This window comes from Capra hircus, chromosome 11, assembly GCF_001704415.2.
Source record: "Capra hircus breed San Clemente chromosome 11, ASM170441v1, whole genome shotgun sequence".
Lineage (NCBI taxonomy): Eukaryota > Metazoa > Chordata > Mammalia > Artiodactyla > Bovidae > Capra > Capra hircus.
The window spans coordinates 20979198-21267555 of record NC_030818.1 but is presented as its reverse complement, the minus strand read 5'-3'; the positions used below and the strand labels follow the sequence as shown (position 1 = coordinate 21267555).

Here is a 288358-nt window from a genome sequence, read left to right as displayed (position 1 = left end):
CTGTTATCTTCCCATATGTGTTAAAGCACTCTGATTCTACTTTATGGAAAGTTTGATTCAGAGTTAAAAATAAAAATATAAATTAAAAAATTTTTAATTTTAAAAATAAAACAAGTCTTGGAATTAAAAAAAAAGTTTTAAATTAACAGAGACTTTTTGTAATAAGCTGACTTAAATTCTGGTTATTCTTTTATAATTCCTGAAACAAAATTTTTCCTTTTTATATAGACAAATCCCATCCTCTATTTTATTACAGTCTAAACCATTTGCAAGTGAATTGATTTCTGTGTATGGCCCAGTAGTTTGTAATGGAATGCACTTACTGCTAATTGCATTCACAGCTGTTTTAAGGACTGATAGGATTCTGATTTCTTTACATATAATTAATAACTTTTTTCTTATTGTGGTAGAATAGATTTTACATATATCCATATATATTACACAAAATTATCCATTTTAACCATTTCTAAGTAGTCTAGACTGCAAGGAGATCCAACCAGTCCATTTTAGAGGAGATCAGTCCTGGGTATTCTTTGGAAGGAATGATGCTGAAGCTGAAACTCCAGTACTCTGGCCTCCTCATGTGAAGAGTTGATTCATTGGAAAAGACTCTGATGCTGGGAGGGATTGGGGGCAGGAGGAAAAGGGGACAACAGAGGATGAGATGGCTGGATGGCATCACTGACTCGATGGATGTGAGTTTGAGTGAACTCCAGGAGTTGATGATGGACAGGGAGGCCTGGCGTGCTGCAATTCATGGGGTCGCAAAGAGTCAGACACGACTGAGCGACTGAACTCAACTGAAGTGTATAATTCAGTGCCAGCAGCTATGTTCACAAGATTGTGCAACTGTCACCACTGTCTATTTCCAAAACTTTTCATCACCTCAAACAGAAACTCTGTACATATTAAGCAATAACTCCGAACTTCCTCCTCCCTCAGCCCCTATAACCTCTAATCTACTTTCTGTCTTTATGAATTTGGCTGTTTGAGGTATTTAATGTAAGTTGAGTCATATGATATTTGTCCTTTTGTGTCTGATTTATTTTAGTTAACACAGTGTCTTTAAGATTCATCCATGGTGTAGCATGTATCAGAATTTAATTCCTTTTTAAGGCTGAATAATACTCCATTTTGTATATATACCACTTTTAGTTTATTCATTCGTCTGTTGATGGACACTTGAGTTGTTTCTGTCTTTAGGCTACTGTAAGGAATGCTGCGGTGAACATTGGTATACAAGTATTTGTTTGAGTTCCTGTTTTCAATTCTTTTGGGTGTACACCTAGAAGGGGAATCGCTGGGTCATTTGGTTTATATATTTAACTTATTTAACATTTATATGTTAAACAGTTGGTTTATATGTTTAACTGTGTTTAACTCTTTGAGGAGTTATCATACTGCTTTCCACAGCAGTCACACCATTTTTACATTCCTACTAGCAGTGCACAAAGGTTCCAATTTTCCCATATCCTCTTGCACTTGTTATTTTCCGTTTTTTTTTTTTTATTACTATCTTAGTTTATGTGAAATAATACCTCTTTGTATTATGTCTTGGGTTTCCCTAATGACTAATAATGTTGGCCATCTTTTCATGTGCTTGTTGGCCACTTGTATATTTTCTTTGGCAAATGTCTGTTCAAATCCATTGCCATTTTTAAAACCTATATGGTTTGAGTTTTTGTTTTTAAATTTTAGGGCATCGTAATATTCTTGATGTTAGTTCTTTATTGGCAATATGACTTGTAAACATTTTCTTTCATTCAAATACAACCAAAAATCTACTTTTCAGTTTCTTGATAATGTCCTTTGCACAAAAACTTTAAACTTTAATGACGTTCAGTTTATCTTGAAACCCCACTGCTTTTTGTGCGTTGCTTTTCTTCTTCAACTTTGCTGAATTAATTTGCTAGCTCTGGTATCTTTCTTGTGGATTCTTTGGAATTTTTCTATATATAGGATTGTCATCTGCAAATAAAAATAGTTTTACTGTGTGTGTATGTGTGTGTGAGTACATATGGCTTCCCTGGTGGCTCAGACAGTAAAGAATCTGCCTACAATGCAGGAGACCCAGGTTCCATCCCTGGGTCGGGAAGATCCCATGGAGAGGGGGATAGCAACCCACTCCAGTATTCTTGCCTGGAGAATTCCATGGACAGAGGAGCCTGGCAGACTATAGTCCATGGGATCAGTTTTCATTCCAAGCCCAAAGAAGGGCAATGCCAAAGAATGTTCAAACTACTGTACAGTTGCACTCATTTCACATGCTAGCAAGAGTATGCTCAGAATCCTTCAGGCTAGGCTTTAGCAGTACATTAACTGAGAGCTTCCAGATGTCCAAGCTGGGTGTAGAAAAGGCATAGGAACCAGAGTTCAAATTGCCAACATTCATTGGCTCATAGAGAAAGCTAAAGATTTCCAGAGAAACATCTGCTTCGTTGACTGTGCTAAAGCCTTTGACTATATGGACAAACAACAAACTGGGGAAGATTCTTAAAGAGAGAGTAATACCGGACCACCTTGCCTATCTCCTGAGAAACCTGTATGCTGATCAAGAAGCAGCACTTAGAACCTTACATGGAACAACTGACTGGTTCGAAATTGGGAAAGGAATATGACATACCTGTGTATTGTCACCCTGTTTGTTTAACTTCTGTGCAGAGTACATCATGCAAAATGATGGACTGGATGAATCACAAGCTGGAATCAAGATTGCCAGGAGAAATATCAGCAACCTCAGATATGCTAATGATACCACTCTAATGGCAGAAAATGAAGTAGAATTAAGAGCCTCTTGATGAGAGTGAAAAAGCTCACACACATACACGTTCTTTTTCAGATTCTTTTCCCTTATAGGTTATTACGAGTTTTTGAGTATAGTTCTGAGTGCTATACAGTAGGTTCTCGTTAGTTATCTATTTTATATAAAGTATGGCACCCACTCCAGTACTCTTGCCTGGAAAATCGCATGGATGGAGGAGGCCTGGTGGGCGGCAGCCCATGGGGTCGGTAACAGTCTGACATGACTGAGCAACTTCACTTTCACTTTTCACTTTCATGCATTGGAGAAGGAAATGGCAACCCACTCCAGTGTTCTTGCCTGGAGAATCCCAGGGACGGGTGAGCCTGGTGGGCTTCTGTCTGTGGGGTCGCACAGAGTAGGACACAACTGAAGCGACTTAGCAGCAGCAGCAGTGTGTATATGTTAACATATGCTTTGTAATTGTTTTATCTTCTTGATGAATTGACCCTTTTTTCAACATACAGTGTCCATCTTTGTCTCTCGTAACAGTTTTTGACCTAATGCCTATTTTTTCTGATATTAGAATAGCCACACTAACACTGTTTCTGTTTTCATGGAATATCTTTTTCTATCTTTTCATTTTGAAACTATAGTTTTGTGTATAAATTGAGTCACTATAGTCAGTGTATACTTTAATCATGTTTTTAAATCAGTCCTGCCAATCTCTGGCTTTGATTGGAAAGTTTAACCCAATTAAATTTAAAGTAGTGAGAAGAGCCTGGCAGGCTATAGTCCATGGGGTCTCTGAGTCAGATGAATTAGCAACTGAACAGCAGCAAAAGTGACTGATGAGGAAGGACTTCTGCCATCATTTTGCTTCTGTGTTGTTGTGAAATTTTATACCTTTTTTGTTGCTCATTTCCTCCATTACATACTGGTTTCTTCTTCTCCCCCACCCCCCTTTTATTATAGTGAACCATTTTGATTTCCTTTTGTGTGTATTTTTTAGAAATTTTCTTTCTGGTAAATCCTTGTGAATTACATTTAACTCCCTAAATTTATAACAATTTAGTTTGCACTGATATGAACTTAACTTCAATAGCATATAAAAGCTCTGCTCCTATACAGCTAAGTCTTACCTCCTTATATTGTTGTTGTCACAAATTATATCTTTATACATTGTGTATCCAGTATCATGGATTTATAATTATTTTTTATTCATTTGTCTTTGAAATACAAAATAGAGTTAGAAACCAAATATATATATAGTAGTATATAGTAATACCCATTTTTATATTTGCTGGTGCATTTACCTATACTAGAGACCTTTATTTCATCATATGACTTTGAGTTGCTGTTTAGTGTCCTTTCATTTCAACTCGAAGGACTATCTTTAGCATTTCTTGTAGGGCAGGTCTTATGATATTGAACTCCCTCAACTTGTGTTTATCTGACAACATCTTAAATTATACCTAATTTTGAAGGACAGTTTTGTCAGATGCAAAATTCTTGGTTGATAATTTTTTTCTTTCAGCAGTTAAATGTGCATCCTACTGTATTTGGGCATCCATGGTTTCTAGTAAGAAATAAGTTGCTGACCTTATTAAGGACTCCTTGTACAGGAGGGGAATTCCAGTTGAACTATTTCAAATCTTAAAAGATGATGCTGTGAAAGTCCTGCACTCAACATGCCAGCAAATTTGGAAAACTCAGCTGCGGCCACAGGACTGGAAAAGATCAGTTTTCATTCCAGTCTCAAAGAGAGGCAATGCCAAAGAACGCTCAAAAGTGAGTGAAGTCGCTCAGTCGTGTCCGACTCTTTGCAACCCCATGGGCTATAGACTACCAGGCTTCTCTGTCCATGGGATTCTCCAGGCATGAATACTGGAGTGGGTTGCCATTCCCTTCTCCAGGGGATCTTCCCAACCCAGGGATCGAACCCAGGTCTCCCACATTGCAGGCAGGTACTTTACCCTCTGAGCCACCAGGGAAGTCCTGGTGGGTTTCAAACTACTGCACAATTGCACTCATCTCACAGTATAGCAAAGTAATGCTTAAAGTTCTCCAAGCCAGGCTTCAACAGTACATGAACCATAAACTTCCAGATGTTCAAGCTGGATTTAGAAAAGGCAGAGGAACCAGAGATCAAATTGCCAACATCGATAGATCATGGAAAAAGCAAGAGAGTTCCAGAAAAACATCTACTTTTGCTTTATTGACTACGCCAAAGCCTTTGGCTGTGTGGATCACAACAAACTGTGGGGAATTCTCAAAGAGATGGGAATACCAGACCACCTGACCTGCCTCCTGAGAAATCTGTACGCAGGTCAGGAAGCAACAGTTAGAACTGGACATGGAATAACAGACTGGTTCCATGGAATACATCAAGGCTGCATATTCTCATCCTGCTTATTTAATTTCTATGCAGAGTACATCATGTGAAATGGTGCGCTGGAGGAGGCACAAGCTGGAATCAAGATTGCCAGGAGAAATATCAATAACCTCAGCTATGCAGATGACACCACCCTTATGGCAGAAAGTGAAGAAGAGCTAGTGTCTCTTGATGAAAGTGAAAGAGGAGAGTTAGAAAGCTGGCTTAAAACTCAACATTCAGAAAACTAAGATCATGGCATCCAGTCCTGTCACTTCATGGCAAATAGATGGGGAAACAATGGAAACAGTGACAGACTTTATTTTTTTGGTCTCCAAAATCATTGCAGATGGTGACTGCAGCCATGAAATTAAAAGATGCTTACTCCTTGGAAGAAAAACTATGACCAACCTAGACAGCTTATTAAAAACCAGAGACTTGACTTTACCAACAAAGGTCCATCTAGTCAAAGCTATGGTTTTTTCAGTGGTCATGTATGGATGTGAGAGTTGGGCTATAAAGAAAGCTGAGCACTGAAGAATTGATCCTTTTGAACGGTGGTGTTGGCAAGACTCTTGAGAGTCCCTTGGACTGCAGGGAGATCCAACCAGTCCATCCTAAAGGAGATCAGTCCTGGGTGTTCATTGGAAGGACTGATGCTGGAGCTGAAACTCCAATACTTTGGCCACCTGATGTGAAGAACTGACTCATTGGGAAAGAGCCTGTTGCTGGTAAAGATTGAAGGCAGGAGGAGAAGGGGGTGACAGAGGATGAGATGGCTGGATGGCATCACAGACTTGATGGACATGAGTTTGAGTAGGCTCCAGGAGTTGGTGATGGACAAGGAAGCCTGCGTGCTGCAGTCGCAGAGTGGGACACGACTGAGCGACTGACCTGAACAGTATGGGAAGAGTTGCTTCTCCTGCTGCTTGAATGGTTTTGTTTTTGTTTTTAGACAGTTGGTGTATAATGTGCCTTGGTGCAGGTATCCTGGAATTTATCCTATGTAGATTCTATTGAACTTTTTGAATTTGTAGATTAATGTCTTTCATCGATTTGGGGGTATTTTCAGCCATTATTTCTTTACGAATTCTTTCTGTCCCTTTCTCTCTCTTCCCCTTCTGAGATTCCCACAATGCATGTTTTGGTCTGCTTGTTATCCTGCTGGTCCCTTACGCCCTGTTTACTTAAAAAAAAAAAAAGGCATTTTGAGCATATTCAAGTCAGTTTTAAAGTTTTTATCTAGTTAGTCTGATGTCTGGGCTTCTTTAGCTGGTTTCTTTCAGTTAATTTTGTTCCTTTCAATGTGCCATTCTGTCTTGGTTTGTTTTTGTTTTGTATGCTATGTGATTTTTTTTTTTTTCTTAAACTGGGCGTTTGAATAGTATAATGTAACTATTAAAAGTAGATTCTTCCCATTTCCCAGGGCTTGCTGTTTTGTTGTTTGTTTTTATTTGGTTTTGGTTTTGATTGTTGAAGGCTATATTAGTATGTTTGTTGAATGACTTTCCAAAGCTATTGTTTGTTTCAAATAAAGTATTGCTTTGTGTGTACAATCACTGAAGTCTCTTTGACTTAACTTGTTTTTCCACAGTGTTTTGACAGAGATTTCCTTGAGCTTCAGGAGCTAAAAAACAACCAAACAAATAACAAGAAAACCTCTCTCAGTCTGTACAGCTTGGCTCTGTACTGGTGCACTCTTAGAGCAATTTGTAAAAATGGCCAGTGTGGCATAGCAGTAATAGAGTAAGATTCAGATTTATATCCTGAGATTTGTCTATTGTGCTCTGTGAAATCAAGTTTTCTTCTTTCTATGAAAAATAATTTGTTTTGTTGTTGTTCAGTTGCTAAAGTCATGTTTGATTCTTTGCGACCGCATGGACTGCAGTTTGTGAGGCTTCCTTATCCTTTACTGTTATCTAACCATCTCATCCTCTGTTGCCCTCTTCTCCTTTGGCCTTCATTCTTTCCCAGCATCAGCATCTTTTCCAGTGAGTTGGCCCTCTCCATCAGGTGGCCAAAGTATTGGAGCTTCACTTCAGCGTCAGTCCTCCCAATGAATATTCAGGATTGATTTCCTTTAGGATTGACTGGTTTGATCTCCTTACAGTCCAGGGGACTCTCAAGAGTCTTCTCCAAGCACGATAGTTCAAAAGCATTAATTCTTTGCTGCTCAGCCTTCTTTATGGTCCAACTCTCATAAATGAATATGACTCCTGGAAAAACCATAGCTTTGACTGTATGGACCTTTATTGGCAAAGTGATGTCTTTGCTTTTTAATATGTTGCCTAGGTTTGTTACAGTTTCCTTCCAAGGAGCAAGCGTCTTTTAGTTTCATGACTGCAGTCACTGTCAGCAGTGGTTTTAGAGCTCAAGAAAATAAAATCTGTCACTGTTTACACTTTTTCCTCTTCTGATTGCCAGGAAGTGATGGGCCCAGTTGCCATGATCTTAGGTTTTTGAATGTTGAGTTTCAAGCCATCTTTTTCACTGTCCTCTTTCACCCTGATCCTGAGGCTCTTTCATTCCTCTTCACTTTCTGCCATTAGAGTGGTATTATCTGCATATCTGAGGTTGTTGATGTTTCTCCTGGCAGTCTTCATTCCAGCTTGTGATTCATCCAGCACAGCATTTTGCATGATACACGCTGCATATAAGTTAAATAACCAGGGTGACAATATACAGCCATGTCATACTTCTTTCCCAATTTTGAACCAGTCAGTTGTTCCATGTAAGGTTCTAAGTGTTGCTTCTTGACCAGCATACATGTTTCTCAGGAGATGGTTAAGATAGTCTGGTATTCCCATCTCTTTAAGAATTTTCCGCAGTTTGTTGTAATCCACACAGTCAAAGGCTTTAGCATAGTCAATGAAGCAGAAGTAGATGTTTTTCTGGAATTCTCTTGCTTTCTTTATGATCCAACAATTGATCAATTATGATCAGTTGTTGGCAATTTGATCTCTGGTGTGTCTGCCTTTTCTAAACCCAGTTTATATATCTGGAAGTTCTTGGTTCACATACTATTGAAGCTTAGCTTGAAGGATTTTAAGCGTACCCTTGCTAGCATGTGAGGTAAGCAGTTGTACAGTAGTTTGAACATTCTTTGGTCTTGTCCCTTCTTTACAATTGGAATGAAAATGGACCTTTTCCAGTCCTGTGACACTGCTGAATTTTCCCAGTTTGCTGACATACCAAGTGCAGCACCTTAACAGCATTATTTTTTAGGATTTTAAATAGCTCAGCTGAAATTCCCTCACCTCCATTAGCTTTGTTTGTAGTAATGCTTCCTAAGGCCCACTTGACTTCATAATACAGATAATTTGTACTTGGTTTAAATTGTATTCTAATATTTGGTGTTTAAAATTCTTAAATAAAAAGTAGCTGGTAAAGAATCTGCCTGTAATGCGGGAGACCTGGGTTTGATCTGTGTGTTGGGAAGATCCCCTGGAGAAGGGAAAGGCTACCCACTCCAGTATTCTGTCCTGGAGAATTCCATGGACTGTATAGTCCATGGGGTTGCAAAGAATTGGACACAACTGAGTGACTTTCACATCACTTCACTTCAGTTGATTTAAGAAGTCAAAGGTAATTTCAAGCCTCTTGTTACTCTGTTCCTAGAGAGCCCAGTTACTAGAGTTAATCCCAGAGGAGCTTCTATATGCAAAATCTTGCGATTGACTTCATAGGGTAGTAAAATGGTAACTAAGATTTTTCCGTCCAAGTATTTATAATACAGTGATTGTGCATGCTCATTTGTGTCTCTTTGTGACCTCATGGAGTGTAAGCCATCAGGCTCCTCTATTCATGGAATATTCTAGGCAAGAATACTGTAGTGGCTTGCCATTTCCTTCTTCAGGGGATCTTTCCAGCCAGAGATTGAACCTGCATCTCCTACACTGGCAGGCATATTCTTACCGTTGTGCCACCTAGGAAGCCCATAATACAGTGAATGGTAAAACAATTCCAAGAACAGATCCCATTTAAAGAACAGAGTCTCTTCCAAAAAATGCTGTAACACAAATGTGTAAACCTTTTAAATCATTGGATAAATGGTTGAATTAACTATGTTCTAGATATATACACATATATAACAGAACTTTGGGGAGATAAGGCTAGGGTAAGAAGTACTCCTAAATAGATAAAGGCTACTTCAGTATTTCTTAAATATTTACATTTTTTAAAGTTGTAGTCTCTGAAATTCTGAGAATTGTACTTTCATTTAAATTAGCAAGTATACTCTTAGAAAAATCACAAATGCAACTGACCCTTGAATAACATGGGTTTGAACTGCATGGGTCCACTTATACATGAATACTTTTCAGTAGTAAATACTACAGTGCAGTATTGTTGGTGGTTGGTTGAGTCTTCGGATGCAAAGGAACTGGGGATATGGAAAGCCAGCTCTTACATTACACATGGATAAACCCTCAAGTTGTCATATGGTCAGCTGTGCCTCAGGAAGATTTAAGCTACATGTTATTTAGTTTATTTAGAGTGCTTTTCTCACTGTTTGTAAACTGAAATCACACCTATTCATGAGAGACTGAGAGTCTTAGTGGGTGGCAGCTGGGACAGGGGGTTAAGTACATGTAGTATATTTTGGAGGGGGGCAAGGCTTTGTGGGGAGGTGTTGCACTGGCATATGTGGGACTGCGTAACAAGGCATAGAGAGAGGAAGGTGAGACACTGATATCAAAGGTGACGTTTTCATAGTTGAAAGTTCAGACTGAGGTCACTTTACATATGAGAAAGGGAAGTAATGTGCTCTTACTCCTTCCTCCTCTCTTCTGCTTTCCTTCCTTTCTTCCTTCAAAAACCACAGGATTTCCTGTTCTCATCTTCTGGAATTCAAAGTTCTACTTTAGAACTTTGATTTTATAGTTTAAGTAGACTTTCTGAGATTCTTGAGATTTAATCTTTTATTCTTGTTTCTTTCTGGCTGCAGTGGGTCTCGCTGCACGCAGACTTTCTCTGTTTGCAGGGAGTGGTGGCTTCTCCAGTTGTAGGGCTGGGGCTTCTCAGGGGTGACTTCTCTCGTGGAGCCCAGGCTTCAGCAGCTGTCGCACGTGGCCTTGGTGGTTGCAGCTTGTGGGCTCTCGAGTGTTGACTCATAGCTGTGGCACGTGGGCTTAGTTACCTCACAGCATGGGGGATCTTCTGAACCCGTGTCCCCTCCACTGGCAGGCGGACTCTCAACCCCTGGACCACCAGGGACGCCCTAATCTCCATTTATTTGTCGGAAAATGTGTCCTCAGCATCAAACAAATAAACTATAGGAATAGCAGTGAGTTTGTAAGTTTGAAATACTTTTGAAAAGGTAACTTCCATTAAAAAGTCTTTTCTACCTTAACATTTCAACTGGTGGCTCAGACGGTAAAGAATCTGTCTGCAATGTGGGAGACCAGGGTTTGATCCCTGGGTTGGGAAGATCCCCTGGAGAAGGAAATAGCAACCCACTCCAATATTCTTGCCTGGAGAAATCCGTGGACAGAGGGAGCCTGGCAGGACTACAATCACTGGGATTGCAAAGAGTCGAACACAGCTTAGAGACTGAGCACAAGCACGATTAGTACTCTTGCCTGGAGAGTTCCACGGATAGAGGAGCCTGGTGGGCTGCAGTCCATGGGGTCGCAAAGAGCTGGATGGGCCTGAACGACTAACACACACAAGCATTTCAACAATTAATAACAAATTTACATAACATTCTTGTTTTATATTGTATACTAAAGTGTTCTTAATTTTGTTGCTACTTTACGTCATACACTTACATGTTTGCTATTAAACTCATCAAAATTTAGTAATCTCTAGCAGCAAATTCTTGAAAATATAATTACTTTATAAACTCATTTCAGTCTTTGGTAATTTTTTAAAATGTTCTTCATATTTACATTTTTGACAGTTAATATATTTTTCAGTGTTGAATATAACAAATATGAAATGGATCCTATTTCATTTTTTAAATTAAAAAACTGAACACTTTATAAAACTTATTTTAACTTTTAGGACACAGTCACAAAATTTAAAGCTCAAAAGACTATACAGTGAAAATCTTCCATCTCATTCATCTGCTCTACTGTTCTTGCAGCCTACCTAGGGGCAAACAATTTACAAGCAGAGATTTTTCTGTGGTTAGCTTGTGTGTGTATACATGTATGTGGTGTGCCTCTGTGTGTTTTCTTTCTTTTAGGGAGCACACCCTTTTTTTAGTACCCTTATCATTGCCCCCCCCCACCCCGACACACACAAATATATTTTGGAGACCATAGCAGTTAAGGTTATCCCCTTAGTTTCTGTGGCTGCATACTACTATTTAGTTGTATTATAATTTATCGAACTAGTGTCTCTGTCTTTTATTAACCAATATGCAATACTTGCCTTCTGGTTTGTTGAAACAATAGGTCAGACAACATTTGCCACAGTAATGCCTGTGTAAGTGGGTTGCCATAAAAATTCCGGCGCCACATTCCTCAGTAGAGCACTCCTGCTGAAGGTGACTGATTCTGCCATTGTCATCCAGGATATAGTATTTCAGAACAGGCAGCTTAAACCTTCTTTCTCTTACACTTCTTCTCCTTGGGAGTGATGTGAGACTTCTTCCTTTTCTTTTCTTAGCACCACCACAAAGTTTAAAACATTAAGGTAAAGAGTGGACTCCTTTTGCATTGTAGTCAAAGTACATCCATCTTCCAATTGCTTGCCAGCAAAGATCAGTCTTTGCTGATCGGGAGGAATTCCTTTTTTATCTTGGATCTTGGCCTTTACATTTTCTATTGCATCTGAGGGTTTGACTTCGGGAGTGATGGACTTCCTTGTCAGGGTCTTCATGAAAATCTGCATCTTGGCGATGGTTCCACTGCAAATGACGGGTCTGAAAGCTAACTTGTCCCTTACTGAGAACCATTGAGGTCATTTTCTGTCCTTTCGTTTTGTAAACACTTGTAGCAAAAACTTGTGTGTATGTCATATCATATATGAGTGCAGTGTGTCTTTGTGTCTCTTACCCATTTTCTAATTGGATTGTTTGCTCTTTTACTGTTGAGTTTTGAGAGTTCTTTATATATATTTTAGATACTAATCCTTTGTTGGGCCTGTGGTTTGGAAATATTTTACTCACTTCTTACATTACCTTCTTATCCACTTTCTAGGCTCTTTCCTAGAGCAAAAGTTTTTAAGTTTTGACGTTCAATTTATCAGTATTTTCCTTTAATGGGTTTGTGTCAGGTCTTAAGTAATCTTTGCATATCAATGGATCCTGAAATTTTTCTCCTGTATTTTTCCCTACAAGCTCTATGGTTTTACATTTTACCTTTAAGAAACATTTTGAGTTATTTTTGCACAAGATACGAGACTTAGGTTGAAGTTCGTGTTTTTTTGCCTACACACATCCATTTGCTTCAGCACCATTTGTTGGAAAAGCAGTCCCTCCACTGAATTGCTTTTGTACTTTTGCTAAAAATTGTGCATATTTTTGTGGATCTATTTCTGGGTTCTCTCTTATTCCATGTGTTTCTCTCTCTCTGCCAGTACTATACAGTTTTTACTACTATAGCTGTAAAATAAGTCTTTAAATTGGGTAGGATATTTCCTTCCATTTTATTCTTTTCCAAAGTTGTTTTAGTAATTCTAGTTCGTTTTCCTCTTCCTATAAATTTTAGAATAATCTTGTTAATATCTACAAAAAAATCTTGCTTGGGATATTGGTAGAAACTATGTTAAACTCCTGTACTCCTGTATTAATATTAGGGAGTGGAAGAATTGACATTCTTATTGATTCTTGAATCTCCCATTCCATTAACATAGACATGTCTCTCTACTTGTTTTTAGATCTTTGGTTTCCTGATGAGTATTGTGCCATTTTTAGGATACAAGTCTTATGCTTGTTTTGTTAGATTTGTACCTAGTGTTTTGGGTGTGTGGGCTATTTTATTTTTTATGTCCACGTGTTCATTGCAAGTACAGTGGATTTTTTCTCTGTGTGTGTCTTGTATCCTATGAACTTACTGAATTCACTGTGTGTTGTCTTTTTGTTTTGTAGGTTCTTTGCAATTTTCTACTTAGATAATCATTTAATTGACAAATAGAGACAGTTTTATTTTCTCCTTTCAAATTTATTTTTTTTTAATCTCCTTTTCTCATTTTATTGTACTGGCAAAAACTTTCAGCACTATGTTTAATGACTATGTTGATTGGACATTATGTCTTTTTCCCCCCAATTTTAGGGGGAAAGTATTCAGTCCTTGGGATCTGAATGCAGTAGAGGATCTGCCTGCATTGCAGGAGAGGCAGGTTGATCCCTGGGTTGGGAAGATGCCCTGGAGAAAGAAATGGCAACCTACTCTAGTATTCCTGCCTGGAGAAATCCAAGGACAGAGGAGCCAGGCGTGCTATAGTCCAGGGGCTGCAAAGAGTTGGACACACTGAGTGACTAACACTTACACACTCCCCAGTATTCTTGCCTGGGAAATCCCATGGACAGAGGAGCCTGGTGGGCTGCAGTCCATGGGCTTGCAAAGAATTGAATGTGACTTAGCTACTAAACAGCAACAACAGTTCAGTCTTTCACTCTCAAGTGTATGTTACCTGTAGCTTTTTGTAGATGCTCTTGATCCAGTTGAAGAAGTTCCATTCTGTTTCTCTTTTCTCTGAGGGATACTTTTTCTCCCATGAATGGGTGAAGAATTTTGTCAAATACTACTTTTTTTTTTTACCTCAGTTGAGATGAATTACGTGGTTTTTTTCTTTAGCTTTTTAATGTGGTGGATTACATTGGTTAATTTTATAATATTGGTCTAGACCTGCAACCCTGGAATAAACTCTGCTTGATCATAATGAATGATTCTTTTTGTATATTTCCAAATTTGACTGCTAATATTTTGTTAAAGATCTATACTTATGAAGAATGTTAATCTGTAGTTTTTCTTTTTTATACTGTGTTTATGTTTGTTTGTTTTTTAAATCAGGGTGATACTAGCTTAATAGAATGAATTTGAAAATGTTCCCTTCAATTCTGTTTCTAGAAAAGATTGTTGAAAATTGATGTTAATTCTTCTTTAAAAGTTTGCTACAATTTTCAGTGAAACCATCTGGATCTGGAGAGTTTTTTGGATGTTTTGAATTTACAAATGCATTTTATTTAGTAGATGTAAGACTATTCAAATTATTAACTTCATAAGTAAAGTTGGGTAAGTTGTAGTTTTCGTTTTATGAGAAGTTGGTTCGTTCCTTCTAAACTGTCAGTTGTTTGTGAAGAGTTATTCATAGTGTTCCCTTTTTTTTTTTGTAGTTGCAGGGTGTGTAGACACATTCACATTTCATTTCTGATTTATTCCTATGTTGGTAATTTGTATCTTCTCTCTTTTTTTTTCCCCTTTGTCTTGCTAGGCGCTTCAGCTTTTGATCCCTTAAAAGAACCAGCTGTTTCATTGATTCTTCCCTGTTTTTCCCTTTTCAGTTTTATTGATTTCTGCTCATATTTTTATTCTTTTTTCCTTTTTCTTTCTTTGCTTTTATTTTGCTTTTTTGCAGATGGATTCTAGAGGTTGAGAGTTAGATTATTGATTTGAGTTTTTCCTTTTTTTTAATTGCTATAAATTTCTCAGCACTATTTTACCTATGCCTCACAGATTTTACTATGTTGTATTTTCGTTTTCCTGTAGTTCTTTTTTAAAAAAATTTATTTATTCTTTTAGTGGAGCATAAGTGCTTTACAGTGGTAGTTTCCGCTGTGCAGCAAAGTGAATCAGCTGTATGTGTCCATAATCCCCTCGCTGTTGAACCTCCCTTCCCCCGTCCCACCCCTCTAGTCATCACAGAGCGTTTAGCTGAGCTCCCTGTCCTGCAACAGCAGCTTCCCACTAGCTGTCCATTTACACACGGTGGTGTATGTATACATCAGCCTTGCTCTCCCAGTCCATCCGCCGCTTCCTTTCCCCTACTGTCTGCGTGTCTTTTCTCTACACCCGGGTGTCTGTTCTGCCCAGCAAACAAGCTCATCTGTACTTTCTTTCTATATTCCATATATAGACATTAATATATGATACTTGTTTTTCTTTTTCTGACTCACTTCACCCTGTGTGACAGACTCTAGGCCCATCTATATCCCTGTAAATTACCTAATTTCATTCCTCTTTATGGCTCGGTAATCTTCCATTGTATATATGTACCACAACTGCTTTATTCTTTCATCTGCTGATGGACTTTTAGGTTGCTTCCATGTCCTGGCTGTTGTAAACGTTGCTGCAGTGAACACTGGGGTGCATGAGTCTTTTTGGATTACAGTTTTCTCAGGGGATATGTCCTTTAGTGGGATTGTTGGGTCATGACAGTTCTATTTTTAGTTTTTTTTAAGGAACCTCTGTACTGTTCTCCATAGTGGTTGTATCAATTTACATTCCCGCCCACAGTGCATTTGGGTTCCCTTTTCTCCACACCTTCTCCAGCATTTATTATTTGTGGATTTTTTGATGATGACCATTCTGACGGTATAAGGTAATACCTCATTGTAGTTTTGATTTTCATTTCTGTAATAATGAGCAATGTTAAGCATCTTTCCATGTGTTTGTAGGTCATATGTATGTCTTCTTTGGAGTAATGTCTATTTAGGTCTTGCACCCATTTTTTGGATTTATTTGGCTGTGCCAGTTCTTAGTTGCAGCATGTGGGATTTAGTTCCCTGACCAGGGATCAAACCCAGGCCTCATGCGCTGGGAATCAGAGTCTTAGCCATGGGACCACCAGGGAAGTCCCTTTTTAAATTTCTTTAGAGAATTCCTCTTTGATCCATAGATTATTTACATAAACGTGTATTGTTTTAAGTTTCAAGTGTTTGAAGATGTTTCTGTTAACTTTCTGTTATTGATTTCTAGTTTGTTTTTATTGTGGTCAGAGAACATATTCTTAATGATTTCAGTTTGTTCAGATTTGTTTTGTTGTCCAAGATATATTCTATCTTATTTTGTGTTGCTTAGGCACTGGATGAGAATGTGTATTCCTCTCTTCTTGTATGGAGTGTTTTATAAATGTTGATTAATTCTTGTTGACTGATGGTATTGTTGAGTTCTTTTAAATTCTTTGTGATTTTCTATATAGTTTTACTGATTGTTTAGAGAGAGGTGTTGAATTGTTCAGCTGTTATTGTGGGTTTGTATATTCTCCTTTCAGTTCTATCAGTTTTTGCTTACGTTTTAGAACTGTGTTGTTTGGTGGGTATGCATTTGGGATTGCTATGTCTTCTTGATGGACTGACCTTTTTAACATTGTGTAATGTCCCTCTGTCCAGTGAATTTCCTTGCTTTGAAGTCTACTTTCAGTTCAGTTCAGTTGCTCAATCATGTCTGACTCTTGGCGACCTGATGAACTGCAGCACGCAGGCTTTCCTGTCCATCACCAACTCCTAGAACTTGCTTAGACTCATGTCCATCGAGTTGGTGATGCCATCCAACCATCTCATCCTCTGTCGCCCCTTTCTTCTCCTGTGTCCAATCTTTCTCAGCATCGGGGTCTTTTCCAGTGAGTCAGTTCTTTGCATCAAGTGGCCAAAGTATTGAAGCTTCAGCATCAGTCTTTCCAATGAATATTCAGGGCTGGTTTCCTTTAGGATTGACTGGGTGGATCTCCTTGCAGTCCAGGGGACTCTCAAGAATCTTCTCCAACACCACAGTTCAAAAGCATCAATTCTTCTGCACTCAGCTTTCTTTATGGTCCAACTCTCACATCCATACATGACTACTGCAAAAACCATAGCTTTAACTATACAGACCTCTGTCGGCAAAGTAATGTTTTCTGCGTTTTAATATACTGTCTAGGTCTGTCAATAGCTTTTCTTCAAAGGAGCAAGTGTCTTTTAATTTTCTGCTGCAGTCGCCATCTGCAGTGATTTTGGAGCCCAAGAAAATAAAGTCTCTCACTGTTTCCATTGTTTCCCCATCTATTTGCCATGAAGTGATGGGACCAGATGCTGCGGCCTTAGCTTTTTGAATGTTGAGTTTTAAGCCAGCTTATTCACTCTTCTCTTTCACTTTCATCAAGAGGCATAAGGGTGGTGTCATCTGCATATCTGAGGTTATTGGTATTTCTCCCAGCAATCTTGATTCCGGTTTGTGCTTCATCCAGCCCACCATTTCACATAATGTACACTGCATAGAAGTTAAATAAGTAGGATGAGAATATACAGCCTTGACGTACTCCTTTCCCAATTTGGAACCAGTCGGTTGTTTCATGTCCAATTCTAACTGTTCCTTCTTAACCTGCATACAGATTTCTCAGGAAGCAAGTAGGGTGGTCTGATTCCCATCTCTTGAAGAATTTTCCACAGTTTGTTGTGATCCACACAGTCCAAGGCATTAGCACAGTCAATGAAGCAGAAGTAGATGTTTTTCTGGAATTCTTTTTTTTTTTCCTGTGATCCAGCAGATGTTGGCAATTTGATCTCTGGTTCCTCTGCCTTTTCTAAATCCAGATTGAACATCTGTACATTCTTGGTTCAAGTACTGTTGAAGCCTAGCTTGGAGAATTTTGAGCACTGCTTTGCTGTCGTGTGAGATAAGTGCAATTGTGCGGTAGTTTGAACATTCTTTGACATTGCCTTTCTTTGCGATTGGAATGCAATCCTTTTCCAGTCCTGTGGCCACTGCTGAGTTTTCCAAATTTGCTGCATGTTGAATGCAGCACTTTCACAGCATCATCTTTTAGGATTTGAAACAGCTCAGTTGGATTTCCATCACCTCCACTAGCTTTGTTCAAAGTCTACTTTATCTGGTACTAATGTTGCCACTTCTGCTTTCCTTTGATTAAGGCTTGCATGATGTATCTTTTTCTGTTCTTTTACTTTTATCTACTTATATTATTATATTTGAAGTGGCTATCATTAGCTAGTACATGGTTAGGTCACTTTTTTTTAATACACTCTGCAAATCTCTGCTTTTAATTGCTATGACCATCTTCATGCAGTGTAATTATTGCTGTATTATGGCTTAGCCTGCCACTGTAGATACTGTTTTCTCTTTGTTCAGCTTTTCATTTCTGTTTTCTTTTTCCTGGGGTTACTTGAACATTTATTAGAATTCCATTTTGATTTATTTACTGTGTTTTTGTGTATCTCTTTGTATATCTTTTTGTATGCTGGTTCTGAGTATTACATGATGTATACAGTCAACCCTTGAACAAGGCGGGCAGGTAATCTCTGCATAATGGCCCACAGTCTCCACTGTTGCTCTGAATCTCCAGCTCCAGTCAGCCATGGACTATGTAGTACTATGGTATTTACTTTTTTTTTTAAGTTTATTTTTAAAAATGACTTTTGACTCTCTGGGTCTTCATTGCTGTGATGTCTTTGTCTAGTTATGTATGGCCAGCCGGGGCTACTTTCTGTGGCATTGTACAGGCTTCTCATTCCAGTGGCTTCTCTTGTCGTGGAGCACAGGCTCATGCACGCATGCTCAGTAGTTGCAGCTTGCAGGCTGTAGAGCTCAGGCTCAGTAGTTTTGGCTCATGGGCTTATCTGGTTCCCTGTGGCATGTGGAATCCTCCCAGACCAGGGATTGAACCGGTGTGCCCTGCATTGGCAGGCTGATTCTTAACCACTTGACCACCAGGGAAGCTCCCAGTGTTTACTATTGAAAGATATCCCCCTATAAATGGAACCGTGCAGATCAGACTCACATTATTCAAGGGTTAATTGTGTATAACTTTATGGCAGCTTATTGGTGTTATTTTATCTGTTTGATTGAAGCATAGAGAAACTTATCTCCCTTCCTTTATATGGTTCTGTATAGGATGGTTGCCTTAATATATCCTCTACCTATATTTAGAACCACATGAGACATTGTTACAGTTTTGCTTCAGCCATCAAACATATTTGGAAAATGAAGAAGAGAAGGAAAGCCTGTTGTACTTACCCAATAATTTCTTCATCATGTTCTTCCTTCCTTTTGGATGTTCTGAAATTCCTCCTTCATTGTTTGCCTTCTGATTAGACAACTTCTTTAAGTCATTCTTTTCGGGTGGGTCTATTGGCAATAAATTTTCTTAATTTTGTTTCATTTGAGAATGTTTATATTTCCTCTTCATTCCAGAACAGTATTTTCACTGGTGTAGGATTCTGGGTTGGTAGCTCTTTTCATCTAGCACCTGAAGAATATTATTGTGACTTCCTCTGACTTCCGTGGTTTTTGATGAGAAATTTTCTGTCATTTTAATTGGTTTTCTAATCTAGGCAAGGTGGTGTTTTTCTCTGACTGCATTCGAGCCAGTCTGTTTAGAAAATCTTCTCTTCCATTTGTGTATGATTTTTTGTGTGTGAAAAAAAATTTTCCCCAACAATATTGTATTGTTAGCCTTAAATAGGAATTATTTGGAAGTTTTAGTAAAATTATTTCATAATGAAACTACTACTTTAAGAAGGTCTCCAGTGAAGCGAAAAAAAAAAACTTTTACATTTATCTAATACCCTCCTCTAAGCCAGGGTACTTTATATTTTCAGATTCTATTAGCAAAAGTAATTTTTCATTCCTTTGACCCTGTTTGAAATTTGGAGTCAAATATTTCAGTCCTTAATGTATATGCTGGAAAACTACCAAGACTTGAATTCAGTGAAATCTCTTTATGACTGTATTTTAAAGTTATCTGTGTTACGTTAGCATTTTACCTGAGGAAGTTCAAAACTTTGCAGGGTAGGAAAAGTATAAGTAACCAGAAATATCTTCAGATCTGTATAATAAACCAATTCTAATTTGCTTTTGCTTTTTTAGATTTTTGTCTTCTGTTAGGATTTAGGTTGAACAATTATTAAGTTGATAAAAGCATAACTCAATGCTCTTATTGATACCTTATTAATAGTTATAGTATATGGAGTGAATTCTGCCTTTTAGAATGATTAAAGTATTAAAGGACCCAACTTTTTACAGAATGTATTTTGTTGTTCTACCGTTAAGTAACTCCTAATTTTTTCATTTAGTCACCGCTTTTGAACAAAAATATCTTGCATAAGCCAAAACATTTCTTCTGTGGTTTCTTTTTCAGAGTTTGAGTATGTTATGCTTTTTAGCAGACTCATAATACTAAGCTCTTTTAGTCTGGATACTTTGGTTACAGCAAAAGTACAGGTTTAAAAATAAAATTATTTTAAAATACAGGTTTTCTTTACAGTTTTTTTTAATGGTTAATATTTAATAATGAATATACTGGTAACTATGGCCATCTTCATATTGATTTTATAGCCTTCTTAAAAATAAAAATGAACTTAAAAGATTGAGACTTGTGAATCACTTTGTGGGATCTTGTTCCCTTTTAAATAGTAATAATCATTCACTAGTCAAGTTAAAATTAAAATAATACAGATGAATGTGAAATAAAAGGGAAAATCTCTTCTTTCTCTTCCTCCATCCCATCAGTCTCAACTCACCAGAATCTACATAGCCTAATCTTTTGGCTCAATAATGAACTCTTCTTCCTTTTTAAAAATAGAAGCAGTGCTTTAAAAAAAAAAGATCTTAAACAGAAGTTCAATATATTGACAGATCACTAAGTTTTTTTTCCAAAGGCAATGAGTAGAATTATGGTGGTACTTGGGTACCTCCTGGGAAAGCTCTTGAGTTCTGTGCTGATAATTTGAGAACTGCTGTTTTTTTTGTGCTTCTGATAATTAAAAGTAAGAAATTAGTTGAACATTTTATGAAGGAGACATACTCTGGTTTTTAAAAGCATATATTTGAAAAATAGCCTTATATTCCTAATATAAATGTTGCTTTGTCAGAAGTTTCAACATTTGGAACAAATTTTGTTAATAATTTCTAAATAAAGTATAATTCAAATCAGCTTAGTTAGGATTCGTGTCCAGAAAGCTGTTAGAATTCACATAATGCTACATGGAAAATTGTTTTCTGTATTATCTAATTGTTAGTTGTTTTAGGCATATTACTGAAATTAACTCCTGCAATGAAAATATATGTTTTTGTTTATATTTTCTTGATTTTATTCATTTTCTTTCTGTTGTTGTTTTTTTTTTTTTTTGGATAGGAGCTTTGAGGTGTAAGTTCTGTATTATACAGTCTGCCATTTAAAGTGTATAATTTAGTGGGTTTTAGTATATTCACAGAATTGTGCATCCATCACTACATTTAATTATTAATCCTTTTCATCACCTCAAAAAGAAACCTTGATTCCTTCTTTTGTACACCTCCCCAGCCCCAGGCAACCATTTATCTACTTTGTCTCCATAAATCTGCCTATTCTGGCATTTCACATAAATGGAATCATATAATATGTGTTTCACTTAGCAGAATGTTTTAGGTTCATCCATGCTGTAGTATGTATCAGTATTTCATTCCTTTTTATAGCCAGTTATTAGCCCATTGTATGGATATATGTGTGTGTGTGTTAGTCACTTAGTTGTGTCTGACTCTTTGAGACCCTATGGACCCCTCTGTCCATAGGATTCTCAAGGCAAGAATATTGGAGTGTGTTGCCATTTCCTTCTCCAGGTGACCTTCCCAACTCAGGGATCAAACCTGGGTCTTCTGCATTACAGGCGGATTTTTTACCATCTGAGCCATCAGGGAAGCTTGTATGGATAATGCTACATTTTATGTGTCAATACATGAGTGGGCTTCCCTGATGAACTCAGTGGTAAAGAATCCGCATGCCAGTGCAGGAGACATGGGTTTGATCCCTGGGTCGGGAAGATCCCCTGGAGAAGGAAGTGGCTACCCACTCTAGTATTTTTGAGTGGGAAATTCAATGTGCAGAGGGCTGCAGTCCATGGGGTCGCAGAAGAGTTTGACACAACTTAGCGATTAACAGCAGCAATACATGGACATTCAGGTTATTTTACATCTCTTGGCTATTAAGAATAATGTTGCTATAAACACTTGTTTAAATGTTTCTTGTATAGATGTAGTCTTTTTCTTTCTCTCAAGTAGGATTGCTGGGGCATGTGGTAAACTTCATGTTTAATTGTTTGAGGAGCCGCCAGACTGCTTTCCTAAGTGGCAGCACCACGTTATACTCACCAGCAGTGTGTGAGGGGTCCAGTTCCTTCACAGCCACACCAGTACTTAATTATCTTTTTGATTCTAGCCATACTAGTGGAAATGAAGTGATATCTCATTGTGGTTTTTATTTGCATTTTCCTAAAGTAATAATGTTAGACCTCCTTTCTTGTGCATATCGGCCATTTGTGTATCTTTTCTGGAGAAATGTCTGTTCAGATTCATTTCCATTTGTTAATTGGGTTCTTTGTTATTAATTTGTGAGAAATCTATATATATTCTGAATACAGATTCCTTATCAGATAAATGAACTGCAAATATTCCTCCCAGTTTATGAACCAGAGCATTCTTACAGTATTAGGATTAATATAGAATAGTTAAAGCTTATATAAACTTTTAATTTTCAGAAAATGAAGATGTTTAGCACTTGAACTTTTCTAATCATGGATTCATCATTAATGTTTCAGGGGTTTACTTCGGGCTTGTGCCTTAGATCAGTTCTTGAACATTATTAAGCATTAACAAGTGGTGCGGATGCTGTTGGTTCCAGACCCTCTGCCTTAATGATCCCTGTTAACTATCACAAAATATTAGAGAAATGCTGATAAGTAGCAGTTTCTATTTGTCTACTAGATAAAATTTAGATTTACCCTCTCTTGTTTGCAATACAATTTGCATATATTTGCATATACAAAGTTTCTTATACTATTTAGCCATGGTTAGTGGCTCCCCACTCCAGTACTCTTGCCTGGAAAAGCCCATGGATGGAGGAGCCTGGTGGGCTGCAGTCCATGGGGTCACTGAGGGTCGGACACGACTGAGCAACTTCACTGTCACTTTTCACTTTCATGCATTGGAGAAGGAAATGGCAACCCACTCCAGTGTTCTTGCCTGGAGAATCCCAGGGATGGGGGAGCCTGGTGGGCTGCCGTCTGTGGGGTCGCACAGAGTTGGACACGACTGAAGTGACTTAGCAGCAGCAGCAGTGCCTCAGTTATTTGGTTCCTTTTAAAATTCATGCATGCATATACTTTTCTTCCTAGGGTTGTCTTCCTTCAGATCCTCACAGTTATTTGAACTTAAGAAAATACTCTAATAAAGAATGTTTGAACTTAAAAGGAGCTTTACAGATCATCCAGTTAATTCTTCTCTTTGCCCAGATAGAAATTAATTAAATCACTTAATCCCAGATTACATAGTTAATTAATGGTAGGTGTAGGTAGTTCTAGGACTTCCCTGGTGGCTCAGACGGTAAAGCATCTGCCTGCAATGTGGGAGACCCGGGTTCAATCCCTGGGTCGGGGAGATCTCCTGGAGAAGGAAATGGCAACCCACTCCAGTACTCTTGCCTGGAAAAATCCATGGACTGAGGAGCCTCATAGGCTACAGTCCATGGGGTCGCAAAGAGTCGTACACAACTGAGTGACTTCACTTTCACTTTCATAGGTAGTTCTTAGTAAATTTATTTCTGATAATTCTTTTTTGAAGGAAAGTACAAATTTATTTCAGCTCATATATTTTTAGTGATTTTCAAATGTAGATCTTCTTGGCAACATTTCTAGATAACAAAAAGCTTACTGTTTTTGGAATGACTTAAAAATTGATTCTGTGCTGAATAGTAACTAATTATTTTACCGTGTACCAAAAAACCCATAAATTTAGCCTGGCAGATAATTTGGCTTTTAAAAGTATGATTTATAGGTGTTTTTGTTTTTTCTTTTTCTCTCACCTTTATTAAGGTATAAGTGAGAAAAGTTATATATACTTTTAAGGTATACAGTGTGATATTTTGATATATATTTACATTGTAAATGATTACCACAGTCAAGCTAATTAACATTTCCACCAGCTCACACAGTTATCCTCTTTTTGTGTTGTGAGAACACTTAAGATGTGCTGTCAACAAATTTCAAGAATATGACAGTATTATTGACTATAGTCATCATGTTGTATATTAGATCTCCAGAACTTATACATTTTGCATTACTGAAGTTTTGTATAAAGGGTACATTTCCCTTTATGGGTGTCTTTTCTCTTCTGTTTTTAAACAAAGGAAGCATATGAGGAAGAAGACAGATGTTTAAAAATGTGTGCTAGTGAAATGTGGGACAGAATTTCATGAATTAACATGTAACACAGAGTACAGTGGGCAGGTTAGTTATTTCATGGAGACATGTCACACCTATTAGAAAATTCAAAGGCAGTGATGAGAAAAGGACACGTAATGGGAAAAGGATAAAGCTATCAGCCTTCCCGCCCCAACTCCTCCCCATGTGCCCCCTTTAAAAATCTCCCTGGCCAAAGTCTGCATAAGGGAAGAGACAGTCTTGCTTTCACCAGTCTAAGTTATAGGCTAATAGATGTTCCTTTTAATAATTACAAAAATACTAAAGTCTCTTTTTGTCATTTAAAGTGAAAGTCACTCAGTCGTGTCCGACTCCTTGGACTTTTTGACCCAGGCCAGAATACTGGAGTGGGTAACCTTTCCCTTCTCCAGGGGCTCTTTCCAACCCAGGGATCGAACCCAGGTCTTCCTCACTGCAGGCAGATTCTTTACCAGTTGAGCCATTGTTTAGCCCTGCACTTTAATAGTTAAGCAATATTTTTTTTTTTTAACTTTTTGCCCAAAATAGTTAATTTGTGTTGTTTCTTTCATAGGATTTTGCTTAGCCAAATAGGTAGCTTTATATAAACATCTAGCTTTTTAGACACCAACTGTGAGATGTGTCAAAAGCACTGTTAAACACTAAAAATAGATCGTGAAAGCTCTGCTGACTGACTTACTGCCCTTGGTCTGCTCCTGCCTAGGCTTCTATACAGCCAGTGGCCTATTCCAACTATGCTGTAATGTTGGTAAAATAATTTTTATGCTTCACTGTAAAAACTCTTAATTCTGTCTTCTTTGAACTGTGAAACAGTTCTGTCCTATGTCAATCTCAGTTTATGTGGAACTGAAATAATTTTTGTCTTAGAAGCAAGTATTCCAATTAAGTCTTTGGGCTTATTTTCACCTTTTAAATTTTGCGTAGAGTAGGGATCCTGTTACTAAAGTAGGAAATGTAAATCTGCCCCAAATTCACAAGAGAGTTATTTCACTGTTTCAGATAAAAACTTGTGAATGTGGCCTGCAGAATTCAGGTGCTTAAGAGCCACACATTGCCTGGTTGTTAGTTCATATAATCTAGGAAACATGCCTCATTCTAGCCCTTTGTAACTGAGCTGACTTTCCTGCTTGCCTTATCATAGTGTCTCTTTCTTCAGGAAGCCTTTTTAGATGAACTCCACTCATCCACCAGTCCTCAAGTAATTTATCAAGAATCCTTAGACATTCTCATGAGTCTGAGTGTTGTTATGAGATTTAAACAACTTTGTGTTTCTCCATAGGAATAGATACTAATGGACTTCCCAGGTGGAGCAGTGGTTAAGAATCCACCTGCCAGTGCTGAGACACAAGAGACATGGTTCAGTCCCTGGGTCAGGAAGATCCCCTGGAGTAGGAAATGGCACCCACTCCAGTATTCTTACCTGGGTAATTCCATGGACAGAGGAGCCTAGCAGGCTACCATCCAGGAGGGTCACAAAAAGTTGAACATGATTGAGTTTGCACCCACACACACACATAGATACTAGTACTGTACATCTGAGACTTGGGATCAATCCCTGGGTTGGGAAGATCCCCTGGAGAAGGGAAAGGCAACCCACTCCAGTATTCTGGCCTGGAGAATTCCATGGACTGTGGAGTCGCAGAGTCGGACATGACTGAGCAACTTACGAGTGTCTGCTGGAGGGTGAGTTTGAACTTGATCATTTTGAAACAATGACAGAACCTTTTTGAAACTTTGTAAGTAGCACATTTGAGCAGCAGTTTAAAATAAAGATTTTAAAAACTGTGTTTTCTGTGATTCTAGGTAGTACTTTAGAGGGACCTTCATGGAAACTGAGGGGATTGATGAACTAGAGGTAGGGGATACCACGCTCTCTTTAACCAGGGCAGCTTTACTTTTACTTGTGTTATGTATTGTGGTTCAGTGTAGATTTCTCTTGGAAGCTTGCCTCTCCCTTCTAAAAGTTGTGAAAGTCATAGGACTAACAGGTTTATGATTTGGGGTTTTGGAGGGTGAACAGGATGATGGATGTGGCTGACTGAATTATTATTATTATAGAAAAGTCCTCAGAAATTATTAATGATGATTGGGAAATGCGACTCTAGGACATCTTTGACGAATAAATCAGTAGTTCTCAAGTTTTTGATCTGATAACTCCTTTACACTTTTAAACAATTACTGAGGTTCTCAAAGAACACCTTGTATATGAGTTATGCCCATGAATTTATATTTAAAAAAAAACAACTTAAATTTATTTTAAAATAGTGAACTCCTTACATATTAACAATAAATTTTTTAATAAAATAAATGTGTTTCCCCAAACAAAAAATTTAGTGTCATTTTTTTACATTTTTGCAAATCTTTTTACTATTCGACTTCATAAAAGAAACACAGAGTTTCTGGTAGTCCAGTGATTGAGACTGTACTTCCACTGCATGGCACACAGGTTCAGTCCCTGGCCAGGGGACTGAGATCCTGCATGTTGCATGGCAGGGCCAAAAAATAAAAAAATTAGAAAAAGAAGGAACAGATTCTCTTCATTCAGTTGGTTGTGATATGCTATTTTACTTGAACTGTATAAAGAAAATACAGCCTCATGGCTGTAAATAGTTGGGAAGGGAAAAGGTTTTTTAGATATTACAAACATTTTCTTTTGACATCAGACCCCACAAGTTGCTTATTTGCAATGTGGAATCTAAAACCATGGCAATGAACTTTCTTTTCCCTGAACTTAAAGTTGCAATGTACCCTTGTAGAAACCTAACTGCTGCTCCATCACCCTCAAAAGTTGTTAAATGATCTGGCTGCTTCCTATCTCTCTGATCTCATCTCCAGACCTCCTGCTGGCTCTGCTCACTATTTGTTTCTCTGAACAGTCTCCTTTATTGGGCTTTCATGCTTGCTGTTACCTCCAACTTCACAGCAAATAAATTCAGTTGAGATCAGTCACTCTGTCCTGTCTGGCTCTTTGAGGCCCCATGGACTGCAGCAGGCTAGGTTTCCCTCCATCACCAACTCTTGGAGCTTGCAGAAACTCATGTCCATTGAGTTGGTGATGCCATCCAATCGTCTCATCCTCTATCGTACCTTCTCCTCCAGCCTCCAATCTTTCTCAGCATCAGCGATTTTTCCAATGGCTCGGTTCTTTTCATCCGGTGGCCAAAGTATTGGAACTTCAGCTTAGGCATCAGTCCTTCCAATGAATATTCAGGGTTGATTTCCTTTAGGATTGACTGGTTTGATCTCTTTGCAGTTCAAGGGACTCTCAAGAGTCTTCTCCAACACCGCAGTTCAAAAGCATCAATTCCTGGGCACTCAGCTTTCTTTATAGTCCAACTCTCACATCCATGCACAACTACTGGAAAAACCATAGCTTTGACTATATGGACCTTTGTCGGCAAAGTAATGTCTCTGCTTTTTAATATACTGTCTAGGTTTGTCGTAGCTTTTCTTCCAAGGAGCAAGCGTCTTTTAATTTCATGGCTATAGTCACCGTTTGCAGTGATTTTGGAGACTAAGAAAAGTCTGTCACTGTTTCCATTGTTTTCCCATCAGTTTACAATGAAGTGATGGAACTGGATGCCATGGTCTTAGTTTTTTGAATGTTGAGTTTTAAGCCAGCCTTTTCACTCTACTCTTTCACTTTCATCAAGAGACTCTTTAGTTTTTCTTCGCTTTCAGCCATAAGGGTAGTGTCATCTGCATATCTGAGGTTATTGATATTTCTCTCAGCAATCTTGATTCTGGCTTGTGCTTTATGCAGCCCAGCATTTCACATGATATACTCTGCATAAAAGTTAAATAAGCAGGGTGAGAATATACAGCCTTGATGTACTCCTTTCCCAATTTGGAACAGTTGGTTATTCTGTGTCTGATTCTAACTGTTGTTTCTTAACCTGCATTCAGATTTCTCAGGAAGCAAGTAGGGTGGTGTGATATTCTCATCTTTGAAGAATTTTTCACAGATTGTTGTGATCCATACAGTCAAAGGCTCTAGTGTAGTCAATGAAGCAGAAGTAGGTGTTTTTGTGGAATTCGCTTGCTTTTTCTGTGATCCAGTGGATATTGGTAATGTGATCTCTGGTTCCTCTGCCTTTTCTAAATCCAGATTGAACATCTGGAAGTTCTCGGTTCATGTATTGTTGAAGCCTAGCTTGGAGAATTTTGAGCATTACTTTGCTAGCATGTGAGATGACTGTAGTTGTGCGGTAGTTTGAGCATTCTTTGGCATTGCCTTTCTTTGCAATTGGAATGAAAACTGACCTCTTCCAGTCCTGTGGCCACTGCTGAGTTTTCCCAATTTGCTGGCAATGTTGAGTGCAGCACTTTCACAGCATCATCTTTCAGGATTTGAAATAGCTCAGCTGGAATGCCATCACCTCCACTAGCTTTGTTCATAGTGATGCTTCCTAAGGCCTACTTGACTTCACATTCCAGGATGTCTGGCTCAAGGTGAGTGATCACACCATCATGGTTATCTGGGTCATTAAGACCTTTTTTGTATAGTTCTTCTGTGTATTCTTGTCACCTGCTTCAGTTAGGTCCATACCATTTCTGTCCATTATTGAGCCCATCTTTGCATGAAATGTTCCCTTGGTATCTCTAATTTTCTTGAAGAGATCGCTAGTCTTTCCCATTCTATTGTTTTCCTCTTTCTTTGCACTGATTAGAGAAAGTGTTTTTTTATCTCTCCTTGCTATTCTTTGGCACTTTGCACTCAAATGGGTACATCTTTTCTTTTCTCCTTTGCCTTTCACATCTCTTCTTTGCTCAGCTATTTGTAAGGCCTCATCAAACAACCATTTGGCCTTTTTGCATTTCTTTTTCTTGGGAATGGCCTTGATCACTGCCTCCTGTACAGTGTCTCTAACCTCCGTCCACAGTTCTTGAGACACTCTGTCGATCAAATCTAATCCCCTGAATCTATTTGTCACTTATACTGTATAATCGTAAGGAATTTGATTTAGGTCATACCTGAATGGTCTAGTGCTCTTCGCAACTTTCTTCAATTTAAGTCTGATTTTTGCAATAAGGAGTTCAAGATCTGAGTCACAGTCAGCTCCCGATCTTGTTTTTGCTGACTGCATAGAGCTTCTCCATTTTCGGATCCAAAGCATATAAGCAATCTTGTTTCTGTATTGACCATCTGGGGATGGTCTCGTGTAGAGTCATCTCTTGTGTTGTTGATCAGGGTGTTTTGCGTTCTCCTGGCAAAACTCTGTTAGCCTTTGACCTGCTTCATTTTGTACTCCAAGACCAAACTTGCCTTTTGCTCCAGGTATCTCTTGACTTGCTACTTTTGCATTCTAGTCTCCTATGATGAAAAGGACATCTTTTTTTTTTTTTTTGGTGTTAGTTCTAGGAGATCTTCTAGGTCTTCATTGGACCGTTCAACTTCAGCTTAGTCAACATTAGTAGTTGGGACATAGGCTTGGATTACTGTGATATTGAATGGTTTGCCTTGGAAATGAACAGAGATCATTCAGTCGTTTTTGAGATTGCACCCAAATAATGCATTTCAGACTCTTTTGTTGACTTTGAAGTCTACTCCATTTCTTATAAGGGATTCTTGCCCACAGTAGTAGATGTAATGGTCATCTGAATTAAATTCGCCCATTCGGGTCTGTTTCAGTTCGCTGATCCCTAAAATGTTGATGTTCACTCTTGCCATCTCCTGTTTGCCCACTTCCAATTTACCTTGATTCCTGGACCTAACATTCCAGGTTCCTATGCAATATTGTTCTTTATAGCATCACACTTTACTTCCATCACCAGTCACATCCACAATCGGGCGTTCTTTTTGCTTTGGCTCAGCCTCTTCTTTCTGGAGCTATTTCTCCACTCTTCTCCAAATAAATTAGATATTGTGTTAAGTTCAGTTCAGTTCAGTTGCTCAGTTGTGTCCAACTCTTTGTGACCCCATGAATCGCAGAGCGCCAGGCCTCCCTGTCCATCACCAACTCCCGGAGTTCACTCAGACTCATGTCCATCCAGTCAGTGATGCCATCCAGCCATCTCATCCTCTGTCGTCCCCTTCTCCTCCTGCCCCCAATCCCTCCCAGCATCAGGGTCTTTTCTAATGAGTCAACTCTTCGCATGAGGTGGCCAAAGTATTGGAGTTTCAGCTTCAATATCGGTCCTTCCAATGAACACCCAGGACTGATTTCCTTTAAGATGGACTGGTTGGATCTCCTTGCAATCCAAGGGACTCCCAAGAGTCTTCTCCAACACCACAGTTCAAAAGCATCAATTCTTCGGTGCTCAGCTTTCTTCACAGTCCAACTCTCACATCCATACATGACCACTGGAAAAACCATAGCCTTGATTAGACAGACCTTTGTTGGCAAAGTAATATCTCTGCTTTTCAATATACTATCTAGGTTGGTCATAACTTTCCTTGCAAGGAGTAAGCGTCTTTTAATTTCATGGCTGCAGTCACCATCTGCAGTGATTCTGGAGCCCCCAAAAATAAAGTCAGCCACTGTTTCCCCATCTATTTGCCATGAAGTGATGGGACCAGATGCCATGATCTTTGTTTTCTAAATGTTGAGCTTTAAGCCAGCTTTTCACTCTCCTCTTTCACTTTCATCAAGAGGCTTTTTAGTTCCTCTTCACTTTCTGCCATAAGGGTGGTGTCATTTGCATATCTGAGGTTATTGATATTTCTCCCGGCAATCTTGATTCCAGCTTGTGCTTCTTCCAGTGCAGCATTTCTCATGATGTACTCTGCATATAAGTTAAATAAGCAGGGTGACAATATACAGCCTTGACGTACTCCTTTTCCTATTTGGAACCAGTCTGTTGTTCCATGTCCAGTTCTAACTGTTGCTTCCTGCTTGCATACAGGTTTCTCAAGAGGCAGGTCATATGGTCTGGTATTCCCATTTCTTTCAGAATTTTCCACAGTTTATTGTGATCCATACAGTCAAAGGCTTTGGCATATTAAATTAGGCCCACCCTAACAAAGGCCCTGCTTTCAAGTATAGTCAAATTCTGAGGTAGTAGGAATTAGGTCTCCTGGTATGAATTTTTAGGAGACACAACTAAGCCCGTAAAAGTAATATTGCATATTTTATTCAAATATTCTCTTACTGATGGATGTTTGCTTTTTAGTTTTTACCATTATGAACAGAGCTGAAATAAAATCCTTTTACGTATATTCTTTTATTTGGTTAAGATAAATCCCAGGGGTGTGTTTGCTGGGCCATAGAATTTATTTTTAATTTTGATAGTGGTTGCTGGATTACTTTTTAGAAAGCTGTTATCAGCATTTCTGCCAGCAAGATAACAGAATCATCTTTTCTGAACATTCCTGTCAATAATAGGTGTTATTGATTATTTAATTTTTGCTAATAAAATATTCTTTAATTCACATTTCTCTTGATTCTGTCGAATTTGAGGAACATTTCATATATTTTTATAGGGAAGACTTTAAATGCAAAACTTCAGTAAGATTGTAAAAAGTTATTTTAAGAAGAAAAACTTAAACTACCATCTGGGTATGTTGCAAGTTCCCACTTAATAATGAATTGAGTTTCAAAAGTTGATTTGTGAATGCTCGTGATTTGAAAGGCACTCCCATGGAAAGGCAGTGATAGGAACAGTGATTGTCAACCTACCCTATAAAGCATGTAGTATAGATAGGATACGGTCCTGGCTTTATTGGAGGAAAGATAATAATGGTATTTATCAATTAACCACCAGTTATGTGCTTATGGAGAAGGAAATGGCAACCCACTTCAGTATTCTTGCCTGGAGAATCCCATGGACGGAGGAGCTTGTGCTACAGTCCATGGGTCGCAAAGAGTCAGACAAGACTGAGCAACTTCACTTCACTTTATGTGCTTATGGAAGGTATTCATTAGTTGTATGTAGGTAGACTATTTCATGTACATTGAATAATAATACATATTCAGTTCATAGGAAAGCTTAGATATACTTAAAGACTGTTGCATATACTTTAGTTACAGTAACTACAGTACAAATATATATTTGTGTATTTACGCAGAAAAGGTTACACTGCCAGATTTTATGACAGCCTTCAGAAGCTGTCTACAACTGATACTCACTAAAGGTGTGTGTGTGAGAACAGTTACAATATGCATCACATATTTATCTATGTGTGGGGGGTGGCATTAAAAGAATAAAGAAAAAAGTTCTTTTGTTTATTTATGTATGACCAATGTAGATAGCATATTCAAAAGCAGAGACATTACTTTGCTGACTAAGGTCCATCTAGTCAAGGCTATGGTTTTTCCTGTGGTCATGTATGGATGTGAGAGTTGGACTATGAAGAAGGCTGAGCGCCAAAGAATTGATGCTTTTGAACCGTGGTGTTGGAGAAGAGTCTTGAGAGTCCCTTGGACTGCAAGGAGATCCAACCAATCCATTCTGAAGGAGATCAGCCCTGAGATTTCTTTGGAAGGAATGATGCTAAAGCTGAAACTCCAGTACTTTGGCCACCTCATGCAAAGAGTTGACTCATTGGAAAAGACTTTGATGCTGGGAGGTATTGGGGGCAGGAGGAGAAGGGGATGACAGAGGATGAGATGGCTGGATGGCATCACTGACTCAATGGACATGAATCTGAGTGAACTCCAAGAGTTGGTGATGGACAGGGAGGCCTGATGTGCTGCGATTCATGGGGTCACAAAGAGTCAGACACGACTGAGCGACTGAACTGAACTGATTTCTCATTTCAGTAGATTGAGGTTCAAAGTATGATCCTATTTTTAAAAACTAAAAGTAAATGGCTGGATCGTTCCTATTAAAATATAAGCTCAGAGCAATTTTGTGTATCTTGTTCACTGTTGGATCTCTGACATTTAAAATAGCACCTTATACGCAGTAGACTTTCTGTAAAAATTTTCTATAAGAGTCCCAGTTTAGGGGGAGAAAGAACTGTTTTCTTCATTCTTTTAATGCCCCCTCCGCCCACTGATAAATATGTCATGCATATTGTAAGTACTCTCTCACACACACCTTTAGTGAATATCAGTTGTAGATAGCTTCTAAAGACTGTCATAAAATTTGGCAGTATAACATTTTCTGTATAGTCTTGGATCATTCGAGTACCATTTAGATTCATTTGAGTACCATTTAGATGGAATGGAACACTTTAGCTGTAACTGCTATCTCATGGAAGAGAAGTTTTTTGTTTTTTTTTTTTAATCCTATCTGTATAGGAAGTGCTGTTTCTGCCTGCTCATTAAAGAAATCTCTTTAACAGCATCTTCTTTGAAATAATAAAAAACAAAGTCTGTATTTCAGGAATTGGTTCTCTGCTTATCTTTAAACATTTTTCATTGCCCTTGTTTTTCAGTTAGAGGCTTTTGAAGTATTGTTTTGTTTTTAAGGAATTAAAATAATTTATTAGCCTCTTGTGTAAATGAACTTTATGATCCTAATTTGACAGATTTAAGATGTGATAAAGGTTAATGTCTAGAAATTTAGATGAACAGTTCACATCGTGCATTATTTTCTATTTAAGCCTAATCCTTTTTTCAGTGTATTTACCTGATAGGTTTTATTTGACTCTTAGTAACCATCAGTGGGAAGATCCCCTGGAGAAGGGAAAGGCTACCCACTACAGTATTCTGGCCTGGAGAATTTAATGAACTGTATAGTCCATGGGGTCACAAAGAGTTGGACTCAACTGAGCGACTTTCAGTTCAATTCAGTTCAACCATCGGTGAATAAAACTGCTTGAATTTTAATTTTTAAGATTTCATGTATCATACAACGTGTCAAACTTAATATTTTAACTATATGTGACTGAATTACAAGCAGTATCATCGTCTGGGGTGTTTTTTTATTTTAACATAAGCATTTCAACACAGTAACTAAATACAGTTGAATTGATTCTACATAATAAATGTTGATTTTAGTTCTGACTGCCTTTATGTTGAATGATTTCTGCTTTCAAGGTTTATGCTCCTGAAATCAACCAGACTGTAGCCTTCACTACCACCCGTTTTCACTCTTAATTCTGAGAAAAAGATATTTTATTACTTTCACCCCTATAACACAGAGGCTTTGAGTGTTCCCTGAATGTCAGAGGTTTAGTGTGAAAAACAAAGAGAAAATGATTCTATAAGTAGATAAACAAGGCCTTGCCTAATGGGAGCGTCAGTAGAGGAAATTTACAAGGGAACAAGTAATTATAATTCAATAGGACAAACCCAGTAACAAAAGTGTGATACTTAGTACAAGGATTAGCACAGAGCAGAATATAAGGCCCATAGATCGGGGCAATTTTTGATTAATCTCTATATATCCAGCCTGGTATTTAATAGGTTCAATAAATCAGTTAAATGAATGAGATTAATACTGCCTTAGAAAGAGACAAGAAGCAAAGAAGTCTTCCCAAATGAGATGAGATCTGGGTTTTGAAAATCAAATAGGTAAACAGAAGGGCAAGAGAATGAATGATAGCCATGGAGAACAGTGTGAGTGAAAACTGCATGCCATGTTTTATGAACTGCAGGTAGTATGAGTTGCTTCAGCGTAAAGTGTAAACTGAAGAGCAGCTAGAGATAGAGCTGTATTAATGAAGAATTATATAATTTCCAAGGGTCTTCTTGAAAAACAACATTTTTAAAAATGTAATCTGATAGATTTACATTTTCTTGAATACTTTCTAAAATGTGTTTTGAGGTACCTAAATCACTTTTTCAAAGGGCTTGGGTATTTTTTAAAGTTAATTAGAATTATTGTTGATTAAATATTTTTATCTTAATATTTCTTAACCTGTAGCAAATTAGCTTTATGTCAGATTTTTAGTGTATTTATAATATTACATAATACATGGGATCCTTTGTGTAATCGAAGATCATTTTACCCAATTTGAGTGGGTAAGATGATTTTACCTGTTCAGATGATAAGATTCATAGTGCTGCATTTACATTTATGGTATGCTGGTGTTACTTAAAGTATGACTACGTACTAAAAGCTGAGTTTTATATAGAAGCCCGCTATATAAATAGATACATTTCATGGACATTCTGTTCTTTATGCTGATGGAGCTACTAGACATTCCCCATATGCCTCCAACCTTTGACAGTCTGTGGTTTAGTGGAAAGAGCTTTGCCCTAGATACCAGGAGGCCCAGGTTCAGCATTCATTGCTCGTTAGCTACAAGGTTGTGGGTGTTTCCTTTTTCACTTCAGCTCAGTTCAGTTCAGTCACTCAGTCATGTCCGACTCTTTGCGGCCCCATGAGTTGCAGCACGCCAGGCCTCCCTGTCCATCACCAACTCCCGGAGTCCACTCAGACTCATGTCCATCCAGTCAGTGATGCCATCCAGCCATCTCATCCTCTGTCGTCCCCTTCTCCTCCTGCCCCAATCCCTCCCAGCCTCAGAGTCTTTTCCAATGAGTCAACTCTTCGCATGAGGTGGCCAGAGTATTGGAGTTTCAGCTTTAGCATCACTCTCCTTCCAAAGAACACCCAGGACTATTTCCTTGAGAATGGACTGGTTGGATCTCCTTGCAATCCAAGGGACTCTCAAGAGCCTTCTCCAACACCACAGTTCAAAAGCATCAGTTCTTTGGTGCTGAGCTTTCTTCACAGTCCAACTCTCACATCCATACATGACCACTGGAAAAACCATAGCCTTGACTAGACGGGCCTTAGTCGGCAAAGTAATGTCTCTGATTTTTAATATGCTGTCTAGGGTGGTCATAACTTTCCTTGCAAGGAGTAAGCGTCTTTTAATTTCATGGCTGCAGTCACCATCTGCAATGATTTTGGAGCCCAGAAAAATAAAGTCAGCCACTGTTTCCCCATCTATTTGCCATGAAATGATGGGACCAGATGCCATGATCTTCGTTTTCTGAATGTTGAGCTTTAAGCCAACTTTTTCACTCTCCTCTTTCACTTTCATCAAGAGGCTTTTTAGTTCCTCTTCACTTTCTGCCATAAGGGTGGTGTCATCTGCATATCTGAGGTTATTGATATTTCTCCCGGCAATCTTGATTCCAGCTTGTGCTTCTTCCAGCGCAGCATTTCTCATGATATACTCTGCATAGAAGTTAAATAAGCAGAGTAACAGTATACAGCCTTGACGTACTCCTTTTCCTATTTGGAATCAGTCTGTTGTTCAATGTCCAGTTCTAAGTTTTGCTTCCTGACCTGCATATAGGTTTCTCAAGAGGCAGGTCAGGTGGTCTGGTATTCCCATCTGTTTCAGAATTTTCCGCAGTTTATAGAAGGATTGTGAAACAACATCTATAGTCCCTTCTAAAATTCTATGGTTTTATAAATGTATATTTTATGTGATGCTGGATCCTTGAATAGGAATGTAACCCCAATTATAGCGACTTTTCCAGGACTGTCTTATTGAAACTAGGGCCTGTCTATGTTGTTTTTCATTTGTGAGATATAATTCTATGTGTAAGATAGTTTTCCTTGTTCAACTTTTGTAATAAGTTCCTCTCCCCATCCCCCATGTCATAGTTGAGATTTTGGTAGGATAGGTGCAGATATCTTGCCCAGAATTTGGTGTATGGGTCTAAAACTGAGGAGAAAAATCAGATTTGGAGTCATCAGTCCATGGGGTTGCGAAGAGTCAGACATGACTGAGCAACTAACGCTTGAACTTTTCATGTAGGTGATAAAAATTTGGAAGTAAATGAGATTAGTTAGGGGAAAGAACAGAAGGAGGGAGCAGACAGACAAGGATGGACTCCACATTTGAGGGGTGAAGGAAAATATGTAACTCTATAAGAAACAAATGAAAAAAAAAATAAAAAGAAGCAAATGGGATTGTGTGTCACTCTTAAGAAGAGAGAGTTTAAAAAATGAAAAATCGAGCCCCTCCCTCCCCAACACCACCAAAAAAAGCCTGTCATGTAGTGTTAGGGTGCACCTTTCAAGGAAGATAAGTCAGCCTTGAAGGTAAAGGGTGTCTACAGTTTAAACTAATGAGGGCATGCAGTTCTATGTATAGAAGTAAAACTGTTGTCAAAAATTCCATTTGTGTTCTGTTTTACAAAAAGATTTTTACAGTCATGCTTAGTGTTGAAGAGGAATCCATTTATCAAGTTTGTTGCCTATACACAGAATGTTATGGCTGGTGAATAGAAAGCTGAGAAACACCTGGGTTCTGGTCTGTACTCCATCCATTATTTTAACCGCGCAAGCATTCAGTCATCTAACCGGGTGAGGGATCTGTAAGCAGGTCGGTTATTGTCAGGTTGATAATTGCTATACCAAAGATGACAAAAAGTTCTTGGGCAAATGATTTACGCCTTTGGGGACTCAGTTTCTTTGCCCGTTAAATAATAATAAATTATTATTTATAGTTGACGTAGCCCCCTTCACACAGTTTTACATTGTCATAATGTTATTGGCTTCTAAAATATTTTTCTTTAAAAAGTGTAAGTGCATATATATGTTTGTATACATATCTGTGTACTTCAAATATATGTTTAAAGAATTCATTATATGGTACACTTGATAAAAAAAAAAAATCTGTCCATACACTGAGGCTGTCAAGCCCTCAGCTAACGAAGTGTATATATAGTAAGATAGGCCATACTAAATGCTCTTGGTTAGTGAGTTCCGTCTGCTTGAATCCAGTGAGAGTGCTACCATCCTTTGAAGAGTTGAGCGTTTTTGAAACATGTTTGTCTTCTGAATTTTATTTTGCTGCCATTTTAAAAAGTAGGGAGTGGTTTTGACCTATAATGAGTGACAGAGGGATGCAAGTAAAGACTGTCTTGCTGGTTATGAAAATTTAAGTTTTATGAAGAGTGGTGGCTCAGATGCCTTCAAAGAAATGGTTGAGGAAAATGAAGGTAAAGAGTGCTGGGCATTTATGAATAGGTGACCACCAAGTTATCTTCCTGAAGCATGGACAGTCTCTCATTGTCAAAGTGCCTGTTTTGTGTCCTTTGATACGGGATGACTTTGTATTCAAGTCATTTATTAGCTTGTGTTATGTGCCCTGTACAGTGCTAGTTGCTGGAGTTACTTTGGTGAAAAAAAGAAAGATATAGGCCTCTTGAATGTTACGATTTGGTAGGAAAGATAGAGGTAAACAAGGGACACATAGGAGGTCAATTTTGCCCGAGCACTGTACTGAGCCAGTATTCTAACTACCACTGGTTCTTGGCAAAAACCATGTAAACCACATCGTTTAGCTCAGCCTCTCCCTCCCTCTCAGTATTCCCACACTCTAAGGATAGGCATAGTTTAAGAACAAATTTTTGAAATTTTGTAATTAAGTATCTGAATCTCTAGAAGCATGTCAATAAGCATGTATGGTGCATGTGACTAGGAAAAAGGTTAACAATTTCAGGCTAGGGTAATAACATTCAAATCTGTATTTGCAAGCCAGACTGTGTTCTTGAATACAAACCCCACACTTGAAAAAATTACTTGCTTTGTTTATTTAATCAGATTAAACAAACCTTTAATTACTTTTTGTTTATAGGTTCAGGGGCAGGTTCATCCAACTCTTGAGTCTAGTGATGATGCTCTTCAGTATGTTGAAGAATTAATTTTGCAACTATTAAATATGCTATGCCAAGCTCAACCCCGAAGTGCTTCAGATGTAGAGGTATGATCAATTTTGCCTTATATCTAATATGTGTGTTTATTGTAATGTCAATAAAGGGGGGAGATGTTTGCTTTTCAGTTCCACACAGCGTCTATATGGTATTTTTAAAATGATGGCTAGATTACTTTTCACTTTGTATTGAGTGTCTGCTAGCTTGTGTTTTTGAATCAAACTATTCCATTATTTGCTTTTAATCTAAAGTCAACTTTTATTGACCTCTAAATACTACTTCTTGAGGCTAGAATGACAGATATACCTTTAAGAGTGGAATATATCCAAGTGTTTCTTTTTTCTTGTTATTTCTTAAAGTCAGCTATCATTTCAAAAGCATTTCAGCCAATCCTTTGATCTTCAGTGCTCTGTGTATTTTTAGATAGGAAGTGAACCCCTCCCCACCAATTGAAGGGAGGGAAACATCAAAATTCTAGGAAGGAAGATGTCACAAATATGACATGGCTCCTGTCTTTTTATGGCTTGTAGATTAATGGAGATACAGGCAGATGTATAGGCAGTAACATAATGTGATGTCCTGTGAGTAAAGGGTATGTGGGAAACCATAAAAAAAACAAAAAGCAAACTAATAATACAGACTTTGAGGCTTGAGTTTGGATTCTCAGAAGAAGAGCCAGCTAAATTGAGTTCTTAAGGAGTCAGGTTTGAGAAGAGAAGCAAGAACGTTTGAAGTACCAACTATAGAAAATGGGAGACAGAGCTGGAAATATAAAAGTTTTCTGGCAATGATGTAAGGTCATTTGACTTTGAAGATCTTGAATGTATAGTGTACAGATCTTTGCATTTCTGTGACATTTCTTTTGTGGTCCTTTTGTGGGCTCAAAAAAGACAGTTAAGTTGAATGGTATTTCACCGTGGCTATACAATGGCAACAGTAGGGCAAGAGGGTTGTGGAAATCGGTAATAGCACTGCTTTACAACCCTTTTCAGGACATAACACACTAGAATGTAATAATGACTTTGTGGTACACAGTGGCTGGGGAGGAGGTGTATCCCTGCTGTATTCTCCTGGGGCGGTTAGGGATTGATACATAGTTATATCCAATAGGAAGCTCAGCGGGAAAGAGCATCAGAGAATCAAATTGGATAAGGGAAAAAATGAAATTTAATAACAGCTGATTTTTGAGTGCTTGCTATTGTATCATATTGCTCTAAACTCTTCTGTGTTTATATTTCATTTAAAGTTTTTAATAAACCCATGAAGATAGTACTGTTGTTCCTGTATTCGATTATAAGGTCCAGAATATAAATTCTTATTCACTACCAGATCCCCAGTACCCAGAACAATGTCTGGCGCAGAGAAGGCACTCAGGAAATATAGGTTGAATGAATTAATGTGGAAACTGAAGCATAGAGAGGTTAAATAAGTTGCCCATGGTTATAGCTAGTAAGTAGTGAAGCCAAGACTCTAATCCAGAAAGTCTAAACTTTAGGGCATACATTCCAGTAAACTACTCTGTCAGTTAGGAGAGGGGCAGGTAGATTGGAAAAACATGGAGAGAACAGGGATTTCCCAATAAGATCAGAGAGCTGATGACACTAGAATACCTGATAGAAATAGAATAGATTGGGATCAGAGACAAAGTTGTTAGAATTTAAGATTCGTAAGGTAACATAGTTCCAAAAGCAGGATGCCATAGTTAACTGACCATAGGCGAGTGGGTCTCTCTCTGGCCTTTCTGTCCTCATTCATTGATCTATATTTCTGTTTTTGTGGCAGTACCGTTACGTTTGGATGACTGTAACTATGTAGTATAGTCTGCAGTCAGGGAGACTGATTCCTCCAGATTTGTTTTTCTTTCTCAAGATTGCTTTGACTATTCGAGATCTTTTGTATTTCCATACAAATAAAAAAATTTTTTTTGTTCTAGTTCTGTGAAAAATTGCATTGGTAATTTGATAGGGATTGCATTGGGTTGTATGATCTTTTGACAGTATTGATTCTTCCAGTCCAAGAACACAGAATATCTTTCCATCTGTTTGTATCCTCTTTGATTTCTCTCGTCAGCGTCTTACAGTTTTCAAAATAACAGGCCTTTTGCCTCCTTCAGTAGGTTTATTCCTAGGTATTTTATTCTTTCTGATGCAGTGATAAATGGGATTGTTTCCTTAATTGTTATTTCTGATCTTTTGTCGTTAGTATATAGAAATGCAACAGCTTTCTGTGTATTAATTTTGTACCCTGCAACTTTACCAAATTCATTGGTAAACTGCAGTAGTTTTCTGGTAGCATCTTTACGATTTTCTGTGTATAGTATGATGTAATTGCCAAACAGTGACAATACTTTTTTCCCAATTTGGATCCCTTTTATTTCTTTTTCCTTCATCTTAGACTTTTCTTTTTACCCTGTGAACTATATCCTTAAATTTTCAAAGTTGGCTTTCCTTTTCCTTTCATTTTTTTCTTCAACATTTTTTCTTTTCCTTCATTCCTAAAAAATCTTTGTAGTTTCTAAGAAGTTTGTCACTCACATTTAGATTTCCAAAGTGATTTCTCATTATTTTCTACCTTTCTAGGCAGAAAAAAAAATTCTCTTACACATTCTAAGCCTTTATTAATAGCACTTTAAAAGTGCCTCCAGGTCTGATTATTTGCACTCAAGCGCATGTATAGGAATTTTCATAGAGCCTAGAACGTTTGTATTGGAATTAATCTTCAAGATTATCTATCTAGACACCTTCATCATGTGAAGGAAAAGACAGGTTCTGCTAATAAGAGACAGAGCTGAATTGTGAACCTAGTTCTTTATATTTTATTTTTCCCAAGGCCACTAAATATTAGTCAAAGTGGAGAGTCTCAATTTAAACCAAAACTGTTAATCTTGAAAGTGGCAGAGTAATAGACTTTAATTCATGGATCTTTTATTGACCATTTCTCCTTGGGCTTCTTTACCTTAAATTATATAAGATAATTGTAAAAAGAAATTTTATTTTGCTCTAGAATTATAATTAAATTTTCCACAACAAGAGATAAAGTATTTCTTTCATTCTGGCCTTTTTCACAATCAAGGTATCTTTTTGACCCTATCAGTCTTTCCCATAACCTTTGGTAATACTTCTCAAATAAACAGTCCAGTAATATACTAATAAATAAGTTAAAAATGTTTTCCTCATCATTATTATTTTCCCTTTCTTGCCTTCTCTTTTATCATTCCTGACTTTCCTTCTCCTTCTTTCTCAAAACAGTAGATAAACTTGGAATTAGGTGGATAAAATTGAGATGAGAAGGGATTGTGGTTGTGTTTTCTTTCTCTTCTACCTCAACCCCTGCCTACTGTTTGCCTCTATAATTCCACCAATGTTTTTTTTTTTTTTTTTCAAAGATGTATGTTAAGTGTATTTAGAATTGGTAGGTTGAGTTCAGCTTCTGTTTTATTCGCAGCTTTCTACCACCACTGGACTCTCTCTTGGTTATCACCCCTTATGCCCAACTAAATTTTTATAAATGAATAGGAAAAATCAGTGCATTGCGTATAGTAAAAGAAAGTTTTATTTTAAGAAACTTCGTTTCCATTTTCTATGTATGTGATTTTAAGGGTGTGATGTAAAATGTATTAAAGAAAGAAAGTGAAGTCGCTTAGTCGTGTCCACCTCTTTGCGACCCAATGGACAGTAGCTTGCACCAGGCTCCTCCGTCCATGGGATTTTCTAGGCAAGAGTACTGGAGTGGGTTGCCATTTCCTTTTCCAGTGTATTAAGAATTTATTATTTCTTACTATGCATTGAAGTTTGCCCACCCCCATGTCTGCCAGTGAGCTCTAGGGTTTGTAATCATGGTTATACCTCTACCTATTCAATTAACCATGGGTTAAACCCATCAATATGAAATTTTTAATTGAGAATTATGGTAAAGTTAGTCCAGAATCTCTTAATCATAATTTTTGGATTAGCAAGTGTATAGTAGTGACTTGGAAAAAAGGGAAAGAATTCTTGTTTTGAACGTTCCTTTCCACCCTTTTCCCCATTCCTTTATTACTCCTTTTTCACTCGCCAAACTCCCCCAGTATTTTGGGCCTTTGTATTGCCTTTATTATATAGGTTATAGTATCCTGCTGCTGCTGCTGCTGCTAAGTTGCTTCAGTCGTGTCCGACTCTGTGCGACCTCATGGACGGCAGCCCACCAGGCTCCCCCGTCCCTGGGATTCTCCAGGCAAGAACACTGGAGTGGGTTGCCATTTCCTAGCAAATAGCTTTTCAACTAGATATTTGAAAAAGTTTGTTAACTCCATTTTTAACTACAGTAATTTCTTTTATTAGAATTAAAATGATCACTTCTTACATTTGACAGCTGACTTTGCCTTAGATGAAGAGAAAATTTATTAAACTTGAGTAGGTTAAACTATTCTCAATTCATAAATTTGTTCATAACGTGTCCTGGAATTACTGTGTCCTTTTTCCTACAGAATATCACATAGTGATCTTTTCAATGGCAATTGCTAGGACTTTCAATTTATATTTATTATAATTTTACCTAATAATTTTTACTTATTACTGGCTAAATATAGAACAATTCAAAATACGTGTTAAAATTATGTAATAGTGACCTCTACTGGTTGTAATTATGATATCCTGAAAGTGGATTTTAGAAGCTTCAGAGGTTGAAAGTACCTTTTGTTTGAAATGAATATTAGTTTACTAAAGTTGGGAAATTCAGTTTTTACATTAACATGAGTTCTTTAACTTTGAATGGAAATTCTAACCGAATGAGTGCTAGACATTAAAATGAAGTATCGCGATGAAAATTAATGACCTGTGGAAGATGGAAACTCTAATGATAAAACTACAGCGTATTAAAGTTGGCTGTTACTAACGTAAACCTTGATTTCCATGCTTTACAAATAGTTTTGAAATCTAGTACCTCTTTGCATGATGGATAAAGAAAAACAATTCTTAAAAGTTTCAAGTGCAAAATGGTATTTTAGATTATAATTGATGTTGAAAGAAAGGACAAATGAAAATTGAATTTAGATATTTGCTTTTTGAACTTAGATCTTGTTCCTTGAAATTGTATGTAGTAATGTTTGAATTAGCTTCTGCTCATTCTTATTATCAGCTTTATCATGGTGAAGTAGAAATTCAGAATATGATTTCCCCCAGTTAATAGAAGGAGCGTTTAGACTCTTAATTGCCTAACTAAGAAACTAGTACTTTGGCAGTTATAGTTGTCTCTTAGTTTAGGTATGTTTGTAGTATAAATTATACCACATGTGAAACACCTGCTTTTGGTATTCTTTGATTTTTAAAAGTAAATTATAAGTGAAGAACACTATTTAATATATTTGTTGCTTAGTTTTTATTTTCCTATTTTCCAAGGAACGTGTTCAAAAAAGTTTCCCTCATCCAATTGATAAGTGGGCAATAGCTGATGCCCAATCGGCTATTGAAAAGAGGAAGCGAAGAAACCCTTTATCTCTCCCAGTAGAAAAAATCCATCCTTTGTTAAAGGTAAAGCTGAAATACTACCTTCTTGCCTCTTAAAAGCAAAATAAAACCCATGATTTTCAAGCACATATTTTATGGATAATAGAGTCAACTGAAGAGTGACATTCTCTCATTTTAGTTTTTCCAGGAGTTTATGTCATTGGGAGGGATAATATAATAGGAAAGTATATGTTCAGCAACATGATTTAAAGTAGTTTCATACCCACAGTAATCATCAAATTGAAAGGACTAAGAAAGTTATAGCTGTGAATTTTGTTGATCTCAGACGTTACCAGAACCTGAAAGAGTTTCCAAAACTCCTTTTTCTATTGGCTAGACATACTTGTCCCTATAAATCCTTCAGATTTTAATCCTTCACATCATTAGAAGTGTAGGGACCTCTGTGAGATTTCCATTGGGCCATTTGTCATCTTTGAACAAAAATTCCGTAAAGATCACCTATACTATCTAGTCTTGCCGTGCTTAGTCGCTCAGTCATGTCCAACTCTTTGCAACCCCATGGACTGTACTGTAGCCCGCCAGGCTCCTCTGTCCATAGGGATTCTCCCAGCAGGAATATTGGAGTGGGTTGCCATGCCCTCCTCCAGGGGATCTTCCCAACCTAGGGATCGAACTCAGGTCTCCCACATTGCAGGCAGATTCTTTACCGTCTGTGCCACCAGGGAAGCCCAAAACTACTGGAGTGGGTAGCCAATCCCTTCTCCGGGGCATCTTCCTGACCCAGGAATCAAACTGGGGTCTCCTGCATTACAGGCGGATTTTTAACCTGCTGAGCTACCAGGGAAGCCCTACTATCTAGTCTTACTTGTCATTTATGTTAGTCTAGTCAGTCAGTTGAATCTCTCCAGAACTAATAGAAAAAATAACTGCTGGAAACTTTAATAATGTTATTATTTGTATTTTATTTAATGACATTATTGATTAGCTCTCACATAAAAAATATGGGTATTAGAATAATTAAAACCTTAATAATACTTCTGATGTCAGTAATTTTTTACTATAAGCAAAATGCTAATACTTTCATACATCATGTCTAAGTTTTATTATTCAACAGAGTTAATTATTATCATCCCCTCTTTGTAGATGAGGTAACGGAGCAGAAAGTGGTTAAGTAACTTTTTGTCCAAGTTCACAGGACTCTAAGTGATAGTGTTAGGAAATTCAAGTCTGGCTGGACACTTGTATGATTAAGACTATCAAAAAGTTATGTTTTGTCCTTTATTGTCTGAACAGAAATATCTGCCTGTATCTTACCATCTGGTGTGAGGATGTTAAGTGCAACTTACAAAAAATTACTAAGCTATTGGTTGTTGCACTTCTTTATGACTCTCTTACAGTTGATTTATAATGTTATATTAGTGTCAGGTGAACAACATAGTCAGTTTTGTATATTGTACTCCATTTAAGGTTATTATGAAATACATAAACTTATTTTGAAGCTTTTCTCTTAACTGGATTGTTTAGAAAATAGAATCTATTTTCCTATGCGAATTGATCAGGCCCACAAAAGCCCATACTCTTCAAAATTGGATAGTGATACTATTTAATGTGCCCTTAATAACCAATGTTGTCTAGCAGGACACAATAGGAATTTTTTTTCCATAGAAACAAATTAGATACCAGGAGTGTATCACTAGGTTTTTAGGAAGTCCAGTTTCCTTTGGAAGAGAAGGATAGAGGTATAAGGATAGTAGATATTCCCAGATACCAATTAAAGGAAAAGAAACTTGTCATTATTAATTCTGGGTATTCTGAATTAGATAACAATGAGCATTTTCCCCTTCCACAGACTTGGGCTTCCCTTCCTAGTTGAGGGATTATCTCTATAGTTAATCTGTACTTCTTAAGTATTTTACATGATCATAGATAATTTTGCCTTACCTTTTCTTACCTTACATTTTCAAATAGCAATATGTGTATTATTCATAGGTGTGCCACTTTATAATTAAATGTTGTTGATAATCACAGGCCTTGGTAAAAGTTACGCTAAACTGTATACATTTTTTTTAAATCAGTTTGTCAAATCTACAGTAAATAATTTTAAACATTCTTTTCTTTTAATTTTTCAGGAGGTCCTAGGTTATAAAATTGACCACCAGGTTTCTGTTTACATAGTAGCAGTATTAGAATACATTTCCGCAGACATTTTAAAGCTGGTGGGGAATTATGTGCGAAATATACGGCATTATGAAATTACAAAACAAGATATTAAAGTGGCAATGTGTGCTGATAAGGTAAGATACTGATCTATATGTTCTGTTCTTATATTTTTATTTCTGACTTAAATGGGTGCTAACATACTGCTCAGACAGAATAAAATTGTATATTGTCTGTTAGGTTATACTTTTAGTAATCTAATAGCAAAAACTCCAGATATCACTTTATCTAAATGAAGTTTATATATATAGAGTCCTAAAATGTGTTTAAATATGTCATGTAGCTTTTCTCTTCTGTGTTGCTGCATGTAGGGTTAATAACAGTAATTCATCTCTTATTAGTGAACTTCTTAAGTTTTTATTTGGATTGGAAGAACTAGAAGATTATGGATTTATTTGAAAACAATTTTTGAAAATGTACAAATACTAAACTCTTGATAATTTTATTTCAGTGCCTAACTTTCTTTAGATACTGCTAGTATGGTTTTACTATGATAAGGTTAAGAGCAAACATTTATTGAAAGTTGAGCATGTATGTGACTTATCTCATTTGGTCCCTAAGATATCCCTCTACAGTAGATATTCTTATCTACATTTTATAGAAGGGAAACTGAAGTTCACAGAGATAAAGAAACTGGTTCAGAGTTTTCTGAGACGTTTCAAAGCCTAGACTTGAACTCCAGATCTAAGTCATTGGACTATACTACCTCAGTATTTTTATTTAATAAATATGATCTTTCAGAAAAGAAAATATTTTCTAATAAAGTATTTCATCCCCTTTTTTCTGTTATTGATTTGAAATAGTCTTTTTGATTACCTAATCCAGTTAAATATATTTTAGTATTTATTGTTCTTCCAGAATGTGAAAATCACCAGACCTGAAGGATTTCAAATTTTTTATATTTTAATGAATAAGTATTTTAAAAGAGTAAATGAATATAAAATATTTGATACTTTTAAAATGAACTGATAAAATATTTCTGAGTATGTATGTAGCTCACAGAGAAGAGATGCAAGAGATGTATAAAATAAGGCTGTAGATTTGATGAAAGGGTACTTATATTTGTGAAACAAGCAGAAAGTGATACAAGCTAAAATCTTATTTTATTGTTATAGGGATAATGATGTAGAAGTTCACAGGAGGGAAAAGATGAGGTTTAGCAAGAGGAGGAGGAGGAGTAGCAGACTTCTTGGGGGAAAAAAACGGGATTTATTTTGATCAATCACCAAGAAACCTGGGAGTTATTCAGATATGAGTTATGTGAGGCCCTAGAACGAAGTGGTGATGCCAAGGGCTTGAAACAGAGGAAACTAAGAGAGAAATCCAAGACAAGATTTGGAAACAAATTAGAAGTAGTAGATTAACAAGAGAGACAGACAGATAGATACCAGTATTGACAGAGAACTTAGAGAATGCAGTTTGTGATACCGGATGTAAAATTTTGTCTTAGAGAAGCTGTAGAGGGAGCAGTAGCATTATATCCAAGAAGAGGTTATTGTGTGTGTGTTTATTGTCATTTAAGAACTGTATTCAAATAACAGATTTTGTTTAACTTCAAATTTGACTATAGATTCATATTTTATTATAGTTTTTTATATCTCTGACTATTCAGGTATTGATGGATATGTTTCATCAAGATGTGGAAGATATAAATATATTATCTTTAACTGATGAAGAGCCTTCCACCTCAGGAGAGCAGACTTACTATGATTTGGTAAAAGCATTTATGGCAGAAATTCGACAATACATAAGGGAGCTTAATTTAATTATAAAAGTTTTTAGAGAGCCCTTTGTCTCCAATTCAAAGTTGTTTTCAGCTAATGTAAGTATCATCGTGTGAATGTATATCATTGCATGCGCTGTTAATTTTACATGGCCACTCAAATTTGAATTTGTATAGTTCATGACTGCTAATTTGTCCATTTTTAAAACGGTGTAGGGTTTAATTTATCATGACTGTGATCACAAATGAAGTTGCTACAACAGTTTTAATTTATTTTTTAATTTCGAGGAAAATTGCTTTACGATGTTATGTTGGTTTTTGCTGCACAACAATACAAATCAGCCATAATTATACGTATATCTGCTCCCTGTTGAGCCTCTCTCCCTTCCCCCTGCTACAGCAGTTTTGATCAATTAAACACCAGAAATTAAAAGACAAAATCTAAGCTAGACTGATTATGTAAGTATAAATGACTTCACAGAATCTTCCGTGAATTCCAGAGAATAAAGCCTCTTGTTTAGGTGGGAGATTTCTGTGTTTAATTTGACTCATTTGCATCATTGACCCAACATTGCATCAGTGCTGCCTGTATTGTTAGATGCCTTACTTGGCAATGGAGATTCAAAGATAAATCAAAAACTATTTTCTTTTCTCAAGTACAATCTAGTCAAGACAGAGATGTCAACTCTAAATTGCAATACAGTACTAATTACCATAACAGAAGTCTGTGCTAATGTGCTACGTGCTGATTACCGTAACAGAAGTATGACAACAGTATTTTGGGGAGCACAAAGGAAGGAGCCAATAACTGAAAATTAGAGAAGGGATTACTGATCTTACAGTGGTAATCAAACCGACCTGATTGGGTCCTAGAAAAGTACTAAGGAAGAATAGCTGAGATTATCTAAGGAAGTTGCAACCTAGTAATTTCTAAAACTGTACCTACATAATCATGGATGACTGATGGAGAAGTGGTGCCCACAACAGAGGCTGAGACGGAATGTTCAGTCATTGTTATGACAATGAGTAAACATTGAAAAATAAAGGAGTAAATGATGAGTTGTACAGATCTGTAAATATAGTAAAAACTATTTGTTTACTTTCAATGGATGAATTGCATTGCCTATAAATCATATTTTAATGAAGCTGTTAAAAAAGAGAAAGAGATAAATAGTAGGCAAAGATATTCTTAGGACACGAAAAAATCAAGAATCATAAAATTAAAAATTAATAAGCTAGACTGCATTAAGACAAAAAAAACTTTTGCTGTTCAAAAAGCATTATCAGAAAAATAAGAACATAAGCCACATATTGGTGGAAGCTACTTTAGATACATACATCTAACCAAAGGATTGTATTCAGAATATATAAAGAACTTCAGCAATTCAGTAATAAGAAAAACAGCTTGATACTTTTAAATGGGCAAAAAATTGAACACTTTATAAAAGAAGATACAACAGTGATCAGAAAGCATGTCAAAGGATGACCAACATCAGTAGTCATGGTGTTAATCATTTAGTCGTGTCCGACCCTTTGTGACCCCATGGACTCTAGCCTGCCAGGCTGTTCTGTCCATGGGATTTCCCAAGCACGAATACTGGAGAGGGTTGCCATTCCCTTCTCCAGGGGATCTTCCTGACCCAGGGATCCCCGGTTTCTTGCATTGCAGGTGATTCTTTACCATCTGAGCCAAATCCCCACACATGTTAATAGTCATAAGGAAAATGCAAATTAAGAGCATTATGAGACACTACTGGATACTCATTAGAAAAGCTAGAATTAAAAAGACTGACAATACTGGATGTTGGAAAGACTGTGGAGCAACTGCTTTTGGGAATGTAAAATTCCCACATTACCTGTGAGAATGTAATCTGGTATAAATACTTAGGAAAATAATTTGGTAATTTCTTATAACATTAACCATAAATTAGCCATACTACCTAGCAATTCCACTACAAAATCACACTTGGGCAAAACATCCCAAAACATTCAAAGTTCAAAATAGACCAGTGGATTTTAATTTAACACTACAAAGTTTATATAGTTTCAGAGTCTACCTTGCAACAAACCTTTAAGAAGCTACATATTGACTTGTGTAATACTGTAAGAAGATAATCACTCCATATATATGCAATGTCCAGAATAGGCAGATCCATAGAGATAGAAAGTGAGATCAGTAGTTGCCAGAGACTGGGAGTGGGTGTGCAGGGGAAGAATGGAGAGTGCTACTGGTAGATACAGGTTTTAGGGGGGATGATGATTTTCTAGAATTTGATGGTAGTAATGATTGAAGAAAACCATTGAATAGTATATTTTAAGAGTGAATTTTATGATATGTAACTTGTATCTCCATAAAAATAACTATTCAGGAAAAGGAAAAAGTATCCACAATTATTTGAATAGACTGTTAAAATAGTCCTCTCTTTTCCAACTTCATGTCTTTTAAAGCTAGATTTTCCTCATATGCTTTAATCAAAGCAATGTATCACAACAGATAGAGTGCAGAAATATATATATGAAAAGCCAGCTATCTTCAGTTAAGCTAGGTATTAGAGATTGTGTTAGAAAATGTAAAGCAGTCCCATTCTCCTCACAAAGATTTTTGGTTGTTTTAAGAGAACCTAGCTACTTTTCATAAAAGTGCTATTTATTGTTATTTTTAAATGAATTAAATTTATAATTTTCTTGGTTTGAATGTCTAATATGGTAAGTGTAGTAAAGGCAATAGTAAATAATTTCTAATATAGTAAGCAAATAGAGTTTTCAGTAATTTTTAAGAGTATAAAGGAGTCTTGAGACCAAAAAGTTTGAGAACCAGTGACCTAGAGCAATGTACCTATAAATTGTACTTCATTGCAAAAGGAATTCTTTGTCTTTTACTTGTACATGTAAAGTTGTTAAAATTTTTTACTATATCTGCCATTTTAAATTTCATGATTATAAAATGACTTATTGGTTAAAAATAAGTTTTTTATTATACAACCTAACTGAATTAATATGTTTTTCTTTCTAACAGGATGTAGAAAATATATTTAGTCGTATAGTGGATATACATGAACTTAGTGTAAAATTACTGGGCCATATAGAAGATACTGTGGAAATGACAGATGAAGGCAGTCCCCATCCATTAGTAGGAAGCTGCTTTGAAGACTTAGCAGAGGTAAGTACTTTAATTATACACCAGAAAATTCTGCCTCTGGAAGGCCTAAATGCAGTTCAAAGGCCTAGATTTGATTCCAGTACATTGGAATAAAAATTGGAATATGAATTCTTATTTCCAGCTAGCATAGACATTAACTGCTGGCTGCTCAGCTGTATTGCCCCTTCCTCAAAGGGTCACTGTCAGCATTTGGTTCTGTTATTTCATAAAACTTAGGAAAAAAGTAGTCTCTCACCCATTATAAAAACAAGCAGATCCCAAAGCTGCTTTCAGATCCCACAGCTCGCACTTAATTGGCCATCTTATCAATGAAGAGGCCACAGAACTTGGACCTGAGGTCAGGCTACTTACGTTCAGTCTAAACTCTTCTACTTATTAGTTGTATGTAACCATGGGCAATTTACGTCACATCTCTAAACCTCCCTATCTATATTTGTAAAATAAGGATAATGATAGGACTCAGGATTTTGTGAAAGTTAAATAACCTACCTGAAATATTTATCTAGCCACCTTCATACAGCTACTTAATACATGGTAACTGTGCATTATTATTTAGAAAAAGGAAATGAAGTCCAGGACCTAGTGGCATGGTGACAGAAAGAATCTGCCTGCGACTGCAGGAGACACAGGTTCAGTCCCTAGGTGGGGAAGATACTCTGGAGAAGGGAATGGCAATCCACTCCACTATTCCTGCCTGGGAACTCCCATGGACAGAGGAACCTATTGGGCTACAGTGTATGTGGTCGCAAAAGAGTCAGACATGGCTTAGCATGTCTGCTTAGCATTTCCTATTTAGAATAGGAAAATCAAGTCTAAGGCTTAGATGATGATCATAGGGGTAGAAAAATGGTAACTTTCTTGATATTTCACCTGCTAAAATATACAAGTTAGCCCTAATAAGTTAGCATTGATTGTCATTCTGAAATTTCTCGCTCTTGCTTTGTTCTCATTCTAAAATCAACTTTATCTTTTATTATAACTCAGGGTTGAGTTTATAAAACAAATTAAGACTTTCAGACAAAATAATATGCTGAGTTTAAGCTTCACTATAGCCCCCTCAGTGTTGCTCTAAACACATAAAAGTCATAAAGTATAAAAAGAAAAAAGGAATATACATAACTAGACTCAAAAATGAGGATGTTCTTCAACCAGAGGGAAAGTTGTACTCAGAGGAAAGTCAAGGAATACAAGAACTAATGATGGGAAACATAGTAGTAAATTTTATAAGCTATTGCGTGATTTTAAAACCAAATTGCTTTTTCTTGTTTTTTAACTTGAAGAGTGAACTAAACTTCTCAGTGCATAATACAGGCCTATCTTCAGAAGATATGAAAAACTAAACAACTTTGAAAATGAAAACCCATGGAAGTGAAAGTCGCTTAGCCGTGTCCAACTCTGCGACCCCATGGACTGTAGCCCGCCAGGCTCCTCTGTCCATGGAATTCTCCAGGCAAGAATACTGGAGTAGGTAGCTGTTCCCTTCTCCATGGGATTTTCCCAACCCAGGGGTTGAACCGAGGTCTGCTGCATTGCAGGTGTATTCTTTACCATCTGAGCCACCAGGGAAGCTCAAGAATACTGGAGTGGGTGGTCTATCCCTTCAGCGGATCTTCCAGACTCAGGAATCAAACCCGAGTCTCTGGCATTACAGGTGGATTCTTTACCAGCTAAGCTATCAGGGAAAACCTGGTACCAGGGAAAGAGAATATAAAGTTTAAACAATTTTAAACTCTCTTTAAAATTTAGAAAAAAATTTATAAGTAATAGCAAGCTGTATTTGATTTTTAAAACATTTAGGAAAATCACCAAATAATAGAAGTACTACCTATAACAGTGCACAAAAACTATAAAACAATTTTTAATCATTTCTGTGATAATAGGAAAAAATAATGAAGCAAAGAAAGCAGTGATAATGAAAACAAAATACAATCATCCTTCAGTATTCATGGGGGATTGGTTTCAGGAATCCCCTTTCCAATATCAAAATCTGTGGGTGCTCAAGTAACTTCATATAAAATGGTATAGGACAGTTAACCTTCTGTATCAGCAGATGTGGAAGACAGATACAGAGGGCGGACTGTATAGTATGATACAAATAAATCCAACTATGTTACGCTACTACATTAGTAACTCAGTATGTGCAAACTGCTGAAACTTGCCTGTTTAAAGAAAGTGCTTAGTTTTCTTTAAGTCTGTTTTATGCAGCTTATAAGTGAAAGTGAAAGTCGCTCAAGTCATGTCTGACTCTGCGACCCTATGGACTATATAGTCCATGGAATTCTCCAAGCCAGAATACTGGAGTGGATAGCCCCCTAGAGATCCAAGCCAAGTCTCCCGTATTGCAGGTGGATTCTTTACCATCTGAGCCACCAGGGAAGCCCAAGAAGACTGGAGTGGGTAGCCTGTCCCTTCTCTAGTGGATCTTCCCAACCCAGGAATCAAACCAGGGTCTCCTGCAGTGCAGGCAGATTCTTTACCAGCTGAGCTACCAGGGAAGCCCTTATAAGACATATATCCAAAACAGAGACACAGAAATACTAGGTTGGTGCAAATGTTAATTGCTGTTTCGGACCATGAATTTTAAATCATTATAACTAGGCTCAGGCATAGCTTTATTAACTAAAATAGGAACCATTACAATGAGCACATTTTTGCCAATGAGAAATAAGTTTGTATATTCCTGTAGCTAAAAATCCATGCCTCAGGATGCGATGAACTCTTGAAAAGCATTTTTTGTCTCCTGCTAATTGTAGAAGTATATTTTCCCTGCAAAAGTTGTCAAGCTGCTTGAAGAAGTGGTAGTTGGTTGGCAAGAGGTCAAGTGAATATGGTAGACGAGTCTTAAAACCACAAGGTATTCAGAAGTAAGCCCAATAAACATATGCAAGATTTTTGTTAAGAAAATATTAAAATAGATTCATAAGGAAGATCAAAAATAGAGACATAAAAGGCAACTCAGTTTTAGGATTATATACGTATATTAAAACTGGGAAAGAATAATATAAGAAAAATATGAACCTCTTTATAATCTAAAACACTGTGTCCAATATGATATATCTTAGGATATATTTTATGATATATCTTAAATGGTTGAAGTTTTTAAAAAATTAATATATTTCACATTAACATTAAAATCTCAACAAATAAGAAAAAGCATAGAAAATTAAAGTCATTCAGAAATTTCTTTAAAATGTTGGCCAAAGTAGAAATAGAAAGGACCTTTCTTAATCTAGTAAAGGATATCTATCAGAAACCTATAAAAGACAGATTTAATGACTAAGCTGTAGGAGAATGCCGCTCACTACTTATATTGAGCACTGTAATAGACATACTAGCCAAAAGACAGGAAAAGAAGAAGTAAAATTGTTCTATTTGTAATCAGCATAATTGTCTATATAGCAAATCTGAGAAAATGTATAGTGTTATAACTATTAGGTAGGTTCAATATAGTTGCTAGATAAAACAAACACACACACACATATATATATCTTTCCTTAAAAAAATAAGTCTGAGAAATATCAGGGTAAGTTAAAATAAACATCATATTTTCTGTCATTCACTCCTAACTTCTTTTTCATTTCTCCACTAGATGTCCTCTTCCTCCTCTTTCTAGAATTACCCTTCATAAAATTGAGCTCTTGCTAGAATCTACAACACTATTTTCATAATAGTTTGGAGGTTTTGTGTTTTTATTTTTACCTGGAATAGGGCACAGGATGGAAGAGATTGGAGATCCTACCTCCTGAGAAAAATCACAATACCTACTCACTTTTTTTCTTCAGGAATCACCAGAACTAGTAGATTATAACCTTTAGAATTGTTTGGTTTATTAATGATTGATGATGGTAAAACTTTTTGGCAATTTGAATTAAATTATTTAATTGTTTTGTGAAAACTATAACAGTGGATTTTAGGTGATATAAATAATTTACTTTCAGCTTGCAGGATGTGAAAGTAAGTCTACCACTAAGAAGTAGTCATGAGAAAATAAATGCTTGGCACCAGTATTCTAAATGTTTATACTTTATCTGGTTGTAGATAACTATGCTCTTTATTATTCAGGCTAAATTTCATTTTCCAGATCCCAATTCCCCCATTATGTTTGTTCATAATACTCATGAGAGGTGTCATAACATGCTAGAATCCCATTACTCATCAGAAAAAAATTCATTTTCTTTCTTACTTGAGAATATTAGGTTTACTCTAGTAAAATTAATAGCTTTGTAATTTTGCTTTGAGACTTTGAAAAAATATGTAATTGTGCAGTGATAAAGTGCTCATAATTTAAGTGCCCACTACCTGCAGTGTTTATGGAGGTAGGTTAATTTTTCTTTACCATATAGAAAGATTATTTATGTTTTACCTTTTTTATTTTCTAAGGAACTGGCATTTGATCCATATGAATCATATGCTCGAGATATTCTGCGACCTGGTTTTCACGATCGTTTCCTTAGTCAGTTATCAAAGCCTGGAGCAGCACTCTATTTGCAGGTATAGTAATTTTTAGATTAAGATATAAGATGCCTGGAAAGTAAACTTAAAAATTAAATCACTTTGTTTTCTAGTCAATAGGCGAAGGTTTCAAAGAAGCTGTTCAATATGTTTTACCCAGGCTACTTCTAGCCCCTGTTTACCACTGTCTACATTACTTCGAACTTCTGAAGGTAAGAAAACTCTTTCTTCTACTTATAAAATATTCAGGTGTGATACAGTTTTTTACCAGTTTATTTGTGAACCATTATGTGAGTGCTCAAGAATATGTCTATATTTGTTTTCTTTTTCTAGTTAAGCAAATATATACGAATCTACAAAGCATATTTTCTCCAGTTTTAATTGTGAATTTTAAAGCAGTCATCAGATATTTTTATCTTGTGCACTTCTTGCTTTCATGGCCAGTTGTTTGGAAGCAGTCTTGGATTTGTGCATCCTAGTCTCCACCTTGGGACCTCAGCAGATTCAGGGACTTAGATAAGGGACCACATGTTGGATAATGCCAAAGTAATGGAGAAGGTTAATCACCTAATTTTTGTAGCTTAAGTTTGCAACTATGCCTATAAAAACTACTTATTATTAGTTTAGATACAGTAAACTATAGTAATCCTGGTGAAATATTTCCCATTTGATAATAGTTCAAAATACTCAATTTTAAAAGTACTGACAGAAGAAAGGATTTTGCTTTTTCCCCCTCTTTTCCTATTATGCACTGAAATTAACTAGGGAAAAGGGGAACATTAGTCTGTATAAGTTATAATTCAATAGTGTAACTTAGTGATTTACTTTTAAATATCTTATGTAACTAATGATGTCTGCTTTGGATTGGGCTTCCCTGGTGGCTCAGAGGTTAAAGCGTCTGCCTGCAATGCAGGAGACCTGGGTTCGATCCCTGGATTGGGAAGATTCCCCTGGAGAAGGAAGTGGCAACCCACTCCAGTATTCTTCCCTGGAGAATCCCATGGACGGAGGAACCTGGTGGGCTACAGTCCACAGGGTCGCAAAGAGTCAGACACAACTGAGCGACTTATAATTCAATAGTGTACCTTAGTGATTTATTTTTAAATATCTTATGTAACTAATGATGTCTGCTTTGGATTATGGATAATATATCCTAAAAAACATCAAGTTTTCTCAAAAATTTTAAATAACAAATGAGATAATAAAGATATTTTATTTATCTGTAATGAACTAGCCCCATAAAGACAAAATATGATATGTATTAATACTATTATTATTTCTTTAGCTTTAAAAAAAGTTTCATTAAAGAAAAATTGTATTTAATATCATGCTGTTATGGAGTATGTATTATTAAAAATCAGATGTATAGTTTGCAGGAGTGCATGAAGAAATGGGGTCTCTGTAATGAATCAGTGAATGAATAGAAAGCCTCTAAATGTAGTAAACTGAAGGAACTCTCATCCTTCCCAGGTCTTTCTACATTGTAGGAACTTGAGTTAGATTTCTTAAGCAGGACTGTTTGAATCAGGAAAGGACTGAGGAAGTTGATGAACTTAATCACCAGGCAGAGTTATGGAGCTCTTAGCTCTCTGTTCTAGGCTGCAAACAGAATACAATGTATGGTCTTCAGTAGTAGAGGATGATTATTTTAAGAGGATAATCAAGAAGAAGCATTTGGTGTATAAAATCATTCTTTGTAAAGAATGACAAACCATAGTCTCAGAATGGGTCATTTGCACACAAGTTTATTATATAGACCTTTTCTTCATAATGGTATCTCCAATAATGGGATTTTTTACCTGAGACTGTAATGAAGTTCTGAAGGATTAAAGACTGTATGAATCTTGAAGCAGTCATTAATTAATAAGTAAGAACAAGAAGCTTTGATGAAGTTTCAGAAGGCTATTAAAATCTATCTTAATAGTATAAGAGAAATTATTTACTCCCCCAAATATAGGCAATTAAATTAAAAAATTTTTAAGTTATGGTATTGAAATTTTTATTTTATAATTGCATCTATCAGCAATTTAAAAGATTTCTACTGGTAAACACCTGCATTCCTTGTTCATATTACTGCCTAAATTTCATTGCAAAATTAACAGTATATTGGGCAGGAAATTTTGCCCAATTAATTCCACAGATTGTCATCACTCCTTTTTCTTCTGCCTTCTCAGCTCTAATGTACTATTTGTGTTTACTGTCTTTCATTTCTATTTGTTGGTATGTTGCTTAAATTATTTTATTGAGCAGTGTTTTCAAAGTGTATTCTATGGACTGCTGGTCCCATAAGAAACTCTAAAAGTCTGGGGGAGGGAATGCCTTGGTGGTCCAATGGTTAGGACTTTATGCTCTCACTGCTGAGGGCCTGGGTTCAGTCCCTGGTCAGTGAACTAAGATTCCATGGGTTCAGTGGTCAAGTATACTTGGGAAAAACTGTATCCTTAATTACATTCCTAGAAATGTTCAGTATATATTAGAATATAAAAGGCTTTGTAAACTTGTGCTATAAAGCAATCTATATAAAACAATCTAAAGCAGTTAATTCCCAAATTAATTAGGCCATTTGTTGTTGTTTAGTCACTAAGATGTGTCCAGCTCTTTGTGACTCCATGGACTCCTCTGTCCATGGGATTTCCCAGGCAAGAATACTGGAGTGGATTGCCGTTTCCTTCTTTGGGGGATTTTCCTGACCCAGCAGTTGAACCTGCATCTCCTGCATTGGCAGTCAGATTCTTTACTACTGAGCCACCAGGGAAACCCAAATAGGCCATGAAACCCTTAAAAACTGTAGTGTATTTCTGGCAGTTACTTTGGGAAACTGTCGTAGAATTCTTCCATCAGAATAACTGAAAGACCTTCTAATACTTAATGGTCTTAAGATTTTTTTTCCAACAATATGATTCTCACTAACTCTAAATTTTTTTAATCTGGTTATTGCCATAACTCCAAGTTCCAACGTGGACTTGGTGATTTTGGACTCAACAATGATTAAATAAAATCAGCAGGGAACAGCAAAGTCTTAAGACATCAGTGACAATTGGAATAATTTAGCTATGGCATGGAGTGACCTTTGAAGGCTCATTGGACTAGATAGGAGTCTGATGTTTCTTTTCTGATTCTAGACTGGTAGCCAACTTGTTGAGTAACCTGCAACAAGTCACCTCACCTTTTGAGCCTTGGTTTTCTTATCTGTGAAATGCTTATCTTACTGGGTCGAGTGTATGTAAAAGTACTTAACATACAATAAAAATATAAATACCGAGTATTGTCATTACTGGAGACTTTTCTTCTTGTCTCGTAGGTTATCTTCAACTTAAACTAACATTTTACTCCCTTCGTCTTTCACCACTTACCTCCCTTTCCTGCCTGCCGGAATTTGTATTCCATTTCTTTGTTGATCAGCTCAGATCCTTCAGCAGAAGCTTCAGGCCATCTTTGGTTCTTCTCTCTCCCTTATTTGCAGAGCATCATGGTTTGATTCCAGAAATGAGTCTGAAATCCAGTCTGTTTCCCTGTTGCACTGGCATGGCCTTAGTCCAGACCCTCTGCATGTCTTTCCTGGGTTACTGTAGCAGTTTCCTATAAGGTCTTGTATCTCATGGAACTCTCAGTTTGAAAAGTGTATTTAGTGTCCTTGTGAACTGGGACACAAAGTCTAAATTCTTTAGCTTTTCTTCAGCCTCATCTCTCAATACTTGGTGTTACTTACCTTATGCTTTAGCCATAAAAAAATTTCCAAGCAGCCCTGGAAATGTCAAATCTGTTCAGAATTCCTTATCTTTTTTTCTATTTCCCTGAAATTTCTCTTCTACCTCTGCCATCCCCTTTCATCTGAGAAATTCCTGCTTATCAAAGAGTTTGTTCAAATCTTGATTCCCTGTCAAGTTTCCCTTCGTTCTCTAGGCTGATCCTTTGACTAAGCTGATTAATTTTCTTCATATCTCTATAGAACATGTCTCATTTTTATTGTCTACCTTGTCATTGGAATGGAGCTAAACCCTATGTATCTTTGAATTCTCTTGCCTAGTAGTGTTTGGCATTTAGACGTTTAATAAATGCTTGTTACAAGATGAATAGCAAAAATAACGTAAGTTTTCCTTCTAATTTATGTTTGTAGGAATAGTTTACCTGTAAATTGTATATAATTACATTTACTTTGGAATTTTTTTTTTTTAATTTTTGTTTTTACTTTATTTTACTTTACAATACTGTATTGGTTTTTCCATACATTGACATGAATCCACCATGGGTATACATGCGTTCCCAAACATGAACCCCCCCTCCCACCTCCCACCCCATAACATCTCTCTGGGTCATCCCCATGCACCAGCCCCAAGCATGCTGTATCCTGCATCGGAGATAAACTGGTGATTCGATTCTTACATGATAGTATACATGTTTCAATGCCATTCTCCCAAATCATCCCACCCTCTCCCTCTCCCTCTGAGTCCAAAAGTCTGCTATACACATCTGTGTCTTTTTTGCTGTCTTGCATACAGGGTCATCATTGCCATCTTTCTAAATTCCATATATATGTGTTAGTATACTGTATTGGTGTTTTTCTTTCTGGCTTACTTCACTCTATAATCAGCTCCAGTTTCATCCATCTCATCAGAACTGATTCAAATGTATTCTTTTTAACGGCTGAGTAATACTCCATTGTGTATATGTACCACAGCTTTCTTATCCATTCATCTGCTGATGGACGTCTAGGTTATTTCCATGTCCTGGCTACTATAAACAGTGCTGCGATGAACATTGGGGTACATGTGTCTCTTTCAATTCTGGTTTCCTCGGTGTGTATGCCCAGCAGTGGGATTGCTTTGGAAATTTAAAATGCCTTAAACTTTACAAATTCAGAAAATAAAAGTTTAGTTATTGATAGTATGACTTTAATGGCACTGAAACTGGAAAAAAGAAGTAACTCCCTTACCCACCCCCCCACCACTCAAGTTAGCAGTCAAGTCTTTGAAACCTTTAATTAACTTTTTCACATTAAAGTTTATTTAACATCAACAACAACAACTTCCTTTGTGTCCTTTTGAAAACCTTATTGCTCCAGTAATGTGATTTTTCTATGTGAAGATTAATTTGCTTTATTAAACAAATTTAGAGTTGTTTTTTGAGGCTAAGTATTTTGAAGGTTACCAAATCAGCACATTGTTCAGTTCAGCAAAAATAGTAACCTTTTCTTTGTTCTTTAAATATATTATTTTATCCTTTTAAGGTAAACTCAGACAAATGTTAGAAAAAATTATCCAGGATGATTTTGAGCAAATCAGTTCCCTAGAGCTGGATACATATAACCTAGGAGATATAACTTGTCTCCCTTAATTTCAAAAGCAGGTTCACATCTATATTGTGACTTGTGCATTAGTGTATTAGTTTCCTAGGGCTGCTAGAGCAAAGCACCACAGACTGAGTGGCTTAAAAACAAGAGAAACTTATTCTTTCACGGTTCTGGGTGTCGGCAGGGCCATACTGTCTCTAACGGCTCTGGGGAAGAACCCTTCCTGCCTTTGCTATAGCCTCTGGCATACCCCAGTAGCCTTCAGCACACTTTGGCTTACAGATGCCCTCACTTCCATCTTTGCCGCGGTCTTTTTCACATCACGTTCTTGTCTGTTTCCTCTCCATTCAAATTTCTCCTTCCTTTCTCATACGATACCAAGTTAGTGGATATAGGGCCTACCGTAATCCAGTGTGACCTCATCTCAGCTTGATTATATCTGCAAAGACCCAGTTTTCAAATAACATCATGTTCACAGGTACCAGGGGTTAGGACTTTGGAGGGAACACAGTTCAACCCATTACATTTAGTTTTTGGTATACTATAAAAAATTATATCCATTTTTGTTTTTCTGATTCTTCAGTATATACTGACTTGCTTAAACCCTTAAAAATATATTTTTTGCATAGGCCAATTAATCATTGCTTCCTGATCTTAGACTTTAAAATTTAATTTCAGTCCAACAGCAATTTAGTGAAAAGCCAACAATTGCAGTATTTTTCGAATAGTAAAAATTCACAGGGATATAGAATTACTAACAATCATCTGAGTAAGACTAATGTACATAACTGAGGTTGGGGTTATCATGTATGGTTTCCCTTAAATGAAAAAATAATATAAAATTTAACATTTAAAACCTCTATTCTTTTCTTAGGTTTCACTGATAATAAAAAGTGCAAGACTAGGAAAATAATTGAGAGAAAACATTTCCAGGTTTAATTTTAACACATCATAACAACCTTCTGCTTTTAGATAAGATTAAAAACCAATAGAATAGTAAATTTTGCAATAGATGTTAATTCGTTAATAACAGTGCAGTGCTTGTCTTGGTCACAAGCTTTACTTTAGAAAATAAGAGACACTAAGGATTGTAATCTGAATGCTCACATGATTAGATGCTTCCTGTGTTACATATTAACATTTAATTTCCTAATATTCCTCGATTTTTGTGTACTGACTTGAATAGTTCTTAAATTTTCCCTTTAACATCAGAAATATTACCAAAATTATAGTCCCAAATGCTTAAGTACAGAATTGTGGGACAGGATTACAGGTAAGAACTTAGATCTGAATGGTGCAGTGAATAGAAAACTTAGGAACTGAGGGATGTTAAAAGTAGGGGATACTTTTCCTCCCAGAGTAGTTTTTTTTTTTTTTTTTTTCCTTTTTCAGGATAATATACAACAAATGGAAAAGGCAAATATAAATTGTGCTACATCATTCACTTTAAACACCCCTTAGTGGCCTTGACATAGTGCTCCAGAAACTCTTTTGTAAAGAAATATGCTCTGCAGACCCCCTGCTACAGACACCATGTATGCATTTGTTAATGGCTTTGGTTTGTTGCTTTTTCATATGGGGAGTGGGAAAGTATCAAACATCTTCTACTCTAGGTGATTTCTTATGTAGTTTTTTCAGTATTCTCCATCTGGTTGCTGTATGCTTCAGACCATTTTTTAAATACTGCTCATAAGCCAATGTTTAATACCAGCAATAAGAGGAGATTTAGAAAATATAGCTTTTCTATAAGTATCACAAAAATAAGCCCAGAAAAGGTCTGTCTAGCTTCCATTCCTTTGAACTAGCTTTCTAAATTTAGAAATTCTCTTCCAGAAACCATGGACTCAAAGCATTGAGCTAAATGGTATATCTGACCACAGATGTTGATGACTAAAGTTAAACATAAAATAGTGTAATTCAGGAACCATTATAAACAAACAGCTGATTAATGTTTTACTCTAGTTTTAAAACTTTAAATCAACTAAACTGCTATGAGGAACAATTATAGTTTTGGTGATTTTCTCTTTGATAAGAACAGAGTGATGGTTTTGAAAGGTATTTTGTTTCATAAATGAGATTATCCTAACACTTTTTAGGGTTAATTTCCTGTTTAAAATTTCAAAATCCTTTCGTGTTTAAGATTTTTACCTTGCATTTACAGTACTCCTTTCTCTGACATTTTTCTCATTTCTCTTCTTTCTGGAATGCCAGTTACCATGTGTGTAGAACTACTTTATGTTGTCCTGTACGTCTCTGAGACTATTCATATTTCTTAAAACATTTTTTTGTTGTTCTTCAAAGTGGTAATTTCTATTGCGCTGTCAGTAGAATTATTAGTTATTATACTTACTCTAGAATTTCCAGTTGGATTTTGTTTTATAGTTTCCAGAGACTCCCTATCTGAGCACTCAAGACCATGTTTTCCTTTAATTCTTTGAATATGGTCACATAAACTACTTTGAAGTCTGTCCTAAACCTGACACCTGGGCCATATGGAGCCAGTTTCTACTAACTCGGTTTTTCCCTCAAATATGGGTCACATTTTCCCAGTATTTTTGCTGGCTAACATCTCTGGATTCTGTTGTGTTGAGGACTGTTGGGGTTCCGTTTGTGCATCTGTCTTTTGCTTTGTTTTGGGTTGTTGGGTTTTTACTCTAGTGGGCAGTTAACTTTTCTGATTTGCGTGTGTGAGTGCTCAGTCGTGTCCGACTCTTTACAGCCCCATGGACAGTAGCCCACCAGACTCCATTGTCCATGGAATTTTCCTGTCAAGAATACTGGAGTGGGTTGCCATTTCCTACTCCATGGATATTCCTGACCCAGGGATTGAACCCGTGTCTCCTTCATTGATAGGTGGGTTCTTTACCCCTGTGCCACCTAGGACTCAACTCAAATTTGTCTCTTCTGTGTTGTGTAGCAGCTGATATCTCTGTTCACTTTTTAGGATTTCCATATGCTACTCTTTTAGCCTAATTCTCTCCCGTCTGCCCTACATGTGAATGACTTGACAGACTAAATGTTTGGGCAGAGGTAATGTTGAGATTTGGGGGTACAGTCTCTGGTTCCCTTACACCTAGAGATTCCCCCTTAATTTCCATGCACTCTACCAGACTCAGGCTCTGTTTCCTAACACCTTAAATGAGTAAGACTTCAGCTTTCTGCTGTCTGAGCTATGTACATTTGAGGAGTAAACTCAGTTTAAGAAAAGCAGAACTTTATCCATTATAGCACTGTGTTTCAAAAGTAGATTCTCTCTCGTCTCTGCCACATTACTTCACTGGAGTCTTTTCATGCATTCAGAGTTTAGCAGTCAGCCAGATGTTTGAGTAGAATTCTCAGATTTTGTGTCTCAGCCTTCTGTAGTTCATTCATTTCCAGATTTCCCCCTTCATTTCCTCTTATATTCTGCTAACTTTCATCTCTAGCCTGTAACTCTTCCTTTCATTCTTCCTCACTCTCATCATGGGAGGTTGGGGGAAAACCCTAATCCCACAACTGTACACTTTCTAGTTGTAACTTTTTAAGAGCAATAGTACTTCTGGTTTATGCTCTCTTTTAGAATAAAAGAATGTTTTCCAGTGCCTATAAATATTTTTAATTTTCTGTTTAGATTGAATAATTGTTATCTGCAGATGGTTCTCAAGACTACTACACCACCATTACTGGAAGTTCTTGCATTTTTATAGCTCTGCTTCAGTATTTGTTGTGGCTTTGTTATCTGTGACAATAGGAGGGGATACAGTGAGGGATGCAACTCAGATTCCACAGGTAGGCAAGAGAGCCGCTAACATTAGAAAATGTATTCTACTAAATTTAAAGATAAAAATAGCTAAATCCTGTTTAAAATACAATTTGAATATTGGGCATATTTAAAAATCAGTTGCATTGGTTATTTGGGGGGCTTCCCTGGTAGCTTAGCTGGTAAAGAATCTGCCTGCAATGTAGGAAACCCCAGTTTGATTCCTGGGTCAAAAAGTTCCCCTGGAAAAGGCATAGGCTACACACTCCAGTATTCTTGGGCTTCCTTGGTGGCTCAGATGGTAAACAATCCACTTGCAATGTGGGAGACCTGGGTTCAATCCCTGAGTTGGGAAGATCCCCTGGAGGAGGGCATGGCAACCCACTCCAGTATTCTGGCCTGGAGAATCCCCATGGACAGAGGAGCCTGGCAGGCTACAGTCCATGGGGTCACAAAGAGTTGGACATGACTAAGCGACTAAGCATAAGCACAGTTCTTAAATCATCCTCTATCTTTTTCCTCACCTAGATAACATGCTTGAGCTTAAAATATTCCCATACAAAAACGTTACACAAATTTTATCTGATTAGCAGGAATTCTAAAAACTTTTTACAGTTACCTAGGATTACTTACGGAGAAGGCAATGGTGACCCACTCCAGTACTCTTGCCTGGAAAATCCCAAGGACAGAGGAGCCTGGTAGGCTGCAGTCCATGGGGTCGCTAGGACACAACTGAGCGACTTCACTTTCACTTTTCACTTTCATGCGTTGGAGAAGGAAATGGCAACCCACGCCAGTATTCTTGCCTGGAGGATCCCAGGGACGGGGGATCTTGGTGGGCTGCTGTCTATGGGGTCGCACAGAGTCGGACACGACTGAAGCGACTTAGCAGCAGCAGGATTACTTCAATCTGAAAGCGTAATAGTGATACTTGGAAACAGCTATCCTTGTTTTTCTTTTTTTGCTGTTGTGTTATGACTTCTTCATCAAATAAACACTGTATTCAGTTTTATCTCAGGAAATTCACCAAACTCTCTCCTTTTCTTTAAGCTAAAAATAAAAATAAATTTGGCCTTATTACAAAAAATTGGTTTTAAGTCAGAATGAAAGGAGCTTGGTAACAGTATTCACCAGCATTTTGGCCTTTCAGTTATATTTCAGTTTCTTTCTTTTTCTTTTTCTTTTTTTAAGTTGTAAGATCTTTTCTTTCATTAAGTGCTTCGCTGTTTTTAAAAAGTTTTCAGAATTTCTAATACTATAATATTTAACTGGTAATTATTTTACTAATAGATAATAATACTTTTATCATTATCTGTCTCTGTCATTCTTTTGTTCAGAAGTACTTAAAAACTTTCTCATAGACAGTTTTAATTCTTATTATATACTTAATGTTTGTATTAATTATAATTTTCCATTTTTCTGGACAGCAAAGAAAGACAAAAGGGGATGAATAAAACCAATTTAGCACAATCTTAAGAACTGCTGTAGATATTTTAATGAATCCATTTACTTTTTTTTTTTTGGAACCAACGCATACCAATGTATAGTCACTTTCATTTTAAAATTTTTTAATTAAAAAAATTATTTTTTTACATTTTACAGGTACTTTTAATTACATTTTATTTTTTATTTTAAAATTAATTTTATTGGAGTGTAATTGCTTCTCAGTGTTGTGTTAGTACACAACACTCTGCTGTACAGCAAAGTGATTCAGCTATACATATACTTATATCCCCTCTTTTTTAGATTCCCTTCTCATTTAGGTTACCACAGAGCATTAAGTAGAGTTGCCGTTTACTTTTTTAAAACCATAAAATCTTGCCATGTCTTTCTTTGATAACTGCGTGTTTCAGACTGGAAACTGAACTTACCATCAGTCTGATGGCTAAGACCATTTAAAACCCATTTTAATAGGTATATGGGCTTCCTGGTGGCTCAGATGGTAAAGAATCTGCCTGCAGTGGGGGAGATTGGGATTCGATCCCTCAGTTGGGAAGATTCCCTGGAGAAGGGAATGGCTACACACTCTAGTATTCTTGCCTAGAGAATTCCATGGACAGAGGAGCCTGGCTGGCTACATGCTGTGGGGTCACAAAAAGTCAGACACAACTAAGTGACTAACACTTCCACTTTAATAGATATACAGAAAATTGAAGAGCATATAGTTAGCTAAAAGTATTAAATTATTGCTTTTTAAAGAAACACCTTTATTGAGATACAATTAACAAGCCGTACTGTTCTCCATTACAATATGCTTTTTTATTTTTTCAGATTATTTCCTTTCCCAAGCACCTGTAGGGGAGGACAGTTTTTTCCTCAACCCTATTAGAGTCTCTGGCTGGGTCTGAAAAGGAAACTGACAAAAAATTAACAGGAGAAAAGCATACAGATTTGTTTAATGTAAGTTTTACATGACACCAGGAACCTTACATATTGAGTATTTTAAACTGAAGGAACTTGAGAAAATAGAAATGGGAAGGTCACTGACCTTCTCTTTCCCTTATGCTATTTTCTCAAACTTCTTCAACTTTTAAAGTATTCAGTATACCAAGGTGCCAGATTGGGGAATAGTATGTCCTGAACCCTGTCACACCCTCCCCCTCCCCCACTCCCATCTCATCATTTACTCATGAAGTTTACATAGAAAAAGCAGTGACCCCTTTGCTGTCAGATAATAGATGTATCAATCCAAAGGTTACTTTTAGTAGCATGAAGAAAATCAGGAATTTATGCTGATTTCAGTAAGATTAAAGAGATTAAATGAAGAGAGGGGTATGAAAGAGGAAATGGGGCAGTGTAGGCTGTTTATTGTCCACCTATCTTTTGAACAGCTGTGCATATTTATTGTGTAAGCAAATCAAATTCACTTTCTTGAAAACTCCTCATCTTTCCCAGCAAAACCACTCTTTCTGTGTTAATTCACTCAGTGAAGTGGTCCCACTATCCATTTGGTTACTCAAAATAGAGACCTGGAAGTCCTCAACTCTTCTCTGTCCTTTTCCACATTACATCCACTTGTGTGTGTGTGTTGTTAGTTGCTCAGTCGTATCCAGCTCTTTGCAACCCTATGGACTATAGCCCATCAGGCTCCTCTCTCCATAGGATTTTCCAAGCAAGAATACTGGAGTGGGTTGCCATTGCCGCTTCCAGGGGATATTCAAGGTCCAGGGATTGAACCGGTGTCTCCTGCATTGCAAGCAGACTCTACTTGCTGGGCCATCAGAAAAGCCCCCTACTGACCCAATAAGTCCTTTTCATTCTTGAAAAGGATCTTTTGATTTCATCTTCTGTTCATTTCTTCTCAGTACCCTGAGAGCTGTGATCATCTCATCTGGGTTCTCACAAATCTCCATTTAGTCTCATCCCCACACATCCCCCAATTTGGTGTTGACTGGGTAACCAAACCAAAGCCATCTTTCTAAAATGCAGATTTGATACCATTGTGAAGTGAAGTCGCTCAGTTGTGTCCGACCCTTTGTGACCCCGTGACTGTAGCCTACTAGGCTCCTCCGTCTGTGGGATTTTTGAGGCAAGAATGCTGGAGTGGGTTGCCATTTGCTTCAAATCCTTAACGGCTCCCATTGACCCAGGTTAATGTTCAAGTTCCTAATAAGGATTGCAAGTCCTGGCTTGGTTATTGTTGACTTCTCCAGCATCTTGACCCATCACTTCTGTCCACCCCTAACCCCTTCCCACTCACCAAGTTCTACTCTTCAGCCTCATTTCTCTCAACGTTGGCCCTAAATAACTCTTTGAATTAACAAGCTATTTCCTCTGCCTAATACATTTTTTTGTACCTCTGTTGCCCCATGGGTAAACCATTCTTATCCTTCAAACCTTATAGTCATTTCTTTCTGGCAGACTTCTTTGCTATATTCTTCTGTCCCTTATTAGGTTAGGGATTCTTGCTGTATATTTCCAGAGTGCCCTGTGTTTCCCCATTATATCATTTTATTGATGAATTGTTGTCTTCTCTTTTAACACTCTAAGCTCTAACAGCAGTGACCAGATTTTGCTTCCTCACTATCATATTTTTATTACTTATGAATGATAGGGGCTTCCCTGGTAGCTCAGCTGATAAAGAATACTCCTGCAATGCAGGAGACCCTGGTTCGATTCCTGGGTAGGGAAGATCACCTGGAGAAGGGAAAGGCTACCCACTCCAGTATTCCTGCCTGGAGAATCCCCAAGAGGAGCCTGGCAGGCTACAGTCCATGGGGTTGAAAAGAGTCAGACACAACTGAGCAACTTTCACTTTCTTCATGAATGATAGATGGTTAATTAAATATTTGTTAAATTAATTCTGATTGGAACTTTACTGGAAGTCTTCTGTAGACTGCCCTTTTGAGTCTGTTTCCAGTCAGCTACTGCTAATATTCTAAATAGTTTCTAAAAATGTACAAAAGACCGTTTAATTATCTTAATAAGACTTGTGACTTTCCTCAACAACTTTGAACATTTTGCTTTTATCTCCTAATAGTGAACTATGTCATGTTATAATTTACATTTTAAGATTTCCTTTTTATATATTCAACCACTGACTAATTTAATAAAGACACCATTTCATTTGAATTACGATCATTGAAGAATTACACTATCTTGCTGCTGTACTATTTATTCCGTGTAATATATACCATATTGAAAATGGCCATCTCCTCTCTTGTCTTGGGGGAAAATGAGGGTTAAGTAAAGAAGATCAAATTTTGTTAATGTCACTAAAATCATATACTGGTTGAAATTTTATGTATTGTAGAATTATCTGCATATATGAAATTACTTTGACTCAGAAAATAACTTTTGAGGGGAAAGGAAGGAACGTCCTGTTATGAAATTTACCTCGTGATTTCCATCTTTGCTTTTGTTCTCACATTTTGTGATGAAATCTTATATGTATATATAATATTGAAGATAAAGAGAAATCCTTATTTTCCAAATCTTAATTATATTAGTATGTATTTTTAAAAAACTATAAAAGTACAGTTGGTTTACAGTAGTGTGTAAGTTTCGGGTGTACAGCACAGCAATTTAGTTATGCTACAGTATTTATTCCTTGATGATATGTTTTGTCATCCTTATGCATTGCAATTTGCCATTTGAATGCAGTAACTTTTATTTGATGAATATTTTTTAAACAGGTATTTACAGTCTTTTCAGTTCTCTGGATAGTATATTGAAAAGGGCTGAGAGATGAGACTCCTGGGTTCTGGTGCTGCCTGCCTCTATCATCAAGTAATTGGCAGTTCCTTCATTTTATATTATTTCGTGTTGGAGAAAACTAATTTCTAGAAATAAAAGCATATAGATTCAAGTTTGTTTTTTTAAAAGAGAAGGCATTATTTGATTGTGAATTGGACAATTTGTGAGTTGGACTCATAAAATTGTGTCAGGTTCAACACTTTATTTTTTTAAGGTATAAATCAATTGTTAATTTTATTCATCTACTGAATACTATTGTGAATTATGTTTTTCCAGTGTATAGCCTCTTAGTTCAGTTCAGTTGTTCAGTCGTGTCCGACTCTTTGCGACCCCATGGACTGCAGCACGCCAGGCTTCCCTGTCCATCACCCACTCCCGGAGTTCACTCAAACTCATGTCCATAGAGTCGGTGATGCCATCCAACCATCTCATTCTCTGTCGTCCCCTTCTCCTCCCACCTTCAATCTTTTCCAGCATTAGGGTCTTTTCCAATGAGTCAGTTCTTCGCATCAGGTGGCCAAAGTATTAGAGTTTCAGCTTCAGCATTAGTCCTTCCAGTGAATATTCAGGACTGATTTCCTTTAGGATTGACTGGTTTGATCTTGCAGTCCAAGAGACTCTCAAGAGCCATCTCCAGGACCACAGTTCAAAAGCATCAATTCTTCAGTGCTCAGTTTCTCAGGGTTTCCTTTGGGCACACAATATACCATGTTGACTACTGCTCCTTCTACTTATTTCTAAAGGATTCCTCCCCACCCCAAATCACTGGTGAAAGTGACGCCTTTCTTTTGAAAATGTAAATATAACCATCTCTATAGACCATTATGAGTTACCATTGTGCTTTAGAATATGATTCTCTGAATAAGGTTAAGTATATTTTCATATATGGCAATATATCATCAAGATTTGCAGTTTTTAGTGAACAGCATTTGTAAAATTAAATTGTTGCTGAAAAGCATGGATATCACTTTGGTAACAAGAAGATGCTGCTTTGTAAAGTTTCATTTACATACTAATTGCCCTTGCTTTATTTCTGTAGCAACAATAAGCTACCTCTTTGGTGATAGTTAACTTGAATTATTCTTCACCAATGCCCAGTTTAAATCAGCTATGTTAAGTAAAAGAAGCAAAGAATGCTTATAAGAAAAGTCATTTATTACATTGAAGTTTGTTTTAGATGCTTGACTAATGCTATAAAGGTAAATATTACATTTTAAAATTATTTCATCAGTAAAGTTTCATGTTTTTTCAAAGACTTTGCATTTATGCTTTTAAAATACATTTAAAATATTTTTGATATACCAGTATATTCTGTATGTGAAATATTGTGCTGTGCTTAGTAGCTCAGTAGTGTCTGACTCTTTGCAACCCGATGGACTGTAGCCTGTCAGGCTCCTCTGTCCATGGGATTCTCCAGGCAAGAATACTTGAGTAGACTGCCATGCCCTCCTCCAGAGGATCTTCCCAACCAGGGATCAAACGCAGGTCTCCTGCATTGCAGGCAGATTCTTTACCATCTGAGCCACCAGAAAAGCCCCGTGAAATGCTGTAGTTAATGGTAGATAACATGACTCAGAAATTTAAAACATTTTTTAGAATAGAAAATCAAATGCATATCTAAATGGATCTATTACTTTGAAAGTACTTTTTATGTGTGTTAGCATTGTGTGTCTTATATGACTTCCGGTATTTTTGCCTGAATTAATGATATTAAAAAATCAAAGGATAGAATATAAAGGACTCTAATATTCTGTTGTGTGCTAAGTTGCTTCAGTAGTGTCTGACTGCGGCCCTGTGTACTGTAGCCCGCCAGGCTCCTCTGTCCATGGGCTTCTCCAGGCAAGAATTCTGAAGCGGGTTGCCATTTTCTTCTCCAGGGGATCTTCCCAACCCAGGGTTCGAACCCAGGTCTCCCGCATTGCAGGCAGATTCTTTACCAGCTGAGCCACAAGGGAAGCCCAATAGAGATGGAAGATACTTTGAAAGATTACCCAGAATCCAGCTTTCAGCCTACCCTTAAGTAAAAACCTAGTTATCTTCATGAAAACTTGGCCATTGGCTTTCTTTAATATAGATATAGCTGACCATAGTGAAGAGGAACACTATGAATAAAAAGTATTTGCATTTTTTAATGTATCTATTTTTAAGTCTCTTATTCTTTAAAAACTGTCTCCTCTGCAACCCTTTTTATGTTGGAAATTTTGTGACTAGATTTTTGTTCTATTTAACACAAATGAGACTAAATTTCCAGAGAGGGTGGATTATGCCTCAGTGAATTTTAAATAATGGATATAAGAAATTTGAATAATAAGACCTAATGTTTTATATTTGTTACTTCTGAAATATTTGAGCATTAAGATATTTTAAGTAAATTATTTTTATAAAAATGGTTTGGAGCATTGAATATGTTTACTTTTCATAGGTCATTAGTAGACATACACATGTGTGTGTGTAACCTTTATCAGTTGAAACAAAAAAGAATGTATTATTAATCTTTAAGAAACGCCTCTCGAACATAAGGCTTTTAAAGTGTTGTGTTGGCAAAAAAGTTTGTTTGGGTTTTTCTGTAACATCTTACAAACCCAAATGAACCTTTTGGCTAACCCAATGCTAAAGGATAATAAAGCTCATTGAAAAGTAAGCCTTTGTAAATTACTTTGAATTTTTTATGGTTTTATTTCTCAAGTCTTTTTCACTTTTGATAGAGACTAAGTGTTCTCAAATGTTGCATGAAAACTCTGTTAATATATGTTATTTCTTAACTTCTCTTTGATAGCCACAGATTTATAAGGTTACTGAATTATTGTCACTTATACCTCAGTTAATTGCTTGCTTGAATTATCACCACCTTGTCATATTGATTATTAGTAATTATTAATGACTCAATCTCTGTTAAGACAGACTTTCTGTCTGGCACATGTAGTATCTTTAGCTAGTATTTGAAAATGTGCTTGAGTTCCACTAACATACATTCCTAGTTTTACTCAAAATCTTCACATGTGAATACTGACAAAGTTCTTCATGATACTAATGTTAATTCTGTAGTTAAATTATAAAGGAAAGCAGTTTACAATAATGTTGTACATTACTATTTTGCAAAGGACTTTGATTTTTTTCAGAATGCTTTGACTTTTAATAGCAACCCCATAAAATAAGCAAAGTAGGCATTTTATAACCTCATTTGACAGGAAAAGTGGGACTCAATGAAATAACTTGCCCCAAGTCCACACAGAAAGTAAGAGTCAAATTTTGATCTGAGGCCTTGTATCTTCAACTGCCTTTATACTATATTGCATCCTTCTCTGTAATATTTAAGCATCTTTCTTAAGCATTCCATTGCCGAGAACAGTAATGTGGCAATCTGAAGCCTAAGACCAAATTACACAACTTAAAAAAAAAAATCTCACCTATGTGTCTCCTGCTGTTCCAGGACCTGTGATAGTCAAAAATATAGTTCATATTCCTCATTTCTCAGTAATATTTGTCTGAAAAAATGCACATTGCTGCCTGTCAGAAGGTGTGACATCTTTTCACACTGTTTCTACTTTACTTTTTCTGCTGGCACATGTAGTATCTTTAGCCAGTAATTGAAAGTGCTTGAGTTCCACTGATATATATTTTACTAGTTTTACTCAAAATCTAGGAAAACTAGGTTCCATATTCATACGGGTAGTGATACATATTAGAAGAAAGGGACTTTTAAAAAGAATAATATATTTTATGACAAAACTAAAAACTTAATTGCAGCAGAGTTGAGTCAGTGTTATCTGTATCAATAAAATGGGTTTTATTTTTATCCAGAACTGTTCTGTTAATTCAGATTTGCCTTTTTTAACTTTGCAGCAGTTAGAAGAAAAGAGTGAGGATCAAGAAGACAAAGAATGTTTGAAACAAGCAATAACAGCTTTGCTTAATGTTCAGAGTGGTATGGAAAAAATATGTTCTAAAAGTCTTGCAAAACGAAGACTGAGGTGAATATTTTCACTTTTTTAAAAATAATCCTCCTTTTCACCCTCAATACTGTGGTATAAATTCAGGGATCCCTGGTCCCTCCTCAAGTAAACAATGAAGAAAATACTTTTAGTGACAAGCTTGGTCTTTCAGAGGAAGTGACATCAAAGCCAAGAGAATTTGTTATTGTTTGAAAAACCTTTCATATTTGTGCATTTTCCTTGCATACTCCCAGACAAGACCTCCTGAGAGTCAACTGGTAAGCTAAAGGAGAGATAGAGCAAATGTATTGGGTAGATTTATGTCAACAACATTGTTCTGTCAAAGTAAAATTAGTAGTGGCCTTTATTTTAGGGATTATGTAACTCGAGGCATTAATTCAGATAATACGCTTCCAGTTTCCTAATTATAGTAAGTGCATGGTTTTTAGCTTTAGGTATTGTCTACTTAAACATTTCTAGATAAATTTTTTAATCTCTTACTTTTTTTTTCACTGTATTGGGCTACTTTGTAATACTTGTCATTCTAAATATTTAGTAGCCATGGTAGAAATAATCATTCTGTAGCTAAATATATAGGGTAGATTTTTGTCAATAGTCAGTTGTTCTTTTTAGAGCACTAAAAAAATGTCTCTAATGTGTTGCTTTAGTTTCCAAAATTGTGCAACTTTGTAACACTAATATATTTGGAGAATCAGTGAAAACCTTCACAGTGCAACTTTTAAAAATATACTTTAGCACTGTTGTTTATATTCATGAATTATAGACTCCCTGTCATCTTTGTACTAACAGTGTTTTTTTCCTTTATCCCAGTGAATCTGCATGTCGGTTTTATAGTCAGCAAATGAAGGGGAAACAACTAGCAATCAAGAAAATGAACGAGATTCAGAAGAATATTGATGGTTGGGAGGGAAAAGACATTGGACAGTGTTGCAATGAGTTTATAATGGAAGGAACTCTAACACGTGTAGGAGCCAAACATGAGAGACACATATTTCTCTTTGATGGCTTAATGATTTGCTGTAAATCAAATCATGGGCAGCCAAGACTACCTGGTGCTAGCAATGCAGAATATCGTCTTAAAGAAAAGTTTTTTATGAGAAAGGTACAAATTAATGACAAAGATGACACCAGTGAGTACAAGCATGCTTTTGAAATAATTTTAAAAGATGAAAATAGTGTTATATTTTCTGCCAAGTCAGCTGAAGAGAAGAACAATTGGATGGCAGCACTGATATCTTTACAGTACCGGAGTACCCTGGAAAGAATGCTCGACGTGACCATGCTGCAGGAAGAAAAGGAGGAGCAGATGAGGCTCCCTAGTGCTGACGTTTACAGATTTGCAGAGCCTGACTCTGAGGAAAATATCATATTTGAAGAAAACGTGCAGCCCAAAGCTGGGATTCCAATTATCAAGGCAGGAACCGTTATTAAACTTATAGAGAGGCTCACATACCACATGTATGCAGGTAAGAAGTATGAACTTGCCTGTCACTTTCACTCTCCTCCTTCAGGCTGATATTTCTTTGCTGCACAGGTCATTGTGCCTAAAATAGAAAGCAACCTGACAACAAAAGACCTCCGCATTGTCAGAGTTCATTTTCCTTTGACTAAAAATACTGCCACTTTATAATTCTATGAAGTTCTATCATTTTTCTACCACATTCACATATGTTATTTTTAACTTTACAATCAGAGTTATAAATAAAGTTACTGGGCTAAATTTACCCAGTTAGCCAGTGGCAAAAATAAGACCGAAACTAGTGATAAATTAGTCATCATTAGGATCTAAAAATTGTTTTACTCTTTTCTCTTTCATTACTGGGATTATAAAATAAGTAAAAATTCTAATATATGTTATGTATCCATTACCAAAACTGTACCAGTAGTACAAATATATACAGCATTGCTTTTTCTTAATTTGCATTCCTAAAATTTATTAAATTTAGCAATCCTGGGGTCTTTTAAATTTTCAGGATTTTTTTTACAACTGATATTATTTAGAAAACAATGTACCTTATTACGGCAATTTTTAGAGATAAACATAGGGGTTTGGAGGTTTCCTAGAGTATTGGAGACATGTTTGTCTCTAAGTGGGCTGAATCAAATATAATGTTTGGAAGGTAAGGAACAAATGTAATGACCGATTATTTAATTTTATTTCTTCTAATAAGGTAACAGATGATACTCCGGTTTTCTTCAGCTTCCCTACATAGTAGGAATTTTGAGGATTATAAAATACTGTGGAAAGAGCACTAAATTTAGATTCACACCCTCACTCTATCACAGTTCCTTAAGGTTTCAGAAGTAGCATAGTTTCCATCTCAAAAGTCAACATCACAACAGCTATCGTAGAATATTGTTGGAAAGAATAAATGAAATACTATAGGTGAAAGCTCTTTATAAACTTATTTTCAAAGAGTGCTTTTATTACAAAGATGTATAAAATCAAACATAACTCTTACAAGTGCTGGTCTTAAAATAGTTGAATGTATAAGTTAACCTCCATCTCCAGACTTTTTGCTTAAATATATTTCTATCTCTAGGATACGTGTGTTTCTGGGGAAATTTCTCCAGCTTTTAAAGTTCTTCAAATGGGCTCTTAGTTCTCTCTGGAAACTATTCTGGCACCAGTTCAATTAAACTTTTAAGAATATCCGTTAACTGTAATCCACTGTAATAAAGATGAATGTTATTCAACACTGTTAATCTGTTTAATTTATTGATTACCTGGTCAGAACTACTCATATGGCCTGGAAACTCTCAGGGCCAGCTTGCAAAAGAGTAAAATTATGATTCTGTTTCTGTGATCTCAAAGCATGTTATAAATATGATCTCTTTCATTATCTCCACATGTCTGGTATAAATAAGCCTGTGTTTTGTTTTTAGTTTTTATTTGGCCTCAATTTAGTAGTTCTTTTCTAATATTTTCTGTTGTAAAATAATAGTGTTTTTTTTTTCCCCATAGGTAATTTTAAAAGCAGTTTAGGCTCTTTAAGCATATGCCATTTGGTAGTAAGCAGGCAGTAACTGAAACATGTTGACTATAACAAAAAAAGCCTCTGGGATTTTTACTCTTTTTAGTAAAATTGATTTTATTAATTAATCAATTTTACTATTGATTTTTCACTTAGAAACTTATGTAGTCATTATATTCATTTTGCTGACACAAAAATAAAAAATCCAGGTATAGAAAATTTAAATAAGCTGCCTAGGATTTTGCATGAAAAATAAATACATTATTCTGTCATCTTCTTTTACATGTGAAACTAATTTTGATACGTGCAATTTCAGTAGTAAATATGACCCATCTATTTAGCTGATCACCATCAACTTCTTTAAGATCTAGAATACAGCTTAAAAACTATTCAATTACCAGAAATTTATGGTTGCAAAAGACTTATTTCTTTGGTCCTTCTTAAGGGATTTTTAAGGATGTGAAAGTTCAAATTGTTCTTCTTGCCACATTATTCTGATTCTTGTATCTTAGAAGATTCACAGAAATTTTTAGCCTAAACATTCTAAAGCATTCATCATTTTACTTTAAATACCTTTGTTTTGGGTTCTTAGACTACTGAGAGTGTAATTAATCCTTAGCTTCTTATCTGTGTTTGTGAGACAGAAGCACTACTCTTTTTTCTTCTGTAGAGCAGTACAAGTGGCAGGTGCTAAAGATTTACTAGTGTTTCCTATCAAGTCACGTGGTATTTGATTTAGAAAATATTTTCAAATTTCAAATTTTTTAATATAATTGTTTTCCTTAAAGCGCTACTGTTAGTGATAAAAATATTCTTTACTGCTTGCTTTATTTCACAGAACTAACTTATGATTATTAATAAGTAGTTATAGTGCTACAATTAAATATTTCTTTTCTAGAGACCTATTCTTTTATTTATTTTTTGAATAAAGATACTTTAAAACAAACAAAACTTAACAAGCATAGCTGATAGTTTTTCTTTAGTCTTGGCAATCTTCTCCTTAATATACACAGTGCTCACCAAATCTATAGACATAGTACATTTGCTATGGTGTTTTATTAGTTATTTTTGATAGTCACCCTCATTTATATTAATCTTTAGCTTTTGAATAGAATAATTTAATTTTACTTCTAATTAATATGCACTCAGCTTTCTAGATTTATAGAACTTTGTAAAGTTAAGTGTATCCAAGTTTAAATTGACAAGATCTTTTTACTTTTTTAAAATGTTAAAGTTTTTTTAAAAATTCCTTTCATTAATTTTCTTGAGGAATAAAAAGCCAGTGTTGGGTTTAAAGTATTATAGCTAAGTTTTTTTTGACATTTTTCTTTTCTATTTTATTTTGAAGATTAATAGAATATTTTAACTTATGCCATAAATATATTACTAGTGTAACTAAAATCCACAAGCAGCTTTCATGAACTGTGATTTACCGTATATACCAATAAGTATTAATTACTAGCTTATTTGACTTCTGTAAGGTCTATGATAAATGTATTACCGGCAACATAGAATGTGTTTTTAATAGACCATGTACGAACTTGTAAAACATTCAAGCAGCTATTTTTTAAGACCTTTTCCAGCTTAATTGGACTCTGAGTCCTCACACAGTGATAATGGATTAACCATTTGTTTTAAGAACTGTTGGTCTGCTCTATTTAATTTTGGTTCAGTAGTTTGATAGGTATTTTTTATCAGAACATACAGTGTAAGTTGTGGCTTGTACTGAAACAAAAGCTAAAAGTTAGATTGCATGTTTTTATTATGTTGTATAGAATTGTAATAGAAGACATTGGCTGTAATACATGAGGAAAATCCAGTAACTAATAAGCACTACTTAGAGACGTTTTTTAGATTATAGCTTGGTCAGACATTGTCATCGAAAAACAGAAAAGTCGTCTAACCTTCCTTAATTCGGACTTCACTGTGGCTTCAGTCAACTGGCTCACTCAGATGTTTTACAGTAATTTATAAAACAGAGCTATAGATCTCAAATGCTCAGTCGTTCACTTTATAGACCCAAACCCAAGGCCTTGAAGGTTATGTGACTTGCCAGAAATCCTATCAGTTAATTGCAGGAAAGAGTATGAGAAATCAGGTTTCTTGACTCTTTAAATATAGAGTTTATTTTCTGCCATGTTACACTGACTCATACAAGGTGAATTTTTTTCATTTTTAGATTATAGTATAATTTTTATTACGTATATTGAACAGTCAAAATAGAATTACTTGCTTGGTTTGAATTACCAGGAATATAAATGGCTCTTCACTTCTGGGCAAACATGGGTTTACTATGAAGATAGAGTCAGAGTACGGTTTTTTTCTTATTGAAATAGGTAATAAATTCTAACTATGGATAACTTCTATTTTAATACATAGATTTTAGTTTATAGTTACATGTTGGTCATTATAATTTTTTAGTTTTTAACAAAATCCAATCTATTGGTGTTACTTGCTGTGTAAATTTAGGTGAATTGGAAAGTGCTTAATTGTTGTTCAAAAGATTACAACAGAGTCTTATGTAGAATTTAATATATGGTGCTGCAGATCCAGTGTTTCTGGGCATAGCAGTAATTTGCTAACTACATCAGAACTTCAGAATTCATCTGAAATGGTGTGGGGGGAAATTGTCTTGTTAGATGTATCATTCTGGATCTGGCAAGGAAATGAAGAGACCTTTATTTACAATAAGAAAACACAAAGCAATATGCATAAAAAAGAGGAGATGAAAGTAGGAATTTCAGTTCTATTCAAGAGTCACAGGAAATAATTTAGTATAAATTCATTATTGAGACTTTGAAACAACATGTGTAAAGAAACATTTGGAGATGGTGTGTCTGGTTTTGATAGTCTTTTTTAGAGAAATGAGATGACTTTGAGGTAGGGGGTCTCTTTAGATCTGACATTATATAAAAAGAACTTTTCATTTTAAAGTGTGGGAAAAAGGGGTTTCCCATACATGGTGAACTTCGATTTTAAAGAAAATGATATTAAAAAAGCTTAAGCCAGTTCATATTTTTCTTTAAAATATTTACTGCTATTTTAGGCCCTCATATAGAAAATTTGCAAAAAAAAAAACTGCATTAGATTTCTTTGAAGTTTGTGTTCTCTATAAGCGCCGTTTGGGTGTTTTAGCTCTTAAAAAAAACTTTTGAACAATTTTTGATCTATAGGGCAGTGCGGTACTATTTTTAAACTCTGATTTTTTTTTTAAGTGTTTGTGCGTCAGCATAGCGTCTGTTTCCTTTTTTAAGGAATTCAAGAGTGATTGTTTATAAATCCTTGTTGAGGAGCTTATTGTTTCTTGTGGCATTTTAAATGGCTATATTAAAGGGAGAATTATCACATGAACAGACATCCTGATTAACAGTGTTTCACTATGGTGGTTGGGGGAGGGGTGTTTACATAAATAACTCTATGTAACAAATATTTCATAAATGTATTGACCTTGCCAATAAAAATGTGTTGAAAAAAAGGATTAAGTTTTTCACCTCAAATGTAATATGCTGTATTCTGAACATTATAGTAATTATATTCTGATTTCATAAGATTTTCAAGAAATGTACAATAAAATATTATGGAAGAATAGCTTTAGAGTGAGAGAGACAGGCAGCTAAAGACTAGCAGAAAATAGGAGATATCTTATTTGAAATAACCTGGACCTAGACAAGGGACACGATGGTAAACTTGGAAGATAATTTGTACATACAGAGAGGCTGGGTAGACAGAGGGAAGGGAAGCAGAGCAGGGTAGAAATCTTAGTACAGGGCTTTGAGAGTCAAGTGGAAAAGAGTGTTAGCTAAAATGAAGAAAAACCACAGAGGACATTTCTACCATTGGTCATGTTGAAATACACTAGGATTTATGTTTGAGAAAGAAGTTTGTGGAATTAAATCCACTAGCAAGAAACAAAAAGAGGAGAATATCAAAATAGTTGATTTTCATTTTCTCCACAAATACCTGTGCTTACGTGTTAAAACCGAATCAGCATAGCATGGCTGATGTATTTTTAATGCATTTGCCTTCCATCTGTCTCTGAAACATCATTTTGTAATATAGGGAGATAACTGTTGCTCTACAACCATCAGAGGCAGTGTAAAACTTAGCTTCTATCATTGTCTGATAAATGTTAAGTAGGTACTTTGTTTTTCTACAATATTACATAACCTGTCCTTATTGATGGGTGTTTTTTGAGTATCTAATTATCTTGGGCTTTCCTATCATCAGTAAGATAAAGGTCTCCAGTGGTTAGTGTAGCATTATATGTGTTACTGTCACTGAAACAGGGAAATCAATAGAAATAAAAACGGCATCTGGAATGTGATAGTTTGTGTTAAAATTTCAAGTATAGATGTTATGTCCTTCCTTAATATAAGTTTTTCATTCATTAGCAGTTTTCTGTGGCTTTCGACTAAAAATAGAGCTGGAATTAATTCAAGCCTGGGAATATATGCAGCCTTTAAGATGTTGTTTGAAAGTATTTAAAGTTTCGCCAGATTTTCTTGGTTTATTTTTAGCTTCTGCTGGTTTTTCCTTTTGGCAAGTCTGCTCTAATTTCTAATCAGGCTAAAAACAACTTAAACTTGAGTCACTTCAGAAGTTAATACAACAGTGATGCTTGTGGGAGTGTTTATTTCACCGCCAGCTCGAAAAACTCCTCTTCTGAGTACAGTGTACAGGAAGGTACAGCTGCTCCTTCCTAAAATCTGGAAGAAGGCTTAACAAGAATTACAGAATCACAATTAGACTGCTAATTTTTCAATGACTTCAGTGCCTTTAACCAAGATTAGCAGTTCACAGCTTTATTCTGAATTAATAATTTCTATAAATTTCTATAGTGACTATATAACTCGTGGATTCACTCGTAGATCTCACAGCTTTGGAAACCTTAACAAAATCCTTTAATACAGGGAGGTTATGTGATATGGGAGAAAAAAGCAATAAATCAGAAAACACACCATCCAGATTCCAATTGCATTTCTGTCACTCCACTGTGTGACTTTAGATAACTCTCAGTTACTTCTCTCCTATGTAGAAAGGGACAAACAGCAGCAACCCTGCTCCCTTAACAGAAATGATATGGAATGAATGATGTGAATGCTCTTTGAATTCATTACGTAACAGACACCAGGAATTGATGTGATCCCTTTTGACTGATGTGGCAGTGGGACACACCATTCCTGTCCCAGCATCTTCATTAGTTAGTAGAGTACTAAAATGGCCAGAAGCTTTGGTATAAGCTGAAAAGACTGTTTTAAAATAGTTTACCTTTAAAAGTAGCCAACTTTGTTTAAAACATACTTTAATTTACTTAGAGCTTTCTTTTTTTGTTTTTCAACTTAAAAGTAGCTTTGATATCCCACAAATTTTTAGCCTTACCTTAGGTGGAATTTGAGAAAAAATGGACCTGGATATTGATTTTAGACTTTTAGACTAAACTTTTGTTTTAAAAAAGGGAGAAAGTGAAAGTGAAGTCGCTCAGTCATGTCCGACTCTTTGCGACCCCATGGACTGTATAGCCTACCAGGCTCCTCTCTCCATGGGATTCTCCAGGCAAGAGTACTGGAGTGGGTTGCCCTAAAGGGAGATATCACCCTTAATTTTGACTGCTCAGGGATATTTGGAGCACTCTGTACTAAGGTCTGGCTCAGTATCTCTACAGTGGCCACTACTTTTGCTTCCTAAATATATGATGTTTTGAGTAGCCTCACCTTACATATAGATTTGCAGAACAGGAAGAAGATTCTTGGAAGGGAGGACTGTGATGAAACCGATATAAATCTCTGTTTTAAAATCTTGTACAGCCTTCTGTTTTAAAATCTTTTCTTCTGGTTGAGACATTAGTCTTTAACGTTTGAGGAACTCTGTAACTGAAGACAAACAATAAAATACCAACAGAGAGGAAATTACTAAAGGATTGTATCTGTTTAAATTACTTTTATCAGTAACCCACACTAGCCTCAGAAGGTATGAAGCTAAAGGAGAAGAGGGGATTTAAAATGAATATATTTTATTATGTAAGTTTTTCTGTAACTTAAAGTATTATAATCTTAAATTCAGGGTTGTCAGATATTTAAATTAGTTCATTAGTTCCACATATACCAGTATATTGGAAATAGAGTTTTATGATAAATCCATGAATTTTATTTTGGCAGGTGGGAAATTAGTTATTTTACTTTCAGGCTAAATTTAGGGTGATTCTTAATCAGACAAAAATTAAACTAAATAGAGGTTTTCCATGCAAATAAATTCTGATTCTTGCTACATTCTATGCTAATAAAAGACATAGTATTTCTTATAAAGAACCCACAGTATGTAGTCTAACAAAAATTAATTTAGTTGCTACTCTTAATAAATTTATCATTAAATTAGAGCTTACCATTCCATACTGATGTGAGATAGGAAAAGGATACTCCCAATAAAAAACGCAAGTTAATGAATTCTCCCCTCCTCCTCCTTAAAGACTCTGAACACCTAAACGTGGGCCTTGATGAAATTCAAGTTACAATGACTGGTGAGTGGCTTTTTCCCCATTATGGGAAGCTGTCCCCCAGCCACCAGGTCTCTTGTGCTGCCGACAGCAGCCTTTCTCCACAGGTTGGGAGAATACTGTCAGAGATTGGAATAGGCAGGTCACACTCAGTCAGCTGCTTACTTTACGATGAATGAAAAGCAGTTGAAGACTCATGCTCTTATGGAGAAACTCTGATTGTGTCTGTGTGTATGCTCACTCAGTCTTGTCCAACCTTTAGCCACCAGGAAAGCCCCCTCATTGTGTCTATTTGCAGTGCAAGTAATTAAAAGTTGTTGTAAACAGAGCCAAATCAACATATTCTCATACATTTAATAGTTTTAATAACTTACAGGTGTTTATTTATAAGCATCTTTTAGCGGTTTTAATTAAGACCTCTAGCAAACAAAACAATTTAGAAACTGAATTTAACCTAATCAACGACATTATAAGATCTAATCTCCAGTTGAATGCTCTGTTGGCATGATTTAAAGAAATCTAGATAACTGATCCTAGATAAATTAGTCTGGATGGCAGGAAAAAGTAATGGGTTATTGCTGTGGCCTTTGTGTTTTTTGAGAGAGAGAAACCACCTGATGATGCTCTGAGATCCAGGTAGCATGTAGAAACTTGCTTCTGTGCTCTGCCTTTCTTCCCTTTGCATTTCTGCGGTCAATAATGAGTTTTAATATCAGCTAGTCAGAGTGTGCAGAGGTCAAGAAACAAGTTGATGTAAAACTTTAGTGTTGATGATATTTCCACTACTTTAGGAAGAAACTAAAGCTAGTAATTGATTACAAAGTCCAAAGCACCCTGTGTGGTCAAAACACTCTCAGACTTTAAAAGTTGACTATTTGATCTCTTTTGGAAATGTAAATAATAATTTTAATCATTCTTCATAAAAGATTTTAATAAGATATTTTTCCTTTTTCTTCATAGATCCCAATTTTGTTCGGACATTTCTTACAACATATAGATCCTTTTGTAAACCTCAAGAACTACTGAGTCTTATAATAGAAAGGTCTGTCATTTTAAAATGTTTAAGTTCTTTGTTCATTTTTTTAATGAGATTGAGCTAAGGTATAGAAATATTTTGAATGAGCTTTACATTTTAGTGCAAGAATACTTTAAGAAGAAAATATCTTGGAAGACCATTTGTTTTATATTACTATGTTAGTCTTGATTATTTAAACATATTTTTACATGGAAACTCAGTATGTGAAATTTCAAATTTATAGAATTAACCAGGTTAAAGAACTATAAAAATGTAGAATTTAGGCTCTGGAAATTGAATTTTTAATGATTTAAATGTTCTAAATAGAAATTTTTTAATATACCGCATGTTGAGGAGAATGGAATGAACAAGTGCTATAATCAAGAGAAGTGTTTCTAACCAAAGAGCACTCAACTTTTCAAAACTTACCATTAAAAAGGTTTATGTTGGATTATTTAGAGTAATTACACAAGCCCAAAATTAATATCATGCCCTTAACTTTATAATCATACCTATTTTTTAGACATTGCATATATTCTTTATTCCTTATTACATTTCTAGTTAGTTTTATTTATCTTGGCAAGTATTCATTTCTTTTTAAAAAATTAGTCTTTACACTATAGATACCTCACTTTTTTCACTGTTGTGTATATCCTTAGTAATTTTTACAGCGCTTTCTTAATTGTGCTGACTAGTGAAAAGATTTGTAGTTTTCTGTTGGCATAATTTGATATAATTGATCTTTTCATTAGTTTGTTCTGTTTTATGTTAGGTTTGAAATTCCAGAGCCTGAGCCAACAGAAGCTGATCGCATCGCTATAGAGAATGGAGACCAACCCTTGAGTGCAGAACTAAAAAGATTTAGAAAAGAATATATACAGCCTGTGCAGCTGCGGTAAGCATTAAAATAAATAAGTAAATAAGTCTTTGTTGAACTTTTGTTTCACAGTTAAAGTAAATAAGATCTTTCCTAAGCAAGGAGGAAGTAACATGTAAAATGAATGAAGTAAAGAGAAATTATCAGAAATTACTGTATAAGTGTTAATTAAAATAGAATTTTGAAGGTGGTAAGCCACTTAGAAGATTAAAGTTGACCCTGGAACACCCTGGGGGTTAGGGACACTGACCCTCAGCAGAGTAGAAAATCCAGTTTTACAATCACCCGTACATCCACAGATTGAACCACCTGCCTAGGGTGTAGTACTGTGGTATAGATTTAGTGGGGGAAAAAAATTATAAATGGAGCCATGCAGTTCAAACCCTGTTATTCAAGGGTCATCTGTATTTAATTTGTTGAGTTACTGTGTTTTCATTTATACCTCTCATTGTGATGAATGTTTATGTTTGAGTTCCCATGTAAGTCAGTGCTTCTTCTGTGTTACTACCATAGAGTATTAAATGTATGTCGGCACTGGGTAGAGCACCACTTCTATGATTTTGAAAGAGATGCAGATCTTTTGCAGCGAATGGAGGAATTTATTGGAACCGTAAGAGGTATGTTTCTTTTTTTAAGTGCCTTAGTTTTATATCTAATGAAAGTATGGTGACTACCAGCTAACATCACTACTCACTGTAGTTTAGAGGTATTTATAATAATGCCAGCATAACCAACTGGAAAAGTTAAAATTTTTTCATCAAATCTTTTTGACCTACAAATTGTTTAATAATGATCCTGTTGATCTAGTGAATTGTCGTTTAGTAAATCTACTGATTATTTTGGAATTGGGTAGAAAGAATCTCAATTTCTGCTGTTTTTACACATCTGAAAGTATGTGTACCACAGGACAATTAGGAACTGTTGCAGTAACACCACAATGGAGGTTGACTGGGAATCAGTGCGTAATATATCAGAGAATCAGCAGAGTATATTGAACTGAGACCTGAGAAACAAGAGTTCTCTTCTGAACACTGCCACTTGTTAGATAAATGACTGGGTGAAATAATTTTGATTCTTTAGACTTCAGTAACATAATGAGCTAGAATTGATGATCTCCAGTTCCCCTTTTAGTTCTAAAGATGTCCTTGACAAACTTGTTTCTATTTCCACTGTACACTTTAAATGAGAATCGAAAAATAAAGGATTAAATAATAGTACTTTCATGCCTAGTACAAAACAAAGCCACATGAAAAACACACAAAAGGAAGGAGTCAGTCCTATGGCACTGTTTGGTTTATAAAATGCAGTTTGTTAGGTTAACGGCTAACGTTGTATGGTCTATCATTATAAATCTTATTTGTGTAAGATAGTGTTTTTGGAGAGGATTATAAAATAATATTTTGAACTAAAGTTTAGAACAATAGAAGTGAAAATTTTCTGCAAATAAATTACTTTCTCATTTTATTTATAAAGGATGTGGAAGAATATATACCAAACTATTAACAAATGGTTAGCCACATGAAGAAAAATGAGACTGGGATAGGAAACAGGGAAATGGTAAAGGGGAACTTCATTTTTAAATTTTGGTTGTATGAACTTTTTATAACAAAGATCTTCAGGTATCATTTATATGATTTTAAACTATTTTTTTTTAATAAAATATTGAGTAAAATATTTAAATGTTACTTTTCATATAATGTTATTTCAGGTAAAGCAATGAAAAAATGGGTTGAATCCATCACTAAAATAATCCAAAGGAAAAAAATTGCAAGAGACAATGGGCCAGGTCATAATATTACATTTCAGAGTTCACCTCCTACGGTTGAGTGGCACATAAGCAGACCTGGGCACATCGAGACTTTTGACCTGCTTACCTTACACCCAATAGAAATTGCTCGACAACTCACTTTACTTGAATCAGATCTATATCGGTATGTAATTTGATGTTCAAGCTGAAAACTCCTTTCAAATGAGTTAACTTTAAAAATGAAATCTGATTTCTGGCTTGTAAGATTATTATAAGACATAATGAGATAGTACACCAGGTGTCTTGTAATAAGGCCTTCTGTATAGAAGACGCCTCTTCTTTTACTCCTTGATCACCTTTGCCCTATCTGGGCTTATAACTTCTCTCTCTATGCAGTCGCCCCAGTCAGTGAATCTACTAAATTCATTTGTTGTCGTATCCTCGGGCAACTTTAATCTTCTTGTGTGACTTACTCCTCTGCTGCTTAGTTTCCTCAAGAGGAAATGGAGTTAATGATGGCACCTACTCCTAGAGCTGTTGTGCAAGGTTTAGAATAGTCCGTATATTTATAGCATTTTGCTATAAATACACTGCCCCACACAGAGTAAGGGCGCGGTGAGTTAGATAGCACCATTGTCATTATGAACTTCAGTCATGGCCATTTAACCTTTTTTAGTTTTTATACATTGATAGAGCTGCTAATCTCAAAAAACATGCCTGTTTCTAGTTTTAAATTTAGACTTTTTAGATTTCAAGCTGTTTATTTTTTTAATAACTAAATGGAAAAGGAAACTAAATGTATAGCTTTCCCATCAAAGATCATCACTATTCCCAAAATCAGTGTTAGAACCTTTTGTTTTTCTTTTCCAAGACTCTTCCTAAGAGAGTTTTTCCCCTTCCTTGAAGGGGTGAGGGGTGAGATTTATGAATTGCAGTAATTACTATACCCTCAGTTATTCTATCATTATTTAAAAGAGTTATCCCAAACTACTTTCTTACCCTGATTTGTTAGATAATATTTATAAGTGCTGGGAAAGACACTGTGAAGAAATTCCACCCATGCCCAAAGCAAAATACTGCTCTAAAGCAATAAAAAGAGTACACAGGTACATGCATACAAAATTTTTTAAAATCAATAGAAAAAATGCAATATTATAATGCTTTTGTTTTACCTTGTTTTCATAAACCTTTTATCTCACTTACTTGATAAAACAGTATACTAGAGGGAAAAGTATCATGTAGAATTATGTCTTGATGATTTTAGAGCTGTACAGCCATCAGAATTAGTTGGAAGTGTGTGGACAAAAGAAGACAAAGAAATTAATTCTCCTAATCTCCTGAAAATGATCCGGCATACCACTAATCTCACTCTGTGGTTTGAGAAGTAAGTCTTACCGGTCTTCTTAATTTCGCAACAGTCAGTTATGTTGTAAATTTCACTGCAGTTCTGTTTCCGTGTCTCATGTGTTTGTTGCTGTTCCTCTGTTCTGTCTTTCTTCGACAGTTAGTGAATATTTTTCTAAAACAGCATTTTAAGTGTGGTGGTGGTTGTTGTTAATGATTGCCTTTTAGGTTTGCCACATTCATCATAACAGAATTAGTTTCAGATTATACCTGAATTCCAGTGATATATAAAAAAGTTACTCCTCTATAGTTCTGTTCACTTGGAGAAGGCAATGGCACCCCACTCCAGTCCTCTTGCCTGGAAAATTCCATGGACAGCCTGGTAGGCTGCGGTCCATGGGGTTGCGAACAGTTGGACACGACTGAGCGACTTCACTTTCACTTTTCACTTTCATGCATTGGAGAAGGAAATGGCAACACACTCCAGTGTTCTTGCCTGGAGAATCCCCGGGACGGGGGAGCCTGGTGGGCTACCGTCTATGGGATCACATGGAGCCGGACACGACTGACGCGACTCAGCAGCAGCAGCAGCAGCTCTATTCGCTGCGCCCCTTTGTGGTATTGGAACACGCGTTACCTATAATTAACGATGCAGATCTAGCAGTGCATGGTTATAATTGTTGCTTTTACTACCACTTGGTATTATTTTCTTAGCCCTTCCCATCTTTGCTCTCTTTTTGGCAATGTATTTCACATACGTTACATTTCTATGTGTTATAGACCCAACAATACATTACATACATATTATTTTATCCAGTTGCTCTTTAAAATCAGTTTAAAAAACCAATGAGGAAAAAATAGGCATTTACAGAGTTTTTTATAATTAAATAATTACCAGTGTTCTTTGTGTGGATTCACACTGCTATCTGGGGTTACTTGCTTTTAGCTTGAAGAACTTAAGTTAGCACTTCTTATATGGTGGGTCTGTTAGCAACAATTCTCTTAGTTTTTGTGTATATGGGAAAATCTTTACTTTGTCTTCATTTTTGAAAAACAATACCTCTATAAGTTTAACTGCTTATTTCTTCTGCCAGTTCAAACTGACTATTGAGTCCCTCTAGTAAAATTTTTATTTTAATTATCATATTTTTCAAATCCAGAGTTTCTGTTTGGTTTCTTCTACAATTCCTGTGTTTTTTAGGACACTCCTGTTGATACACACTGTCATCAGCACCACCCCCCCTTGCCACTTTGCTTTTTAAATCATACTTCCCTTTAGTTCTGTTAATAAATTCAGAATGACTGCTTTGAAATCTTTTTTGTTGTTGTTGTTAGATCTGTCTTACAGGCAATTTACCATTCCCTGTTTTTTCTCCCCCAGTGAATCTTGACATTTTAGATGTCAAAGGAGATGGGAGCCCTGTGTTTTGGGCTGATTGTGTCCCCCCACCCCCCGCCTCTGCAAGTTTCTCTAAGGAAGCAGACTCTTGCCTCTCTTACTGAATTGTAAATTTCCTGAATAGATGTTTCTTTACTTGCTATTTACTCTTAGGGCCATTTCAAGAGACTGCTAGAACTTATATAATTTTCACCAGTGTCCCTGAGGAGTAAGGAAGCATAACTTCTCATCATATCAGAAGTCCACAATCTCAATACAGTTTTTTAATTGGAACTGGAAATAAGAGTTTTATGTATTGGCCATATTTTTTATTATCTTGACCCACGTTTTATAAGGGTGATGTGAAATTTGCACAGATCATATAGGCATTATCAGAACAAGAGACCAGTGACATAGAGAATGATTGGAGCTTTAGTGTGGATAAAGACCAGAAAGCAATTCCTAAAGAGAAATAACTCCTCTGAAAGTCAGGACTTCCTTTTATTTATATTATTACTTCTTAGCCTCTAAAAAGTAAAACTTTGGAGTTTGCCCTCTAAGTGTTGCTTCCTGATTTCTTCTTTATCAACTCAAATAACTATACTTCAATTGCAAAGGCTCTTTTCCATCATAATAGTTAAAAGTTATGTCTGTAAAGAGGAAACATAACTCATAAGACCTACAGATGATTTCCATCTCTGTCCTGTTTTTAATAGATTGCTAAGAAGGCAGCCATTTCTTTTTCTTTTCTCTTTTTGTTTTTTTAATTGTGGTAAGTTTTTTTCAATGTATAAATACAATATTGTTATCTATAGGCATAATGTTGTACAGCAGATCTCTAGAACTTCTTTATCTTGTGTAAATAAGTGCTAATCAGCATGAAAATTTATACACTGATAAGCAACTCCCCATTTTCCTGGTTCCCCTGGGAACCATCATTCCATTCTTTGCTTCTATATGTTTTTTTAGATACCTCATATACGTAGAATCATGCAATAGTTGTCCTTCTGCCACTCGCTTATTTCACGTAGCATAATGTCCTCGGTGTTCATTTTTGCATTTCCTTTTCAAGACTGAATAATACTCCATTGTACATCTATTTCTTGTTTTGTATTTGGCTACTGTGAACAGTGTTGGAATGAACATGGGAGTGCTAATATCTCTTTGAATTATTGATTGCAGTATTTTTGGATAAATACCTAGAAGCAGGGTTGCTGATCCTAGGAAAGTTCTATTTTTGAATTTTTGTTGTTGTTGAGGAACCGCCATACTGTTTTCAATAGCAACTACATCATTTTGCATTCTCACTGTTAACACTGTATAAGGGTTCCAGTTTCAGCCTTTTCAGTGGAAGAGGTTCTTATTCACTTGCCACAGTGGTTTTTGGCCATAGATGGGCATTAGAATTGAAATCACTTCTCAATAAATCACCCCAGACTTACCTGGTTTTTACAAAAGCTCCACAGGTGATCTCAGTTTGTATACCTAGTTAATATCAAGTAAAATTGTTTTTTAAAAGATGTAAATATATTGTACTTGTATCATACCTTTTAAAATGTCCAGATAACTAGTTGGCCAATAGATGATATATTTATAGACATCTAGCTAATGTTTTAATGCATAAACATGTTTAATTTGATAATAAGGCAAGTTTATTTTGATAATTTTGCAGTGTTTTTTTTTTCATAGTGTTAGATCAGCCTCATCAGAGAATAGTGTAATCTGCAACTTTACAGTTTTGTTAATATTTATTATTGGTTTATATTTATTTTTTCCATATGTGTATTTTATTTTTTCTTAGATTGATTTGTTTAATATTACATTATTGAAAACCTCTGGAGAAGGGAATGGCTACTCACTCCAGTATTCTTGCCTGGAGAACTCCATGGACAGAGGAACCCAGCAGGCTGTAGTATATGGGGTTGCAAAAAGTCAGACAGGACAGAACAGCCATTGAAAACCAAGTTTAAAATATTATTTCCTTCACTGATAAGTGAGTAGTAGATAAAAAATTCTCTCAAATATTAGAAATAGAGAATAAATGCTCAAGAGGAATTCTTTTTTTGAGCATAGCTTCTTTTTACTTGGATATATATACTTTCCAAGGATTCTTGGTATTTAAATATAAAGAGCTTTTGTTTTCATTGGCTTCTTTATTCTTTCAGATTTTTAAAATTTTATGCTTAATTGTAAAAGTCACTTTTTAACATTATAGTGCTTATCTCAAGAGCTGTTCTTAGAAATGTAGCTAATTATTCCTACATATCAAAGAAGTTGAGCATTAATCACTAAAATCTTACGATTAGATGAAGAATAAGAGTCAGAGAATTACAAAATTTGAGAATAAATTTCCCTAGAACACACCCACATCCTAAAGACCAGCATCCTTTCAACAAAATGATTGACTGATTGTGCCCATACTCACTCCTGTCTGACTCTTTGCGACCCCGTGGACTGTAGCCCACCAGGCTCCTCTGTCCATGGGATTTTCCTAGCAAGAATACTGTCGTGAGTTGCTATTTCCTACTCCAGGAGATCTTCCCCATTCAGGGATCAAACCCGGCTCTCCCACATCTCCTGTGTTGGGAGGCAGATTCTTTACCTGCTCAGCCACCTAGGAGAACTCCAATGCTGAGAGCAAATACACCAAATATAGTAGGAAAAATGAGTGACTGATTTGGTCTGGAAAACAAGAAGAGCAACATGCCTGACTGAAAGCTTTTCCTTCTCTTCTGTTCACCCACTATTTACCTGCCACCCTGAATACATACTCTCTATTGTTACACTGTAGCTGCCCTCCAGTCCATTTTATTTGGTAAATTCTTAAATCATACCTTTGTTGGGAAAACTACAAATATTTTAATTCACTTTTTGTCTTTGATTCCCAGATGTATTGTAGAAACTGAAAACTTAGAAGAAAGAGTAGCTGTGGTGAGTCGAATTATTGAGATTCTACAAGTGTTCCAAGAGCTCAACAACTTCAATGGTGTCCTTGAGGTTGTCAGTGCTATGAACTCATCCCCTGTTTACAGACTAGACCACACGTTCGAGGTAGGTTTGCATAGGTGTTTTTTTTTTAATGAACTTCCATTCCCCATTCTAAGGGTCAGGATTTTAACAATTATGATCTTTAATTTTTGAGAGATACATCTATCTTTTCAGTAACAGCCAAAATGATGTAATTATCTAAATTTTTTATTTAATTGGTGTGCTGTTTTTGAATTAGGCAACCTCATTGAAATATATTCACAGGTCCTAGCCTAAGTTAGAAGAAAAAGATTTCAGCATCTGATTTATAATATAATGTATAATAAAATGCTCAGATAATTGAGGAATGGCAAGATAAACCAGATTTCTCTCACATACACACACTTTTTCTTTAAGATTTTACTAGAGTCTATGAAGATAGTCTCTTTGAAACAGTGTTATCATTCTTAGAATCAAACTGATACTGTTGTGTTTGGGCTTTTTTACTATAAGCCTGGCATTTTGGGGCAAAATCTGTGATTCCTTTTCTAAATTTATATTCCCTAAATTTTTTTTTTCTTGTAGCAAATACCAAGTCGCCAAAAGAAAATTTTAGAAGAAGCTCATGAACTAAGTGAAGATCACTATAAGAAATATTTGGCAAAACTCAGGTCTATTAATCCACCATGTGTGCCTTTCTTTGGTGAGCATTTCTTCTTAAATTTTTATCATGTTTCTAAGACAGTTTTTCATTAAGTGACTGAGTATACACATGTCTAATATACCAGCTGAAAATACTTAACAAATATTTAGCACCTGAATCCCCTTAGAATTTTTCTCTATGAGGACTTTAAGATTAACCAAATATGTACATTCTACTTTTTACTTCCATAATGGGCAACCATTCAGTATTGTATAATGTTTACTTCGGTTTTAATATTCATGAAGTTGCTCAGTCATGTCCGACTCTTTGCGACCCCACTGCCTGTAGCCTACCAGGCTTCTCGGTCCATGGGATTTTCCAGGCAAGAATACTGGAGTGAGTTACCATTTCCTTCTCCAGGAGATCTTCCCGACCCAGGGATTGAACCCAGGTCTCCCGCATTATAGGCAGACACTTTACCATCTGAGCCACCAGGGAAGTCTTTAATGTTCATAGAAGTCTTTTAGTAAACCAGACTTTTAGTAAACCAGACTTTTAGTAAACCAGACACTGCAAGGACTTCCCTGGTGGCTCAGACGGTAAAGCGTCTTGCTTACAATGCGGGAGACCTGGGTTCGATCCCTGGGTAGGGAAAATCCTCTGGAGAAGGAAATGGCAACCCACTCCAGTACTCTTGCCTGGAAAATCCCATGGACAGAGGAGCATGGTGGGCTACAGTCCACGGGGTTGCAAAGAATCGGACACGACTGAGCGACTTCACAGACACTCTGCAGAAAAGGCATGGCCATATTTACCCATATTTATAACTATGCTTCTTATATACAGTTTTTTTCACATGGCTAAAAATCATGTGCCTTAGGGCCCACACGTTCTACACATCAAAATTTTACCTACTCTTTTCCCCTCCCTCTCTTGTGCACGAGAGCTAAGTAGTGCCTTTTCTTTCTGTTAAAACTGAAACCTACTAACCATCTAAATCTTCTCCCTTCTGATAGGTTTCTCTATCTTATTCCATCAGTTATTTCCTGTATTTTATATATTCAGTATCTCTTCCACACTGGTTTCTTTTCTGTGCTGGGATGTATGCTCTGGTGATTCTTCCTCTAAATACTTACAAAAATTATGACCTCAATTACATATGTGGTGTTTAATCTTTTAATATATGGTATATTTTCTTCTAGCCTTTCCCTTACCTCTATTTGTATATTTCCTATAGAGTTTTAAGTTATACTGCATGTAACATTGTTATGTCCTGGTATTTTTTCAGTTAACATCTTTGTTCAGGCTTTCTAATAACCATTTTTGTATTTCCTTTTAATCTTTGTCCTGTACATAATATATATAGTTGTAATTGTGTGACATGTGTACATGGTTTTCTTTTTTCACTTACCATGTCCCAAATGTATGGTGTTTTATTAGTCTTCATAATTACCATTTCTCATGGCTACATGACGTTCTTTAAAGTTATTATGACAGTTTATTTAACCATTACCCTGATGTGTCCGCGTGTGTTGTATCTATCTTTTTTGCTTTCCTAAATAATGTTATAATAAATATCTTCATACTTATGCCTATTTTATGGATTTGAGAATATTTTCTTGAGCTGTAAAGCCAATCTAGCTAGATAATTTATATCTAGCTGGATATTTCTTGAGCTAGATATTTTTACCAATCTGCCTTTTGGTTTTTATTCTTTGAAATACAGCATTTTTTAAATTCTATAATCTGTTCATTTTCCCCCTTATGATTTCTATTGTTTCTAACCTTAGGAAGTTCTTCCAGTTTAGAAATTAATATTCAGTCATATTTTCTCGTAGCTTTATGACTTGACCTATAAAATTATATTTAACTGTTTAATCAAGTTAAAATCTCTTTTAGATATCATGAAATACTCAAATTTATTTCTCCACCAATTCTTTATTTGTTGACCCTAGTTTATTGAATAAGTTTTCATTATTCCCATTGACATATTGTACCCCCTTCTTTAAAAAATAATATTCCCCATTAAATTCTTTTTATATTATTTTAATTTTATTGAAGTAGAGCTGATTTACAGTGCCATGTTAGTTTCAGGTATACAGCAAAGTGATTCAGTTATATACATACACATATACTCATGCTTTTCTAGATCCTTTTCTCACATAGGTTTTCACAGAATATTAAGTAGAGTTCCCTGTGCTATACAATAGGTCCTTGTTGCTTATCTATCGTATATAGTAATGTGTACATGTTCATCCCAAGCTCTTGATTTATCCCTCCCTCCAGCATTTCCCCTTTGATAACCCATAAGTTTGTTTTCAATATCTGTATGTGTTTCTGTTTTGTCAATAAGTTCATTTGTATCTTTTTTAAAATTAGGTTCCACATATGAATGATATCATATGATACTTGTCATTCTCTGTCCGACTTATTTCACTTAGTACGATAATCTCTAGGTCCATCCCATTAACTTCTTATCCTTGTGCCCCAGTCTTAATGACTGGCACTTTATAATCAATGATTCTCAGCCAAGGCAGTTTTTGCCCTCCAAGGAACATTTAGCAGTGTCTAGAGACATTTTTTTTCATTGTTCAATATAGTCAGGAATATTGCTAACATTCTTCAGTGCACAGGACAGCCCTCCACAACAAGAAATAGCCAGTTTAAAAGGTCAGTAGTACCAAGGATAAGAAATCCTGCTTTAAGGAATTCCTTGGCAATCCAGTGGTTAGGATTGGAGCTCTCACTGCCAGGGCCCCAGGGTTTGATCCCTGGTGGAAGAACTAAGATCTCAGAAGCCAAAGTAGCAGGGCCAAAAAAACCCAAAAATTCTGCTTTATATTTAAAATATTGTCATATATGATAAAGTTGGCTTGTCTTTGTTTCTTCTTCAGTATTTTCTTTGCCAGTTTTGTCTCTTCATTTTTCCAAATGAACTTGGGAATGAGGGGGTGATTCCCCAAAATACAGGTGGAATGATCTCTCAATTAATTTGGAAAGGATGTACATATATGATGTTTAGTTTTTTCCTTAGGTATTTTTAATTGTGAATGGTATTTATTTTTTAATAGTCAATTTCCCTTAATTCCAGGAATTATTCATTTCAGGGGATTTTCTAAATATTTACTCATATCTAGAATAATAATAGTGGCTCTTCCTTTGATCTTATTTCTGTGTTAAGCCTTATAGCATTAATAACTTTCCAAACAAACAAAGGTTAAATGATAATAAAAATAAGGAGTTCTGTTTTAATCTCCATTTCAGCAGGGATAGATATAATTTTGCTGTTTGCTTGATTCGATGCTGTTTACTGTGTTTAGAAAATTTCTCTTTATAGTTTTCTACTGTGTTTTTATTGGCAATATACATTTACTGTTTTAAGTAATTTTCTGTCTGAGAGCAAGTGATTTTTCTTGTTTAACAAATTAAAATTACAGGTTTGCTAATACTGAAACTTTCTGTTTACTAACCTGTTAAATATACAAATGAATTCTATGCATTATCATTTTATTTAGAATTTTTGCATCCATCTTTGTAAATGAGATTGCTCTGTGGTTTCTCTTCTTGTACTATATTTATCAGCTTGTGTTGTTATGGTTATATTTACTTTGTAACAAAGGTTTAGTTGCTTTCCATATTATTTTATTCCAGGATGTCATAAAATGATCTAGCCTTTAAATTTTGAAATATTCCAACAGAAAAACCATCGGGGCCTAGAATCTTTTGTATCATGTAATTCTATAATAACATTTTCATTTCTTCCCTAATTTTCTTTCTGTTTCAGTTCTGGTTTTTTTTGCTACACAGTTGTCTCATTTAGGTATTTTAAAGTACTAGCATTCTGTCTATTAAAATGAAACTTTTGAATTTGCTCCTATTTGCAATATATTTTTCCTTTTCTATTTTTACTGTTTTACATACTGAGTTTTTCTTCAAAACAAAGCTGAAACATAATTATTCTCCCTGATTTTATAGTTTTATGTCATTTATGACTTTTAATCATTATTAATTTATTCTGTCTTCTAAGGATTTTTCCCCATAAATTCTTGATAAAATTGTTGAGTTCATTTATTTTCTCTTCCTGATAAAACAGTGAAGTCTATGCATTTACTTTTAAGTGTGGTAACTGGTGCCAGTTCATAAACAAAGGAACCTAAGAAGGACCTTAGGTCTGATGTTCATTTCATTCAACCTGTCTACAAATGTTTCTTGAGTATCTAAGTATCAGGAACTATGTCAGGTGCTCAGAAAAGAATGAAATATACGTAGTCATTCAGTACACTTGCTGAACTGATAGTCATGCTACTCGTGATATCCTGTGGTCCCTGTTACTAGATTTTTCCCTTCTATTAAGAGGGTCAAGGGGAGTATCTACCTGACACTTGCTTTCTTTACCATCTTATCAGAATTGTTACTCATGTTTTTTTGGGCTAGCACTGCACTATTTACAGAATGATAAAAATCGGGCAGTTTCTCCTTCCAAGGTTACGCCAGGCTACGGGTCTACATCCCAATTTTTCTCCATACACTAAAAGGTTCTACTCACAGATAGAATGCATATATATGGGCAGCCTAACATTTCCTTTCAGGTAATAGGATGTGCGGTAGATTCCTACCTCAACCAAGTCTCACCTCTCTAAACAGAACTCCAAGCCCATAGTCTTGGCTCTGCTCTTTCCTTTTACACAGCCTTAATTTTGTGTCCTACCCCTGTTTCTGGTCAGTTTGCTTCATCTCCACTCTTGCTTTCCTGCCATTTTAGAATTGACTGTATGTCTCTTGTGTCCTGCTTTAGTTTGCAAATGCTTTCATTTCTGTTCTGAAATAATATGCTGCTTTTATTCATTCAGAAACATCAGTTGAATGCCTGTATGTGCGAGAACCAGGACTAGGTGTTGAGAATAGAAGGACAAGTAAAACATAGTCCTGTCCTCAATAAGCTCCCTTGAAAGAGCAGGAAAATAAGTTACAGTGCTGTGTAGTAAATATACCACTTTGTTGTAGAAACATGTAAGTCAGAGCATCAACAAAGTGTTGTGGGAACCCTGCTGCTGCTGCTGCTGCCAAGTCGCTTCAGTCGTGTCTGACTCTGTGCGACCCCATAGACGGCAGCCCACCAGGCTCCCCCGTCCCTGGGATTCTCCGGGGCAAGAATACTGGAGTGGGTTGCCATTTCCTTCTCCAATGCATGAAAGTGAAAGTGAAGTCGCTCAGTCGTGTCTGACTCTTAGCCACCCCATGGACTGCAGCCCACCAGGCTCCTCCATCCATGGGATTTTCCAGGCAAGAGTACTGGAGTGGGGTGCCATTGCCTTCTCCGGTGGGAACCCTGAGCAGCCACTTTTTCCCCAGAAACCTCACCGCCTTCATTATTTGTCATAATGCTCTGCTTTTCCTCTCCCTACAACAGCCGACTTCAGAGCACTTATGTAAAATGATTTTTTTTTAATTAAGCCTTAACAGTTTATAATATTCAGGTCATATATATATGTGCAGTACATTTTCTATCATATGTGTGTGTGTGTGTGTGTATATATATATAAACAAACATGCCTGCTTAAACATTTTTTACTGATAGTTTATGATCAACGAAATTTGAACACCCTGTCTTTAATCATTTGTTCTCCTTTTAACTAGCAATTTATTCGTCATAAAATAATTTCCAAATTTTATTCTGAACTCTCTCAAAATGCTACTTGTAACATTTTCACAACTTAATTCAAGTATACTTTTAACACCTACAATATCCTATAACTTCTTATCCGCATGTTCCCCAGGTCAGTCATTATACCATCACCCAGTCAGACCCTCAAACACAAAGTTGAGAGTCTTCGTTCTCACTGTGCCAACCTCTGCCCAAACCAGTTAACCAGTTCTTTTGAACTCTACCTTTTAAATATTTATGCACACCACTCTATGCCTGTGGACCCTCATCATCTCACCGAGGACTACTGAGCTTCCTGCTTCTAGTCTTAACTCCTTCTTAACTCCAGAGAAATCGTTCTAGAATGTGAAGATGCTATAATCTCCTAATTACCTAGTGGATAAAGTCTAAGCTCTTTAATTTAAAAAAAAGGGGGGAGCACTTCCTGACCCACAAACTCTTCACAATCGGGCCATCAATTTGTGGCCAGTGTGGAATATGGAACGTTGATTTTGGCTGTCATTAATCATGTGTACTGTCATGGACGTTTGTCAGACTGAACGTTGTGCTAAGTGGATCGTGCAGCTTAGTGCAGTGTGTGCTAACTCACTTCGGTCGTGTCCAACTCTGTGACCCCATGGACTGTAGCCCGCCAGGCTCCTCTGTCCATGGGATTCTCCAGGCAAGAATACTGGAGTGACTTAGTGTAAAGGAGAATATAACTGACTGCAAGTAAAGGAGTCAGTGATAGGAGATAGGAAAAATAGAAGAGCCTGGACTTATTAGAACACATGGTCGTGCTGAGAAATAGCCAAGTAACCAATACACTTAGTAACTGAATACTTTGTAGAACCAGACAAGCACTGATATCTATCATATTTCATTATTGCTAACTTGTTCACTATTGGTTTTGAGTCATTTAATCTTTCGAAGAAGATAGCCAAAAATTCTAGTATTTAAAAGTTTTGCTTCAGGAATTCACTGGTGGTCCAGTGGTTAGGACTCTGCTGCACTCACAGCGAAGGACCTGGGTTCTACCCCTGGTCAGGGAACTAGAATCCCACAAGCCATGCAGTTCCTCTACCACAAACTCATTTAGAACCACTAATCTCTGATTAGAAGGAAAGTGCCTGTTCCTTTGTTCATTCTCATCCAGTACATAACGTATAGTGCGGAGAAGGGATTAGAACTACCAACCGCCTGTCTATGCCTGTCCTCATTTCCGGCCCCTCTGACTCCACCCCACACACCAAACTCCTAAAGTCTAGCCAATTCTAAGTATGCCAGCTTCACTATAGACCAATGGCTTCAAACATATGGCTGCTTTGCTTAGAACACCCTGCTATCTTACTCTACATATTAAGCTTCTGTTCATTTTTTGAGACTTACTTTAAATATATTTTAATCCATGATGCCTTTCTCTCTCCCAAAAGCTCAAGGCAGAGTTCGGCACACCTTGTTTGTGCTCTCATAGTATCTTATGCATTAGTACTAATTAATATAGCACTTACCAAATCGTACTGTAGTAGCCCACATTCAAAGCTGTGAACTCCTTGAGGGAGGAACTGTGTATCTTGTTCATCTTTGTGTCTGCAGTACCTAAAGCAGTGCTTGGCATACAGCAGAGACTCAGTACATGTGTACTGAGTGAATGAACTCATATTCACACACTTTTTTCCCCCCACGCATCATAGTCAGTACTTGAGAGGAAAAGGCAGACAAAAGAGGATAGGGAAAGAATAGCAGCAACAGCAGCAACAATCACAACCATAGATAATTAAGCATCTACTTTTGTCAGGTCCTATTCTAAGTCTGTAGATAAATTAACTCATAATGTCTCACACAACAACCCTGCTATCCTCATTTACCAGATGAGTAAACCAAGGCACACAGAGGTTAAGCAACTTGTACAAGATCACAGAAATAGAAAGCAGCAGAGCTGGCTCCAGAACCTTTATTCTAGAACAGAAAGGAACTAAAAAGCCTGCTTTTCTGTTCATTCTCCTCCTCATCCATTGCACAGCCTGCAGTGATGCAGAAACAGGAACTCTACCTGGTTACCATAATTCTAGAAATACTGAAGGCCAGAATATAAATTATGTGCAGTCCTGTACTTGATAGGATTGCAGATCATTTCACATTTTCATGAGTAAGCCTATCCAAACAGTACCACCTCAGAATTACAAATCCTAATAACCTCTTGAGGGCCCCAAGAGATAATATGCAGAAAATATGATCCTCTGAATTTAACATATTCCTCTTTTGCCAAAAATATGTGTCAAATGATGGCGTATTCTTAAAGTTCCATTAACAAAACCATGACATGTGTCAAATAACATTATGGTTGGGAGATGGAAAATTGATTATTATTCTTATAAATCTATTAATTTTCTTAAACTTGGTCTCCCTTTCTCTTGATATTTACTTAGCCTGTTCTTTTTCATAGAGTGGAAATTTGTGCTTTAATTCTTCAGTTATGATGGTTGAGATGGTACAGTGTAATATAATTACTGAAAAAGAAAAAAACTAGCCTTTTCCATTTTTATCCTTGAAATAACTTCATTATATCTTCCAGGTATTTATCTCACTAATATCTTGAAAACAGAAGAAGGCAACCCTGAGGTCCTAAAACGGCATGGAAAAGAGCTTATAAACTTTAGCAAAAGGAGGAAAGTAGCAGAAATAACAGGCGAGATCCAGCAGTACCAAAATCAGCCTTACTGTTTACGAGTAGAGTCAGATATCAAAGTAAGTTGAATTCTTTGAGGATACTTATTTCTGATTAAGTTTATAACCACCTGATATGAGTCAGGTTTATTTCATAGAAGAGAAAAAGGAAAATAAAACTTTAATTCCAGTTTTCTTGTGTTAAAATGTTTTAAGTTATTTTCATGACTTTTAAACTGAATTTAAATTATTTAACAATAATAATTCTTTGTATTTATTTTAGAGGTTTTTTGAAAACTTGAATCCAATGGGAAATAGCATGGAAAAAGAATTTACGGATTATCTTTTCAACAAATCCCTAGAAATAGAACCACGAAACCCTAAGCCTCTTCCAAGATTTGTAAGCATTCATATTATTTCCTTTATATTTAAATTTTTTTTGCAGTTGTTACCTACATCTATCTGGTGGTTTATAGTTTTCTATAAAGGCATTCAGGGAGGAAGTGCACGTGTAATGGATAAAAATAATGAATAAGTCCTTAATGAATACACTCAGGATTAGTCCACTTAGTTCCAAGTAAATGAACACTAACATTAATGTGAATAAAATCCTAACACAGTAGATGAAGAAGTTGGGCAAATGTACAAGTTTTTGTTTTGTTTTGACAAAGAAAAATGTTATTCATTATTTATTTTAAGGGCAGGAAATTTGACTGATTTATATCGATTCACTTATAGTAAATATATGTACTTACAACTTTTTTGAAAGTAATGACATGAGAATTTTAACTATAAATCATTAGCTGTAAAAATAACAGGTTTGGCAAAAGATACTTTCTGGAGGGGGAAACAAAATTTCCATTCTTTCCTATTACTTGTAAGTGCCTGACCAAATTTATGTCCAGTGTCATCATTTCACTGTTCTGAATATAATCTCTCTTATTCATAAGAAAGTCAGGAATCAAGAAGTAAACATAAATGGTTTCTAAGTAACCAAGATAAATTTCATACTGTCTGTGAACTAAAGCTTAATGAAGCTACTCTATAAGAAAATTTCTCAAGGACTAAAACAATTTCAAAAGACAGATTAAAAACAGAAAATTGAAAACAGCTATATAGTCTACTCCAGTGAAATACACTGACATCATTGAGAAACAATCACTCTAAGAAAAAAAAATGTCATAAAACTAGCATAAACAGGTGAGAACTCAAGCAATTTAATGCATTTATAAATAGTATTTACAAAATGCATTTATAAATAATCCTGATGGCATCACTGTATTACCACATAGTAAGGTATCTGAATGCAGAGTTCCAGAGAATAGTAAGGAGAGATAAGAAAGCCTTCCTCAGCGATCAGGGCAAAGAAATAGAGGAAAACAACAGAATGGGAAAGACTAGAGATCTCTTCAAGAAAATTAGAGATACCAAGGGAACATTTCATACAAAGATGGGCTCAATAAAGGACAGAAATGGTATGGACCTAACAGAAGCAGAAGATATTAAGAGGTGGCAGGAATACAAAGAAGAACTGTAGGTACAAAAAAGATCTTCATGACCCAGATAATCACGATGCTGTGAGCACTCACCTAGAGCCAGACGTCCTGGAATGTGAAGTCAAGTGGACCTTAGAAAGCATCACTACGAACAAAGCTAGTGGAGGTGATGGAACTCCATTTCAGCTGTTTCAAATCCTGAAAGATGTTGCTGTGAAAGTGCTGTACTCAGTATGCCAGCAAATTGGGAAAACTCAGCAGTGGCCACAGGACTGGAAAAGGTCAGTTTTCATTCCAATCCCAAGAAAGACAATGCCAAAGAATGCTCAAACTACTGCACTGTAGCACTCATCTCACATGCTAGTAAAGTAATGCTCAAAATTCTCCAAGCCAGGCTTCAGCAGTACGTGAACCGTGAACTTCCAGATGTTCCAGCTGGTTTTAGAAAAGGCAGAGGAACCAGAGATCAAATTGCCAACATCCGCTGGATCATTGAAAAAGCAAGAGAGTTCCAGAAAAACATCTATTTCTGCTTTCTTGACTATGCCAAAGCCTTTGACTGTGTGGATCACAATAAACTGTGGAAAATTCTTTAAGAGATGGGCATACCAGACCACCTGACCTGCCTCTTGAGAAACTTATATGCAGGTCAGGAAGCAACAGTTAAAACTGGACATGGAACAACAGACTGGTTGCAAATCATGAGAAATGCTGGGCTGGAAGAAGCACAAGCTGGAATCAAGATTGCCAGGGAAAATAACAATAACCTCAGATATGCAGATGACACCACCTTCATGGCCGAAAGTGAAGAGGAACTAAAAAGCCTCTTGATGAAAGTGAAAGAGGAGAGTGAAAAAGTTGGCTTAAAGCTCAACATTCAGAAAACTAAGATCATGGCATCTGGTCCCATCACTTCATGGCAAATAGATAGGGCAACAGTGGAAACAATGTCGGACTTTATTTTGGGGGGCTCCAAAATCACTGCAGATGGTGATCGCAGCCATGAAATTAAAAGATGCTTACTCCTTGGAAGGAAAGTTATGACCAACCTAGATAGCATATTGGAAAGTAGAGATATTACTTTGCCAACAAAGGTCTGTCTAGTCAAGGCTCTGGTTTTTCCAGTGGTCATGTATGGATGTGAGAGTTGGACTGTGAAGAAAGCTGAGCTCCAAAGAATTGATGCTTTTGAACTGTGGTGTTGGAGAAGACTGTTGAGAGTCCCTTGGACTGCAAGGAGATCCAGCGAGTCCATCCTAAAGGAGATCAGTCCTGGGTGTTCATAGGAAGGACTGATGCGAAAGCTGAAACTCCAATACTTTGGCCACCTCATGTGAAAAGTTGACTCATTGGAAAAGACCCTGATGCTGGGAGGGATTGGGGGCAGGAGGAAAAGGGGACAACAGAGGATGAGATGGCTGGATAGCATCACCGACTCGATGGACATGAGTTTGAGTGAACTCTGAGAGTTGGTGATGGACAGGGAAGCCTGGCATGCTGTGATTCATGGGGTCACAAAGAGTTGGACACAACTGAGTGACTGAACTGAACTGAACTGAAGGTATCATAGTTCAAACCAATGGTCTGGCTTTCCTCCCAAGATTAAATTAGTTTTGCACAGTCCATTTTAAAAGCCAGAGAAATGTTCACTGTAGCTTAGAAAGATTTCCATCGGAAATATTGAAATAACAAATACTCTGGTATTTATAGGATTAAAATTCAGTTATTTAAAGAAATTCATTCCCTACTAATTTAGATAGCCATGGCTTTATGGAAATGGGGTGTTAACTCTTTAACTTGGATACTTTGATTTGAATCAGTATTAGTGGTTTATGGTTTTTCTGGATATTAATCGAATTCTACCAGGCATTTATAGAAAAACCTTCTTTTCCATTAACGGTGTTGTAAGTATTGTGTTTCCTTTGATATATCTACAGCCAAAAAAATACAACTATCCCCTAAAATCTCCTGGTGTTCGTCCATCAAACCCAAGACCAGGTACTATGAGACATCCCACACCTCTGCAGCAAGAGCCAAGGAAAATTAGTTATAGCAGGATCCCTGAAAGTGAAACAGAAAGTACAGCATCTGCACCAAATTCTCCAAGAACACCGTTAACACCTCCTCCTGCTTCTGGTGCTTCTAGTACCACAGATGTTTGCAGCGTATTTGATTCTGATCATTCAAGCCCTTTTCACTCAAGTAGGTGTTCACGTTTTAAGTGCTTTAAGTAACTGTTCGTGTTATATGTACTACAGGTAAAAAAGAACCTGTGTGTGTGTATATATATATATTTTTTGTTTGGTTGTTAATTTGTAGATAAACCACATATCATTTCCAAATATATTATTATAAAAGTATAAAGTAAATTAGAACAGCCCTCTTTAAATGTATTACACTTTACTGATAGGCCTGGTGAATTAATTGGTAATTGAAATTTCATTTGAGCATTTGTTTTCAATTGGCAAGTTTTAAAATGCCTCTCTGACTTCTAGAGGAAAGGAAGATAACTGCTAAAACTGCATGGACTAATCAATCTGATGCTTTAAATGTTTCCTCCAAAATTATATTTGAAACTGCTCACTACTTGATTTCTTTCTCACCAAATCCTGTAGTTTCTAATTTTATAATGTATCTAATTCACACTTCTACTTAACCCTTGTTCAGTCAACAGCATCCTAATAAACTCCTGTTGTTTTAAGCCCAGCCATACAACTCACAGATTGCACACTGTCGCTCATCCTTTCCTATTTATAAATCAGTGCTGTCCAATAGAAATATTTATAATATGAGCCCCATATGTGACTTTTAAATGTTCTTTCTACATTTTTAAAATGCAAAAATTAAGTGAAATTAATTTCAATAATATGTTTTATTTAACCCAGTATATACAAAATGTTGTCATTTAAACATGAAATCAGTATAAAAATTTACTGAGATATTTTACAATCTCAGTTTTTGTCCTAAATCTTCAAAATGCAATATGTATTTTATACTTACCACAGATCTCAATTTGAACTAGCCACATTCAAGCACTTAATAACCACATGTGGCTAATGGGTACCAAACTGTACAGCCCAGCCTAGCCCTTTGAGAGGCTACCTTCACTGTTGCCATTAATTTTTAAAATCAATTTCATATTGAGCTTTAAAGCTCTACTAAGATCTCAGAACGTCTTTTCATTTATTCATTTTTAAATTAGAATTTGAATGCAGTTGCTTTTAACCCTTTCACAACCACTTCCACATGCTCTTTCCACTGGCTGTCTTAGCTTATTGTATAGTTCAAGTTCTCCCCTAATATTAGATGTAATAAAATCCGATATTGAGAGGCATCCTGACATTGTTGGGGAGGTAGTTAAGCACTGACATAGGATTCCTAACTCCTAGTTTGTCATCTCAGTCTGCTAGTAAGCCTTCTGATTTTAGATAAAACAATTTTTTGGTGCCTTCTGTGGATTAAACTAGATTTTTAAGATTTTTTCCAACTCAGAAAATCTGTTTAAAAAAAAAATTATGGAGTTCTATTATTTTGAGATTTGGTCCAGAATACTACTTATTTATTCCTGTATTGACTATATATTTATAGTTATCCATCAGTTTGTCTTATCTTTTCTACCACATAAACTGTGTTTGTTTTAAGAATTACTACATCTTGGCTTTATTTGGCTACTGAAGATTACGAAGTCATGTTATGTTACTAGTAGGCTGTCAGATATTTTTTATAAGTTCAAGTAAAACCAGGTAAAATATTACTGTTTCCCCAACTTGCCAACCTCCTAAATTAAGTAATAAAATAAAACCGGCACTTTTTACAGTATACCTGACTTAAAATTATTATTTATTATGACCCATTTAACTGTTTGAAGAGGTTTTTTCCTCGAGCAGATGGCTGTGATATGTGTTATAAAGATTCCCACGAGTGAATTATTGAAATCACCTGAAAGCCACTGACTGCAAATTCTGCTTTTCTTATTTAAGTAGCTAAAAATGAAAGATGTGGAGAAACAGGAGATACATATTACATTCCCTACTAGTGCTGAATCTTTAAATGATTAGTCAAACCGGGGAAAAGAGTCATTTTGGAATGCAATGCTCTGGATCATTGTTTTCTCATATGTGGCAGTGGAATAATATTAACTTAAAATATCTGGACAAGCAAAGAAACCACTGTAGCAGGAATTAGGCTTTGTAATCTTATCCCTGAGGATTTTTTCAGTTTCTCTTTCTTTGTGATAAAAGGAAACACCTGTTAAAAATTGAAAATAACAGATTTTGAAATTAAGAAAGACAGTATAATATAAAACCATCTGTAGGCCCAGTTAATACCCTCCTTAAAGCTCACCTAAGGATATTAAAGGTCCTTATCTGCTTTTGACCCCACTCTGCTTAACAGATCTGCTAGTGTTAATGGGGGGAGGGCCCAGTGGTCACCAGCGCATCCAACTTGGTACTCATTGTGTTGCCACTACACCAAATACCTACTTCCTTGCTGTCCTCAGGGCCTGGCAGGAAAGAGCTGCTGTACCTACATTTTTAAGTCATCTGGACATATTCCACTCAGTACGAAGAGGCAGAAAGGCACTGCAAAGCAAAGACATTGCTTAAGGTTTTCAAAAGGCAAAATTTGACTAGAATTTTTTGATCAGTTATACTAGTTGTTTTGCTTTTTTTTAGTTTTTTTTTTTTCCCCAAAATAATTTACTTTAAAAACAAAGATTAATTTCTTCAGCCAATATCTGTCAATATCTCATTTCTTGCTAAATAAGCTGGGACACATCTTCTCTGGTAAGGCTTGAAATCTTACTGGGAGATTAAAAAAAATAATCATAATAAAAGAAACTCATAGTTAAATGCTTAGCCAGGGTTAAATGCTTTGATTCTGTTTGTACTATGATTTTTTTTCATCTCTCAGTAAGATTGCAGAGACGATGAATAAGTTTTAGTTTACTGACAAAATGCTAAATGAGTGACGATATAAGTGCAATAGAAGTTCACAGGAAGATGACCACAGAATGGGCAGGAATGGTCACAGAAAACTTTGTGGTGAAGACAGAGAGGGAAGGAAACTGGCCTCCTACCTAGTGCTGCTATACATATCCTCCCATTCAGAGCCCTGCTCCACACCTTGCCCTTACCAGGTCCATCTCTCAGGTGATGATGACAGTGGCCGGGAAAAGGGAAAGACCACCAGCTTTGTATCTGTGGCTCTAGCATGGAGAGAGGAGGAGGAAGTGCTCTTGATACACTGCTGTTGAAGGTTGCCTGATGATAAAAGGGAGCCATGGGTCTGGCCTGGTCTGTGTGCTAGAGATGAGCTTTACCCCATCCCTTAGCAGGGAAAGCTTTAACAAGAAACGATACATTTTAAGCTGGAATGCAAAGCTTTTCTTTGTAGCAGATTGTTGTAGGTGACTAGTTTCTGATCTCATACATTTGCATTTAACAGGCTTTTGTGAATTTAAGAAATTATCCATGATTTATATAATCTTTTTCTATAGGAAAATGCTTATTTTTATTCTCAGAATGACTCAAATATAAACTGAAGGTTATCGTCCAACAGTGGTTTCAACCCTGACTGAAAGTTATAATCCCCTGGAGAGCTTTAAAAAAATACCTATATGCTCAGTCCATGCTTGTATTAGACCAGCACTGGCATGTGGGCATCAGTATTTTTAAAAACCTTCCAGCAGGGCCTAACGTGCAGCCACAATGGAGAAACCACAGATCTGTTATCTGGGATTTGTACTTAACCAGCTGATGCTACTTTTTGATTAACTGGATTTCAGCCCTAAGTCACTGTCAGTAAATTTGTTCAGTACCCAGCTGACAAGAATTCCTAGTATATATTTCTTGAGATATATAATGTATAATTCTCAAAGAATTTTTTATAGCATTTTCCAGGCAGTAAGACTAAGCAATTAGTTTGAAGTGACAAATCAGAAAAGTGTCCCAAGTTTACACATAAATCTAAGCCTTTGCTGTATATACATTAGACCAAAGCCCAGCCTACAACTGTGTGCACAAGTATATATGTGGAGGTATAGTCATTCTTTCTAAAAGCCTGCAGTTGGCAGCTACCAACTTAGCTTATGTTTTGATTTTACTCCTATATTGTACTAAGTATACAACCATGTTCTTGACACTTATCTCCAAAAAGCATACTTATTTCCTTTCCAAAAAAGTGGAAAATACATAAGTAGTAAGCACTGGAGCAGATACTCCCTGTAAACCCCTGTTATGTTAGTGAAGAGAATCTCATTTGTAGTGAAGAGAATCTTTGACACAGCAGCAGCATTATTTAACGTCAAAAGTATAAAAGTGAATTTTAATCTTTTGAGAGCTAACTTAAAAGGATTCGCTGGATTGCTACCCTCAGTAACGTAGCCTCCAAATAAATATCAGTACATATGGAAAGGAGGTAGTAGGCTGTGTTATTTAGAATCAGGGCTGTCTGGGAAACAAAAACACTGTATCTGTATAAGCAGTCAAATTAATGGTTCTGCCAGCTAAACCTAGGACCTAAAATTATACTTGTTCTGACCAAAGAAGCTAGAAAAAGCAACAGCCCTAATTGTTTGAGTGATTGTTGTGCAAAAATGAGAGAGAGAAACCTGAATTAATCAGCTCAGCCTCATGCTAGAGTTATGGGTTTAGCCTCTTAGATATGATCTGTTCAGTATGTTGGTGATATGAGGCAGTGTAACCTAAACGACTGTATTGATTTAGAACCAGTATAGATCCTCTAGCTTTTGTCTCAGTTTTTCTACTTTAATGCTCTCAGGGCTTTGCATTTTATAATTTTCAATTTTTTTCTTAAAAGAATTAGTACTGTTGAAATTAGATATTCAAAAATTATCAGTTTCCTGTATAAATAATGTGTCTAAGCACCAAAAATGTTTAATGATATTTTAAGTGTTTAAAAATATAGGAGAAAAGCTATATCACTTTCAGCTTGTTGTAATTTCCAAAGCTATAGTTATTTTGTGATGAACACATGCCCTAAGAACATTTTCTAAGGTATATATATATACTACTAATAATAATAATGGTATTTTTATAACATAAATTCATTATTTACTACTTATTTTCACAAGTTTGGGTTTTAAAAATAATCCTTAGTGAATGACATATTTCTGTATGTCCAACTGAATTCTTTGCTCAAATTGGGTTTATACAGTTTTTGGAAGTCTTCCATTAAAATAGAAGGATATTATAGTTTTCTCATGAATGCTTTTTCATTTAATTATTATGATATCAAATAGTGAATCTAAAATGAATCTTCAAAATTCCCAATGATATTAATGCAATTTAATTCTTTTTCTCAAAAGTAAGTAGTAATGAGCTTTTGCTAAACTGTTCTATCATTCTTTAAAACTAGAATGACAGAAATAACACTTCTATTATAAATAAATTTTTATAGATGAGTTAAATATATTTCTGAAAGAAAAAAATCTACTTTTTCTTGTTTCCTTTCACAGGCAGCGATACCGTCTTTATCCAAGTTACACTGCCCCATGGCCCAAGTTAGTATATTTGGTTTAAGACTCATAATTTTTGCTTTGGCTTTAAAAATTAAACCAAATGTAACCTTTCCTGCTAAAACTCGTCTTGGGTCTGGCAGCATTGGTGCCTTGCTTTGCAGCATCTTAGAAGTGAGGCCTTCACTTGTACTATCTTTTGATCATAAATGATTTGCTTAAACTTAAATAATTCTCATGCTTTTTGTAAAACCTTTCTTCTCTTTTGAAACAACATTATTATATGGGTGGCTTCCACATTTAACCATTTCTCATTTCCAACTCTGGAGTTCTAATGCCCAACTTAAAAAAAAAAAGGCAAGAGCATGCATGCGCATATGAGAATGTTGGCAGCTACATGCAGTGTCTTAAGTCACACAATACACTTAGGCTGGGGACAGCACAGGCTGTAGGCAGATGACTTATTTGACTTTAGAACAGCTGACTTATCACTGTGACTATCTGTATTATACAACCTAAATATTCATCACTGACAAGCAAAATAAAGTTCCAGTGTAGGTATTTGTTTTTAAAGTACTAACAACTCACCAACTATCCCATAAATTTTAAGCCAATAGGTTGTTTTTTGCTGTCCTTCATACAAATGATTTCAGAATGTATGCAATGGAAAATAGTGTTATAAGCTAACTTACAAAGTTTCATAAGAAGAAAGGTAGGTGATCAGAATGTTGCTCATTTAAATAATATCAATACACAAAGTACTCTAAGTTTATCTTGTTATAACATTTAATTGACAAAATTTAAACTGTCAGTGTTTAAAGGAAAGAAAACCTGCCAAATACAATTTTGAATGATCATTTAAGTGTTTTTTCACATCTTTTTCATTGTGCTGATGTACAGGTTAACTTACATTAATGTTTTTCAAAGTGTAGTTATTTATATGCCTATATTAAGCCCTTATCATAAATGTTTGTAAGATAGGTTACAATTAGAGGCTTTTACTTACCTTTTTAGTGCCAGTTCATCAGTTTACTCCTAAATCAGGTTCACTAGATTCTAGTGTAATTTCTGTTTTTATTATCAGTATAGCCTCAGTCATTTTAAATGTGTTCATCACAATGAAAAATTTTGGATTAGAATGTGATGAACCTGACTTTGCTTCCCCACCAAGGAGAGCTGATACCTAAGCAAACTGAAGAGATCCCTCCCCAGGACAGGATGGCAGGGAGAGACATTGGAGAGAGTGGTTAAGAACAGAAAGTATTCCCAAAGACTATCCAGTGAAGGCAAGGAAATTCCATACTACTGCAGTCGGGGTGGGGGCGGGGTGGGAAATGAGCCCATCATAAAAGGTTAACAAAAATTACCATTCCAAAAGTTTTTAATAGTTTGCTCTCTCCCAGAAAATTCCAGTAATAGATTAACAATGGAAATGTTACTTTCTTCAAGAAGTGTAACAACAGAATAACTTAGACAGCTTTTTCTCTGAAAACTCTGCTGAGAAATTTCTGCATGCTTTTATAGCAGTTTGCTTTAATAAAGGAAGTACTGTTGGGTGTTGCTTTATTGTACTGCTTTTGATACTTCTGTACATTTCTTTTAATAAATATAAGCAGGATTGATGATATAAAATTCCTGTGAACTTTTCAAAATTGTACCATCCTACAGGATCTGCTTCAGTATCATCTATAAGTTTAACCAAGAGCACTGATGAAGTGCCTGTCCCCCCTCCTGTTCCTCCACGAAGACGGCCAGAGTCTGCCCCAGCAGAATCTTCGCCATCTAAGGTAAAGTAGAACATCTGGTTATCTGGAGACTGGAATCATTGCAGTTCCATTATAATCAAGTGCTCATCTCTCATTGAGTTCCAGTGGAATGAGGTTAATACTCAGGGTACTGGGGCTTAATAGAGTTTAAACCAGAATTAAGTATGGGTTTACCATTCAGTAATGTTTATTTCCTTTCTTCTGAAAGCAGTTTTCTGGTAGGTTTTCAAAATACTTATGAATCTAAATATGGGTACTGTCAAAAAAAAAAACCACAAGTTTAACCTATAATTTAAGAGTAATGTAGTCTCAAGCAGTTCTTTAAAAAGATAGAAAGAGATCTGAAGCTGTATATGAAGGCACGTTTTAAATGAAACTTTATCTCAGTGTAACTTTTAAGTTACATATCTAAGCCTGTAACAGGTGAATTTGACAGGCTTTTAAGTGGGATTTTCATGAAAATTCCAGGTCAGAAGAGACCTTAACAGCTCATAATAGCTATTTTTTTCCTACCTGTTTAAATTTCTTTCTTTGCCAACTGTTAACATGATTCGGTGGTATCAAAGTGTCCAGAGAGCAGAGCACCTAGGCAGGGGAAAACTCTTTGCAGAATACCATGAAATGCTACTATAGTAAATTTAACATTATAAAATTGATAGGTAACATGCTAAATTGAAATGATTTTATATTAGATTGAGTGATAGGTAAGCAGCAGCAAACAAAATTTTGAGAAGAATAAAAACAACATTGAAGGAAAAATACTTTTTTTAATGGATGAACTGCCATAACCTCCAATTTAAAGCATATGGCACTCCCTGATCCACACCTAGAGTTCTTCCAATAACGTATTTGAAAACCTAGCTTAATTCTTAGTATATTCATGGTGCTACATATGTTGTTAATAAATGTCTTTTTTTCCCCATTTATGTTAGATGATGTCTAAGCATTTGGACAGCCCCCCAGCAATTCCTCCTAGGCAACCCACATCAAAAGCCTATTCACCACGGTATTCAATATCAGACCGGACCTCTATATCAGACCCTCCTGAGAGCCCTCCCTTATTACCTCCACGAGAACCCGTGAGGACACCTGATGTTTTCTCAAGTTCACCACTACATCTCCAACCTCCCCCTTTGGGCAAAAAAAGTGACCATAGTAATGCCTTCTTCCCAAACAGCCCCTCCCCCTTTACACCACCTCCTCCTCAAACACCTTCTCCTCATGGAACAAGAAGGCATCTGCCGTCACCACCATTGACACAAGAAGTGGACCTCCATTCCATTGCTGGGCCGCCTGTTCCTCCACGACAAAGCACTTCTCAGCATATCCCTAAACTCCCTCCAAAAACTTACAAAAGGGAGCACACCCACCCGTCCATGCACAGAGATGGACCACCACTGTTGGAGAATGCCCATTCTTCCTGAGTTCCTCTGGATCAGGATGTACGTTTTCCTAGCCCCAGATCCATTGCTGGCGATGGATGCACTGAACGTGCCAGCACTGAGGAGTTAAAATGAAAACTCCAAACACTAACGACTGTACTTCAAGATGCAGTCATAAGACAATGAATTTTAACATGGACATAATTATAAAGTGAGTATGGAAAAGTTGATCTAGAGGAAGTGGACAACTGATTTCACCGGAAAATCAAGTAAAGGAACCTTTTGCCAGCCAGTAAGCAGGAGTCCTCTTTTTGTGAAGTGATCTTTATCATTAAAGGGATGGAAAACAGTCTAGTATCCAGCAGGCCCACATGATGACAGTTTTTGTAATTCAAAATATTATGCACTTTTTAAAAAGAAATCTTAAACAGGGATCTTCAAATCCTCCTTTGTTTTCCTTTGCTTTTACTCGTCCTACTTTAGAATATTTTCTTAAAAATCATTCAGAGGACTGTGAGGAAAGGCTGTGGTACCTGCCCTTGTTGGAATCAAGGCCCAGCACCATACTGCAGTCCTGTTTACAGATTATTACAGTGAATTGAATGGGTACCGAGGCTTCACCAAAGAGGTACTTTTTTTTTTTTTTTAAGAATAATTATGCCAATTTTAAGAGCATCGCCCTACCCACCCTCCCTACACAAACAGAATGTGGTGGTGTTGCCTTCAAACGAAGTTTTGTGTCATTAACAATGACAGAAGAACTCTTCTAAAAATGTAACTGTCAAGCATATGATTTACATTTAGGAGACTGTTAATCTTTATGCTAGATTGTCATTTCCCCCCTTTTCCCACAGAAGTTTACTGGTAATCCATGTCATGGCTTGTAGCTGTCCCTCTAACCATACTGTGGAAGTGCAGTCACCCGGTGGGAAAGGAGCACTTGCTGGGTGTCGCTGACACCGGTCATGTTTGACTAATAGTTGAGTGATCAGCATATCTAGAATTACCTTGCATTGCCTAAATCATGTGTATATAGTGAATGTTATATAATATACCTGGCAGGTCTGTTTTAATTTAATTGAATAAAGATACAAATACTTTGTTTGGCTGGCATATATTAAATTATTATATGGAGAAAATGGTTGATTCTTATTTCTTTCAGTTGAAACACACACACACACAACACTAAGCATAAAAGCACGTATTGTGGTACGCCTTGGTTTCTAGTTCTGGATGTGTGTATTCCTCTTAAAAGAATGGTCTAAAGTTGCAGTTCAGCATATAGGAAAATATTTGGTTAGAATAGGATGGGTATCTTTTAAGCAGAGCTTTGTAAGGTTTTTAATTTCCTAGGTAACATGTATTACAGTTTGTTAAAGTTTATATTAAACATTCTACCTTGCCTGAGGTCTTTGCTCTATCAGAACTATTCGTAATAGAACATCTACCTACATCATTAATAGCATAATATGGATTATTCATTAAACCTATGTACTGACCTTCTGAGTCTAACAATACTGTGACTGAAATGCATGCAACTTGTTGAAGAGAAAAAATGTTATTAATCTCCACTATAATATCTGTGAAGTTTGCAGTATTCCATCCTTAGAGAGTCATCAGTTCATCTGTATCTGCATGTGTCCTCTGAATAATGAAGTAACATTTCAGCAGTTCTGTTAACCATGCCATTAGAGGCATTTTTAGAAGTGCTGCATCATGGTGGAAACCTAGTACTTTAATAATTTTCTGTGATATTTATTACAGCATTAAATGTACATCACAATAGTACAATATATAGTCCTTTAAGACCAGAATGTTGGTTGCATCATCATTAAGCAATCCATCCTGTCATATTCTTTCTTATTTATTTATTAGAGTTGAATCTTTTGTTTTTAATATTTGTACCATTCCTATTAGGGTAGCCACTTTTATGAAATGTCTCCTTTCAAAAGTCTCCCCCAAAATTTATTTCAAATCCACTCTTGTTTGCAAAGCATCCATAAGACCATTCATTCAACAAGTATTTATCTATGCCTACTTACTAGTGCTGCTACAATTAATCATAATACACATTCCAGAATTTCCATGACTTTTTATTAGTCCAGCTTCATCATCCCTAGGATTTCCCTTTATGTGTCTTATGCACACTTCTCTTTAATTACCCCAACCCTAACTCCAAATGAGAACCTGAGAAAAGTCACATTGGAGCCCATTCAGTATCCCTCTGGCCAGTGTGTTAGCCTTCTAATAAGGTAATGACCTCTTTTCAACCTTCCTGATTGCATAAAGAAGAAAAACTCAGATTTGAAGTTCTAATCTTCCAAAGGGAAGTATTCTTTTACCCTGGTGGTTCTAGGCGACCGCTTCACTGTGCATCAGCTGTATATGCATTGTGGATAGAGGATATTTGTACTCTGAAGTATAAAAGTGGGGTCAAAATATTTTCTGCAGTGGTAACTGGTTAGAAAAATTTCCATTGGATGCCCTTAAACAGTAGTGAGAAAACTGTATCCTTGCTTTCTTCACATGTGAAGCATTAACTCACTGGCAGATTTACTCTTTGTAGTAACTGAAATCTACTTAATCCAGGGACAAGAAGTGGCTGAGAAGATAAATGCATCACCACAAAATTCTGCTTTTGAATTCAGGACATTACAAGACAGTCAGTGCAGCATGACTTTCCTAAATCACATTCCAAAACATGGAACATTTCTTTTGGAAATGGAAATGCTCTTAGTTGTTTCATCTTTGGATCAACAAAATGAAAATATTTCAAGGCTGAATTTACCTACATGGGCCAATAACCAATATAATAGAAAGGGAGGCTTTTCACATCTAAGTAGTTTTAAAAACAGGAACAAATAAAGTATATGTTTCTAGATTTATTGAAAGACAGGTTATTTACTCTTTCCACATCTCCAAATGTATTTTAAGACTACGAATGATCAGGAAATGTATAAACATCAAAAGTTTGCTTAATTAAAGGTTGTTGGATATCAGATTATGTGTTCAGTAGGTTACTACGCTCTAACAACTCAAGAATGTTTTAATGATTCTAAATTTAGCGAAGAGCATGCCACCCTAATTATACTACAGTTAACAGAACAGTGTAGTGAACTGTACTTTTTCAGTTGGAGGCTACACTGTGGTTCCAAATTCCTTAATGTGTTTTTCCCTACATTAAAAATTAAACCAAAAATTAGTTGGTATCTATGATCACTATCTTGTCTTAATTCTCAAATTTAGCTCTCTTTAATCATGTACCTCATCATTTGTCTTTTAATGACAGCTTAAATTGAGATTTTTAAGTGGCTCAGCAAAACATAATGCAAATGGAGGGGGGGAGAATTCCAATATACATATTGAGGAAAACCTATTTTTTTTCCCCTCCAGATTCAGAAAGAAAAACCATTTATTTCTTGGTATTCTGCTGCTATAGGTAGGTTCACTTATCTTTTAACCTATATTGTATGACTGTTGTACAAGTGTAGGTCCTTGGAGTTGCACATTAATCTTTACCAGTAAAATAAGCATCACAGGGTTAAAACCAGTTTGGCTGAAAGAATTATGCAGTAAAATTATTTATAAGGGAAAGTGGTGACTTAGTTTATTTATTCAGTATTTTTCTTTTGAAGCATCTCATTACTTTTAAAATCATTTCATAATCCTTTATACATGAGCCAATGAAATATTTTGAGCTCTAGTTAAAGAAAAGCATGAAGTCTATATGATAAATCTGAACAAAAGCACTTGTAACTTGTTTTGTAAATTTCATGCCTTATTTTCCATTTTTGACACCGTAAAGTGCATTTTCTGTCAACTGTGAGCAAATTTCCCTTTTGCCTTTAATGAAAATAGTGCATTAAGTAGCCAATTGCTGCAGAATTACAGAGCAAGTTAGCTAAAGGTGGATCACATTGGACTACCACTCAAAGAAACAAGATGCATAGCAGATGGAAGTCACACGTGTGGCTTTAGGGAGAGCGCACCTGTGCCAGATGCATGCCACTTTTCAGTAGCTGCCAAATGTGCCTTTAATTAAGAACATCTCTAATTTTTTTCTTCAGATCAAGTCAGCATTTGGGGGCGGGATCAGGGCAGGGGACTCTGGGGTGCAAACATCTGGTGAAACCCACCAGAGAAGAAGCCTTTGTTTGTCAAAGTGACACGAATAACTTTAGTTGAAACATGTTTGTGTATATATGTGTGTATTTGCCTTTGTTTAGTAGCACGGTTATTCGCTAAAATAATTGTCAAAAAAAATTGCTCTGTCAGTCTTACTTTGATGTAAAAACAAAGTGCAGTCTACACATCTAATACGGCCTTTGTACCTAACCATGTTCGTAGGTAATCTTTGTACTCTGTGTGCAGCAGTATTTGGTTTGCATTTAAAGTGAAAATAATGGCTGTTATTTTTCTGGCATTACTAAGATAAACCGAAAAATAATAAAGAAAAATGCCTTACATAGCCCACACGTGTATTATTTTTGCATGTGTTTATTTTAGAGAGCAACATTTTACTGTCATCAGTGACTCTCATTTTAGCTCATACTCTGTGGAAATAGTTTGCTCTTAATCATGCTTTTGCTTTGAGGTGCTTTTTTCTGTATCACAGTATTATAAAAGCAGTTGAATACTTCCTCCTGTTGCACACTCTATGAATAGAGTGAGTGGGAGGACATTGGGATGAAAATTAGTGCTTTAGTGACCTTGGGTGTTACTTGGATAAGTTGCAGAGGGAGGGCTGAGGCATTTGTATTCCCTAAAAGAAGTTTTAAGATAGCACAGTTCCTCGAAAGGCAGGTTTTGCTGAGACCTGCTGGAACATAGCAGACTGACATTCAGCAATTCTTTGTAGGCGTGGCAGGAAAAGATACAGCTTACAGCTGCACCCTGCAAAGAATTATGCAAATATGAGGTCATTCACGGTGAACTACAGAATGTGAAAACTCGTGATCCTGAGAGATGTAATGCCCTTATTTAAAAATTAAAGCAACTGATTCCTGGTATTTGGAGGACTGCTTTCCGAAACAGTTAAAATTCACTGGGGTTTTTTTTTGTTTGCTTTTAACCCCTGGTTTAAAGACCCAAAATCATTAGTTTGTACAAATTCCATTTGTAGTCCACTGTGAAATCCAAATATGTATTATTGGGTATATTCTAGGTAATCAATTTAATAGCTATAGGAAGATAACATTAATATTGATTAGTCAGACCTGATTTCAAATTTGCTTTTGAAACACCACTTTTGAATTTTAACCAGGTGGTTTGCCTTTTTACTTAGTCACTAGCTCATCACAGATTCAGGGCACTTGAGCCTGTAGGGTTCAGCAGAGACTACATTTTTGCAGATAGATGCAGATGGCAGGGAGGACTTTGCCTTATAGCCATTCTACTATTTTAGGACTCTTGACTGTCATTGGAGACAAGAAAGAAAGCTACAGCCCATTTTTAGAAGCTGGTTTCTCTACCATCATGACTCATCTAGAAAAGGAAAAATCACTGTTGGTGGAGTACAGGCAGGTGCTTTGGAGTCATATTTCTGTGTTCACCTTCTGGTTCCATGACCCATTAGATGTGTGACTTTGGAGGAGGTATATAAGTAATCTGAATCTCTGTTTCTCAGTACACAAGGTTAATAGATCTACCTGGGACTCTTGTGAGCTTTAAAGGTAAGATGTGTAAAACCCAATGCCTTTCACAGAGTGAGTGTTTAATAGTAACTAAAGTTATGAGGGATATATCTTCAGAGTTTGCCTGTTTTCAGATCTCTCTTAAAGAGTTTGATTTCATCCTGAAGTTCCCATAATTTGATTATGTACCATACAGCTTCTTTGATGTTCACTGTCATTTAAATTGGTTTTGAGTGACCTTAGTTATAAACATTTGATAAGGGCCCATCTGACTATTCAACATTCAACAAAATATTTATTGTATCTGGTACAGTTTTGATGTTAGGAATATAGCGATGAACAAAACAGACAAAAATCCTTATCATCATGGGACTAGTAATCTAGTGAGGAAACAGACAAGAAGTAGTAAAAACAGATATATGTAAGAATATTGTAACTGCTATCCACAAAGACCAGACAAGATGACAAGCAGAGGCAGGGAAGTGAAACTTGACCAGTGTGGGGAGAGTCAGCCTCGTGCCGGAGGGGACACAGTAAAGCCTTGAAGGAGGTACAGGAATGAGACATGCAAATATCTAGGAAAAGAATACACCAAATCACAGGGAACAGCCGATTCAAAAGTGTGGAGACAGGAGCGTGCTTAATATATCTGAGGAATGGCGAGGCTACTTGTGTCTGGAGAAGATGAATGAGTGAACAGGAGATGCCGTCAGAGGTTTAAGGGACTCCAGACCCTTTGTAATGGCTTTCGTTTCTGCTTTAGAGAAATAGAGCCCTTAGAGGACTCGATGTGATCAGATTTACGTATTAACATCACCCTGGCTGTCATTCTGGCTGCAGTGTTGAGAATAGTTCGAGGTTATGAGTGGGAATAGGGCAGCTAGCCCAGTAGACAGCAGATTGGCCAGGGTGATGGCAGAGGAACTAGTGAGGAGAGGTCGGAGCCCTAATATATGGCTGACAACAGCTAGATTGCTGATAGACTTGACGTTGGGTTTAGGAAACAGAATTGTCAAGGAAGACTTCCAGATTTGGGGCCTGAGCAATTGAAAGGACAAAGTTATCAATAACCGAAGTGGGGAAGATTCAGCTGAAACAGGCTTGGGCTTCAATAAATACAGAAGACATCTGAGAAGTGCCCAGGAGACAGGTGGAAATGTTGAGGCTGGAGTCTGAGAGTTCACTGTTGAAGATATAAAATTGGGAGTCACTCTCATAAACGTTATATATTAAAGGCAACAAACCAGATAGGATCACCAAAGGAGAGTACAGACTGGAAAAAGAAGAAATTTAAGCAAAGAGCCCTCGGGCATTGTAACATTAAAGGAGAGAGGAGGAACCAACACACAGACCAGGAAGGAACGGAGGTGAAAATAGGGAGCCTCTTGTGTCCTTGAGGCCTAGTACAGAAATAATTTCTGAAGAAGGAAGTGATCAGCATGCCCAGTGCTATTTGATATGGGGAGTAAAATGACAGAATTCGTTTGGCAAGGGTGAAAATCACCAGCCTCGCCCCTGACAGAAGCAGTCAGGGGAGTGCTGTGGAATGGGAGGAAAGAAGAGTTTACTCTTTCAGGTTTTTCATCAAAGGAAGCCGAGAACTGAGACAGAGCTAGAGCAATCAGGTTTCTTTTGCTTAAAATGGGAGGGAAAAAAGCGTTTTTGTATGCTAAAGAGTTAGCCCCAGTTGTAAAGGAAAATGTGATAATGAGGAGAGGGGATGGGCTCTTGCGCTAAGTGGAAACAGTCCACTGGCACCCACACCAGCCCTTTACAGTAGATACCTCGATCTTCAGATGAACAGGTTTATATACGTGAGGAAGAAACACTTACACATTCAGTCTTCCTGCTAAGGATTAGGAGCACTGAATGCTACTCTCTGAAAGGAATGAAACAAGAAGAAGGAATAAAAATACCTCTACAAAGATATTTAACACATTTGATAACTTATTAAAGATTATGCACTAAGCTCTTTGAAAGCAACAGTAAATTTTGGGAGCAAGTTATTTGGCTTAAGTACAAAAATACTATTTCAAATGTCTGATAATTTCCCAAAACAGTATTTTCAGCACTGCTTACAGCACATTCTTACATTCTTCTGTGTTTAAAATTTAGTGTTACACATCAATTTCTAAACATTTCCCTTAAAATATAGAAATGTCTCTCTCATCAGTTTTCTCAACCTTCTTTTAATCTATTTCCTTTTTGAAAAACTGTCTCACCCTTTTTTCCCTCAGCCCCTCCCTACCATGTGAGACTCACTGGCCTCTGCACAGATATTAAGATGCTCCCAGGCTGAGCAGGGAATGTAAAAGAGTCAAATTAGCTCCCAGGTTGTGAGAATCCCCAGTTTTCCCAGAGCATCCCTGTTTTAGCCTCAGGAAGGAAGTTTAGTATGGTGATAGTTCAAGAGAAAATGTAGTCTGAAAACTAGACTTAATTTTACTATACAACTTAATGTAAGACATTCATTTTATCATGTTTCTAAGTGCATGTAATTGATTATTCAGAATATACAGTCAATTTTACCAGTTTCTTATAAAGAACACTGATCATGTATATATTTTTCATCAAATGATAGTAGAGGACACAGATGGTAAATTAAATAATTCAAAAAGATTCATTTGGGTTTTCATGAACTATTAGTTTTCTGTAACTCAAGGTAAGTAATAATCCTTTATTCTGTCCTAAAAGTCAATCTGTGTTTAGAAACTGACTTTTGTGGGTTCTATACTGACTCATTCAACTTACTGAATTGAAGTAGTGGCTCTCAAATTTCAGTGGGCCAGAGAATCACCTGAGTGCATTTAAAATGCAGACTCATGGGCCCCACTCTGAAATATTACAATAGAGTGGAACTGAAATGTTACCCAGGAATCTTCAATTTTCTAAGTGCCCTCATAGGGAAGATAATATATTCGTACAGACTTGAAGGAGGTGAGTGATTATGACAGGAGGTGCTATAGAAACACTTTTTGAAGGGTTTTCCTTGAGCAAGCAAGAGACAGTAATTTCAAGAAGTTTATGATGAAATAACCCACCATATGGATCCCCAGAAAGTTGGTCCATAAACTCCTGGTTCTATGAGGTTCCAGTTCTGGAATCAGAAAAGCAGGACAATCCTTGCCTGGGGTTCTATACAGACCTCACAAGAAAGCAGAAGGAACCAGTAGCCACTCCCAGCCTGGGCAGAAATAGCCACTTCATTTTTGGTGGAGTGCTTCTTTCTGCTAATCCACTCAAACACTTCCAGAAGCTGGCAGTGGTCTCCTTTGTAAACCATGCTTCTCCAGAGGACTGGAGGCAACAAGTTTTAGCAGTTCCCAAGTCTTCCACACCCTGACCTCATCCCTAGTGTGACATCAGTTAAATATCATTAATCAATATCATTAAAGATCCTGTCTCCTCCCTCAGTTTACAGTGCTACCTATAAAGATTATGAAATCAGCTGGAACAACCTGGAAGAGTAGCAAACTGTTCTCTTTAATGGAGAGATGCTCTCTAACGCAGGTGCTGTGACAGTGCTAGTGGTGCCTTTGCCTGCTTCTGATGACAACTGTATTTTATTTCCTTTGCGATTGCTATTTTTCTTTTAAAAAAGACAGGTAAGTAAAGTGACAACCCTGAAACTCTTTGACAAATTCTGAGTAGAAATTAATTTCTCTGGTCTCTATCTCTTAGAGCACCCCCATTAATGTTGATATCAGCCATTTACTGAGCACCTACTATTCTAGAGGTGGAAAGAATTTAAAAAGCTCTGGTATGGTTCCTGCCCTTGCAGAGTCTTACATTCTTGTTGGGAAGACAAGACACATCCATCAAAAGATAGACAAGTTACACCACAAGAGGCCACAGAAAGATGAGGTTTAGATTTGAGTCTTAAAGATTAGCAGAGAAGGAGGCCAGAGTAAAGACATGAAGCAGGAGTGAAACGGAGCAAGGTGCATGGCTTGCCAGGAAATATGAGCCCAGCTTAGGTGAGGCACAGTAGTTCACCCGGACTGCAAATAGGGAGAGGAGCCAGAGAAAAACGTGGAGCTGAACTGGAGGGGGAGAGATTGAATGTCAAGTCAAGGAGTTTGGAATGTGACTGTAGATAAATAAGAACAGTCAAAGAGTTTCACACAGGCAATATTTGGGAATGAGATGTTAGAGACCTGTAGGATTGATGGGAGCAGGAGGAAAGCTATCAGGAAAAAATCCAGATATCAGGCGATTGAGACCCAGAGAGCAGCAACATTACGATTAGTTTTTATAGGTTACATTCCTAAAATACAACTAAATGGAGTTGTGCTACAAATGTAGCATTAAGATTTTTCAAAGGATATTATCAAAATGAAAGTTTGGGAGGTGTGTGATATTTTTGAAACCTTCCCAGTAATTGATCATTTCTATAATAATATGAAGGGGAAAGAAATTTTGTTTTTAATATTTTATTTACTAGTTTATGTCTCCTGTTTCACTTTTTGTGTCCAGTCGATTTCACACTTTGCTTTTAAGCACTGACCCTCAAAACATCTGTGGCCCTATAATAGAAATCTAATTTCAAAGGAGTTCATTAATTTCAGAAAAATGAAAAGCTTGGCTTCAAATTAAATATCAGAAACTCCAAAAAGCTGGCAGTTATCCTGTGACTGTTCCAGACTCCTTTTGCTCAAGATGCTAATAGATGAGTTCCTGATTAGTCATCAGACAAGGAGAAGAAAACTTGTAAGGCTTACAAGTGAAACTTCCCCTATTTTATCAAACAGTACATCACTACAGGAACAGCCCTCTGGAGAAGTCAGCTGCAGTACCAAGATTCTCAATGAATAGTAGTAACCTATGCCCCAAATTACAGAGAACTGCCTAGAAATAGAGGTGGATTGTTTAAACCTAATTGTTTTCTATTATGATTCCGAAGTCTAGGCATGTCAAGGACGTGGACCATCTGGGCCATATCTGTGTGGAAACAGCACATTTTATTTCCCCATAGCCAGGCAAGCCTCATTGCAATAATTCTTCTGCCTGTACTGTAAGAACTTTCTTTTCAACTTACTTCTGAAAAACAGAATAAGGTAATGCTAGCCCTAAGCTTTCATTCTGACTTGGTGTTTGTAGCAACCACTGTGTGTGAGCCAGTAAAGTACAGACATTGTTGCTACCTTCTTTACAGACTGAAGAACCTCTTTTAGGACAATGTGGCTAAATCAATGCTTTCTTCTCAGTCCACTGTGAGTGACACTCAGGATCACTGGTGGATCTTTGAATCCTGAGTATTTAATAAAACATAGACTCTGGACTTTTTCCCATCCGCAGCACAACCCACAACCCACATGAAGGAAAATGTTTCTTTGACCTTCCAGTTTCTAGAGGAATTACTGTTCCCTGCGCTGGTTTTCATGACCATAGAACAAGAGGAAACTACTCTTAAGGTTCTTTTCCTATTTGCATATCAACATGTCTTTAAGCTTTGAACCTTTTGTGTCATGGTTTAAGCACAAAGTTTCCACAACTCATATTTGCAACACGTAATACAATTGTGTTAACTGATGCTTTGCCTTAAGGAATGTTAGGTATTGCCTTGGGGTTTTTGGAAGGTATATGGCATGACAGAACTGGCCCCTAGCATGGTGTATACTAGTCTAAGATGAAATGAATAAGCTAAATACCTCGGAAGCATAAATTTCACATCCATGTTAAATATGAACATGCTCAATATTATACTGGGGGAATGACTTCAAGGTGGAAGTTTTCTTACAAGCATTTATTTTCCTCCAAATTTATTGTGTCTTTGTAATGCTGTGAGAAGTCTTCATGCCCCTTGTCCCAAGTGTTGTGCAAAGAGCCAGCTCTCAACCACAGACTAATCTTCATCTCTTCAATGTCTTGTATGTTGATTTAGTTTCATATGTTAAGTATTTATATTAGTTTTCCTCAGGGATTTATACATCAATATATATATATATTCCTACACAGATATATACAAGCTTTTTATCCTCATCTTACCACTTGACAATACAACTTTAAGTATGTTTTACACAGCTGTTCCTTGGTCAAGCTCATTTGCAAGAGCAAGTCGGTTTCTGAAGAAATCTTGTTTGGTGGGTGAAGGATCCATTGAGGGATTCTCATTAGTTTTTTCCCTGTATTCTGATCCACTGGACCTAAAATCTCAGCACACAGATAAAGTACAGGTTGATTTGGTTTTAATTGTTTTCAAATATTTTATCTAACCAAATTGTTTGCATTTGTAAAACAGTTGCCTCCTAGATCCGGAATAATTTTTACTTCCCTTGAATTTCATGACTCTGGACATGTGTAACTAATAGTTGCCGTGCACATAAAGAGTTTTCCTTTCCTTTCTTTATGGGGACACTTATGACAATTGTGTATGACAGTGTAAGAAATCATGTAATAGCATTGTCAATGGGGGAGAAAGGATTAGAAAATTCAATAAATCCTATTTTCAATTCAATCAAGGAACTACTACACAAATTAAGAAGGCCCTTAGATTTTAAGGGATAGAATTCATTGCTCTCAACCAAGGTTATCAAGGGCCTTTACTTAATCTGGGCATTACATTACAAACTCTTGCTTTTGCTTGTTTTCATTTTTAAATGAAAAATTTATTGAAGCCAACCACACATATATGCTACATTTGGCAGAATGCAGAAATCAGTACAGTAATCAGATTAAGGAGATTCTATTATCTCAACCACCACATAGGAGACCAAGCCCAATCAAGAAACAACTCAAAACAGTCCAATTGAGTCCCCAGTCGAGGGTGTATTCTTCCTTTCTCTTGGTTAAGCCAGTTGGGTAATCCATTCCAGCTCTGCACCTTCTCCAGTTTGTTCATGTCAGAAGTCCCTAGAGGGAGGAGGCTTTCTGGAAATAACCTCTGATAAGCTAGGCTGGGGCCCTTTGGCTAGCTTCAGCTCTGAGCTAGAATGGGTAAAAACTAGCCCAGTGACTAAGAAGCAATATCAAAAGACCTCATGCAAGGTGTATGACAGTGACGTTAGACATGAAGTTCTTTGTCCAAAGCTCCTACACAACTGAGCAAGTTCTCCATATGCCGAGGCAGAGTCAGGCACGCTTCCACTATCCACAAAAGAAGGATACATTCTTTCACTATCGTAGATACACTGTGCATGTCCTCACTGTTGCTATTAGATAAGTTAATTATGACTCTATCATTTACTGAAATCATTGGGCAGAATACAAACATTCCTTTACCTTATTTAAGGAAAGAATCTAGATCCACGCAAAGACTAAAATTCTGATGTCTAGAAACCTGATGATTGATAGGATCTTTTATTTTTAACTCTGACCCTGTTATTTGGTTTCACAGATGAAGGCCTTAGCTGTCTACCACACTTCCTCCATCGGGTCAGTAAGGAGCCCTTTTCCACTATATCCCAGTACGTAGAGGAAGAAATTTCTCTCCTCAACCCCAGTACATCTGGGTGTTCATTAAGTAAGATGATGGCTGGCTGGGCTGAAAGTCTCTTTCCTTTTCAGAAGCCGCCTGCAATTCTCCCCTGAAACCACCTCCTCAGGCCCCACCCTAAAGCTCCAGGCTTTCTCTCAGAACTCCCCGCTACCTCCAGTTCAAATCATCCCTGGTTGGTGCACTTGTGCCCCAACTATTAGGAAGATAGATTTTTGACCATGTCATTCTTTCCCCGTATCTTCTGTTATCCAGAAGACTAAGAATGCCTAAAGCATTGCAGGGCGAAGGGGCAGGAAGATTTGAATCTGGCTACTGTTTCTTCTAAATTGTTTCCCCACATGATAGTTTCTCATCAGAAAACATTTGTCAAAACTTAATATCTTTGCCTTCCATTTCCCCTCTTAGCTTCATCTGATCTCTCCAAAACCCACCATGTCACACTTTGATGGTTCCAACATGCAACTGTTTCATGTTTACCTGGAAATGGGAAAGCTCTGATGTCACCACCAGCCCCAAGGACCACAGAAATCTTCACCAGTTGAGTTCCCATTTCTGAAACAAATGCCAAAATCGCCCTGTCTAGTTTCCAAAGTCCACAAACTCAGCTTAGTATTTTTCTTTTTTAACTGCTCTTCTCACAAACCACCTTTCTGTCTGCAGGTGTGTGAATGGCTCCTCATTTCTTGATATTAACTAACAATTAACTAAATGGTCGGAGAAGGCAATGGCACCCCACTCCAGTACTCTTGCCTGGAAAATCCCATGGACGGAGGAGCCGGGTAGGCTGCAGTCCATGCTAAGGGTCAGACATGACTGAGCGACTTCCCTTTCACTTTTCACTTTCATGCATTGGAGAAGGAAATGGCAACGCACTCCAGTGTTCTTGCCTGGAGAATCCCAGGGACGGGGGAGCCTGGTGAGCTGCCATCTATGGGGTTGCACAGAGTCGGACACGACTGAAGTGACTTAGCAGCAACTAAATGATGACTTGCTAATCATTTTCAAGATCTAGTATTCTATTGTAGCCATGACTAGAAGCTAATTTTCACCCTTTTAAATATATTTTTAGCTGATTTCTTTCTAATGCTTACATGGTATATGAATACCTCAACTTTTGGACCCTTGTGAATGTGTGGTTGTCAGGTTCTAGAGTAATGCATACCTAAATTACTGAAAAATAACCTGTGGAGTCTAGGTGAAAAGCTAGTGGATTTGCTTTTTATCCCCTTTCTCTATAATATAGAAATGGCTTTTGAGTCACTGGGGCCATTCTGGCTGACTGCAAAGGAACACACATAAGAGCCAGGCAGGCAAACACTTGCTGGGCAAGATTAGGATGGCTGCCAGTACATTCTGACACAGCCATCTAAATGTTTGATGGGAGGGGAACACACCTGTCCTAACTTTCCTTCCACTCAACTGACAGAGACAAAAAAAAATCACAAGTTGGGTAGGTCATGCAAGTATCAATTAGCTACAATAAGCCATAAAGTTTATTTGGAGCTGGGGAAAACAGGAGGGCTGGAATCAGTGGTGCAGGAGCCTCTGACCTAAGAAGGGTTGCTTTTCTGACTGGAAAGACTGTCTGCCTTGCAAACTTCAGGAACATGCAGATGGAGAAGAAAGGGAGCAGCGGAGCACCCATCCTGTCGGCCACGTCAGCTGGTCCTGACAATCAACAGGGCGACAAAAGCGCACTCATCTGATGTAGATTTGTTAAGGGGTTACTATGTTCTAGGCACTAAACCTTGTAGCTGGGTCACTCTTACATCTGGATCTTAAGCTTCTGCTGATAGAACCTGGAACACCGAAGACCCTTAACTTAGTGATTGATCTCAAATGACCCTCTGAGTAACATCCATAATCAGGTTTAAGTAAACGTTTTCTCTTCAGCCATCTCCTTCCATTTTCAACTTATACTGGGAATTAAAATGGGAAATGAGAGAGAATCCCAAAGTGGGTAAGAACGGAGGAAGAACTTGAGACAGGCTCCGAGGCAGAGAAGAACATGAGGGTGCAGTTATCAATGGATTCTTTAATAGTTGTGCTTTCTATGACATGGTCTGCTCCACAGTCCAGGCTGGGCAGCTGGCAAAGGCAGGACATCATAAAAGCGGACTCACTTGACTCTCAGTCATATGGGGCTCTGTGGAAGCACTCTCTCTGCAGTGTGTGATTAAAGAAAGAAGAGATTTCCGTGGGACTGGTAGAGGGAGGGTGCTGACTGGGAAAAGAGACCCTCTGAGGCATGTAAATTACAAAGTGCTAAAGAGGAAGAAACGGGTGAGGAAGTAGAATTAATCATTTGGATGCCATATGCTTTGTCTTCCACTCCCACGAGAGTTGAGGATAAAAAGAGCATGTACATCCCTGCCCCTAAGCTGTCTTACAGAACCCTTTTCCGCTATGCACACCCCCAACCACGACTATGTATTGGCCTAAGTGTAAGATTCACACATAGGGATGAAGTAGCATCGGTCTCAGACTTCAGGACAGTCTAGATTTAAGTTTTTGAAAGCTTCCAGGTCAATGCTTGTACAATGGGATGGTCTACCTTCCATCCTGCTCAAAGGCAGGGGGACAAGGATTCAGTCCAGCATCAACCTATCACATGAGGTCTGTTCTGTTCCTGGCTTCTAAGAATCCTCATTTAAAATTTTTTAAATCACTTAACGTTTTCCAACTTTAAGATATGTCGTCTTTATTTTGACCAATTCTGGGCAGCTCTCAAGGACATGTGACCTGGTATCTACCCAGGACGAATGTGCCTGAGATAGAAACGGTCAGAGCATCATCCTCTCCCCCAGATATCTTGGGCATTTTTCATGACTTTTTTTTATGATGTCAACTTGACTCTCCCTTTTGAATCCTTGTGGGTATGAGCATTCGGCCCTCCCAGCCTCAGAGGGAAGAGAACCCTTTCTCAGGTTTTCTGTTGCATCTGGCTCCATGCCTAGCTTCATCCCGAAGCAGCATTCTGGGTGTGTGGGGCCACCAGCCAAACAAGCCCCTATGGATACAAAAAGTGTGTCAGTGTAGACAGGAACGAGCCTCCAGAGGGCTGCGGGGAGGCAGGCAGTGAGCCCCGGGCGTGACACAGGCAGCTGTTCTGGCTCTGATCCGTTTTGGACCTCTGAGGCCAGCCTCTAGCCTGACTTCAGTACCCAGGATGAACCATGTCTTGAAGTCACAGGGCTTGCTGCCAGCCTGACCTCCTAACACATGGGAGGAGGATGGGCAGAGTGTCTCTTTCTGGTTCCTCCCTGTACCTGTACATATGCCTGGCTTCAGTCTGCGAGTTCCTACATAACAGCTGGGACCAACCAAGTCACTCACGTTTCCTAGACAAGCATCTCACACAGCACATGTGTATGACAAAGAATGCTAAATTCATGAGAAGAGTCAAGTGTTCTCGTCTGAGTTGAGAGCCGCTGACCTTTCATAGGGGCCCCCCCTATGCTGGGGCCTCCCTGCCCTTTGATTCTACTTTAGCAAAATGGAACAAACTTTCCAAGGTTCTTGGATGAAAATACTCAGGAGAAGCTACTCAAGCTGCTTCTTTACCCCAAGCCAAGTCTCCAGAGGGCCTACCACAGCACCCCAGATACAAGGCGACAAGCAAGTATCACACAGCAGCACTCACAGTCCTACACAAGATGTAATAAGCCAGGAAAGCTGACCAGAGGGAGCAACAACTATATGGCACCAACGTTACTTCCATCCGTATAACACTTCAGATTTTAAATACGAAGGCAGTGCCACAAGTGGTGGCGGCAATTGGATTGAGGCAGGAGGGACTTGTCTATGATAAAAGTAGGAGAGGACTAAGGGGATCCATTGGACCCTCCAGAAAGGATCTCCCAAATCTGCCAGAGGGCTGAAAGTTATTATCCAACATGAAAATTTGGAGAGTCCACAGCAAGTCCTTGGCACTGAACCAAGGGCTACGGGAAGCTATAGAAAGATAAAATCTGGCCTACTATGTGGTCATTAAAATGACGGGTCCCAGGCCACACTGATTTCTTGATTCAAGCATTAAAAAGATGTGATCTCCCAGACTGATCTACAACAAAGGCAAATCTCAAGCAAATCTCAAGCTAGAAAGCACTCGGGTGGCAGTGATCTCTGTACCCACTGTGGGTGTCCCTTTCACAGCCTCCCTGACCAGGGTCATCCAAATACTCCTTAGGAGAATCCACTGCCTCATGGGGCAGCCAGCCCCAGTTCCAGGCAGCTGCGTTTTCAGAAAGTTCCTCTCTTATCCACTGTTCCTGGTCCTGGAACGGGAATGTGCAAAGGAACCAGTGACAGATCCATGACTGGGTGCTTTCCAACAGGCAGCACACAGTCATTATAAATGGCAAAAAGTGGTTTACAAATAAGTGAAAATAAAAGGCTCAAGCAGTGGTCTTAGGAGTCTGCAGTTCTTAGCAGGATTCAGAAGCCTGCATTCCAAAGTCAGGCTGGAGAACTGTCTCCAGGTCTCTCCACTGTCACACTTGACAGGAGGTGCTGGGTCAGGAAAGATCTAAATCTATGGCCCTAGAAACGGATTCAATTCTCAGCTCATTACCTCCAAATCAAGGGGCTCCAGCAGTTATGCACACCGGGGCTACTCTAGCAAAACTGAATGGGCTAGAATAGGAACAGGGCTATCTCTGCAGGACTGCTGCTCCCCCTTGCCTCTTCTTGCAGTAACAATGGGTGGGACCAACTATCAGAGAGACCTGCTACTCTCAGTACTACCCTCCCTCTAGGAGAGGAATTAGACAAACCGACCACAAAAGTCCTCAGTTCAGGCCTGCCCCAATTCTTCCATCAAGACCACTATCTAAATTGGGAGAAAGTGATTTCCCTGTGTTTCCTCACACAGGAACTCCAAACTATGAAGTCAGCAACAGTGCCTGTAACTTTTCCATCCACTAAAATAGGAGCACTTGCTGTTTAAGGCTCACTGTGAGAACCTCCTCTAACAAAGGAAACAAAGCACCAGGCAACAACTCTAAGAGGGAGACAACAGGCCTGAGGACGGTAGAGAAAGAGACAGCAGTCTCCCCGGCGGATGATGGCTGGACTGGAGGTCGCCGCACTGCCAAACGCTAACACTCAGTGCTTTCGTCTTACGTTCCATGCTGGCATTTGGCCAGTGCCTCCCAGTCTGTGAAACAGTGCTTGTAAGTGCTGACCAAAATGACAGGTGGGTGATACCACACAGCAAGGGCTGAGAATCTTAGAAGGACCACAGGAAAGAAATGCCTTGCTTTTGCGTCCTACGGAGTACGGAGACTCCATTAAAGTGAATTTTTAAGTAGGACCCAAGCCAAATCCATTCAATCATTTCTTCTAGGGAAAACACAGGCAGATATCCCCCAGATATGCACTAGTAACCAGGATAACTATAGGTCCCTACAGGCAGAAGAGCTGCGATGCCTGAGAAAACCTTCCACAGGTTCTGATGGTGCACTCATTACACCCAACCCCACTCCTCGCGCCCATGGGGACTTCCCAGGAGACCTCCTCTGCCCACTCCTCCCAGGACACAGGACTTTGGGAACAAGGAGGCAGGGCTAAAAGACAGAGGCGGCAGAGGACAGAGCCGAGTGTGCTTTTACTCTAGGAGATCACAATGAGAAACATTTTCACCTGGCAGGAATTGTGGCTACTGGGTACAGGCACTGAGCTTGAAGCAGTTGTGTAAAACCAGGCTACTTGTTACTGTTAAAACCTCAAGACTTAGCCCACAGGGAAATGAGTTACAATGCTGTCTTGTCTAAGGGCTACTCACTTCTTTTTAAAGAGCTTGCGGAAGGAGCTGCGAAAGCCCCCTTTCTGGTCTTGCCTGGGGTTTTGATCGCTGAAAGATGTTTGCTCGCTTTCTCTTTCTTCCTTTGGACAGAATCTGGTGGCATCTTCTAAATGCATCTCCTGAAAACACAAAAGAGGGGTGTATTTTTACTCTTTTCCAAAGTTAACATTGATCCTGACTATGGGACAATTTTTTTAACCTCTCACTTTCCTCTCCCACCCCAAAAGACTAATGACGGGCACCTATTCCAACTAAAGCAAACCTGGGCTAATTAAGAAACTTAGATCTAGGGATTCTTTGGGATTCTACTAAGATTCATAACTAAATAATGGAGATCAACATTTTGATGGCTGAGTGTAGCATTTTTGAAAGTGTGGTCCTAGGGCTACAGGATCAACTGGGGCTTTCATTTAAACGTAGGCTCCTGAGCCCTAAGCCAGACTATCTGAATCAGAATCTCTGAAATTAGGCCTAGCCAATCTTTTTGCACACAGATTAGGAAAACAGCAGTTTAAGGTATGTTCTTGCCCACCTGCACTTAATGTTTATATGAATCACCTTGGAATCTTGCTAAAATGCAGATTTTGATTCAGCTGGTCACAGGTGGAGCCCAAATTCTGCATCTATAACAAGCTCCCAGGTAAAGCATTTACTACTCGTGCAAAGACCATATCTTAAGAAGTGGGCTTTTTAGGGACTTTTTAGGAAGTAAATCTACTAATAGTTGAAGGAAAATCTTTCTGTGGAATCATGATATTGATAAGATCTTGCATTTGTGTAGCATTTCACACTTTACAAAGCATATTCACAAACTTTATCTTATTTGGCCTTATCCTCACAACAACCCTGTGAGGTAGGTAAAGTATGGATTGTCATATTTCATAGATGAGAAAACTGGAGGCAGAGAAGCCAAATGAATTGTCCAGAAGCACACAGCTATTTGGCAGCAGAGTCAGGATTAGAACACAGATCTCCTGACTCCCAGTCAGGTGCTCTTGCCACTAAAGCATATTGTCTTCTTTTTTGACTCTAAGAGACAGAACACTAAAGACTAGGGTTTGGCTGGCTCTGAGGGCAAGGATCTTGCCTGGAGAATCCCATGGACAGAGGAAACTGGTGGGCTACAGTCCATGGGGTCGCGAAGAGTCGGACACTATTGAGCGACTTCACTTTCATTTTTCACTTTCATGCACTGGAGAAGGAAATGGCAACCCACTCTAGTGTTCTTGCCTGGAGAATCCCAGGGACAGGGGAGCCTGGTGGGCTGCTGTCTATGGGGTCACACAGAGTTGGCCACAACTGAAGCGACTTAGCAGCAGCAGCAGCAGAGGGCAAGGATGGCAGATATCCAGTACATCTGAGGAGATGGAACCCTAGGAGCTTTGCACACCTCATCAGGAAAGAGCCGTTATCTTTACAGATGGGGCTTTTGAAGGGCTCATCTTTTGCAGCTAAAACCCCATCTCACTCTGATTAATGGTTTTTGCCTGGTAAAACCATTTGTTGAGCTCCCAATTTTTCACACATTAACTAGGGGAAAAAAGACATTTGTATGAGGATATGAAATAAAAGCATTCTTTGCAGCTTATACTATAGGAGTTAAAAGATTTGTATGTATATCTCTGCCCATTCCAAGTCACTCTGAGTTGGCACTATTATTTTCTACTTCCCTTGTTAATGAACTTTAATATATATATATATATTTCATTTTTGCATCCACTTTTTTTTTTTTTTTTTTTTTGGCCATACTGTGCAACATGTGAGATCCAGTTTCCTGACCAGGGATCAAACTCATCAAACTCATGCTGTCACCACCCTTCCCCTGCATTGGAAGCACGGAGTCTCAACTACGACTGCCAGGCAAGTCCCTATACTTTTAAACTTTGACACATGCCTAACTTTGATTTATCTAAGAAATTTTACCTAATAGAACTGTATAAAGTTCAGAGTTGAAAATCAGAGGCAGAAGGAAATCTAAGAATCCCGGGCCCTTCAGCAACCTTAGCTGGGCACACTAAGGTATTTCTGCCTTTCAGGAGCCAGACACAGACTTTGATTTCTGGAGTCCAGATGGGCTGGAAGCTCCAAGGTTCTTCATGTTCCTCTGGCCTAATGTTCACCACTCCCACCTAGGGAAGTATTCAAAAGAAGACTCACTCCTGCTTTTTTTTTTTTTTTAAGGCCCATGAGCTTTCTTTTTTATATTTTCCTACACCATTCTTCACTTGGCCAATAGCTAAGCAGCTTTTAAAATTGAATTCAGACGTTCAAACTATCTAAGACTTCTCTGAGGGTTTAAATAGAGACCCTCCCATGTGCTCCCATGGTTTATTATAATTCTGTTTATGTGACTCCTTCAGGGCTAAGCAGAGACTGGATGTCATTTATTTCTGAACCCTCAATGTTTAGCACAGAGCCTGGGGTGAGGCAGGCGGTTAGGGTCTGCTGAAAAATGAATGAAGGGAGTCAGTGATCTTCAATCTCTTCCCACTCCTTTAGAAATAGGAACAGGTGGAACGCAGGGCCCTCACACCTGTAGAAAATCGTTTTCTCCTGGAGGCAAAGGATCCCTAGTGCTGGATGTAAGGGACACTTAGTGAAGGACAGTCCTGGACTGTCACTTTCAAGGTGTTTCAATCAATACAGTGCTGCCCTATAAATCCTAACCCTGCTTCTAAAATGTTAAACAGGAAGAATGGGGGCACAGCTCAGAGCCACTCTGTTACTCTCTACTTAATCAGAAACTGCCTTTGTTCCAATCACTTGTGGAGACATTGTTTATTCAGGAACTATTAGTCCTTTCACGAATATGTATTTAAACACTTCTTTAAATGTCCCAAGGCTTGCAGAAGTCAAGATCAAACATCAAAATACTAAACATCCATATAGAGGCCAAAGAAGGTGTTTGTGAGTCAATGCTTTCTGGACAGTTTAGTGCTGTCTTCGTCCAACTGGAGTCTGCAAAGTACCATGACATCCTTTTCCAGGCAAAAGGAAAGCAAGTGGAAATGAACTTTTTTCGAGTCCTCAGGAAGAGAGGGCAACTTGCCTCCTCCCTAGCTATAAAGAAGGGTGCAGGTCAGGAAGTTCAGTGCTAGCATCTAGGGTTCGATATTTTGAACAATAAGGGGTGCGTTTAATAGGCAAAGAAGACACAGCGCCTAGGACTTCTGTGAAGTGTTTTGCATATGAACTGCATCTGGGAGGTGCCACAGCTTAAGCAGGAAAGCAGAGAACACCTGTAACTCTTTTAACTTGGTGGTGGTGGGCGGGGGGTGTTTTAAGCAGGTCTAAGAGGAGTCCTAGTCTTTCTGTCATCATACACATACATAGGTATGGCATGCTCCTGCGTCCTGGCCCTGAAAAATGAGAGCTAACACTTTCCTCCGAGGACCACTGACGGACAAGCCTGTAAGTAACACGGGCTCTCAGCATCTTCTGCTGCCCCCGCCTGGCCAGTCTGCGTTCCCCTCCACGCTAGGTGAGCCCAGGCTGCACCCCTGAAGATCTAGGCCCGGGGTTGCCAGCGCTGTGGGTTTGGGGTTGGTTTTACTTTACCCTCCTTACTTCCAAATAGGTCTGCTTTTCGCTTTGGGACCTCTGTTGGGGAAAGAAGGTCCGGGGCGCGCCGCGAGCGGAGGCGGCTGGGCCGTGCGCCTGCGCGGCGCGCTCGGCCTTGAGCGGCGCGCGGCCGCCGCTGCTGCTGCGCGTGCTGTAGAGGCGCGGGGCCACGCCCTCGGGCGGCGGCGCGCGCGGGAACTCCTTGAGCGAGCGGCTCAGCGGCTTGGCTTTGTGCGCCTGCGCGGCTGCTTCCAGCTTGTAGGCGCCGCTGCTGCCCGCCGGCGACGTGGCGCTCTTGGGCAGCGGCTGCAGCGGGTGCTCGGGCCGCTCGGCCTCCATGGCGAAGCTGACGGGCCGCAGGAAGCAGATGTCCAGGCTGGACTCGGAAGAGGCGGGCGAGCAGTTCTCGAAGAGGGCCGGAGCCTGGAAGGGCTCCTCGTCGTAGGGTGCGGGCAGCGCGAAGATCTCGCCGCCATACTCAAACTCCTCGTAGGCCGCGGGCACGTAGCTGCGGGCGTCGGGCAGGAGCTCAGCCGGGGCGCGCAGGGAGCGCTCCACGTTGCCCAGCGGCTCCGCCGGCGACGGCTCGAAGTCCATCTCCGGGATGGCCTGCAGGGGCCCGGCGAGCGCCTTCACGTCCTGCTCGGCGGCACAGAACTGCGCCGGCGCCAGGAGGCTCTCTGGCCTCTCGTGCTTTCTGCCCTCCATCTCCCAGTCACTGGGCTTCCCGGGCTGCATGCTCTCCATCAAGCTTTGCTGCTGTTGGCTTTTCTTCACTGGGGGCATCAAATGTCTTTAAAGGGGAGACAATACAAAAGAAGTGTGCTTACGGTGTATTAGTGCGCGCCTGTCCCCGAGCAGCGCGAGGCTGGGAACCACACAGTGCCTACCAGATACCGCTTAGACGCAAACTGTCTGCTCCCTCTTCTCCGGCCCTCCCAGGCGCCTCTGTGTGTTACCTACCAAGCGCCACAGGCTTGTCAAATTAAGGAGCCCCCAGGAGCCCTGGTCCCCCAAGTGGGAGAGTGAGAATAACCGTTTGTGAAGAGGATCCCGGAAGTACCCGTCTGAGCCCAGAGGCACTGTGTAGAGATGGCTGGTAGGCCAAGGATGCTCAGCGCTGACCCTCTCCACCATGTGTCAAGGCCCCAAGGCACATCTTTTTCTCTCTTCTCTCCCTTTTTTGTCCTAGCAGAGTCATAGAAGATCATGGAAACAACTTTTGTTCAACTCAAGGATCTTCCTGCTTAAGAACGATTCCCAGGTGAAGTAAACAGTAAAAAAAAATCTGGATGAAGTAAAAAGACATCTGGATGATGGTATGCGGGGTTCACTGTACATTTTGCTTTTGTATGTATATGGTATTTTCATAATAAAAAAACTAAAAAATTCCCTGTGGCTAGAAAGCATGCTATATAAGTCGTCTCAAACTTCCATCCCCAAGAACATTACCAAAATGAAAAGTCTGTCTCTCTGAATATGCCCGATTTCATGGAGAGTTATTTTGTTTTGTTTTGTCGTGGATAAAGAATAATTCACACTGGATGCTTGGATAGCATACGCATCAGATTGGATGTGACTTGCCAGTTTGGCTGGAATTTAATTGCCAGACAGATGAGAGTGGACTACTGCACACTGACCCAAACTAGTTATTGTGTTAGTTTATTTATTCATATTAAATTTTGCCACAAAAAAGTGCATAAAGAATGCAGAAGTAAACTGTAACACTATTTTGTCTGATGGTCTTAAGATAAAAATTAGGTGTCACATTTACAAAGGTGAAAATATAGTAATATGGATGTTGACTTGAATTTCTTTTAACTTGGAAGACGGATTTCTTTTCTGGTTATTTTCCCAACAGAGTGCCATGGCAGCCATGTTCTTCCTCTGGGTGTAACCTCTAGGGATTTCATTTTTGGGCAGTATAAGTCTTTAAAGAAGATAGTTTTATCATTGTCTTAAGAACTGAAGTGAAAAAAAAGCTGAAGTGATCCACAAAAAAATTCCATCTCCTGTCTCTCTCCCCTCCCAGGAAAGGTATTTTTTTCTGTGTGGTATACTCTCCCTACAGATATTCTAGGATTTTCTCTATAGTAGGAAAATCATCCTGGACTTTATGTATAGAAAGATTAATGTCTCAGATTTTCAGAATGATTGTGAAATTTCACCATCCTGACCACATTTGCACTTCCGTCTCTCACTGATGTGCTATGCTGTGCTAAGCCGCTTCAGTTGTATCCAACTCTTTGCAACCACATGGACTGTAGCCTACCAGGCTCCTCTGTCCATGGGATTGTCCAGGCAAAAGTACTGGTGTGGGTTGCCATTTCCTTCTCCACCATCTCTTACTGCTAAGTGTTCTCAGTTTAAGACATGAAGGCAAAAAGCAAACAGGATTTGAGTTATTGATCAGTTGCTCCTTCCATGATTGTAATTTGCATTCTAAAAACTAGATTAAAAATTGAAATAAGCTCAACTGCTTCTCACATCATTATAATATTAGAAAAGTAGCTTTTTGCATGATTTCTAATTTTTCCTTAATAAAATCCAAAGCAGAAATTATAGTCTAAGGAATTTAGTTTGGGGAGAATTGTCTATATTTGGTAAAGTGGGGATTTGAAATTTTGAGTTTTGGTTTCCCTGATCCTTCCAGAAGTCCTAGTTTCAGAGGTGGCCCAAGTCCACTTATCCTTCAGAGGTAAAATGATTTCCAGATATGTGGCCTAATCCTTACTCTAAAGATCATCAAGAAGTTTGCTAAATGAAAAAACCAGTTTAGTGTTTGACAAGGTTGTGTGCAGAGACTTTAACAATGATCACATCCATTCACAACCCGGAACAGCTTTCAGAGAAGCTAAAGAACAGAGGTCATGAAGTCTATTTCTGAAGAAGCTTCACAGAGAATTGGGAGATGCTAATCAACATTCTGCATCATCTCAGACCAATGTCTCATCCTCAGAGCCCAGACTTCCTCTGATCCCTGACTGGGATAGCTTTTTTCCCCCACTGTATCTCTTGGAGACATTAAAGCCCCACTCTTCTGAGAGCTGTAAAATGCCTTCCTGTCATCTTATGGCACTCCCTTCCACTCTGTCATCATCCAAACCCTGAGAGACTCATGCTGTAGGTGGGGGATGGTTACGTGTGGTAACCTTGTTGGGAGTAACCTCCAGCCTCTAGGCCTGCTCCTTAACATAAGTGCCTTCCTCTGGGATCCAGACATTGGGTCAGCTGTTTGCCTGCCACATATAGACCTGATAGGAGAGGGAGGAAGGAGCCCTGTAAGTCATACTCCTAATCCAAGCTGGTTTGCTAACCCACACAGACTGGCCTGCTACCCTATACAGACCACCTGGGACACAAGGGCATTGTCATTAATCTTTCCACAGCAACAGGTGCTTACGTGACAGCAGGTCCAGAACTGGGAGCAGAAGGGTAGGGTTGCAGCATCTCTTCTGAGTGGATCCCACTGTCACGGACAGCCTCGGGGCCTGCAGTGGGAGAAGCGTCTTGCCCGGCGTTTGCACACTGGGAAGCCAGCCCTTTGTACAGCTTCGCCATGGATGACCTAAGAGAATGGAGGTAATAATTCTCAGTGGAAAATCAACTCTCTGAATATATAGATTATACCAAGAAAAGCAGCATTTCTCAGTTGAATCTCAGCTGTGAGGTTCTCGCTCTCCCCAGGCTCTCTACAAACGAGGTTGCTGATATATTAGAGTGCAAGCTGATTGCTGGTTGGGAGTGGGGATGCTGATCAATTGGCTGAACTGAGTTTGGGGGTAGGGGGAGTACGGGGAGATGTCATCCATTAGAGGAGCCCTGACTTGGGGGATAGCATCTTCTTCTAATGTGAAACACCCATAGAAATGATTCTGTTTTCCTCATTGGATTGGGATGAGTTGGAAAAAATCCAGGTTATTAGGAAGCTTTGTTATGAGTTGCTTCTGTTCCCTTTGAAGACCAGATTTTCCTTAGTCCTCCCTATTTCTTCTTGGTGTGAAATCTGTTCAACCACCACCTTTTCCTTTATTTGTTTCATTTTTATCCATAGCACTTGAGACCATCTATCTTATTTATTACCTGGCTATCCAGGTCTAAAAAGTAAGCTCCGTGTGGCAGAAATTTTTGACTGTTTCGTTCTTTGCAGTGTATTCAGTTTGCAGAACAGTACTTGGTATACCATAGGTGCTCAATAAATACTTCTGGAGTTAATGAAAGAAATCAGATTTGGGCCTTTAAACTGCAATTTTAAACCAGGCAAGTTTAGCGAAATAACTATTTTTGAGGTGGTTAGCAACATGAGATAATAGAAGGTCCCCATAAACATTACAGCAAACTTGCTTATTTTTCTAAAGGAATTTCCACCAGCTAGTAAGTACCTCCCTCCTGTAGCCAGCCTGGCCACCTCTCTTCCATTCCCTTCTCTCTTCTCTTCTGCCTCCACCACTGCATTTCAGCTACTTTACATACAATGTGGTTACTTGCAACAGACACTCACATTGACCATGTATATCCCTGTTCTCAGAAACCTTTGGTCAACCCTCTGAACTTCACCATCAGAACCTTACTTCTTGAGCTTTTTCCGTTTCTGAATAAGCAAATCCTCATTGCACTGAAAAAGCAGGGTGTAGTGTGAGATAAATACTCGCAGGCGCTGAACACACACCAGAAGTAGATAATAGTCAGGGTGTTCCTGCTCTGTGAACTTCAGGACATTCTGGATGGAAGAAAAAAGGAAGCAGCATTGCAGAGTTAGAATGAAAAGTTGTTTTATCTCTTCTGTACCTTGCCTTGATATGCTGTGAGAGTTTGGTAGCCACTTACTCAAAATACCAATGGCCAATTTAATTACAAACTGAAAAGTCAAACTTGTTCCCTTTGTCCATCGCACCTCAGAAAAATAACAGTCATTTTTGCTCCTGTTTGAGTTGAATTTGAACATGTGAAAAATTAGAAGGATCTACTAATTAGATCTCTGAAGTAATGGAGCCATTCTAACAATTATTGTCTCTAACCAATGGTGGGAATGTCAGGCATCAGGGCTGGAAGTAGGGGGACATTATGATCAAGCCTGGCCTAGCACCCCCTCCCATTACAATGCCTGCTGTGCTGTAGTGGAACATGCATGCTGGTTGGGTTTGGGAAAGCTAACAGTTACTGAAGAACTATACAAAATGATCTTCATGACCCAGATAATCACAATGGTATGATTACTCACCTAGAGCCAGACATCCTGGAATGTGAAGTCAAGTGGGGCTTAGGAAGCATCACTACGAAAAAAGCTAGTGGAGGTGATGGAATTCCAGTTGAGCTATTTCAAATCCTAAAAGAGGATGCTGTGAAAGTCCTGCACTCAATATGCCAGCAAATTGGGAAAACTCAGCAGTGGCCGCAGGACTGGAAAAGGTCAGTTTTCATTCCAATCCCAAAGAAAGGCAATGCCAAAGAATGCTCAGACTACCACACAATTGCGCTCATCTCACATGCTAGTAAACTAATGCCCAAAGTTCTCTAAGCCAGGGTTCAACAGTACATGAACTGTGAACTTCCAGATGTTCAAGCTGGTTTTAGAAAAGGCAGAGGAACCAGAGATCAAATTGCTAACATCCGCTGGATCATCAAAAAAGCAAGAGAGTTCCAGAAAAACATCTATTTCTGTTTTATTGACTATGCCAAAGCCTTTGACTGTGTGGATCACAATAAACTGTGGAAAATTCTTCAGGAGATGGGAATACCAGACCACCTGATCTGCCTCTTGAGAAATCTGTATGCAGGTCAGGAAGCAACAGTTAGAACTGGACATGGAACAACAGACTGGTTCCAAATAGGAAAAGGAGTGTGTCAAAGCTGTATATTGTCACCCTGCTTATTTAACTTCTATGCAGAGTACATCATGAGAAACGCTGGACTGGAAGAAACACAAGCTGGAATCAAGATTGCCGGGAGAAATATCAACCTCAGATATGCAGATGACACCACCCTTATGGCAGAAAGTGAGGAACTAAAAAGCCTCTTGATGAAAGTGACAGTGAAGAGTGAAAAATTTGGCTTAAAGTTCAACATTCAGAAAACTAAGGTCATGGCATCTGGTCCCATCACTTTATTGGAAAAGATGGGGAAACAGTGACAGACTTTACTTTGGGGGGCTCCAAAATCACTGCAGATGGTGACTGCAGCCATGAAATAAAAAGATGTTTACTCCTTAGAAGAAACGTTATGACCAACTTAGACAGCATATTAAAAAGCAGAGACATTACTTTGCCAGCAAAGGTCCGTCTAGTCAACTCTATGGTTTTTCCAGTAGTCATGTGTGGATTTGAGAGTTGGACTATAAAGATGAGCACCAAAGAACTGATGCCTTTGAACTGTGGTGTTGGAAAAGACTCTTGAGAGTCTCTTGGACTGCAAGGAGATCCAACCAGTCCATCCTAAAGGAGATTAATCCTTAGTGTTCATTGGAAGGACTAATGCTGAAGCTGAAACTCCAATACGTTGGCCACCAGATGCAAATAACTGACTCTTTTGAAAAGACCCTGATGCCGGGAAAGATTGAAGGCAGGAGGAGAAGGGGACAAGAGAGGATGAGATGGTTGGATGGCATCACCGACTCAGTGGACATGAGTTTGAGTAAACTCTGGAAGTTGGTGATGGACAGGGAGGCCTGGTGTGCTGCAGTCCATAGGGTCACAAAGAGCTGGACACGACTGAGCGAATTTGGAAAACTCAGCAGTGGCCACAGGACCGGAAAAGATCAGTTTTCATTCCAATTCCAAAGAAAGGCAATGCCAAAGAATGCTCAAACTACCACACAATTGCACTCATCTCACATGCTAGTAAAGTAATGCTCAAAATTCTCCAAGCCAGGCTTCAGCAATACGTGAACTGTGAACTCCCTGATGTTCAAGCTGGCAGAGGAACCAGAGATCAAATGGCCAACATCCGCTGGATCATGGAAAAAGCAAGAGAGTTCCAGAAAAACATCTATTTCTGCTTTATTGACTATGCCAAAGCCTTTGACTGTGTGGATCACAATAAACTGTGGAAAATTCTGAAAGAGATGGGAATACTAGACCATCTAACCTGCCTCTTGAGAAACCTGTATGCACGTCAGGAAGCAACAGTTAGAACTGGACATGGAACAACAGACTGGTTCCAAATAGGAAAAGGAGTGTGTCAAGGCTGTATATTGTCACCCTGCCTATTTAACTTCTATGCAGTGTACATCATGAGAAATGCTGGGCTGGAGGAAACACAAGCTGGAATCAAGATTGCCGGGAGAAATATCAATAACCTCAGATATGCAGATGACACCACCCTTATGGCAGAAAGTGAAGAGGAGCTAAAAAACCTCTTGATGAAAGTGAAAGAGGAGAGTGAAAAAGTTGGCTTAAAGCTCAACATTCAGAAAATGAAGATCATGGCATCTGGTCCCATCACTTCATGGCAAATAGATGGGGAAACAGTGGAAACAGTGTCAGACTTTATTTTTTCGGGCTCCAAAATCACTGCAGATGGTGACTGCAGCCATGAAATTAAAAGACGCTTACTCCTTGGAAGAAAAGTTATGACCAACCTAGATAGTATATTCAAAAGCAGAGACATTACTTTGCCAACTAAGGTCCGTCTAGTCAAGGCTATGGTTTTTCCTGTGGTCATGTATGGATATGAGAGTTGGATTGTGAAGAAGGTGAGCACCGAAGAATTGATGCTTTTGAACTGTGGTCTTGGAGAAGACTCTTGAGAGTCCCTTGGACTGCAGGGAGATCCAACCAGTCCATTCTGAAGGAGATCAACCCTGGGATTTCCTTGGAAGGAATGATGCTAAAGCTGAAGCTCCAGTACTTTGTCCACCTCAGGCAAAGAGTTGACTCATTGGAAAAGACTCTGATGCTGGGAGGGATTGGGGACAGGAGAAGGGGACGACCGAAGATGAGACGGCTGGATGGCATCACGGACTCAATGGACGTGAGTCTAAGTGAACTCCGGGAGATGGTGATGAACAGGGAGGCCTGGCATGCTGCGGTTCATGGGGTTGCAAAGAGTCGGACATGACCGAGCGACTGAACTGAACTGAGCGACTGAACTGAATTGAACTGAACAGTTCCTGAGTGCTTCCCATCGCCAAGCACTAAGTCTTTTACATTATTTTCTCATTTAACATTTACCCCAACCCAGTTAGATAGGTACCATTCTTACCTCCATTTAACAAAGAAGGAAATCAAGGCACAGTGAAGTTAAATAATCTTCACTGGTCACACATCTAGTGAAGATCAAAGCCAGGATTTGAACTCAAGCCAGAAAGTAGAGTCTAGGTTCTTATTTGCTTACTTACACACTGCTTACAGGACCTGGGTTTCAAGCCTATATTTTTTCCACCGAGAAAATATCTTAACTTGGGCAAATTACTTCTTTGTCTCTCCATTATCTAAAGTGTTAATAATGATACAGATTTCATGGGATAGTTGAAGATTAAATTAGATAATTATTATGAAAGAATGGTTTCAAGATATAAAGCCACATACAATTCAAAGTGTTTTTAATAATACTGGGCTACTTCTACCTGGGACAAATTCCAAGCAGTTCTGAGATACTTTCATTGAATTCCTTAGAAAAATCAGTCATCAGTTAAACCAGAACAGGTGGGTAGTGGGAAGAAGAGGGACTGGTAGTGGTGTTGATGAGTCTCTCTCAACTCAACTCCCTCTAAGATGTTATAAGCCTATAGGAAAGTGGTGTGAAGATGTCAGCTCATCAGCTTCTCCATGCTTCTTTCATGACCCAAGACATAAGCAAGGGATGGTAGACCCTTGGACACAAGTCAAAAGAAAGTAGTCAGAATAGCAGGTAAGTGGGGAGCTTGTATAGATATTTCTTAGATACCCAAGGGGTAGGGCTGGGAGTGGAGGTGAATTTAGATGGCTGTGGAACCAAGATGGAAGGAACTGAATAGGTTCCTAGGATCTGGCAGGAGCTGCCCTAGAAATATCCTGGATCAGCATAGGTGTGGATTGCTGGTAAATATAGATAGAATTTCCTTTTTGGCATCATGAGCCAAAAACTTCGGAGAAGGCAATGGCATCCCACTCTAGTACTCTTGCCTGGAAAATCCCATGGACAGAGGAACTTGGTGGGCTGCAGTCCATGGGGTTGCAAAGAGTCGGACACGACTGAGTGACTTCACTTTCACTTTTCACTTTCCTGCATTGGAGAAGGAAATGGCAACCCACTCCAGTGTTCTTGCCTGGAGAATCCCAGGGACGGCAGAGCCTGGTGGGCTGCCGTCTATGGGGTTGCACAGAGTCGGTCACAACTGAAGCTACTTAGCAGCAGCAGCCAAAAACTTTTGAGGATGAGATTTTAGCTCATACCACAAGGTGGAGATAGGGTAATCATAAAAATCTAAATCATTCAAACACTTTCTAGAAATATTAATGATTCCTCAACCCTTTATGGTATCTTTTCATTGGAAGCCCAAAACAACTGTTTAGCATGAAAATCAGCTTGGTGGCTTGACCAGCCATGCCTACCTGTAGATGTATCAGATATTCAGGGATGCGCTGGACTATATGAAAAAACAATGTGTAGATGTCAGACTTAATCTCTTCATCACCCTGAATGAAAGAAAGGTGGAGTCAGTCTTCAGTGTGCCTCCAGTTCTGGCTGCAAACAGGTCAGTTCCACTAGAGTAGCAAGGGTTTACTAGAGCATTTTCTTCATCAAGAGTGTCATGAAACATTGATCTGTCATTGGAGAGGCTACTTATTCAGGGACATGCTCAAGAAGACGCCTCTTTGCTAACAAGGAGTGTGTTATATTCTTCTTTAGAATCTACCCAGTTGTCCAAACCACCCCCTCCTCCTCCCCACCCTCCAACACCATCTTAGCAAAGTGAGCACTCAATAAACTGGATTTGAGTTGACTAAATTTGTTAAGGTTCTTCAGCAAGTAATCTGTACAATGTTTTTACCAACAGGCATTAAAGGTGCTTTGAACCTCATGAGAATGAAGAAGGGAGAAACCAGTTGGCAACAGGAAACATGCTGGACTTTCTTCATGTCTCTTCCCTTCCTTTCTCCTTTCTCAAATATTAGGTCGGTCAAAAAATTCATTTGGGCTTTTCTGTAACATCTTAGGGAAAAACCCCCATGAACTTTTAGGCTGACTCAGTATATGCTGAGTCCAGTACTTTGGCCACCTCATGCGAAGAGTTGACTCATTGGAAAAGACTCTGATGCTGGGAGGGATTGGAGGCAGGAGGAGAAGGGGACGACAGAGGATGAGATGGCTGGATGGCATCACTGACTCGACGGACGTGAGTCTAAGTGAACTCCAGGAGTTGGTGATGGACAAGGAGGCCTGGCGTGCTGCGATTCACGGGGTCAGAAAGAGTTGGACACAACTGAGCAACTGAACTGAATTGAACTGAATATATGGTAGGTGTTATACTGGGTTGAGAACAGTCAGAGGTTGAAGTAGAAAGTTAAGAGAGCCTCTCACCTCTTGTGAAACTTAACTCTTAGCTTTAGAACTTCTGATATAGTTCTTTTCTATTGACCTAAAATAACTAGAATTGCTTTATGTGTATATGTGCTTATTGAGCATCTAATATATCACTGCAGTAGCAATACTTAAAGCAACATGACTAGAGCCATTTTATAATCATGTAAAATGACAGACACACTATGACATGAATTTAATATTCAGATTAATGTGTCTAAGTCTATAAAGCCCAAAACCCATTAAGGTTGCAAACTGCAGCCTGAGGATCTCTGGTTAGAATATTTGTTTACTTCGTCTATTCCAGAGGAATGGAACAGAAGTTCAGTAAGGAAGGGCAAAGACCAAAGCAATGGCACTGATCCTTGAGTGGCTCCTTGAACCCCAGGGAGGAGAGTCAGTGGCTTTGTTCAAGCCATTCCCCAGCATGGAGAACAAGCTCAGAGTGCACGTGCTGTGTTTTCTGGAAAGGTGAGCAACATAATGTAGTCACACATGTAACCAAAGGAGAATGGAAAGATAGTGTTAACTTACCTCCTTCAGAACAACCACATGAACCAAAGAGATGCATTCGGGCAAGTCCCTCAGGTAAGCAACATAATAATCCAAAAAATTATTCTTGAAAACAAACAGAAAAAGTCATGGTAAGAACTTGGAGACAGGAATGATAATAGTTAATATGTATGCTTGTGTGTGCTCAGTTGCTCAGTCATGTTCAGTTCTTTGGGACCCCATGCACTATAGACCACCAGGCTCCTCTGTCCATGGGATTTCCCTGGCAAGAATATTGGAGTGGGTTGCCATTTCCTACATCAGGGGATCTTCCTGTCCCAGGGATCAAACTCACATCTCTTGCGTCTCCTGCCTTGGCAGGCGGACTCATGCATATCTAAAGGAGTACATTGCAGAGATTATTTTAATCATTCATTAGATGTGTTTAGTAACATTTGTTTTGTTTTTTTATTCACCTTTTAAAAAATATTTTTGGTTTTAAGGAAAATAGTCCTATGGACTTGGAAACCAAAACTCAGTATCCCTGCTTTAATGAAAGTGAAATGATAAACCAAAGCAGAAAGAAGGTGCCATGTAAGTTGAAAAAAATATTTTAAGCAGTTAAATGATAAAAATGCAAATTTTGTTTTTTAATTACTCTGCTTCCATCATCTACATCCAAATGAGGAACTTTTTCCAACTCACCTCAGAGGGTCTAGATCTGGAATTCTCGACTTTTTCCACTAATTTCTTATTCACCTACGGAATATCCCCTCAGGAAAACAGTTTTCACCTCTCAAAGTTATTTTCCCATAGGTATAACAATTCTCAGCTCAAGAAAGCCCGTTGAATATAAATGAGTAAAAATTAGTTTAGGGGGATGGCATTACATCCACTCTATACAAATAAATAATTTGTAAACTTGTATTATGAATCATTCATATACAGAGGTCAACTGAAGGTAAAATCTGACTTGCAGACCAATTTCAATTAACCCATGCAATATTTTAAAAATAATATTTCACACAAAATTCTGGACTTTCCACTTCTCTTAAAATACCAGATCTGGCAACTCTAGTCCTTTTTTCCTGCATAATAATTGGATAAAGCTGAGTAGCTATTCCTTATAGAAAAGCATATGTGCTCCACTTAAGCTCACTTCCCAGTAGTATTACCACATTGTATTACATTCAGCTCATTTCTACTTACTAATGTCATCTGCTGGCCCTGTAGGCATTTGAGTTTGCAGCTTGTGACCTAAATCATATTTTTTTTTGAAGAACATTACAGAGATTTAAAAACTTAGCATCCTTTCTCCAAAAAAGTGAAAACAGAAAACATTCTAGACAAATAGCTACCCATCTGCTGCTAAGTCACTTCAGTCGTGTCCGACTCTGTGCGACCCCATAGACGGCAGCCCACCAGGCACCCCCATCCCCGGGATTCTCCAGGCAAGAACACTGGAGTGGGCTGCCATTTCCTTCTCCAATGCATGAAAGTGAAAAGTGAAAGTGAAGTCACTCAGTCATGTCTGACTCTTAGCGACCCCATGGACTGCAGCCTACCAGGCTCCTCCGTCCATGGGATTTTCCAGGCAAGAGTACTGGAGTGGGTTGCCGTTGCCTTCTCCGACACATTTTTTTAAATCTTTAAGAAATGAAATTGTGTGTGAAAGCATATGAAGAAGTGAAGTCACTCAGTCGTGTCTGACTCTTTGTGACCCTGTGGACTGTAGCCTACCAAGCTCCTCTGCCATTTCCTTCTCCAGGGGATCTTCCTGACCCAGGGATCAAACCCAGGTTTCCCGCATTGGAGGCAGACGCTTTAACCTCTGAGCCACTTTATATGTATGGATGGATATATATGTGTACATATATATATATATATATATATATATACACATACACATCATATTCAATGGGGGGCAGTTATAGTTCAGCAGAAAAATGATGAACTGGAAGTTAAAAGACTTGTGTTCTAGCCACAGATCTACAAATATCTAGATAGCTGGGTAATTTCAACCATGATATTTTCTCTGAACTTTATTTCATTATCTGTAGAACAAGGAGGTTAGACTAGATCTCCTCGGACTCTGAAATCCACTGATTCTAGATTCTCCATTAAGAGAAATGGACATGGAAGACACAGATGCGTGTAATTCACGTTTATAAAGGATTAAGAAAAAAAACTTACCTCGTCATTTGTTAACTTAAGGAATAAATCTCCAAGGACTCCTTGGCGTGGCCACTTCAAGACCCTTTCCTGCAGAGCGTGAAGCAAATCCAGGTGCTGCTGGACAATGTACCGTAAAGAGCCAGGGAAGAGGCTTGAAACAGAATAGAGACAGGATCACACAAACCAGGTGTAGAGAAGAAAAGGCTCCTCAAGAACATATGGAACAAGTCCAATTTTCCCAGTCATTCAAAATCCTGTGAGTCACAGGTCTGCCTTTAGTATTCAAAAAAGAGTTTGTCACTGTCAGCCTCACAGCAGGTAACCTCAGACCACAGGAAGACCCCTTTACTGATGACCCCTGTTCAAATGTGTATTGAACTAGTTAAGAGCACTTCACTTGAGTGGCCTTTTCAAAGCAAAATGATACACTCTCATTTAGGAGACAGTAAAATTTTAAGGGAGATCTTTCTCAATGTTTTAAAGTTCTTCCCACTTGATGTGCAAATCATCTACTCCAATTAACGCTGCAGATGGCAGCGCTAAGGTGGCACTTGGTCATTCGTAGCTCCAACTGTACTTAGAGAAGGAGGAGTTTTCATTTCAAGCTGGCAACGGAAAGTTCAGGGGATAAGGGCATAAAAGTGTTAACTTTTCCCCTTTCCTTCAGTTTCTAAGAGGAATCTGGGAATGGATGGAGTCTTGCCAGAGGAGGCTACAGCATAGGTAGTCCCAGTTTTGCTGAGCCCCCCTCCTGCTCTCCCACCCTCTGCCTTCTATCTCAGTGTGTCTCATTTATTTCAGAGGAAATGAAGGAAGGAAGAGAGAAAGAGGAGGCTGGGATGGAGAGGAGAGTCAGAGAATCATGGGAGGAAGGAGAAGGTGGATTGGATGGGGAAGCGGGGTGAGCAGAGGCCTGAAGGAGTGAGGAGGGAAGAAACAGGAGTAGAGCCTTGCTGGACGACAGCAAGGATGTCAGCTCCAGCTTGGTAATTTGGGGGAACTGAAAGTAAGTTCCCCTGTGCTTCCAAGACCACAAGGTTTTCCATGTTAGTTTGGTTGGTTTTCTTGATTCTTTTGTTTTAGGTAAAAAGTAGATTGATTAATATCCTTTGTGAAGAGGTTGCAGGAAAATGAGTCAGGAGAGGATGGTCATGTCCCAGGTCTCAGGCAGGTTCCTGGGACAGACCACCAAGTAAGAGTTCTTGGCTTTATGCAGAAAAGAACTCAAGGGTGAGCCGTAGTAAAGTAAAAGCAGAGAACACATTCCATAGGCAGAATGTGGGTCTGTCTCAAAAGACAGCAGCCAGGACTACAAGTTTAACAGAGAGGAAAGTGTTGGCCTGCTTGTCACTTGCTGAGAGTTTGACTTATTTGGATATTTCCCCAAGGGTCTACCAAGAGTAAATGAGTTGGGGTACTTTGGACAGTTGGGGTACTTTGCCACCCCCAAACAAGCAGACCTCTGTTGAGAACAGTAGGAAGAACACCAGTTTGGAAGGAGGTGTTGTCAGACCATTTCCAAGCAAAGAAAATTCCCCTGTGGTTGCAGCTCAGAGTAGACACACAAATGCCAGCCTCCCATGAAAAGGGACAAGGATTCCTTCTACTCCAGTCTGCCAACCCCTCCAGTCCCTGTGCCTTGAGTCTCCATGTATGTGAAGCCCACTGCTCCCTAAGCACAGGAGGAGAGGCCTCCTGGGCTGATATAATAGGCTTGGAAGACCTAAGGCTAAGTAATGCCTGTCCACATCAGAGGGAATTTGGAGGCGTGGCTAGGAGACAGCCCAACTGGGAGAAACCATAAAGCTGATGGAGGAAAGCAGACCTGATCACACTGAAAGAGTGAAACACTGCACCCACAAAAGACCTGGACAGGAAAGACTTCTCCCCACCCAGAGGCTGACAGTGCCTGCAGGTAATATTCCTGGTGTGACACTGCGAGATGTTAGGCCACAGTGGTGAGATCTGAGATTGTGACGGGTGGTCAGTGTAGGTTGTATAAAATGTCTTGATTTATCTCTTTCTCTCCTTCCTTCCTGTCCTTTTTCCCTTCTTTCCTGTCCTATCCTGTACTTTCTTTTCCTTTCTTTCAAGAAAGCTGTCTTCTGTTACACTATGACCAGTGTACTTGCAGAGTTGGACAGTTGGTAACTCGGTTAGAGTCCAGGTGCCTCGTGGATAGTCCACTGGAGTTACAGTGTAAGGTTTTAGGATGGGGATCACAAAAGGCTAATACTCTCATTAAGTTTCACAGAAGCATGTAAGTTACATGAAGAGCAATGATTTAAGGTGGATTCTGTGTCAAATGGCTTCCCTGATAGCTCAGTTGATAAAGAATCTGCCCGCAATGCAGGAGACCCTGGTTGGATTCCTGGGTCGGGAAGATCTGCTGGAGAACGGATAGGCTACCCACTGTAGTATTCTTGGGCTTCCCTTGTGGCTCAGCTAGTAAAGAATCTGCCTGCAATGCAGAAGACCTGGGTTTGATCCCTGGGTTGGGAAGATCCCTTGGAGAAGGGAAAGGCTACCCACTCTAGTATTCTGGCCTGGAGAATCCCATGGACTGTACAGTTCGTGGGAATCACAAAGAGTTGGACATGACTGAGTAACTTTCACTTTCACTTTTCACTTTCTGTGAAATATTTCGCAGAAATATTTTCAATATTTTCAAATATTGGAAACAGGCTTTAATTTTTTTTTTTAATTTAATAAGGATAATATTTGAAATTAGGGTAGAGTGTAGAGGAGGTGAGCCAGGAAATGAGGAGCAGAGGGAGAAAGAAGCAAGAAGTATAGACACACTTAACCTATTTCACTATTTTGCCTGGAGCCTGACCTGACTCCCAGAAGCAACTTTTTCATTAGGACAAAAATGTCAAGTGCTCAACTTATTTTCTGTTCTTTACCAGGGGTGAGATTATGGTACCATGAGAAGTTTATTCTTTCTAAAGTCTTCAAAGCAATTTCAACTCTGGCAGGACAGTACTTAAGCAACAAGGGAAATAAACTACAAGCAATCAATGAACATCCAGTTATAAATTAGTAACTTAGGTCAAAACAGCTCCTGAGCTGCAGCTGCAAGATGAGGCATTGATAATAACAACATGTGCCACCTAGTGGTGATCTGAAGCATACAGTTCATTGAGCTCTTGGAGGATGTGGCCCTGGGGTTCAGTTTTTAAGGCTAACTGGCAAATCCTGTGGGGCTGACTTTGCCCCTCCCGACAAGGGTTCATGCAGGACTATTCAAGCCTGCTCTGTGTGAGTGAAACGTACCAGAAAAAACCAAGAACTCCAACATCTGAGATCCTCCTACCAGTGGACAGCAGCCCGCACTTTCCCCTCAGGCTTCCACTGGCAGCCTTTGCTCCTGCAGTGTCCGGCAATTGGACCAGGGGCAGGGCTGGCTGGAAGCAGCCGGCAGAGACTTCTGAGCACTTCATGTTTTTCTAGGGAATACCTGAAGTTTTATTTTATAGGTTTGAGAAGATGTGGCAGGTTTGAGCATCAGGTATGTAGTTGTGGGTGTTGTTTTCACCCCCAGGTAACTTTTCAATAGAAAAGCAGAAAATGCAGAAGGCTTGTGGTTTGTGATGGGAAAGGTAAATGTTCATAAGGTAATTTTCATCTTTGCATGGGAGGAAAAACGCCAATAGAGAAGAGGAATAATCTCATTCTGTTATGTATTTCATTCCGCTGATCTATTTAACTAAAGAGGCTACATGTGCAGGCTTCAGACAGCTTAGGAAAAAAGAAACCATGAATTGAGGAGGATGAAGCTCTAACCTCAGGTAGGAAAAGAGTAGGGCTTCTCTGGTGGCTTAGTGGTAAGGAATCCATCTGCCAGTGCAGAAGACGCAAGAGACTTGGCTTTGATCCCTAGGTCTGGAAGAGCCCCTAAAGAAGGAAATGGCAACGAGTATTCTTGCCTGGGAAGTCCCATGGACGGAGGAGCCTGGCGGGCTACAGTCCATGGTGTTGCAGAGTCAGACAATACTTAGCAACTCAACAATAGGAAAAGGGTGACATTGCAAGCTCAGAGGAGCTTCCCTGGTGGCTCAGGCAGTAGGGAATCACCTGCAATGCAGGAGACCTGAGTTCGATCCCTGGGTGAGGGAAGAGCCCCTGGATGAGGGTATGGCAACCCACTCCAGTATTCTTGCCTGGAGAATCCCCATGAACAGAGAAGCCTGGCAGGCTACAGTCCATGGAGTCGCAAAGAATAGTGACTAAGTACAGCAAAGCTCAGAACCAGAGATTTCATATTAGCGCTAAGAATACTGAGTTGAAGCTTTTTTCTTCTTGGGCAATGAAAACAGAAAAGAGGATTAGCTTAGCAGATAACTAACATAAATAGCATCATCATGGATATGAGAAATAACCATTATTTTACTTTCTTGGGGAAAGTATGATAGTTTTAATTATTTTTTAGTCTCAGGAGTTGGGGGAAGGCCCACCTCTTCCTTAATAATGGGTCTTGAGAAGTAGAAGAGAGGGCAAGTAGAAAAGAGCGTCTGTGAACTAAAAACATTCCCCTATTTGATGGGTCACCTGAGATCTGAAGTCAGGACAAATGGGCAGCTAATCGAAAAGCCTGATTTATGAAACAGGAAGAGACAAAGTCAGCTTCTGGTTGAGGCAGCTGGCATATTGCGGTCAGTTAAGGTGGTATCTTTGAAATCACATGGTCCTTAGAGAAGCAGTGCCATGTTGAAAGGGCATTAGACAGGCCTGGGTTTGAGCTCTGGCTTCAGCTGATTGTGTGACTTCAAACCTCACTGGACCTGAATTTCTTCATCTATCAGGTAGGATTCACAGGTTCTTGTGAAGATTTCATGAAGTAAATGAAGTACCCAAGCATGGAGCCTGATTACTGTTTGCTGGAGCAAACAGTCCTCTCTTTCACTCTCCTTACCCCATCCCCACACTTTCAGAGACTAGAAAGAGATGCTGCTGGCTTAGACTCATAGATGTGGAGGCAAAGCCACATCTAAAGGTAGACTGGGCTTTAGTTGGGTTTTAATGTGAACTGAGCAAATCTTCCGGCACCAGCAAGATAGCAAGAGGCCAGAGAGACTTCACGGAGGGCTGAAGGGGTAATCTGGGAGGTTCAGACAAGCTGGATGGGGCGAAGAAGGGGGAATCAAGTGGCCAAAAAGCGAAGGAAGAGCCAGCAAGGATCCAGGTGGCCACAGAAAGTAAAACCCAGTCCAGAGCTTCTACTGTTCACAGCTTTCAGTGTCACGTTACCCTCTTCTGCTCCTTACAGCTTTCTATTTTATCTCAGTTTTGCAGTGAAATAATTCTTGCAAATAGTGAAGCAATTATGGGTTTATCATGGAACGTTTTCTCATATCAGTTGCTTCGATGGAGGTACATTGTGTTTTGGTGATTGGGTTTATTGCTGGCAGCTGCAAAGCCAAGTAAAATTGGGGGGTGGCGGTGATAAGGATCTGGAAAATATAGTTCAGGCTTCCCACAACTTCATGAACCACCAGTGCATATTACCTGGTAGAATACTTAAAGTGGTAATGCTGTGTTTGTCTCTAGTCATCCATCATCCAGACTTCTCATTTATTTGGCTTGGCCTTTTCCTCAGTTGATCTGGATTATTACATCTTTATGTCAGTAGTCTTTCCCCACCAAATCGTAAGTTTCTCCTTCCTGCTTTCTCTCAGCAGAGAGGGAAGCAGAGAAAATCTGAAGTTTTGGAACAGATATAGAGGGAGGGGTGTGGTAATCTGGGGACTGCAAGTTGCTGTAACACATCAGAGGCCCGATGGAAGCTCTGCCCCCATAACATGACTACACTCACATGCGGCTCATACCTTAACAAGGATTTCCTGAACAAATAATAAGAAAGGTCCAAGTTCATAGCTATGTAAGCCCTGTATCATTTATCTAATGGCCACTTCAGATCTCCATTCCCATCCATTCCCTTCTCATGGGAATGAGAAGTGGTTCCAGGGGTTCTTCCAGGATTTCCAGTGGAATATGCAGATGGCAACAGATAGGAATACCTTCCTCACTGTTGCACTTTTTCCCTTTAGGCTCTTAACAGACATGCCAGGGCCACTGAAAGCCCCAGAGACTCCACTCATTTTCTTATCTGCTGGAAGTCAAAAGTTGAGACTTGCCAGGGGTTACCTGCAGTCACTGACTATTCTCTTTTCCAAGTCTATGTCTGGAGCTCTTGATAAGTACCAGAATTCCCAAAGTGGAAACAATAAACAACTTACCTTAAATTTTAATTAATCTGAAAAGCAAAGGCAATGAATACATGGGTACCTTCTCTCTTTAGAATTCCTCTTTCCATCTGACCCCTGGAATGTTGCCTTGATCTTCAGGATCAGAGAGATGTTAATGACATATTTTCTTTCTGATTCAAGCAGTTCTAGAGCCACAGTCTGTCTTTTAGCTTTAAAAACAAACCAAGGAGGGAATTTTTGTTAACCACTGTTCCCTGAGACCCTGTTAGATGATAGAAAACAATAAAAAGATATTGAAAGCAATAGAGACACCAGCAAGTTTCTGGAAGATGGAAGAGTGGAGGCATGGTCATTAATTCAGCAGAGCAAAGGGCACCAAACTATTTACTTTGGTGTTTTCATCTGTGGATGGGAAATCGGCTGAGAAGCAGAAAGGCCCAAGGATTGGAGACACCAAGGCATCAAGAGAGTACAAGTAAGAGGCAATGCTGTAAACAGGAGAAACAGTCTACATTCAGTGAAGCTGAACCTTCAGTTCCCCATATCCATGCTGGATGACTTCCTCAATTCCACCCCAGGGGAAATGAGAAAAGCTAGAGAAGCCCGAATCTCTGATATCTGAACATCAGACATAGCAGAGAGCAGAGTTGAAATGCTAAAATGAAAACAAAGGGACTCAAAGAAGGCTCACATACAAAACAGTGAGACTCCTCTCAGCCTCTTTGCCTTCAGGTCCCAGAGTGCCAGCAGCCAAACTTAAACTGTCCAGTCTGGAGACCAGAGGACCTTCCACTGGAGGAATGAGCTGCCCAAGTGAAAAAGGTCTACAAACACTGACATACAGACGTCACCTATCAAAATGGAAATTTGCTACCTGATTAGCAGATAAGAAGCCCACTTATTGATCAGCTTGACCAACACAGGATTTTTAGGTTTCTTTTTATTTAGGCCCTTTTTCCTGGATATGAATAATTAGCTAAGAATCCTCAGATACTTGAATCAATCTTACATCATAAAAGAAAGAGAAGAAAAAAGTATATACACATTTTTAAAAGGAGGAACCATAAATAGAGACAGTGCAGGAAAAAAAGAAATCTTTTTAAAAATCTTATAATTAATATCCTCAAAGAGTTACCAAAAATGTTCTGCCCATTTAATAATTACAGGATCCTATTTTCAAAAAAACAATCCAGGAAAAAAACCTTTTTGGCTTTTTTAAAAGAGCAGAAGACAAAGTCAAGGAAATCTGTACACCTGCCTCCATTTCCCTCCCCACCAAGAAAGGTGGTAATAGAAAAAATTAGTCCAGGAGAGCCAATATCAAACTAATAGAAGTTTCAGAGAAAAGAAAGAAAATGAATGAGAAGATATTATCAAATTAATAATACAAAAAATACCAGGACATGTATTTCCAGAGGAAAGGGCCCATTTGCATTCAGCATAATTAATGAAAAAATCTCTCACATCACTGTAAAATATACCACATCACTGTGAAAATTTAGCATACCAAAGGTAAAGAGAAGATCCTAAAAGTTACCAGAGAGAAAAATCAGGTAACGTACAAAGGACTGGGGATTAGATGATATTGGATTTTTCACTGGCAACATTAGAATTTAGAAGACAGTGGAACAATTGCTTCAAAATGATAATGGAAAATGACTTTATATTCATCTAAATAGCCAATGAATTGTGTGGAACCTACTAGGCTATGTGTTCCATCAAAACAAGTAGTAAACCAAGAAACTGAGAAGGATATGCAAAACAACAACAACAACAACAGCAACACACCTCCACAAAACCCTGAATAGGAATCTAACATATGAGAAATTTTAAGGGAATTCACAGGAAGACTGAGAAGTCCCAGGAGGGCAGCAGTGCAGTGAGTCAGAATGGAGTAGGATGACAGAGGTCTCTAGGGTAAACGCTGTTTTAAAAAAATGTCAACGATAGACTTTGTTACATTGCTAAGAAAAATTAAAGAAGACCCAAGTAAAAGGAATAATACCATGTTCTTCAACTGGAATATCAGTACTGTCAAGATGTCAATTCTCTCCTAATCAGAATAAAAGAGTATAGAGTAGAATTTGTTGTTTAGTCCCTAAGTCATGGCCAGCTCTTCTGCAACCCCATAGACTGTAGCACACCAGGCTCCTCTGTCCATGGGATTTCCCAGGCAAGAATACTGGAGTGGATTGCCATTATCCTCTCCAAGGGATCTTTCAGACCCAGGGAGCAAACCCATGTCTCCAGCATCTGCTGCATTGGCAGGCAGATGCTTTACCACTGAACCACGTGGGAAGCCTTAGAGTCTAGAGTTAGACCCACATATATGTGATGACTTGGCTTTTCCTACTCATTTCAATGAGAATAGGAAGGCATTTTCAATAAATGGAGCTGAAGCAACTGGATAGCCATATGGGAAAAAAATGAATCTGGATTCATACCACACAGCAAAATTTATTCAAGATGAGTCATAGACCTAAATGTGAATGCTAAAACTATAAAGATTTTTATAAGAAAACATAGTAGAGTATCTTGATAACCTTAGAACTGGCAAAAATATTTTGCAAGGGCACATAAGTCACAAACTATTTTAAACATTTAAAATTGATAAATTGAACTTCATTAAAATTTAAAATATCTGTTATCAAAAGACCATCAAGAAGGTGAAAAAGCAGGGCAGAGAATAGAATATTCTCAACATGTATATCTTACAGGGAACTCATATTCAAAATATATTAAGAAACCATACTAATAGAGAATAAAAAGATAACCCAATTTAAACACTGGATAAAGGACTTAAATAGATACTTCATAAAAGAAATACAAATAGTCAACAAGCATATGAAAATATGCTCAGCATCATTAGTCCTCAGGGAAGTGCAAATTAAAACTGCAATATGACACAGGACACACCCACAGAATGGTTCAAATATAAAAGGCTGATCATACTAAATACTGAGAAGAATGTAAAAAAACTGGAAAGTTTCATACATTGCTGGTAAGAGTATAAAATGTTCCAACTACTTTGGTAAACTGCTGGTGTTTTAAAGTTAAACATAATCCTATCCCATAATCCAAAGATTCCACTCCTAGGTGTACACTCAAGAGAAATGAGAGCCTACATTAAAAAAAAAAAGACATACAAGAATATTCACAGCAGTTTTATTCATAGTAGCCCTAAATTGGAAACAATCCAATTTCTAGCAATGAGAGAATGGATAAATTATGGTAAATTCATTCAATATGATTAATAAAAAGGAATAAATTACTGAATGAATTACATGCAACACTATGTTGAGAGAAAGAGGCCAGACATGAAAAAACTACATATTGTAATATTTTATGGAGTCAAGAACAGATACAACTAATTTACAGTGACAGAAGTCAGAGTAGTGGTTCTGTGGGTGGGTATTGCCCAAAAAGGTATATGAGAGAACTTTATGAGATAATATTTCTATATTAGAAATATTAATGTTGGGTTGGCCAAGAAGTTCTTTTGGGTTTTTCTGTAAGACATTATGGAAAAACCCAAAAGAACTTTTTGGCCAACCCAATATATTTCTCATATTATATAGGTCTGTGTATCCCCAGGTGGTGCTAGTGGTAAAAACCCAACTTGCCAATGCAGGAGACATAAGAGATGCAGGTTCAATCTCTGGGTTGGAAAGATCCCCTGGAGGAGGGCATGGCAACCCACTCCAGTATTCTTGCCTGGAGAATCCCATGGACAGAGGAGCCTGGCTGGCTACAGTCCATAGGTTTACAAAGAGTTGGATATGACTAAAGCAACTTAGCATGCATGCAATGTACCAATAGAAAAAAAATAGCAGCATAAACTATTTTTAAAACATGGAAGCAAGCACCAGAAAAAAATAGGTCAAAAGAATTTAAAGTGGGTGCTACTGATTTTCACAATAAACCTTTTAGTGTTATTCAGTTTTCATGTATTTGATATTAAAAAATTAAAAATTACCTCCTATAAAACAGTTGGAAGAGTGCTCACTTTAGCAGCACATATACTAAAAACAGTTGGAGGGAACCTAAAGAAACAATAGACCTATATATAGAAAACTATAAAGCACTGATGAAAGAAATCAAAGATGACACAAATAGATGGAGAAATATACCATGTTCATGGATTGGAAGAATCAATATAGTGAAAATGAGTATACTACCCAAAGCAATATACAGATTCAATGCAATCCCTGTCAAGCTACCAATGGTATTTTTCACAGAACTAGAACAAATAATTTCACAATTTGCATGGAAATACAAAAATCTTCAAATAGCCAAAGCAATCTTAAGAAAGAAGAATGGAACTGGAGGAATCAACCTGCCTGACTTCAGACTATACTACAAAGCTACAGTCATCAAGACAGTATGGTATGGACACAAAGACAGAAACATAGATCAATGGAATAAAATAGAAGGCCCAGAGATAAATCCACACACCTATGGACACCTTTGACAAAGGAGGCAAGAATATACAATGGAGAAAAGACAATCTCTTTAACAAGTGGTACTGGGAAAACTGGTCACCTGTAAAAGAATGAAACTAGAACACTTTCTAATACCATACACAAAAATAAACTCAAAATGGATTAAAGATCTAAATGTAAGACCAGAAACTATAAAACTTCTAGAGGAAAACATAGGCAAAACACTTTCTGATGTAAATCATAGCAGGATCCTCTATGACCCACCTCCCAGAGTAATGGAAATAAAAGCAAATATAAATAAATGGGAGCTAATTAAACTTAAAAGCTTTTGCACAACAAAGGAAACTATAAACAAGGTGAAAAGACAGCCTTCAGAATGGGAGAAAATAATAGCAAATGAAGCAACTGAGCAAGAATTCATCTCAAAAATATACAAGCAGCTCATGCAGCTGAATTCCAGAAAAATAAACGACCCAATCAAAAAATGGGCCAAAGAAGTAAACAGACATTTCTCCAAAGAAGACATACAGATGGCTAACAAACACATGAAAAAATGCTCAACATCACTCATTATCAGAGAAATGCAAATCAAAATCACAATGAGGTAACATCTCATGCCAGTCATAATGGCTGCTATCAAAAAGTCTACAAACAATAAATGCTGGAGAGGGTGTGGAGAAAGGGGAACTCTCTTACACTGTTGGTGGGAATGCAAACTAATACAGCCACTATGGAGAACAGTGTGGAGATTCCTTAAAAAAACTGGAAATAGAACTGCCATACGACTCAGCAATCCCACTGCTGGGCATACACACTGAGGAAACCAGAATTGAAAGAGACACATGCACCCCAATGTTCATCGCAGCACTGTTTACAATAGCCTAGATGTCCATTGGCAGATGAATGGATAAGAAAGCTGTGGTACATATACATAATGGAATATTACTCAGCTATTAAAAAGAACACGTTTGGATCAGTTCTAATGAGGTGGATGAAACTGGAGCCTATTATACAGAGTGAAGTAAGTCAGAAAGAAAAACACCAATACAAGTATATTAAAGCATATATATGGAATTCAGAAAGATGGTAATGATGACCCTGGGATTTCTTTGGAGGGAATGATGCTAAAGCTGAAACTCCAGTACTTTGGCCACCTCATGCGAAGAGTTGACTCATTGGAAAAGACTCTGATGCTGGGAGGGATTGAGGGCAGGAGGAGAAGGGGACGACAGAGGATGAGATGGCTGGGTGGCATCACTGACTCAATGGACGTGAGTCTGAGTGAACTCTGGGAGTTGGTGATGGACAGGGAGGCCTGGTGTGCTGCGATTCATGGGGTCACAAAGAGTTGGACATGACAGAGTGACTGAACTGAACTGAACTGAATGATGACCCTATATGCGAGACAGCAAAAGAGACACAGATGTAAAGAACAGACTTTTGGACTCTGTGGGAGAAGGTGAGGGTGGGATGATTTGAGAGAATAACATTGAAACGTGTATATTACCATATGTGAAGTAGATTGCCAGTCCAGGTTCAATGCATGAGACAGGACACTCAGGGCTGGTGCATTGGGATGACCCTGAGGGATGGGATGGGGAGGGAGATGGGAAGGGGCTTCAGGATGGGGGACACACGTACACCCATGGCTGATTCATGTCAATGTATGGCAAAAACCACTACAATATTGTAAAGTAATTAGCCTCCAATTAAAATTACTTAATTAAAAATGACAATTGGAGGGAAATGCCATTGTCAGATCTATGCTAAGTGCTCAGTGATGATTTATCATTTGAAGAAAGAAAGGAAAGAGGGGAAAAGGGAGGAAAGGAAAAACAGACCTCTTTGCAGTATTTGACATTTTGGTGGTGAACCCCTGATACAAGATTCATATGTTGAACATTCCATATCACTGAATAAATCCATCACAAAATTCTGCCTTCTTCTCCACTAACCTTATGCCTTTTTTTCCAGAGCAGTACAATGCTAAGTGTCATGGATACCCAGGATCAAGGTGGTAGTCCCAGTTAGCCGTGTGACCTCAGGTGAGTCCCTTTACCACTAAAGACTTCGGTTTGTTCATCTCAAAAGGAAACCAGAGGCTCAATTGTCCCATAGGTCCACTGCATCTAAATTGCAAGGATTCCAGCCCTTAGGTTTCTCGTTCTTTACATTTTCAGCCTACATTGCCCCTTGGGACTTACCAGCTAAAGAAGTTTCACATAAAACGTTTTCCAAGGAGCTATGTCTGCCCTGGCCCACTTCCTTGAGTTTATCTGGGTGGTCTTTTGTGACGTATTCTTCACCCCAGTCTTTAGCATCCTTAGGCTGCCTCCACACACCAGGTGGGAGATGACTCTTGGGTTGGATATCAGCTGAGAGGCAAGGCTTAAGGTTTTCTTCTGCTTCTGGAGTTGTTGGGGTCATTCCTGAAAAATAACATCTGCCATCAAGTTCTGATTTTTTTTTAATTATATTTGTTACTAACTGAAAAATATTATGCCTTTGCTTGGGTACAACTATCCTTTGAGGGTTAAACATATCAATTAAGAATTTAAAGTCTCCACAGTTACAAAGGATCACCTTTCTCTGTTTCTGGTCTATATACTTAACTTTTGGCACACAGACTCTACTGAATGACTTTAAAAATATAAATTTTACAAAATAAAATATAAATTAGTTAATTTATAAATTATTTATTTTGTAAAATATAATAACAAAACTAACTTATAGTCATATGTATTGATTCTTCATATTCCTTCCTTTCAGGTGAGCACACCTGGGAAGAAAACACAGAAAGAGCAGGAAGAAGGGTACCAAAGACAGTGTCGTATTTTGGAATTTGTCCTCCTTGGCCCTGATGATGGTATATTTCCAAAAGGCAGGAGGAAGGGAGGGAGGGGAGATGAAGTAATTTATAAAATTCTGGTGAATTATCTCCAGATAACTTTTAAATTACATAAACTATAAGGTGTGTGGTCCACAGAAAACTTAAATGTCATTCTACCTGCACTTGTGAGTTCTCAGCAAGTGTTAGTTCAGTGGTAACTGAAACAAGCCTGAAGGAACTAAGAAGACTGGTTTTGTCTTCAACTTCCTTCCCCTTCTCTCTGGGATTAACTGAGTTGCTGACCTACTCCAGCATGCATCTTGGAATCTTAGTGAAATAGTGCTTTATCTTGCCTGAGTTCTTTCATTCCTGGTTGGGACTGAGGGCGTAGAAGCAGGAAAGGTAGAAGAAGGGAAAGGGTGAGACTCTTAGAAGAAAAGAGAACTTGAAGAAGCACCACTCACCAGGACCCATTATTCCCTTCACATTGCTGTCTCCTACATGCACGGATCTGGTCTCTTGTGCTGCAGATGAAGGAAAGCTGTCAATCAATATTCATCCCACTAACACAGACAGGCACCTTCTATGAACTAAGAACTGGGATAGTCTCACAGAGCTTACCTTCTACTGGGGAAGCCAGAGCAGTAAAAAAAATTACAGTAGAGTGTGGCAAGTACTAATCTCTCATTTCTTAAAAGATATAACTAGTACTTAACTCATAGATTGCCATAAGAATTAAATAAGATAACATTTCTAAACTGCACACAGCAAGAGCTAAATGATTATGTAACTGTGATGGTGAGGATGGTAATGCTAAACAGAGCCAGAAGGATGATTTTAAAATATAAGTCAGACCCTGTCAAGCCTCTGCTTAGCCCTCCAACAGCTCCCCGTTTCCATGCAAAGACCAAAGATCTTAGAATGTTCTTAAGGCCCTGAAATATCTGCCCCCCTCCTCTGCCTGCTGTTTTTTTTTAAAACCCATCTCCTATTGTTTCCCTGTTTATTCTGCTTTTAGCCCCACTCAGTTCAGTTCAGTTGCTCAGTCGTGTCCAACTCTTTGTGACCCCATGAGTCGCAGCACGCCAGGCCTCCCTATCCATCACCAACTCCCGGAGTTCACTCAGACTCATGTCCATCGAGACAGTGATGCCATCCAGCCATCTCATCCTCTGTCGTCCCCTTCTCCTCCTGCCCCCAATCCCTCCCAGCATCAGAGTCTTTTCCAATGAGTCAACCCTTCGCATGAGATGGCCAAAGTACTGGAGCTTCAACTTTAGCATCATTCCTTCCAAAGATATCCCAGGGCTGATCTCCTTCAGAATGGACTGGTTGGATCTCCTTGCAGTCCAAGGGACTCTCAAGAGTCTTCTCCAACACCACAGTTCAAAAGCATCAATTCTTAGGTGCTCTGCCTTCTTCACAGTCCAACTCTCACATCCATACATGACCACACTGGTCTGATGCAATTTCTTGAGCACATCAGTGATGTTCCTCCTAGTACCTTGGGGCTGGTCCCTTTCCCCACTCTGATATCCATAAACCTACTTTCTCACTTCCTTCAGGTCTTTACCTGGTACCCTCTCTAAAATTATACCTGTGTTCCCTTATTTGTCTTCTGACCACTATCTAATACATATTTTGTCTTGTTCATTGTCTGCTTCCTTCAGAACAACAGCTCCTTGAGGGTTAGAAATTCTTGTTGCTCATTATGCCATCCCACCACCTAAATCAATGCTTGAGGTGAACGGATGGATGAACGTGTAGATGAATGGATGGGTAGAAGGAAGGGTAGCGGGTGCCCAACACCTTGACTGCAACCTCATGAGAGACCTTGAGCCAGAGGCACTCAGCTCAGCTGTGCAAAGATTCCCAACTCAGAGAAACTGTGATATAATGAATGTTTGCTCTTTTAAGATACTGAATTTTGGGTCAATGGATAACAATGGCACCATTTTATAATTAACAATGGGTAAGCCAACCCCTTCTGAAAGTTTGGTCCTTTGACCTCAAGTTTTAACACAAACTACCACCAATCATATCCAGAATGTCTTACTATGGCATATTATCCCCAAATTTGTATAGCAACTCAGTAGAATAAACTATATTATATAAGCCATGCCTATATAATAATGAAAGAAGGAGAATTTGCCATGCATCTGGGCACTTTGCAAATATAACTTTTAATTTTTTATCTTGTGCATGTGGTCGGCTGTCCCAGACTTAACTCTGATCTGACTTCTACCTTCCAAGACCATTCTACATTCTTTCCTAACAACATCTTCATTTTATGCTGTGTTCTTTATGCTGTGGAGCAAAAAATGCAGAGCCACCTGTGATGAAGCCATTCCCTAGATGGAGCAAGTGAGTTTTCCCAGGCTGCACCTATTGAGTCTCTAAAATAAATACTCAAATGGATAAAAAATAAAAAAGCAAATCTGTACTTTGAAGTTAATACCACTTAAAAGCCACTTGATTAAGATTTTTATATTATCCAAAGCAGATTTATTATCTTTGAATATATGAGTTACATTGTTTCTTAAGCCATAACGGTGGAAAACCACCAGTCCTGCTATTGAGGAGATTATAGTTGGACTAGAAGTTATTCAGCCTCTTTTGGAGACTTTCAATATGAGACCTAAAAAACATAGGAAATTTTATCCAAACAGTGTTAGTATCTCCATTCATGCTCCTGCATATAAGGTGCTTGCTAGACATTGTTGAGGATACAGAGACGTAGCAAACATGTAAGTGAACATGCTTAGCAACATCTATTGGAAAGCCATTTTCTTCAGGACTGCTACATACAGATACTTTCTAATTATTTTCGGTGATATGGCTGTGGCTGTTTCAGCCCACAAACACCACCAGATCAGTTTTCCAGAGAAAAGAGAGAACAGAATTAGGTTATCACTGACATCAATGCTTGCCTGTTAGAGCAGATATAACTTTCTTGTATCTGTGAAACCTTTGCTGAAAAAAAAAAAGAACACAATTTGCTATCTGTGCAGAGAGGTAAGGTTTGAGAAGTAATGTAGAAAATAAAACAATTTTTTAGAATGAATAGTTAGAAATTTTTTTTACTACAGCTTGTATAGTATTATTGTATAATAAGTTATTTCCAACCTGTTTGAAACTTAGAATACCCAGATTAGTATTTTCCCTCCAAAGAAAATCTTTTAAATTTGGGCAGACTCTCTCCATCTCTTAGATCCTCTGAATTCTTCTACATTCCAGTTATAAAAGCAAAAATCCTGAGCAATACACCATTTTCATCTAATAAAGATGGAGGCTGTAAGCCTATTCTCAATGTTACCGAAGTCCTAGGAACCAAGGGAGAACTACTTGGCTAATTCAATATGAAGTGTGAACTGTACCTTTTTCATAGGCCTGAGAAGGCAAAAGGTTTGTAAAGTCTTCACTTGGAAGAACAGGCTCCGGGATGTTGATGGAACGGAAAGGACTTCCTTGTGCTTGAGCAGGTCCAGCCTGTGATCCATGTTCTTCTTTCTGAGTTTTCCTAAAAAAAAAAAAAGAAGAAGAAAGGCTCTTACTATGTGATGGGGTAAGAAAAGAGTCAGTTCAGAATAGGTCAAGAAAATTTCTGAACCATACAAAGCTGCAGTTTTTGTAAATTAAACACAGTTGAATACTAGCAATTCATATGATTCAATGCAACTCATCATCAAATACCTACAATTCACCTTCTAATTATAATATCTGCATTCTTATTTTTCTGTTACTAGCTTCCCTGTTACAGAGTTTACAGTGGGAACAATTTCTTGGGATAATTTACATTCTCTTCACAAAGCAACACAAAGGTAGCAGGAAGGAGCAGGTACTCGACTGAAAACACTGAACCATTCTCCAGGGTCACACAAATATTAGTTATATTTTAAATTTGATCGTATTAAAACATGTAACAATGAAGATTGTATCTATTTAGTGGTGAAGCTTTACTTAATTCAGCCTGGTTGGGCTATGGTTTAACATAAATTTATTTTCAATGGTCAAAGTAAAATAATAATAGTATTAGAGAAATTTCAGAAATCTAATAAAATCACTGGTGACCCACTATTTTAGCACAAAAATCATAATTTAAATATATCTTTCTAGTTGTTATTTTCCTGGTGGCTCAGCTGGTAAAGAGTCTGCCTGCAATGTGGGAGACTCAGATTCAATCCCTGGGTCGGGAAGATCCCCTGGAGAAGGAACTAGCAACCCACTCCAGTATTCTTGCCTGGAGGATTCTATGGACAGAGGTACCTCCTGGGCTACAGTCCATGGGGTCACAAAGAGTCGGACGTGACTGAGTGACTAACACTTTCACTTTCTAGTTGTTATTTTACATTTTTTTTGTTTTTGTTTTTGTTTTACATTTTTACAGTTAAATTCTGCCTGCCACTTCATGTCATTTTCGTTTAACTTCCAGTTATATTAAGTGTGTTTTCTGCTACTGTTCTTATTTCTCCCACCAGGAATTGAACCTTTGCACCCTGCATTGTAAACATGGAGTCTTAAGTACTGGACTGCCAAAGAAGTCCCACCATTATTTTCGTGCTGCATAACTCTATCACATGCTGGTCCGTAGAGCCTAGTGGCCAGCTGTCCACCAATAGAGGGAAAGGTATTTGTGGTGCCCGTCTATGAGCCATTGCTTATATGTTTGCCTTTAGTCAGTTTTTTGGTCAGACACTCACTTGGCTTTAACTTTTCGAGATTCTCTTCGCTTCTCCTGTTGAAGCTGTTCAATTTTCTGTTGCATTTCTTCTTGTTTGGAAGTGATGGCCTGGATCATTGACATGGCATTGCTCAGCTCTTCCTAAAAAATAAGAATTGATATGTATTTAATCTGGTATATGAAGTTAAAGTATATAACATGATATCTAGTACACAGAAAGCTTTTAATACATATTAAATGAATGAATGAGAGATGAAAACTTTATTTCTATTGTAGCTTCTAATTTTTAACATAGAGATCCCACTAAGTAAAACATGATAGTTTTCCATGAAAGTTAGTGAATGGGCCAGAGGAAAATTCTTGTATTTGGTTGCTAGGCAAAAAGGCAAGTTGTTTTTTTTTCTTTTTAACTTCTGTTAAGATGACCAGAAATCTCTAGGAGGGAAATAGAAGAAGGACCTACCTTAAAATAGTTCAATGAATTCTTCATCTCAGTAACTTTCTCTTCCATGGAACATCTGCAGCTCTTAACCTTCTCTTCCAAAGCATATTCTCCATGTTGAATTCTTGACAGTTCTTGCATTGCTTCTGTGAAGCCAGTTTTGAGTTCAGAGGCTAGAGCCTGCAACTAAATAATACACAAAGAGTGAATTCAGTTTGCTGTAAATTATTGTGAATGGTATCTCTGATCCCTTGGTTGTTTCTTTTGTTTGCAAAACCAGGCTCTTGAACAAGTAGAGAACTCATTTACTAGAAGACTATTGTGTACACAACTTAAGGCAACCTTGGTCCCATTTATCTAGGGAAAAGTGGGTCTTCTTTATATCACTCATGCTGAAGCTTGATAGTGATTTAAAAAAAAGCAACCAATTTATTGTTTGCAAGTGTTCCTGCAACTTACTATTTATTCAAACACCTTTGATTAAAAAGAGATTTACTTTAAAAGCAAGCTATGCATGTGAAAGACAGTGTTGATCAGTAACTCTTTGAATTCCATGCAAGAAAGGATGCTGAAGAAATTCAGTTACTTTTTTCCTTAAAAAAATGTAATGATAAAAAGAGTAATAATTAAGCATATCTGAATATTTCTTTGAAAGGGAAGAAGTTATTTTTTTCTATATTCTTGGATGATATTATGAAAAAGGAGATTATGGTGTTTCCAGGAGCAGGAAAACCTACAATGGTAGAAACTCAGCACATTGATAGTGATGAGAATCATCTTCAGCTGTCAAGCCTGGTCATGTAGGAATGCACACTTGGATTTTTATTGTCAACTTCCAACCATGAAAAGGGTGTCAATTTTGGAGTCAGGTAGGGTATAAATCCTAGCAACTCTGCTATAAGTACTAAAACCTCAGGCAAGTTTCTTTGTTGCAGTTTCCTCAGGCAAGCCTCTTTGTAGCAATTTCCTCATCCATAATACAGCTAGGATAATATTTCACAGGACTGTCTTGAGAATTAAATGAATAAATGTAGGTAAGGTACCTACCACAGCATATGCTTGGTATGTAAAAAGTATTCAAGAAATTTTAATTCTTTTCCCCGTTGAAGTGGCAAATCAGAAAGCTAAGCACAAATAGAAATGTGGAGAAAATGGAGCACTTCTAAAGTTCAGTTTTATTTATTGAGTCAATGAAAAAAGCATTTTCAACAAACAAAAGGTTAAGATAATAACAATAAGGTAATAATAACATTACTTACATGATTTTTATGATCTTACATTCTGCTAAGTATAGAAATGCTTACTCCAGATTGCTTTTTAAAACAGAACTTTTTAGGAGCCTTAAACACCCTTTCCAAATGGTTCCAACTTGTGTGACATCTCAAAGTATAAAATGAATTACTCTTTTGCACCATATTTTCAAAATATAGGGCTTGTGGGTCTCTGTGCTTCACAGAGGGCTTGGAGGAGGGGGAAATAAGAGGAATCAAGGAGATCATTCCAAGGAAAAAGAAGCATGAGATCTCAGGTGTTTGGAGCTGAAAGATTGGGAAACAACATGAGCAATCTGTATTTCATTCCAGTCATTTTTAATTTTGATATGTCTGTGATGGGTTTCAGCACATGTCCTAATTCAGTTGTCATGTTAGGTTAAATCACCAGATCAACTACATTTGGTTTGGTAATTTTCATTATACAAATTCATCTTCTGTGAGGAAAATGAAGTCGGTGGCCATGTGATATCAAAGCAAAATGTAGGCACGTTTTAAAATTGAAGGAAGGAAACCTAACATTCACTCATGTTTCCTGCTTGGAAAAAAAAAGGGAACCACTTTCCAACAGAAATAGGTTTCATTTTCACTATTCCCCTAGGTGGATGTGTGGCATTTTGCCCAGGAGGCAAAAGGAAGCAGCAGGATTCTCTACGCCTGTAGAACCCCAGTTCTCAAATATTAAGAGCTATCAATACATTTCACTAACAGCCAGGTTATATAGGGACTTTGGGAATTCTGAAACCATTTTGAGCTAGGAGCGCCCATTTTCTTTCCATATGTTACTTTGAGCTCCTTCAATACCTGCCACTGAAGTAACACTACTGCTTTATAAACAGCTTCACAACCACTGATCAGGCCGGGGGGATGCCATATATAGTGAGTACAATCACACACCTGAGACTACAGGTCACTTTTAAGTTGCTTGGGAGATTCTGAAAACTTTTAGCTACTGAGGACTGGTTTTCTGGTACCAACTGGCCATTCCTTTGTAAGCAAAAAAAATGCTCTAAAGACGTGGACTTATTTGCTCTGCTCTGTCTCCAGCTTTCTTGTTTAACAGCCCACAGCCCACCCCCAGGATTAGAAATGGGTGTCTACCTTGTTCTCCAGCGAGTTGAACACGTTCCTCATCTCGTTGATTTTTTCGTGAAGCTGCTCTAGAGAGGTTATGATCCCTCCATCCTGCCGCTGGAGGCGGGCTCCCACCGGAGGCAGGTTCAGGGAACTCTTGTACTTGGAAGCCTACGGTACCACAGAGGGCTTCTTAGGCTCAAAGAAATAGGGGAGGGGCGTCTGAATTCTTCCTATTTCCTGCTCTTTAATGAATTTCTGTTTCTCAATTTCCTTTACTTTCTTGGCTCTTAACTCTTCTCAAGATGAATTTTAATCATTGTCTTCCAAATTTTTTTTTTCACCAAAGATCCCTTAAACTAAATTTTCATAAATTAAGCAAGTTATTCCAACTTGTCTTTTACACAAACTTCTCCTTCCCTTCTGTCTCATTATTAAAGTCAGAAAAGTAGGGAATGGGCCTGTGCTTTGAGAACTCTGCAAAGTTTTAAATATCAAGATTTGAGAAATCTCCATAAGGTATGCCAAATTCCTGTGACACCTGACTAGAAGCTCTACAGGAGCAAAAGCTCAGGTATTTTGAAGTAGCCCATAATGACAAGAATGCCAGGGTAATTGCTTTGGCTTCCCCCTAAATCAGGGTTGCTACAGAAGAAATGGGGTCTTTCTGCCAGCTGCCACTCCCTAATTTTTAGCCTCCGTTAATCCAATGCAATGGATTAACCCATTGCCATTAATTTAACGCAGTGATTTAAAACACAAAGTGAGTCATTTGAACAGTCAAGAGTAAATTTCCCAAATCTAGTCCTCTACACTTCCTGCAGAAGTTGATCCTTAAGGTCATTCTTACCAGGCCACACTGAGGCTGATAGGAAGCCTGGTGTGGTGGAAACTTATCTTATCTATCCCTGGATGCAACACAGGTCTGGCAGAGATAGCTTCTCTGGAGTTAGAAGAACATGCCTCAATGGTAAAAAGAGACTGAGGCTTAAACAGGGCTTACAAATCCTAGAAAACATTTGATGGAAATTTTGATGATGAAACCTATTACTGTAGGACTGGTTCCCATAGTTTTATAGTTAGAATTTCTTTGGGCATATAACCCATTTTCTTAAATTATTAATATTTTTATTACAGAGAAAAAGGAAAAAAGAGAGTCACCCAAAATTTCATTACTTTAATATAACCATTACTATTTTGGTGTATTTCCTTCTATTTTGTACTATGAATATAAATGCAAGTATTAATAGCATTGGCTTTGGCTTCCTGGGTGGCATGGTGGTAAAGAATTAACCTTCCAATGCAGGAGATGTAAGAGAAATGGATTTGATCCCTGGGTTGGGAAGATCCCTTGGAGTAGGAAATGGCAACCCACTCCAGTATCCTTAGCTGAAAAATTCCATGAACAGAGGAGTCTGGTGGGCTATGGTCCATCATGTCTCAAAGAGTCAGACACGACTAAGCATATACGCATGCATATTTATAGTGTTGAAATCACATAAAAGATATATTTTGATTCTGCCCTCCTTTTTCTTTCCTTTTGCATAACATTCTTATAAGCCCTTCCCCTCAGCCTTCAAATGTTTGTCTAAGTGTACATTTTTAATGGCTATATAATATTCTATCCTACAAGTGTGCCAGAGTTTACCTACTCATTCACCTTTGTTGTAAATTTGTTATTTATAATTTTTCAATATAAGATAATGCATTGAAATATAATGCTTTTTACTTAAAGCTTTATATATATTTCAGTTATTTCCTTTGGATAATTCTTAAATATGAAATTACTGAGTCAAAGGATGTTAGGTAGTATTGACCCAAAGGAAAATATACCATGTTGGAATATATTCAATTAATTAATAATTATACAAAATATATTTGACCAGAGGGCTTGAAAAGTTATAATATTATGGTTGTATATATTCTTGGAAACATACTGTATGACATGCAATGTCCTAAATTAGTGTATTTGGAAAATCATGTCTTAGATAAGACATATGAAACATAAGTAATATAAATGGTAGAAGTTAAAGTGTCTACATTCATGAGGTTACACATGAGCCAAAAACATGGCTGGGGTTCAAGTCTTTAGTGTGAGGGTTGCACCAGAACTAAATTGCGCTGTTACCACATCTGTTGCCTTAACTGGAGGACCCTCAACCTTCACTTCTCATGTTAATGAAATCATCATTTTAAAGTATATATTCCAAATGAAGTAATCAAGGCTAAATCAACACAGTGTGACTCTGGAAAAGAGATTGGGGTGGACTTTGAGAGGGTTATGGACAATGGACAATAGACAAAAAGGAGAAGGATAGATTTGGATTCAAATAAAAGGGAGTGTACTAAGCTAAGCTAAGGAGTAGTCAGTGTGTCTACTGATTCACCTGGTCCACCGTAATTCTACCTGGAGTGAACTGGGAGATGAGACTGCTCATTCTACTGTTGACTTCTGTGACCTGATTTAGGTCATAGTACCATATTCTTACCAAACAGGTTATGTTCATCCAAAGAACAGGAAGCCAATTAGGGGTATGAACATTTTAACACTTTTACTGCATTTGAATTAAATTAGTCAAAAAATAATACTCGTTGTTTTAATCATTGTTTCTTTGAGCTTCAACCTTTTCTTCTATTTATTAGCCATCTGCAATTTTGTTTTGGTAAATTGTGTTCTTCACCCATATTCTATCAGGGTTTCAGACTTTTCCTTTTTATTGATTCTGTAAACTATTTATATATCATTAAAGCTCTGTAATATCTTTGTAGGAAATTTTCCAGTTTTTGTTATTTGTCTCTGAATTTGTTGAAAATATTTTTACATTGGGAAATTTTTTAATTGGGATGTGATGTAGTCACTAACCTTTCCCTTTGTGATTTTTTTCCAGTGCTTTTTTTCTTAAAAAGACATCCAGAAACAAAATAAATATTCACTAACTCTAAACTTCTATGGTTTTTAAAAATATTTAATCCTTTAATTCACTTTTGAGTTTATTTTGATTAGAGTATGAAGCAAAGATCTCTTCTTTTTTTGCAAAGAACCAGTTTTCCAAACACCAGTTAGCACCAAACTAAAATGACTACATCAGACCCCTTGGCTGAAAGCAATATACACATCTCATGATATCCATTCATTCATTCAACTAATATTTATTGAATATGTATTATATTCCAGGCATTGTACTTTGTTCTGAGAGTATAACAAAGAGCAAAATGTACTAATCCCTGCCATTGGAGCTTACATTCTAGAGAAGGAGACAGACAATTGAAAAATAATAAACAAGTTAATATTTACTATAATGTTAGGTAGGGATTGAGAGGTCTGTTGAGAAAATAAGCAGATAGAAAATGTCTGAAATGTCACATTTTCCTTCACCTTTCATATTTTGCTCTTCCTTTTAAGTATAGATTGTATCTATTCTAGTTAATCTCTCCCTGTATCCCTCCTTCCTTGTCCTCTTCTTTATTTCTCCTCCTTCATCTTCTTTTGGTTAAATGTTGCTTGGAGTAAACAGACTGGGGCTTAGGAGACATTCTTTTAAAACAAGGACGGGGTCATAATCACAGCATCACAGAGGTCACATGGGGCAAGTTCACTTCCACTGCTTCATTTGTTCCTCCGTGAACAGATGTACTTGGATGTATACAATAAGAGAATGAGGCCATCCCCACTGCAGTTATATTTAGCCAACATTCAGGGAGTGACCTACATAAAATCTGTAATAGACTTTAAATCATACCTGAGTTTAAAGAGATAGTCACACTCATTCAAATGCCACACACACGTCAGGCGTTAACAGAGGGGAGGTGGTCGGGGAGGTCTTAGACAGACAAGTGAAGCATCAGATCAGCAGTGAAGGAAGATTCCCTTCCTGTTTCCAGACCATTGTTCAGGCTAGTCCCTCTGCCTAAAATTACCCTTCCCCACATCCATTTACCAAATGATTGACTCGTTCTTACAGGCCTGATCCAAATCCTTCAGTTAAAATTAATTCATCCCTTTTTCATATTCCACAGAATTTTCAAACTCTGTTGAAATTCTTCCAAACAGCCTACCTTGTATTTATTGTATGTTTTTCAGGACACTTAAAAATCAGTAAGAATATCTGTTTCATCTCCCATTAGGCCAAGCAGTAGACTTTGCACATAGTAACTGCTCAATAAATATGCATTAAGTTGAAATGAGGCTCTTTTCTTCAACCTCTGTCTTTGCTGGTCTGGTTCTAAGAGCAACATGATTACGATGTTTTCATAATCTTGTGCTGGTTTGCCCTAATTGGGTCCTCAGCAGTGATCTCTCACATGATATTTTTGGGGACTTGTTGTTATTTTCATTTTACTGTTACTCAAAGTAAACAAATTTAAATTACATTTCCCCAAACCACCTGCTTCTCTGGATTCCTATATCTCTATTTGGGAGACCACTCTTTTTCATAGTTGTTGTTTCATCCCTCAGTCATGTCCAACTCTTTTGGAACCCCACGGACAATAGCCCACCAGACTCCTCTGTCCGTGGGATTTCGAAAGGCAAGAATACTGGAGTGGGTGGCCATTTCTTTCTCCAGGGGATCTTCCTGATCCAGAGATAGAACCTGCATCTTCTGCACTGGCAGGCAGATTGTTTACCACTGAGCCACCATGGAAGCCCCCTTATCCTAGCTGTTGTTCAGTCGCTAAGTCATGTCCGATTCTTTGAGACCCCATGGACTGCAGCACACCGGGCTTCTCCGTCCTTCATCATTTCCTGGAGTTTGCTCAAACTCATGACCATTGAGTCACGATGCCATCCCCCTTCTCCTCCTGCCCTCAATCTTTCCCAGCATCAGAATCTTTTCCAATGAGTCAGCTGTTTGTAGCAGGTGGCCAAAGTATTACAGCTTCAGCATCAGTCCTTCCAGTGAATATTCAGGGTTGATTTCCTTTATATCTCCTTGCTGTCCAAGGGACTCTCAAGAGTCTTCTCCAGCACCACAATTTGAAAGCGTTGATTCTTTGGTGCTCAACCTTCTTTACGGTCTAACACATCTGTACATGACTATGGGAAAAATCATAACTTTGACTACACAGACCTTTGTTGGCAAAGCCATGTCTCTGCTTTTTAATATGCTAAGTTTGTCATAGCTTCTCTTCCAAGGAGCAAGCATCTTTTAATTTCATGCTTGTAGTCACCATCCTCAGTGATTTTGGAGCCAAGAAAATAAAATCTGTCTCTCTTTCCACTTTTTCCCCATCTCTTTGCCATGAAATGATGGGACCAGATGCCATGATCTTAGTTTTTTGAATGTTATGTTTTAAACCAGCTTTTTCATTCTCCTCTTTCACCTGCACCAAGAGGCTCTTTAGTTCCTCTTCACTTTCTATCATTAGAGTGGTGTCATCTACATATCTGAGGTTGTTGATATTTCTCCTGGCAATCTCGATTCTATCTGTGAATCATCCAGACTAGCATTTTGCACGATGTGGTCTACATATAAGTTAAATAAGCAGGGTGACAATAAACAGCCTTGATGTACTCTTTCCCCAATTTTGAACCAGTCCATTGTTCCATGTCCGATTCTAAATGTTGCTTCTTGCCCTGCATACAGATTTCTCAGGAGACCGGTAAGGTGCTCTGGTATACCAGGGCTTAAAACCTCAAGAGCCAACTTTGAAATCAAGCTTTCTCCCAACCCCCACCTAACCCTGTCAGTTTTTTCTTCCTTCTCAAGTATTCCAAATAACAATGCCTTAAGTCTAGAGAGTAGCATGGGTTTCCCTAGCCCAAGCTGTTTTCACATTACATATTATGTCAGAATGAACTCTATGATTTTTAAGGAAAGAAATTTACTTTAAATTACAGTTGGTAGATAGAAGCCAAAGAAATACTATGTAGAGGGCCAAAGTGACTGTCATTGCAAACATATTACATAAAAGTTAGCAGAAATTTATCTCCCTCATAAATCAAATTATTCCCATTGTTTGAAAAGAGCTTAACTTTTTTTTTCTATTATCATACATGAACATTTGCAGTGTTAACCCCCTTTTATTCTCAATTCTCCCCACTAAAATAAGAGACTAAAAAAAGCAGCTCTTGTTCTCGCCTTCTCATGGAAATGTTGTCACACAGGACAATGGCCAGAATGATGGTAACAACAAAAAGAAAAGCATCATTGGTGTGGGAGTGGTGGTGCTGTATTTCATAAACTGGGTAAGCTGTCCTTCAGTCATCAGTTTTCACCAAAGTACAATGTGAATGGTACTCTTGACCCTGCTTATCTCACAGTCTTAAGTGAACAAACACAATGATACGTGTAGAAGCTTTTGTGAGTGCTAAAAACAATGTGTACATAAAGGACAGTCATCATTGTGATACGTAAAAGAGTTGAAGACAATCTGTGTTTTTACCTGGTAAATCTGTGCAGAAGGATTATTCATTGGCTTATGTTCATTATCTCCTGTAGGGAAAAGAGCTCAGTTTAATCAACACAATTCATTCTGTCCCTATTCTCTTCAGACATGCAGGGAACGAGGGGACTTACAGGATACTAAATCTGTACTTGCATGGTAAGCCAGTGATTCAACAGAAACAGAAGATCAATTGGCATAGGTTATTTTATATTACATTCTAATGATCAAACCATATCTACCTGATATATCTCTTGTAGTAGAAAATCATGTGCTACCAAGGAGGGGAAGTTTCTCAATCAAACTGAATGATAAATGATCATTCAGTAGCCAGAAGAGAATGCCCATGAAGGGTCTCTTTCAGACTTCCCTGGCAGTCCAGTGGTTAAAACTCTGAGCTTCCATTGCAGGGGACACAAGTTTGATCCCTGGTCAAGGAACTAAGATCCCACAAGCCACATGGCAAGGCCCCCCCAAAAAAGGGTCTGTCTCATTCTTGGGGCTGAGTGAAGTTTATCTGAGGGGCTAGTTCCAGTTAGGAAGTCATTTATCCAGTGGTCACTCTATTGTTCTCAGGAGGCCGTGTAAAATGTTATTTACTTCTCCTGCCTCTGATCCTTGCTAAACTTCAGAGCTCTGCCCTCTCTCATGCCCAGATCAGCTAAAGGAATTTTGCTGTCCTCCTGGGCAAGAGGATTGATGGAAGGAAATTTCAATACAAAGGGTCTCTGAAGGATGCAGGCAGAAAGAAAACAGTATTGTCAACACTAGAGACAGGTCAAACACAAAGAAAGTAGTAGATTATGAAAACCATTTGCACTAGGGAGGAAAAAGATTAGCCTAGATTGTACCTGTCAGAACCTCAGCCCTGAGGTTCCATAAAACGTACACCTCACATGCAGCCCTTTGCTTATCCATTTTAGCCACATCTCCTTTGTATCACATTGTATGAATCAAGCAGTTTGTAGATAAAATCCCCAGCTGCAAATATTTGGATGTATAGATGTGTACATTGTTCTCCTAGGACATTCAGGTACAGGAAACCCTTCCTTAGAGGAACCAGCCTCAGTATGTTAAGTTTATAAATAATATATAACCTCAGCTCAGAGCTTCTACACACCAAACTATAAAATCCAGATGGTTTGAGATTACCACAATCCCCCTCATGAGCTTGAGTGGATTTACTTAACCTATTTCATGCTATGTCCCAACAGCCTGGTATAATGGCAAGAACCAGAACCTGGGGACAGAGACCAGGGTCCCAGATCAAACTCTGACATTTTGGAGCTATAGCCTCACTTCTCTATGACTTTCTTTACCTATCAATTGAAGATGATAACAGATCCTACTTTTATATGGTTGATTCTGTGTGGTAAAGTTTAAAAGAGAAAGCCCTCATATTTCTAGGTCAGCCTAGAAGGCGTTGGATGTCTGTTAGTTCAATATATATCTTGACCCTTTTTAGGAGGTCATTCTGAGGCAGTCCTAAAATTATTGCTAAGAAAAGTAAGAAACTACTATAGATATACATGTAGCATTTCCCGTTTCCCCAGTACCACGTCTGTGCTCTTCCTGGTCATTCTGTTATGATAATGAAATAAGAATAGTCAAGTTAACATATTATTCATGTTGTGAGATAAGGGCAAGACAATCCTACAACCTATATTTCTTAAATCCTGAGCCTTAAGCAAGACATAGGAAAAATCTAACCTTGCTTGGTTTTGGTCTTTTCCATGGTGCCTGTTGCTTCTCTCCTCCAGCTTATTCAACACTGCATCTTCATCGTCCCTGGATCAGGCCATCCCCTCGTCCCCAGACCTGTCAGTTGAAATCAAGAGTAAGGGAACAGGTGAAGTGACTGGACTTACTTTATGTGCTAACTTTAAAAAATCGAAACAAACACAGAAGCAACAGGTGTTATGTGCAGCTTCAAAAGAGTGAAAATATTAAGTTGAGCACATGTTTAGCTTAAAACTCAAAGGTAAATATTTTGTCAACAAGTATGAATTTCATTACTTAAAATTATGGTAGTTTTTAATATACTGAATTCTGTTGGGGATCAAACCAATTAACTTAAACCCATTAATTTTATGAGCAGGGTATAGTTTGGGGAAATTAACTTGAGCAAGCATGAAGGCTAATATATCTGTTTCTATTTCATTAAATAGTAAGTTCTGTGATGGCCTTGTCCCCACTTTCATCATCTGTAGACTTCTTACACCCGGAGATGCTACTCAAATGTGGCCTGGCTGTTGTGATCTTTTGACATGAAACTGCTGGTTCAGAATGCAATTCAACAAGTAAAAATAGTATTGTAGACACTGGCGTTCTTTTTTTTTTTTTCCCATGTGGAATTTTAACCCTTTTCAATGATTGGGAAATTCCCCAACCTTATGCAGCTTGATCAGAGGCCTCCCCTTATGTGGAGGCTGAACGTGCCAGGTTCTCCTAGCCTCCCTTGCAGCTAAGGCATGATGGACATGTGGTAACATTTTGATACACCCACCTCAATTGGCGCTGGCAGTTGCAGAAGGATTTTCTAAGGCAGATGTACTTGATATACTTTCTACTTTCTTAGAAATAGAAATGATTCTTAAGACGAGCAGCAGCAGCATCAACAAGGGTGGGAGTGTTGACCATGATCTGGTATAGACAGTTTAGGTAACTCCAGCTGCTGCTTTCCTCACCAGAACAGCTCTGCCACATGATTTGGGGCATTGCTGCTGGATGCATAATCCCAGACCTGGTTCTCCAGTCTCCCAGAGATTTTATGAGCTGTCCATATCCTTTTAACAAAGTCCTTTGCTGCATAAATCAGCTAGTTATTTCTATTGCTTTGCAATTAAGAAACATAACTGAAATAATAAAAATATATTAACACTATCCAAGATTGAGAAAGCATAAGTTACAGCTTTGTTCATTGCTCTAGAAAAGACACATCTAATTGCTGGTGATAAAATGCAGATCAGTGTTTACCTAGGGCAGGAGGTGGGAGTTTAACTGGGACGAAGCACAGGGAACTTTTTAGGTTGATAAAAATATTCTATTGCTTAATTGTGGTAGTGGTTATCCAGATGCATTAGTTTGTCAAAACTCATCAAAATGTGTATTTTGACTGAGTGCCTTTTATCCTATATAATTTATACCTCGAAGTAGAAATTAGTGTTTCATGCATATATTGAGGTCTGTGAAGCAAGGTGATGAATTGAGAGTCTGGAAGGCACACATGGATGAAAAAGCATTGGTTAATACCTGCACAATTATAAATGAGGGATCTAAAGAAAGGCCGAAAGTGAAGGCCATATGCGATTTGGAATCTTATACGTTTTTCATGTGAGCATGGAAATTATGTCAAGGTAAGGCATCTTCCCTAGCTATCTGAATCTCTTTCATAGCTGATATAAACATTACTAAGATGAAAAGTTTCTACTTCTTAGCAAACAATCATTTGATATTTAATGAATTCCATGATGAATATAATTAAATCACAGAAAGTTAGAGCCAAAAGACACTGAGAAAATTACTTGATTCAACTTCTTCATTTATTGGAGAAGCAGCTGAGGCATGGAGAGGAGAAGATAAGTCATCTGCTCAAAACCATATAGCTTTGAAAATAATTGTTAGAGGTGATTTCTGTTACTATTTAGGGGAAAAAGTGTTAAAATATGTGAAGCCATATTTTAATGGGATTTTTTATGGATAATTAATTCCAGAGGATTGATTGATCTAATCTGCAGCTAATTGAAAACAAACCCCCAAACTGCCATCTGTCTTAGGTAAAATGTAAATTTATGCATTTTCAGAGGTAAGACATCATCAGGTTCACAAATGTACAAATAGTTACTGATTTCAAGAAGTAAGATAAGGTATGTGGTTACTAGAAAATACATTAGAAATTTTATTTATTTAATTGTGAAAGCAACCAAACCACATTATAAAAAATTTAGAAAATACTGAGGGAAAAAAACCAACTATGATGCCTCTACTTATTGATCATTTGATTTTATTGCTAGTCAATCACTTCCCTTGAATATTTTACCTGATTGTTAATGGAGACTATAATTTCATATCTACTTTTTTACCTATATTAAGTATTTTTCCTTCTTTTACAAATTGGACCTTTATTATTCAAGTTGTTTTTATTGTGGTTATTTGGGTAGAGGTACAAGTGTCCCTCCGTAGACCCAGTCAGTGTTAATGATCTGCCGAAATTCTTCATTCCTTTCTCCATCCTCATAGAGCCACATTCAAATGTCTATACAACATATACAGATAAGGCGGGGTTGTCATTGTAGGTTCATCCCCTTCCTCTCTGCATCATCCCCTCTCACTTCATATATCGTGGCAATCTTTCCAAGCTAATTGGTGTAAATCTAACAAAGCACTGTTAGTGACTGAGTAACATCCACGGTAGGAATAATCTGTTTTAATTGTTCCTTTATTGATGGGCATTCCCATTATTTCCATTATTTTGTCACTGTAAACAATGCTACAACAAACATCTCGGTACAGAGTCATATATATTGATGCTTTTATATACTTAGGGGTTTAATAAGTAAGACTCATTTATTCTTAAGTATTGTATAGTTTTTATTGCTACTGAGAATGGCATTTTTCAATTTCCAATTCTCTCTAGCTGGTGTTTGTAGTCTCTCTCTTTTTTAAATATTTATTTTGTTCTCAGACATCTTACTAAATTCCTTTATTAATTATAGAAGATTTTAAAATAAATATTTCTACATGATTTTTATTCTTGTTTTCAAATTTTATACTGGTTATTTCACAGTTGACTGTATTTGCTAGAGCCTCTAGAATAATGTTTACTAATAACAGTGACTGGATATTATTATCCATCTTCTTATTTTAATGTAAATGACTTTAAAGTCATTTAGAATCATATTTTCTACCTTTGGTAAATAATGTATATCACATTTAAGTAACTTTAGCCTTGTTTTACCAAAATTTCTTAAAAGGAATGGCTACTGTGTTTTATCCATCTTTTAGCAGCTACTGATAGACTTGCCTTTTTCTCCTTTTCGTAATAAATTATACTGATTCTCCAATGTTGAATCATCCTCACATTCCTGGAATATTTGCTTGGTCATAGGAGATAGTTTTATTGACACTCTGCTGGATTCTATTTGTTAATATTTAGACATTTTTGCATCTATATTTTCATGAGTGATTTTGATCTGTGGGAGATTTATTGCTTTTTTATTTTGTATTCTACGGCAAAGGGACATTCACATTATCCTAGCTTCTTAAAATGAATTAGAGAGGTTTTCTATTTTGTCTTATAATCTAGAAATGTTTCAATTAAATTGGAATTGTCTGTTCATCAAAAGATAGTATAGCATAACTATGAAAACATTTGGTCTTAATGCCTTTTAAAAAAATAGACACATCCTTAAACCCAATTCAATTTCTTAAAAGGTAACTGGTCTACTCAACTTTTAAGCTTAATTTTATAATTTATGTTTTCTTAGGACATCATGTGTTTCCTTAAGTTTATTAACAAATCTGTGGATAGAGGGCAAGTATCTACATTTTTTGAACTGCTGCTGTGGTCGCAGCGCCATCTTCACGTTTTATTTATACTGTCACATCTAATTGAAGCCTCACATCGACCCTGTTCAGTGTGGGTCATTATCTTCATTTTACAGATGAGCATATTGAGGCTTGGGAAAATGAGGTAATGATGTACCAAGAATCATGGGTAAGATATGGCAGAGCGAGCCAGAACTGAAATAGGTCTCCGTAACTTCAGAACTGGTGGATTCAATTCCTAGATTTCTCCAAATACTTTTGCAGTCATTATATTTAATTACTGAAAAATAGTTGTATGAGGAATTATTTCATTGTTGTCTTTTCCTTTCCAAATTATTGAATATTAGTGTCATTTTCTATTTGTCAGTTTAATGGAAAATTATAGTTAATATAAAAAAGAATATAGATTTTTTTTTTCCCTCTTATTTAAGGCCTTTTTAGGCTAGGTTTACAGAAGAAAATTGCTAGTTTGGAGAGTATGATCATATTAGTGAGTAACATATTTTGAAAGCTACATCTTAAAAGGGAAAATAACAGTATTATGTGGAAAAGTAGTATGACTTTTTCTGGGAAGAGCTATACAACATTATGAAATTCCTTTGCGATCTTACTTGTAGTCTGCTTCATCATCTGTGGGCATCCCTCACTCTCTGAGCCCAGTAATTCTTTACTTTGTCCTTCATAATCCTTGAATCACTGCCTGTGCTGTGCTGTGCTTAGTCATGTCCGACTCTTTGCGACCTCCTGGACTGTAGCCTGCCAGGCTCCTCTGTCCATGGGATTCTCCAGGCAAGAATACTGGAGTGTGTTGCCATGCCCTCCTCCAGGGGATCTTCCCAGCTCAGGGATCGAACCCAGGTCTCCTGCATTGCAGGCAGATTCTTTACTGTCCGAGCCACCAGGGAAGCCCAAGAATACTGGAGTGGATTCTCCAGGCAAGAATACTGGAGTGGGTCACCATGCCCTTCTCCAGAGGAACTTCCCAACCCAGGAATCAAAGAGGGTCTCCTGGATTGCAGGCAGATTCTTTACCAACTGAGCTATCAGGGAAGCCCAAATAGTGATGCTAGCCTCTAATAACATCCATCTGGGCCTCAGCAGACTCTTGAGAAAATACTGATAAGTTTTTAGAAAAAGCCTGTTTGTCTCTAAACCATGTCTGATCATTACATAGAACAATTGTTTTTAGTCTCTACTTTGAAGCCCTTGGGTTTTTTGAGCCTGCCTTGGGAGCAAAGAGAAAGCCACCAAGCTGGTGGAGTCCTGGGGGCCCCCTGAAGCAGAGTCTCTCTGTTCTCATCTAATTTACATACTATAACTATGGGGAAGGAATTTCCTTTAAAATGGATTTCTGCTGCTTTAAAAAAGGTTCTAAAAAAAAAAAAGGTTCTAAAATGATCACAATAGAGATATAGGAACATTGAAACACTCATCTAAAAAGTTATAGCCAGATTTTTATGACTTTAACTCAAGTAATAAGATTAGCAGCATTAATAAAGTTAATAGAAGCAGAAAGAGTACTGGAAAATCTCCTGACCCTCCCCCAGACTGACCTAGAATGTATACCCCACACACCAGTGCAGGCGTAAGACCACAAAAACCTAGGATCGTCTATTACTTTCCAATTACTGCTGTGACAGAAAAGGAAAGTTTTGCACTTTGGGGAATTGAAATTAATTGAAAGCAGCCTTGAGTTAATTTCCATTCCAGTGTCCTTTATTGAATGGGTCTTTAGTGCACATTTCTAATTTAGTAGAATGAGAACTCTTTATGTTGGGGGGAGGGTGATGAGGAAATATTTTCCCCTGAAACTAAAGTAATTCATCAGGACAAATCTTGCTAATGTTTTCAAAGAGGAAAGTCTATATGAACTTTGTGATATAGAAAAGTACTTTTAAAAAAATTACGAAAGGGGTTGTTCATTTTTTCCATACACCCTAAAAGCAACATAAGTTTCATGAAATGACATATTTCATGACCTTTTCAGTACCTGCATCTTAGTCTCCAAAACACTCTCACCTACATTATCTCGCCAGATGATTGTTAGCCATGCTGTGCAGTGGGCAGCACACTTTACCGTCCATTTTATACAGAGGGAAACTGTACCTCTGAATGATTAGGGAAGTAGTTCCAATAGGACCATTATTTTTTCTGTTACTTTCTATCTTTAAATAAACTGCTCATGTGACAAGATTCCAAACAACTATTGTATCAAAAACCACTTTTACTGTCATTAAAAGTATATCAGTTCTTACATGGGGTCTGATATCTATTTAAAAAAAAGATTGAATAAATTGTAAAATGAGAAGAGTTTTGATAAGTCTAATGAGAGATATAGAGATTGAGAGAAAGAGAAAGAATACAAAGTAGAACAAAAAATAGGATGTAACCACTGACTCAGAGGCTATAAAATATTATTATAAAATTCTCGGAGAAGGCAATGGCACCCCACTCCAGTACTCTTGCCTGGAAAATCCCATGGATGGAGGAGCCTGGAAGGCTGCAGTCCATGGGGTCCCTGAGGGTCGGACACAACTGAAGCGACTTATAAAATTCTATGTGCATTTTATTATCAATAACTTGTAAAGCTAAATGAAACGGATAATTTTTAAGGAAAACATAGACCATTGAAATTTGCTTTATAAAATCAATTACAGCAACTATTTATAGAAGATATTGAAAGGGGGAGGTTGAATATCAACCCCCAAATAAGAAATCACCCAGGATAATATAATAGGAAATGTCTATAAATAACAATGACTGTGTCGTTTAATCCATACCCCAAAATAAGATATGTACAAGTCACTAAATCCATTCTATGAGGTTCTGATACCAAATCTACTCTAGGATAGCCTATATATAAAAATATTCTAAATAAAATATTAGAAAACAAAAATACAACAGTATGATTAGTGGTTTTAGGTTATAAAAATATCTTGATGCTTAGAAATCTATTGATGTAATTCATTAATCAATATAATGCAAAAATAAAAAAATCCAACCAAAAAACAAAGAGCACAGTGTGACCCTAAGAAGCAAAATAAAGAGATAATACAAATTTCACAATGCATAAGTGTATACGCACGTGTTTAAAATGAGGATGTTTTAGTGATAATGTAACTTTTTATACCCACTTCCCTCAAATATATATAACCAAATCATCCTTGAAAACATAGTGATTTATGCAAAGGCAATAAATTAAAGTAAAATGGGGATCTGTCAGCAGACAACCCAAACAATAAGTAGTCTTATTCTGAAAAAGTTCTTGGTCCTCAAGTCAGCTTCTTACCTGACCTTTTCTCAAATATAGGTGTTGCTAGAAACTGGATGACCCCTACTACTGAAAAAGGTCACAAGGCCATTGTTACATCCTTGGTTAACTGCCTGAATGTTAGTTCCCTCACCAGACCATAAGCAGAGAGTGTATTTTATTCATTTTTGTATCCCCAGCTCCTTGTCCCATTCAGAGCTTGTGGTCACCAAATATTTTGCGGAAGTGAGTCGAATTCTCATCTAATAGACTACAAGAGAAACATACTTTTTACCACATGTGCTCCACATAAGCGAAAAATAATCAGTGATAAATATGGAAAGAGTTTAGCCTGGAGGTGATTTTTGTTAGAAAAAAATTCCAATTTTATTTTATTGAGCCAAGTTTCACTCTATCCACCATTGGGCTTGAGGAACCAAAAGAGAGTAGATAGAATTCCCTAACAAATGGCCCTGCAACAAAGCTAATTATAACTGATACTCCATTGTTGCCAGCAACCTCAGAGTGCTCAGAACCAGTGAGAAGAGGGACAAAGCACAGCGAGGGGGCACTTCTGTAGCTCATAAAGCACACAGAGGTTCTTTTCCCCTGACTGTGGAAACCAGAGGTCCTCCCACCTCCACCCCACAGACACATTAATTTGTTTTTGTTCTATCTACAAATATCAGTCAAGATAATTTGCTTGAGCGGCTATTTGTCAACTCAGAAAAAGAAATATTATCAGCATGCCATTACACACAAAAATATCCAATGGCCAGAGATAATTATTTTAAGACTGCTTCATTTAAGAGATCAAAACTTATCAAAAGCCCATAATACTTCCAGAAGCTCTTCTGACTCATTGACTGGCAAAAATAAAAAGATGTTAGAATCTGATTTTGTAAACCTGGATGCTTCAGGGGCTCTGGGTCTGGAGTGGAAGATGTTTTCTTTTCCACACAGATGTTTTCTTTTCTTCCATCTCTTTTCTTATCCTGGTTTGACTCACTTTAATTTCAACCTTTTAAACTGGTTCTCTCCCTGGGTTCATCTGAGTGGAAGTTAAGAGCCTCCCAGAGACACTCTGCAAGAGGCAGAGGGCATGGTGTTACCTGAATACAAGGTAAATACTTCCTTCAAAAGAAAATTGACTGTTGCTATATTTTTACTAGGTCAGTCCTGATTGGAAGAGAGGGAAGACAGTGGAGGGCAGGAGAGGCTCCTGGGAGACTTGAGTAGGGAAAGAGCCCTGAGCTCCAGCGAGAGCTCCCTCCAGCCCTAGGGATGGCCCTGAATTACAGAGGGTAAATCCTTAACTAGTCCTCAGAAGTATTCTTCCTTCCGAAGCAGAGGCAGTGGCAGCACTCACTAGACCTGAATCACAAACTGAGTTAGCAGTGCTTTGTAAAATAGAGCATCAGTTACCACTAACAACCTATTTTAGGTGAGAGTGGAAACCAGGTTACTGCTGATATTCCTGGGAGAATTCTTTTTCATAGTTCTGATGAAATGACATCTAATTTGGATCTGCCTTTGGCACTTTCTGAACTGCTAAAAACGAGACTAGAGTAAAATCCAGTCTTCAGAAAGACTCACCTCTCATCACCTCCCAGGGAACCCCAGGACTTGGAAATCATAGACGAATCCTGCACACCTATGACCTCAGTAGAGTCGCCCATAGCCCAAGCAGAGGGCAGAGCATGACTCATATGCTATAAGCCTGACTTGGCCATTCTCCTCAACTGTCAGCTATCCTGCCCAGGGCAAGGATCATCCAATAATCTGTTCTTATTAGAGTCCAATGGCATAGTAACCTAGATATATTTGATAACAAATGCAATGCCATCATTAGTTCGATAATTTCTTTTTAAATTTTTGAAATGAATTTCTATTTCATACATGTCCTCCTCAGAGCTAAGGCATACTGAACCCAATCAATGGGTAATTTCTTACTGCATCTGGTTAAGTGTGGCACAAGGATAAAAGCCCTGGGGAATTCCCTGTTTAGGACTGTCTGCTTTTACTGCTGAGGGCACAGGTTCAACCCTTGATCAGGGAGCTAATATACTGCAAGCCGCTCAGTGGTGCGACCGAAAAAAAGAAGAAAAGAAAAATTAGGCCTAAAAACATTCCATAAAGGGACCAGAATAAGTGAGGCACACTGGGGCTGGTTTTGCTGAGATGCTGTATTTTGATTCCTAAACTTCATACTGCACTAATTCAGTTTCCTTTTTGGAAAAAGTTAGGACAGGAATAAGTAAATAAAATATAGAAATGCTCCTGCCTCCCAACTGAATTACATACTTCTCACATCCCAGGTAGCTGGATAGCAATCCAGTTCTTCAGAGCCTTTAAAAATAAGTATGGAAAGATACTAAACAACCTCATTAGAATCTATCTAGGGCTCCTTAAGGGTACGATGGGAAATCATTCCCTGTGTAGATTATGTAGATTCATCTTGTTCTGATGTCATTTGAAAGCGATTCCCTGAACTGAAGGTGAGTTGATCTAACAGGGCACATGCACGTCCCCTCCTCGGCCTGTCACTTCCTGCTTTCACTGCTATGTGTTTAGCACTCTTCTTAAGGCATCCATTTTGCTATTTTTTAATTTGGTTGTGCTGCACAGCCTGTGGGTTCTTAGTTCCCCAACCAGGGATTGAACCTGCACCCTACCCTACAACCCCTGCCCCACATTGGAAGCGCAAAGTCTTAACCACTGGACCACCAGGGAGTCCCCGTTTTGCTTTTTGATGATATAATCTGTGAACATCTTCATCAGGCTTCCTACCATAGATCTATGTAAAAATGTTCCCTAAAGAGTTGGGAAGGGACACCCATTGACCAGCAGTGTCGGGGGAAGGAAGGAACACTGGACTGAGATCTGATCCTGACTTCTCATTCACTGTGCAGCCATGAAAAAGCCAGGAACCCTCTCCAGGCTTCAGTTTCCTCACCTCTATTATTCAGAAGCTGTCAAAGTCCTTGCAGCTCTAAAATGCGAGGCTAAAATCTAGCAGGGCATCTCCAAATATTAGTCAGCACGTGATGATATGGCAACCAGGGGCCTTCCTTCCTAGCACCCAGTCCAGAGCTTTTCATAACTGTCCTTTTGTTCAATTTAAAAATCAAAAACCAAAAGATGCATTGTGCCCAAACTAAAGTGATGCTAAACAGTTCACAATCTCCTAATTTCTAGTTCTTCCACTATGCAGTTTTAGCTGTCTTTTCAGGTCTGTATTTCTAGAGAAGGAAACAAAACAGTCTTTCTGATCTTTTTTCCTGCTAAATGAATGTCCTTTTTATATATCTTGAACTTCTTTCCAATGAAAATTTCCACTTGGCTGTTCCAAAGTTACCTCAAATTCAAGCTGGTTAAATCACATTGGTCATCTTCAGCCTATCCAGGTACCCCCTTCAGATTTCATTTCCCAGGCTCTGTCACAGTTGCCGTATTGACCCAGACTTAAGCCCTTGGAATGATTTTCCTCTCATCCTATGATCCACCACAGTGAAAGTTTGAGTCTTCCTTTATATGGTTTCTTACATCTCCTCCTTTCTTTCTATGTCACTTCTTTGATTCAACCTGACTGCTTTGTTCCCAAACATCTATAGTAACACCCTCATTAGTTTATCAACACTCTATGCTTGTACTAGATTATTTTTCTTTAAATATCTCTCTGATCATCTCTTGCCCTTGTTCATGCTCTTGAATAACTCTCTCCTTGTTGAAATAGACAGTGAACTTCAAGGTCTTCCAATGTCCCAGACCTTCCTCTCCAACATTTTTTCTGATGCGTAGGAGGTATTCCAGCCTCCTAACTCTTACTCATCACTTGCATTCCTATCTTGTCTCTTCTCTTCTCTGTAGCCTGGTCTGCCCTCCTCACCCTACTCCAATTGTCAAATTCTTACTCATTCCCCAAAGTCTAACTCAGGCCCAATACCTTTCTGGGCTGTCACTTCCAGTCTAATAGGACATCATCCCTTTCTTGGAAAATCTGTAGAACTCAACTGGAACCAAAACCATGATTTTCTGCTGTATATAACTTATGTATATAATCTCATCTTATAAACAAACTTCTTGAGTAAAGAGGCTAGTTTTTCCATCTCTTTGTATTCTTGGTGCCTGTTTTATATTCTTACATAGAATAGCAGTTCAATAAAAGTTTGTTGAGACTAAGATGATAAACCTGCTAAACATTGTCAATAGTTAAGTATTTAGCACACAATCCTCCTATAATTAATTGGGTGTTTTTAATTATTAATAATTACTTGTTAAGTGTTCTCTTACCTAACAATCTGGTAATCAATAGTCATGGACATACAGGCTAAGAGAGAAAGAATTTGGTCACAGGAAACCCAGGCTGGGAGAGTAGAATGAGGGGATTTAATATTCTATCTTAGTCTTAATGGGCATTTTCAGTGTGATGGAGTTAAAACAAGATGATCTGTAGTGGCTTAGCATTTGTTCCATATATTAGATTCAAATGTTGGGATTTAGAGACCAAGTTAATCCTTTTCTTCCTCTACTCATTTTGAGATGTACCTTAGAAACCTCACTTCCTGGGCTTTGTCTACCTCTTTCCTCTTAAAACTCAAGGACCTGCTGTTGGTCTATAATGTCTACCACTCATCTTCTTGGGGAATCTGTGCTCCAGGCCTCCAAAACAAATATGAGATGGGCAGTGAATGAGCCAGTAGGCAGAAAATGAATCCAGGGGGAAAAAAACACAACCACACCCATCCCTTTGAAAGCAGTATTTCTAGCCTACTCCTTGAATCTTTAACTCCTCACACATCCTTAAGCTTAGGTTCTTCCTCTAAGCCTGTGGTTTATGAAGATGACAAAAGAAATACTCTAAATCTAGATGCAAAGTTTACATGCAAATCAAATTCCTGCTTCTTAAAAATCTTGTAAATTCAGTTTTAACAGCCTTTTGAACTTACTGCTAATACTGTAACCCTCATTGGCAAAAACTATATATATATGTAGATGCAGTACTTTTGAAAAGTCATTAAAATGTTACTACAGAATATTTAGAATCACAGAAGCAAGAGAAGCTCATTTGTGAAAATGCAGGGGCCCACAGGATACGAGTGTAAAGGCAAGGTTGAAACTCAAACTCACACACCTCCACCAAGCCCATTTTGTTCCTATCAGAATTTTGACAACTTCAAGGTCTGGTCAAATTTACAAGATCCCACAATCATCCATTAAGAATAAAAAAGTTCTAAGTCTTCCGGTGTCTGTGTAAATGTCAACTCCCTGACCACACGTGTAAGAACAGGTCACATTTTCAAAGTCTGTATCCTTTCCATTGCTTCAGTTTTCTCCACAGCATTTACCATCAAACGACAATGCTGCCTGTTTATTTGTTTGCTCTTTGATCTTCTTGGCCCATCACCTCCACTTCATGAGGCCTTGGACATTTTTATTCACTCTGCATTCCCCAAGGTCTGAAATAGGTCTAGCATGGGAACCCACTCCAGTGTTCTTGCCTGGAGAATCCCAGGGACGGTGGAGCCTGATGGGCTGCTGTCTATGTGGTCGCACAGAGTCGGACACGACTGAAGCGACTTAGCAGCAGCAGCAGGAATAATTTAGGAGAGGGCAGCGGCACCCCACTCCAGTACTCTTGCCTGGAAAATCCCATGGATGGAGGAGCCTGGTGGGCTGCAGTCCATGGGGTCGCTAACAGTCTGACATGACTGACCGACTTCACTTTCACTTTTCACTTTCATGCATTGGAGAAGGAAATGGCAACCCACTCCAATGTTCTTGCCTGGAGAATCCCAGGGACGGGGGAGCCTGGTGACTACCGTCTATGGGGTTGGACAGAGTCGGACACGACTGAAGCGACCTAGCAGCAGCAACAGCATAGACCCCAAATACATAGGTGTGAAGTAAATAAATGAAGCAATATCATGGTTTAGAAAAATCAAACCAAACCATACCCAACCAGAACTTGTAATATAAATTAAGAGTTCAGCTTGTGTGGTAAAGAAGGTCAGAACTAAAAGATGGCCCAGAGATCATCCCGCCAAACCCTGTCACTTCACAAATAAAGTGAGGTCATGATTAAGTGACTTGACTAAATCATAAGCTCTTGTTTTGACAGAAATAATAAAATGGTTCACTACAGAGTTCCAATTTCTTCTGCAAATATGGTACTTATGTTTTTTGATAATTTTTATCTCAGTGAGGTGGGCCTCATAAATAAGTGGAATAAAAAGACTGTCGGTCAGGCCTTTCACCCAAATATACTAACCTTACTATCACCAACATTGTGACTTTGTTCCTTTGGATCCTGAGAGATTTTTTTAAAAACATGCTTTATTTACTTTGTTGTCAGTTACCATTTCCACTAGCTGAGAGCAGTACTGAGAGCCAAGCTAGGTGCCAGCAGGGAATGGAGGTGGGGAATCTGAGCTTTGAAATACGGTGCTTCTGGACTCAAATCCTAGCTTGATGATTTAAATAGCTGATTGACCTTGAGAAAATTAGTTACCCTCTCTGAGAGTCTGATTAGCTCATCCACTGGTATGATTATTTCTAGTAGTGATTATCACTATCCTTTGCAGTTTTGCCTAGGACAAAGCTGGAGGCTCTCACCTAAAATTGGTAGAGATGAAAGAAGCAGCAAACTTGGATCCTCCCAAGGAGTCTAGATTCATTGGTCTTTAAAGGTAGGGACTGTATGTTAAGCTTTTTCTGCAGTCCGGAGCACCTAGCTCACATAGGTAAGCACTGTGCAGGCTCCGGTGACCACTTCATGAGCCACAGTTGAGAGCTTGATCCACAGCAGCAGCCTGAGCCCAGCTGTGGAGAAGGAGGGAGCCCCCAGCGATCAATTGCTTGGGAACATCAGGCCTGAAAATGGGGTTGGAGCTTTTAGATTCAGGAGCTATGCATGCACTTATCTCTCAGAAGTGCTGAAAGAGCCTGGAAGTGTGAAAGGGGGAAAACCATATCTATCAAGAATTCCCTCAGGAAAAATATCTTGTGTGAGTGAAAGGAATGCTTCTGTCAGCACCCTGAGAATGTGTATGTATGCGTCTATGTTTGGGGTGGGGGCGACAGCTTGAGTAGCAACAAGTGGTTGCTGAAAAGCCTTCTTAGAAGGGTGAGTCTGGTTTTCCTGTAGGATTTTGATTTTGCTAAGCGGTGTAGCCAATATGAGGCCAGAGCTGAACTGCTCTTCATCTTGGACAGGAGGCTGAGTACTGCCATTATACTCTACCTCCAGGGAGGAATCAGCCTCCTTTCCCTTCTGAAGTTGAATAATGAAAGAAAACCCGTTCAACTGTCAGATTTTAAGTTGGCCTCATGTCTCTGGATCCAACTTTGCCTATGGGACCTTAATTTTATGCCTGAGGGTTACTCCCAATGTGTCTCTGTAGCCAGTTAGACATTAGTTGATGTGATTTTACTACTTGTAACAGTTAATGACTGGACTGGCTGAACTTACTTGATTCATTTCTCTACTTCATAGTATTTCAAATAAAACTTTGTAACAGTATATATGATGCAGATGTATAGATGATCACAGTTCATGCATTTTATCAAACACTTGCCTGTGTATCTTTGTTCCTCCCATCTTCTATGCCTCAAATATCTTTCCTTACCTAATGAAATGCTTCTCATCCTTCAAGGCTCACTTCAAGCCCCTCCTTCTCTGTGAGCCTGCCCTGGTCCTCCAAGCCATCATTAGTTATTCCCTTGTCTTCCCTGGTGGCTCAGATGGTAAAGCATCTACCTGGGTTTGATCCCTGGGTTGGGAAGATCCTCTAGAGAAGGAAATGGCAAACCACTTGAGTACTCTTGCCTGGAAAAATCCCATGGATGGAGGAGCGTGGTAGCTTACAGTCCATGGGGTCGCAAAGAGTTGGACACAACTGAGCAACTTCACTTCTTTACTTTCTTTGTTTCACTGTATTCTCATACCCTGTTATTAGTGTCTCTTCCTGTTAGGATTTACAGGCAGTAGTCTCTGTTTCCACATGATGCTATAAGCTCCGCCAGTTCAGGGACTCTTTCTTATTCATAGCCATTGCACCTGGTGAGTATCCAGTTCCTACCAAATTAGAGTGCTAGACTGCAAGCCTCAGATAACATAGACAATCTCTTTATAGGAGCAATTTTTCTCAATGGTAAGCAATTTTTAAAATTATTATATATTTTGAAGTGTTCAGATGTTTCACAGAGAGGCATGCAAAATTAGCTTGAGTTTTAGAGATATAACATTTATGTCATTTGTTCATATTCCTCTGATATGAAAATTTGAGAACTTTTTGCAGTGGACACTCAAGTCAAATTTGAGTTTAATTATTAAATTCCAGAGGATGTTTATATAGTGATTGACTTCTGGTTGGTAAAAGGGTACAGACTGTCAGTTATAAGTAAAATAAGGTCTGAGGATTTAATGCATAACATGGTGACTATAGTCGATAAGGGGATTCCCAGGTGGCATTAGTGGTAAAGAACCGGCCTGCCAGTATAGGAGACATAGGAGACATGGGTTCAGTCCTTGGGTTGGGAAGATCCCCTGGAAGAGAGCATGGCAATCCGCTCCAGTATTCTTGCTTGGAGAATCCCATGGGCAGTGGAACCTGGCAGGCTACAGTCCATAGGGTCGCACAGAGTTGCACACGAATGAGGCAACTTAGCACACAGGCACACCAGTGTAGGAGATGCAAGAAATATGGGTTCAACCCCCGGGTCAGGAAAATCCCCTGGAGTAGGGAAAGTCTACCCACTCCAGTATCCTTGCCTGGAAAATTCCTTGGACAGAGGAACCTGCCAGGCTACCGTCCATGGGGCTGCAAAGAGTTGGACACGACTGAGCAACTAAGCACTCACACTCATAGTTGATAAGACTGGACTGTACAACTGAAATTTACTAAAAGGATATAACTTAAATGTCCCCACCAATAAAGGAGGGGAATCCTTTCCCAATGCATAAATATATCAAATCATCATATTGCACACTTTAAGTATCTTACCATTTTATTTATCACTTATATCTCAACTCAGCTGGGGAAAAGGGAAAACAACACAGTAACTTATTTATTTTTATTAATAGCAAGGAGACATTAAAAAAAATAATGAGCTAGAAAGGCAGACTGGGAAAATCAATTTTATATCTATATACAATATATACCTAAATTGTAAATTTTGTTTTAACAAAAGTTCACTATCTATGCATGTAGGCTGAGAAATCTTTCAGAGCACTACCCTTTGGCAAAGACCAAATGCCTCTTGTATTTTAAAATGTTCTTATGATATATCATACACATAAAATAGCATGTATAATACATGTACAAGTCTAGTCTTCAACGCCTTTACATCTGATAAGTAATATTTTTTAATGAATAATAAATATTTATCAGGTGAAATATCTTTGAGACTTTAGATGCTTACTTCAATTGTGCAGCCACTGCCAAAAAGCAGGAGGTGAGATTAATATTGGATATTGAGGTGGGTACATCAGGTGAAGTACAACCAAACAGAAACAAATGGGCTGTGACACTGTAAGCCTGGCTTTCTACCACATTACTTTAAAACAAAATTACAGGGACTTCCTGTGTGGTCTAGTGGTTAAGAATCTGCCTTGCAATGCAGCGGACACTGGTTCAATCCCTGGTCTGGGAAGATCCCACATGCCTCAGAGTAACTAAGCCTGCGTACCACAGCTAGAGAGTTCCTGCAACACAACGAAGACCTGTGCAGCTAAATAAATAAATAACAAAATTTTATAAATAACTGTAAAAGTGATACATATTCGGTGTTAAAAAAAAATGGAAAACCTGACCGATTGTATCCTCTTGCTCTTTCCTGCTCTTGGCAGTCAGTAGAAAACCAATGGTCCATCAGGAGTCACGGGAGGCCAGTGGCGGACAGGAGGTGTGACAGGCCAGGAGTGGCACAGGAGCCCGAGGGACTGACGCTTGGCTTGACTGTACATGGGATTCACTGCAGTGAGGGAGCAGGTGGACTGCCCAAATTTTGAGTTTTATCTCACAAATACAGTCTCAGAGCTGCAGTCTCCCAATCTCCTTTGTAAAAACAGTGACCTACTCAATTCCATTTGATTTTTACAACATATCTTTTTTTTTTCAAGTTCTAACACATTTCTTTTATTGTCTTCTTAGTTATTCATAAAAAAAGGAAATATCAGCCAAAATTCACTGCTGCTAAGTTGCTTCAGTTGTGTCCAACTCTGTGCGACCCCATAGATGGCAGCCCACCAGGCTCCTCCGTCCCTGGAATTCTCCAGGCAAGAACACTGGAGTGGGTTGCCATTTCCTTCTCCAATGCATGAAAGTGGAAAGTGAAAGTGAAGTTGCTCAGTCATGTCCGGCTCTTCGCGACCCCATGGACTGCAGCCTATAAGGTTCCTCCATCCATGGGATTTTCCAGGTAAGAGTAACGGAGTGGGATGCCATCACCTTCTCCATGATTTTTACAACATATCTTTTCAATAGCATATTATTTCATCAACGATCCCTCAAAAAATCTGAATCAAGTTGTCTTATCTCTTTCTTATAGCTTATTCTGTCGTCCGCATGAGTATTCCTAGGATCATTTATTTAGTCGTGCATTAATTGTAGGCTTCTAACCTACAGTGATGAAATTCTTGTTCAGAATCCTCCACTGACTCCTAATATTCAAACATCCTAATACAATAGACAGACCCCTTCATGATCTGACCTCTATCTAGCTCTGCAACCTCATCTTTCATCCCTTTCATATACAAACTGGGCTCCTGACACAAAAACAGTCTTGTGGCTCCCTGTCCTCTCTAGCTTGTAGGATCTGTAAGTGGTGTTTCCTCAGTGGACATCCTTCCCCTACTCTGGGCTAGCTGTCAAACTCCTTGTGTTCTTTAAGATTCTGTACAAGTATCACTCTTCCCTTTCTTGACATCTTAGTAAAGTCTTTGCTTTTCTGTGCTGCTTCAGTGTCTTGTCCACACTTCTACTATAGTATTTATCTATGTTAAATTACTATTAAGAATCTTGCTTCTACAAGATCAGGGGTCTGCATACTCTCAGAGTATCCATGAATCACCTGAATTATAAGCAAAACTTTACGCAGATCTATTTTCTTCTGGGGAGAAGGTTCAGAGCTCACATCAGACTCTCAAAAGAGTCCATATTTACTCTCTCAAAATCAAATTAAGAACACTGCGCTAGATGATGGGTCCCTAGAAAAGAGTGAGTTCTGTTCTTTGGGTCTGTTAGCTGAATGAGATTTTCAGTTATTATTTAAAGATAGATGTTCAAACTAGTAAAGATATATGGTAAATTCAACTTCCTCTATTCTTTGATGTTTTAAAGTAGACCAGAAGTGTGATACAATGAAAAGCACATAGGATAAAAAGAAAGAGATGGAAGGGTTTATACCAAACTACTAACAGTGGTTACTCTTGAAAAGAGGGATGGGTTAGGGGTCAGATGGACTTATACCTTTTACTTATGCTCTTCTATCTTGAATAAGTGTTTGTTTTATAATGTGCACTTTTTAGATTTTAAATTAAAAATTAATTCTTTTAACTATGGGACTTTAAGTGCATTAAACATTCAAATTCTAGCTCTGTTTCTTATTTAGCTTTGTGACCCTGGAACCTTACTAATCTTTATAAACCTATGTTTCTTCAACTGTAAAACCAGGAAAAGACCTACTAATCCCACATAGTTATTACATCACAAAGCCTAGTAGAAAGTAGACAGTAAATTTAGCTGAATGTAAAGTTAAGGGTTTTTTGCACTCTTCAAAAACATCTAAAATAGAACTCGAAACATAGCCATTATTATCTCAACACTGTGAGTAACCATTACAGTGTGCTTAGTCACTCAGTCCTGTCCAACTCTGCGACACTATGGACTGCAGCCCGCCAGGCTCCTCTGAACATGGTGATTCTCCAGGCAAGAATACTGGAGTGGGTTGCCATGGCCTCCTCCAGGGGATCTTCCCAACCCAGGAATCAAACCCAGGTCTCCCACATTGCAGGCAGATTCTTTACCATCTGAGCCACCAGGGAAGCCCATATTATTATCTCAATACTGTGAGTAAACATTCATAAATGCAGTAAAAGTTTGATGTCATATGGCTGGTTTACGATGTGGCTATTAGCTGTGATTGCTAATTAACAAAGGAATCCCATAATATATTCACTTGTTTTTAAATAAAGAAGGGTTACAAAATTTTTCCAAATAATTTGTAATATTTGTACTTCAAGAATGAAGTACAAGCACTGGTTTGAACTAAGTAAAGTACAAATATGTTTAAACTGGGTTCTCAGTTTATCCATGTTCTTACTAATAACAAATTCTTTGCAGTTTCACTCACCTTGTGGCCTGTCTCCACCTGTAGACATTACACCATATTTTGTGAAGCCTTCTTGATTTCTTTATAGGTTCTACAAAAAATAAAATGTCATTGATATGACAGGTACCTTGTAATTTCTACCATCTTTTATCCTATAATTTCATAACTAAAAGTTTTGTTATATATGCAATTGATTAAAATTTCTAATAGTTAAAAATACATAAATTAAATGCAAAAATCCTTGTTCCTCTTAGTCTTTAATTTTTAAGTCACTTGGTGTTAAGTAGGCACAATGACCTTGGTATTTGTCTCTGGAGTGACTAATAAAAATTAATTCTTATGTATTTAGAAATGTAGTTGGAATACTCTAACATGGCTTAGGGAGCTTTGCTGAATCAAAAGAATTCAAATCAGCTCATCTGACCTGAAAATAATGACAGCCAAAAATCTAGAGATTTGCATTAAGTATCCCACATTAAATGAAATCACCTACATCAGGTGACAAGTGGAGTAGGTTTGTAATAGGTTTTTCTGTAGAGGCTAAGTCAGGTGATCTACAGTCAAAAGTAGGTATAAATCCTTTTGGAGAACACTCTACGAATTATATAGTTTTGTGAATAGGACAGCAGATTCCAAGCCAGCTCTGTGTTTTATTTATTTTTCATTATCTGAAGCCTCTTGGGCAGTTTGGCCAAGTCTCTGAATCTTTGGACCTTCAGCTTATTAATTGGTATAACTGGCCCAGTAGTAATAGTAGTCATCTCACAGTTCAGAAGTGAAGATTAAGGTGAGTGAAGGCTGAGGGGGCAGGGGCCAGGATATAGGAGTGGGCTTACTGAATCACCTTTGTCATTTTGTCAAGGTCCCTGTCCTTTATCCTAAGTGAATCTGTTTATTTCCAGCTCGACTTTCTCTTTCTTTCCCTTTAACTTCACAGAAAACTTTTCTTAAAAGATTCCTTTTTTGTACAAATGCTGTTCTTTGTCCTAAAGGAACATGAGAGGCAATGGATGGCCTTACCGGCTCTGTCAGTCACTGCTAATTGCCACCCAGTAACCATGTTCCCTGTTTTCTAAGAAACCTGTTAAAAACAAAACAAAACAAAGCTGTATTCCCCATTCTCCTTCACAGGTAGTTGTAACCATGGGGATAGATTCTACTCATGAGTTACAAGTAGAAACAGTGTGAGTGACTTCTGGGAAGTCTCCTTAAAAGAGACAGCACATCTTTTTCTTCCCATTCCTCCTTCCTGCTGGCTGAACACACAAATGAGACAGGTGGACTCCTAGCAACCTTCTGTACCAAGAGGTGAGACACCAAGGATGGCAGAAGAGCAAGATGGAAGGAAATCTTGGTCTTTCACACCAAGGAATTGACTGAATAGCTCTGGATTGCCTATCTATGGACCTTCTTTTTTTTAACATAAGAGATAAATGAGTTTCTAGCTTATGAAAGCCACTATTATCTAGGTTTGAGCCCAACCTTACTTATATGCTGGTCGTTTAGGAAGTTGTCTTGAACCAAGAAGCATTTTTAATTCTTAAAAGTGTCATTACATTTCCTTTGATCCTATGTGTGCTTTCCTCATATCAAAATTTTTCTACTATTCAAAAGCCTCTAGGGTATCCCTCCAGTTGTTTTTACCCTTTCTTTCTTGCATCACTCATATCTTGGATAGTGTACATTCATTTGAGCTCTTCAGATAGGAACTTGGAAAATGGGGCTACTCTAGTGGGGAAGACAAAAGGAATTTTGGCTAAAATTAAATTTTTGCTTTTTTTGCATATTATAGGAAAAGCAGAGTTCATTTCAACTCAGAAAATATTTATTTAGCCCATACTATGTAAAAGGCATTGTGCCAGATCTTGGGAGGGAATATAAAGATGATATAGTCCCTCCTTCAGGGAGTTTACAGACTAGTAGGAAAGATGAGACATACATATAACTAACTATAGCATATGATGGATTGGAAAAACACGATAAGAAAAGTATAAAGTACCTAAAACTTGCAGAGAGAAAAAAATGAGTTCTGGTCATGGGGATTAAAGAAAGTGTCATAAAGAAGACAGGTTATGAGCTTGCCTGTGAACAGTTTGTAGATATGGTACAAAGGGGATCAGTGAAGGGTCAGAGGTGGACAGTTGCAATGCATCAGAAGATTTAGGGGTTCTAGGGAGTATTGTTGGTAGAGTAGAAGGTAAGGCTGGATAGGTGGATTAGAGACAGATAAAGGGCGGTGAATATCTTCTTGGGAGTCTCATCTGATGTGGAGAGAATAAGGAGTTACTGAAAGCCTCTGAGCAAGGGAATAACCAGATCACATGTCCTCAGTAAGAAGATGACAATTTTGACTGCAGAGGAAAGACTGGCTGCAGAGAGGCTAAGATGGGCACCTTTAATAATCCAAGTAAAAGGCAATGGTGGCCTGAATTAGGGAAGTGACTATTAGAGTGGAAAGGAGGGCACACACAGAAGCAATATTTCAAAGGTTACTGCATGAGCTAAATGTATGCTTTGCCCAGGAGAAAAAAAAAAAGGAGTTGGAAAAAGAGCAATTCCCTGATCCAGAAGTGGAAAGAATTTTTTAAATTACTCTATGTTCTCTTAAACTAGGAAACTAAAAGGAGGCTGAATATGCTGTAATAATGAATTTATTGGTTCTACAATTTTGACAGAGACTTAACCTTTCTTTTCCCCAGATGTCAATTGGGGGTACTCTGATTGACCCTCGAGGAGGTAAGGAAAGAATATGGGAGAGCATCTCAGGAAAGAATGCAACCAACCCTTCTATCCCATTGTTCATCCTTTGCCCAAGTGTTTTAGTAAATAGCAGATGGAAGGTATTTTGCAAGGTAAGATTCTTCCACTTCTCCTCCGTTATCCCTTTGCCCATCCTTATGCACCATCTCCACTCAGCCTACCCATGCACACACTCCATAAGAAATCCAGAGAAAATTTAAGAGGAGGAGGAGGTTTTCTAAACAGCATTAAGAATTTCCTACTATTTGTCTCTTCGTTGCTCACTAAAACCATGCCAGCATAGCTCCCTCAAAATGGAGAAGGCTAGCCTAGACCCATATAAGGACATTGTATTCTCTAATAGCTTTCAGATAAATAACACTCCCCTCCCCCAAGTCCTAAATAGCTACTTCTTCGTTATCAGGAGATACATTTTAGAGATCTCCTCAAATGGACACAGTTGAACATTTAATCAGCTGCCATTTTCTGTTTTTATTTTCCTGATTATTGAGGAAGATTGAAATGGGTATTAAAGCCTGGTAATCTCTCTTTTCTCAATAAGGGCAGGAGCAGACAAAAAAATAACCATGAACCTATGAATCAGAAGCGTGTCCTGTGTAATCTTTTGCAATTTATGGTTTAGTTCATCTTATGTGGGGCACTGAGAGCAATAAATGAAATAAAATAATGAGGATTTTTTTCTTCCATGATTCCCAAGGTGATTCTTAGCACTCTCGAAAGCAGAAGTGATTAATCAAGTCAGTGGGGACAAGCAGCAGTAATGTGATTGTCAAAACTATAGATATCTGTTAAAATGTGTTTCACTTTCATGTAAGGTGTTTGTGTATGTTTGTTTGCGTGTGTGTGTGTGTGTGTGTATGTGTGTGTGTGTGTTGGGAGCTAGTCAGTGGGAGAATCAACATCTTCAACATTGTCTCTGAGAGAAGATTAGCAGGAATTATAAATTTAAAAGATTCTTACATTTTATAAAAACCCAGAAGCTAAGAAAAATGTTGAGCAACTCATACTCTAGTCTTAAATTTCAAAATCAAAGGTCCTTAACTCAGGGTGTCCACAGACTGTATTTCAGGCTATCTATAAGTCTTCTGAAATTATATGCAAAATTTGGTGTGATTTTACATTTCTTTGCAGAGAGGGTGGGCTGGTTTCTAAAAATTCATAGAGTGATCCTTGACCCTCAAAAAGATGAACTCCCTTCATTAAAGAAAAGAGGACAGAGGAGGAGAGAAGGAAAGAGAGAGAGGAAAGAGGGGAAATAAAGAGAATTCAGGAGTCTTATCAATTCTGTCCCAAACCAAATCAATCAAATGTATGTGAAATTTGAACAAGGCACTTATCTATTAACCTTTATATTTGTATGAAAAGTTAGCAATAGTATGATCATCTTCCTTCCAGAAGCCTCTGAGGTTTCAGGCTGGTTTCGATTGCATTTTGGAGCCCATGGTATTAGCAACAATTTAGATGTTAATTCAATTCTTGGAAACTATTTAGAAGAAAATGTGCTAAATCCTTCAGAAGTGCCTTTAAATGGCTACACCATTTGCAGCCAATAATTTTGTATTAAAAGGAGATATAAAAAAGATAAAATTTACACAAAGACAAATTTCTATATTTTTCAGAATATTATTGTTTCAGCATATAAAAAACTAATTATAGTGGATTCCTATTCTCACTTAAGAAAAGAAAGCTTTCAGGTGAAACCTAATTCTTATCATGCTCCCCAAGCCCCAGCAAAGGCTTTAGAATTTTCACTAATGTTCCTATGTAACTAATTAGCACATATTTTTCTGCACATAGAGGAGTAAACACTGATAGAATCCTCTATCCCTTTTCTATGTTACAAAAGCTATGAATTAACCTCCCTCCATTTCTAATCTTTTTCATTCTTATTCCTAAAGAGGCATACACATATTGGATATATGTGCCTTGTAAAATAGGCAGTCAGTCATCCTTTCTTTAAGATTGCTCTCAAATTTTAAGTCAGCTTCAACTAAATATGTAAATAAGCAACTCTTCAGTCCAAACATTTTTTAGTTGACAACCTGCAAAGGCAGACTATGACATCATATAAAAATAATTGTTATAACTTTGAATAAATAGTACTTTCTTTAAATGACTTCCTTAAAGAAAAGTTAGTATATTTTGAACCTACATTAGTAAAGATTTATGAGATTTCTACTCTTCTGAAAATATTTGCCCTCTCAATGTCTCTCAAAGCATATAAAAGCACTACTTACCCCATGTTGCTTGCCGTGGTTATATCATCATCAGATCAAGGCGTATCTGGATTCTGAATTAACTTAAAGGTTATAAAAAGAAGCAGTAGAGGTTTGACTTCCCCGGAAACGAGACTGTCATATGCTAACTAGGCTTTTAAATGAGGAAAACTAGTGTGTCTTCTAATTATATAAGCTCCAGGTCAAATTCTAGCATCAACTAATCAAATAACTGAACTGCATTTAGTATCAAGGAGTAAAAGAAAGAAAACTGTTTAAGATGCATGATTTTAGCATCTTTGAAAACTGGAGACTTAGGCATTGGAAGTTATTCTTATACCATTAAAAGTTAAATGTTTTAAAAGCAATGTATATATCTTGCTACCTTAAATAATTTGAAGAAAAGTATTAGGGAAATTTTAGTTTGCAGTAAAACAGGTATTTTTCTGTATTTTCCAGAAGTTCTGAATTTGCATTGTATGTCCTGGTCCCTGAAAACATCCTCTCAAGTTATCTTAACTTGTCCAGTATTTATCTCCTTACAAATTTTAATAAATAAAAATAAACTCTAAAATCATACCAAGTTAATGCTAAGCAACATATCCAAAATTGTCTAATTTTTAAATGTTATCTTTTGAACACTTATAAATAGTCTTTTAAATTAAATACAAAGTTATTGTGATTTCTATTTTAAAAATGCCATATAATTTCAACATTTTAAAAGACATTTCAACCCAAATTTATAATAGTACAACTAAAAATAGAATTTGGCAATGATTTATTGAGGAAATATAAATTTTCACAAGAAGTTGATAAAAGAAGTATATTACAGAAGTTATCTGTTCCATACACCATTTTGGAGGAGTTAGTTTTACAGAAATAGTTTCAGCAAAAATGCTAATCTTTCAAAAAATTTTTAGTGGAGTATAGTTGCTTTACAATGTTATGTTAGTTTCTGCTATACAGCAAAGTGAATTAGCTATACTTATGCATATAGCCCCTCTTCTTCGGTTATCCTCCCCATTTAGGTCACTACAGAACACTGCGTAGAGTTCCCTGTGCTATACAGTAGTAAAGTCTTTATTGTAATTTTTAATAGGTTAGCTGTCATGTACTGCTTTGGCAATTTTTAAATTACTTTATCTAGAAGTAAAGGTGTTTTCTAGGCAGAGAATATGTGAGCCCACACTGATCTACTTTTTTTAAAAAATGAGATATAATTCACCTATGTCAAGGAGAAATACATTTTCCTCTACCCTTCCAGATTCTTCTGGCTGGTCTAAGACTTACAGTAAATTTGACCTGAGATAGATTAACAGGAGAAAATCAAAAGTTTAATAACATGGGAGAGAATCAGGAAAGCGAATTAGCTCACTAAAATGGTCAAAGCCCTAACCTTAAAAACCACTTTTAGCTAAAGATAAAGGAGGATGTTGAGGGTAATGGTTTGGGACTTCAAAGGAAGGCAATTCAAGTAAGTTGGAAAAGCAAATGTTTGGTAAACAACTGTTTGTTGGGCCAGGGACAGACAATGAGGCAGAGTGGACTCTAAATGTCTGGGCCTTGCTGAGTTTCCCCCATCACATCTAGCCTAAATTCGTTGCAAGCATCTCTGGTGATACCTCTATTCTGGCAATAGATGCTTTATCTAAATTCTTTAGGCAGTTAAGGGGCAGGTGAAAAGAAAGACTTTAGGACTTAAAAGAAAGACTTTTAAGACTGTTTCTTAAAAATAAATCTCCCTAAATTAATACTCTTGCCAAAGAGACACATTTTGTGGTGGCACATTTGGGATGGCTTCCTTACGTACAACATGCATAAAATTTGCCCTTTTAATATTAACATGAACAATTCAGGGGTTTTTTGCATTTGCAAGTTGTACAGCTACTAATTCTAGAACATTTGCATCACTAAAGGGAAACAACCAGTCCATTCTAAAGGAGATCAGTCCTGGGTGTTCATTGGAAGGACTGATGCTAAGCTGAAACTCCAATACTTTGGCCACCTCCTGCGAAGAGTTGACTCATTGGAAAAGACTCTGATGTTGGGAGGGATTGGGGGCAGGAGGAGAAGGGGACGACAAAGGATGAGATGGCTGGATGGCATCACCGACTCGATGGACATGGGTTTGGGTGAACTCGGTAGTTGGTGATGGACAGGGAGGCCTGGCATGCTGTAATTCATGGGTCGCAAAGAGTCGGACACGACTGAGCGACTGAACTGAACTGAAAGAGAAACCCAATGCCTCCCAACTCCTCCCTCCTTTGCAACTACTAATTTACTTCCTGTCTCTATGAATTTGCCTATTCTGGATACTTCACATAAAACATAGTATTATATGTGGCCTTTTGTGACTGGCTTCTTTCACTTGTTAGCTTCCCTGGTGGCTCAGATGGTAAAGTATCTGCCTACAACGCAGGAGACCCGGGTTCGATCCTTGGGTTGGGAAGATCCTCTGGAGAAGACAATGGCAACCCACTCTAGTACGCTTGCCTGGAAAATCCCATGGACAGAGGAGCCTGGTAGGCTACAGTCTATGGGGTCGCAGAGTCGGACATGACTGAGCAACTTCATTTTCACTTTCTTTCACTTGGTATGATGTTTTCAAGGCTGGTTTATGCTATATCATATGTCAGTACTTCATTCCTTTTTGTGGCTGAAAAATATTCCACTGTAGAGATATATCACATTCATTCATTTATCAGTTGAGGGACATCTGGGTTTTCAGTATTGGGCTGATATGAATGATGCTGTTATAAACATTTGTATACAAGTCAATTCTCTTAACATGCATACTCAGGAATTGCTGGAACATATGATAATTATATATCAACTTTTTGAGAAACTGTTTTCCACAGTGCTGTACCATTTTTCATTCCCACCAGACCAATCTTTGTTATGTGTTTTTTAACATAGCCATCCTAGCGATTGAGAAACGGCATCTTACTTTGGGTTGCTTTGTATTTCCCTAAAGAATAATGATGTTGAATATCTTTTTGTTTGCTTATCAGTTCAATCACTCAGCTGTGTCCGACTCTTTGCAACCCCATGAATCGCAGCACGCCAGGCCTCCCTGTTCACTCAGACTCATGTCCATCGAGTCCGTGATGCCATCCAGCCATCTCATCCTCAGTCGTCCCCTTCTCCTCCTGCCCCCAATCCCTCCCAGCATCAGAGTCTTTTCCAATGAGTCAACTCTTCACGTGAGGTGGCCAAAGTACTGGAGTTTCAGCTTTAGCATCATTCCTTCCAAAGAAATCCCAGGGTTGATCTCCTTCAGAATGGACTGGTTGGATCTCCTTGCAGTCCAAGGGACTCTCAAGAGTCTTCTCCAACACCACAGTTCAAAAGCATCAATTCTTCAGTGCTCAGCCTTCTTCACAGTCCAACTCTCACATCTATACATGACCACAGGAAAAACCATAGCCTTGACTAGACGGACCTTAGTCGGCAAAGTAATGTCTCTGCTTTTGAATATACTATCTAGGTTGGTCATAACTTTTCTTCCAAGAAGTAAGCGTCTTTTAATTTCATGGCTGCAGTCACCATCTGCAGTGATTTTGGAGCCCAGAAAAATAAAGTTTGACACTGTTTCCACTGTTTCCCCATCTATTTCCCATGAAGTGATGGGACCGGATGCCATGATATTCGTTTTCTGAATGTTGAGCTTTAAGCCAACTTTTTCGCTCTCCTCTTTCACTTTCATCAAGAGGCTTTTTAGCTCCTCTTCATTTTCTGCCATAAGGGTGGTGTCATCTGCATATCTGAGGTTACTGATATTTCTCCTGGCAATCTTGATTCCAGCTTGTGTTTCTTCCAGTCCAGCGTTTCTCATGATGTACTCTGCATATAAGTTAAATAACCAGGGTGACAATATACAGCCTTGACGTATTCCTTTTCCTATTTGGAACCAGTCTGTTGTTCCATGTCCAGTTCTAACTGTTGCTTCCTGACCTGCATACAGATTTCTCAAGAGGCAGGTCAGGTGGTCTGGTATTCCCATCTCTTTCAGAATTTCCCACAGTTTATTGTGATCCACAGACATTTGTATATCTTCTTTGAAAAAATGTACATTCAAATCCTTTGCCCATATTTAAACTGAGCTGTCTTTTAATTTATGTATATTTATATATGAATTTTGTATATATTCTGAAAACTAAACCTTTATCAGATATATGATTTTGCAAGTATTTTCTCCCATTCTGTGAACTGTCTTTTCATTTCCTTGATAGTTTCCTTTAAGACATAGATATACTTTTTAAAGATGACAAAATTCAGGTACATGATTGGAAACTGACTTTGTCAAGATCTGCATAGTTTATATTAAAATGAACAAACAAACTCTCAATTGAATCATATAATTTCTTTTTTTTTTTTGTCATGTGCTAGTTTAGTTCCCTGACCAGGGATCAAACCTGCGCCCCCTACAGTAGAAGCACAGAGTTTTAACCACTGGCCTACCAGGGAAGTCCCCACATAATTTATTTAAAATTAATTATAAGATGATCAAAAGAAAGTACAAAAAGGTGTAAATAAGTGATGGTTTTATTGGCAAAAGTAAACAGATAGTGTATGAAGTTATTTCAGATGACAGATTTAGTTGTTTTCCTTACAAGTAAAAGCTGCAATTACCACTTTAAAGGCTATCTACATATGGAGCTTTAGCTTCAGGCCTGGAGCAGCTGTGAAATGAAAGTTACCACACCATTCTAGTCCTTGGATATCAGTATATTGTCCTTCACCTTCCACCCTGCAACAGTAAAAAATAAATGTGTTCATTAACAAGACCAGAAATTTACAGTCCAGGTATAAGACTGTCTAGTATATTATATACTATGTCTGAAGAATTATATCATTCTGCTTTCAAACTTTGATTTAAAACCTGACATCCTGTTTTTATATCCTACAAAAAAAAATACTACTATTCCAAACAAACATTGTCATTATACAATTTTATATGTCTAAGATTTTAGGGTTACATATGCTTAGTTTAGACAAAACCAGAACGGTCACAAAATGAAAAGTTTATATTGGTTATCTGACTTAATTAGTTCATTTATTCAACAAATGTTTATTGATCTTCAACTATGTTTGGGATACTGTGCTCTATGCTGGTGTTTTCTGGACTATTTGGAGTGGTGAAAATGCACTTCGCAGAACCAAACAGACCTTTATCCCATGGGTTAGAGTTTTCTCCCTTTATTAATATCAGTGGGAAAAGTTTATATGCTGTCATCACAGACTTGGCAACAGAAGAGGTGAACACTTTTCTACCCTCCTCAATATGTATCAACCTCTTCATAACAATTAGGTTGCATTTTTAATTCTGGAAATAATAAGAGGGTAGTTATAAATGAACAGGAAACCTCTGGATGACATAGTATTTGGTGTGAGGATTAAGTTTATAAAGATGTGCGAAGGTGGGGGTGGAGATTTGGATGAAGGTGGTCAAAAGGTACAAATTTCCAGGTACAAGATAAATAAAGTATTAGGGCTGTAATGTACATTCCTACATACATAAATATAATTAATACTTTTGTATGTTATATACAGGGCGTCCCTGGTGGCTCAGAGGTTAAAGCATCTGCCTCCAATGCAGGAAACCTGGGTTTGATCAAGTTAAGAGAGTAAATCCTTAGTTCTCATCACAAGAAAAAAATATTTTTTTATTACTTTATATCAATGTGAGATGATGAATGTACACTAAATTTATTGTGGTAATCACTTCATGATATATATAAATCAAATCATTATACTGTATACCTTGAATTTATACAGTGCTATACATGAATGACATCTCAAACTGGAAGAAGATCTAAAATAAAATTTAAAACTAAAAAAAGCTTATCAAGACATTTCAAGTGAAAATAATTTTTGGCCTAAATTTTCTCAATAATTGCAACAAACTTTCCATCTCTCATATGACTGCAAAAAGTTCCACAGGAATAAAGGAGTCAAGAGGAAATAAATGAAAAATCTAATAGATTATCACTAGGCATGATATGTTTTGGAGGCTCATGATGGCCTTAGCCTCTCTCATAACATTTTTCCCCAAAATGATAATCCAACAATTCTTCTAAAATACAAGTATGCTGCTGCTGCTAAGTTGCTTCAGTCGTGTCCGACTCTGTGCGACTCTGTACAACCCCAAACTAAATACATTACAAAAGAAATTTAGCATTAACTAAATTTTTAGGCAAATATGCCTGAAAAATATCTTTTAGACTACAGTGACTTTTAATTTTAAACTCACCTGTTTTCATTGAAATTTCCAGTGTACTTTGCCCCAGTTGGGAATGTATAAGTTCCCAGTCCATGAAACATATTGTCCTTAAAGTGTCCTTCATATATTGCTCCTGAAAAATGCTCAAGTCTTCCGAAACCATTCATCTGTTTGTAACAAAGGAAATGACCTCAGTAACTATCTTCAGTTTCATTATCGTATTTCTAAAAAGTATACACAGATGTCTGTCATCCACTTAGTTATTATTTAATCTAACATTGTATCACCCTTTATTTCCACAAAAATAAGACAACATTTTTATCATTGTCCTTTGTATGTCTGTCTCTGTGAAGCTGACAAAGTCAGTGTTTCTCATCTGGGGCAATCGAACATCTTGCAGGTCCATAATGATAACAACAGGGCTCCTCAAGATACCTTGAATATATTGAAAATCTTAGAGGCCAACCTGTTTAGTTAGCCCAGAAATGGCACAAAGAAGTTGTTAAGAACAGAAATTTGTATTCAAGCAGACCTAAGAACATTTTTGTTTCATCACTTACTAGCTAGGCAAGAAATCTGAGCCTAATTTCCCTCAATTGTAAAGCAGCAATATTAATGATATTGAACTCATTAGGCTGCTATAAGGATTAAGTGAGAAAATTATGTAATGAGTTTAGTTTGTTCAACGAATAGGAAATGAGAAAGATGATGACAGCTCTCTGAATGAGTTTCATACTATTCCTTATATTATTCATATATATTAAATACAATAGTTTGTTATTTTTATTGCATGGCCTACTCATACATGTTTTTTGAAATGGTGAAATGCCAGGAATCATTTAACCAACAGAGTTACTTATCCACTGTCAATATTCAAAACAATAATAATACCTTGTCATCTTTCCAGCTTCCTGTGTAGACAATCCCATTAGGAGTGGTATGAATACCTATTCCATTTCTCTCAATGACTCCAGAAGATGTTCTTGTACAGTCCCCATCTAAGTAAGAGAGAAATACTGAAGATTATAAACGGGTACCCTGTTTGGCTAAATAATAAAGTATGTTCAGGCTTAATCAGAACTGCATCACAGTGGGTCTCTCTGCTTTCCTAGAACTAAAACTAATGAGACCACAGATGAGGCGCTCCGTGGACCTTTAAATTATTGAGACTCAAGGGCCTGGAAGACTGACATATTGCTATGGCCCTCCCATAGGTTTCCAAGGCACACTGTCTATACTTAACTTTAGAGTTTAAGATTTAAACTCTGTTCCTCCATTAGTATCTTTTTTCTCTCCATTAGTATTTCTGTGTGATTTTATTTATGGAGTCAATATCTCAATAGTACTTTTATCAAGTGTGACAGTCTCAGTTTTGCACTCTTAAGCTATTTAATCTATATAGAAAAAAGTAATTGAAATGTATGCTTACCATACGTGTCTCCATTTGGAAATATAAAGTTTATCTTAAATACTTCTGGAGCTGTTTTAAAAGATTTAAGAAAAATCACATATTTTTTAAAGTTTTTTATTCTTTGATATGAACAATTTTTAAAGTCTTTATTGAATTTGTTACAAAATTGTTTCTGTTTTATGTTTTGGTTTTTTGGCTACGAGGCATGTGGGATCTTAGCTTCCCAACCAGGGATCAAACCCACACCCCCTGAATTGGAAGGTGAAGTCTTAATCAGTGGACCACAAGGGAAGTCTCAAGTTTAAACATTTTTATGTTATAAGCCCTATAACAGATTTGCTTTAAGAGCCAACCAAATACTCACTTTATATTCATGTTTACTTGGCATTTCAATAGTCGAGTGTAGGGTTCTGGGGAAATAATTTTGTCTAGATGATCTATTTTAATTTATTTATTTTAACAGCTTTATTAATATATAATTCACATACCACAAAAATTACTCTTTAAAAGTATACAAAATTCATTTGTTTTTGCATACTCAAGTTGTATAACTGTCACCACAATCTAATTTTAGGATATTTTAATCACCCTCAAAAGAAATCCTATACATATTATCAGTTGCTCTCTATTACCCTAAAACCTACCCAACCCCATCCCCAGACCCTGGCAAACAATAATCTAAATCTGTCTCTATGTACTGGTATAATCCAGACAGTTCATAGAAATGGAATCATACAATATGTGGTCCTTTGTAAGTAGCATCTTTTACTCAGCTTCAAGTTTCATCAATGTTGTACCATGTATTAGTATTTTATCACTTTTTATTGCTGAACAGTCCATGGTACAAAAAGAACACATTTTGTTTATTTATCCATTGATCAGTTGATGGTCAGTTGAGTTGTTTCCAGTTTTGGCTGTTATGAATAGTGCTACTATAAACATTCATGTGTAACTTTTTGTATGGGCATATGTTTTTATTTCTCGTGGGTATTTGATCTATTGATTATTTCACAGAGGTAAGGTAGAGTGAGCAATCTCAGAATTGGCAGCAGAAAGAAATAGAAAAAAAAAAGATAGTAAGTGAGAAGAGGTGTGGGGAGGAGTAGGGTCCAAACAGAATGAGATTAGAATGAAGACCAGGTGAAAAATGAAAAAAGAAAACCACAGGGGGCAGGGGTGGAATGGAATCTATGCCTCAGAGCTCTGAGACATTCAGTGGATTAAAACTTTAGAAACTAATTTTTTCCAATACTGAAGAAAACATATATTGGAGATGCTAAGTAAACTATAACTTCTAGAACAACAGCCTATTAGAATGTTACTCAAAGTGTGGCCCATGCATTAGAACCATTTAGGATGCTTTACAAGTTCCTAGGCCCTACTCCACACTGCTGCTGCTGCTGCACTGCTTCAGTCGTGTCCGACTCTGTGAGACCCCGTAGACAGAAGCCCACCAGGCTCCCCCATCCCTGGAATCCCAGGCAAGAACACTGGAATGGGTTGCCATTTCCTTCTCCAATGCATGAAAGTGAAAAGTGAAAGTGAAGTCGCTCAGTCGTGTCCGACTCTTAGCGACCCCATGGACTGCAGCCTACCAGGCTCCTCCGTCCATGGGATTTTCCAGGCAAGAGTACTGGAGTGGGGTGCCATTGCCTTCTCTGCTACTCCACACTACTGAAATCAGAATCTCTACGGGTGGGACAAGAGAACTGATCTTTTCAACTGAAATACTAACCTGAGTGCCAGTTATGAAAGGCTAGAAGCTCATCTCCTCTGAGGAAACAGAGTTAATAAAATAGGCAGAAGACTTAAACATCATCAAAAAGGGAGAGTCCAGCAGCCTTGAGACAGGAGTAGACATTTATGAAAAATAATTAACAATTTAGGAAATGAATAATTTAACTGTGAAAAGAAGAGAAGCAAAAAGCAAAGGAGAAAAGGAAAGATATACCCATTTGAATGCAGAGTTCCAAAGAATAGCAAGGAGACATAAGAAAGCCTTCTTCAGTGATCAGTGCAAAGAAATAGAGGAAAACAATAGAATGGGGAAGACTAGAGATCTCTTCAAGAAAATTAGAGATACCAAGGGAACATTTCATGCAAAGATGGGCTCAATAAAGAACAGAAATGATATGGACCAAAGAGAAGCAGAAGATATTAAGATGAGGTGGCAAGAATACACAGAAGAACCGTACAAAAATGATCTTTATGACCCAGATAATCACGATGGCGTGATCACTCACCTAGAGCCAGACATCCTGGAAAGCGAAGTGAAGTGGGCCTTAGAAAGCATCACTATGAACAAAGCCAGTGGAGGTGATGGAATTTCACTTGAGCTATTTCAAATCCTAAAAGATGATGCTGTGAAAGTGCTGCACTCAATATGCCAGCAAATCTGGGAAACTCAGCAGCGGCCACAGGACCGGAAAAGGTCAGTTTTCATTCCAATCCCAAAGAAAGGCAATGCAAAAGAATGCTCAAACTACTGCACAATTGCACTCATCTCACACGCTAGTAAAGTAATGCTGAAAGTTCTCTAACCCAGGCTTCAGCAATATGTGAACCGTGAACCTTCAGATTTTCAAGCTGGTTTTAGAAAAGGCAGAGGAACCAGAGATCAAATTGCCAACATCTGCTGGATCATGGAAAAAGCAAGAGAGTTTCAGAAAAACATCTATTTCTGCTTTATTGACTATGCCAAAGCCTTTGACCATGTGGCTCACAATAAACTGTGGAGAATTCTTCAGGAGATGGGCATACCAGACCACCTGACCTGCCTCTTAAGAAATCTGTATGCAGGTCAGGAGTAACAGTTAGAACTGGACATGGAACAACAGACTGGTTCCAAATAGGAAAAGGAGTATGTCAAGGCTGTATATTGTTACCCTGCTTATTTAACTTATATGCAGAGTACATTATGAGAAACACTGGGCTGGATGAAATACAAGCTGGAATCAAGACTGCGGGGAGAAATATAAAAAACCTCAGCTATGCAGATGATACCATCCTTATGGCAGAAAGTGAAGAACTGAAGAGCCTCTTGATGAAAGTGAAAGAGGAGAGTGAAAAAGTTGGTTTAAAGCTCAACATTCAGAAAACAAAGATCATGGCATCAGGGTCCATCACTTCATGGGAAATAGATGGGGAAACAGTGGAAACGGTGAGAGACTTTATATTTTTGGGTTCCAAAATCACTGCAGATGGTGACTGCAGCCATGATATTAAACGACGCTTTCTCACTGGAAGGAAAGTTATGACTAACCTAGACAGCATATTCAAAAGCAGAGACATTACTTTGCTAATAAAGATCCATCTAGTCAAGGCTATGGTTTTTCCAGTAGTCATGTATGGATGCCAGAGCTGGACTATAAAGAAAGCTGAGCGCCAAAGAATTGATGCTTTTGAAGAGTGGTGTTGGGGAAGACTCTTGAGAGTCCCTTGGAGTGCGAGGAGATCCAACCAGTCCATCCTAAAGGAGATCAGTCCTGAGTGTTCATTGGAAGGCCTGATGTTGAAGCTGAAACTCCAATACTTTGGCCACATGATGTGAAGAGCTGACTCATTTGAAAAGACCCTGATGCTGGGAAATATTGAAGGCAGGATGAGAAGGGGATGACAGAGGATGAGATGGTTGGATGGCATCACCAATTCAATGGACATGAGTTTGGGTAAACTCCAGGAGTTGGTGATGGACAGGGAGGCCTGGTGTGCTGCAGTCCATGGGGTCACAAAGAGTCGGACATGACTGAGTGACTGAACTAAACTGAATTGAACTGTTGAAATAAACCGCCTTAGAAGGGCTGAAGAGCAAAATGAAAACCATTGGAAAGTAAATTAGTGAACTGGAATACAAGTCTGAACATTTTTCCCAGAAAGAGGCATAAAGGAAAACAGAGATATCACCTGACAAACCTTTCATATCTACCCTCATCCCCAGACTCTTCTAGGACCTCCCACAGCACTCTTGTTCTATCCCTGCTGTAGTGTGTGCGTGTCTGTGTGTGTGTTGGTCTATCCTCACTGTAGAGTGTGAGTGTGAGTGTGTGTGTGTTGGTCTATCCTTACTGTGCAGTGTGTGTGAGTGTGTGTGTGTGTGTTGGTCTATCCTCACTGTAGAGTGTGAGTGTGTGTGTGTGTGTGTGTTGGTCTATCCTCACTGTACAGTGTGAGTGTGAGTGTGTGTGTGTGTGTGTGTGTTGGTCTATCCCTAGAGCCCCCACACCACTCTTGGTCTATCCCTACTGTAGTGTGTGTGTGTCTGTGTGTGTGTTGGTCTATCCTCACTGTAGAGTGTGAGTGTGAGTGTGTGTGTGTGTGAGTGTGTGTGTTGGTCTATCCCTAGAGCCCCCACACCACTTCTGGTCTATCCCTACTGTAGTGTGTCTGTGTGTGTTGGTCTATCCTCACTGTACAGTGTGAGTGTGAGTGTGAGTGTGTGTGTGTGTGAGTGTGTGTGTTGGTCTATCCCTAGAGCCCCCACACCACTCTTGGTCTATCCCTACTGTGGTGTGTGTGTGTCTGTGTGTGTGTTGGTCTATCCTTACTGTACAGTGTGAGACTGTGTGTGTGAGTGTGTGTGTTGGTCTATCCCTACTGTAGTGTGTGTGTGTGTGCGTGTGTGTGTTGGTCTATCCTCACTGTAGAGTGTGAGTGTGAGTGTGTGTGTGTGTGAGTGTGTGTGTTGGTCTATCCCTAGAGCCCCCACACCACTCTTGGTCTATCCCTACTGTAGTGTGTCTGTGTGTGTTGGTCTATCCTCACTGTAGAGTGTGAGTGTGAGTGTGTGTGTGTGTGTGAGTGTGCGTGTTGGTCTATCCCTAGAGCCCCCACACCACTTCTGGTCTATCCCTACTGTAGTGTGTCTGTGTGTGTTGGTCTATCCTCACTGTAGAGTGTGAGTGTGAGTGTGTGTGTGTGTGAGTGTGCGTGTTGGTCTATCCTCACTGTAGAGTGTGAGTGTGTGTGTGTGTGTGTGTGTGTGTTGGTCTATCCTCACTGTAGAGTGTGAGTGTGAGTGTGTGTGTGTGTGTGTGTGTTGGTCTATCCCTACTGTAGTGTGTCTGTGTGTGTTGGTCTATCCTCACTGTAGTGTGTGTGTGTCAACTGCCCTTAAATGGTTCCACACCCGAAACTTCGGAATGTTAGAGCTCGAAGAAGGGAACCTAAGAGGTGCAGACTGGCAGTACGCTGGCACTGGCCTAATGAGTCACAACAGCGAATCGACGGCCGGATGAGAGCTAGAACCCAGGTCTCCAGATTCCCGCTCCTGGGGCTCTCTCTGTACCCCCATCCCACCAGGAACTCTGTCTCATCCCTACTGGAGTTGCCAGGGGCCGGCTCACTGCATGTTCTATTTAAGAGATGTTGAGAGGATGGGGCACTCACTTGACACAGGGCTGCGGGAGAGATTTTCTGGACTCTGTGATTCTCCCTGGGCCGCCAGCTCGGTGGCCTGGAGGGAAGAAGCCCTCGTTCAGCGCCGGGTGCGCCATGGTTGCTAGGGCGACCAGGCACCTCTCACCCGGAAGCGAATGTGGGGGGAGGGGTGGGCCCGAGGTTGAGCCAATCAGAAGGCGCCAGGGCTGTACCGCTGTAGCTGGGCCGCTGCGGAGCCGCTCCAGGTAAGGTCCGGGTGGATGGCAGCGCCGAGGCAGGGCCTTTGGCCGCTGGGCGCCGCGTCCGAATAGGTGGCCCGAGAAGCAGCGCTACAAACCCGGGACGGTCGCCCCTTCCGCGGACGAGGAATGTGTGTCCGTGTGCGTGGTCCGCGCGTCTCCCTGGTGGTCAGTGTGCGGACCTTTCTACCGTCAGCCTCTCCCGCAGTGGGCAGGGTCTGAGAAGCCTCCCGGCCCGGTGGGATCCAGCCTGTCTGGCAGGGGCCGGTGAGTCTGGAGCAGCAGGATCCTAGGCCTGCGACCAGGCCTGGCCTGGGTCGACAGCTGAGGGTTGTACAGCTGAGGCCGGGGAGCTGAATTCTGCGAGATAAAGGGTTGACTTGGAGGGCCTCGGGCTGGTTTCCTGTATCTTAGCTCCATCTCCAGTTGGTGGGCTGTTTGGGGAGAGGATTGGCTACAGTGTATGCTGGAAGAAAGGTACCAGGTCTGGGTATCTGCAAGGAGCTGGATCTATGGGGTCAGTCAGAGATTTGCCTGGGAAGGGAATGGTTTGTGCTAAGTTTTCAGCGCCCAGCTTGGTGATTCTGTTCCTGGGAGCCAAACTTAGGTTCTCGTGTCCACGGTGAATAAAGAAAGTTGAGATCTTCCCAGGCTAAATGGATTTCTGATGTTTTGTTGTCTTATGGGGCCTGCCTGACCAGGGAAAAAATGCCATTCCCGGGGCTAGCTGATTAACGATTGATCTGACAGCATGCCTTTCATATGCAAACCAACCAATCCTGCCCGCCTTACCTCCAACAACCTCCTTTGTCTAACCAGCAAGCCTGTAGTTCACTTGCCCTAAATCAGTCCAGGGCCAAGTACCAGGCAACTAGGGACAAGCCCTAGACCTTAGAGTCTGTGGGAATTACTTAAAGTAGCCAGTCCTAAGCTGTTTTCCCTGCCTGGCCTCTTCTTTCCCATGGAAAAACCAAGAAAGAATGCGGGGTGGCCTTCTCCTTACTCCTTTCTGCCTGCTCCTGACACAGGTGCTTCCCTGGCGTGGCCTACAGAGACAGACAGACCTCTCCTTTTTAGGAGAGCTGTAAGTAACGTTAAACTTTTTCTTTTGATGGTATTTATCTCTCTGTGTCAGCACTCAGTCACCGTTATAAATTAAGGCCCAGGCACAAATCAAAGCGGGGCTGGCTTAACATTAAAATTTTGAATTGAAGATACAAAGTACATGTTTGGGGGGTAAAAGGTAAGTATGGGGGAAAGAATTTCAGCTTTGGAGTCAAATGGATTATTTCAGACCCTAGCTCCAGGCTTTTCTTCTATAGTAGTGACATTGGACAAGTTGTGTAATTTATCTGTACTCTAGTTTCCTCCTCTATAAAATATAGAAAATAATATTTACCTTGTAGGAGTTTTACAGAATTAATTGAAATAATCTTTCCCCTCCATGCAGACTTATATTTCCAACTATGTTCTACACATCTCCATTTGAATGTCTAGAAGGCATCTCCAGTGTAACATCCATTCTGAACTTGTGACATTCCCTATATAATTTCATGTCCATTCCCTGGTGGCTCAGATGGTAAAGCATTTGCCTGCAATGTGGGAGACCCAGGTTCGATCCCTGGGTTGGGAAGATCCCCTGGAGAAGGAAAAGGCAACCCGCTCCAGTACTCTTGCCTGGAACATTTCATGGATGGAGGAGCCTGGTAGGCTACCGTCCATGGGGTTGCAAAAAGTCGGACACGACTGAGCGACTTCACTTCACATTCCCATTCACATGGCTGAGTACAGAACCCCTATTCACCTAGTTAAGCTAGGACCTCAAATTTTACAACAATTCTAGACACTTCTTATACCTTTCATCTAATTCATCTATGATTAAAATGCATTGAGACTCTATGGCCACTTTTCAACTCTGCTTGTTTCCTCTGTAGTCCAACTCACTGTTTAGTTTTGTTTTTTATCTCCTGCCTGAACAATTGCAGTAGTTGCCTAACTGTCCTCCTGGTTCTCCTCACCTCCCTACAGTCATTTTATTCTTCACATAGCAGCTAGAGTAATTGTTAGAACCGAAGTCAGTCATACCAAGCTTTTGCCTTTGTCCTCTATTGACTTTCTATTATATTTAGAGTAAAATTCAAAGTTCTTCCTAGGGCTTATACGGCCATCTCTGGTCTCTGACCCCATCTCCTTTGCTTACTACGTTGCAGACCCACAAGACTCCTCACTGTTCAGCCCACTGCATTGAAGATGTTATTCTGGACTTGGACCCTTTTCACCTACTATTGCTTTGCTTAGAATGTTCTTTTTACAAATATTTCATGACTCATTTTCTGCATGTTCACATGTCTGCTCAAATATGATCTCAGAAAGATGATCACTCTTACCTGACCACTTTGTCTGAAAAAAGACTGTTTTTTTCTTCATAGCACTTAATTAATATTGTATATTTGTTTATTGTCATCTTAATTTCTAGAGGATGAGCTTCATGAAGCAAGAATTTTGTTATCTTTGCTGTTGTATCCCTAGAATCTAGCACTTAATGTGTTCAATAAATATTTGTGGAATGAATAAATAAATGAATGGCTCTCCATTTTCATATCAGTAATTTATTCAACCCTCAGCTATTCCTCATATACATGTTGAATTCCTGTTATATGCCATACACTATTAGAGGCACAGCGGTAATCAACATGGATATACTCCTTGCCTTCAGAGAGCGTTCTGGGGGCGGGGGAGTGGCGGGAGATAAACATCAAAGAAACAATAAATACGTATAATTATAAAGGATTTGAAGAAAGGAATATCAGGAGACCTAGCCCAATTGCTACATATTTATGAGTTTCCCAGTTATTTCCCTGCTTTTGATTTCAAATTTCGTTTTAGTTTGGTTGCAGAACATACTTTTTAAAGTTTTGTCTTTTTAAACTTATTAAGGTTTGTTTTATAGGCTAGTATATTGTCTATCCTGAAAAATTTTCCTTGTCCACATACGAAAAATGTCTATTTTTTGTTGGTAGAATGTTCTATAGATGTCTCTTAGGTCAAGTTGGTTTTTACTGTTTCAAGTCTTCTGCTTCCTTATTGATCTTCTGTGTAGGTGCTTTTTACCGTGGCTGAACGTGGGTATTGCAGTTTCCTGCTGTTATATGTTGTGTATTTCTCTGTTCATTTCTGTCAGTTGTTGGTTGATGTGTTTTGGTGCTCTGTTATTAGGTACAGTATATTTATAATTGTTACATCTTCCTCATGGATTGACTCTCTTATCTTTATGAAATGTTCTTCTTTATCACTAACAAGATTTTTTTTGCTTTATAGTCAATTTTGTTTGATATTAACATAGTTGCTGCAGCTATCTTGTGGTTTTCATTTGCATGATTTCTCTTTTTCCATCCTTTTACTTTTCATTTATTTGTATCTTTGAATTTAAAGTGATAGACAGCATATACTTGGATCTTGTTTTTTTTCACTAATAATTCATCTTTTGATTGGATTGTTTAATCCATTCACATTTAATATTGTTATTGGTATAGTGGGATTTATTTTTTCCATTCTACTTTTAGTTGTCAATATGTCTCATGTCTATTTTGTTTCACTGTTCCTACTTTGCTGTTTTCTTTTGCATTAAATTATTCAATAAATTTTCCTAATGCAATATTTTAATTTCTTTAGTGATTTTTTTTTCACTACATTTATTGAATTTTTGGTTTACTTTTTAGTGACTGCTCAAGGATTTGTCTTATACCTCTTAATATACCAGAGTCAACTTTACATTTATACTAACTCAATTTTGATAATATATAGAAATGTTACTTTCATATAGCTGTACGCCTTTCCTCTCCTTTTTGCAGTAAAGATTCCACATGTAAGCAATATCATATGATATTTGTCTTTGTCTGAGTTACTTCATTTAGTATGATAATCTCTCAGTCAGTTCAGTTCAGTTCAGTCGCTCAGTCGTGTCCAACTCTTTGCGACCCCATGAATCACAGCACGCCAGGCCTCCCTGTCCATTACCAACTCCCGGAGTTCACTCAGACTCACGTCCATCAAGTCCGAGATGCCATCCAGCAATCTCATCCTCAGTTATCAGCTTCTCCTCCTGCCCCCAATCCCTCCCAGCATCAGAGTCTTTTCCAGTGAGTCAACTCTTCGCATGAGGTGGCCAAAGTACTGGAGCTTCAGCTTCAGCATCATTCCTTCCAAAGAAATCCCAGGGCTGATCTCCTTCAGAATGGACTGGTTGGATCTCCTTGCAGTCCAAGGGACTCTCAAGAGTCTTCTCCAACACCACAGTTCAAAAGCATGAATTCTTCAGTGCTCAGCCTTCTTCACAGTCCAACTCTCACATCCATACATGACCACAGGAAAAACCATAGCCTTGACTAGATGGACCTTAGTCAGCAAAGTAATGTCTCTGGGTCCATCCATATTGTTGGTAATGGCATTATTTCATTCTTTTTTATGACTGAGTAATATTCCGTTGTGTATATATACCATGTTTTCTTTATCCATTCATCTGGCAATGAAACCTTAGGTTGCATCCCCAACTATACATTGTTATAGTTATTACTTTACCATCTGTAGTCATTTTATTAACCCAATCCATCTGTGCTCCCGCCAACCTGCTTTGTTCTATTATAGCATATACGTTACATTTTTGCGTATCATAAACCCACTATTACGTTATATACATATTATTTTATATGGTTGCTTTTTAAATCAGTTATGTGAAGAAAGAAGAAAATATGGATATACACTGTTTGGTAGGTTTTGAGGGAGTTGATTTTGTTTTATATTTACATAGTTACCTTTACTGGTGCTTCTTTTTGTGTGTGTGTGAGTTCAGATTACCATCTAGGGTCACTTTCTTCAGCTTAAACAAATTCCTATCATAGTTTTTTTGTAAAACAGATCTTACCAGGGTTATATCTGTAAGTGACAAGTTGTTTTTCTCTAAATGCTTGCAAGACTTCTTGTCTTTAACTTTAGCATTTTTATGTATTGTGTCTATTTATGGATCTCTGGCTTTATCCTGTTTGAAGTCCTTAGAACTTCCTGTATGTGTAGGTTATTGTCTTTCAATAAATTCGATAGGTCTTCTATCATCATCTCTTTAAATGTTTTTTCTGTTCTTCTCTTTCTCTCTCTCCTGTCCTTCCGGTGTTCCTATTATGCATACTACTAACTTTGGACTTAGTTTGGGTGTAGTTAGTTGACTTAGTTAGAGCTTAGTTTGTTCTTTATTTCTGGTTCCTTAAGATGTAAATCTAGTTTGTTTATTTGAGATCATTTCTTTTTCTTAACATAGACGTTTATTGTGATAAACTTCCCTCTTAGAGAACTCCTTTTGCTGCATCCCATAATTTTTGGTATGTTGTGTTTTCATTTTCAGTTTTTTGAGGATATTTTAAAATTTCCTTTTGGTTTTGTCTTTGACCTACTGGTTGTTCAGGAGCATGTTAATTTCCATACGTTTATGAATTTTCCAGTTTTCCTTCTTTTATTGATTTCTAGTTTTATACCATTGTTACCAGAAAAGATATTTGATTTGTTCTCAGTCTTCTTAAATTTGTCAAGACTTGTTTTATGGCCTAACATATGATCTATCCTGAAAAATATTTCATGTGGCTTTGAATGGAATGTTCTGTGTATGTCTATTATAGTTCAAGTCGAATTTTTCTTTTACTAGATGATTATCTTTCTGGATGATCAGACCATTGTTGAAAGTGTGATATTAAAGTCTCCTATTACTGTTGTATTGCTGGCTGCTTCCTCCCAGTTATGTTAATATTTGCTTTATATATTTAGATGCTCTGATATTGGGAGTATAAATATTCATAATTGTTAGATTCTCTTGATGAATTGATGAATTCTCTTTATCTATTCATCTCTTGATGAATTCTCTTTATCACTGTATAATGATCTTCTTTGTCTCTTGTTACAGTGTTTGACTTACAGGCTATTTTGTCTGAGTACAGCTACCCCTGCCGTTTCCTTGTGCATTTACTATCTTTTACATCCCTTCACTTTCAGTCTGTGTGTCTTCGCAGCTGAAGCAATTCTCTTAAAGGCTGCATGTAGTTGAGTCTTATTTTTTTTATCCATTCAACTATTTTATGTATTTTGATGGGAGAATTTAGCCCATTTACATTTAAAGTAATTATTGATAAGTAATTATTGATTACTGCCATATTGTTGTTTCTTGAGCATTTTTAAGATCTTTTGTTTGTTTCTTTCTCTCTTCCTGTCTTCATGATTTGATGATTTTTCTATAGTGGTATGCTTTGATTTTTTTCCCTCCTCATCTTTTGTATATCTGCTATAGATTAAAAAAATTTTTTTAATTCATTTATAGTTTCTTTCTTACTATAGATTTTTAATGTGTAATTTTTTGGTTTGTTTGTTTTTTACCTTGAGGCTAATGTAAGACATCTTATAACATTTTACTTTAAGCTGATAGCAGCTTAACTTTGATCGCATGCAACAGTTTTACACTTTTACTCCCCTCCAGGCACAATCTCTTAGCCAGAGCTGTTTCTAAAAATATATGTGTAAATATAAATTTAATTTATCAAATCATATATTAAATACATGAAACATCTCTTCTAGGGTTTTTAAACCCTGTGCCAGACCTAACCAAATCAGAATGTAGCAGGGGACCCTACACACCCTCCTGTGTGATTTGAAAACTTCTCCATGTGTTTCTGATGCACCTCTTGGTTAAGAAACTTGTGTCAGAGAAACTTATTAGATATTAGTCTGGGGAGATGTGCTTATAAATCTTTTGTGAAGCAGTTTGTTCATGCTTCTAAACTGGCCCTTTGAGTGCATTTTCCTTTTTTTTTTCTTTAAAATAGGCTATATCCTTAACTTTGACAAACAAAGGATTATTATATTTACCTGGTTTTATAATGTCTGTATTGCTTTTTTCTCTTGCAGGTAAAAATGAGTTCTTCAGTAAGAAGGAAAGGCAAGCCAGGGAAAGGAGGTGGAAAAGGGTCTTCCAGAGGAGGAAGAGGAGGCAGGAGCCATGCTAGTAAATCTCATGGGGGTGGCAGCAGTGGCGGTGGTATTGGTGGCAACAGAAAGGCATCAAGTAGAATCTGGGATGATGGCGATGACTTTTGTATCTTCAGTGAATCAAGGCATTCATCCAGGTTATTATACTCGTTGAATGTTCAAATATGAAAACAGTATCAATTCCTGATGTATGGGACAAAAGATGGTTAAGACAGAGGGGGAAAATGCCAAGTAATTCTGGCTAAGTTACTCTTCCTATTATTTTAAAGCCTTGCAGTCCCCCGCTTTGTGAATTTTTTAAAAAGCATAATGGTAAATAACACCTTTGGGAGAGGACTGGGCATTGAAATCTGAACTTAACTTTAACTTCCATATGACACTGTAAATTGAGTGTAATATTGTTATTGTAATCAATATTACAGAAAAGTAAATATTGGAAATGGTAGGGTAATTGAAAATTATATTAAGTATTTCTTAGGCATTGTAGTTTGAAGGTCCCGAAATGAGATCTGGCTGTATCCCTTCTGTTTAGTTGATGAATTATCCATTTTCCAACTGATCAACCAAATATTTACTGAAGCTTAATGTAATGGCCAGAGATAGATATCATGCCCAGGCTTCTCTCATAGTCAACTTTTAATTAGTGAACGTTGTTTTGTTGTTGTTCAGTCACTTCAATCATGTCCAACTCTTGGCAGCCTCAGGGACTGCAGCACGCCAGGCTGTTCTGTCCTCCACTATCTCCCAGGGTTTGCTCAAATTCATGTCCAGCACCACATTTTGAAAGCATCAATTCTTTGGCACTCAGCCTTCTTTATGATCCAAAGCTCACATCTGTACATGACCACCTTTGTCAATAAAGTGATGCCTCTGCTTTTTAATATACTCTCTAACTTTGTCATAGCTTTCCTTCAAAGGAGCAAGCATCTTTTACTTTCAGTCCTCAGTGATTTTGGAGCCCAAGAAAATAAAATCTATCACTGCTTCCACTATTTCCTCTTCTATTTGCCATGAAGTGATGGGACCAGATGCCATGATCTTAGTTTTTTTAATGTTGAGTTTCAAGCCAGCTTTTTCATTCTCCTCTTTCACCCTCATCCAAAGGCTCTTTAGTTTCTCTTTACTTTCTGCCATTATGAGTGATATAATCTGCCTATCTGAGGTTGTTATTTCTCCTGGCAATCTTGATTTCAGATTATGATTTATCCAGCCCAGCATTTCACATGATGTATTCTGCATAATTCTAATACATGTTTAATGAAAATAAAGATTTTCTACTGTATGTTATGCAGTATAAATATAAAATTCTCCTTGTTTTTCAAATTGCACTTTAAGCTGTTTACTTAAATTTTTAGAGATAGAGAGACTTCTTTAGAGTTGTGTGTATATACACAGGCATACACACACTCTTATGGGAACAATTACCAACTAAATATTGGTTAGAAATATAGGTGAGTGCTGAAGTTTCACTGGATCATACATGCTTTTAATTTAAATGAATTCAATTGTATGCATTCAGGAAAAAAAAAAAAGAAGAACAAATGGTATTTAAGTAGTTAAACTTGCCACTAAATGAATCTGAACTCCATCATGAACAGGATAATGAGAGAGGAAGGTGTCCATTCCTGTCAGTCTCAGTCTCTAAGTGCTTTATATAGTTCAAGCTTCTTGATGCACTGAGTAGGTGATATTAATGTGTATTTTTAAAATATATATTTCTTATACATAGTGTCTACCATAACCAGATACTTCACTTGGTATGCAACCAGAGAATCTCCATTTTTTTCCATTCTAAATGAAGAATGGTCATTTTTGGACATACTGAGAGATAATATATCAATCTCAAACTTGATTCTTTTTTAAGAAATCTTCCAGAATAATTTAAAGCTACATTTCACATTAGCTGCTGACCTAAGAACCTGACGGCTGAGTTAGGTGCAGCTCCATTCTTTCTGAAAACACTTACTTTATAGGTTCTTAGGGTCTTAGATGTTCATTTACACAGGATATATTGACTTAGTGCCTACTATGAGCCAGACAGTGTTTTAGTGACCAGGATTACAACAATGAGTAAAATATTGTCCTGCTGTTCACAGGAGGTTTGAGATATAAAAACTGTAAACAAAGGTGTAATAATATGTCAAGTGGTAAGTACTATGGAGGAAAATAAGGACGAAGGGATAGAAAATGCCAAACTGGATTGCTTGTGTTTTTAAATGGTTACTCTTGTCTGTGGAGTGATCAGAGAAGACTTCTCTCTTGATGTGTCATTTGAGGCAGGACAAGAAAGAAGTGAAGGAGTAAGCCATGAATCTATCTGAGGGAAGAACGTTTGAGGCAGAACAGCAAGTGAACAGTTCCTGAGGCAGGAGTTTTAAGAAGATTTAGGGAATGACAAGGAAGCCATGTGGCTAGCATGGATGGGTAAGAAGTGTTAGGCAGTTAGATTCGGCAGGCTATGCTGTATAGAATCTTATAGGCCAGTATAAGGATTTTGTTTTGTTTGTAAGTTTTAAAAATCATGTTTTTTGAAGTGTAATTTACATTCAGTAAAACTCACCCTAAAGTTTGACAAATGCAGTCATCTCTGTAACCAGCAGTTCTTCAAAACTCGCCCATGCCCTTTTGCAGTGAACTCCTCCCTGATCCTTAGGGATTCATCTGTTTTCTGTCAGCAGGATCAAATTTAGTCACTAAAATGATGTATTGTAGGAAAAATAAGGACATAAAACCAAGGGATTTTTTTTCTTTGTGTGTGGTTATTTGTTTAGTTGGTTTTTTAGTTGGTTTTTTGGCTATTTGTTAGTTGGTTTTAGCAAGTTGTGTGACTTGCTGTATGGCTTAGTTCCTTTACCAAAGCTCAAACCTGGGCCCTCTGCAGTAAAAACGCAGAGTTCTAACCACTGGATAGCCAGAGAATTCCCAAAATTCAAGTTTTTAAAAGGATACTTTGGAATGTATACTCTTTAGAGTAATCAAAAGAATTGGGATTTTAACAAAAGCTTTGAAAATTAAAGCACAGTTGTTGACAAAGTTGTCTTAAGATAGTTGCAGAATAGCTAGTCTAGTTACTGTGTCAGTCTTCAGCCTGGGGCTGTTTGGTACAAAACTATTTTAGATAATGGAATTGAATTATACAGAAATTCTCGATGGGGCAGATATATATTCTCACAGATATCTGACACCTTCTCAAAAGATCACCCCTGCTGCCACCATGCGAGGGACAAGGAAAGCAGAAACATCTGTTCTGTTTATATCAGTCATCTCATGTTCAGATAGACCTTGTTGTCCAGTTGCTAAGCGTGTTCAGTTTTGTATGCCACATGGACTGCAGCATGCCAGACTGCCCTGTCCTTCACTATCTCCAGGAATTTGCTCAAATTCATGGCTTCCCTGGTGGCTCAGATGATAAGCGTCTGCCTGCAATGTGGGAGACCCGGGTTCAGTTCCTGGGTCGGGAAGATCCCCTAGCGAAGGAAATGGCAATCCACTCCAGCACTCTTGCCTGGAAAATCCTATGGACGGAGGAGCCTGGTAAGCTACAGTCCATGGGGTTGCAAAGAGTCGGACACGACTGCACGATTTCACTTCACTTCACTTCATGTCCATTGAGTCAGTGATGCCATCCAACCATCTCATCCTCTGTCATCCCCTTCTCCTCCTGCCTTCAGTCTTGCCCAGCATAGGATCTTTTCCAGTGAGTCGCTGTTTGCATCAGGTAGCCAGAGTATTGGAGCTTCAGCTTCAGCATTGGTCCTTCCAGTGAATATTCAGGGTTAATTTCCTTTCGGATTGACTGATGTAGTCTCCTTGCTGTTCAAGGGACTCTCAAGAGTCTTCTCCAGCACCATAGTTTGAAAGCATCAATTCTTTGGTGCTCAGACTTCTTTATGGTCCAACTCTCATGTCCGTACTTCACTACTGGAAAAATCATAGCTTTGACTATACAGATGTTTGTCAGCAGAGTGATGTCTTTGCTTTTTAATACACTGTTTAGGTTTGTTATAGCTTTCCTTCCAAGGAGCAAGCTCTTTTAATTTCATGGCTGTAGTCACCATCTGCAGTGATTTTGCAGCTCAAGAAAATAAAATGTCACGATTTCCACTTTATCCCCATCTATTTGCCATGAAGTGATAGGACCAGATGCCATGATCTTAGTTTTTTGAATGTTGGGTTTAAGCTTGCTTTCTCACTCTCCTCTTTCACCCTCATCAAAAGACTCTTTAGTTCCTCCTCACTTTCTGCATTAGAGTGTTATCATATGCATGTGTGAGGTTGTTGATATTTTTCCCAGCAATCTTGATTCCAGCTTGTGATTCATCCAGTGCAGCATTTTGCATAATATACTCTGCAGATGCACCTTATCTACCTGAAAAGCTTCTTTCAAGTACCAGCCTTGAGGTTTGTCAGCATGTTGAAGTAGATTGAGCCAAATTGTATACCATGGCTGAAAAGCTATTATAAGGACTTTGCCTTTTGCTTTGAGTAAGATGGGAAGCCATTGAAGGGTTTGAGGTGCGAGTATATGTCATCAATCACTCTGGCCAGAGTTACTGCCATTAATTATATCCTTTTATATGAATTAGAAAATGGTGAATGTGAATTAGAAAAGCCCCCTTCTCTGGTCAGTTATAGCTCCAGAATACATGTCTTGGCAAGCAGAGAACACACTGGATTTTAGCTCTCGCTGTCCCCTCCTCCTCTGCTTCAGGACCCTTTGCATAGTATACAGTCTGTGCATCCATACTCAGCAGCCCTGCCTCAGTGTACTGTGTGGAGAATCGACTACAAGGGGACATGAGTGAAAGCAGGAAGACCAGTTAGAAGATACTCTCCCGGTGGCAGTGTCCTAGACGATTTAATAATATGTCTGGAGTTCAAGAACAAGATCTCACCTAGAGAAGTAAATGTATGAGTTCTTTATGAGTAAATACCATTTAAAGCTATGAGACTAAATGAGATAGGTTGTAGAGAAGAGGTCTGAATTTTGAGCCCTTGGGCACTCTAGGATTTAGGGTTGAAAGAGGTTAGGAGAATCAGACAAAGCAGATTGAGAAGTTGCCAGTGAAGTAGGAGGAAAACTAAAAGCTGATTTCTGGAAGTCAAGGAATGAAGATGTTTTAAAGGGGGTTATCCAGTCAGATTGGATTGGATACTTAAAAGGGATATGCAACTTGTATAAAAAAGTGCTTCTAGCAGATCAAGAAAAATGTGTTCTGGGAGTTCCCTTGGTGGTTAGGACTTGGCACTTTCATTGCTGGGGCCCCAGGTTTAATCCCTGGTTGGAAGCTAAGATCCTACCAGCTGTGCAGCACGGCCAAAAGAAAAGGAAAAGGTGTTCTGACTTGTCCACTGGATTTGGCAATGTGGGTGGCATGGGTGACCTTGACAAGAGTTGTTTGGTGTAGTGTAGTTGGTATAGAGTGTGTTTCAGAGAGAAGAGGAAAAACAGTGGCGACAAAGACATGATTTAGAGACCCCATTGGGGGAGTTTTACTGTAAAGGGCGAGGGTGGGAAGATGGATAGGACAATACCTTGAGGGGGATGTAAAGTCAAAGGGAGGAATTTTTTTATTAATACGGTAGATGTTACATAGCATGTATATATGCTGGTGGAAATAATCCAAAGGAGAATGAAGAACTGATGTTGTAGAGAGGGGGATAAGTGCTAGAATGATTTCCTTGAGGAGACTGAAGAAATTGAGATACAGTATACAAACAGAGGGACTGACTTTTAGGATCAAAAATGGTTCATCCTTAGTAACAGGAAGGAAGGCAAAGTATCGAGGTTTACAACTAAGTGGTAGATGAAATAGCATAGGTAAGGTCTCCCCCACCCTCCTTTATTTTTTGCACTAATCGTGAAGAAACAGATAAATCCAAATTATGAGTATTCTACAAAAATACTGGCCTGAGTACATAAAAAAAGTCAATATCAGGAAATAGATAAGGAACTATTCTAAATTAAAGGAGTTTGAAAAACAGATAACTTAATGTCATTTTTAACTAGATAATCAGAAAATCTGTAGAAGATGTGACTGAGGCAATTAGGAACTTTGAATATCAGTTCAGTTCAGTTGCTCAGTCATGTCTGACTCTTTGTGACCCCATGGACTGCAGCACACCAGGCTTCCCTGTCCATCACCAACTCCCAGAGCTTGCTTAAACTCATGTCCATTGAGTCACTGATGCCATCCAACCATCTCATCCTCTGTCATCCCCTTCTCCTGCCTTCAGTCTTTCCCAGCATCAAGGTCTTTTCCAGTGAGTCAGTTCTTCACATCAGGTGGCCAAAGTATTGGAGTTTCAGCTTCAGCATCAGTCCTTCCAATGAATATTCAGGACTGATTTCCTTTAGGGTGGACTGGTTGGATCTCCTTGCTGTCCAAGGGACTTTCAAGAGTCTTCCCTAACACCACAGTTCAAAAGCATCAATTCTTCAGTGCTCAACTTTCTTTATGGTCCAACTCTCACATCCATACATGACCACTGGAAAAACCATAGCTTTAACTAGATGGACCTTTGTTGGCAAAGTAACATCTCTGCTTTTTAGTATGCTCTCTAGGTTGGTCATAGCTTTTCTTCCAAGGAGCAAGCGTCTTTCAATTTCATGGCTACAGTCACCATTTGCAGTGATTTTGGAGCCCAAGAAAATAAAATCTGTAACTGTTTCCTTTGTTTCTCCATTTGTTTGCCATGATGTGATGATATCAATATATAGTTAAATGATATATTAGATGAGATCAATATAAAATATTAATATCTTATGAGTGATAATAGTATTATGGTTATATAAAAGTTTGTCTCTGTTCTTAGGAAATAACATGCAGAAGTATTTACGAGTGAATATGATGTCAGCAGCTTACATTCAGATGGTTTAGAACATGCATGTGTATATATGGGGAAGCATATATATATATATATGCATATATGTGTGCATATAGAGAGGAAATAAGAGAAGGGCATAAATGTGTGTGTGTGCATATAAGTATGGCAGGTGTTAACAGTTATTGGTGAATCTTAATAAATGCTATATATATTAAAAAATTTTTGAAACAAAAAGGGGAAATGATGAATTTTGGATAACGTTTCTTTCAGAAGTTGGAATTATGTGGTTAAAAACCCCAGTCTCTTCTATTTTCTCCTTTGCTACCCAGTTGAGAGAGTGTAAGTGTGTGGTTCTTTTCAAAGTCTCAGTAATATGTTGGATTTTCAGTACAGAGAAGTTTCTACCATTTCCCTAGATTTGTGAAAATTTATAATGAAACATGCCAAGTGAAAAACAGAAAAGAAACTTTGTGAGTAAAGGTAAACTTTAGAATTCATTGTTTTTTTAAATATTAAAAAGTGTCTCTAAAAAGTCTAAATTCCAAAAATGAGATTAGTGAAATAGTGAATAGTGAAGTAAATTCTAGTCTCTCTGTGTTTAAAATTTAAAAATTAAGTTGTAGGAAAATGTTTAATTTGAGGGAAATGCCAGTTTGATTTTAATAAGGAAATAAAGCAAATTATAAAAAATTACATATGCCGCATAATTTTATAAGAAATGTATGTGAAAAGGAATGATATTAGTTAAGATGTTTTCTGTTCTTTGTTCTCTATTTTTCTACAGTAAACAGGTATTATTATATTTGTAATCAGGAAGTTAAAAAGTTAAATAAATATTTCAAAAAATAGGGCCTAATAGTCACAAGATACAACTCTTAGTTGTTTTTGGATTAAATACCTCAAATAGAGTGAAATATGTACTCTTTGTACATAGCGTGTTTCTTGTGAAAGAAATATGACTCCTCCACTAGTGCAGGAGTCATCATAGCATTGTTTTCCCCGGAAGATTTTTGAGTTAGTGAAGCAGGATTTAATGGTGAAGAATCTGATCAGGTTTTTCCCCAGCATTTAGAATATAATGGAGTTGAATAAATACCATAGAAATGGAGACTATCTGCTCATTGATGTCCCCTTTCATAAGATACGTGACAGTCCAGTCATATTGTGTGTGTATGGAGACCCTGAAGAGAGTGTAAAAATTCTGATAACAAATAAGTGTGTAATTTTGTTCTTGTGTCCTTTGCAGACCTAGCAACAGTAGCGTGAGAAAAGGGGATGCACGCCCCAAGTGGAAGCCTGAAGCCAAAGTGCCCCTGCAGACGCTACATATGACTTCTGAGAATCAGGAAAAAGTGAAAGCTCTTCTCCGAGACCTGCAGGAACAAGACGCGGATGCTGGATCTGAGTAAATTATTATATTTGAATAAACTATTATATTGAGGAAGATAAAATGTGAGGGTCCTGTGTGTCTTTGGAATACCGTATCAATACTAATCGTGTTGTGGCTGCGTAACTAGTTGACAGTGAGCCAAGAGAAATACAAGAATAATTATTCAGCAACTTGCTGTCCTTTACGGTGTAACCTTTAGTTATTAAATTGTCTCTTTAAGTTTTAGTTGATCATCTGAGAAAGAAAAAAATGGAGATTCCACTAGTATCTGGCTGGGTTGTTGTGAAGATTTTCAAAGAGCTAGTACATATAAAACATTTAACATAGTGCCTGGCAAGTAATACATGCTATTAATTCCCAATATATAAGTTATTAGATCATTAAAGAACTAAATCAGTGACTCAGTAGTGGTCAGGATCCTATGTCCTTGGGTTCCATGAATTCTTAAACCCTTATCAAATTTTTATTTGAAGCAAGTAGAAATTAATATATGATATATGAAAATGTTACTTTTGCCAGAAGAGGTGTTTCTGGGGAAGAAGATGATGAGCCTGATTATGATGACGAGCAGTACTGGTCACCTGGACGAGAAGCTTCCCTTGTTCCTGACTCTGATCCTTTGGAATGCACTGGCTCAGGCCTGGTGGAGCCTCATAACCCAGAATTTACAGTCTCAGCATTTGCAGTGCACAGACTTTCCAGGTTTGCTTTCATCACTTATGGGAGGATTGAAGGAAACGAAGTCATGTTGTAAACGAATTACCTCTTCCTGAGTACTTCCCTGTAGTGTGGGCTCTAGCAGTAATACTTCCCTGTGGTGTGGGCTCCAGCAGTAATGCTTCCCTGTGGTGTGGGTTCTAGCAGTAATACTTCCCTGTGGTGTGGGCTCCAGCAGTAATGCTTCCCTGTGGTGTGGGCTCTAGCAGTAATGCTTCCCTGTGGTGTGGGTTCTAGCAGTAATGCTTCCCTGCGGTGTGGGCTCTAGCAGTAATGCTTCCCTGTGGTGTGGGTTCCAGCAGTAATGCTTCCCTGTGCTGTGGGCTCCAGCAGTAATGCTTCCCTGTGCTGTGGGCTCTAGCAGTAATGCTTCCCTGTAGTGTAGGTTCTAGCAGTAATACTTCCCTGTGGTGTGGGTTCCAGCAGTAATACTTCCCTGTGGTGTGGGCTCTAGCAGTAATACTTCCCTGTGGTGTGGGTTCTGCAGTAATACTTCCCTGTGGTGTGGGTTCTGCAGTAATACTTCCCTGTGGTGTGGGTTCTAGCAGTAATGCTTCCCTGTGGTGTGGGTTCTAGCAGTAATGCTTCCCTGTGGTGTGGGTCATAGCAGTAATACTTCCCTGTAGTGTAGGTTCTAGCAGTAATACTTCCCTGCGGTGTGGGTTCTAGCAGTAATGCTTCCCTGTGGTGTGGGTTCTAGCAGTAATACTTCCCTGTGGTGTGGGTTCTGCAGTAATGCTTCCCTGTGGTGTGGGTTCTAGCAGTAATACTTCCCTGTGGTGTGGGTTCTAGCAGTAATGCTTCCCTGTGGTGTGGGTTCTAGCAGTAATACTTCCCTGTGGTGTGGGTTCTGCAGTAATGCTTCCCTGTGGTGTGGGTTCTAGCAGTAATACTTCCCTGTGGTGTGGGTTCTGCAGTAATGCTTCCCTGTGGTGTGGGTTCTAGCAGTAATACTTCCCTGTGGTGTGGGTTCTAGCAGTAATGCTTCCCTGTGGTGTGGGTCATAGCAGTAATACTTCCCTGTAGTGTAGGTTCTAGCAGTAATGCTTCCCTGTGGTGTGGGCTCTAGCAGTAATACTTCCCTGCGGTGTGGGTTCTAGCAGTAATGCTTCCCTGTGGTGTGGGTTCTAGCAGTAATACTTCCCTGTGGTGTGGGTTCTGCAGTAATGCTTCCCTGTGGTGTGGGTTCTAGCAGTAATACTTCCCTGTGGTGTGGGCTCTAGCAGTAATACTTCCCTGTGGTGTGGGTTCTGCAGTAATACTTCCCTGTGGTGTGGGTTCTGCAGTAATACTTCCCTGTAGTGTAGGTTCTAGCAGTAATACTTCCCTGTGGTGTGGGCTCTAGCAGTAATACTTCCCTGTGGTGTGGGTTCTGCAGTAATACTTCCCTGTGGTGTGGGCTCTAGCAGTAATACTTCCCTGTGGTGTGGGTTCTGCAGTAATACTTCCCTGTGGTGTGGGCTCTAGCAGTAATACTTCCCTGTGGTGTGGGCTCCAGCAGGAATACTTCCCTGTGGTGTGGGTTCTGCAGTAATACTTCCCTGTGGTGTGGGCTCCAGCAGGAATACTTCCCTGTGGTGTGGGCTCTAGCAGTAATACTTCCCTGTAGTGTGGGCTCTAGCAGTAATACTTCCCTGTGGTGTGGGCTCCAGCAGTAATGCTTCCCTGTGCTGTGGGCTCCAGCAGTAATGCTTCCCTGTGGTGTGGGCCATAGCAGGACTTGATAGTCTCAGTGTCCTCTCTTTTAGGATAGGTAGGTGAAGCAGAAGTTAGTATTATCAGGGAGACTTCTTCGGGATACAGCCCCTGCCTCTCTACACTTATATCATCACATGGATGGTTTTCTGATTGTGGGCTTTTCAGTGGTTTTATTTATTTATTTATTTTGGCTGTGCTGGGCCTTCATTGCTATGCAGGCTTTTCTCTCGGTGTGGCGAGGCGGAAGCTACTCTAGTTGCCTGCATGGGCTTCTCACCGAAGTGGCTTCTCTTGTTGTGGAGCGTGGGTGTAGGGCTCATGGGGTCAGTAGTTGTGGCTCCTGGGTTCTAGAGCTCAGGCTCGATAGTTGCCGCACACGGGCTTACATGCTCCACAACACGTGGGATCTAACTGGATCAGGGATCAAACTCGCCTCTCCTGCATTGGCAGATGGATTCTTTACCACTGAGCCACCAGGGAAGGCCCACATACATGTATTTAAATGAATTTCTCTTCTGTGGTTTGATACCACTTTTTGATATTAATCTTTTTTTGTCATGTTTCACACATGGCAGGTATGGTTTCCACACTGAACACTGTCAGGCAGCACTGAGGATTTGTGATGGAGACGTGGGGGCATCACTGGAACACCTGCTCACCCAGTGCTTTTCAGAGACATTTGGAGAGAGGATGAAGATATCTGAGGCAGTTGCGCACATGAGCTTGGATGAGTGTGTGGAACAGCGACAGGAAGAGGCATTTGCTCTCAAGTCAATCTGTGGAGAAAAATTTATAGAAAGAATTCAAAACAGAGTCTGGACCATTGGGTTAGAACTGGAGTATTTGACAAGTAAATTCTGCAAATTCAAGCAAAAGGAAAGTACCAAAAATATACAGGAGGCTTCACTTGAAGTCTGCAAATTTTACCTCAAAGGAAATTGTAAATTTGGATCAAAGTGCAAATTTAAACATGAAGTGCCCCCAAATCAAATTGTCGGAAGAGTCGAAAGAAATGTAGATGATTCTCATCTAAATGCTAATGAAGATGCATGCTTTTTATATGAACTTGAAATTCGATTTTCTAAAGACCACAAATACCCCTACCAAGCTCCTCTTGTGGCATTTTATTCCACCAATGAGAATCTACCTCTGGCTTGTCGTTTACATATTTCTGAGTTCCTTTATGGCAAAGCCTTGACATTTGCAGAAACTTCAGAACCTGTTGTATATTCTTTGATAACCCTTTTAGAGGAAGAATCAGAAATAACCAAGTTACTAACAAATACCCATCACAAGTACAGTGTCCCTCCTGTGAACTTTCTGCCAGTATCACCTGGAACCAGACTAAATAATCCTGTCTGTCGTAAACCAGTGATTCCAAGTAATTCGTTTTTTTCGAATCAAATTCCAGAAGGTACGTAAGGCACTGACCAGATGGAGGGTGTTGTGGAGTGGGGCATTTGGAATGATGGATTAAAGAAATCAGAAGTTTTGAGGGCTGATCTGGGATCTCCAGGGATCTTAGGCAAGTCATTCTCCTCAGTTTAAGGGCAAAAAGGAATGAGAATCCCCTGAACTGTGCCTGACTCTCATTGTAAGGCCCAGTTGTGTCACTGTATTCCGGCTCACTGAATCAATCGAAAATTTATAGTGATGTGTATAAGCTTGTTTTAGCAGGTGAGGGCTGGAAGAACCTTAAAGCATCCTTTCAGAAAATCTGCTTCATTTAACCCATTTGGTTTCATGTGATTACTTCTGATACTGTCTATAGGATTACTTTCAAATGAGTTTTTAGAGATACTTCTCTTTCTGGACCACTGTCCATACCCTCCTGCTTTTACCATGTTAGACCCCCAAAATTCATCAGGGCAGGGCTCTCTTTATGAATCCCTAAATCCTCAAATAGAGAAATGTTTGTACAAGCCTGTGGCTTTCTCCAGATCCAGATGTGCTATACAGAAGTTACACCCTTTCAAAGTTCACCATAGGATTCAGAGAAACAAGTTTTTATTATTTCTCAAGAGTTCCTCGATAGACGTCAACAGGTAGAGAACAGTGAAACCACCAAGATGTGGATGCTAGACAGCTGGCTGGGTTCACTCACCTGCCCCTTGACTTACTCCCAACTTGCAGCTAGTTCTGGCACATGGGACTTGGATGTATTCCTCAAGAAATGAACAAGTATGTGTCATGGATTTTGGTGGGGGGAATAACAGCTTTATTAATATGTAATTTACACCATGAAATTCACCCTTTTGAAGTGTACAATTCAGTGATTTTTAGTATATCACAGAATTGCACATCCATGACCACTGTTTAATTCTGGGACATTTTCATCACCCCATAAAGAAACACCATACCTGTTAGCAAGTCACTCCTCATTTCTCCCTTTCCCCAAGGCCTAACAACCATGAGTCTGCATTCTGTCTCTATGGATTTGCCTGTTCTGGACATTTCATGGAAATGAAATCATACAGTAAATACATGGCTTTTTAAAATTGGTGTCTTTCACTTAGCATACACAATGTTTTCCAGGTTCATCTATGTTATAGCATGGATCAGTACTTCATTCCTTTTAATTACTGAATAATATTCCATTATATGGACATACCACATTTTATTTATTAATTAATCATTTGATTAATGATTATATTAATGGGTTATATTGTGTCATGGAAATTTAGGGACACCTGCAAATATTTAAATCCTTAATTAACAAGGCATGCCATGATTTTCTTTTCTTTGTTCTTAACTTGGTTTAAGCAAAGCCATTTATACTTGATGATAAGTTTATTTGAAGATGCATTTTAAATTCTTTAGCAGTAGTAGTGTGGAAATGAATGAATTTGTTTTATTCAAACTTTAACTGTTTCTCTATTATGATTTTTGTTGTTGTTGTTACTTTGTTAGATAGTAACTTTCCCCCTTTGCTAAAGAAAGGGCTCCATATCGAAAACATTTCCTTTTATCCCCTTCAAGTTGAAAAAGAATCAGAGCCTGAGGAGGAGACAGATGAGGATGAAGGTCCAGCACCAGTTATGGTGGAGAATGAAAGCTATGTCAACCTTAAGAAAAAGATTTCCAAAAGATATGACTGGCAGGCAAAATCAGTACATGCTGAAAATGTCAAAATCTGCAAGCAGTTCCGAATAAAACAGGTAGGGTATTCTAAGAGAATGGCTAGTATTGCCTCTCTGATGTATGGATGAAGGGATTAGGAATTAGGAAGCTTTGGCTACTCTCCATAGTATACTGTCAGTCTTTTACTCTGATTAGTCAAAGTTTCTGCATGCCACCACAAACTTGGATGCATGTTCTAACTAATCTTGGAAAATCTGATGGCTGATGAAAATGCAACATGTAAATAGCAAATATTCTGAGAATCATGTGGCTTTGGTACTGTGATAGAAATCTGATAAGTGAAAGAAAAATTAGTACTGTGATTTACATTAGAAATACCAGTGTAGAAAAGGATAAGGAGGGACTCAACCCTATTTCAAGGCCTCCCAGAATAAATCATTTATCCAGGGTCACATAGCTGCTAAGGTTTCAAGCTAATTCTGTTTCCAAAGTTCATATTGTTTTACCTCATTCACATGAAGATTATTTTAAAAGAATTCATTAAGTGAACTATCAGGATAGAGTTGGATGTAGGATAAAGATGAGTTACTTAAACCAGTTTGGGGATTGGATTAGATGCTGTCTAAGAGCTCTTTCAACTTTAAAGTTCTGTGATTCTGATTGTTGACATAGTATTAACACAAGTACATATATGCTGCAACACCCATAGAGTGTCAAATTGAATTAAAAAATCATACTGTAAATAATGGTAGAAATTAAAAATTACACATTCAGTTTGAGTAGTGTGTTTACAGTGGTAAATTTATATGATTATATACAGATAATGTATATGTTAATATAAATCCCTTACATTAGTCAAAAACACATCCACAGTTTTGACCTATAGTACAACATTTATAGCATTGGCCATTAGATGTCAAAGGGGGTTATATAGATGTGGTGATTGACCGAAAACCCTTTAGTGAGTGGTCTTAACTGTTGATTTGGATAAAAATCTGATGCTTTGTAGAGCTGCACTGTTCTATATGGTAGCCTCTAGCCATGTGTAGGAGAAGGCAATGGCAACCCCCTCCAGTATTCTTGCCTGGAAAATCCCATGGACAGAGGAGCCTGGTAGGCTGCAGTCCATGGTGTCGCTAAGAGTCGGGCATGACTGAGTGACTTCACTTCACTTTTCACTTTCATGCATCGGAGGAGGAAATGGCAACCCACCCCAGTGTTCTTGCCTGGAGAATCCCAGGGATGGGGGAGCCTGGTGGGCTGCCATCTATGGGGTCGCACAGAGTCAAACACAACTGAAGCGACTTAGCAGCAGCAGCAGACATGTGTAGCTATTTAAAGTTTAATTAAAATTAAGTATAATAAAAATTTCAGTTCCTTGATGTTATTTAAATGCTCAATAGCCACATGTAGCCAGAGGTTGCTGTATTGGACAGTGCAAATATAGAACATTACCATCAGCACAGAAAGTTCTGTTGAATAGTGCTGGTGTAGAGATTGTTACAAAAAGAGCTGGATAGGTGCTAGGCAAGAGGGGTTTTTTCTAAGATCGTTCAGTTTATTCAGATGTAGGAAAGCCACACAGATTCCACAGCTTGTTCTGGCAGGTTCTCTGAACAGCCTTCTGACCAGCATCCCACCCCCAACAAATCTTCACTTTCTATCCCTAAGCAAATTGATGAAGAAAGGACAGAAAAGGTATGTCTAACCTTGGAATTTCATGTTCAGAGCTTCGTGAAAGGTTATTCAGAGTAACCAAACTGATGTCTTATTTTTGTTTTATTAGGCCTCCAGACAGTTCCAGTCAGTTCTACAAGAAAGACAGTCTCTCCCTGCTTGGGAAGAAAGAGAAAACATTCTCAAAATGTTGAGCAAGCACCAAGTGCTTGTTATAAGTGGTATGACTGGGTAAGAATGTAATTTATTTGTAATGCAGCTGTCATCTGTGAATATGGTGTGTGCCCTGGCTACCACTCACTGCTAGTTCTTCTTTGAAAAAGGAAAAAACAGTAGCTGGTGTTATTTGTGCTTTTTCCTGTCAAATATTAAATAATATCTCACAGAGGCAAACATGGTGGCAACTGTAACCAATTCAAAACGAAACTCAGAAGTTTGGGAGTTGATAGACCTTGCGCACCACTGCCTTGAGTCAGTTTAAAGCAAAATGCCTAGCCGAAGGCTTTTGACAAGACTCATTTAAAAATGTAAAGGATAGTTCCAGACCATTTAGCTTGAAACTCTTCATCTAAATTTATTCTGAATTCCCTAAAACTTTTGTTTAAGAACAGCTTAGGGTATCTTACTGTTTCTGTTTCACAGTCTCCATATGTCATCCAAACCTATTTATCAGGGATGAGCTGCAGGCTTAATTTAATTCTGTATTTGGTGGTTTAGTCACTAAGTCATGTCCGACTCTTGCGACTCCATGGACTATAACCTGCCAGGCTCCTCTGTCCATGGGATTCTCCAGGCAAGAATACTGGGGTGGGTTGCCATTTCTGTGTTTAAGGGTTTTCAATTTAATTTGTGCCCAGACTCACAGATATAGTAGTAACTTTGTATCTTCCAGTTTCTTGTCTTTTTAACTTCGGTCTATTTATAGTCAAGCAATGCCACACCAAGGGAAAAAACAAAGTATTTTAATAATCACAAGATAATACTCCTATTTCTCTGGGATTCACATGTAGAGTTCACATTCCTGGAGGCATTTATAGACCTTAAGCTACTGTTTATTCAGTGGTCCCAGTTTTACAGATAATAAACTGTTATTTGATTGCTCTTTTAATCTCAGTGCAAATTCCTAGGAGTTATCAGCTGTAGGTAATAAGTCAGTAGGTAGGTTTGGAAGATAGATGAAGCTGAACAGCTTTTACTCTGATTAGCTTTCTTAACCTTCCTCATTGCGTATGATTGCTTCTTCAGTTAAGTAGCACTTAAAAACTCTCATTTTAGGACTTATTTGTCCTACATCTTTTTGATATACAGATGTGGGAAAACCACACAGATTCCACAGTTCATTCTGGATGATTCTCTGAATGGACCACCTGAGAAGGTGGCTAACATCATCTGTACCCAACCCCGACGAATCTCTGCCATCTCTGTTGCTGAGCGCGTTGCTAAAGAAAGGGCAGAAAGAGTGGGTCTGACCGTGGGATACCAGATCCGGTTAGAAAGTGTCAAGGTTTGTATGTTCTTATTTCCTGATGACAGAAGTTTAAGTTTTTCAGATACAATGAGTCATTGGTGTCTGGATAGTCACGGGCAAGTTGGTATATATACTTTAACAGGGCTGAAGTACTTTTAGACATATTTTAGTTTAAACTGTTATTGGGCTATACTTAATTTCCTCTATAAAGACCTTCTGTTCTTTGTTGGCAGAAGTGATCTAGTAAGTGCTGCCTTATTCCTAAGATCGGGACTTCGTCTGTTTAATCAAATATAGAATGAATAAATTCAGAATTTGTTTCATCATTCACTGTTATCTTTATGTTTTATAATAATTTTTAAATGCTTTCTGTGAGTCCTAAAATTTTCATCTGAAGTGGGAAAGCTTTTGTTGTTATTGCCAGCAAGAAACTATGCATTTAGTCTCTTGGTTTATATTAAATGGAACTGCTGGTGTTTTCAGTATTCTTTATCCCTACCCATTAGAAATGGCCTTGCTGGGAAAGTGTTTCCTTTTTTCAAAAATTTCATTAACGTTTTCTGTGCCCTTTTATGTGTAAGTCCTCAGCCACCAGATTGTTATACTGCACCACAGGAGTGCTGCTAAGAAGGCTGGAGGGAGATACAGCTCTACAGGGAGTCACCCATATCATTGTTGATGAAGTTCATGAGAGGACAGAAGAGAGGTAAAACAAAGATTTTCCAAATGAGCACCACATACATAGAATGGAGACAAGGCCTAAAGAATTTTGTTCTGCTTCCAGTTCAGTTCCTTAGGGCTAGTAATGGTAGTTACCATAGGGAAGGCCTAAGTTAGAGAAGAGGAACTGCCTTCCTGGTCTCCAGGGTCTGTGACACGGAAAATGCTAGGCAGCACACGTTCACTGCTGGAAGAGCCATCCTGTTAGATGGGCATCATCTAGTAAGAGGCACCTGGCTGAGCCGGGCACTGTGCTTAGCAGGAGTGTCATGTGTAATGCATGTTGCAGCCGATGGATTAGTCAGTATGTGCTTCCTTCTTTATTCATTTGGCCAGTCATTCAGTCCTAATGTGCTAAGCTGCTTCAGTCATTTCCCACCCTTTGCAGCCACATGCACTGTAGCCTGGCAGTCTCCTCTGTCCATGGAATTCTCCAGGCAAGAATACTGGAGTGGGTTGCCATGCCCTTTTCCAAGGGGAACTTCCCAACCCAGGGATCGAACCCATGTCTGTTACATCTCCTGCATTGACAGCCAGATTCTTTACCACTAGCACCACCTGGGAAGCCCATTCAGTTCTGATATTCATTCATATATTTATTCAGCCTGTATTAAGTGCCAGGTGGTGTATTAATTTCTGTAGATACTATAGTGAACAAACTCATGGTTCCCCTTCATCTCTTATGGTCTGCTAGGAAAAACAAATAATGAGCAGGTAAATAACTACAGATTGGAATAAGTACCATAAAGGAATAAACAGGAAGCTGTGTTTGCGGGGAGAGAGCCTTAAGATAGCAGAGATGATGTCTCTGAAGAAATTACATTTAAATTAAAAACAGGAGTATGGAAAGGAGTCTCATGAGACATAAGAGGGCAAGATAGGCATTTGCAAAGACTCTGCAGTAGCAAAGGGCTTCATGAGTTTAAAAACTAGGGGAAAGCCAGTGACGCTGAAAGCATTTCAGTAGTGAAATGAGAGGAAAGGTGACAGCTTAAAAAAAAAGGCAGGAAGCTATGCACTGTGAATAATAAAGCATTTGGATTTTACTCTAATGGAATTAAGTCATTAAAGGCTTGAAATATAAAACAAAAAGTCTCAATATTTTAAAAGGAAGGACCATTAAATAGATGGCATTAATCATAGTTTGTCATGTACTTGTTATTTTTCAGTCGCTAAGTTGTGTCTGACTCACCGCGACCTCATGGACTACAGCATGCCAGGCTCCCCTGTCCCTCACTGTCTCCTGGAGTTTGCTTAGATTTGTGTCCATTGAGTCAATGATACTCTCCAGCCATCTCATCCTCTGCTGCCCTTTTCTTTTGCCTTCAGTCTTTCCCAGCATCAGGGTCTTTTCCAGTGAGTCAGCTGTTCTCATCAGGTGGCCAAAGTATTGGAATTTCAGCTTCAGAATCAGTCCTTCCAATGAATTTTCGGGGTTGATTTCCTTTAGGATTGGCTGGTTTGATCTCCTTGCAGTCCAAGGGACTCTCAAGAATCTTCTCCAGCAACACAATTCAAAGGCATCAATTCTTCAGTGCTCAGCCTTTCTTATGGTCCAATGGTCAAATCCATACATGACTTCTGGAAAAACCAAAACTTTGACTATATGGACCTTTGTCGGCAAAGTGATATCTTTGCTTTTGAACACGCTATCTAGGTTTGTCATAACTTTTCTTCCAAGGAGCAGGTGTCTTTTAATTTCATGGTTGCAGTCACTGTCCACAGTGATGTTAGAGCCCAAGAAGAGGAAATCTGTCACTGCTTCCAATTTTTCCCCACCTATTTTCCGTGAAGTGATGGGACCAGATGCCATGATCTTAGTTTTTTGAATGTTGAGTTTTAAGCCAGCTTTTTTATTCTCTTCTTTCAACCTCATTCAGACTTAAATTGAAGAAAGTAGGGAAAACCACAAGACCATTCAGGTATGACCTAAATCAAATCCTTTACAATTATACTGTGGAAGTGACAAATAGATTCAAGGGATTAGATCTGATAGAGTGCCTGAAGAACTATGGATGGAGATTCGTGACATTGTACAGGAGGCAGTGATCAAGGCCATCCCCAAGAAAAAGAAATGCAAAAAGGTAAAATGGTTGTCTGAGGAGGTCTTACAAATAGCTGAGAAAAGAAGAGAAGCGAAAGGCAAAGGGGAAAAGGAAAGATATACCCATTTAAGTGCAGAGTGCCAAAGAATAGCAAGGGGAGATAAGAAAGACTTCCTCAGTGATCAGTGCAATGTAATAGAGGAAAACAACGAATGGAAAAGACTAGAGATCTTTTCAAGAAAATTAGAGATACCAAGGGAACATTTCATGCAAAGATGGGCACAATAAAGGACAGAAATGGTATGAACCTAACAGAAGCAGAAGATATTAAGAAGAGGTGGCAAGAATACACAGAACGATACAAAAAAGATCTTCATGACCCAGATAACCACGATGGTGTGATCACTCACCTAGAGACAGACATCCTGGAATGCGAAGTCAAATGGACCTTAGGAAGTGTCACCATGAACAAAGCTAGGTGGTGATGGAATTCGAGTTGAGCTGTTTAAAATCCTAAAAGATAATGCTGTGAAAATGCTGCACTCAATATGCCAACAAATTTGGAAAACTCAGCAGTGGCCACAGGACTGGAAAAGGTCAGTTTTCATTCCAGTCCCAAAGAAAGGAAATGCCAAAGAATGTTCAAAGTACCACACAGTTGCACTCATCTCACACTCTAGCAAAGTAATGCTCAAAATTCTCCAAGCCAGGCTTCAACAATACGTGAACCATGAACTTCCAGATGTTCAAGCTGGATTTAGAAAAGGCAGAGGAACCAGAGATCAAATTGCCAGCATCTGTTGGATATTGAAAAAGCAAGAGGATTCCAGAAAAACATCTACTTTATTGACTACGCCAAAGCCTTTGACTGTGTGGATCACAACAAACTGGAAAATTCTTACAGAGATGGGAATACCAGACCACCTTACCTGCCTCCTGAGAAATCTCTATGCAGGTCAAGAAGCAACAGTTAGAACTAGACATGGAACATCAGACTGGTTCCAAATTGGGAAAGGAGTACGTCAAGGCTGTATATTGTCACCCTGTTTATTTAACTTATATGCAGAAATGCATCATGAGAAATGCTGGGCAGGATTAAGCACAAACTGGAATCAAGATTGCTGGGAGAAATTTCAGTAACAGATATGCAGGTGACACCACTTTTATGACAGAAAGCAAAGAACTAAAAAGCCTCTTGATAAAAGTGAGAGAGTGAAAAAGTTGGCTTAAAGCTCAACATTCAGAAAACTAAGATCATGGCACCTGGTCCCATCACTTCATGGCAAATAGATGGGGAAACAATGGAAACAGTGAGAGACTTTATTTTGGGGGGCTCCAACATCACTGCAAATGCTGACTGCAGTCATGAAATTAAGAGATGCTTGCTCCTTGGAAGAAAAGCTATGACAAACCTAGACAGCATATTAAAAAGCAGACATTACTTTACCAACAGAGGTCCATCTAATCAAAGCTGTGGTTCTTCCAGTAGTCATGTATGGATGTGAGAGTTGGACCATAAGAAAAGCTGAGCGCCAGAGAATTGATGCTTTTGAACTGTAGTTTTGGGGAAGACGCTTGAGAGTCCCTTGGACTCCAAGATCCAACCAGTCAATCCTAAAGGAAATCAGTCCTGAATATTCATTGTAAGGACTGATGCTGAAGCTAAAACTCCAAAACTTTGGCTTCCTGATGTGAATAACTGACTCACTGGAAAAGCCCCTGATGCTGGGAAAGATTGAAGGCAGGAGGAGAAGGGGACAACAGAGGATGAGAGGGTTGGATGACATTACCAACTTGATGGATGTGAGTTTGAGCAAGCTCTGGGAGTTGGTGATGGACACGGAGGCCTGGAGTGCTACAGTCCATGGGATCGCAAAAAATCAGACACAACTGAGCGACTGAACTGAACTGAACTGAAGAGGCTCTTTAGTTCCTCTTCACTTTCTGTAATTAGAGTGGTATCATCACCATGTCTGAGGTTGTTGATATTTCTCCTGGCAATCTTGTCATGTAGATCATGCTCTAAAGCAGAAGAATAATGGGAAAAAGAGATGATCCTGTGAAAATAATGAGGCTTTTGCCAAAAGGACTATACTGTTAAAATTATCTTGAGAAGAAGAAAAGTCTAAGTTAAGTTGATGGGCTGACAGAGAAGCCAAAACAGATCATAGTAAAACTAAAAAGGAGGAAGAAACACACGTATGTGAAAAGAGGTCCCAGCTACTGTTGAGAAACAGTTTTCAAGAACTGAACAGGGAAGACATGCAACCAGAAGACTGTTAGAAAAAATAAATAACACTGATCTAGTTATAAATAGGAAATATACGGAAATTTGAAACTAAAGAAAAGGATTTTTACATAAAAAGAATAGATCAGGGAATTCCCTGATGATCCAGTGGTTAGTACTCAGCACTTTCACTGCTGGGTCCCCAGTTTTGATCCCTGGTCAGCGGTCCATGGGGGTCACAGAGTCAGACACGACTGAACACACACATACATGCAATCCATGGGAGTCACAGAGTCAGACACGACTGAACACACACATACACACACACGAGGCACTGAGATCCTGCAAGTCGTGTGGTGTAGCCAAAACATTGTTTTAAATGAATAATAAATAAAAATAATTCCTAGAACAAAACAATAATAAATTTTAAGTAGCTGTATAGAAAGTACTGAAAATCTATGTTTGAGGGGCAAATCATCTTTTTGTAGAGACTCAGAGAACAGTGAGGAAAAAGTAAATGGTAAATAGTGTCAGTTTGCAGCTAAATGGTAAAATGAACATTTGAAAAAAGAACTAAGAATCACTGAACAGCTCTGAAGAAGAAATCAAAGCATTCTACCAAAATAATAATATTTAAATGATCGTATTCTAACAATTTTTAAATTTTAGAGGAAGTTATTTTGAACATAAAAAATAACTCTGGGTTTTATAGCATTTATGCTTCCACAGACTCAAAGAAACTGGAGGATAGCACTGAATCTGGTTCCTGGCTGCAATGGTGTTCTCAGAAAAAGATTCTTATAAAAACTTAATGGCATATAGGGGCTTCCCTAATGGTTCAGCAGTAAAGAATCTGCCTGCAGTGCAGGAGTCAGGGTTCAGTCCCTGGTCAGGAAGATCCCCTGGAGAAGGGCATGGCAGCCCACTCCAGTATTCTTGCCTGGAGAATCCCATGGACCAAGGAGCCTGGAGGGGCTACAGTTCTTAGGGTTGCAAAGAGTTGGACACAGCTGAAGCGACTTAGCACACACAGTGACATGTAGAATATTAGCAGTTAAAACCTCAAAATATTTTCACATCTGAATAAAGATAAATAACACACTGGAGAAGGGAGATTTGAGAATTTACAAATACCAGTCTATGGGAAGGAACTGTTGAAATTATAAGAAAAAGTAGAGGAATTATAACAAAAAGTAGGGAATAAGTGACTGAAAAAGGCAGAAAACAGCAAATTCTAGGAACTAAGATCAGTTAAGAAATAAGATAAAAGGTTGAATAGAGAAAAATTATATTTAAATTTTTTAATGAATTTTTTGATCACAGAGACAGCATTATTTTAACACATTTAGGCAATGTCAAGAAAATCTTCCCTTATAGAATGGCTAATTACATGTTAGAATTTGGTCTGTTTTCTTCTGGGAGTATACTGGGAGTTAGGAAAGAGATGTGTGTCCATAAACACTATTGGGATTATATAGTGTGCTGCTTTTGATCTAATATTTAATAGCATGAACTGTCTTTGAAATTATTATTAATAATTGCATGAGGAAATTCTAATATATGGATGTATCATAAATTATTGGGTTGGCCAAACACCCAAATTAAGTTTTTGGCCAACCCAATACCTAACCACTTGGCTATTGTTTCATTATTTTCCTATTCCCTAAAATAGAAACAGAAAAATCATAAATGTAATTAACTTATCTCATTAAAGAAAACGAAGTAGTATAAGGACTCTTATGAAAAATTGAAACAATGTAGATAAAGCAAAAGTCCCCTGTAACACTCTCAAATCATTCTTGATCCCTTCCCCAGAGATAACTGCAGCAGTCAGATTGGTGATAAATATTAACTTATATGCTTGCTTTGTCAGAAATAGGTACTTTTGTTTCATGACCTTTTTTTCTTTGACAAATTATATATTCATTTAGTAAATCAGCAAGCATTTATTGAGCACCTGCTATATCCCAGGCATTGGTCTAGGTACTCAAGCAGTATCTTGTAGAACAAAATAACCAAAATCCCTGTCCTCATAGAGCTTGCATTCTAGTGAGAGAGCCCAACATTGAGCAAGATAAAGAAGTAAAATATAAGGTGTGTTTGTTAAGTGCTAAGAAGAGAAAGGGTAACATGAAATGCAAGGGATGAGAGCATTTGCAATTTTAAACATGGTGGCCAGGGAAGGCCTTGCTGAAAAGGCACATTTTGAGTCAAGATTTGAAGAAAGTGACTGAGTGAGCTTACCTCTGTGAGTATCTGGGAGAAGCCCTTTCTAGGTACATTAATAACGCATGCAAGGGACCTGAGGTCCATGTCTCAAAGACATCAAGGAGAACATTGTGGCTGAAGCCAAGTGAACAAGAGGAAGAGGGGCAGGAAATGAGCAGTGGGGCTGCAGATTCCGGGGCCTCATTAGTAAGAACTTTGGTAAGTCATTTGAAGGATGTTGAGCAGAAGAGTGGAACAGTCAGGTTTACATTTGAACAGAATGATTGGTTTGCCATACTGAGAATAGATTTCAAGAGGTCAAGGGCTGGGGAAACCAGTTAGGCCTTTGATGTTCTGTGGTACATAGCGTTCTACAGCGTGGGTTCTTTTTCCATTAACAGTATGGCTTAGAGATGTTTTCATGTCTGTTCTAGAGTTGTGAACATCTAGAGTTCTGAACATCTAGAGTTCTGCTCTATTCCTTTTATCTGCCTCGTGTTTTTCCTTAGAATGGATGATGCTGTCTTAACCATTTTTTGATTGATAGACATTTCAGTAGTTTCCATTGATTTACAAACTCTGCTATAATGAAAATCATCGTGTATGCCTCTTTATGTACATATAGCTATCAAGAGGTAGAATTGTCAAATGTAATGATAAATCCTGTTGGTATTTTGATTGGTACTACACATATTTGGACTTCCCCAGTGGCTCAGACGGTAAAGCGTCTGCCTACAACGCGGAAGCCCTGGGTTCGATCCCTGGGTTGGGAAGATCTCCTGGAGAAGGAAATGGCAACCTACTGCAGTATGCTTGCCTGGAAAATCCCATGGATGGAGGAACCTGGTAGGCTGCAGTCCACGGGGTCGCAAAGAGTCCGACGCGACTGAGCGACATTTACTTTACTTTACACATATTTTAGTTTATTTGATGGGAAATTGATAGCATTAAATCTTTACATCTAGAAACATGATACATCTTTCTCAGAATGTTGCAAGTTTTTTTCACATAGGTATTATACTTACTTGAAATATGTCAGAGTTTATTAATTTTCATATGTTAAATTTGTTTGATCCTCAGGTGTTTCTTTTATTTCCTCTAGTGACTTCTTACTGCTAGTTTTGAAAGACATTGTGGTGCAGAGACCAACTCTTCAAGTTATTTTGATGAGTGCAACCTTAAACGCTGAGCTCTTTTCAGAATATTTTAGTTCCTGCCCAGTTATCACTATACCAGGTGATTAAAATGCATCATTAAATAAGTATTGTCCTAATAAGCAAATACAATTATTTTAAAGTTCATTTGAGATAGAAATGAATAAGTATTGATACCTCCTTCTAGAGAAGAATGATTTGTTTATAACAAAATCATAACCATATAATGAAATTAATAAAGAGGTAATGTTATATTCATTTGCTGGGAGATTTTAATTTATATTTGTTTTAAAAAAAAGTCTAGGTGATTGGATTTCTAGCATTCTGTTGTGTTTAATATCAAAATGTGAATTTATAATGGTAATCTGTCATAAAGATGAAAGTTGTATCCATGTATAGCATATTTGTTCATTGATGAATTCTGCTAAATTTCTGGATATTGACCCACTCTGGGAGTAAATTGGGTAGTCTGTGTCTTTTGGTGCTTTCAGTCTCATTGTGGGATTAATTTATCACCTTGGGCTTTTGGCTTATCCTTCTGCAGTTGATTGCTAAAGGAACAGTTTGGAAACACTGATAATAGTACTACTTGTTCTAGTTATAGAGGATATCAACAGTAGATTTAAAGATGAAATTATATTCTTGATCTAGAATACAGTTTTTGACTGTTATAAGGTCCCCTGTGAGAAAGGAGGCAGGGGGTGAAAAGGTATAACGGATTTTTTTAAAAGAGGTAAACGTCTTATTAGCAAATGATCATTTCTCCAACTATACGCTTGTTTTATCTATTAACGGGAATCTACTCCTTCCAATTTTTATCATCAAAAGTGTTTTTTGGATACTTTTAAGACCACTGAGCAAATAGTACCTTATTGTGCCAGGCTTCATTTTAAGAAAATTTTACATATACAAACAATTTCAAGATAGTTGAATGGGTAGTCTGAGACTTACTTGTTCTGTCTTCTTGTTTTTCTAGGTCGTACATTTCCTGTTGATCAGTTTTTTCTGGAAGATGCAATTGCTGTGACAAGGTAAGGAAGATATTATTTATTAAGATTTGATGAAAGTCCTTGAAAACAAAAAAATTATTTTACCTCATTGTGCCCAGATACTGATAAATGTGTTATTTTTTCTTCTAATTTTTCAATTTTTTACATTTTGCTTTCCCCTTTCAGCAAATATTTATTATTCAAATTGTTTGAATTCACAGGCAATATATTATATGTTCAGTTCAGTTCAGTCGCTCAGTCATGTCTGACTCCTTGCGACCACATGAATCGCAGCACGCCAGGCCTCCCTGTCCATCACCAACTCCCGGGGTTCATTCAAACTCATGTCCATCGAGTTGGTGATGCCATCCAGCCATCTCATCCTTGGTCGTCCCCTTCTCCTCCTGCCCCCAATCCCTCCCAGCATCAGAGTCTTTTCCAATGAGTCAACTCTTTGCCTGAGGTAGCCAAAGTATTGGAGTTTCAGCTTTAGCATCAGTCCTTCCAATGAACACCCAGGACTGATTTCCTTTAGAGTGGACTGGTTGGATCTCCTTACAGTCCAAGGGACTCTCAAGAGTCTTCTCCAACACCACAGTTCAAAAGCATCAATTCTTTGGCACTCAGCTTTCTTCACAGTCCAACTCTCACATCCATACATGACTACTGGAAAAACCATAGCCTTGACTAGACGGACCTTTGTTGGCAAAGTAATGTCTCTGCTTTTCAATATGCTGTCTAGGTTGGTCATAACTTTTCTTCCAAGGAGTAAGCATGTTTTAATTTCATGGCTGCAATCACCATCTGCAGTGATTTTGGAGCCCGAAAAAATAAAATCTGACACTGTTTCCACTGTTTCCCCATCTATTTCCCGTGAAGTGATGGGACCAGATGCCATGATCTTTGTTTTCTGAATGTTGAGCTTTAAGCCAACTTTTTCACTCTCCTCTTTTCACTTTCATCAAGAGGCTTTTTACTTCCTCTTCACTTTCTGCCATAAGGGTGGTATCATTTGCATATCTGAGGTTATTGATATTTCTCCCGGCAGTCTTGATTCCAGCTTGTGCTTCTTCCAGCCCAGCGTTTCTCATGACGTACTCTGCATATAAGTTAAATAAGCAGGGTGACAATATATAGCCTTGACCTACTCCTTTTCCTATTTGGAACCAGTCTGTTGTTCCATGTCCAGTTTTAACTGTTGCTTCCTGACCTGCATATAGGTTTCTCAAGAGGCAGGTTAGGTGGTCTGGTATTCCCATCTCTCTCAGAATTTTCCACGGTTTATTGTTATCCACACAGTCAAAGGCTTAGGCATAGTCAATAAAGCAGAAATAGATATTTTTCTGGAACTCTTGCTTTTTCGATGATCCAGCGGATGTTGGCAATTTGATCTCTGGTTCCTCTGCCTTTTCTAAAACCAGCTTGAACATCTGGAAGTTCACAATTCATGTATTGCTGAAGCCTGGCTTGGAGAATTTTGAGCATTCCTTTACTAGAGTGTGAGATGAGTGCAACTGTGTGGTAGTTTGAGTATTCTTTGGCAATTCTTTGAGACTGGAATGAAAACTGACCTTTTCCAGTCCTGTGGCCACTGCTGAGTTTTCCCAATTTGCTGGCATATTGAGTACAGCACCTTCATAGCATCATTTTTCAAGATTCGAAATAGCTCAAAGATTATATAATTATATATTTGTGTTAGCTGTTATTATCATTCTACCTTCAAGAAGTTTGCAGTACATGTGGATGTTAAGATGTGTGTTCAAGTTTGGTACTGTATAGAAGATGATGCTGTCTCTTGGATGCCAGCAGATCGCTGCTTTTTGGAAAGCCTTGCTTTCTCTTTCCTATTCCGTGACCTTAAGATTCCTAGAGTTTTGTTCTTGTACTGTTTCTTCTCAGGCTTATTTCAGCTGTTGCTGCTGTATTTTCAGCTGTTGCTGCTGTGCGAAGAACTCCAGATCAGCATCTTCATTCCTAACCTCTGAACTCCAGAATGAAGATACCTGTCACATCTGACACCTTAAATTTTTTTTCCTTCTCTCTGCTCTTTCTGTGTCTAATAAGCCCCCTCCTAATTCCTTGTTTATTTAATGATGTAGTATTCTCAGGCTAACAACCCTAGATCAGTGGTTCTCAAACTTCATAATGCAATATCATACTTAGGGAGCTCATTAAAGTTGTGTTGTGGGCTGTATCCCATTTCCACTGAATGTGAACCTCTGGGGAAATCCTTCATCTAGTTTCCCTGTCTTTTTTCTCTCACTTTTCTAAACTCACTACCCCTGAAATTATCTTAAAGCAGATCCAAAAGCATTCCAATGTGTTCTCCACCAGAAGTAGGGTATGACGGAATCCTAGACTGGTGAAAGAATAGCCTGTAAATTGGGCAGAAGTGTTCTTGCCTGGAGAATCCCAGGGACGGGGGAGCCTGGTGGGCTGCCGTCTCTGGGGTCACACAGAGTCGGACACGACTGAAGCGACGCAGCAGCAGCAGCAGAGCAACATTGGCTGAATGAGATGTGAAACAGGTGAATGTTGTCATTCCTCACCAACAGACCCACATCCATATCCACACGTTCTTTTTCGTCCTGCTCAGGTATGTGTTGCAGGATGGGAGCCCATACGCCCGCTCCATGAAGCAGATGTCAAAGGAGAAGCTCAAGGCCAGGCGCAGCAGAACCGCATTTGAGGAGGTGGAGGAGGACCTGCGTCTCTCCCTGCACCTCCAGGATCAGGATTCTGTCAAAGATGCAGTACCAGATCAACAGTTAGATTTTAAACAGCTCCTTGCCCGCTATCAAGGTAATGTGCTTCCTGGGGGGATTTTACAGTTATGCCAAAGGTAACCAGAAAAGGAAAAATGTACCTCTTGTGTCATAATTATCTTGTCTTTAATTCATTAGAATAATAGAAAAATAACAGTTCCAATACATATTAAAGTCATTATTATTTATATTTACCAGTGGGTTTTTTTCTGATTATAAAAGAAATGTGTTCATTATAGAAAAATGAGATGGTAAAACATAAATTATATTCTTGAATATTTTGTAACTTTGTATTTTGATGTGATTTCAAATTTAGAATTAAAAGTTTGCTGGACTGCAGTGAACTCTCCTTTATCCTTTACCCTGATTCACCAGTTATTAACATTTTGCTTCATTTGCTCTGTGTTCACATATCTATATTTTTCCTGAATGTTTTGAGGGTAAATTGAAGATATGATGTTCCTTAACCCCTAATATTTCAGTATATATTTTCTAGGAACAGGGCATCCTTTTACATAACAATAGGACATGGGAATTCCCTGGCAGTCCAGTGGTTAGGACTTAGCAGAACCGCCAGGGCCCGATTCGATCACTGGTCCTGGTTCCACGCCTGGTCAGGGAACTAAGATCCTGCAAGCCATGCGGTACAGCCGAAAGAAAAACCCCACAACAATAGGGCATGATCAAAATGAAAACATTTAACACAATACGGTACTTCTGTTTAATCCGCAGTCCAGATTCTCATTTTGTCAATCATTTCAATAATCTCCTTTATTGCTATTTTTAAATGGTACAGTATCCAACCCAGGATTACATGCTGTATTCAGTCATCATGTGTCTTTAGTTTCTTTTGATCTGGAAAAATTTGCCAGCCTTTTTTTTTCTTTTATGATTTACATTTTTAAAGAGTTTTGGGCCAAGTATTTTGTAGAATGTCCCTCATTTGGATTTGTCTAGTGTTGCCTAATGGTTAATTTTAGGTTATGTGTTTTTGGTTAGAAAATCACAGAAACAATGTTGAACCTTCTTCTCAGTGCATGCTATCAGGAGGCATATGATGCTGGCTTGTCCCATTATTGGCAGTGTTAACTTTGACCAACTGGTTAAGACGATGCCTGTGTTTCTTCTCTGTGTAGTTGTTATTTATTCCCTTGGTAGTTAATGAGTCAGTTATAGAGAGAGATTTGAAACTATTTAAATATCCTCAAAATTTCACCTACTAGTTTTAACATTATTCAGTGGGCATGGAAAATGACCTAAAATAGGCCTAAAAAATCTTTTTTTAGGGTCCACCCTGTGCTGAGTGCTTTACCTGTGTTGTGAAGTACTCTCTCCTCCCATGCTAGATCCCACCCATCTTTGTTCCTAGATAGCCTTCCATATGTTCAGCTGGGCTGAATCCCTAGAGATCCTAAGATGAATACTTTTGCTTTCTTTTTAAAGCCTAGACAGGTCTCAGCTGCTTTTCCTGTTCTCTTTTCCCTAGATTGCCATCCCAACTCTTCTTGGTCCTTCCAAAAAAAAAAAAAAACTGTTTACCTTGAAAGGTGTAAGGGCCTCAGATCCTTGCTACTTCTGTAGCAGAAAAGGCAAGTGAGTTTTCCTTTTCCTCCTTCCTCAGTCCTGCGTGGGAAATGGTGATCATAAAGGAACTAGGGCAATAGCCATTTGTTCTGCTGTTAAGGAAGATTCACATAGCTCCCAAACATTTCACTTCATCTTCCCAACATCCTGGGAAGCAAGGTTAAGAGCATAGACTTGTATCTTACAGACCTGGACTTAACTCCCCAGGCTGTCATAAAACCAGTTAGATGCAAGTTCTTCATCCTCTCTATTGCTAGTTTCCTTATCTATAAATGTGGTTATTTAGGAGATTAAATAAGACAATACAGATCAACAGCATAGGGCCCAGTCAGTCAGTGCAGATTTATGATTCTAATGAGAATGACTCAAATGTTTGTGTTCTTTCTGTACTTCATACCAGCTGACAGTTCCCATCTCCTTATTCTGTTACATGAGTTAACAGGACTCTCTTTGGTTTCTCTTTTGAAATTCCAGAGTTTTCTTTAAGAATTATGGCTGGATCTAAGTCACAGTCCTTCTAATGTCCAGCACAGGGACACAGAAGTTCCGAAAGTGCCTCTGAGAAATCTTTTCTAAGGATTTGCGGTCAGGAGCCTGGCTCTGCTGCTGTTTTCTGTGTGATGCTGGGCGGGTCTCTTAGCTTCTCTTAGTCTCCCTCTCCCTCTGAAACAATGACTTCTATCTAGCTGATCTCAGTGCTTTCTTTCACCTTTCAGAAAATTAAATGTTGTTCCCTAGCTCAATTTTTAAAACTTTTTCTAGTTGAAAGAGAATAATAAGTCTTTTAAAATACATAATTGATTAGTAAGCCCTGCTGAACTTTTTAAATTAAAAACATATTTTTTGTTTCCTTTTTTTTTTTTTTCAAGTAACTGGTTCTCTTTTTGGAAAAGTCTGGCTATTTGGAATCTTGGCAAATAAAAATGATTCCTGCTCTGCCTTCCACACCATCCACATCTTTGCTTGTATAGCCTGTTTCTTCCTTTGTTTGATTTTTTACTAACATACAGTTCACTGTTAGGACAGCATTGTTTAAAAATGGCTTTTGCCTCTTTTCAAGCTTTTCAGCAAAATATAGGAAGCTTCCCTTCCTTGATACCAACTACAGTTATTTTGCTGTGGTTAGATTCTGTTTCAGGTGATGGGTCATTAGGAAGACCCAAAGGAAAGGGCAGCTATCTTTGGAGAGTTAGTCTCCCCCAGTTTATGCTGTTCGTTTGTTTGGTTTGGGGACTTTGTTTTGTTGTAGTTGGTGCATGTAAACTGTTAGTTATGGCATGTGGGGTGTAGTTCCCTGACCAGGGATGGAACCCAGGCTCCGTGCATTGGGAGTGCAGAGTCTTAGCCACTGGACCACAAGGGAAGCCCCTGCTGTTTGTTTCTAAAAGGAGCTGAGGCTTATAGTGCAACATAAGGAGCTATGTCTTTTACTAGGCCTCATGTGAATTAGAAGGAGATTGTAGACCCTCAACCTGAGGGTCTGTGGGTAGACTTCAGGGGTGTTGGTGAAGCCATTAAATCACATGTATTTTTCAGGGAAGATTCGTAACTTTTACGATTTTCTCAAAGGAATCTAAAAGTTAAAAGTCACTGTTGTAAAAGTGATGCTGAAAGCTGTGGTCTGTGTGCTTTGATTTTTATAGTTACTGTTAGCTGGACTTTTGTCTGATATGACTTAAAACTTGATTAAATCTGGAAGGGTTTTCTGAAATACATTGGACTTTGAATCTTGTTTCTAGAACTTAAACTGTCAATAGATGCGTGATAGATAAAAGGGGAAGGAAGGAAGACAGTAAAAAGCTGCCTCTCTGGCCCTTTGAAGCAGAGCCAGGAGCCTGCTCTTCAGGTAACAAAGTGCTTCTAGTGAGCTTGTACTTTCTGAGAGACTAAAGGGAAAAAGTTCATTTCAGTGCATTCAGTATGAACATCTGTGTTATTAAATCAAGATACAGCTAGTTCCCAGGCATATTTTCTTCAATAAGGTATAAAACTATTAATATCTTTATTATTTTTACCTTTCTTGCAGGAGTTAGCAAATCAGTCATCAAAACAATGTCCATTATGGATTTTGAAAAGGTTAATCTTGAATTAATCGAGGCCTTGTTAGAGTGGATTGTGGATGGAAAGCACTCCTACCCTCCAGGTAACTGTTGCTTGTCTTAAGTGTGAGCTGGCCAAGGGCAGGGACCCTCCTTCTTGACACAGTGGGGTTTGTGGGGACAACCTGTCTTCCTGGAGCCCTCACCCCAGTTTCCATCCCCAGTTGTTGTAAAGTTCCTTACTAGATTTTTCAGGGGGAAATTTTACCTTTTACCCACTTGAGTAAAAGGACATTAACAATACGAAGTCCAAAAGGAAGAAGGCTGAAAAGAAGCCTAGGTATCTACCTATTGAACACTCATTTGCCTCTGTGCATGCCTGCTCAATCGCTGAGTCATATCTGACTCTTTGCAACCCTTGAACTGAAGCCCACCAGGCTACTCTGTCTGTGGAATTTTCCCAGCAAGAATACTGGAGTGGGTTGCCATTTCCTCCTCGAAGGGGTCTTCCCAACCAAGGGATCAAACCCACATCTCTTGCATCTCCTTCATTGGCAGGCAGAGTCTTCACCACTGCACCATCTGGGAGTCCCTGGCTAAATGGGAATCTAGTAATGAGTGTTTGAGTCACATGAAGACTAGACATTTGGAGACCACAGGACCATGGGGTCAAGAGAACAGACTTTGGAGAATCTGTTAAACTCCCTGTTGTCTACTCTGTAACCTTGGATGATAAAGCCCTTATCTTTTCTATGCCTCAGGCTCCTTGTGGTAAAACAAAGACAATAATAAATCCTATTTTGAGGATTAAAAGAAACCATATATAAAACACTTAGCACAGTGCCTGGTATATAATTAATGCCCAGTAGCTACTGCCCCTAACAGTATTAAAATTATGCTAGTCTATTTAACATTGTTATTATTATGACTGTTATTACTCCTCCTCCTCCTGTTAATAACACAGGGCAGTCTCTACTGTCGCCTTGCTCACTGTCTTCTTCATGGCCTTCTTACCTCATTGGTAGCCCCTTATCCCCAGGATGAATAAATCCCCAGATCTCATAACTGGATCTTTCACATCACTCAGGTTTCCATCAAATGTCTTCTCTCCAGAGAAGTCTTCTCTGACCACCCTATCTGTTGTCTCTCCCTTCACTCTATCATAATACCCAAAAATGGGTTTCATTTTTATTATAGTACTTTTAACACTATCCAAAATTGAAGTTCTGCTTACTAATGGTCTCCTTTCAGTTCAGTTCAGTTCAGTCGCTCAGTTGTGTCTGACTCTTTGTGACCCCATGAATTGCAGCACACCAGGCCTCCTTGTCCATCACCATCTCCCGGAGTTCACTCAGACTCACGTCCATTGAGTCCGTGATGCCATCCAGCCATCTCATCCTCTGTCATCCCCTTCTGCTCCTGCCCCCAATCCCTCCCAGCATCAGAGTCTTTTCCAGTGAGTCAACTCTTTGCCTGAGGTGGCCAAAGTACTGGAGCTTCAGCTTCAGCATCATTCCTTCCAAAGAAATCCCAGGGCTTATCTCCTTCAGAATGGACTGGTTGGATCTCCTTGCAGTCCAAGGGACTCTCAAGAGTCTTCTCCAACACCACAGTTCAAAAGCATCAATTCTTCGGTGCTCAGCTTTCTTCACAGTCCAACTCTCACATCCATACATGACCACTGGAAAAACCATAGCCTTGACTAGACAGACCTTTGTTGGCAGAGTAATGTCTCTGCTTTTCAATATGCTGTCTAGGTTGGTCATAACTTTTCTTCCAAAGAGTAAGCATCTTTTAATTTCATGGCTGCAGTCACCATCTGCAGTGATTTTGGAGTCCAAGAAAATAAAATCTGACACTGTTTCCACTGTTTCCCCATCTATTTCCCGTGAAGTGATGGGACCAGATGCCATGATCTTCATTTTCTGAATGTTGAGCTTTAAGCCAACTTTTCCACTCTCTTCTTTTGCTTTCATCAAGAGGCTTTTTAGTTCCTCTTCACTTTCTGCCATAAGGGTAGTGTCATCTGCATAGCTGAGGTTTTTTATACTTCTCCCCGCAATCTTGATTCCAGCTTGTGCTTCTTCCAGCCCAGCATTTCTCATGATGTACTCTGCATATAAGTTAAATAAGCAGGGTGACAGGGTGACAATATACAGCCTTTTCCTATTTGGAACCAGTCTGTTGTTCCATGTCCAGTTCTAACTATTGCTTCCTGACCTGCATATAGATTTCTCAAGAGGCAGGTTAGGTAGTCTGGTATTCCCATCTGTCTCAGAATTTTCCACGGTTTATTGTGATCCACACAGTCAAAGGCTTAGGCATAGTCAATAAAGCAGAAATAGATGTTTTTCTGGAACTCTCTTGCTTTTTCGATGATCCAGCTGATGTTGGCAATTTGATCTCTGGTTCCTCTGCCTTTCCTAAAACCAGCTTGAACATCTGGAAGTTCACGGTTCATTAAGCCTGGCTTAGAGAACTTTGAGCATTACTTTACTAGCATGTGAGATGAGTGCAATTGTGCGGTAGTTTGAACATTCTTTGGCGTTGCCTTTCTTTGGGATTGGAATGAAAACTGACCTTTTCCAGTCCTGTGGCCACTGCTGAGTGTTCCCAATTTGCTGGCATATTGAGTGCAGCACTTTCACAGCATCATCTTTCAGGATTTGAAAAAGCTCAACTGGAATTCCATCACCTCCACTAGCTTTGTTCATAGTGATGCTTTCTAAGGCCCACTTGACTTCATATTCCAGGATGTCTGGCTCTAGGTGAGTGATCACACCATCGTGATTATCTTGGTCTTGAAGATCTTTTTTATACAGTTCTTCTGTGTATTCTTGCCACCTCTTCTTAATGTCTTCTGCTTCTGATAGGTCCATACCATTTCTGTCCTTTATCGATCCCATCTTTGTATGAAATGTTCCCTTGGTATCTCTAATTTTCTCGAAGAGATCTCTAGTCTTTCCCATGGTCCTCTTTAGTAGAATATAAACTCTTTAAGAATGAATAAGGATTTCTTAATTCTGTTCTAGGGTCTGAGGGATGTTCCTAAGACCCAGAACAGTACCAGGAATATTTAGGTATGGAATAAATATTTGTTGCATAAATAGCTGCAGCATTGTTGAGTGATAATTAAGTGGAATCATAGATCAGAAAATTTTATTATGTGCTTATGACACAGTGCTTAATGGCTGCCCTCTTCAACCTAGATTTTAATCATTATGTGGTATTTTCTGAAGAAACATGTGAAACACGTAGAATTATTGAAGTGCCTTGTTTCTCACTGCTTGGCAAATAGCTGGCGTTGGTTAATGCATTATCACGGGATTAAATATCTGATTTCATCCCAAAGGAAACGACTATTACTGAAAAAATTAAAGTATAGCAGCAAATATTGGAAAATTATCTGAATTCAAAGTAAAGTTGATGTAGTGATTAGGCAGTTGGTGACATATATGTGAGTATTAAAGATAACCTTGATACTGATGGCCAAGCCATGAGTGCAGAGCAGATCAAAGGAACATAGAAATATACAGTTTTTCCCACTCCATATAGATTATTTTACCACTCTTAAATTTTGTGTTACTTTGTAGAGTGAAGCATGGGGTATGTAATGGAAAGAGCATAGATCTGGTACCAGAAACCCCGTATTTGTGTTCGCACACCCTTCCTGTTAAGCTCTGTTACCTGACTATGTGACTCGGTCACCTTAAGGGTACTAATACTCTTCTTAACAGGTGGTTATGAGGATCAAATGGAGATAATCCCTATGAACATTATTTGTAAACTATGAAGTATTAGAATGAACACTGAAAGATGTCTTTTGTCCTTCTCACTTCAGAGTTCAATTTTTGTAATAATTTAGTTTCCTTATTTATTTTATGGGGAGAAATAGCATGATAAATAATTATTCATGAGCTCCTTGTGGGCAGATCTTTGTTTTACCTTCCATTGTACCCAGCACAGAGCTGACAAAGGTGCCTAATAAGTATTTGTGAGATTAAAGGAGGTGCTATTGAAGAGTGTCAGTTTCCTCTCTGAATAAAGCACAAAAGGTGTCTATTGCTGAGTGACTGCTCTTAACACAGAAATACACTATAATCACTTATCACTGTTTATTATCTTTAATGTAAAATTTTAAAACCCATAAGCCATGTTTATGGCATGGTTAGTTTCTGTATGGCCTCTTCAACACATATCTGAATTTAGATTACCAGATTGGTTGGCCAGTTATAGCTCCTTTTCCTCATTTCCAGTGAAATGTTTATGGATTTTACTTAGTAATGTAGAGAAGAGTCTTCCTGTCTTGTAAGATTAGAAGGATAACTCTTTCTATAGAAAGAGAATGTCAGAGCCAGTGCATTGAAGAAGTATGTTTAGCGAGCTTTGCTGATGATTCTTATGTAATGTAAAGTGAAGTCACTCAGTCGTGTCCAACTCTTTGCGACCCCATGGACTGTAGCCTACCAGGCTCCTCTGTCCATTATATTTTTCTACATGTCATATTTTTTTCTGTTTTAGAAAGATACAGTACCTCATTCATTTTTTAGTTATTAAGTCAGAAAATATATTTTAAAAGTTTGTTTTCCACTTAATTCCCTGGTGACTTTACAAAGACATGGAGTAGGAAATGGCAACCCACTCCATTATTCTTGCCTGGAAAATTCCATAGACAGAGGAGCCTGGCGGGCTATGGTCCATGGGGTCACAAGAGTCAGACATGACTAAGTGACTTTCACTTTACAAAGAAGAGAAAATTGATGGTGAAAAAGTCTCAGATTATTACATTTTTCATTTAAAATTATAATCTATGATAGTTTTTTCTTTTTTGCATCTATCACATTGATTCTTTTGTTGTTGTTTTCTGACTGTTGTTGTTCAGTCACTAAGTCATGTCTGGCTGTTTGCAACCCCATGGACTGCAGCTAGCCAGGCTTCCCTGTCCTTCGCTATCTTCTGGAGTTTGCTCAAGTTCATGTCAATGGAGTCTGTGATGCTATCTAACCATCTCATCCTCTATTGTCCCCTTCTCCTTTTGCCTTCAATATTTCCCAGCATCAGGTTCTTTTCCAATGAGTCGGCTCTTCTCATCAGGTGGCCAAATTATTGGAGTTTCAGTTTTAGCATCAGTCCTTCCAGTGAATGTTCAGGGTCGATTTCCTTTAGGATTGACTGGTTTGATCTCCTTGCATTTCAAAGGACTCTCAAGAGTCTTCTCCAGCACCACAATTCCAAAGTATCAATTCTTTAGGGCTCAGCCTTTTTTATGGTCCAACTCTTTTTATACACCCAGGTGCTATACTCGTATTTTTACCGGGACTAGCAGAAATCAAAATGCTATATGAACAGCTCCAGTCTAATTCTCTTTTCAACAATAGACGTAGTAATCGGTAAGTAATTGCTTTTTATATTCTTAATCATCTATTGCAATTATATGTGAAAATGAATTACCAGAAAGATCTCTTTGACTGTCATCACCCTCTTTAGATCCTAGTGTCACTCCTCAAGAATATGTTTGTTTATGCCAGCTGGGAATAGACAAAGCAGTTTGTTTCAGGAAGTCAACTCATATCTCTATTCCATTATATAAAAATGTTTCTCTTCACTTAGCTTAGTATCTCAGAAAAATTGCATGTACAGTTAACCCTGGAACAATATGGGTTTAAAATTTTTTTGTCAAGATAAGAGACTGTAGTACTGCATGATCTGTAGTTGGTTAAATCCATGGATGCAGAACCGCAGGTACAGAGGAACCGCGTAACAAAAGCCTAATTATAAATTATATGTGAGTTTTTGACTGCACAGAGGATTGGCTCCGCCTAATCCCTGGATTGTTCAATGGTCAACTGCTATTTCAATTGCCAAATACCAGGGATTAAAAAAGCCAGTGTTAATAACAACAAAGAAATGCTACCATTTTGAGAAAAAATGGTTTTCAGTGGTTCCTCTTCCAGTAGCAGAAAACACTGGGTATGTCTTCATAACTGAGGGAACAACTACTTGACAGATGAACACCCCCTAGAAATAGAAGAATGAAGTTTCTTAGCATACATGACTGTCTCTGTCTCTCTCTGGCATTAAGTGTAGGGGAAAAAAATTCTTGTTTGGTTAGTCTGCGCTGGGCTTGGGTTACTTATAGAATATCAACTATTTATTCTTATTAATTATTTACTACTGAATTACACTCCAGCTTTTCCCAAGTTGATGCAAGGTTTTTAGTTCATAGAACTCAGTAAGTACTTTGTAAGGGTCAGGAAAAGCCTTTTCACTTAGAAGACTTGGATCTTCTAAGGACAGGTTGTAGAGAAACTGCTCGTTTTGGAGTTATATTGCTTTAATAGAAATCCACCCATTATAACCTGATTTCAGTGTTTTGTGCTAGAACACTCAATATGTTTTTGTTTTTTTGTTTTTTTAGATGTGTTATTCACCCACTTCATTCATCTTTATCCAGTGAAGAGCAGCAGGCTGTGTTTGTAAAACCTCCTATGGGTGTAACTAAGATTATAATTTCCACCAACATCGCTGAGACATCCATAACCATCGATGATGTTGTCTATGTCATCGATTCTGGGAAAATGAAAGAAAAGAGGTATCCTCTTTTGGTGATGTAAAAGAGGGGCTAAAGATGCCTCAATTGGAGCAACACAGCTGTTAAAGGCTAATGCTATTAAGCTATGTAGATTATTGTTTGAAAAATCTTTATGCAAACTCTGTAGATATATGAGTGTTCCTTACATTCCCTCCTAAACAGAGGTGAAAGTTTAAAATTTTACCTTAGAAATGATTATTTTTCTTTTTTCATTCATATGCTTTACATGTACTTGAATGAAAAAGAATTGGTATGGGAGGTGATGGATATGTTAATTACCAGAAGATTGGTAATCATTTCATGAAGTGTGCATATATCAAATAAATGAAAAATAATTTTTTTTAAGTTGAATAGAAAAAACTGAATGTGGTATATACTAAAGAAGCCATTTAAATTTACACTTAGCACTCAACTATCCCAGAACATGCGGGAACACTGTCCTTCAACAGAAGTAGAGCGGTTCATCTGATCTGTCCATGCCAAATAAAATCTTGGCCACATTTTTATAATGTGACTCCTTTTTACCTTTTCCTTTACTTTATAGATATGATGCCAGCAAAGGGATGGAAAGTTTAGAGGATACTTTTGTCTCTCAAGCCAATGCCCTGCAAAGAAAAGGTCGAGCAGGTCGTGTAGCGTCTGGGGTCTGCTTCCATTTATTCACCAGCCATCACTTCAATCACCAACTTCTAAAGCAGCAGCTACCAGAAATACAAAGAGTGCCATTGGAACAGCTCTGTCTGAGGTACACGTTGGTCCTCGTGTCCTGCTTCCAAAAGGTCCCAGTGTTTCTCACCCTATGTTCCATGTTTTGCTTTTTTTAGTACAAGATGTTTTGCTAAGCATGCACTTGGACAAACTCATTCATTTGCAAAGAGCTCTTCAGTGTTGCCTTTACCATATTGCTTCACATCAAGATTTCTTGCATTGCAGAGGATGGCCTTAAAATAGAGCTTAACAATAACACTTATAAGTCAAGAAAGTAATCTAACTTACCAAGAAATTTCTGCTAGGGCAGCACCAATATTCAATCATCACAGGGGAAAATCTGCACCCTCATTATCAATTAGAACAAAGTGAACAAAAGCAACTTGAAACACCATTATTTACCTGGTGAACAAACAAGAACAAATATCATAAAATAGAATATAGTGAATGAATGATTAAACTTGATGTTACTGAAGCTGGGAAACCTTTGGTTCAGCCTTTCTGAAAATTTGCATAGCATTTTACAAGAACTCTAAAGCTATCCATGCCCTTTGACCAAGTCATTGTTTTGAGAGAGAATGCTCATAAAATGGTACCCCAAAGGGAAAAAAGTTGCTTGTACAAAGATATTATGCTCTTCTTTTATCCAATTGGTATATTTCGAGGTCCTTCTATTACATTAGTAAAAATGTAAAGGAATTGTAAGTAAAATAAACTTTTTACATATTAAATTTTTCTCTTTCGAAAATTACCTAAATTCATAATTTAAAAACAGCTTTTCAAGAGCTGCCACAGGCAGGACACAATGCACGTTAATTTCATGAACAATTGCTGTGCAATTTCAGATGTGGGAAAGAGAGTAGGTGGATCATTTCAATGTTATTTTGTGATTTGAATCCACTGTTACAGAGAAAAGTATTTTGGAAGTTTATAGAGAGAAATATATTTCAAATCTCAGTAAATTTCAGAATCTGAAAGTGTTTCTGCAATTTATTGCTAGGAGAAGTACAAGACATAAGAGGTTTTTGTTTTTTTTAATTTATTTAAACTGACAGTTTTTGGTTTATAAAAGCAGATATTTGGGAAATTATAAATTATTATTCATTCATGGCAGAAGTTTACTTCTTTGTGTCATCCCACCAGAAATAAAATTGACAATTGTTTTGTTTTCTTCTTTCAGAATTAAAATTTTAGAGATGTTTAGCACTCACAATCTCCAGTCTGTGTTCTCTCGGCTCATTGAACCCCCGCACACTGATTCTCTCCGTGCCTCAAAAATACGATTACGAGACTTGGGAGCATTAACTCCAGACGAAACACTGACCCCTCTAGGGTATCACTTGGCCTCTTTGCCTGTCGATGTGAGAATCGGCAAACTAATGCTGTTTGGGTCTATCTTCCGCTGTTTGGATCCTGCTCTCACCATTGCTGCCAGTTTAGCTTTTAAGTCTCCTTTTGTAAGTAAACAGCGTTCATCTCAGCTGGAGTCCATAAGTGTCTAAGGGGACCATGGGGGTGCTTCAGGGTTATGTGAGCCCCTTAAAATTTTTCTTCTGAGTGTATTATATGTGACACTTTCAAGGCACAATGTCTAAAATTTTTATCTGATCTTCAAAGAAATCCATGCCCCAAGCAGATTAAGAACTAGAGGCCCAGCTTATTTAAATCATCTAAATATGCTTTTTCTGTATCTCCTTTACTTGCCCATTATAGTAAAATAAAAAAAATAAATGTCCCTGCATGATTTTAAAAAACAATAAATACACTGGACTACATTTTTATCAGCTTTATTGAAATATAATTCACCCATTTAAAGTGCACTGTCGTTTTTAGCATTGTGCAGTCATCACCCTAGTCAGTTTTGGAATGTTTTTGTCACTTCATAAAAAACCTTATTTATCACTCTCCTATTTCCCTGTAATCTCCCCATCTCCTCCATCTTCAAGCAACCACCAGCTGGCTTTCTGTGTTCATAGATTCGCCTTTTCTGGACATCTCATATTAATGAAATAATATATAGTGTTTCGTGATCAACTTCTTCACTCAGCATAATGCATTTAAGATTCATCTATGTTATAGTATGTATCAGTACTTCATTCCTCTTATGGCCAAATAATATTCCTTTGTTTGGGCGTACCACATTTCGTTTATCCATGCAGCACTTGAAGGACATTTGGGATTGTTTCCACCTTTGGCTATAAACTTCCATGTACATGTTTTTATGTGAACATATGTTTTCATTTGTCTTAGGTGTAAGACCTAGGAGTGAAATAATTTGGTCAAATACTAGCTGTTTATTTAACTTTCTGAGGAACTTCCAGACTCTTCTAGAGTAGCTACATTTTACACTTGACCAGCATTTTATCAGGATTGTAATTTCTCCACATCCTTACTGACACTTGCTATTATCTGACTGTTTTCTTTTAACTACCCTACATGCTGTGAATTTGTGGTCTTTGAACTGTATTTCTCTAATGGCTAATGATATTAAACATCTTTTCATTTTCTTCTTGTCCATTTGTATATCTGACAAGAAATGTCTTCAGATAGTTTGCCCATTTCTTAATTGGGTTATTTGTCCTTTGATTATTGAGTTCTAAGCATTCTGTAGACATTCTGGATATAAGTTCTTTAACATATACGTGATGTGCAAATGTTTTCTCCTGTGCTGTGGTTTGCCTTTTTCACTTTCTTGATCTGTTCTTTGAAATACAAGTTTTTATTTTTATGAATTCCAGTTTATTTAGTTTTTTGTTGCTCAAACTGTTGCTGTAATGGTTAAGAATTCATTGCTAAATCCAAAGTAATGAAAATTTATCTGTATATTTTTTCCTAAAAGTTTTATAGTTTTAGCTCTTATGTTATGGTTTTCACTCCATTTTGAGTTAGTTTTTGTATATAATGTGAAGTAAGAGTCCAACTTCATTCTTCTGCCTGTGACTATCCAGTTGTCCCATCACCATTTGTTGAAAAGGCTATTCTTTCCCCATTGGATAGTCTTTGCATCTTATAAAAAGTCAATTAACCATAAATATATGGTTTTATTTCTGGATTCTTAATTCTATTCCATTGAATTATGTTTACTTATGCCAGTTTCACACTATTTTGATTCAAAATACAAAACTTGAATAGTTTTGTAGTAAGTTTTGAAATCAGGAAGTGTAAGTCCTCCAATTTTGTTCTTTTTGTTAGTGTTTTGAGGATTTTTATATCATTTATGAGAGATACTGGTCTGTAGTATTCCTTCCTTGTGATGTCTTTATCTGGCTTTGGTATCAGAGTAATACTGGCCACATAATAATTTGGGAAGTGTTCTTGCCAACTTTTTTTTTGAAAATTTTGTGAGGAATTAATTCTTTAAATGCTTGGTATAATTCAGTGGTGAAGTCACGTGAGCTTTTCTTTGTGGTTAGTTTTTTTAATAATTCAACCTCTTTACTTGTTATAGGTGTATTCAGATTATCTGTTTCTTTTTGAGTCATTTGCATTTTTCTAGGAGTTTGTCCATTTCAGCTAAATTACCTAACTTATTAACATACAAACACTCATAGTATTTTATAGTCCTTTTTATTTCTGAGAGCCTGGTAGTAATGTTCCTCTTCATTTCTGATTCTAGTAATTTGAGCCTTCTCTCTTTTTCTCATGATCAGTTTGCCTAAAGGTTTATTAATTTTGTTGATCTTTTCAGAGAACCGGCTTTTGATTTCATTGATTTTCCCTACTGTTTTTCTGTTCTCTATTTTATTAATTTCTGTGATTTATTTTCTGTTTGTTTCAGTTTTAGTTCATTTCCCAGTGTCTTAAAGTGAAAGGTTAGGTTATTGATTTGAGATCTTTTTTCTTAATATAGACATATACAGCTATAAATTGTCTTCTACTGATGGCTTTAGCTGCATCCCATAAGTTTTGGTATGTTGTGTCTTCATTTTCATTCAAGTATTTTCTAATTTCCCTTTTCGGTTCTTCTGTGACTCATTGGTTATTTAGGCATGTGTTGTTTAATGTCCATGCATCTATGAGTTTCCCAGTTTTTTCCTGTTATTGACTTCTAGTTTCATTCTGTTGTGGTCAGAGAATATACTTTGTATTATTTTAGTCCTTTAAAACTTGTTACGATCTTTGTTTTATGGCTAAGCATATGCTCTATTCTGGAAAGTATTTCATGTAGACTTGAAAATGAATTATTGTTATTGTTATTGGGTAGGGTGTCACTCTGCCTTTATTTTCAGCAGGGCTTATCTCAGATAGATAGGGAATAGAGAGATGCAATAATTTTCTTCTATTTTAATGTTATATGTCATGGAATTGTAAACTCACAGATCTACAAAAAGATCTTAGTTCAGCCTCTTCATTTAATAACAGTTAACAAAACCAAGGACCAGACTGGGTGATGTAGCTTACTCAGCAACAGTCAGTACTGATGTGAGCAAGACCGCCACTGCCTATTCTCATGTAATCTAAATAGCCTCTCATTGGCTGTTTTCTTTTACTGGAATATAGAAATTGTTCATTTGTTCTTTGCTGGGTTCTGTAAGCATGATCCCCAAATGTAATCCTTTCTCCACTAGCCTTCCTAAAACAGAAGAAATTTTATTTTCAAGTAGAAATAAATAAAATTTTAGTATTACTGTGTTAGCTGTAAAGGTGTGCAGATATACAAATTTAGAAAGAAGCACCGTAGTTGGTTTAGATTGACTGTCAGTGTGATACTAGGGCTTCAGTGTAACATGCTGGTACCTATAGTATTGATACATGTGTATGTTGTATTGATACATGTGTATATTACAGTGAAAGAAGGCAGTGAAAATTAAGTTCTCAGCTAATGTCACTAATTTCTAGGGAAAAGGAGAATCTGTATTTTTAAGAGGAAAAAGCATGAATTATGGGTATAGAAATAGGGGAGACTTTCATTCCAATTCCAAAGAAAGGCAATGCAAAAGAATGCTCAAACTACCGCACAATTGCACTCATCTCACATGCTAGTAAAGTAATGCTCAAAATTCTCCAAGCCAGGCTTCAGCAATACGTGAACCGTGTACTCCCTGATGTTCAAGCTGGTTTTAGAAAAGGCAGAGGAACCAGAGATCAAATTGCCAACATCTGCTGGATCATGGAAAAAGCAAGAGAGTTCCAGAAAAACATCTATTTCTGTTTTATTGACTATGCCAAAGCCTTTTGACTGTGTGAATCACAATAAACTGTGGGAAATTCTGAAAGAGATGGGAATACCAGACCACCTGACCTGCCTCTTGAGAAATCTGTATGCAGGTCAGGAAGCAACAGTTAGAACTGGACATGGAACAACAGACTGGTTCCAAATAGGAAAAGGAGTACGTCAAGGCTGTGTATTGTCACCCCGCTTATTTAACTTATATGCAGAGTACGTCATGAGAAACGCTGGACTGGAAGAAACACAAGCTGGAATCAAGATTGCCGGGAGAAATATCAATAACCTCAGATATGCAGATAACACCACCCTTATGGCAGAAAGTGAACCAAAAAGCCTCTTGATGAAAGTAAAAGAGGAGAGCAAAAAAGTTGGCTTAAAGCTCAACATTCAGAAAACGAATATCATGGCATCCGGTCCCATCACTTCATGGGAAATAGATGGGGAAACAGTAGAAACAGTGTCAGACTTTATTTTTTTGGACTCCAAAATCACTGCAGATGGTGACTGTAGCCATGAAATTAAAAGACGCTTACTCCTTGGAAGAAAAGTTATGACCAACCTAAATAGTATATTCAAAAGCAGAGACGTTACTTTGCCGACTAAGGTCTGTCTAGTCAAGGCTATGGTTTTCCCAGTGGTCATGTATGGATGTGAGAGTTGGACTGTGAAGAAGGCAGAGCGCTGAAGAATTGATGCTTTTGAACTGTGGTGTTGGAGAAGACTCTTGGGAGATCCAACCAGTCCATTCTGAAGGATATCAGCCCTGGGATTTCTTCGGAAGGAATGATGCTGAAGCTGAAGCTCCAGTACTTTGGCCACCTCAGGCAAAGAGTTGACTCATTGGAAAAGACTGATGCTGGGAGGGATTGGGGGCAGGAGGAGAAGGGGACGACTGAGGATGAGATTGCTGGATGGCATCTCGGACTTGATGGACGTGAGTCTGAGTGAACTCCGGGAGTTGGTGATGGACAGGGAGGCCTGGCGTGCTGCGATTCATGGGGTCACAAAAAGTTGGACACGACTGAGCGACTGAACTGAACTGACTGAAGTATAAAAGATGAAAAAGAGTCTATAAAATGAAGATATCAGAGTTAACAGAATCTTGGATTTTAGATGTAGCTTTTACAATGAGTAGCTCTTTGACATCTTGCCACTAGGAAGTAAAAGACCCAATAGAGGTCATTTTGAGTGGGAAGACGGACTCACACAGACAATTATAACTTGTTGGCTTGGCACTTAACCACCATAATTACTTTTAACCAGTCACCCACTTTGTACTCTGACCCACACAACACACTTCCCAAGCACCTGACTTCAGCAGTAGCAAAGTGCCACTTGAAACTTTGGATAAAGTGTGTCCTTCAAACTTGGCTTTCTTCCTTTAGGTGTCTCCCTGGGATAAAAAAGAGGAAGCTAACCAGAAAAAGCTAGAATTTGCATTTGCAAACAGTGATTATCTGGCCCTTCTACGGGCATATAAGGTAAGTATATAAGCTAATAGCTGAGGTTTATTACCAGAGTTAGCACTAAAGACAGAATAACATTTTGGTTTTCTCAAAAATTTAGGGATGGCAACTAAGTATGAAAGAAGGTATGCGTGCAAGTTATAATTATTGCAGACAAAACTTCTTGTCAGGAAGAGTTCTTCAGGTGAGTTGTTCTGTGGAAATTTGTTTTTATTCACTTGCTGTCATAGTGCACCAGAGGGTGCTGCAACTTTGTCTTGCTTGTCCTACCTTGACATTGAAAATATTATTTTTGGAATATGCTTGGCTTTACCAGCTGTGTAAAACAGACTCCTGAACTATGACATCAGGCCTTCTGTGCTGAACCTTTTAATTCACCCGTTTTTCCTCTTCTCAGTGAATCTGTGTTTAAAACTTACGTGGAGGCTACGGGAATGTAGCCATTCTGCAGATTACTACTTACTAGAAATCACTTTTTTCAGTGATTATACCAAACATTCTTAACCTGGATCCATAACCCCCTGAAATTGTTTCCAAAGTCACGCCCTTATACATATGTGCACTATTCTGGAGAAAGAGAACAAAGCTTTCATTGAGTCTCAAAGGTATCAATGACCATCCCCAAATCCCTTACCTTCTCCCTAAAACCAAAGAACAAATAGTGAACCAGATTTTCTTTATTAATTCTTCCGTCCATCAGAGGCTACTGTGTCAAAAACGAGTACACGAGAAAGGTTTATTATCTTTTGTGTAATCATAGACAGGGCTCTGTCTTCTGCTGTGACAATATTTTAGACCCCTTTCCATAGCAGCATGAAAATCCAGAATAATAATGGTGTATATATTTATAGAGCCTGCATTTCACTCAAATTTTGAAGCTAGGGAGGTGGAAGGACTTTCTTTCCATATTAGATGATGTTTTGGAATAGAACACAAAACTAATGTTCATACCTGACAGATAGTTAGCTCTCTACCCCATAAGGACCGTCAGAGCAGAGATTTTATGTTTTCTTCAGTTCTATATCCCCAGTGCCTAGAAGAGTACTTAGAACAAGTTGATGCCCAGTAAAATTCATTGAATGCATGAATGAATTTGTTTATTGACAGTGAAGTTCAGTTCAGTCGCTCAGTCGTGTCCGACTCTTTGCGACCCCATGAATTGCAGCACGCCAGGCCTCCCTGTCCATCACCATCTCCCGAAGTTCATTCAAACTCATGTCCATCGAGTCAGTGATGCCATCCAGGCATCTCATCCTCTGTCATCCCCTTCTCCTCCTGTCCCCAATCCCTCCCAGCATCAGAGTCTTTTCCAGTGAGCCAACTCTTTGCATGAGGTAGCCAAAGTACTGGAGTTTCAGCTTTAGCATCACTCCTTCCAAAGAAATCCCAGGGCTGATATCCTTCAGAATGGACTGGTTGGATCTCCTTGCAGTCCAAGGGACTCTCAAGAGTCTTCTCCAACACCACAGTTCAAAAGAGACCTCAAAACCATCCCAGTATTTGCCTTCCTCCTTCTCTGCCTTTAGGTGTACTACAAAGAGACCTTTGGAGAAGACAGAGGCTTTGGCTTTAATCTAAGTATAAGAAAAGCAGTGATTTTCAATCTTGGCCACACATTAGATTCACCTGAGGAAGCTTAAAAAAAATGCAAAATGCCCAAATTCCACCCCAGGCCAGTTACATCTGGATCTCTAGGGGTAGGGCCTGAGCATTTGTTTATTCTCCTTGTTGTGAATTCAACAAGTCATTCTCATATGCTGCAAGGGTTGAGAACCACTGGTCTAAAGGTATTTTACATGTAAAGCACAATAATAAATATTTCCTTGAGTCCTTAAGACTTTTAAGTGTAAAAGGTTTCCTTTAAATTATATATATATATATATATTTACTAAATTTGATCTTTTTCCTTTATTTAGATTAGATTATCAGGCTGTATTTAGATTTTTCAGTGATCTTTGAGGTTCATCCATTACTTCTTTTCGCTAAATTCCAGCTTAGAGCATAGAATTAGTTTTAATAAGATACCAATAAAAGCTTGTCATGAAATAGAACTCTGGGATATTTGAATCCCAGTTGTATTTTTGCCATGTTATCTATCTTTACTTGAGACAGTCCAAGAAAACACTTAAATTGTCATCAGAGACAGAGCCATTGCTTAGCTTTCCATTCCTTTGATTGGCGTCATCTGCTTCTGTGTTGTCTGATAGACAGCCAGTATTTGAACAGAAGCCAAAAACAGGTTTGTTTTCATTCTTGTGCTCAGCTACAGAATGAGTGTGTAAATCTAAACCACTTAATAGTATTCCTATTCCCAGGGGAAAATATGAGCCAGCAAGTCCACAGGGTAGGAGAAAGGGAGCGTTTCTGAGGTGGGTATTCTGCATCCATTGAGAGAGAACACCAACCACTTTAAGCTCAGAGAAGGCACTATAAGGACCCCAGCAGAAAGGAAGTAGGAAAAATGAACAGGGTCACAGCACCATGAGTTAGGGTTCCAATCACAATAAACTACATTTCTGGCTGTAAGCATTGCCAGAAAAAATCAGACCTTTGCAAAATCCAGTTAATTTTTTTTTAAACACCTGACCTGCCTCTTGAGAAACCTATATGCAGGTCAGGAAGCAACAGTTAAAACTGGACATGAAACAACAGACTGGTTCCAAATAGGAAAAGGAGTACGTCAAAGCTGTATATTGTCACCCTGCTTATTTAACTTATATGCAGAGTACATCATGAGAAATGCTGGGCTGGAAGAAGCACAAGCTGGAATCAAGATTGCCAGGAGAAATATCAATAACCTCATATATGCAGATGACACCACCCTTATGGCAGAAAGTGAAGAGGAAGTAAAAAGCCTCTTGATGAAAGTGAAAGAGGAGAGTGAAAAGGTTGGCTTAAAGCTCAACATTCAGAAAATGAAGATCATGGCATCTGGTCCCATCACTTCATGGGAAATAGATGGGGAAACAGTGGAAACAGTGTCAGACTTTATTTTCTTGGGCTCCAAAATCACTGCAGATGGTGACTGCAGCCGTGAAATTAAAAGACGCTTACTCCTTGGAAGAAAAGTTATGACCAACCTAGATAGCATATTGAAAAGCAGAGACATTACTTTGCCAACAAAGGTCCGTCTAGTCAAGGCTATGGTTTTTCCAGTGGTCATGTATGGATGTGAGAGCTGGACTGCGAAGAAGGCTGAGCGCTGAAGAATTGATGCTTTGAACTTGGAGAAGACTCCTGAGAGTCCCTTGGACTGCAAGGATATCCAACCAGTCCATTCTGAAGCAGATCAGCCGTGGGTGTTCTTTGGAGGGAATGATGCTAAAGCTGAAGCTCCAGTACTTTGGTCACCTCATGCGAAGAGTTGACTCATTGGAAAAGACTGATGCTGGGAGGGATTGGGGGCAGGAGGAGAAGGGGACGACAGAGGATGAGATGGCTGGATGGCATCATGGACTTGATGGACATGAGTTTGAATGAACTTCGGGAGATGGTGATGGACAGGGAGGCCTGGCGTGCTGCGATTCATGGGGTCACAAAGAGTCGGACACGACTGAGCGACTGAGCTGAACTGAACAATTAAATGATCTTTGGGTTTTCTGAAATTTGTGAATTTCTGTGTAACAGTTTTACTCTGTCTGCTGGTTTGTATAAGTGAAAACTGCCATTCTGGGAATGAACAGACAAGATATTCTTCATACTTGTCTGGTAAACCCATGAGTCCACTGTACACTAAATTAATTCATTTTAGTAGTCATTCTTGCCTTTGATGTGTCAGTGTCTCTGCTTAAAGACTTTCTCCACTTGTTTCAGGAAATGGCAAGCCTGAAACGACAGTTCACTGAACTGTTATCGGACATTGGCTTTGTTAAGGAGGGACTCCGAGCAAGGGAAATTGAGAAAAGGGCCCAAGGAGGAGGAGATGGTATATTGGATGCCACAGGAGAAGAGGTAAAGTGTGTGCAGGTAGCTCTTATTTTATTTCTCTTTAATGATCATATACTTAGTCTAGTATCTGAGGAATACCTGTAGGCCTTCTTCACTTAAGCCCTGGGAGCAATAGGTTAGTGGCAGTCTTGATTTCCTTCTTTCCACAAATGTCAACTAACACTCATAAAAACAAGGGTTTTTCTGTTTCTTGCTTTTGCTATTTTTGTTTTATTTACATAGATTTTTGGTGAGTCCATCAGAGATAAAACAGACTTTCCAATAATGTCTTCTTAATCAGACCAGCCTTTTTCAAACCAAGGATAGTTTTATATTTAACTATAGGAAGAACAATTCAAGATGAACCCGATGTCACTCTCAGTGCAGTTAATACTTTCTAGAAATTGTGAACATCTCACAAACCCGAATCTTTCTCTCCACTGATCCTTAGGAACACTGGCTTTATAACTGCTTTGCAGAGATCTTGAAAGTAATTGTGGGCTTCTTGGAATGGGTCCTATGTGAATGTAGTCTAGTAGATTGCTTTCTTAGAAATAATTTTTCACATGCTTTTAAGATGGAAGTCAAAAGAAATATAATAGTAAATTCTAAGGCACAGACAGAAATAGTCACATTATTTATGAGATTAACACTGTATTTCTCTCACAGGCAAACTCAAATGCTGAGAACCCCAAGCTGATATCAGCAATGCTGTGTGCTGCTCTGTATCCAAATGTAGTGCAGGTAACAGAATGTTTTCCTGGTCCTCCCACTTCTTGTTGGTTTGATTTGTAGCCAAGAGATGTAAGTTAAGACACTCACATTAAACATCTAAAGACACACACACACACAGCCTTTTAAACTTAGTTTATATTTCCAATCCTTCAATTCTCCAAATGTGTTTAGATATAGAATCTTAAAGAACACATTCATTATATAAAATAAGGTGCCTTTTTAATCCTTCTGACATGATATTCCAGAAATCAAAATGGGCATAAATGTCACTGTCAGCCAGTCTGTGCATAACTAACCTAGGCTTAGGTCGAAATTTGATTCTACTACAGCTCCCATTATGCCCTCTCAGTTCAGCTCAGCTCAGTCGCTCAGTCGTGTCCGACTCTTTGCGACCCCATGAATCGCAGCACGCCAGGCCTCCCTGTCCATCACCAACTCTCGGAGTCCACTCAGACTCACGTCCATCGAGTCAGTGATGCCATCCAGCCATCTCATCCTCGGTCGTCCCCTTCTCCTCCTGCCCCCAATCCCTCCCAGCATCAGGGTCTTTTCCAATGAGTCAGCTCTTCGCCTGAGGTGGCCAAAGGACTGGAGCTTCAGCTTCAGCATCATCATGCCTTCTACTCTTGGCTAAAATTAGATAAGAACAAAATCAAGTCAGTGCTTTGCCATGGGACATCTGTGATCTCTTCTGGAAACCGTACCTGAGTGGAGTGTTGGACTTGCGGTTTGATCATCTCGTCCCTGTCAACCTCAGAATGTGAATTTGTCAGCGTACTGAGCGCTTCTCGTAGCTGTTTGCTATATACTCAGCTGACATCTGTTGATTCTTTTATGGCTTAGTTTTGCTTAGTGCTTGCATGCTTTTGAAACCATTTCAGCTTCTCCAAATGATTTTTTTTTCAAGTAAAAGCAATGGAGACAATTGAAAAATCAGGGGTGGATGGGATGAATAAGCCCAACACAGAAGATTTTTAGGGCAGTAAAAATACTGTGCATGATACCATAACGATAGATACGTATCACACTTGTCCAAACCCTCGGAATATACAACATCAAGAGTGAACCCTCACGTAAACTGTGGGCTTTAGGTGATTGTGATTTGAAAATTTCTTTAATCCACCCTTTCTAGATAGCAGTTTCGTTTCTAAGGATTTATTATGAGAAAATAATTGCATATTTATGTAAAGATACAGCTAGGAGAATATTTGCAATTATAAACAGCACTAGAATGAATGGTCTAAAACGCCAATAATAGGGAATTTATTGGTTAAATTATTACATGTCATTACAGTGATCCTATATTAGTTTTGGTATATATTTTATATCATTTGTTTGTCTCCATTTCTATATTATGAAGATCTAATAGAAAACTAAAGTGTTTCTCAAATATTTTTATTTCTTAATCATGAGATTACAAGAGATTTTTCCTAGTATATATATATTTTTATTGAAGTATAGTTGATTAACAGTATTGTGTTAGTTTTAGGTGTAGAGCAGTGATTCAGTTATATATATTTTTTCAGACTATTTTCCATTATAGGTTCTTATAAGATATTGAATATTGTTCCCTGTGTTACACAGTACTGTTGCTTTCTACAGTAAATATGGGGGTATGTGTGTGCACATAAGCTTTTCAGTTGTTTCAAATGAAACAGTCTATTCATTCATAAAGGGTTTTTTTTTTTTGCTGTTTTGAAAAAGTCATTTGGAAGTATTGGACTGGTATGGGAGGTGTCAGCGGATTCCTGGCCAGTGTTGCCAGCAGGATCTCTTTTCCCGATACTCAGTGCACACCTGAAACATCAGTGTGGTTTCTCCCCCATGTGGCTGGTGTGTAGTATAGTCACCCAGGACTACTGCAGTTATATCCATACTTCTTCATGGTTAAAAAAAGAAAGCAAGCATGCTTATACTGCTTTCAAAAGGAAACAGAGAGAGGGAAGACGCAGCAAAGGCATTCAAACAAGATTTTGTGTCGGGGTATACCCTACAATGGAAATACATATATATATTTTTTGTTATAACTATGTATTGTTTAGGTGAAAAGCCCAGAGGGGAAATTTCAGAAGACCAGTACCGGAGCTGTCAGAATGCAGCCAAAATCAGATGAGTTGAAGTTTGTCACCAAGAACGATGGATATGTACACATTCACCCTTCATCGGTGAACTATCAGGTCAGGATGGCTGGGTAAACTTACAGTCAGGTTCCACATCCACAGATTCAGCCAACACAGATTGTGTAGTACTGTAGTATTAGCTACTGAAAAGATCCAAATCTAAGGGGACCCACATGGTTCAAAGCCTTTTTGTTCAAGGGTCAGCTGTTTTTACATGTGGCAGGTCCTGGGGTGAGAAACAGTCCCTTAATTCACCCAAACCTTGTTCTATCACTTGCTGTCCTTAGGTGCTGACTTGGGGAAGGTTGAATAAGCACAGATGTGCTAGAAATTGAACTATTAAGCCTGCTTTCAGATACAAAATTGTTTCTTTAAAGGTCGTGATGTAGTCCTTTGCCTCCATCTGTGCCTTAAGAGGCCTTGACCTATACTCTGATCCAGGCTTCTCAGCTCTCACTCTTCCATCAGCCTCTTGCTGGACGCCTTCTGCTCCCATCACTCCACTAAATTCATCAGAAGTCATGAATAACTGGCAAGTTGTCAAATCTTGGGAACAAATTTCCGGCTTCTCATCATTCTTGACTCATGTAGTATAAGACACTGCTGACCTCCCTACCTCTTGACACTATCTTTAATGTTATTTGCTTCTGAAATATCACTTCTGTTTCTCTGATCATCGCCTTCCAGCTCCTTTCCTAGATTCTCCTCCCTTGCTCTGAAAGCATGGTTCTGTCCCTGTCCTTACATTCTTACCGCAGGGCACATGGTCTTCCTGAACCACCAGAGCACACCATCGTAGTTCTCACTGCCACCTACGTTTTGACACAGACTCCAGATCTCTCTCATCCTTGGTTTCTTCTCTGAGTTCTTGCTGGAAATCACCATCTGGGTGCCTTCTTGTTGCCTCAAACTCAAAAGCTGGAAAACCAAACTCATTATCTCTGAATTCACTGCTCTCTGTTCCTTCTCTTGGTGAAATGGTACCAAATCAGAACCCCGGAGTCACATAAACCCTGCTTCTTTTCTCCTGATGCTAATCTAATTGGTCACCAGGTCCCAATAATTCCACCTTTTTGACATATCTCAGATTTGCCCACTTCTCCTGTCCCTGCTGCCATTTCCTCAGTTCAGACCCCAGACATCTGTCTCTTGCCTCAAGTACTAATCTTACGTCCGGTGCTTGCTCTCTAGCCCTTTGTACTACTGCTTCCAGAGTCACCTTTACAAAGCACATCTCTGAGCATGTCACGAGTGTTAGTCGCTCAGTCATGTCCACCTCTTTGCGGCCTCTTGGACCACAGGCTCTTAGCCCACCAGGCCCCTCCGTCCATGGGATTCTCCAGGCAAGAGTACTGGAGTGGGCTGCCATTCCCTTCTCCAGGGGTCTTTTGAACCCCAGGTCTCCTGCACTGCAAGCAGATTCTTTACTGTCTGAGTCACCAGGGAAGCCCACCTTTACAAAACATACCTTTGTTCGTGTCATACCGTCGTTTAAAACTCTTCATTTGTGGAGTCGCTTTGTATGTGGAGCCTACTGTAAACTCTCCTATAACCTTTCACATGTAGCCCCTTCTTAGACCACCGCCCCAGCTCCCTCTCTGTCACGCTCCAGGCCACACCAGACGACCGGCAGTATCTCCCAGTGCCGTGACGCAGGACGCACTGTTCTCTGTGCCTGGACTGGCACTCTCATTCCCCAGCAGGCTCCTGCCTGGCCTTCAAGCCCAGTGCTCCTCTCCAGGGTGCCCCTTACCCCTGCCGCACCGCTGTACAGCATGCGTTTTGCTGCTGCTGCGTTTACCGCATTCTCTTACGGTTTATGGTATGTCTCATTCATAGACTTTTGAAATTCCTGAAGATAGGAATTGAATTTTATTCATTTCCACATTCTCAACGTCTAGCACAGTGCCTCGCCAGCATGAAGGCAGATGTTCAACAAAGCTTCATCTCGATAAAGAGATGGAGGAAAAGAGAATGAAGAGAGTTTGAAGTGTGAGGGCTGGTCAGCCCCTAGAACTACTAAGTGAAGTGTCAACAAAGCCTGAAAAACATCTCCTTAAGCTCAGAAGAATCTGAGGACTGGGAGATCATCTGCCCTCTCCACTGCATGTGTACTTAGCAAACAGGCGCCCAAGTTATCTCCACTCCTCTCCTGAGTTTACCATGACATTTCTGCAGTAAATCTAAGTCATCCGTGCATCCAGTCAGTACCTGCCACCGTCTGTGTGCCAGGCACTGTTGTAGGCCATGGAGGACAGCAGATGAGCTAGGGAGACACGGTCTCTGCCCTCAGGGAGCTTAGGTTCCAGAGGGAAAGACAGGCAAGAAATAAGTAAACAATCTCAGGTGAACAACAGATGTTAGAAAATAAAACCATAAGAGATTGAGAGTGACAGGAGAGGGTTTTTTGGGTTTTTTTTTAACTATAGTTGAAATTAACACAGTGTTGTAAATCAGGTATATAGCTTCAGATTCATTTCTGTTATACATATATTGACTATAGTTCCCTGTGCTATACAGTAAATCCTTGTTATCTTTTATAAACAGTGGAATCTATTAATCTCGTATTCCTAATTTACCCCTCCCCTTCCCAAGAGGGGCTGTTTTACATAGTGTGGTAAGGAAGAACTCCAAGGAGAAAAAATTGGACAGGTCCTAACTAAAGTAAAGGGCAAGTTATGCAAGTATCTAAAAAGAAAACCTTCTAAGCTGGGGAAATAAGTGCAAAGACCATGAGATGAGGGCACATTTGGTGTGTTCCGGCAAATGCAGGAAGGCAACCAGTGCAAACGAGGGGGAAGGTCAGGGGCGGTGGTGACAGAAGAGTTGCGATATGCAGGCAGGAATCAGGTCGTGTGGGACCTTGTAATCCACAGTAAAGATCTGAGATTTTATCCTTGGGAAATCTCTGGAGGGTTTTGAGCCCTAACTGGTTTTTAAAAGATCACTGTGGCCACTGTATGGAAAAGAAACTGAGGATGCAAAGGGGCAAGTACATAGGAAGCCGCTGCAGTGGTCTGTATGAGACGATGGTTTGTACGAGGTGTAGCTGTAGAAGTGGAGGGGCTATGTCAGTTCATTGTGCATTTTGAAAATAGAACCATCAGGACTTAGTGATGATAGAGAGAGAGAGAGAAAGCAATCAAGGATGCTTCCAAATGTGGGCTTGAGCAACTAGGTGAATGGGAGTCTCACTTACTGAGCTAGTGAACCCGACAAGCATGGGAAAATGGAAAGTTCCCTTGAATGTAAGTCCAAGATACTTGTTAGCTGTCCAGGTGCAGACATCCAATAGGCAGCTGCAAGTACAAGGCTAGAGCTCAGGGGAAGGTACAGGCTGAAGGTCATCTGGGGAGTCACTGGACAGGTGACAGGTAAATCCCTGGGACTGGTGGGATTCTGCTTATGTCGCCAGTGACATCACTGTCATGTTCCAGGTCAGACACTTTGACAGCCCCTACCTGGTGTACCACGAGAAGATCAAAACTAGTCGTGTGTTCATCCGAGACTGCAGCATGGTGTCTGTGTACCCACTGGTCTTGTTTGGAGGAGGCCAAGTGAATGTGCAGCTCCAAAAGGGAGAGTTTGTTGTTTCCCTGGATGATGGTTGGATCCGCTTTGCAGCTGCTTCCCATCAGGTAAGGGATAAGGGGCTCTGATAATATGAAATACAGGGCATTCCTTCAGGGAACAAGGACAAGAGAGCTGTGTTAGAGTGAATGACGCGTGTGCAGGGGACACTGAGCAAGACTGAGGCTGAAGTAAGGCCAGGGGTGGAGCTGTAGTAAGAGCTGAAGAAGTGCACTGGGAGGGAAAGCCCAGGACAGAAGCTGTGAGTGAGGTATTGGAGCTTTCTGTTATAGAAATATGGATTCAGAGAAAACATAGGTGAGCAGAAGTAAAAATTACCCTGATTCTACAGCCACCATTAAAAAAATAATAAAGATAATGGGTCTAAATGTTTTTATTCTCAGGTCTCAAATCATTCAGTATATGGAGTCTCTAGAAAACATTTAAGGGAGAGTATATTCAAGAAAAGATTTTAACATTTGCATCCGTTGGAAATCTTCTAATGTTCTATTGCAGGGGGCAGAAACACCAATTCAAACATTACAGTGAAATACACCAATGAATTCCCTTTAAAGTCTAAAGCAGCACTGTCTAGGAGAAATATATGTGGCACATACCTAAGAATTTTTCTAGTAGCCACATTTAAAAAAAATAAATAGATGAAATTAATTTAATGTATTTTATATAGCACAATTTTAATATATTTTATATAGCATAAAACATTTAAAAGTTTTAATTGTATCATGTAATCAGTATAAAAAATTGAGATTTTTATATTCTTTTTCATACTTAGTCTTCAAAATCTGGTGTGTATTTTATAGTCAGAGTACATCTCAGTTAAGACCAGGCTCATTTCATGTGTCATGAGATTAGCCACACGGGACAGTACAGGTCAGGAGGGCCAGGCAGGGTTGGTTTGATTGAACTGCTTAATGACAAAAGCCTGGCTGGCCCCTGGTATAGGATGGCTATAGCTCCTGCATGTCCAGGCAGCACATATGGCCCCAAAGTGGAGACAGACGCTGCTTTCCTGAAGGCACACCTCTTCTTCTAAACCGGTTCCTGTCACTGAAGAATGTCATGGCCTCTAAGGCCTGGATCCCCTGAACCGTTCACTCTGGTGCATGGCATGAGCCGATTAGATCAGAGTGGCTACTCCAAGGTTGCCACACAGTGGAGGAAGAGCCAGACAGATGTTGGCAAGACGTCCACAGTGCCACATCAGCACAAGCAATGTGCTGTGCTCCCACCCCACCTCCTCACCAATCAAAGCATAAAAATTCCAGAGTTAAAGAGATTTTTTGGTTTAATGTCTGCCATTTTTAATTCTCCATTTTCCTGCTTCTCCTCTCAGAGCTAATTGTAAAAGTTGGTCAAGCTTTAACATGCAGAACACTGCATAAAAGCTGTTTCTGGATTTAATCTTTTCTTTAAATGAAATGTGACAGAGGAGCTTTTTTATAATGGTCCCAGTTAGTACACTACAGAGCGGTATGTTCCTATAATTGCATCAAGAAACTTTAGAAGCACTTTTAGAGGGAAGAAAAAAAAGCATTTCGTTCTCCCCCCAGGGAATTAATAGCAGAGACCTAGAACAATGGGCATCACAACTGGAGAATTCCCTTTAACCACCTTTCCTCCCCTGGTGGTCCAAGCACTGCTTACATCGCAACTTTCATTTTAGGTGGCTGAATTAGTAAAGGAACTTCGTTGTGAACTTGACCAGCTCCTCCAGGATAAGATAAAAAACCCAAGCATAGATCTGTGCACCTGTCCTCGAGGGTCACGGATCATCAGCATGATTGTGAAACTTGTCACCACACAGTAAAGACCTGTCGCGGAGAGCGCTCCCTCCTCACCCGCTTGCTCAGCTGGGAACCGATAGCAGGCGCTTCTACATCCAGCTGCAGCACGTGGGGCTGCCCTGGGGAAGGAGCCCAGGGTAGGCTCTGCTGCATCAGCTGTGGCCACACACACCTTTAGGGACGTTTTCCAGACTGAGTGTTGCTAACCAAGCAGTGGGCACTCCTGCCTGGCACAGTTTGGAGTGTCAGTGTGAGACAGCTTAAAAACCAACCTGCCTGTTTTTTTTTTTTTTTTCCTCTCTGACTGCCCCTGGAATGAATGAAGTTCATCTGATAACACAAAAGTGAACGTTTAATACAGTGGTTTTAATCTCTATTTTTTTCCTGCTTTTTATTAGAGTGAGATGAGGGGCATGAGGAGAAATACCAGTTGTTTTTTTGTCATAAAAGCTCAACTGAGAGAAATCAGAACAGAGAAGGGAAAAAAATCATGTGAGCAAGAAAAATTAAAACTTCATTTTCAGCCATAGGCATTATGTAAACTTCATTTGTGAGGGGTTTATTTTTACTCATTAAAATTCAGCTTAAAAAAAGTTGAGTTCTTATTTGTTATTAAAATGTGAGCTGGTTTTATCAGTAACACTCTTATTCTTAAAAGCAGAACAACCTGGGTGTTTTCATCCTCTTTTGGGTTTTCCATTTATGAGTCTTACTCTGTCTTTTGAACTCGCCCGGATCTAAGGGCCACATTTCACATTACCCGAAGGGGAATTTTAATGGTATTCTCAGAACATAGTTGGCATGGTTCAGGTTCATGGAGAAAGCTGCCATGCTAGTGTCAAATTTACAGCCATAACAATACCTTCTATGAGAGTGCTTATTTTCAGTCACCACTTAGGTTAATGCGGCACTCACATTTTGGAAAAAACATGAATACATTTACCTTGGCTAGATAGTTTTCAGTGTCCAAGAAGAATTTCAGAAAAATGGGTGGAAGACGTATTCTTGTATGTGTAGCCCTCAGGTAGAGAGTTTCCCACTACAGATAGAATTCACACTAACTCAACAAAAGCACCTCAGTGAAGGATGTTCACCTTTCAAGCTATTAAAGTTTCCAGGAAACCTCCTAGACTGTTCAGATGGTCACATATATCAGTGGTCCCCAACCTTTTTGGCATTAGGGACCAGTTTGATGGAAGACAATTTTTCCACAGACTCGAGTAGAGGGGAATGGTTTGGGGATGATTCAAGCGTATCAGCCCCATCTTAAGTCATCAGGCATTAAATCCCAGAGGTTAGGGGCCCTGGCATATATGATATCACTTATGTATAATCTAAAAAAAAATAAGTGATTCAAACTTATTTACAAAACAGAAATAGACTCACAGGCATAGAAAACTTATGGTTATCAAAGGGTATAGCAGGGTGGGAGGTAGAGAGATGGGAAAGAAATCAGGAGTTTGGGATTAACGTAAATACTACTATGTATAAAGTAGGTTAACAAGGAACTGCTGTATGGCACAGGGAACTATAGTCAATATCTTGTAATGAAAAAGTATATTCAATATATGTATAACTGAATCACTTTGCTGTACATTTGAAACATTTTAAATTAACTATATCAATAAAAAAAAGCAAACACATAAATCCTATCAATCTGTAGATGTGCCATACTGAAAAAGTTTGGAATGCCTTGACTGAAGGCATTCATAAGAAAATCCTCACCCCAAACTAAATTTCTTAAGCTCATCATTGCAATTTTGAAATAAATGAAATTGGATTCTTTCTTTGTGATTCAAGTCAGAATGCAGTAGTATTTCAAGGTGAAACTGGATTTCCAAGCACTAATAAGATGGTCAGCTTTTAACATTAATTTTATGGAGAAGTCTGTAAATGATTTCTCAGATATTTGTTTTACAGGAATCTAGTTAGGGAACAATATTAAATGAAGTTCTCGCTACAAAATTAGCCCACACTGCTGTTTTGTCCAACATGTAACTGGGATGTTCTCAGGAAATGAAAATAATTCAACACTTAGGGAGGTGGTCAGGTTGATAAAACATTAGCTTGGTCTTCTTCCTTCTGGAGTTCCATATCTGAATGTTACAACTCAAACTCCCTGACAAGTAATGAACTTTAGTCTGTCCCCATTCTGTTACCTGAGCAGTTTACTGTATCAAAGCATGCAGACTCTGGATCCGTAGGCACGAAAATTTTTTCTATTTCTAGGCAGTGGTCTGAATGTGTCCCTGAGAGGTTGTCATAAAATAAGACCTTATGAAAGTGAGATAGGCTGGGGTCTGGGGCTCTTTGCCTTAGTACTTGCACCTAGGCAAAAGCCTCCTGGAGCAACAAAGTAACAAAATATATATATATATGTAAGGGACTAAAAATAACTGTGTAAATGGGCAGTGGTGCAACTTATGAACAAGATACAAAAAGAGCAAAAGCCCACACAGCACTGCCAAGGGTGTGGGCAGACCACCTTTGCCATCCCTCTGGCCTAACCCCTGCATCCACCCCTGCCCTCATCCTGTTTAAGGAACCAGCGCACCCCTCCTCAGGGAGTGAGCAAGGGAACCTACTTGTTTCTATTCCCTCCTGCTGCAGTAGGAGTCCCCAAAAGCCTTGCCCAATTTGGCCTTTTGTCAACTTCTACTGATTAAGGAGGCCAAGAACCCAAGTCAGTAACAAAAGTACTTTGTAAAATTAAAATACAGCAAATGTAAGCAAATTGGGACTGAGGGGTGGTTTTCAGATGCAGCCCAGGCTGGCTCTAAGGGGACAGCACTCTGTTGTGGTCTCAGTTGCTGGTACTGAGAGCTAGTGAGCTTGGGCTTCACACTCTGAGGGTATCTTGTGGGTTTCACTCACTTGCTACATAAATAATGGATTCCTGGGAGTTCCCAGGGATAGGAGAGTATGGTCACACTGCCATTACTATGCCTGAACAAGCCTAGACAGAGGCTGCCTCTTTCCTCCTAAATCATGCTAGAATTAAGCATAATTCCTAGGGTTTATTTTCCCCAAAATGCAGGGGGATATTTGTTTAATATGTACAAAGTAAGCTATATTGTTTTCAGAAATTAGAGCTTGACTGTGAATCTGTGTCAGTCAATATTTGAGTGCCATGGTACAGAGTGCCTTAAACAATGAGTACAATTTTTTATCACTGCAATAGTTTCAGATCCTTCTAGAGTGACAGGCTTCTTCCACAATGGGTCATTAACATGGAGAAACTTTTTCTTGCCATTTCTAAGTTACCACTCAAAAGGTATATCAAAGACTGGTCTTAAATATGACTTCCACTGACCCTTAAGGTGCTTTAAAATCTGTTTTCATAATTTGTTGCACCAAAGAGCAGAAAAAGAGTTCTTTTGGGGAACTGAAGCTCTGTGTATGAACCATTAGGAAAGAATAGAATCAGTGTTTCATAAATACACAAGACAGCAGCCTAAATTTGAACTTTTTCCCACAGTTTGGCCTCTTTGCCCCATCCATGCCCGACTTGAGCCACCCAGCTCTACTCCCAAATCCGTTCTAACCAGCTGCTTGGTAAACAAGCCAGAAAACAGCACCCCAATGAGATAGCTGGGAAGAGGACACCTTGGAATCAATAGACTGGGTGGGGGGGTGTTTCACCTCTATTTCAGTGTTTTAGGAAAGAAACAAATGGCAGCAAAAGCCAGCATAAGAGGGGTTTGTTTGGAAAAGCAACTACTCAGGGGTGGCTTTGGAAATTCAGCCCAATCCCGTAACTACCAACAATGTGAAGCAGTATTTAGGATGATGACCCTGACATGTTATAAATACAATATTGCTTAAAATGGTAAAGTATATAATAATTTAACATTTCAGCAGAAGCATTTCAAAACAGCGAAGTTTTTAAAAATTATTCCTTATGTAGAAAATGAAGTTCCTGCTGCCTCCCTCCAACCTAGCTGTTACCAAAAATGACCTGAAGGAGTTAATTTTCCTTTTATGTTCAATGATTTTAATCAAGAAACTATCCTTTCCTGTTTTTTCTACAATTAAAAGACAAGCTAAGTTAACCAAAAAGACTCATTTACTTCATGAGTAAATGAGTACTCATTTACTTCATTTACTTCTGCTTTTAATAAGTTTTGTCTCATTCCATTCTTGAGTTTCAAATGTGTAATTTGAAAGGTTAACAGGAAAAAAAAAAAGGTTAAGATACTTCTATTGTAAGACTTTATTTGTCCAGAGATTAATTATAACAAATATATGTACAAAAATGAAAGAAGTTTCCTCATGGAAGAAAATGTAGTTTTTATTTGAAAATCTGGTTCTCAAAAAAAAAAAAAAAAGAAAATCTGGTTCTCAACTTGGGGCACTTTTGCTCACGAGGGAACACCTGGCAATATTTGGAGATGTCACATATGAAGGGGGAAAGAGTATCCTTCGTAACTAGTGGTTAGAAGCCAAGGATGCTGCTAAATATCCTACCTGCATAGGACACTGGAACAACAACAACAACAAAATCACCCATTCAAACTGCCAGTGCCAAGGTAAAGAAAACCATTCTAAACAAAATGAGATAGGTAACTGCTTATAAAGTCTATTAGTTATCAGTCAGATATAAAGTATGCCCATAGTTGTCTTTAAAAATATAAGTATACTTGGACTAACTGAAAGCAAAATCTCTGCCAAATCAACTCTAATAAACATGCACTGTGTGACTAGGAGCTTAAGAGTGTATCATTTTATTAAAAATACACAGTACTTGAGAGATTGAGGTAAATGTATGTAAGAATGGCAAAGTCATGCACAGATAGGTAGGGATATTTTTCCTTTAAAAAGATGTTCTATCATGAAAAAATTTTTTTAAGTCATTTATTTTGAAAATGTGAAAAGTCAAGACATGCTTTTTGAAAATATAGTTAATATAATTGCATGTGATACTAACATTGCTAACACTCTCCACTGCAAAAGTTAAGTTTTCATACTTAGGTCCGTCCATATTAAGGTGTTTAAAACATGAACACATGCACCCTTATCTATTATTTGAACAGAGTCCAATCTAGTAGACTTTGGCCAATAAGCTAAAACACAAATTGGGTTAATAAAAGGGGGGATGGGAGTATACAGCACTACAGGTGTATGATTGTAAAATGTTTAAATCTAACATGAAGCCTAACCAGAACTATGATTTCTGTGTTCAGTAATCCACCTCCCATAGTTTGAACCAGAAAGAAAAAATCAGTTTTGGTTTTAGGACTTGATTATTAGTAAGGTGACCACACTGAATGTCAAAAACGTGTTGTGTACTTTAAAAGACAGATGGATGTCCTTACCGTCAGAGGCTGTGCTATACCATGGGCACCAAGGGACTACCCATGTGAGGGAACTAATCCACTAATTATAGAGCCAGCATAAAACAGCTTGTAATGAGACATTTCTCTTAATGCCACTCTTCTGTCTCAAATTCACCTGTGCTCTTTCCTATTTAGACTCCAGCTGTCCCCATTACTTCTAGCCCATTAATCTTTATACCATCCTTTTCTACTGTAAGCATGGCTAAGACTGGATTAATCGAAGCATGCAATCTGATTAGTTAACAAGAAGGCCGATTGTCTACTTTATAACTAACGTGCTACATGGCTCATTTGAAACCCATACTGGGGTTACAGAAATTCCTCTCACATTTATACTCATAATTTCAATATAACCAATTTATTTTAATCACGTACTATGGAATGTAAAATGGTGCAGCCATGTTGGAAAATAGTGTGACACTTTCCTAAAATGTTAGTTGTCATGTAACCTAGCAACTCCACTCCTAGGTATTTCACCCAAGAAATATGAAAATATATGCCCACACAAAGACTTGCCACAGATGTTCACAGCAACATTATTCATAATTGCCCCAAACTGGAAACAATCCAAATATCCAACAAGCAAAATGTCAGTATATTCATAATGGAATATTATTCAGTAATAAAAAGAAGCCACTGATATATGCTACAACATGGAGATCAGATTCAAGATTTAGGGGAATATTTTAATAAGTTGTGGTTCATCAACACAATAGATAGAGTCTTAAATATTATACAAGTGAGTAAAGTTATTTTTAAAAAATGTTTTATTTGGCTACTCCAGGTCTTAGCTGTGGAATGCAGGATCTAGTTCTCTAACCAGAGTAAATTTAAATGGAGCCAGTCGGACACAGACTATATGTTGTATGATTCCATTTAAAGGAAATATACCCCTCAAAATCAAATCTATAGATACAGAAAGTAGATTAGTGATTGCCTGGGGTGGAGAGTGCAAATGGGAATCTACTGCAAATGAGACAGAGAGTCTTGTGGCGACAATGGAAATGTTTAAAAAATTAGATTGTGATGATGGCTGCACAACTCTAAACTTACCAAAAGAATCACTGAATTATGCCTTGAGGTGGATGAATTTTATGTTAATAATGAAGCTTTTAGAAATATGTATGAAGATGCCTTTGATTACAAAAGAGAAAAAGTGATTTTACAGTGGAAAAATCTGACAGACACCACCTTAACCAAGTAATCACAGTTAACATCACAAACATGGGCCAAATCAGCACAGTATGCCTCCTGATGCACT

The 288358-nt window shown here is 38.4% G+C and overlaps 4 protein-coding genes and 1 pseudogene across 10 annotated transcripts in view; 2 read left to right on the top strand and 3 right to left on the bottom strand.

Moving 5' to 3' along the window:
• The window catches only part of SOS1 (SOS Ras/Rac guanine nucleotide exchange factor 1), a 130804-nt gene extending 12576 nt beyond the window's left edge, over positions 1 to 118228 (top strand). Inside the window, exons 2-23 of one of the 2 annotated variants that reach the window (XM_018055148.1) lie at positions 38642 to 38767; positions 44093 to 44224; positions 46291 to 46455; positions 47991 to 48200; positions 51118 to 51261; positions 55642 to 55752; positions 55827 to 55925; positions 73782 to 73909; positions 74702 to 75357; positions 84317 to 84398; positions 85144 to 85266; positions 85762 to 85865; positions 86957 to 87179; positions 88260 to 88379; positions 92606 to 92768; positions 93270 to 93387; positions 101547 to 101719; positions 101922 to 102038; positions 105072 to 105336; positions 110615 to 110659; positions 112283 to 112401; positions 113313 to 118228. In XM_018055148.1, the coding sequence (XP_017910637.1) occupies positions 38642 to 38767; positions 44093 to 44224; positions 46291 to 46455; positions 47991 to 48200; positions 51118 to 51261; positions 55642 to 55752; positions 55827 to 55925; positions 73782 to 73909; positions 74702 to 75357; positions 84317 to 84398; positions 85144 to 85266; positions 85762 to 85865; positions 86957 to 87179; positions 88260 to 88379; positions 92606 to 92768; positions 93270 to 93387; positions 101547 to 101719; positions 101922 to 102038; positions 105072 to 105336; positions 110615 to 110659; positions 112283 to 112401; positions 113313 to 113804 (3915 nt within the window). In that variant the 3' untranslated portion in view covers positions 113805 to 118228. The remainder of the gene's footprint in view (positions 1 to 38641; positions 38768 to 44092; positions 44225 to 46290; positions 46456 to 47990; positions 48201 to 51117; positions 51262 to 55641; positions 55753 to 55826; positions 55926 to 73781; positions 73910 to 74701; positions 75358 to 84316; positions 84399 to 85143; positions 85267 to 85761; positions 85866 to 86956; positions 87180 to 88259; positions 88380 to 92605; positions 92769 to 93269; positions 93388 to 101546; positions 101720 to 101921; positions 102039 to 105071; positions 105337 to 110614; positions 110660 to 112282; positions 112402 to 113312) is intronic. The other variant, XM_018055149.1, reaches the window with a different exon arrangement.
• On the bottom strand, positions 11140 to 12174 carry LOC102185927 (annotated as a pseudogene).
• Positions 124774 to 202926, bottom strand: ARHGEF33 (Rho guanine nucleotide exchange factor 33). The gene is made up of 18 exons (XM_018055147.1): positions 202828 to 202926; positions 197852 to 197921; positions 178411 to 178518; positions 176701 to 176750; positions 167993 to 168157; positions 167549 to 167670; positions 166226 to 166368; positions 163313 to 163372; positions 162223 to 162447; positions 155656 to 155785; positions 149386 to 149518; positions 147235 to 147318; positions 145731 to 145814; positions 140772 to 140920; positions 139604 to 139768; positions 136198 to 136993; positions 132619 to 132758; positions 124774 to 125541 (listed from the first exon to the last, which is right to left on the bottom strand). Exons 3-18 carry the CDS (start codon positions 178433 to 178435, stop codon positions 125412 to 125414), a joined length of 2601 nt encoding a protein of 866 aa, XP_017910636.1. The 5' UTR covers positions 178436 to 178518; positions 197852 to 197921; positions 202828 to 202926; the 3' UTR covers positions 124774 to 125411.
• On the bottom strand, positions 207334 to 215973 carry MORN2 (MORN repeat containing 2). Of its 2 annotated transcripts, XM_005686523.2 has the most exons (5): positions 215826 to 215973; positions 210459 to 210509; positions 209921 to 210027; positions 209060 to 209196; positions 207334 to 207556 (listed from the first exon to the last, which is right to left on the bottom strand). In XM_005686523.2, the coding sequence occupies exons 4-5, from the start codon at positions 209194 to 209196 to the stop codon at positions 207454 to 207456; spliced, it is 240 nt and encodes a 79-aa protein (XP_005686580.1). In that variant the 5' UTR covers positions 209921 to 210027; positions 210459 to 210509; positions 215826 to 215973; the 3' UTR covers positions 207334 to 207453. The 2 variants fall into 2 exon arrangements, with proteins under 2 accessions (XP_005686580.1, XP_005686581.1); XM_005686524.3 differs by lacking the exon at positions 210459 to 210509 and having other exon boundaries at positions 215826 to 215955.
• Positions 216022 to 282354, top strand: DHX57 (DEAH-box helicase 57). 5 transcript variants are annotated; one of them, XM_005686522.3, is made up of 25 exons: positions 216022 to 216061; positions 217084 to 217139; positions 222998 to 223215; positions 231153 to 231311; positions 231816 to 231998; positions 234287 to 235125; positions 236691 to 236869; positions 238579 to 238700; positions 239778 to 239973; positions 240519 to 240643; positions 248240 to 248373; positions 249268 to 249322; positions 251877 to 252082; positions 255656 to 255772; positions 260962 to 261058; positions 262087 to 262260; positions 262805 to 263005; positions 264149 to 264425; positions 269524 to 269619; positions 269705 to 269788; positions 273418 to 273555; positions 274201 to 274275; positions 276309 to 276443; positions 279824 to 280024; positions 281641 to 282354. In XM_005686522.3, the coding sequence occupies exons 3-25, from the start codon at positions 223004 to 223006 to the stop codon at positions 281782 to 281784; spliced, it is 4149 nt and encodes a 1382-aa protein (XP_005686579.1). In that variant the 5' UTR covers positions 216022 to 216061; positions 217084 to 217139; positions 222998 to 223003; the 3' UTR covers positions 281785 to 282354. The 5 variants fall into 5 exon arrangements, with proteins under 5 accessions (XP_005686579.1, XP_005686577.1, XP_017910635.1 ...); XM_018055146.1 differs by lacking the exon at positions 216022 to 216061 and adding an exon at positions 216068 to 216322 and having other exon boundaries at positions 231819 to 231998; XM_005686519.3 differs by lacking the exon at positions 216022 to 216061 and adding an exon at positions 216068 to 216322.

What these genes read in the sequence shown, in the direction of transcription:
- MORN2 (XM_005686523.2), bottom strand. Translation starts at nt 209,196, where the DNA reads ATGAATGGTTTCGGAAGACTTGAGCATTTTTCAGGAGCAATATATGAA. An exon ending in GGAAATTTCAATGAAAACAG is followed by an intron (nt 207,557 to 209,059) that starts GTGAGTTTAAAA and finishes TTACTGTTGCAG; the next exon opens with GGTGGAAGGTGAAGGACAAT.
- DHX57 (XM_005686520.3), top strand. Translation starts at nt 223,004, where the DNA reads ATGAGTTCTTCAGTAAGAAGGAAAGGCAAGCCAGGGAAAGGAGGTGGA. An exon ending in GTTATAAGTGGTATGACTGG is followed by an intron (nt 238,701 to 239,777) that starts GTAAGAATGTAA and finishes TTTGATATACAG; the next exon opens with ATGTGGGAAAACCACACAGA. An exon ending in AACAATAGACGTAGTAATCG is followed by an intron (nt 261,059 to 262,086) that starts GTAAGTAATTGC and finishes TTGTTTTTTTAG; the next exon opens with ATGTGTTATTCACCCACTTC.
- ARHGEF33 (XM_018055147.1), bottom strand. Translation starts at nt 178,435, where the DNA reads ATGGAAAAGACCAAAACCAAGCAAG. An exon ending in TCTCGAAAAGTTAAAGCCAA is followed by an intron (nt 166,369 to 167,548) that starts GTGAGTGTCTGA and finishes TTTTTTTTTTAG; the next exon opens with GAAAACTCAGAAAGAAGAAC. An exon ending in CCTATTTGGAAGTAAGGAGG is followed by an intron (nt 132,759 to 136,197) that starts GTAAAGTAAAAC and finishes TTGTGTTTTCAG; the next exon opens with GAGATGCATTTAGAAGATGC.